This window comes from Heloderma suspectum, chromosome 17 (genome assembly GCF_057233095.1).
Source record: "Heloderma suspectum isolate Gila_16-S chromosome 17, 16-S_ref, whole genome shotgun sequence".
NCBI lineage: Eukaryota > Metazoa > Chordata > Lepidosauria > Squamata > Helodermatidae > Heloderma > Heloderma suspectum.
This window is the reverse complement of record NC_139474.1, coordinates 6,767,661-6,976,902: the sequence shown is the minus strand read 5'-3', so window position 1 is coordinate 6,976,902 and position 209,242 is coordinate 6,767,661. Positions and strand designations below refer to the sequence as shown.

Genomic DNA, 209,242 nt, shown 5'->3' with positions numbered 1-209,242 from the left:
TTTGTTTGTTTTTTAGATACTCAGCATTTTGAGGCCAGGGAGCATGCTCTGTCCTACTTGGGTTGTTGGGGGGGATTTGTTTGCACTGGGGGGGTTTCCCTCTTATTTGTGTGTGTGTGTGTGTGTATGTGTGTGTGTGTGTGTGTGTATATATATATATATATATATATATATTGCACTTATGGAAATCTCGGGATTCACCAGAGCATGCTGATGCCTTCCTCTAGTTTGTCAGTTTTTCTTTTCTTTCTGTTTGTCTTTCTTTAGGGTGCAATCCTATACATGTTTAGACAGGGGGGGAAAGCCCTACAGCTCCTGGCTGGGACATGATGGGAGCTGTAGGGCTTTTTTTTCTGTCTAAACATGTATAGGATTGTGGCCTAAGTCAATTTCCAAACCTGTTAATATGTCTTAAAATATATTTCAGAGCCGTTGACAATACAAGATTACAACAGATAACATCCTGTTTTGGTTGAATAGCAGGAGTGAGGATAATGCCCTGTTAGCAGGGTTCTAGTAAAGCACTGCCAGAGGATAATCCCCTTTATATTGATGTAGAAATGTTATCCATGACAAACAGAGGACCCAAAATATCACTGCGGCCGCAATCCTCTAACAATCTACCTAGGAGTAAGCCCCACTGAATGCAGTGGGACTTACTTCTCAGTAGACATGTGTAGTGTTGCACTTTAACTTAGACTACAAAGATCGAGGATTTCTGTTACTGCTTCTTCTGGGTGAAACTGAACTTTTCAAAGTTCATCTGGGCTGTCTTGAAAACAAAATCTAAACTGCAATCCTATCAAGAAGGAAATCCCGTCAAACACACGGGAACTTACTTCTGAGTAAGTGTGCATAGAATTGGGGTGCTAAGCTTTCAGAAATGTTTAGTTGCATCCCCCACGTCTTTCCCCTACCGCACACCTGTTGCATTTGGATGGACTATAATAGGTTTCTCCCTCTTTGCGTTTCATGAGACTGATTCAACTTGTCTGTTCCGTGTTCAAAGACTGTTCTGATTTTGGGGACCCAAATATGCCAGCTTGGAAGGAAGGAAGCCCCCATGAGTTAAAATGGGTCTTAGGGTGCAATCCTATGCAGGTTTAGACAGAAAAGAGTCCCACAACTCCCCAGCTATGCTGGCTGGGGAATGCTGGGAGTTGTAGGACTTTTTTCTGTCTAAACAAGCATAGGATTGCGCCCTTAGTCTTCCTTTTCTGCACCTTTTCCAACTCTACTATATCGTTTTCTACCATTAGGTGCAGTGATCCAAACTGTACACAGTATTCTAAGTGTGGTTGCCCCATAGATGTGTATAAAGCTAGTATGATCTTGGCAGTTTTATTTTCAATTCCTTTCCTAATTCTGCCCAACATGGAATTTGCCTTTTTCACAGCAGCAGCCCACTGGGTTGACATTTTCATCGAGCTGTCCACCACGACCCCAAGATCTCTTTCTTGGTCAGTCGCTCCTAACTCAGATCCCATCAGCTTATACTTGAACTTGGGATTTTTTGACCCAACATGCATCACTTTACACGCTGATCCGCATTTGCCATTTTGATGCCCATTCTTCCAGTTCGGAGAGATCCTTCCGGAGCTCTTCCCAATCCCTTTTTGTTTTCATCACCCTAAATACTCATCAGCAAACTTGGCCACAGCACCTCGCAAACTTGGCCACCTCCTAATTCCAGGTCATTTATGAACAAGTTAAAAAGCATCGGTCCCAATACAGTTCCTTGAGACCCCACTGTTTACATCCCTCCACAAGCAACATTTACCATTTCTGCTTTCTGCTCTTTAACCAGTTACTGATCCATAAAAGGACCTTTCCTCTTATTCCACAAGTGCTAAGTTTGCTCAGGAATCTTTGATGATGTCAGTGTGTGATGTTCTTGTTGAAGGGTCTGATGTGCTGCAAAAATTGGGGGTCGATAAGGAATTGAGAGAGCCAAGGAGGTAGTCCCTAATATGGCTCGGACCGTAGGTCTCTTCTATCAATAACCACAGCTCTGCAGGATAAGGTTGTATCCCAGCCTTAGAATCCAATCTCCCTTTAACTGGAGGTGTGTGTGTGTGTGTGGGGGGGGGGGGGGGGTTGCAAATAAAATGTTACAAGCTCAAAGCGTGTATTCCTTCACCAGGCTGTAGCCCATTTAATCTCCCTGTCTTCATACACACACACACACACACACACACACCCCAGTTAGGCTGAGATCCCCTCCCTCTTTGTTGTTTGGCTCATCCTCAGTGGCGCCATCAGGGTAGGACTTTGGGACAGAGGTTTAGAGCCCCACTCAGCAGAATGAGTAGCAGGGGTCCCCAGAAGTAGCAGGGCTGGTATGCCACATTTTGAAGCAAGCAAAATAAGACCCATGAGCATCTAAAGAAGCTGGGGACCTGGAAGGACGTTAAATCCGGAGGTTTAAAATGACCTAACCGTACCGCTTGCTCATAATCTCTCTGGCTATTGATTCTTCTCGTGAGCTGGGGGCAGTTTAGTGACCGCTTTGCCCTGCATTTCAAGCAGAAGTTGTTTTGAAGCATTGGGGGGATCACGCCCCACTCATGAATTTCTGGCTGGCTGGCTGTCACCAGAAACAGAAAACGCTGGAAACGCACCTTTTGGCCTGATCAAGCCATTCTTGCATTCATTCCAGCTACTGTGTACAATGCTTTAAAGCAGCCTTCCCCAGACCTGGCACCCTCCAGCTGTGTTAGACTACAACTCCCATCATCCCCAGCCAGCCTATGGAGGGATGCACACAGTGGGGTCCCACCAGGATCTGTTATTGGGACAGGTGCTTTTAAACTTGTTCATAAATAATCTGGAATTAGGATCGAGTAATGAGGGGGGCCACGGATGATGGGAGTTTTAGTCCAACACATCTGGAGGGCCCCGGGTTGAGGACGGCTGCTTTTAAAGACACCTGACTACGTGACTGATGCTTCCTTTAGTTTGCTCTGTGTGTTTTGAAGCCTTTTGTCATCCTTCTGAGAATACCGCTGATCTTTTGGGGAAGGGTGAGCGTTGTTTTGACTTTCTTGACTTTTCTTTAGGTCCTCCCCACCTGCTCCTGGATTCTTTGAGGTGAGCGTTTGGGCAAGGTCAGGCTTAGCTGTGTGCCGTTGGCCTCCCAGAAATGACAGGGCCCTTTTGAAAACAACTGCCTCCAAGCGCCTGAGGGGAATGGGGTGGGGTGCGGGGGAGAGCGTGCTGTTGTTTCTCCAGGTTGCGGCACGGAGGATCTGTCTGAAGGCGGGTGGTGGAGCATTTTCCAGCGGTAAGTCAGCTGGGCGGGTAGCATTAGGCGGTAATTCCAGCCCTTCCTGCGTGGGCTTGTGAGGCCTGGTGCCTTCAAAATCATGTTTGCTGTCTTCTCAAAACACCTGGGTGTGGACCATGAGACCTCGTCTTTCCTAGGAAAGGAGACAAGCACGAGGAGAACTTCTTCCCTAAGGGATACGGAGATCCTTGTCACTTTGAGGAGCTTTAATTCCCCACCTCTGCTACTGATTGTGGTGTGAAACCTTGGTCACCTTACTGTCACTCTCTTGCAGTCCTGTTTTTTTTAAAAGGGGGGGAGGGGAAGCAGGGCTGGCAGAAGATATTTTGCTGCCTGAGGCGAAGTCAAAATGTCCCCCCCCCACACACACACACACACACACACGCAGAAGCCCATGAGATTGAGAGCTCAATCTGACTTCAACACGGGTAGCAATGGGGTCGCATTTGCTGCCACACCTGAAGGCAACAAGCTAGTTTCAGGGGCCCATACCATGACTGTATGCTCCTGCACAGCATCGGAAGAGTCATGCTGGATCAGACCAAAGGCTTTTTTGTGTTTTTCGGTGACCATTGCTCGGAAGCACATTTCTTTATGCCCGTCCCTCTTAAGGCATTCTACTGTCAGTATAATAGAATGACGCCTTCTGGCTTTCATTTTCCTTAAATAATGTAAGGGAAGGATGTGCTTTGGGGTTTAAACCCGAATGCAGTGCTAGCCCTGCTGGATCAGACCAAGGGTCCGGCTAGTCCAGCATTCTGTTCGCACAGTGGCCGACCAGCTGCCCCAACGGGAAGCCTGCAAGCAGGGCTGGGGTGCAACAGCACCCTCCCGCCCACGTTTTGGATTATCAGCATGGCCACTGTCGAGGAATGCCGGGAGCTGAAGTCCCAAAGCGTGGAGACCGACTTTCAGCCCGCCCCTGTGGGGTGGGCAGAAGGCAGCTCACCAGATGTTTGGGACTTAAACTCCCAGAAGCCCCTGCCAGCACGGCCAGTAGTGAGGCATGCCGGGAGCTGAAGTCCCAGACAGCTGGAGATCGGCTTTCTGCCCACTCCTGCCTCAAGCCCACCGAAGCTCGCGGCCCGGCAGATGTGCCCCCCTCTGCCCGGCGGCCCCGGACTCCTTGCAGGCGCCAAACGCGTCGAGGCCCCGGGCATCTGCGCCGGGCGCGGCCCTGCCCCTCGGGGAACGGAGCGAGGCGCTCGCCAGCGGGTGTGCGGCGTGCCGCACGGCGCGCAGCGGGCGCCTCCTCCGGCCCGCCGCGCCCCTGGGCGGCCGTGCGGGGCGGGCGGTTCCTCTGCTGGGGCGCATGAGTCAGCCGGCCGCGCGGGGCCCGCCGCGTCGCGTCCCTGGCCCGCTGCCTTGGGGAGAAAGCCTGCGCCTCGGGGCTGCGCCCAGGACGCTGCCTCGACGCTGGATCAGCCAGCGCGGCCGGCCTCTGGCTGGCGTGCAGATATCTCCTGGGCTGGGGAAACGGCCCAGGCGGCCAGGGGCCCCCCGTTTCAGAGGACGACCCTCTTCTCTGAAGGGCTAAAAGTGGGCAGGCCTGCGAGGGCTGGATGGAGACCCGGGTTCTTGTCCCTGCTCGGCCATGAAGCTCGCTGGGTGGCTTTGGGCCAGTCACTCTCAGCTGAACCTACCTCGCAGGGTTGTTGTGAGGATAAAAATGGGGGGGGGGAGTCCACCTTGGGCTCCTTCCAGGTAAAAAGGCAGGACGTAACAGATACATAAGTCCTTGGGTCTCTCACCCCGCTGCTTTTGCATTCATTGGCCAGGAACTTGGAAGGCGGGAGCAACTTTGCTTCAGCAAGCAGGTCAACAGCCTACCTGCATGTTCGGCGTTATTCCAGGCGCTGCAGTTTAAGAAAGGCACCAGCAGGCCAGAACATAGAATAGTAGGGTTGGAAGGGGCCTACAAGGCCATGGAGTCCAGCCCCCTGCTCAGTGCAGGAATCCAGGTCAGAGCATCCCTAACAGGTGGCTGTCCAGAGGGGGGTGACAAGGCGGGGAGTGTCCAGGAGAGGAAAGTCCCATGAGCAAAGGTCGAAGGAGTTTAACCCAGAGAAGAACCGATTCGGAGATGACAAGTGAGAGCCAGTGTGGTGTAATGGCGGGAGTGTTGGACTGGGAGTTGGGAGATCCGGGTTCTAGTCCCCACTCAGGCACGGAAGCTCACTGGGTGACTTTAGGCCAATCACAGACTCTCAGCCCAACCCACCTCACAGGGCTGTTGTGAGGATAAAATGGAGGAAGAGGACAATGTACGCCGCCTCGGGTTCCTTAAGGAGGGGGAAAAAGGCGGGATATAAATGTAATAAATAAAGTGATGGCCCATCTTCAGGTATTTGAAGGGCATTAGCAGACGTCCCCGACTTGGTACCCTCCAGATGAGTTGCAGGCTGGCTGGGGAGGTTGGGAGTTGTCGTCCAACACATCTGGAGGGTGACAGGTGAGGAAGTATGTTGGGGGGGAGGTGTTCACAGCCCTCTATTGGGGAGAGCTAGCAGAGGACAGTCCTTTAGGTGAAGGTGTCCTCTGCTGATGTGCTCCCCAGACCAAGTCTGGTTTAAAGGTAAAGAACTAAAGCCTGGAAGTTGTGCATCCACCGTTAACAGCTCCTGGGGAACAGACTTTATTTATTTATTGCATTTATATCCCGCCTTTTTTCCTCTTGCAAGGATCCCAAGGCAGCTTACATGATCGTCCTCCTCTCCATTTTACCCTCACAACAACAACCCTGTGAGGTGGGTTGGGCTGAGAGTCTGTGACGGGCCCAAAGTCACCCAGTGAGCTTCCATGGCCGAGGGGGGACTCGAACCCGGAGTTGTAGACACACAGCTCACCTAGTGAGCTTTTTCCAGGATGGTGAGATGTCTTGTAGTTCCGTTTAAGCAACGGTTACCGTTCCTAAATTTGCCCCCAGATGCATAAATGTCCCTGCGCATCTGTTATGCAAATGGACACCCTCTTCTGTCCCACCTGATGGGTGGGAGATTCAGGACAGATAAAAGGAAGGATGTCTTCACACAGCACAGAGTTAAACCGTAGAATTCGCTACCATAAGACATAGCAATGGCCGCCAATTTTTGGATGGCTTTCAAAGGGGATTGGGCAAATTCCTGGAGGAGAAGGCCATCGGGGGCGCCTAGGCCTCATGGCTATTTACTGCTAACTCCAGTATCAGAGGCAGCAGCCTGTATACACCAGTCGCTGGGGTACATGGTGGGAAGGGTGCTGTTGCACTCCAGCTTGTGGGTTTCCCGTGGGCAGCTGGTTGGCCACTGTGTGAACAGAATGCTGGACTAGATGGGAGTCTTGGCCTGATCCAGCAGGGCTCTTCACATGCTCTTATGTCCTCTGCTTTGGCAATGCATGTCCTCTTTTGGAGTGATGCAAAAGTGGCCCTCCTAAAGGGCTGTTGCACAGATGATCAAGCCAGTTGGTTCTCTGTTGCTCCCAAGGATAGAATTCAGATTACAACAGATGAGATTTGTTGCTCCCAAGGATAGAATTCAGATTACAACAGATGGGATTTCGACTCAACACTAGGAAGCATTTCTCGGCTGGAGGTGTGTGTGTGTGTGTGTGTGTGCTGAACATTCAGAACAGTGGCCTGGAATATCCCTGAGGGAAACAAGCCCACCCCCACCCCTGCGTGCAGAGAGAGCTCCAATCACCATCTCCAGGGCACATGGACACCTTGACCAACCTGTGCTTTTCTCAAGAGCGTGGAAGGGCAGGTGTGTCTCACATGAGGTGCCTCTGACCTGACCCATGACTAATGACCCGATGGGGAAAGTGTGAGGCCTGGAATGGCTCATTGCATCCTACCTGAAATTCCTTTGGCCCCATCGGGGGAGGAAGGGAAGCAAATTTCCCTGCTCCCTGGGCAGGTAGACAAAGGCGGATCAAAAACAGCCACAGGAAAAAACCAAATACCCTCTCACCACCCCCTACCTGCCCCCCAAAAGACAGCTGCACAAGTACGTCCCAGGCATTTTGAGAAAACTAGGGCACAATCCAATGCATATACAGACCGAAAAAAGTCCTACAATTCGGAATGCTGGGAGTTGTAGGACTTTTTTTCTGTCTAAACATATAGGATTGTGCCCTGAATCTCTTTTACAAGGGATCTAATTCAAAGCTTTTTGGAAGATCACTTGGGAAGCTTTCTCTTCCAGATCGCCCAGACTTCGTTGAGCCGCAAAATTAAGGTGCCCTGTGCAGACTTCAGCCTTGCAGTTTCTTTGTTTGTATTTTAGTAGAACCCAGAAATCCACCTGCTGCAGCCTGGCGCAAAAGACGCACACTTCGAATTCGGGAACTCTGAGCCCAGGGATTTTGGTATGGAGTGCCAGAATGGAACGGCGTTTGCGAGCCTCCCACACAACAACTCCACTCCACGTTGCCCGAAGCTTTCTTCATTCCAGCTGTCTAATTTAGGGCAACGGGGAAGAGTAATTTTGCCGCTGCTGTTGCTAAACAGTTGGGAATTAGAAGTCCTTGCTGATCTATTGCAAATCGCTCAGCTATCTAGCAATCGAACCTGTTCTGCCTTCTGCCCACTCATACCCTGAGCAGCCTTCCAAAGAAAAAAGAAACCAACCCGGTGCCAATGGAAGGTTTTTTCCCCAGTTTAGCTGCCACGCAGGGGGGGATTTTCAAGGGTTTGCAGTTGGGGAGGAAAGGGTCAGCTCTCCCTCACATGCTGCAACACACACTTACAGTGGCAATACCGCCGCTATAAATTATAGCAGCGAAACAGAACCTCCTTGTATAGAGGCAGTCTATCTCTGAATACTAATTAGGGGTGGTAAAAAGGGGAGGGACATTTCCTTCCAGTCCTGCTTGTGGGCTTCCTGGAGGCAGCTGGTTTGACCACAGGGTGTCGAAGTAAATGGCTGCTTGAGATCATCCAGCAGTTACTAGGGAATTTCCCACTACAGACAGATTTGGGGTGGTGGGTGCAGCCAGGATCAAAGGCTGTGTCTTGGACATATTCAGCACTAACACACACAAACCCTGGTTACTTGACTAACATTTGTTGTTACTTTTTTAAGCCTCATGTAATCTAAGCAATAAGTATACCAGAGTAACAGTGGCCACGTGTCATTATGAAACATTATGGTCTGGGGAAGGGGCGGGCGTCTCTTCCTTTTCTTTCCATGCTGCTTTTTAGATTGAAAGCTCAGCTGTTTGAAGGGGTTGGCAGCGTCATTTTCAAACTGGACCAAACCCTTCTGTAGCTTTTGAGTTCCTTATGCATCTTGCTTCTTTTGCCATTCTGTTAATTAAGGGTGCAATCCTATGCATGTTTAGACAGAAAAAAAAAAGTCCTACAACTCCCAGCATTCCCCAGCCAGCATGTAGGACTTCTTTTCTGTCTAAACACATATAGGATTGCTCCCTAATTAATTGTATTTTTCCCTGCCCAATAACAAGTCGTCTTTGGATCATATTACCTAAAGCTAGAAGAATAAAATCCAAGACAACACCCCACCCCCAAACAAAGCAGGAGAAACAGTGCATCAAAACAGCCATAACATCTAAAGGACTTTGCCAGAAAGATAACAGGGCAGGCACCAAGTGAGCCTCCCTGGAGGGGGCATTCCATAAATGGGGTGCCACAGCCAAGAAGGCCCTGTCTCTTCTAGGAACCCTCCTAACTCCCTATGGTGGGGACACCCAGACGAGGGTCTCCAAAGAGGACTTAAAGGTCTGGGCAGGTACGTATGGGAAGAGGCATTCCTTTAGATACCTGTCCCCAAGCCGTTTAGCACTTTAAAAGTCAGCAAAGTACACCAGCTGCTGGGGAACATGAGCGAGACGGTGCTGTTTTACTCATGTCCTGCCTGTGGGTTCCTGGTTGACAGCTGGCTGGCCACTGTGTGAACAGAATGCTGGACTGGATGGACCCTTGGTCTGATCCAGCAGGGCTCTTCTGATCATAGAATCATAGAACAGTAGGATTGGAAGGGGCCTACAAGACCATCATGTCCAACCCCCTGCTCAATGCAGGAATCCAGAGCATCCCCGACAGATGGCTGTCCAGCTTCGTCTTGAACGCCTCCAGTGTGGGAGAGCCCACCACCTCCCTAGATCATGGGTTCCATTGTCGTACTGCTCTAACAGTCAGGAAGTTTTTCCTGATGTTCAGCCGGAATCACTTCCTGTCACTTGAGCCCATTATTCCATGTCCTCCACTCTGGGATGATGGAGAAGAGATCCCGGCCTTCCTCTCTGTGTCAACCTATGTTCTTATGGTCTTAACATCAACACTTCCGGTTGGGCCTGGAAATTAAAAAACATGGGTACCATAAAGAGGTGTTCAGGTGACTGTCAAGACTGTTCCCAGCTCTCATCATCCTCAGGAAGCTGCCAGGGCCCCAATAGGACCTACTACTGATCAGGGCCGGTGTCAAGAGCCAGTATGGTTGGGGATCTGCTGAGGGCCCACTCCGCAGCAGGGGCCCACTGACAAGAGCCCCCTGGACTTGTTCCTCCTCTTCCTTATTGCAACCTGCTTGTTCATCTGCCTCTCGGTCTGGCCCAGAGAACGGTGGTGGCAAGAAGGAGGAGGAGGAGCAGCAGACTTTCTGCCAAGTAAGCAAGTGGCAGATGAGAAAGAGGAGGAGGAGGAGGAAGAGCGGCTGGTGACCATGGCAGTGAGAAGGTGGGCTCTCCGACAGAGGTGGCCCACTGAGCATGTCTTGCCCAGGGACCCACCAAAACATGGAGCAGGCACTGCCTGCCATCGTCCCCCTTTTCAAAAATATATATTTCCCCGTGCCAGGCAGTTGGTTCTAGTTACTGTTTTCATTTCCCACAATGCCCTGGGAGCAATGCTAGGCCAGGGGCATTGTGGGACATTAAAAGGGCAATCACAAGGCACAGCCGTTTTTGGCATACAGCTTGGGGGCCTGCTACGGCCGGCCAGCCTGCTGTCAGGTAAACCCAGCCAGGCCCACAGGAAGCCCTCACTGTCTGGGGTCTCCCCTCCAATCTGGTGCCATCCCTAACTGACTGTAGAAATGGAGCAGGCCCTCTCCAAAGAGGTTTAGGTGCCTGCTGAACTTTGCAATGAAGAATCTAGCGCCTGAATTTGCTTCCCCCCCCCTCCTCCCTCCCAACGCCCTTTGGTGTCATTCTGTCATTTCCATTGTAAACCTGTGGGCAGGGACTCCCTGGTTTCTTCTCTTTTGACGTGTTTTGGACTAGGCTTAGAAAAAGAGCTTCTGCTATTGGGCAGTATAGAAATGTAATAGATGGAAGATGGATGGATGGATGGATGGATGGATGGATAGATGAGACAGACAGACAGATGGATGCCTGGATGGATCCACCGCCCAATGGATATTGGGCGGCATAGAAATGTAATAGGTAGATGGAAGATGGATGGACGGATGGATGATAGAGGCTATACATAAGTAAATTAATAAGAGGGACACACACTTCCTATAACTTAGCTGAATGAGTGGGCAAGGAGTGGCCTTCCAGAGGATGGGACTCTGAATCCCACCAGCCTCAACCAGCAAGGGCCAATGGCCAGCGATGATGGAAGCTGTAGTCCAACGGGGCCCAGAAGGTCACTGGTTGCCTGCCCCTGAATTCATGGGGCAGCATGCGCTCTTTGCTATGTGCTCCCAGGAAGGATCAGAGGGAACTGTAAAAATCCTGGGGTGACGCAGTTGCTGGGTGGTGGCCCCGAAAAGGTGGTGGCATGGGGATTGCAGCTTTGACGGAGGCTCGGTTTCCAGTTTGCCCATCCTCCCCCACACCCTTCCCACCACCCCCAATAACACAGCCTGTCAGCAAGAAATCCAGAGTGGATGCAAACACATCAAGGGAGACGCTGATCACGCCCAAAGGGACCGGCTGTGCTGCTGGTGTAACAGGTTCCTCCGAATACCGGGAGGAGGAGGAGGAGGAGAATCTAACAGGAATGACAAAGGTGGTGTGTTATATAGTGGGCATCCTGGAATTCACAGGGACTCCTTTCTCTGAGTCATAAGTCTTAAAGCAGAGTTCCTGAGTCCTATTCGGGGGGGGGGGCTGGGGGGGAGAGGAAGGAAGTAGTGACTAGTGGTTAGAAGAGAGGGAGAGAATTGGGGTGGGGTGGACAGGGGCCTCGGGAAATGGGGTGGGGTTGAAGCCCCACCCAGAATTCAGGTGTGGTGGGCAGAATGCCCAGAAAATGGGGTGGGGAGACAGCACCCCTCAGAGTTGGGTTGGGGTGGGCAGGGCATCCAGGAAGTTAGAAAGACGCCTTTCTCTCATTTTAAAGCAGAGTTCCTGAGTCCTATTCCAAGGGTGTTTTTTATTATTATTATTATTATTATTTAGAGGAAGTAGTGACTAGTAGTTAGAAAAGAGGGAGAGAATAAGGTGGGTTGGCGTGGGCAGAGCCCCCAGGAAGTTAGCACAACTCCTTTCTCTAATTCTTTTAAAGCAGCGTCCCTGAGTCCTGTTCCAAGGGGGGTTTGTTTTTTGGAGGGGAAGTAGTGACTAGTGATTAGACAAGAGGGAAAAGATTTGGAGAAGAAGAGTTTTATTCTCCCAAGAAAGGTATTTATGACACATGGGATTTTGCAGGGGCTCACAGTCAGCATACAATCTAAAAGAGACAATGACCAAGATGAGGACAGAGTGGGAAGAGATTAGCCAAAACAAAGGGCACATGAGTTCTTATCTTCTCAAGATGGAGGTGGCCAGGACTTCTCAATCTAATCCTGGCTTGTGAAGTGGAGGGATTTGGGATTTGCCTGAGGGGCTGCCAGAGATGGGGACCAAGGAGGGAGTACTCCTAGCAGTAACACTCCAAAGGCCTGAGTTACTCCACCTTTTCATCCTTAAGGGATGTTTTTCTGGTAAGCAAAAAGACAGAAGAAGAGGCGAGAAAACACAGGAGGGCTACAAATGGAAGAAGTCTCACCTGGACGCCCCATAAAATTATGTGACCAACGCAAGGGCGATTGCCCAATAGAAGCCCCCTCTTCATTTTAAGGAACGGCTGGAGAGGGGAGCCTTTGTTAGGACCTGGAGCCAGTGTGGTGTACTGGACTTGGTTGGTGTGCTGGACTTGGAGACCTGGGTTCTAGTCCCCACTTGGCCATGAAGTTCGCTGGGCGACTTTGGGCTAGTTGCTGATTTTCTCTGCCTAGCCTACCTCGCTGGGTTGTTGTGAGGATCAAGTGAAGAGGAGGAGGATCGTGTACGGTGCCTCGGGTCCCTTGGAGGAGACGGCATGGGATATCCATGTAACAAATAAATAAATGAAAATGAGGAAGTGGGACGAGATGGGTTTCCAAATTTGGCCTCAGATAGGCGGGCTTCTAGATTCAGAGGGGCTCGCTGGGTCTCTGGGCAGGCTCTGTCTGGGTGAACTGTGGCCCATCAGAGCAGCGGCACGAGATATCCAGCCAGCTCCTCTTCTGCGTCCCCCACCACCTGCCCACTTCGGGGCCTCGCTCTGAGGAAGGAGGCCCCCTCAGAGCAAGGCGTAATGGGCAAGGTGGCTGTGGGGGCCTCAGTTTCCCTGCCGCAAATTCAGGCCAGGCTACCTGTGGTTGGCAAACTACCCATTAGCTAACAGGGAGCGTTTCCTTTGAAGCCTCCGTCCAGGCCCGGGCCTAAAAGCGCTCCAGGGCTGCATCTGCTGTGGAGGCCACCCGAACACGTGTCCCACAGCAATCGCGTCCCAGTTTGCATTAATTTAATAACAGCCTGCCTTGCTCCTGTTGGCTGTGGCTGCTGCTTTCATCTCCACAGGCTGGAGTTGCCTCACCCGCATTCACTAGTGAAACCGCCCGCCCCCTCCTTGGGGGACAGGAGTATCATTAGCTTCGCTCAGCAGGAGGGAAACTGAGGCATGAAGGAAGTGTGGCTGCAAAACAGGTCAAGGGAAGAAGATCCCAGCGGCCTCTTGCTGTGCATGGACGCAAGGCACGCAGAAAACTGTGCCCCTGAACACTGGGACTCCTCAATCCGGTGTTGAAACAGCGAAGGGCACCCATCTGCTTCTTGCTGCATCATTTGTTTCGCTCTGGCCCAGCCCTCCAGATGATGGGAGTCGCAATCCAACACAGATCCAGAGGGCACCAGGTTGGGGAAAGTGGTCCTGGGCAGTCACGGTGCGGAGCAGGAGGCCGTCGCAGGCACTGAGGCACTAAGCCTGCCTCCTGAAAGGTCTATATGCACCCCTTTCGTATTCCTCTTAAGGGCTAGAAACTTGAAAGACAGCAAATGAAAGAAAGAAAGCTACGGGTTTTTTGGATGCGGAGTTCTGTGCCCAATTATAATTCATTGCATGATGGATGATTCAGTGCATGATTATGGAAGCAGTGATGCACTCCGCTCTTGGCTTGATGGTGAAAGAGAGCGCCTCTGAGCATGCTCCTAATGCTTTTGTTTCCACCCGTGGCGAGCATAAATAGTGGGCAGGGGCAGGGATTGGAGGTTGTTGGGGGGATCTCCGTGCGCTGATCCCTGCTGACAGACAGACAGACACTGCCTGGCAGCCACAAGCTTTTGCCCATGGAAACCCCTTCCTCTAATCGCAGATCTTTAGACAGCTGTGTTTACACAGTAGCAGTAAGGGAGAATAGCAACTCCGCTATGAGGGGAGGTTCAAAAGCTGGGATTGTTTCGCTTGGAGAAAAGGCAAGTCAGGGGAGACATGAGAGAGGCGTACAAAATTATGCCTGGTGTGGAGAAAGTGGAGACATTTTTCTCCCTCTCTCCTAATACTAGACCCCAATGGGGTCATCCCATGAAGCTGATGGCTGGGAGATTCAGGACAGAGAAAAGGAAGGACGTCTTCACGCAGTGCAGAGTCAAACAGGGGAATTTGCTTCCACAAGATACAGTGACGGCCACTGATTTGGAAGGCTTTAAAAGAGGGCTGGACAACTTCCTGGAGGAGAAGGCTATCAATGGCTACTAGTCCTCATGGCTCTATGCTACCTCCAGTATCAGAGGCAGGATGCTATGTGCACCAGCTGCTGGGGAACATGAGCTAGACTGACCTTGGCCTGATCCAGCAGGGCTCTTCTGGTCACTTTGGCATGGCCTTCTCTTTTTTCTCACATCTTTGGAAACACAGTGGAATGAAATCAGGGGTGCGGAACCTCTGAACCAGGGACCACATCCATCCCTCCTGGGGTCCCAATCCAGCCTTCCAGGGTTCTCCCAATACCCACATCTCCTCCTCCTGGCTCCACAACCTTTTCCCCAACCACCAGTCGTTTGGTGGTTTCCCGGGTATTTTTCCCCCCATTCACAAAGGTCGAAATGCCTCCCCTAACGCTTCGTTACAGCAAGAGTTTTAAATTAAAATAGGCTGGCATGTTTGGTGTTCTGGCTCCTCCCCTTTTGCCTTGGGCCCCACCCTCCACTGGAACGCAGCCCCCAAAAGCTTCTCCCAAATGGAAGCTGGCTCCGGGGGCCTTCAGCAGACAAACGCAGGTGCTCTCACCACTAAGCCACACAGCCTTCCTCTGGGTTCTGCTTTCACTGCCACGAAAGTGCAACCCTCTTCGGGATTAGCAGTTCCGAAGCAGGTGGATTTCTGAAAAGTTTGACCTTTGGGCCTCCTTCTTTCTTGGAGCTGAGCCGTGGTGGGGGAAACAGAATGAAACACCCAAAACGTCGCCATGAAAGGCTGGCCAGAATCCCAAAGGATTCTCCTTGCTGGCTCAGGTGGTTCCATCTGACCCAGCATCCATATCCCAAGAGTGGGCTGAAGCATGGGGGTAGTGCAAGTGGTTTGCGTGCATGAGGTCCCAGGTTCAAATCCTGGGTTCCTATCTATTTTTATTTCAAAGATTCTTAAGGGGGCAATCCTATGCATGTTTAGACAGAAAAAAAGTCCTCCAACTCCCAGCATGCCCCAGCCAGCCACTAATGATTTTGAAGCACCAAATGGAGACAGAAAGAAATGCATCTTCAGGGGTCTTAAAAAGCCAGCTGTGATGAGGCTATACGTAAAAGGAACAGGTGCGGGGCCACCACTGAGAAAGCCCTGTCCTTAGTCCCTGCCTGACTAATGATTCTTGCTGGTGGGCCAGAGAGTAAGAGCCTCTGACGCTGAGCTTAACGCTTGGGTCCTTCAGATAATGTGGTCCCAAACCATTTAGGGCCTTAAAAGTCCAAACCAACACCTCGGATCAGGTCCAGAAACTCACAGGGAGTCAATGTAAATGATAGAGCATAGGAGTAATACGATCTGAATGCCTAGTTCTCGTTGTGACCTCCCCGTACCTATGCATCTGTTACTCAGGAGTAGAACACCTCTGAACATGGCAGTATCCCTAAACGTGTAGGATCGAGCTCTAAATGTTCATATTCAATCCTAATTCAGGCTTAGAGCATGTGCAAAGTGCACCCCTCGCTATCATGGCTAATGGCTCTTGACCCCTACATCGATTCCATCTTTAAAAATAAAAACATGAAAGCAATGTAAACCTTGTGGCGGTGAGTTCCACAGGTTTTGTACCGACTGGGGGCTTGCTTGCTTTCACAGGTCCTGCACATGCAGTAAATTAATCCAGTGGAGGCTGGTGGCTCTGGCCTCAGTGGGGCGGTGATTCCACTTTGGGTTTCCATCAGAACCAGTCAGAACTCTAACGGAGCTCTCCAAGGCGCGAATTACCAGCCTCCACTGGATTAATCCCTTCCTCTGTTTTTATCCGAATGAAGATTTTGTCCTGTGATCAATTTGGGTTGTAAGGAATCCACGGAGCGGTGTGTCTTGGAGGAAGGCCAAAGGCTGTGTGTATTTGGGGGGGGGGGGGTGCCGCTTTCTCAAATACTGGTCACCCCACGCCCCAAGCTCTCCCTACATCCCACCCATAGGTGTTCGATGTCCTCTCCTCCTCCTCTTCTTAGGGGAGGCTTGGGCCCAGCACTCTTGGTTTCTTCTCCACCCCACCCCACCCCACCCCGTTTTCCATCCCAGCTGATCCCAAGAGAGGGTTGTTTTGATGCCCAAATGTGTGTCTGTGCGTTCTTGCAAATGTCGTTCTTGCCCTCGCCTGGGGCTGAATCCCGAAGGCAGGATGGGCGGCTACCACTTTCAGGAACAGGTCACGGCACAAGTTGCAAGGCATATGGCTCCAGCAGGAATGTGGACGCAAAAGTGAGGGTCTCCACGGAACATTCTAATGCTCAACTAGCCATTCCTTGTAATCCCTACCCAATTTTGCGAGACCCTCAGCGCTCATTGACTCATCCAGCCTCTGTTCAACCGGATAACTTGTGGCATTCGACCTCCAGGTGCTGTTGGACTTCAGCTCCCATCATCCCTGCCATTGGCTGAGGGTGATGGGAGTTGGGAGTCCAACAACACCTGGAGGCTGCTAAATCCCCAACCGTTTTAATTAAACCCTCTTTGCACTCACTCCGCCCCCATCTTGTATCCATAGGGATAGAGGCTTAGTTTTGAGCTCTGTTTGCAGTCACGGGGAGCCTCTGAGCATGTGCAAAGACCTGCTTCCCTCACTAGCACCTGTCTGAAGCGGCATCCCTGACTAGGGGACATGGGAAAGGGTTTCGTCAGTAAAATATGAGGTGCTGCCATGTCAAACGCTGGAGATGCCTTCCCACCCTGTCCGCAAATGATTAGCACTCAGTGCATGGTCAAAGGCGCCCTTGCATGAGCTAGGGCTGAAACGTACCCCCTGGCAGCAAGGTTGCCAAGTCCAAGGGTCTACTGTGCAGACATCTCTCTTTAAAAGAGCTGGTGTAGTGTAGTGGTTAGAGTGTTGGACTGGGACTCAGGAGATCCAGGTTCTAATCCCCCCTCAACCATGAAGCTGACTGGGTGACTTTGGCTCAGTCACTGACTCTCAGCCTAGCCTACCTCACAGGGTTGTTGTGATAATAAAAAGGAGAAGAGAGGAAGAGGATCATGTAAACAGCCTTGGGTTCCTTGCAAGAGGAAAGAAAGGTGCAATATAAACGTAGTAATAAATAAATAATACAATAAAATACATAAAAATAATAAAATAACTGCGGGACGGGGGGGGGGGGGAACAGCCTTGAATCCTGGCCTCTTCTTCTGTTTCCTTTTTGGCCCTTCGAAGTGCCCTGCTAAAGGTAACAAGTGAGACCGACGTTTAACAAAGGGCTCCACTTCCTGGTAGGATCTTGTGGAAACTGGTTTTGCGTGGAAAGAGGCGGCCCTTTCCCCAATTCCAGCCGGAGAGCTAATCTGGGGAGACGAGCTTAGTCCCCAGATAAAATCTCCAAAACAGGTAACGGAGGAGCCAGATCGCAGCTACGCCTGGGCCCGGGTGCAAAGGAAAGCCCAGACAAGAGCAGACTTGCTGGAGTTTCGTTGGGTAAGCCCTGAGTAACAGTTCACAAAACCGCTTAGCTTTCCCCCTCCCACAGGAGAGCAAGCAGTACCAGCCAAAAGGTTTTTTCCAGACGGCTTGTGTGAGCCCTCAGGCAGTGTCTCGGCCAAGACTGGGCACTCTGCACATGCTCAGAGGCACGCTCCCTGACTCCTTTGACGTGGGCCCTTAATTTCCTTTCCCAACAGTTAAGAAGCCAAACAACCTCTTGCTCCTTCCTTTTTGCTCTGATTTCACCCCATGGTTGATATGTTGATTGTAAGCTCCTAGAAGCAGAGACCTGCATTCTTGCTTGTGAAAAATTAGTTTGTTTCCTGAGTCCAATTCAAGGTGTTTACCTTCTGAAGCCCCACGGCAGAGGCGGAGAAACCTATGCCCCCCCAGATGTTGTTGGGACTATAACTCCTATCATCCAACCATTGGCCCAGCTGGCTGGGGCTAATGGGAGTTGTAGTCCAATAACATCTGGAGGGCCACTGGTTCCTTACCTTTGTCCTATATTGTCATGTCATCCACCTTGCAGGGCCTTATCCGGGAAGGCCCCACATTACAGAACATGCTTTTCCAGGAAGTCTGTGTGTATTCTTCCCTGGTCTCTCTTCAGAGGCCAGTGAAGCCATCTGAAAAATAGACATTACTTTTATTTTGCTATTGCTTTGATCTAGTTTTAAATTGTTTGTGTGTGTGTGTGTGTGTGTGTGTGTATATACCCCTTCACTCAATGAGGGCCAGAGGCGATGTACAAATAAAAATAATAATAAGAAAATACATAAGCTACGAAAAAGTCGAACAGCTTTTCTTACAATAAAACCAATTCATGTATCAAACTGATTAATAATTAAAGCAGAGAGTGACATTAATGATTAAAAGCTCAGAAGAATACAAATTAATTAAGGGTGCAATCCATGGGTACACAGGGAAAGAGGGGTGCACTTTGCACATGCTCTGAGACTGGAATTATGATTGAGTATGGCAAGAATACACAGAAGAACTATAAAGGAAAGATCTTAATGTCCCTGATAGCCATGACAGTGCGGTCACTGAACTTGAGCCGGACATCCTCGAGAGTGAAGTCAAGTGGGCCTTAGGAAGCATTACTAACAACAAAGCTAGCGGAGATGACAGTATTTCAGCTGAGCTATTTAAAATCCTAAAAGATGATGCTGTTAAAGTGCTGCATTCAATATGCCAACAAATTTGGAACACTCAACAATGGCCGCAAGACTGGAAAAGGTCAGTTTACATTCCAATTCCAAAGAAGGGCAACGCCAAAGAGTGTTCAAACTACCGCACAATTGCGCTCATTTCACATGCCAGCAAGGTGATGCTCAGAATCCTACAAGCTAGGCTTCAGCAGTATGCGAACCGAGAACTACCGGAAGTACAAGCTGGGTTTCGAAGAGGCAGAGGAACTAGAGATCAAATCGCCAACATTCGCTGGATCATGGAGAAAGCAAGAGAATTCCAGGAAAACGTCTATTTCTGCTTCATTGACTACGCTAAAGCCTTTGACTGTATGGATCACAACAAACTGTGGCAAATTCTTAAAGTGATGGGAGTACCAGACCACCTTACCTGTCTCCTGAGAAGCCTGTATGAGGGTCAAGAAGCAACAGTAAGAACTGGACATGCAACAACCGAGTGGTTCAAAATTGGGAAAGGAGTACGACAAGGCTGCATATTGTCGCCCTGCTTATTTAACTTATATGCAGAGTACATCATGAGAAACGCCAGGTTGGATGAATCACAGGTCGGAATTAAGATTGCCGGGAGCATTATCAACAACCTCCGATATGCAGACGATACCACCCTAATGGCAGAAAGTGAAGAGGATCTCAAGAGCCTCTTGTTGAGGGTGAAAGAGGGGAGTGCAAAAGCTGGTTTGAAACTCAACATTAAAAAAACGAAGATCATGGCATCTGGCCCCATCACTTCCTGGCGTATAGAAGGGGAAGAAATGGAAGCAGTGACAGATTTTACTTTCTTGGGCTCCAAGATCACCGCAGACGGTGACTGTAGCCATGGAATTAAAAGACGCTTGCTCCTTGGGAGGAAAGCTATGGCAAACCTAGACAGCATAGTAAGAAGCAGAGACATCACCTTGCTGACAAAGGTCCGTCTAATCAAAGCTATGGTTTTCCCAGTAGTAATGTATGGCTGTGAGAGCTGGACTATAAGGAAGGCTGAGCGTCGAAGAATTGATGCTTTCGAACTGTGGTGCTGGAGAAGACTCTTACGAGTGCCCTGGACTGCAAGGAGGTCAAATCAGTCCATCCTAAAGGAAATCAACCCTGAGTGCTCATTGGAAGGACAGATCCTGAAGCTGAAGCTCCAATATTTTGGCCACCTAATGCGAAGAGAAAACTCTCTGGAAAAGACCCTGATGCTGGGAAAGACTGAAGGCAAAAGGAGAAGGGGACGGCAGAGGATGAGATGGCTAGATAGCATCACCGATGCAATGAATATGAACTTGAGCACGCTCCGGGAGAGAGCAGAGGACAGGAAGGCCTGGCGTGCTATGGTCCACGGGGTCACGAAGAGTCGGACATGACTGAACGACTGAACGACAACAACAATGAACATTTAGGGCACAACCCTATGCATTTTTAAATGGAAAAAAGTCCTACAACTCCCAGCATGCCCTAGCCAACCCTGCTCTCCTGGGGATGCTGGGAGTTTTAGGACTTCTTTCTATCTAAACGTGCATAGGATTGAGCCCTAAGTGTTCATATTCAATAATAACTCCAGTCCCAGAGCATGTGCAAAGTGCACCCCCTCTTTCTCGAGTACCCACGCGTTGGCGGTGGTAGAGACTGAGTAAAGAAGAGGCGTTCCACAGCTTCTGTGCAATGTTGAGCCTTGGGACCTCTTCTCCCCCCCACCCCCAACGAAGCCCGTTTTCTCCCTCTCTCCGACTGCTAGAACCCAATGGGGTCATTCCATGATTGGTGGGAGATTCATAACAGAGGAAAGGAAGGACGTCTTCACACAGCGCATAGTGGAACTGTGGAATTCACTTCCGCAAGATGTAGCGATGGGCAAGAATTTGGATGGCTTTAAAAGGGGATAGACAAATCAATGGCCATCAATGGCTCCTAGTCCTGAGGGCTCTGTGCTGCCGCCAGGATCAGGGGCCGTCTGCCCATGTGCGCCAGTTGCTGGGGAACATGGGCTCCTAGTCCTGAGGACTCTGTGCTGCCGCCAGGATCAGAGGCCGTCTGCCCATGTGCGCCAGTTGCTGGGGAACATGGGCTCCTAGTCCTGAGGGCTCTGTGCTGCTGCCAGGATCAGAGGCTGTCTGCCCATGTTGCCAGTTGCTGGGGAACATGGGCTCCGAGTCCTGACGGCTCTGTGCTGCCGCCAGGATCAGAGGCAGGGTGCCCGTGTGCCCCAGTTGCTGGGGAACATGGGCTCCGAGTCCTGACGGCTCTGTGCTGCTGCCAGGATCAGAGGCAGGGTGCCCGTGTGCCCCAGTTGCTGGGGAACATGGGCTCCGAGTCCTGACGGCTCTGTGCTGCTGCCAGGATCAGAGGCAGGATGCCCGTGTGCCCCAGTTGCTGGGGAACATGGGCTCCGAGTCCTGAGGGCTCTGTGCTGCTGCCAGGATCAGAGGCAGGGTGCCCGTGTGCCCCAGTTGCTGGGGAACATGGGCTCCGAGTCCTGAGGGCTCTGTGCTGCTGCCAGGATCAGAGGCCGTCTGCCCATGTGCGCCAGTTGCTGGGGAACATGGGCTCCTAGTCCTGAGGGCTCTGTGCTGCTGCCAGGATCAGAGGCTGTCTGCCCATGTTGCCAGTTGCTGGGGAACATGGGCTCCGAGTCCTGACGGCTCTGTGCTGCCGCCAGGATCAGAGGCAGGGTGCCCGTGTGCCCCAGTTGCTGGGGAACATGGGCTCCGAGTCCTGACGGCTCTGTGCTGCTGCCAGGATCAGAGGCAGGGTGCCCGTGTGCCCCAGTTGCTGGGGAACATGGGCTCCGAGTCCTGACGGCTCTGTGCTGCCGCCAGGATCAGAGGCAGGGTGCCCGTGTGCCCCAGTTGCTGGGGAACATGGGCTCCGAGTCCTGACGGCTCTGTGCTGCTGCCAGGATCAGAGGCAGGGTGCCCGTGTGCCCCAGTTGCTGGGGAACATGGGCTCCGAGTCCTGACGGCTCTGTGCTGCTGCCAGGATCAGAGGCAGGATGCCCGTGTGCCCCAGTTGCTGGGGAACATGGGCTCCGAGTCCTGAGGGCTCTGTGCTGCTGCCAGGATCAGAGGCAGGGTGCCCGTGTGCCCCAGTTGCTGGGGAACATGGGCTCCGAGTCCTGAGGGCTCTGTGCTGCTGCCAGGATCAGAGGCCGTCTGCCCATGTGCGCCAGTTGCTGGGGAACATGGGCTCCTAGTCCTGAGGGCTCTGTGCTGCTGCCAGGATCAGAGGCTGTCTGCCCATGTTGCCAGTTGCTGGGGAACATGGGCTCCGAGTCCTGACGGCTCTGTGCTGCCGCCAGGATCAGAGGCAGGGTGCCCGTGTGCCCCAGTTGCTGGGGAACATGGGCTCCGAGTCCTGACGGCTCTGTGCTGCTGCCAGGATCAGAGGCAGGGTGCCCGTGTGCCCCAGTTGCTGGGGAACATGGGCTCCGAGTCCTGACGGCTCTGTGCTGCCGCCAGGATCAGAGGCAGGGTGCCCGTGTGCCCCAGTTGCTGGGGAACATGGGCTCCGAGTCCTGACGGCTCTGTGCTGCCGCCAGGATCAGAGGCAGGGTGCCCGTGTGCCCCAGTTGCTGGGGAACACGGGCGGGAGGGTGCTGCTGCCCTGCTGCCCTGCTTGTGGGATTCCCCTGGGCAGCTGGCTGGCCGCTGTGTGAGCAGAATGCTGGACTGGATGGAGCCGGAGCCGGAGCCTGGGCCTGGCCCAGCAGGGCTCTTCCGATGTCCCGCTCTCCCTCGCGCGCGCTCCTCGCGCCCTTACGCCGCTCAGGTGTGTCCACCTGCGCCAGGCAGAGCGTGGGCGCCCGTTCGTTCTGGCTCGGCTCCGCCGCGGCTCGGTTGCCCTCCGGCGGCGGCCGGTGGCATCGGCGGGAAGGGAAGTCGGAAGCGCCGCTCGCCCGGGCCCGGAGATCAGCGGAGCGGCCGCGGGCGCGGGGAGCGCGGCGCCAAGGTACGTCGGCGCGCTCCGCGTGGAGGCGAGGAAGCGCGTGTGCGGGGACGTGCCTGGCCCCTCTGCTTCCCCTGACCCTATAGCTCCCCTCCCGCTCCACCTCCACGCGGGTTGCACATCCCATAATGCCAAAGACCCCGTCTCCCACCCTAAGAAACCCCTTCTGTTGCTGACCCGAGCTCCTCTCCACCACCAGCCCCCTCGTTAGCCTAGCTTTCCCCAACCTAGGGCCCTCCGAACTACAACTCCCAGCAGCCCCCGCCCGGCACGACCAATGGTCAGGAATTCTGGGAGTTGTGGTCCAAAGCAGGGTGCCGAGTTGGGGGAGGCTTTTCTAGTCCGTAAGGCCCCCACCACCGGCGCTTGGTGGAGCTGTGTGCATCCGTAAGCGCTCCTGCTCCGGGATCCTGTATTTCTTCATTTTTGTACGTTTCTATACGGGCCAAGAGTTGAAGCTGCCCGGACAGCGCACGGCAGTTCAAACCGTAAAATACAAGACGATAAAATGCCATGTAAAATGTAAAAGTTTTAGGGCGCAGTCCTATGCATGTTTAGACAGAGAAAAGGCCTACAAGCTGGCTGGGGAATGCTGGGAGTTGTAGGCCTTTTCTCTGTCTACACGTGCATAGGATTGCGCCCTAAAACGACAGCATACAACATTTAATAAATAACCAAATAGAACCTAGCAACAGCATAAAGGTTTACAGTACAGTACCAGATTTACAACAGAAACCAAAAAAACCCTAAAATGCCTGGGAAAAGCAGAGTGTAGGCACCAGACGAGCCTCTCTGGGAAGCTAATTCCACAACTGGGGTGCCACAGCAGAAAAGGCCCTCTTCTTAGTAGCCACCCACCTCACTTTCTTTAGAGATTGTTTTCTCCCCACACCCTCTGGCATCCTGTGGAGAGAATCCCGCCCCCCAAACCCCACACGATGTGCCTTTCTCCCTTTGCTGGAACACACTATTCAATTCCACCCCCATGGCTCACAACTGCACACAGCATTCATCTCTCCCTGTTACATATGGGTAGCCTTCCCTCCAGATGTTTGGGACTGCAACTCCCATCAGCCTGAGCCAGGATGGTCAGTGGCCACAGGTGATGGGAACTGTAGTCTTCAATGATCCACTTGCAACTCCATGCTGGCTGGGGAATGCTGGGAGTTGTAGGACTTTTTTTCTCGCTAAACATGCACAGGATTGTGCTTTAACGCATATACACTTCCAGATCCGTAGGAATGGTCATTCTGTATATAATGTACGGCGGGAACGATATTTGGGTCAGTTTTTCGAGAGAGATTTGGGGAGGTCTGTCCACAACATTGTAATCTACCTCCTTTGCATGCAAGTTAGACGTCAAACTGCAAAGACTGCGTGTTTTCTATCTAGAGTAATTGGTGTCAGGGAAAAATGCTTAAAAGAAAAACGCTGTTCCTTGTCAGGGAAACTCAGAACTTTAAGTTCATGAGTGATTTGATATAATTTTATCCAGTTATGTTATTTTACCTAGAGATCCCATTTATTCCATACGATCTGAGTTTGTGCTGATTTATGCAAATGCCTTATCATTGTAATAATAGCTAGTATCTTTTTAAAAATGTTTATTTTGTGATGCTCTGACAGCTATCTACAAATACACGCATCGGAGCTGATCATCCCAGGTAGGACACAGCCCCAAAGAGTGATCTCCACTTTGGGTTTTTTGAGCATGTGCTTCTTTTTATTTTCCCAGGCTTTGAAAAAAACGTCTAGTAATCCAAAAGTTTGAAAAATATTTTTTCTCACATTTTAAAGATCTAGTTCAACATCTTTTGAGCTGCTATACTTTAAAAAATATTTGGGCTGCTGCATTTTAAAAATATGTGGGCTGTTGTGTTTTGAAAATATTTCAACCCCCTTTGAGGATGCTAGTTGAATAAATGGGATGTTCATCTACTAAGGGCGCAGGTTTAGATAGAAATAAGTCCCACAACTCCCAGCATTCCCCAGCCAGCTGGTTGGGGAATGCTGAGAGTTGTAGGACTTACTTCTGTCTAAACCTGCATAGGATTGCACCCTAAATTAATAATAGAACCCAGGCAATAGGTTACTACCTATTTAGGATTAGTGGGATCTAACTATATCCTCTGTGATGAACGAAAACAGGGCGAAGATGAAAGTAATCTCAAACGTTTAGAACTAGGATTGCTACAAAAGTGTGATGGTGGGAATTCCATCCCCAATGGCAGCATCTAACTTTAATTTTCTTTTTTCTCCTTCTGTTTCCCAGTTTTCACCATGGGGTCGAGGGGTGGAGAAGGCTGGGCCACTGCCATTGCCTCTTTCCGCTCGGGTCCCAGGGCTTTCCTCTTATCCCATGGGAACAGTGACACCTTTGTGGCCAAGCTGCTGCAGGAACTACGAGGCGAGAAGCTGGGGGAGCAAGTCAAGGCAGGTGACTTCTGTTCATCCAAAACAGATAACTGGGGCGGAACCGCTTGCAGGCCCAACACAAAGTGCTGGCATTAACTTTTAAAGCCCTAAACCAGCCTTCTCTGAGCTGTGCCCTCCAGATGTATTGGGACACTGGGAGTTTATTATTTATTTACTAGAAGTATTTTTATGCCACTCCACAGCCAAAAAGGCTACTAAAGCGGCTCACATACAGTCTTCAGCTCGGAGCATGAAGCTGGTCGGTATGCCCGCTATTACGTACTATTTAAAGGTGGTTATTGAAAGGTGCCGAATGATAAGCTACCAAAACGATGCTTTCAGGAACCACTAGGCCCCAAAAGCTGGAAAGAGAGATGCAAAGGCTTATCTGAGGATTATGAACTCGCATTTGAGATGTTAGGGACCCTGAACAGAAGCACTTTGTACCGCAATGTTTTGTCGCAGTCTCTACTTGTAAATATGCAAAATCAGATCTCCACCTGTTCAGGGCCACAGAAAACGTCCCGATTCAAAATATTCTGGGAAATCCAATGAGACACACTAAAATAAGACCGCACTGACACAGAAAAACAATAAAACGGGAGAAGAATAACAAATCAGTAACAATTTACATGATGCAGCAAAAGAAAAGAGGGAGAAATTCGGTCCCCAAAGCCTGGGTAAACAAATAGGTCTGTAGCTGGCACCGAAAGCTTGTAAGATTCAGCACTGCCCGTACATGAACGGGGAGGGAGTTTCACAGTCGGAAGCAAACCGTCTTAGGGGTTGCTGCGAATCGAGCTCCAGGCAGATGCGGCCCTATCAAGACAGCATCCTTGCTCAATCTGAATATTCCGGCAGGTACGTAAGGGCAGCGGCACGCCATCAGTGTCCTACCCCGTCCTTTTCCAGCTGATTCTTTCTGATGACTCCTGTTTGTTTCTTTGCAGGTCTCCATGCTGTCACTGTTCCTGGAATACCCCACCCTGCTGTGCCCGGACGCTAAGGCAGGCCAAGAGGCAGCTGCGTCCCTCCTCTCGCTCTTCGCCCAGCTGGGTCCTCCCTCCAAGCACATCTCCCTCCGGCGCCACCTGCTCTTTGCCACAGGGACAGTGCTGATGACCACGGACGCCTTCGGCGAGCACTGCCAGGCCTCTTGCGAGTACCTCTCCCTGCTGCTCCGCCTGGCCTCCGACCGCAACGACTGCCAGGGGGGCCCGGCAGAGTGGCCCGTCCGGGCGGCAGCTTGCGAATGCCTGCGAGAGCTGGAGAGCTGCTACCCCGGGCTGCTCTCGCAGCGCCTGGAGCTGCTCCGCTCCTTGCACTGGCAGGAGGCCTCTCCGGCCCACCAGGGCTACACCCTGCTGTATAGCTCGGCTTTGCGCAACGCCATTTTGCTCCTGGCCCGGAGCGGCCCGGGGACTCTGGGGGAGGTCCTCGCGGGCAGCGAGGGCCTGAAGTGGGAGGCGACGAAGGAGTGGGGCGGGGTCTCCCCGGCCGCGATCGACCAGCTGGCCCTCCTGCCCTCGCCCGGGGACCTCAAGGAGCTTAAATCAGTGGTCTCGGCCCTGCTGGAGAGCTCCTACCTCCTCTCCCCGGCCGCCCAAAGCCTCCTCCTGTGGCAGCTGGCCCAGGTGGTGAGCGTTGTGCGGACCCAGTCGCCCGTCATCTTCAAAGCCCAGCTGGTGCGCCTCTTCGGCACAGCGGACGCAGCTCTCCAGCACGCCATCCTGCAGCTCAAGGCCCTCTTCACGGACAGCCTCTTCACCGCCGAGGACGAGGCGTTCCTGCTCCGCCGCCTGGTGGGGCTGGCTCAGCACCCTGCCTTGCCCGCTCCGGTGAGCCTCTTCCATTTGGACTGCCTTCTGCACTTCCCCGAGAACCGCCCCCTGGGATCAGGCCCCGACGAGGGGCTGCCGGTCCTCCTCACCCCCCGCACCGCGTCCGGCTTGTTCCCGGGCCTCTTCCAGGACCAGGGCACCGTCTTGGCCCGGCTGAACCTGATGTGCCTGGTATGTGCGGAGAGTGAGGGCCCAGCCGCTGAACAGGGGGCAAGCTACCTCCTGGAGCACGTGCTGGCCCTCGGCGGGCTGGTGGCCAGGGGAGGTGGGCCAGAGGCTACCCGGCTTTTCTTCCGAGCGGTCTTCCTTTATGCCCGGCACTTTGGCTCCCGGGCACAGCCCATGGCGGAGCTGACCCAGTGCTTGCTGGACCTCTACCGTCACAACCACGCCCTGGCCCCGAACATAATCAACCTGTTGGACGTGGCGTGGGGGGCGCTGGAAGAGACCGGCTGGGTCCGCTCTCTCGCCTGCTCCTTGCAAGAGCTCATTGTGAGCTTCCCCTTGCACGGGAAAGACCTCGGCTGGCACCTGAAGGTCTTGGCCCGGCTGGCGGGGGAAAAAGGCATGCCCCAAGCAAGCACCCTGGGGTTCCTGAGACGCCTGGTCGCCTCAGGTCAGCTCGGGGACTGGCGCTCAGGGCAGATCCTCCTGAGTGTCTGCCGTAACCTGATGCAGCTCTGCCCGCTGCCTGCCCCGGCCCACCTGGCGGACCTCCTGCAGGCCGTGTCCCTCAGGCACGTGGATGTGGATGTCCAAGACCGGGCCCGGTTCTACTACACCCTCCTGGCCAACCTGTCCGACGAGAAGCTGAGGGCCGTGCTCGCCTCGGAGGGCCCCGTCAAGGCCCGGACGCTCTCCTCGTCCATCGCGGCCGACAGCGAGAGCTTTGTAGCCGCACTGACGGTGCACCCAGCCGAACGAGCCCCCCTGAGGCTGCGGCGGGTGGAGACGAGAGGCCGTGTGCCGGCGGCTTCCCCGCCCACGCAAGACGTGGAGGGGTGTTGCCGGTGGTTACTGGAGGCCCGCTCCCCCTCGCAGCTCCGTTTGACGTATCAGCTGGTCCACACAGGTCCCTCCGCTCCCCCCTACGACCTCCTGCTCTGCGTGGAGCTTCGCTTCACGTGCTCCGACCGGCACTACGAGCCCGTGCCAGAACTCTGCGTGCCCTGCCTCTCGGCGTACCGCCCCCCCCAGACGCTGACGCTGATGCTGGAGCCCCGTTGCCCGTACCCAACGCGCCTGGATGTGTCCGCCCTGTACACGACGCAGGAGGGACTCACCCACCGCAGCCAGCTGGAGCCGTTGGAAATCGCTTTCCCTGATCTCTTCATGTCCCTGTCGGTGCCTGCGTGGCCTCCAGAGAAGCAACACCGTCTATTCACCGCCCTCTGGCACCAGCTTTGCCCCGAGAGCGACGAAACATGTGCCGAGAGCCTGACTGTTTGGCCTGTACCACCTCAGTCCCTGGGGGGCCTGGTGCACGATCACTTTGCTAGATACGTTGTAGCTGAGCAATTGGGCTCCTACGAGATCGGCGTCGCCTTGCCTCCCCGGTACCACTTTCTGCTACGGGTGCAGAGCGTGGAGAATGCGGCCCGGGTGGCCATTCGCACCGACAACTGGAAGCTGCTGCCTTCGCTTAACAGCTACTTGCAGAGTCTTGTGGAGGCCAGATGAAAGCATAGCTGGGGAGCCCGCAGCTCAAGGGGGCGGGGAAGGGGAACCCACCGGGGCCTGCATGGTCTGGACTTACAAGGGGATGCGTTCTCTGTAAACATCTGGGTCATTCTCAAATAAAACCCTAAAAACGCAACTCTGAAGTTGCTGAGAAGCAAATTGGATGGCGAAGGGAAAGGGTTTGGGACGGGGGCGGGGGTATCAGTCCAAAGCTTTGGAAAAGGTTGGGATTTGTGTGCGGGGAGGAAGAAATGAGGGGAGATTCATGGTGTGGAGGAAGTGTATAATGCTCCCATAATACTAGAGCCTAGTGGGGTCATCCCATGAAGCTGAGTGGCGGGAGATTCAGGACAGATAAAAGGGAGGACGTCTTCACACAGCGCAGAGTTAAACTATGGCATTTGCTACCCCAAGATGTAGCAACGGATAATGATGATTATATCCTGCCTTTTTTCCTCCAAGGAACCCAAGGCAGCTTACTTAATCCTCCTCTTTTTTATCCTTGCAACGACCCTGTGAGGTAGGTTAGGCCAAGAGTCAGTGACCAGCCTAGAATCACCCACAGCAAACTGGAACCAGGTCGGTGTGATCCTACAGATGTTTACTCAGAAGCTTCACAGGGCTCCCTTTTTTGAAACACTTAAAAATGCACATACACAGTTGGGCAATCGCTTTATTTATTCCTAATTAGGAATTAGGTATTGCTCAGCTGTGGATTTGGGTTGTTGTTGTTGTTTTTCTTATGGACCAGCACTGCACTGCTGTCTTCGCTTAAAAAAAAAACAAATGCAGACAAACGTGCCTCTGAGCATGTGTGAAGTGGAATGCTGCCTTGCCACTTTGGAGCCTGTCCAAATGTTCTGTAGCATTTTGGCTCACTTACGCAGCAGCTGGAGAACCACGTACCCGTGTGCACCCTTGTGATCAGGTGGGCAACTTGTGGCCCTCCAGACGTTTTGGCCTACAGCTCCCATGCACCCTTGCCATTGGCTATGCTGAGGAGGGCTGATGGAAGTCGTGTAAACTCAGCTCTGTTGTGTAAATACTTTTAGTTGTGGTTTGTTTGCTTTAAATCTGCTACTGAACTGTTGTGGTGAAACCCCGTGTCTACAGTGTCCGTCACCCCACGTCCTGCATTACTGGGAAGGGGGAAGTTTGGAAGAAAGAAGGTGGGGCTCTTAGGGAGGCAAGAGATCCTTAAGGAGTTGCTAGGCGGGGGGGACAAGTCATAAGGGGAACCCTGACACACGTACATTAAAAGACAATAGACGAATATACAATGCTGTTGTGCTGTAATATTTAGCAGTCCCAAGAGTTGTTCAGTCGTTCAGTCGTGCCCGACTCTTCGTGACCCCGTGGACCATGGCACGCCAGGCCTTCCTGTCCTGCGCTCTCTCCCAGAGCGTGCTCAAGTCCATATTCATTGCATCGGTGATGCTATCCAGCCATCTCATCCTCTGCCGTCCCCTTCTCCTTTTGCCCTCAGTCTTTCCCAGCATCAGGGTCTTTTCCAGGGAGTTTTCTCTTTGCATTAGTGGCCAAAATATTTGAGCTTCAGCTTCAGCATCTGTCCTTCCAATGAGCACTCAGGGCTGATTTCCTTTAGGATGGACTGATTTGACCTCCTTGCAGTCCAGGGGACTCGTACCAAATGCAGTTTGACCTAAAGTCTTCATCAGTGGTCTAAAACATCAAAATGGCCTAGTATGTAAAACGATGTATAAGAAAATCAAAAGGCTTCGATATACATTTTACAATCCAGGTTCCTCACACCATTTTATTTATGTTTATGTATTTATTTATTTCTATACCGCCCAATAGCTGAAGCTCTCTGGGCTGTTCACAAAAAACAAACAAACCATAAGCGATATAGGAGACTGCAGTGTCTCCACCGGTGAATATAAAAACAATTTTATTTTTAAAACTTTAAAAAACACACACACACACAAACACCACCTAATATATGAGGTAAAATCTGCGAGCAATTTTGCTGCAAAGTCGCTTTCTCCTAGGAAGTACTTAGAAATGCTTCCTGAATATATATTAAAACATACAAATACATCGTGTGAAAAACTCACCAATTCGTGTATCTTGCCAAACCTAAACTGGGGGTGCGGGGGTGGGGCGGATATACGTGTGGGCGCGCGCAAATTCCCGGGCTGTTTTGGCCTACAACTCCCATGATGCCTCACTGTTGGCTCTGCTGGCTGGGGCTGATGGGAGGTGTAGGCCAAAACATCTGGAATAAAACAACACGCTTCTGGGTCAACCGTGCGCGCAATTCGCCTGCAAGGTCGCTTTTTCCCCTGGGGAGCGCAGGGGAGGCTTGCTCGTTTTGGAGCCGAAGGCTCGGCAAGGGGGCTTACTCTCGAGTAAAACGAAAGCCAGGCAGCTGGGGAGGGTGGGAGGAGGCGGCGCTGCGGCTGGCGCGACCCGGGAGTGGATTCCTGGACGGGGCGGAGACAAAGGGCGGCGGCGGCGGCGGCTTCTTAGCGGGAAAGAAGCAGCAGCAGCCGGGCGCACGGGGCTGCTCATGGCCGGCGCGGATCGGGGCTCGGCGCGGCTGGCGCTGGCCTCCCTGCCGGGGGCTCCCCAGGACCGGCTGCACCTGCTCCCCTGCGCAGTCCGGCACGACGGCGGCGCTGCGGTCCGGCGCTACTTTGCGCCCGCCATCCGAGCTCCGGGCGCGCCCGACGGTAAGGCCGCCAGAAGCGCCTTGCTGGGCAGGCCGAGGGCAAAGTCCGACACCAGCCCTACCTAGAGTAGACCCATTGAAATGAGCGGGACTTAGCGTCGTCGTGACTAACTAAAGTTCCGTTTATTTCAGTGGGTCTCCTCTAAGTAGGGCTTAGCTTGGATTTTGCCCCAAGGGCCCCATCTAGTCCAGCATCCTGGCCACACAGTGGCCAGCCAGCTGCCTTCGGGAAACCCACAAGCAGGTCAGGAGTGCAACAGCACCCTCCCGCCCATGCTCCCCAGCAACTGATGCAGGTAGGCAGACTGCCTCTAAAACTGGAGGCAGCACTTAGCCATGAGGACTAGAATCATAGAACAGTAGGGTTGGAAGGGGCCCACAAGGCCATCGAGTCCAACCCCCTGCTCAATGCAGGAATCCAAGTAAGAGCATCCCCGACAGATGGCTGCCCAGCCTCGTCTTGAACGCCACCAGTGTGGGAGAGCCCACCGCCTCTCTAGGTCATCAGTTCCATTGTCGTATTGCTCTAACAGTCAGGAAGTTTTTCCTGATGTTCAGCCGGAATCTGGCTTCCTGCCACTTGAGAACATTATTCCGTGTCCTGCAACCTGGGAGGATCGAGAAGAGATCCTGGCCTTCCTCTCTGGGACAGCCTTTCAAGTCCTTGAAGAGCGTGATCCTCTCTCCCCTCAGTCTTCTCTTCTTGAGGCTAAACAGGCCCAGTTCTTTCAGTCTCTCTTTACAGGGCTTTGTTTCCAGTCCCCTGATCATCCTTGTTGCCCTCCTCTGAACCCTCTCCAGTTTGTCTGCATCCGTCTTAAAGTGTGGTGCCCAGAACTGGACACAGTACTCCAGCTGAGACCTAACCAGTGCTGACTAGAGGGGAACTAGTACTTCCCAGGATTTGGAAGGTATGCTCCTATTAATGCAGCCCAAAATAGTATTTGCCTTTTTTGCAGCCACGTCACATTGTTGGCTCATATTCAGCTTGTGGTCGACAATTCCAAGATCCAATTCCAAGACTAGTAGCCATTGATAGCCTACTCCTCCAGCAATTTGTCTAACCCCCTTTTAAAGTCATCCAAATGGGTGGCCATCACTACATCCCATGGTGGCAAATTCTGTAGTTTATACGATGTGTGAAGAAACCCTTCCTTTAATCTGTCCTCAATCTCCCACCTTTCACTTTCATGGGAAAACTCCACTGGGTTCTATTATTTTGAGGGAGAAAAAAGTCTCCCTATCCACATTCTCCACGCCATGCATAATTTTGTAGACCTCACTCATGTCTCCCCTGACCCTTTTTTCCAAGCTAAACAATCCCAGCTCTTGTCACCTTCCCTCATAGGGGAGATGCTCCAGTCCCTTGATCAGTTTCGCTGCCCTTTTCTGCACTCTTTCCAGCTCTACCATATCCTTTTTTAGGTGCGGTGACCACAACTGTGCACAGTATTCCAAGTGTGGCTGCACCATAGTCTTCTAGAAAGGCAGCATGAGAGGCAGTTTTATTCTCAGTTCCCTTTCTAATTATGCCTAACATGGAGTTTGCCTTTTTCACAGTGACCGCACACTTTCGTTGAGCAGGGCACCACAACTCCAAGATGTCTTTCTTGGTTGGCAACCGCTAGCTTAGATCCCATGACAACGTAGGCTCCAGGGGAGCCTCTCTGGGAAGCTCATTCCACAACCAGGGTGCCACAACAGAAAAGGCCCTCTTCTTACTAGCCACCTACCGTTCTTCCTTTGGCGGGGGCTCCCAGAGCTGCGCCCCTTGCTGGGCCCAGGCAGATGTATATGGGAGGAGATGATCCTTCAGGTAAACATTAGAACAATATTATGAAATGAAACAAAAATCTGGAGTGAGAGGGAGCCTGGCCGGTGCTGAGAGAGGTGTCTGCAGCCACATTGGTGCCCACGGCATCACACTGGAGCTCCCAGCTTTAATCAGACATACATCGCAAGGAGCATAGGTGGTCGTCGGGAGCCCTACGATTCCTGCATCTCCTCCCCTTCTCCTCCCAGCAGAGTCATCCGTGTCCTTCCGCGGGCGAAGTCTAAAGGGGAAGCAGACCGTTCTTCCAGAGGGGTTTGTAGGACTGGTACTGGAAGAGGATGTTGCTTCTTTATCGCCATTGGAGGTGAGTTTCATGGCTTGCTGTAAGGGGGTAGCATTGATCACCTGTTCCCCATCGAATGACTGCCCCCTTTCCCCGCCCTGCAGGAACGGCAGGTGCGGGTGAAATCGACCTTTGAGTCGCTGACTGTGTGGAACCTGGAACGGGCCCCGGACAGCACAGATGATGTTGTCATGGCCCTCGATTGGCCAAAGATTGCGGAGGGGGTGAGTATCAATCCATATGAGGCCGTGAAATGGGGGTGGGGCCGTCTGGGGAACTCTGGAGGGCTAGATTTGGCCTGCGGGCTAAGGTTCCCCACCCCTGATATCCATTATTTTATTTTGGTTATTTTTTATTTATTTATTTCATTTCTATACCGCCCAATAGCTGAAGCTCTCTGGGCAGTTCACAAAAATTAAAACCAAGGAGCACACAATAAAACTATAAATCTGCTTAAGGAAGGCCTGTAGTCAGTGGCAGAGCAACTGCTTTGCAAGCCAGCGGTCCCAGTTTGGATCCCCAGTCTCTCCAGTTATGGCTGGCAAAGACCCCTGTCTGAAACCCTCGAGAGCTGCTACCAGGCAGTGCAGTAAGCAGTGCTGAGCTAGACAGACCGATAATCTGATGCAATATAAAAGCGATTTCCAGAGGGGTGACCATGTTAGTCCGGGCAGCAAAAACAACACAGGGTCTTGAGGCATCTTAAAGGCCACCAGTGTGGCGTTGCGGTTAGAGCACTGGACTGGGAGTCGGGAGATCCGGGTTCTAGTCCCCACTCAGCCATGACACTCACTGGGTGACTTTGGGCCAGTCACTCTCAGCCTCGCCTACCTCCCAGGGTTGTTATGAGCATAGAAAGGAGAGGAGGATGACAACCATGTAAGCTGCCTTGGGCTCCTTGCAAGAGGAAAAAGGGTGGGACGTAAATGCAATAAATAAATAAACCGGAACCTGCCCTCCGACAACTTAAAACCCCATTATCTAGTCTTGCCCAGTGAAATAGCAGAAAATACATCTTTGCCCTCCCTTACATTGCAGCACCTCAGGTATAGGAAGAGTGCAATCATGTTCTACCTTCCAAGGAGCTCAAGATGGTATATACCTATGTATTTATTTACAAGATTTGTATACCACTCCACATCTAAACAGATTCCAGAGCAGTGAACAAGAGATAAAATGAACAAAAAATAAAAAGAATGGAACATGTTATTAAGATTATTCTTTAAAAAAAAACAACAGAGCGCCAATAAAACCTGGGCTGGTTAACCAAAGAAAGCCTTCCTGGGAAAGAGCTGTTTTCAGGAGGCACCAAAAACAACCAAGTGTTGGTGCCTGCCTGACCTCCAGAGGCAGGGCGTTCCATAGGAAGGGGGCCACCACACTGAAGGCTCTTCTCCAGGTGGACTCCAGTCAGGCCATAGGCCTGTGTGGAACCACCAGGGGCATGCCATCTGATGACCTCAGTGACCGGGCAGGTTGGTAAGGGAGAAGGTGCTCTCTCGGGTATCCTGCTCCCAAGTTGTTTAGGGCTTTATGCACTATGTCGTGTACACTATATATCTTCGTACACTGTGTCTAGTGCTCCCCTTGCATTGTACTCTCACAACAACCCTGAGAGATAGTGACTGGCCAAAGCTTGCAGAGCAAGCTTCACGAACTGAGCAGGGATTTGAACTCAGGTTCAGTTCCTAGCACCTCCAGTTAAAAAAAAGATCAGGTAAGTCGTAGGTGATGGGTATGACCGCTCTCTGTCCAAGACTCTGGGGAGACCCTGCCAGTGACATCAGGCAAGACTGGACTAAGTGAATAAACAGTCTGACCTGATATTAGGCTTCCTTTGTAGTGATAAGCACTTTTTCTGAAAACAACGTACACCCTTGCAGGGAGGCATGCTCCCAAACTCGCACGACAAAAGGCAGGGCAGGGGGAATTCGACCCCAACAAGCCCCTTTTCCCCTTTCAAAGCTCTCCCCAAAGATTCACTTCTTCTGCAAAGCTATTCCTAAGGAGGAGGAAACAGGAGTCCAGCTGGGGCAGGGGTGGCCAACCTCAAGTTCAGGGGCCAAGTTTAGCCCTCCTAGGGTCCCAATCCAGTACTCCAGAGTTCCTTAGATGCCCACGCCCTTTCCCCTGGCCTCACCATAATTTTTTCCCCATTCTCAAAGGTTGAAATGCTAAATTAAGGCTTAGTTATGGACAGGAAGAGCTTGAACCTAAAACATGCTTGTATTTTGGGGTGTTTTTTGGCCAGCCTCTTTTGGGGGGAAAAACTGCTCAAAAGCCAAGAAACCACTGAACAATTGGTGGCTGGGAGAAAGAGAAGTAGGCATGGCTATCTGGGGGACACTGGAGGGCTGGATTTCGTCTGCAGGCCTGCCTGCTGCAGAGCTTGACCTCATTAACTGATTCTGCGTTTCATCTCCTTGTAGATTCATGCCCCTGTGGCTGACGAGGAGTGAGGTGGGCTAGTAACCGCAGTTGCAACACACTTAGAAGTACACTGCTGTAGAAATTACGCAGCACATCGGCTCGACGTTTGGATTTCTGGGGACACCAAAGTGGAAAGACCTCCTCCTCCAGCCTCCCTTTGTAGATGGGACATTACTGCTATCCTTGCCCGGCTGATCCAGCTCAAACACCAAAGTGCAGGCCTAGTCCACACCCTCCAAGCCCTGGGCTCCAGTTTGTGCTCACTGTCCAACTTGGTGCCTTCCAGATGTGTTGGATGCCAACTCCCAGTGACCGTTCCGGCTGGAAATGATGGAGCTGCAACCCAGCACATCTGGAGCACGCAGGTTGGAGAAAGCTGCTGTATGGCTGGGCCCCAGATCTTGGCTTTCTACGCATCTCAGCCTCTCTTTTTTATTTTTAAGGCCATATGCAGAGGCTTTGGATACGGGCTACAGCTGGTTGAAGGCAGAGGAGACCTTGATTAAGATTGTGCTGTCTTACTGGGTTCCTCTTTTATAAATGATCTACCTAAGACCATTTCAAAACTAGTTTAAATCTCAGGCTTTCTGCCCCGACCAGCCGCAGAATTTGGGGACTAGCCGAGAACTCTTAGACACCCTTACCTTTTCACCTGATAGTGAAAATTAGTTTTAAACCACTTTCCATTTGTAGTCTCTCTGCCTTGAAACCGCTTATTTGGAAGTATGGGGGGTGGGGTTTTTACAACACATAAAATTGACCTTAATATGTTTAGGACAGCATGATAGGCTCTGTAAGTCCATTCCTGCCTTTGGGTCACATTTTCTCAGCCAAGTCTGTTTTGTGAAAAACCAAATTAAAAATACACAGAAGAAAAAGGTGTGCCTTGTTTGTTTTTTAAAAAAAATTATTCTGATCACAGAAATCGGATGGTGGTAGTTTTTAAAAAAGAGCCTGCAGGGAGCTCTGCTCTGGTTCACAAAGGCCCTTTGTTTGACAAAGGGGCTGAGAGAAGGCCTTGCCGCATGCCGCCATGGAAGAATTCGCCCTCCTTCCCAGAGTGGGGGGAGCAGACGCGTTCTCCTCCTTTCCTCGCCTTAACCACAATGAACGCTACTGCAGCACGTGGACAGAGTACCGGAGGGTGACCGCCTCATGAACAGAAAGCAACTTTGGAAGTTAGCCGCAGACGCCTGTCCAGCAGTTCTCAGTCCACCTGCTTTTCTGGCCTGGGGCCAGCTGCCGAAATGAAGCCATTTCGTAGCCCGCCGCTGCAGTACAGTCTTCGTGAAGAGGCAAGGTGGTGACCGTTTCTCCTCCCGCAGCACAGCACAGTGAGAAGAGTTCCCTTGTCACTCCAAGACCGTTTCTCCTCCCGCAGCACAGCACCGTGAGAAAAGAGTTCCCTTGTCACTCCAAGACCGTTTCTCCTCCCGCAGCACAGCACCGTGAGAAAAGAGTTCCCTTGTCACTCCAAGCGCAAAGCTTTTCATCTTGGTGGTGGTGTGTTCGTTTCAATACATAAATATCCAAGCAATGGGAAGGCAGAGAGAGCAGCCGGTTTGTGCTCTTTGCGCTTCTGTTCGCAACGGACCTGCAGAAGTCTTACATACACACTGCTAGGCAGTCCAGGGTGCGTGAGTCTCAATTTCCGGGAGAGGTCTGTCCAGCAGGGTGCGTGAGTCTCAATTTCCGGGAGAGGTCTGTCCAACAGGGTGCGTGAGTCTCAATTTCCGGGAGAGGTCTGCCCAGCCAACAGTGCCTACTTTGGGGGGCTGGCCAAAAAAGTCAGGGAGTGTGGGAAGGGGGGAAACCTGCCTGATCTCCACTGCTGCAGTATGCAAGGGGTGGGTGAGAAGGCCTGCACACCCCCGCTCTCCAGTCGAGCTGACAGACCTTTTGCCCTTACCACTTCCCCCTCTTGCTCCAGTCCTTTGGGGTGAAGTGCAGACACTTGGAGTCGATGCGCAAGACTCGCTTCAGCATAGCCCGCTCGTGTCCATCCACGATGTCCTCTGACAGAGTCAAGATATACTGGCCCTAAAAGAGAGACAGTTAAAAAAAAAAAAAAAAGGTTCTAGTCCTCATGGCAGGGATAAGTTTACACAGGGGACACTGCTCGCTCTGAACACTGTACTGTGCCCACCACTACTCAGCTGCTGAGAATCGGTATAATACTGAATCTGAGTGTCAGCAAGCTCAACTTTCCCCCGAAAACCAATCTTTCAACTTTCTAGTCCTCTTTGTGGTGGTAAATCTGACATGGCAAAGAACTGTAGAGGGCTTCAGCCTTCCTATCTACCTCCTCAACCTTATCTGGAAGGATTATCATGCCTTTTAAATGCGTGAAAATGTCTCTCAGTTCTAGCAGTGGGGTTTTTTTTTCAGAATCTTGTGAGGAACACAATTTTCCTAGTACCAGAGATGGGGAAAAACGGAGGCTGACGAAATAAACAACCTGCCCAAGATCAGACTCTGCTCTCCGTTTTGTGGTTCAGATCCAGCGGTTCAACCCCTAATCCTGAAATCCACGGCAAGTTTCTTGCAATCCTCCCCACGCACCCCCAAATCTTATGCCTATTACCCTACACAGTTTCCTGAACTCCTGGCCAGCAAGAACAGCCACTCACTTTCTATGCCATTGCAAAGACTGGTCACACTCCAATGCAGGACTGTGTGTTTCAACCCATTGACTTGTGGGTTTAAGGATGTGTAAAGTGGGCAGGACTGCGGTCTCCATGTGTATGCCATGATTCCACACAAGTGTGTATTCATTCAGCTTCCCAAGAACCTAAGCTGGGAGGGGACAGGACCTGTGACAATCAAGATGTTGGACTCCCAACTCGTTACCCCTGACCATTGGCAGTGCTGGCGGGGGCTGATGGGAGCTGGAGTCCAACGTTCATCTAGAGGGCTGCAGGTTCCCCACCCCTGGTCTTCGCCTACCTTTGAAAGAAAGAAACACGTTTCTAGATCGCATAGCAGAATTTCAAGGGGAACAAAAGTAGCACTTCAGAACCTTGTCCCTTGGGGCTAGTAGAAACAGAATAACTTGTGTAAAACTGCAAAATAGGTGGCAGAAAGCTTCTTGGCACAGAACTCTTGTATTTTTATTTTTTCCGTTGGCAATGAGTTCATACAGCCCTCCCTCTCCTGATCCCAGAAGCCGTGGGCTGCCCTCATCTGCCAAAATTCACATACACAGACAAACCTATCCCCAAACATTGCCTCCTGCGTGCGGATCTAAATTTAGTTACTCCATCCCTTTCGGAGTATTTAGCAGGCGTAGCCAGAAAGCAGATCTCCAGATATTTGGGATCTCCAGGTCCCAGCATTACTGACCACAGGCCACACTGGTAGAGGCTTTTGGGAGCTGAAGTCCAAAACATCCAGAGACCTATCTTCTGCCTACCCCTGATTTAGCCAATCTGTATTCCGATCTGCTGGGCACTCCAAACAAACCCCAACGCAGAAGCCAAATCAAAGACACATCAGGCACGCTTGCTCAACAACAAAGACACCAAAGGCACAGCAATTCCTCAAGCCCCTTGCAGTACTAAGTACTACGAAGTACAAGTACCTTGTAGTAGTTGATGAGGTTGAGGTATTGAAGCGTGGAGATGACATCCTCCTTCTTGATGCTAGTGATCTCGCTGATCTCGCTGGGAGGGGAGAAAAGAAGACTGGAGTGTGAGCAACAATAAGGAGGCACCGGCAAAAGAGAGGCCAGCGTTACCATCCCAGCATGCACTGGGGGTGGAGGGGCCCAAGCAGGACTTCTTAGAGGACTTATTTTAAGCTGGTCGCACCTCCCCACACCATGTTTTAGCCCAGGGGTGGGCAACACATGGCCTGTGAGCAGTACAGGACCCCCACGCTACTGAATGCAGCAGCCATGGAGGGAAAACTGGCTGTTTTAGCACGACGGAGCTAAAAAGGTCAATTTTAGCTTGTTCTCAAGCTACAGCACCATGGTTCAAATCCAGCAGTTCAACCCCTAATCCTGAAGTCCATGGCAAGTTTCCAGGCACCCCCAAATCTTATGCCTGTTACCCTGCACAGTTGGCAGGACTCCTGGCCAGCAACAACAGGCTCAGCGGAGTGCAGTTTGTGGAGAGAGCAGTGTCGGGGGGGGGGGGGTGAAAATGGCCCACAGACACTCTCAAAGGCATTAATGTTAATGTTTTAGGCATTAACAATGCCTTCCTCATGTCCTTCTCTGAACATTTGATAGCCAGGCCTCACTTGATGGTGATCTGTGGGCGCTCCCCGGTCTCCGATTTGAGGTTCATGAGGATCTCCAGGATAGTCTGGGACCAGTAGCTGCGGTAGGAGAGGAGCCCCAAGTCTGAAAGGGGCTTCTCTGGAGTGCCCGTCTTCCCTTCCACCTTGGAGAGTTCATAGCCTCGGGAGGGAGGAAAAGAGAGATGCCATTTGAAAGGGGCCATAGTGGATTTCGGCAAGATGATCGAACCCACCCACCTCAAGCCCTGCACTTTAAAATGAGGACCCAAATCCTCCAGAATCCATCTCAAAAAAAGAGACACGTGGCAAGCAATTGTCACCAAAAAGGGAAAAATACATTATGGGGAATGGTGGCTCCTGGTGGGAGACGGGAATCGTTCGAAGGAGCTAGGAGACAGCAGGATTTTAAGGAGTGTCTTCTCTCAGCCTCGCATTTAAGCATATGCCTGGTCACCATGGGTGATCAGTAATCCCATGCAGGCGAGCAAGCAGGCTGGTGGAGGAGGAATGGAACGCTCCACCTCTTCTCTGCACGCAGCACAGAAACCAAGCAGGCTACTAGAGGGGTGAGTCCAGAACACACAACCAGGGACGGAGGGAGGGCTTTGAAAAATAAGCTGTTAGATTCAAGTTGGGGAGAGCAGAAAGAGGCTCCACTTACTGAATTCAATCAGGAGCTTCCCGTAGCCCCGTCTCTGGTAAGGGGGTAGGGTCAGAATACATGCGACGTTGTAGTCCTCTGTGGACTCCTTCTCCTACAAGGAGAGGGGAAGCAAGCGGTGTGTCAATTTCACTGATGGAACTGTTCCATCCCTCTGATATCGAACCTCCCCAGGACCCCCAACCATAAGTACGTGGGCTCAATAACACACTTCTCCCCCCGCCCCGCCCCTGCCACACATTTCGCAATCCCATCTCTTCTTGTCCAGAAGAGGCGGCTCAAATTTGATCATGGCTAGGGAAACACCCAGCCTATTCCAACAGCATCCATTCCATGTGTCTGCAGTTTCGTAATGTTGCAGAGTTCAGCATTGGTAGGCCCTCGGCTTTTTTTAATTTATTTGTTCATTTATTTACAACATTTGCATACCGTTCCACATCTAAACAGATTCTGGAGCGGTGAACAACAAGAGATAAAATGAACAAAAAACAAAAAGATAAAAAAGAATGAAACAATACATTAAAATTATTCTTTAAAAAACGGAGCGGCAATAAAACCGAGCCTGGTTAACCAAGGAAGCCTTCCTGGAAAAGAGTTGTTTTTCAGGAGGCACCGAAAACAGAAGGTTTTATACATTTACAGAACATATATCCCACGGTACGTCCATCCAGATTCCCGAGTGGTGAACAGAGTAAAAACACAGAATAAAAACGTTTAAAATCAAATTATGCCAATTAAACCATGGCTGGTCAATCAGGGAAGGTTTAAATAAAAATGTCTTCGGCAGGCACCGAAAACAAAACAAAGCGCCAGCCTGCCTGCCATCAAGAGGCAGGGAGTTCCACAGGGAGGGAGCCAGGACCCTTAATGCTCTACTCCAAGTGGACTCCAAACATTCCACAGGTCCACACAGAACCACTAGGACCGCCTCATCTGATAACCTCAGTGGGCAGACAGGCTGGTAAGGGAGAAGGCGCTCCATGTTTCTGCTTCATAGGGCTGCAAGGAAGCCCCTGAAAACAAATCCAATGTCTAGTGAAATATCAGAAGCCAGGGAGGGGTCAAGCTGGACTTCTGATAGTCAGGTGGACAGGTCTACACTGCTCTGTGTAGTTCCTCAGCTCCCTTCCCCAAGGGTAATGTATCCACTGCTACCTCTCTCCCTAACCTTCACACACTTTCCTACTTTCATTCTGTTGCCTAAAAATAATTTGAAAGTAACAGATTCTTTGAAGTCTTGATTCTCGGAGGCAGAATCAGTGTGCATAATGTGCTGTGCTTGCACAGTCAGCTGGCACCCAGAATTTTATTCCTGGCTCTATCCAAGCGAAGAAGGATTAAGGAAGAGGTTAGGAGGAAGAGGGATTCTTAAATCATGCAGGAGTACCTCCCTCCATCCCAACCCGAGGCTCTGACAAAGGCCCACAAACATCACCTTAGAGAAGTAGCCAACGATGTGGAAGCCTTTGCTATCGTACTCGGTCATGACGTAGAAGAGAAAGGGGTCCGTGTCATAGTAGAGCGTCTTGTGGTCCAGGAAGCACTTTGCCAGCAAGCAGAGGTTCTGTGAGTAGCTCTGCGTAGGGGGAGGGAGACAGGGAAAGGGTGAACGCCACCCTGAAGAAGAAGGGCTTCAGATCCATCTCCAGCGAAAAGAAGTTTGGGCTGGGGGGAAAAGTCCCAGGCTTTCATTTTGTTTTCAGATTTGAGGCTAGGACTGCAAACGTTTTCTCAGCTCTGTGTTGCACCCAGTCCTAAAAAGCAGGTGCATCCTCCTGGGAATTTAAAATGGTTCCCCCTCGCCCCCAGTTCTCAGAGAGATATTGGTGCATGACTGCAACTCCCAGCAGCCCCCAGTTGGGAGGCTCCTGGGAGTTGTAAGCCAACACATCTGGAAAGCAGCACACAGGGGAAGGCTGCTTTAAGTCTACACAAAAACAAGGAAACGGAAGGGGGAAGAGGAAGAATACGGCTTGTAAGTTTCACTTCCCAGCACGCCCTGCCACCCGATGCCTCTACTAAGGAAGACTGTCTCGTAATGTGAGGATTCCCAACACACGCACGCACAACCCCCCGCTGCAATTTGGCAGGATGGAACGGAGTCCCTCCCCTCTGTTCCAACCCCGAATGAGAGGAAACACCTCCAAATTTGGGGAGGGGAAAAAAATGGAAAAGAAACTGCTGCACGACGAAGACGTTTTCACGATGAAGAACTGAAAGTGCCCATGTCCCAATCCGTTTCCCTACCAACATCGGTTTCTGCCGTGTCTGTGTGAAATGGCTGGGGCCCAGTTTGGTTGCTGTAGAAGGTGAGCGCTCAAGCTGGGGCGTTTCGGTCCGTATGACCGCCGAGTAGAAAACGTAATTGCCTTGTAACTTTTTCTGGGCAGTGGGGAGTGGCCGAGCAGCTGTTTTCCCTCACTCTGCTGTGCATCCATCGGAACATTTTACATTTCTATTCCGGGCAAAGTGTGCAGGGCCGTAGCTCAGTGGCGGAGCACCTGCCTCGCTTGTGAAAGGCTCCAGGTTCAATCCCCGACCTTTCCAGTTAGAAGGATTCAGGTAGAATGCTTAAGGAAGACCTTTCTGCCCAAGTCCTGGAGAACTGCTGCCACTTTGACAGCCCTGTCTAAGGTCTGACTTCATGTATGTGTGTGAGTCACAGCTGGGACTTCTGTTGCCACCAGCCATCACGAATGTTTCCTTCCACCCCCATCTGTGCCCCAAAACCATGAAATGGGGTTTCCTGGAATGCCCAGTTTGACCCATGCCCAGAAACTGCTCTTGCCTTGTTTTTCCGCCCATCGATCTCGAAAAAGGAGATGGTGCCTTTGCGGTAGATTTCGTTCCCTGGTGGATGCCTCAAGTCACACTTTGTCTGCAGACAAGAGAATCACAGGCTAAGTTCCCCCCCACCTCAAAACAACAATGTATTTATTGTTTTCCCTGTTCTTTCCCTGTTCGTCTATTGGCTTTATACTTTATTTTATATGTGTGTGTGTGTACTGTGAACCACTTAGAGATCTTAAGATATTAAGTGGTATAAATGTATAATAATACCAAAAACAACAACAATATTATGGGTTAAATTGCTTAGAGACATTCCCTGCTGTGTATCGCTTGGCTTGTTGCCTGAGTTACATGCTCTGGAAGTGTCCTTTTGCAGAAAACTGCGGTCTGTATTGCAAGACAGATCCTGTCTTTGGGCAGAGGTTAGACTAGGTGGGTCCTTGTGATTGTAACAACCAGCTCAAGGGAGGCGGGGTTGAGAGGACAGACACCCCACCTCACCCCAAGGACAGGTGAAGCTTCCAGATCCTGCAGAGATGCAGCCCCTCACCAAGTCGCCCAGCACACCCAGGATTTGTATCTGGAACTCATTCTATGGCTGTCTAATATGATCAACAGACTCCTGGCACACATGCCCAGGACCAGCTAGTTCAAGAATCGACCCATCGATGCTGAACTCTCTCTCTCCCTCCCTCTCTCTCACACACACTCACACACACACCCTCATCTACCCCCAAATCCAGGAAAATGGGGTCCAAAAGAAAACAGGAACTATCATGGTTTCCCCTCTCTCCTCAAAGGATGCAATTGGGGGGGGGGAGTTCCAGGTCTCTCCTCATTTTCCACAGAGCACAAAGCGAGCCAAAAAGCATCTTCTGAAGCTGACCCAGGTGGTCGCAGAGGTATCCCAGCTCTGGAGTTTCACAGAACTCTGGGCCAATTCAAGTCATCAGCAGCCCGAGGGGCAAAACCTTTTCTAAACCAGTTTGCACCTCGTGAAAAATACCTCAGAAAACAGGCAAGACAGGTAAAAGCATCAAGCTAGCCTTCTCTCCGTGTAGAGGGGATTTCCTCACAGGGGAGCACTCAAAAGACATACAACTCCACCTGGAGCCATACAGCTCGGGAGAGGCTTGATTTATCTATTTTATTTTAACATATACCCCGCCTCATTTAACAAAATACAACCTCGGCTCTGGAACCCTCTTCCAAGGGAGACCCATCTCACTTCCTCATTATCAGCTTCACCAAAGACCTTCCCTTTTCAGGAAGGCATTTGGTGATTTTTTTAAAAAAAAAATGTGGTGCTTTCAGCGGCCTCCTTTTTTGAAGACTGAAAATACCTTTGCTGTTGCATTGTGTACTGCTGCTGCTTTTGTGTTTTAATGATTCAGTGTTCATTTTATAAACTGAATGTTTTTAGCTGTTACATTTCATTTCTTAGTGCTATTTTTTCATTTCTTATTGCTATGTTTTGCCATGTCTTATATCTATTTTCTTCCTTGCCTTATTTCTATTTTTTTATTATTATTTTATTAGCCACCCTTAACTCCTTGGAGAAAAGGGAAGAGTATAATTTAAAAAAAAAAACCCTAAAGAAATCATCCTCAAAATGACATGAAAATCATCAAATTACTAAGGGCACAACCCTACGGCCACTAGTCAGCAGCTAGACGGCCATAGGATAGGTTGGTTCCCAGGAACTAACCTCAGAGCCTGCACTCCAAGATCGGTTCCCTGAGAACCGACCTCCTCCCCCTCCTGCACTGCCTCATAGGCAGTGTAGAATGGCCCCACACTCCATGCTTGGAAGAGGAGCACGGAGTGGCAAAAACGGGGCATTCCTGGGGGCATGTTGGGTGTGGAAGTCGGAAATCCCAGTACGACACATCCTACATGTCATCCGGCTGCCACTTCCCGCTAACTGAGGTCCCACGGCTAGACAGCTGTAATTGGCTGTCTAGCCGCAAATGCAGGCCAGCTGAAGCACGGAGGGAACAATCCTGTCCTGCAGCGGATAGGCGGCTGCCTCCGAGTTCAGAGGCAGCCACCTACCCCGGTAGGATTGTGCCCCAAAACAATCTTCCACAAAACTCAACCATAAAGGAAGCAGTATTAAAGGAACATGCCAGGAGACCATTCAGCCAAACGCCTCCTTGATCAGCCATGCTTTAACAACATGTCTAAAAGGGTGCAATTTGAGGGTCTGGCAGATCTCAGGTTTTGCCCCTCGAGTCTTCGGGCTACATGACCCGGCCTTGAGAGACCCACGGAAAGGTGCCAGGAGCAATACCTACCAGGTGCCGCTGGAGACATTTGAGGCTCTTGACGTACTTAAGGCAAAACTCGCAGAGGTACAGGACAGGCAGGGTGGTGAGTTCCTGTGGGTACGGCGAGAAGTACCAGGGCTTCAAGCGGTGCCGTCCGAGCTCAATGCACTCAATATTTTTCATGCGCGTGATGATGTCGTCGTGGCTGCGGTCTGAGACCAGGCTTCCCGTCATGCGGGGGGCCGAGGGGATGCCGTCTGAGCTGTCCTGGGAGTCCTGCTCGCAAGAACCGGGGGGGATATTCTGGATGAACGGGGAAGAGCCACAGACTTGCTTCCAGGCTGGTGCCCCCGAGACGCAAGCAGGCGGGCACCACCCTGAGCCCCAGCGCTTACCTCATCAGTGCCCAGGCAGTTGGATTTCCTCTTCCGGCCGGGCTGGGCAGCCACCGCTCGGCGGGCGGAACCATTCTGGAAAAGAGCAGGCCAAGGAAGATGTCAGGGCAGAGCCAGGGGCGGGGGGATCTGCTTCCAAGCCACTTGGCTGGAACAGCTCCTCCTGCCCTCACTCAGCTTGTACAGAAAAATTGTTTATTCTTACGTTTATATTTTTTCTGTTAACTACCTCTCTCCCTCAGTTTTCAACCAACCTTCCTGAAATTTTCAGGTTATGTAAAATAGACATTTCTGTCTGGCACGTGTGATTTTCAGGAAGGTTGGTGAAACCCTTTCAATTTTATTAAGGTCAGAATAACCCACTCCCCTGGTTTTCATTTAACACTGCGGAATCCTTTTTTGACTGATCACCTTATCTATTGGAGGCACAACTCTGCCTCCAATAATCCCGCCTTTCTTCCTCTTGCAAGGAACCCACAGTGGCTTACGTGGTCCTCTTGTTCTCCACTTTATCCTCACAACAACCCTGTTAGGTAGGTCTGGCCGAGAGTCAGTGACTGGCCCAGAGTCACCTGGTGACCCTCATGGCCAGTTGGGAACTAGAACCCGTATCTCCCAGGTCCAACACTTTGCCACACTGGATCTCAGAGGCCTGCTCTCTTTTAGCCCTTCAGATAAGAGGACTGTCCTCTGTAAATGAGGACACCAGGCCACTCGGGCCGTTTCCCCATCCCAGGAGACACCTGTACTACAGCCAGGAGGCCAGCAGGTCTCTCGGTCCTAGTTCAACACCCTAACTACTGGCTAACCACAGCACACTGGCTGCAATGGAGCTGGAAGGGACCTCAAAGGCCCCTGTTCCTCCTAGCAGGGGCTTGGACCACCCCCCTCCACAGCTGTTCTTGTTTGGCTCAGGGGATTTGAGGCCAACAGTGGAGCCGAGCTGCCACAGAAAAATAGCTCCAGGAGACTCAGTGGAGGGAGCGAAGATGCACCCATAGAGAGCTACTAGGAGAGCCCAATCTGCTTTCTGCCAGCCCCTGGTTTAGACCATGCCCCTGTCAGCATGTGAACAAAGCCCATCCAGCCACCCCTCCAAAAAGAAAATGAAGGTTTTTGTTTCTGAACGAAATGCACTATTTCTGAGGTGCAGCCACACCACCAACTGCCCTACCTGCCTGCATCACCCCCGACTCCTCACGCGGTCATATAAGTTGAGGTCCCAAGCAATGTGGCTTTACACACGAAGAAGGAGGGCTCAGATTTGGTTTCCTTGGGTAGTATCCAGTGTTAGTCCTACCTAGAGTAGACCCATTGACATGAATGGGATGGAAGTTAGCCATGACTAACTTAAATCCCATTCCTTTCAATGGGTTTAGGACTAACACTGGATACTATCCCTTGCTAAAACAAACCAAACTAACATTTCACCAACTTTCCCTTGGAGTAACCGGAGAAGCGGTTTGTTTTCCTCCCTGCTATTACCCAGACCTGTCCATGCCACAGAAGGCTACACTCCATGGAGTGTGAACTGCGCCTTACCTGGGGGAAGACAGAAGCCTGTGTCGTCTCGGTTGGAGCAGGGATGGGGGTTGCCGGAGAAACCACTTCCACCTTCCGCTTCTGGAAGAGACCAAAGTGAACAGGTTCTCTCGGGCTACCTGTCCGCTTCCCCAGTGGCCACTTGTAACCCTCCACCTCTCATGCCACCCGCTGCCCCCATCACAGGACAAAATCGCCACCTGAAATCCCCCACTGCGAAGAAGAGGGTGACTTTGACACACTGTGAGACACAGACCACGTTGGGGGGTGGCCGTACAGGGAGCCCCTCAACTATCACTGAAGTGAAAGGGGGCTGGTGGGACAATGGTGGGCCTATGGAGGCATAAGGTCATGGGGATCCCTTTGGGGATAAGAAGCACAGAGCGCTCGCTAGTACCCCCTCTCATGAATCGAGGCCCGGTTTACATAGCACTCTCACGCTAAGTGCATGGGGGCAATGGGGCCTGTATTTCTGTCCCAGTCCTGCATCGAGAAAGGAATCCCTCCACAACGGAAGGTCTGGTTGTAGCTTTCATCTCTGGCGCTGGGGACTGTTTATATAGGGACAACTTAAGGCAGGGGAAGAAACCAGATAAAAGAGAACTGGGGCTGCTAATGGTGGAACCCCACCTTTGCCTGAAGGCAAGACCCAAACCCTCTGGACAAAAGCTATTGAGCAACTCCCTGGAAGCCTCCGCAGCCATTTACGGGAGCAGAGAGAGATTTGGGGAGACACTGAAGCTACAAATCCAAACCAGTTTCTAGCCTGCTTAACAGCCACGGCCCTCAATTGGGAGACTTTGAATCCTGTGATTTGGTGACAGGACTTCTCATGAAATTTGGTCAAGTCCCTTCACCAAATGGTTCTCATGAAGAATTCTTTGCACACCAGAAACTACAGATCCCAGGGTTCCTGGTGAGAAGCAGTGCCAGTTAAACTGGTCTCCAACCAGATTAAATTTGTACTGCCTTCAACTAAGCTGGCATGAAGCAATCATCTTCAGCTGCCTTTTGAGAAAGGACTTCATGGTCATTCAGGGACCACAGATCCTGAATGACACGGAGAAGTTCAAGCTATATGTCTGGAATGCCAGGCTCCCTTTTAAAATAAGAGGGCCTCTGAACTTGTGCAAAGCGCACTCCACTCAGGGCTTAACCTGAGACAGGGCTCAGCTGGTTCTTTCTATTTTTGCATGTGCTGTGGGGGTCACCTGCACTGCTCCAGTTTGACTTGAGGGGTGGTGGGGAAGAGGTGCCCTCAAGGTGAAGGCCACAACACCCCTAGGACTCTCCCCGGAGGCCTCCCTTTGCTGGCCCAGACCTAGCCCGGCCCCGCCCAGCTGGTGCGGCCTCTTGCGAATGTGCCAGGTAGACAAGACACAAAAGGAGCGAGCCGGGGCGGCCGAGCGCCGGTTCGTACCGTCGAGCGATGATTTGGCTGGACGCAGGAGCTGGAGGAGAGGGGTTGGTCGGGCGAGCCGGGGACGGCCTCCCTCTCTTTAGGTAGGTTAAAACGGAGGGTTATCTGCACCGGGATGGGCAGGGTTTTACCGCTGGATGGAGTTGCGGCTGGCTGCAGAGACAGATCCAAGGTCTTCCTCTGAGTAGGGAGGAAGACGGGCGTTACCAACACATGGGGAACGGGCAGCGCTGCCACTCTGGGGGCGTGCGAGGGGCCGCCGTCCCTACACGCTGCAGGGCTAGGCGGCATAATAAGAGGACACGGGGGGCTAGGAGAAAGCCACCACTGCTTTCAAAGGCCCCGTCCTTATGACACAGAAATCTCTGTCCAATATGGCCTGGGGTTGGGACGCTCGCCCCAAACACTGCTAAAAGCACTCACTTCCCCGGGTCTGTCCTCACAACCACCCGCCAGATGGCATCCTGCCCAAAGAACCCTCCCTTCCCCAAGCCCGCGGTTCCTCATACCACGTCACGTTCCGGAGAGCTGGGCCGCGATCCAGGCAGCCCGTTCTTGGTGGGGGTCTTGGCCTCCTTTTTAGGGAACTGGATCTTCTTCAAGTCCAGCCGGTCGTGGGTCACCCATTCATCCAGACGCTTGTTAACTGCGTGGTCAAGGCAAGGTATAATTTTTCCCCCCGCCCATCTTTAAAGAAGCATGCGGTGATAACTCTGGAAAACTGTCCAAAGCCCTGCTTTGGAAACCATGGTAGTTCCACCAGGTCTTTCCCGCCAAGCTTCTGCCTTTCTCCCCTGTTGCCACCACACCTATATGTGCTGATCACGGTGGAGAACTCTTGTCCCATTTTTTTTTTACAAACATACAGACACACATCAAGAAAACAAAAAGGTTCAAGGGACTAGGATTAAGAGTCCACACATTTTGGCTGGCTCTGGTTGCCGGCCAAACAACCAAACTGACAGACTGACAGAATCCTGCCTATCTTCCAACATGGGAAAAAATTATTCTTTTATGAGCTTCAGGGGGACTCCCAGTACCAAATTGTCCCTGGCTTTGTGCTGCAATCCCTCTCCCCACCAAATTTAGGAGGAGGGCTGGTACTGATGCCTGCCAGAAATGGGAGGGATGTTTGTCATGGCAAGTGCATTCAGAAAATCCCCAGTATGATCCCTGGCATCTCTGGGTTGGGCTGGAAAAATTTCTGCCTGAAACCTTGGAAAGCGGCTACCAACCAGTGTCGTCAATACTGGGCTAGATGAACAGGTGGTCTGACTCAGTATAAGGCAGTTTCCTCTGTTCCACTGTGAGCTGGAAGCACATGCTGCAAACAGGGGCCTTGGAAACAAGTCTGGCCTCCACATCACTTAATGGAATAACACAACTTTATCAATTATCCTGCTTTCAGTTTCTCAGCACTCCAGAGGTGTTCCTAATAGCCTCCTTTCTTCCTGCACCAATCTCCCACATTTTCAGTGCCGTTCAGGAAAAGCCTGTTACATTTTCCTTTCAGGATTTCCCCCTCCCCCTCAATGGCTCCTTTGTTGACCCACAGACTCACAGTCAATGTAGTGAACGTAGAAAAGTTTCCGGCCGCTGATGTCCTTGACACTGAGGATTTCAGCCAGTGCTGTTGAAAGAAGAAAAGCACATACTCAGGGATGGCATCTCCTGCAGGCTCCCTGCCTCTAATTTTTAATTTGTTTAAACTGGAAGGCTGGCATGCTGCAAAGTGCTGCCCTCCAGCACTATCTGGGTTTTAAAGAGCTGTTGTATGTTTTGGAGCTCAACATCACCCCAGCCTTGTGCTTAGGTTCTTGGGCAAGTTACTTTTCTTTTCGTGTCACCAATTTGCCTTCTGGGAAATGAGTGTTCTGTGACTGGCCTTGCCCACCATGCAAGCTGTCTTATGAAGGGGCAAGCCCCCCTCTCATAGTAGCCATTTGGTGAAGCTGCCCACAACACCCTCAAAATTTCAAATGTGCCAACTGACCCAGAAAGGTTGGGGACTCCTGTATTAAGCGAAGCCAAGGGAGACATATTCACCTTGTGGAACCCACACAACCCCTGCTGCTTTCTCAACTCTGAAAGTGCTCTACAGAAGTGATGGGCAAACCTCGGGCTTGTAAGGACCTAGTTTGTTTTCTAAAATCATGGTACCATGATTTAAAAGACCCAGGTGAAATTCTCCGCACCTAGGCCTTTTAAATAATTCTTCTAGTCTGGGCCTTTCAGTTTGAAAATCAGTGTGTTTAATTTGGGGATACTGCGAGTCTTGCTGTCATATTTTACATTGTTTTCGATGGTATAATGTTAAACAGTTTTTCAGTTTGCTTATTGTAAGCCACCCAAGGAACTTATGGGGTGGCGTGCCAATGTTGTAAATGAATAACTATGGAAATTCACCCATCCACATTTGTATCCTTCACAACAACCCTGCAAGGCAGGTTGGACTGAGAGCTGGTCCAAAGTCACACAATGAACTTCACGCGGGGATTTGAACCCAGGATCTCCCCTTGTCCTAGTCCGACACTCCCTGGCTCAGCCGTCCAACCTGCTGCCCTCCAGATGTTTAGGACTTCAACTCCCATCAGCCCTGAAGATTGGCCATGCTGGCTGGGGCTGGTGGGAGTTGAGGTCCAAAAGATCTGGAGACCGAGAAGGCTACTCCAGCTGCTTCGCCCCAATGGCTCTTTCCACAGCCTGGCCCAGTCCTGACGACCCTCCAGTGCAGGCCTCTACCACATGCCCCTCTTCCTTAACTCCACCCTCTGCCATAAGGGCCCGCCCCCTCTCCCTGGCTCCGCCTCCCGCCTCTTTGCACCTCTGGGAACAGACCCCATTGATCTGAATGGAACTTGCCCCGCGAAGATTCTTCTCCCCGCTCCAGCAGAGCAACAGGGTCTAGCCCCGCCCCTCTGCCGCGAGCCCCGCCCCTCGCGCCTTGGCCCCGCCCCTCACTCACGCCACTCGTCCTCGTTTTCCTGGTTGCGGCGCAGCACGGGGAGGCGACACCCCTCGGTCACTTCCTCCTGCAAAGGGGAGAGATTAGGAAGGGGGCCACCCTCCAAGGGGCCCCGCCATTCCTTCCCCCCCCCCCCGGCTCCCCACTCACCACCTCCGCCATCTTGGACTCTCGCCGTTCGCCAGGGCCTTCTTTTCCGGCAACTAACGAGAACACTTCCGGGAGGAAAACAACCACTTCCGGGAGGAAAACAACCACTTCCGGTGTCCGCCCGACGCCCACTTCCTATCTCTAGAGGCCTTGCCTCGACTCGTGTCATGTGATAAGGGAAGGCGGCCCATAGAGTCTAAGGACTAGACCGACCCCAGAGATAAGAGGAGGCCATTATAAGTCCGAGAGCGACGGAGACTGAGACTTAGCGTCACGTGGTGTCGCGGGAAGGGGAGCGAAACCTCTGGGCACGTGATCTGGCAATGGTGCCCGGATGCTTAAATAAAACCCGGATGTGGGCATCTGAGGGTGTTGTTATGATAATGAGACAACGTTTAATTATTGTGTATTATTTAAATTTAGAATAGACCGGGCAGAGTTATAACACTGATACTTGGCAGCCTACTAATTATTGCCAAATTAGCCACGTACAGCCTCCTCAAGCTGGGGTCCAGCGCATCTGGAGGGCCCCAGGTCTGGGGATGCTGGGAGTTGTAGTCCAGCACATCTGGAGGCCTGACGTCTGGGGATGCTGGGAGCTGTAGTCCAACCCATCCAGAGGGCCTCAGGTCTGGGGATGCTGGGAGCTGTAGTGCAGCACATCTGGAGGTCTGGGGCTGCTGGGAGCTGTAGTCCAGCACATCTGGAGGGCATCATGTCTGGGGCTGCTGGGAACTGTAGTACAACACATCTGGAGGGCCCCCAGGTTGAGGGAGGGTGTACGAGGCTATTTCTGGGACCTGCGTTGGCCGGCTACAATGTAAGCAACCATTCAGCTATCACGGAACTCTTTGCCTGAGAGAAGAACAGAAAAGATAATTCAACGCAGTTGGGAAGAAAGCTGCCCTACAGGATCAGGGTGGTATGGCTGTAGGTATCCTCAGCATGCTTACCAGAAAGGGAAGTCCTGTTGGGGCTTACTCCTGAGTAAGCATGTTGGGAAGAAAGCTGCAGAATTGTTATCATCGCTGTTGTTGTCGCGGGGCATCAGGAGAAGTAGCAAGGCACAGGGCCGGCTCCAGGTTTTGGAGGGCCTTTTGGCAAGGCATGCTCTGTGGGCCCCCTCTCTCAGTGAGCTTCCCTTCTCAACAGCTGCTCTTGCTCATCTCTCTCTTCCTCATTACTGCTACCATTTGCTTGCTTGATAGGCAGAGAACTAGTCAGCTGTGGCATCCCCTGCTTTTCCTCCTCACCTCCTCCTCCTCGTCTGTACCAGAGCGAGAGGCGGGTGAGCAAGCTGGTTGCAGCAGTGAAGTGGAACAGCGAGTCCAGGGGGCTCTTGCCAGTGGACCCCTGCTGGGGCGTAGGCCCTTGGCAGATGCCCCACTGTGCTTACTCTTGACACCAATTCATCCACCTAGCCCAGTAGTGTTTCCTCTTGAGTGGCAGGACCTATCTCTCCAGGGTCTCCAGCAACCTGCTCTCCCACCACCCGCTACCTGATTATTTTAACTGGAGATGCCAAGGACTGAACCTGGGATGTCTGCATGCAAAGTGTATATTCTACCATGAATCTGTGATTAAGTCAGCTCTAGTCCATGAAAACCTATGCCACAGTGAGGCTGCAATCCTAAACACACCAGAGAGCAAGTCCTCCTGAACTCAATGGCACGTACTTCTGAGTAGACATAGGCTTGTGCTGTTAAGCTCTTAGGGTGCAATCCTATGCACATTTAGACAGAAAAAGGTCCTACAACTCCCAGCATTCCCCAGCCAGCATAGTTGGCTGGGGAATGCTGGGTTTTGTAGGACTTTTTTTTCTGGCTAAACATGCATAGGATTGTGCCCTTAGTGTGTATTTAGATCTTTGCACTGCTGCAGGCTTTTATCTTGGTTACTACTTTGGTTTGATTCTGTTTTAAACTTAAGGTTTTTATATTGGGTCGTATCCAATGTTAGTCCAATGTCGTTCATTATCCTACATAGGACTAACATCGGATACTAGCCATTATGTTTTATTATGTTATTGTATGTTATGGTTTTAAGCTTTTCCTGTAATCTGCCCAGAGAGATTCAGCTAATGAGTGGTATAGAAAAGGAATAAAAGTTAGAAAACTGCAGAACTTCATTGAAGATCTGGTATATAGACTTGTGGCAAATAGCCACGGCAGAAAAATTGACATATCAACTGAAACTAACCAAAGTCAAAACATCTTGACTTTTATAAAATATGGCAGGATTTTATTTTATATACTAACTGGGGCATACACAGTAGTATTTGCCAAAGCCTTTCCTCAGACTATGGAAAAGAGACTAAATTTAATCTGTTACGGTGAAGAAATATAAAGAAAAACAGCAGCATATGGATTCCATCTATATCTTGGTTTTTAAGAGAAAGGGAAAAAATATACATGTATGTTAAATGTACATATAAGTGCAAGTCTATTTAAATCTAATGTGTTTCTTTTTTTTATTACAGTGCTATACCTCCCCATAGCCGAAGCTATCTGGGCAGTTCACAACAATTACAAAAACAAAATGCAACATAAGATACAATATAAAGTCTAAAAGTGTAAAACTACCATATAAAGGTACTGTATTTTCTTTCGGTTTGTTTAATCTTGTTTTGGAAAATTAATACAATCTTTTAAAAAAGAAATGGAATAAATAAAATAATAACAAATGTGTGTGTGTATGTGTATAGATAGATAGATAGATAGATAGATGTTGTTTATTCGGTCAGTCGCTTCCGACTCTTCGTGAATTCATGGACCAGCCCATGCCAGAGCTTCCTGTCGGCTGTCGCCACCCCTAGCTCCCCCAAGGTCGAGTCCGTCACCTCCAGAATATCATCCATCCATCTTGCCCTTGGTCGGCCCCTCTTCCTTTTGCCTTCCACTTTCTAGCATCAGCATCTTCTCCAGGGTGTCCTTTCTTCTCATGATGTGGCCAAAGTACTTCAGTTTTGCCTTTAATATCATTCCCTCAAGTGAGCAGTCTTGCTTTATTTCCTGGAGGATGGACTGGTTTGATCTTCTTGCAGTCCAAGGCACTCTCAGAATTTTCCTCCAGCACCACAGTTCAAAAGCATCTATCTTCCTTCACTCAGCCTTCCTCATGGTCCAGCTCTCGCAGCCATAGGTTACTACAGGGAATACCATTGCTTGAACTATGCAGACCTTTGTTGTCAGTGTGATGTCTCTGCTCTTAACTATTTTATCCAGATTTGTCATTGCTCTCCTCCCAAGAAGTAAACGTCTTCTGATTTCCTGGCTGCAGTCAGCGTCTGCAGTAATCTTTGCGCCTAGAAAGACAAAGTCTGTCACTGCCTCCACGTTTTCTCCCTCTATTTGCGTTATCAATCAAGCTGGTTGCCATAATCTTGGCTTTTTTGAGGTTTAACTGCAACCCAGCTTTTGCACTTTCTTCTTTCACCTTCGCCATGAGGTTCCTCAGCTCCTCCTCGCTTTCAGCCATCAAAGTGGTATCATCTGCATATCTGTGATTGTTAATGTTTCTTCCAGCGATTTTAACTCCAACCTTGGCTTCATCAAGCCCAGCACGTCGCATGATGTGTTCTGCGTACAGGTTGAATAGGTAGGGTGAGAGTAAACAACTGCCGTACTCCTTTCCCAATCTTAAACCAGTCGGTTGTTCCATGGTCTGTTCGTACCGTTGCTACTTGGTCGTTATACGGATTCCTCAGGAGGCAGACAAGATGACTTGGTATCCCCATACCACCAAGAACTTGCCACAATTTGTGATGATCCACACAGTCAAAGGCTTCAGAATAGTCAATAAAACAGAAATAGAAGTTTTTCTGAAACTCTCTGGCTTTCTCCATTATCCAGCGGATACTGGCAATTTGGTCTCTAGTTCCTCTGCCTTTTCTAAACCCAGCTTGTACATCTGGCAGTTCTCGTTCCATGAATTGCTGGAGTCTACCTTGCAAGATCTTGAGCATTACCTTACTGGCATGTGAAATAAGTGCCACCGTTCGATAGTTTGAACATTCTTTGGTGCTTCCCTTTTTTGGTATGGGGATATAAGTTGATTTTTTCCAATCTGGTGGCCATTCTTGTGTGTTCCAAATTTGCTAGCATATGGCATGCATCACCTTGACAGCATCATCTTGCAAGATTTTAAACAGTTCAGCTGGGATACCGTCATCTCCTGTTGCCTTGTTATTAGCAATGCTTCTTAATGCCCATTCCACCTCACTCTTCAGGATGTCTGGCTCTAGCTCACTGACCACACCGTCAAATCTATCCCCAATATTATTATCCTTCCTATACAGATCTTCCGTATATTCTTGCCACCTTTTCTTGACCTCTTCTGCTTCTGTTAGGTCCTTGCCATCTTTGTTTTTGATCATACCCATTTTTGCCCGGAATTTACCTCCGATGTTTCTAATTTTCTGGAAGAGGTCTCTTGTCCTTCCTATTCTATTATCTTCTTCCACTTCCGCACATTGCTTGTTTAAAAATAATTCCTTATCTCTTCTGGCTAACCTCTGGAATTTTGCATTTAATTGGGCATATCTCCCCCTATCACTGTTGCCTTTTGCTTTCCTTCTTTCTTGGGCTGCTTCCAGTGTCTCAGCAGACAGCCATCTTGCCTTCTTGGTTTTCTTCTTTGGGACGTTTTTTGTTGCCGCCTCCTGAACAATGTTGCAAACTTCTGTCCACAGTTCTTCCGGGACCCTATCTACTAAATCTAGTCCCTTAAATCTATTCTTCACCTCCACTGCATATTCATGAGGAATATTAGTGAGCCCATATCTAACTGCTCTGTGGGTCTCCCCTATTCTCTTTAGTCTGATTCTAAATTGTGCAATAAGAAGTTCATGATCTGAACTACAATCAGCTCCAGGTCTTGTTTTTACCGACTGCATAGTAGTCTGCCACCTTTGGCTACAAAGGATGTAGTCAATCTGATTTCGGTGTCGACCGTCTGGTGAAGTCCATGTATAAAGTCGTCTCTTAGGTTGTTGGAGTGTTTGTTATGCACAGTGAGTTGTCTTGGCAAAATTCTATCAGCCTATGTCCTGCTTCATTTTGTTCTCCCAGACCATGGTTGCCTGTAATTCCAGGTGTCGTTTGACTACCCACCTTAGCATTCCAGTCTCCTGTAATGAAAATAACATCTTTTTCTGGCGTACTATCCAGTAGGTGCTGCAGATCCTCATAGAACTGATCTACTTCTGCTTCTTCAGCATCTGTGGTTGGGGCATATATTTGGATCACTGTGATGTTAAATGGCTTACCCTGAATTCGAATTGAGATCATTCTATCATTTTTTGGATTGTATCCAAGCACTGCTTTAGCCACTTTATTATGAATTATGAAGGCTACTCCATTTCTTCTGTGGTCCTCTTGTCCACAGTAGTAGATCTGGTGGTCATTTGATGTGAAGTGGCCCATTCCAGTCCATTTCAGTTCACTGACACCCAAAATGTCTATATTTAATCTTGACATCTCCCCAGTAACCACATCCAATTTGCCCTGGCTCATAGATCTTACATTCCAGGTTCCTGTGGTGTGCTGATCTTTAGAACATCGGATTCGTCGTTCACCACCAACACCATCGGCTGCTAGCCGTCCTTTTGGCTTTGAGCTAGCTGCGTCATCACATCTGGGGCTAGTTCAACTTATCCTCTGTTCCTCCCCAGTAGCATTTTGACCATCTTCCGACCTGGGAGTCCCATCTTCCGATGGTATACCGACATATCTCTGGTTGTATTGATCCATTTAGTTTTCATGGCAAGAATACTGGGGTGGGTTGCCGTTTCCTTCCCCAGGGATCATATTTAGTCTGACCTCTCTGCCATGACCTTCCCGTCTTGGGTGTCCCTTCACGGTTTAACTCATGATGTCACTAAGGTGCTCAAGCTCCAGCACCACGACAAGGTAATGATCTCCTTTGCTGGAGAGAGAGAGAGAGAGAGAGAGAGAGAGAAATTTACTATATTATACCATATTAAATAGTATAAGGGAAACGTTTATAAACATTAATTTTAAGCCGAAATGTTTGGGTTGAAATATATTTTTTAATACTCCATTGTTAGACTTTCCATCTTTCTTAAGGGAGCAATCCCATGTGGATAGGTGGCCGCTTCCGAACTTGGAGGTGGCCAATGCAGGGCAGGAGAAGTGCGGAGGGGATCATCTCCTCCATGCTTCTCCTGCCCGGCATTCGTGGCTAGACAGCTGATTTCGGCTGTGTAGTCGTGGGAAGTCGGCGGGGGGCGGATGACACATGGGATGCGTCATACCGCCATTTCCGCCCTCCCTGCCCCACCCCGGGAACCCCCCTTTTATGCTGCTCCGCGCTGCTGTTAATCGGCTGTCTAGCTGCAAATGCAGGACAGGAGAATCGCGGAGGGAATGATCACCTCTGTGCTTCTCCTGCCCTGCATTGGATAGGTGGTCGCCTCTGAGTTCAGAGGCAGCCGCCTATCCACATAGGATTGCACCCTTAATATAGTATATATTAAATAGTATAACCGAAACATGTATAAACGTTTCTTTTAAGCTGAAACGTTTAGCTTAAAAAATATTTTTAATACTCTGTTAGCCTTTCTACGTTTCTTATACTATTTTAAATATATTATGTTAGTGCTGGAGAAGACTCTTACGAGTCCCCTGGACTGCAAGGAGGTCCAATCAGTCCATCCTAAAGGAAATCAACCCTGAGTGCTCATTGGAAGGACAGACACTGAAGCTGAAGCTGAAATATTTTGGCCACCTAATGCGAAGAGAAAACTCCCTGGAAAAGACCCTGATGCTGGGAAAGACTGAAGGCACAAGGAGAGGGGGACGGCAGAGGATGAGATGGCTGGATAGCATCACCGATGCAATGAATATGGACTTGAGCACGCTCGGGGAGAGAGCGGAGGACAGGAAGGCCTGGCATGCTATGGTCCGTGGGGTCACGAAGAGTCGGGCACGACTGAACAACAATTATATTAGTAGAGGTTGGTGCAAAGCTGCAAAGCAACACGAGGGCCCCGGATCCACTGTGGCTGCAGTTAGTCTTAAGGTAAAAGGTATAAGATAGAAAGACTAATAGCAGAGTATTAAAATATATTAATATTAATATATTAATTATTATATATAATTTAATATATTATGGTATATGAGTTATGTTTTAATTATTGCATTTCTACATTAGTACATCAATATAGGAATTATTCTATATAATTTAATATATATATTTAATATAATATTGTACAATATATTAGCTATTGTTTTATGCATTACATTTCTACGTTATTAAATTAATATATCAATCGTTATATATAATTTAATATATATTTAAGATAATATGGTATAAGATAATATGTTAGTTATTATTTCATGCATTACATTTCTACGTTAGTACATTAATTTTTTATATATATATATATATATGTAATTTAATATAATGTGGTATATTATTTCATGCATTACATTTCTACATTAGTACATTAATATTTTATATATATATATATATGTGTAATTTAATATAATGTGGTATATTATTTCATGCATTACATTTCTACATTAGTACATTAATATTTTATATATATATATATATGTGTAATTTAATATAATGAGGTATATTATTTCATGCATTACATTTCTACGTTAGTACATAATTTAATATAATGTGTTATATTATTTTATGCATTACATTTCTACGTTAGTACATTTATATATACACACACACACACACACACACAACACACACAACACAAAGCGGCACAGCATGACGCATCCGCTCCCGGGCTGCCCTCCCCGCGGAGGCCGGCAGCAGGGGCACCGGCCCCTCCCAGCGCGCCGCGCCGCGCCGCTACCAGCCGCTGCCCGGGGCTCTTCCGCCGCGGCCGGGCGCCCCTCCGGGATTTGCATAAGGGGCGGGGCGCGGCGCGGCGCGGGCGGCGCTTTCCCAGCAGCCGGGTGCGTCACGCGGGGCGGGGCGCGGCGCTTCCTTCGGCCTGGGACCGCGCAGCCGACGTTCCATCGCGGCGGGCTGGGCGCGCCGCCCCCGCCGCCCCAGGTCGCCTCTTCCTGCTCCCTGCGCCAGGCCGGGACGGGGCGGGGAGAGAAAGGCAGAGCCGAGCGCAGCCTGGGCTCGCCGCCCGGGAGGCCCCGCGGGCTCCGTTGCCGGCCGGATCCGACGCTCGCAGGCCCCCTTCCTCGCCTCGCCTCGCCCCCCGGCCCGCGCGCCCCCTTCCTCGCCCTTGGCATGGGGGACCCCCAGATGCAGGGTGCCTTCTCTGGGGCAACCATGGACGGTGAGTGCCCGGGCCCTTTTAAGCTCCCCCGCCCGCGCCCTTTCTCTCCTTTGCCCCCCCCCTCCTTGACAGCTCCCCCGTCCCCTCCCCTCCCCTCCCCTTCCCTCCCCTCCCCTCCCCTTCCCTTCCCTTCCCTTTAGAACAGGAGTAGATGTTTTGGTCTGCAATTCCCATCATCCTTCACCATTGGCTATGCTGGCTAGGGCCGATGGGAGCTGTAGGCCAAAACAGCTGGAGAGCCGCAAGTGGCCCATCCCTGCTTTAAAAGGAGGGCGCTTTGTCTCATCCCCCCCCCCCTCATTATGTAGGGGGAGAAGATTGCCCGGGCCTCTGTTACTGGGAGAGGAGGGGCTATTTGTGTGTATTTCTGATGGGGGGGCCCGTTAGCTGTTGCTGGGGTGGGAGATATTCCTGACTTGGAGTAATGAGCAGGGGTGGGGGGGCAGAAATAGCAACAGCGTGTGGTGGCCCCCCAGGGCGTTGCCAGTGTTTCCAACAGCATCGGAGACTGATTAGAGGGGTGTCTGAGCTGGGATGTGGGTATCGGGGAGGGGGGTTATGGGACTGATTCTACCCCCCCCCAACCCCTTGGTGTTAACCCAATTTGAAGATCTTCGCAAGAGCCTCATTTGGTCAGTAGCTTCTCTCATGGAGAAACACTCCTTATATTTTCAGATGTTCTGGTGCTTAACTGAGGTCTACTTCCCATTTGTTTCACACCACTCACTGGTCCTTTTCCTCCATCTTTGGTGGATAGGGCCCACAATACCATTTTCTGGTGTGTCCTAACTTGCACTTGAGGTCTGGCCCATTCCCGGCACTTGGCGTCAATCTCTAACGCTCCAGCATGGGAAACGATAGTCATAAACCCCCCCAGACCATGTGCTGAATATTTTCCCTCGCCACTTTTGCCAGGCTATTTGGGTAAGAGTTTGACTCCCAGCTAGACTTCTAGGTTCTGTCTTCAGAAATTAAGTACAGTGAGTGGCTGATGTTTTAGTGAAGGTGTCTGGCCAAAACATGCCTGCTCTAGAAGGCGTTTTAGTTGATTGATCTCTTGGCTTTATTATTTAGTGCAGTTCCTTTCTGACGAATGTGCTGTGATGTTTGATTTACTGTTCTTTTATAGTGGATATGTTTTATGTATTGTCATAATGGGTTTTTTTAAAAAAAATTGGTAAGCTGGCATAAGTTCACTTGTGGAAAAAGGATGAGGAATCCCAAAAGGTTGATAAGGTCCAGCACAGTTGCAAACGGTGGTCAGCTACATGAGCATCAGGCATAATCACATAAGGCCATGCTGGCAAGGGCTGCCCCCATGGTTTGCCTCCATAATCTGGTAGAGGTAGATAGTTTCTGAACATGGAGGTTCCATTCCTAGCAGTTGTGTGTAGTAGCCCCTGATAGGCTATCCTTTGAGAGCTAATGACATAGTCCGTTATAGGCTATCCTTTGGGAGCTAATGACATAGTCCCTGATAGGGTATCCCAGGGGATACAACTCCCATAAGCCCCAGCCTGTATAGCCAATGTTCAGGGATTGTGGGACTTGTAGTCCAAAACATCTGGGGGCCAGCAAGTTGCCTACCCCTGGGTTATCCCATGTGGATTGATGACAAAGCCACTAATGGGCTATCTGTTGCAGGTTGATGACTTAGCCACTGATGGGCTATCGCCTGTGGGTTGATGACATCTTATTTTAAAAAGCCATCTGGGCTAGTGGCCATCACTACATCGTAGAATGTCTGGGTAGTTGGGGATGTTATAAAAAGGTGAGATATCAATAATAATGAAGATGATGATGGATACAAGGCAGCTCACATAGAATCGGAATAGTTGTACAAAATCAACAATAATGGAACAACCCGCCGGTAAAAGAAGCAGCAGCAACAAATCAAATTTTTAGACTTTTTTCAGATTTTATTTTATACAATGATGTATGCAAGGCCTCTTAGCATGTGTGACTTCTAACACATCCTTGTATATTAGAGTAAGGAGAGATACAGCTGCTTATCCCTGCCAAAACAACTCTGAAAAAGTGCAAGTTATTGTCGATATTGTTTCATATCCTGCCCTTTCTCCAAGGAGCTTAATAGTGTTCTGCCCTGCTTTATCCTCACAACAGGCCTGTGAGGTAGGTTAGGCAGAGAGGGAGAGAGACTGTGTAGCCAAAAGTCACCCAGTTAGCTTCACAGCTGAGTGGGGGTTTGAACCGGGGTCTTTCCACTCCAAATCTGACACTCTTAGCACTATACCGCGCTGCTGTTTTGTGGCAGTGGCAACAAATTCCAGCAGTCCGTTGCATGAAGTCTTCCTTTCATTTGTCCAGTATCTATTGCCAGCGTCCAACAAGAAAGTGCTGTTTGGAAACAAGTTATATGAAATAAGCATGTGTTGCTATGACTGTTCCCCCCCAAAGTGACCCGTGCTGGCAGTCGCAAACTGTCAGAGGTGGGTGATTTGTGGCTCTCCAAAGGTTTCAGCCTACAATTTCCATGATCTCTCACCATTACCTATGCTGGCTAGGGCTGATAGGAGTTGTAGGCTAAAGCATCCGGAGGGCCACACCTCTGTGTAAATGCTCAAAGTCTATACTTCTTCTCTTTCTGGGTCAACCTGGTGCCCTCCTGATGGTTTGGACTACAACTCCCATCAACCCTGACCATTGGCTGATGGGAGTTGAAGTCCACATCAACTGGAGGATGCCAGGTTAGGGAAAGGCTGCTTTAAGCATATGCAAGTGAATGCTGCCAATCAGATTCTCAGTGGCTTGTCAACTATCCTGCCTCTACGTGTTTACCCAGAAGTAAGACGCCCACTAAGCTCAGTGGGAAGCGTGTCTAGGAGCATAGCCTTACTCTGTGATTGTCGCCAAATCATGTTCCCAACGGTCAGGCGCGTGGATGCGAACATCACATTTTGGATACTCGCTGCAACCTCTGCGTCAGCTCAGTCCATTTTGGGTACAGTTGTGCTTCCTTGCTGACAATGTGAGAAAAAATATAATCCTGCAATTTCAACTTAAAATAGCCACTGATGGCGCTATCTAAATAAATAATAAAAATCAAATGACAGTAATCGGTATTCTGAAAATGTATCACTTCTTAAAATCTTCTGTTTGTAGCCTGTATTTCAGGGGTGGGGAGCCTCACCTCTGGGGGCCAAATCAGGCCCTCCGGCATCCTCCTTTATGGCCACACACACCTTTTCAGCTTCTCTGAAATTGAATTGGGCTCTTGGGCTAAAATAAGTTCCTCGCCCCTTCCTTACTTGATGCGCTCGAGACCCAGAGGTGGTTGTTCTGTCTCCTTTGGTGAGAACAAATTGGCCGGGAAGCGTTGGCAACATGTGTGCATCTCCAGTGCGACAAGGCTGTGAGATGCTGCCGTTCCTTCCTTTCAGAGAGAGGATGTGGATGAGTTTTGCCCAGTCACTGCAGAGCCTGGTTCAAAGTGCTGGTTATTAACCAAGGGGGCGGGGTGTCTGTGCTGCCACTTCATGGGGACATAGCATGCGGTACTAACCAGGTGCGTGGTTCAGCTGCGTGAGAACCTCCGGTGAATTTTTTTAAATGGGGCAACAAGTTTCTAGCCTTGATGTTCTGCAAAAGTTTTTATAAGTGTGTTGCCAGCTAAAATCTCAGCATCCGGGGAAGGGGGTGGTTTGTGCCCCCTGGGGTTCCCCAGGTAACGGTGCCCCTTTCCCCTGGTCTCTCACCCCCTTTTCCCCAGCCACTGATCATTTGGAAGTTTCCATCTTAACAGGTTGAAATGCCTCCCCTAAGGCTGAGTGACTGGCAAAAAGAGCTTGAAGTTAAAATATGCTGGCATTTTTGCTCCTGCCTCATTTGGCCTTGCCCCCTTTGACCTGCGCCCCGCCCACCTTGGAATGCGTCTCCTGACAGCTTCTCTGAAATGGATGTGGCCCTCGAGGTCGAAGAGGTTCCCCACCCCTGATCTAGCCTGACCGGAGGAGGCTTTCTGGGATCTCCTTTATGCACAAGATGCCTAGGATCAAACTTGGATCTCTGTCTGCCTAGGAATATCCGAGCCACAGCCTACCCATTGCTAATCCTAGGAGCGTTGGGCTGCAATTACTCAGCAGTGGTTCCAGAGCAGATAACTGGTAGTAGAAAAGCATTCTGGGGCTTTTCAGGACTTGACGGGATGTTAGTTTGTGCATTCTGAGCTGATGAGGCAGATTTGAGGAAATCGTTGCTCTGTCAGGACAGGAAGCGTTTGAATTTTTCCGGCTTCTCCATATCCCCGAGCTGTGAGGAACGGCGGAGGAGCAGAGACAGATAAGAACATCCGAAGAGCCCGTCTAGTCCAGCATTTTGTTCACACAGTGGCCAACCAGCTGCCCATGGGAAACCCACAAGCAGGACACAAGGGGAACAGCACCCTCCCGCCCATGTTCCCCAGCAACTGGTGTACATAGACAGACTGCCTCTCATACTGGGGGTAGCACAGAGCCATCAGGACTAGTAGCCATTAATAGCCTCTCCTCCAGGTATTTGTCCAACCCCCTTTGAAAGCCATCCAGATTGGTGGCCATCACTATTTCTTGTGGAAGTGAACTGTGGAATTAATTCTCTAGCTGTGTGAAGAAGTCCTTTCTTTTATCTGTCCTGAATCTCCCACGAATCATGGGATGACCCAATTGGATTCTATTATTAGGAGAAAAATGGCTCCCTGCCCACTTTCTCCACACCATGCATCATTTTGTGCACCTCTGTCATGTCTCCTCTTTCTTCCCTTTTTCTCCAAGCTAAACAATCCCAGCTGTTGTCACATTCCCTCATAGGGGAGATGCTCTAGCCCCTTGATCATTTCACTTGCCCTTTTCATGCTTATTCCAACTCTATCATATCATTTTTGACGTGCAGTGACCAGAACTGTGCACAGTATTCCAAGTGTGGCCGCACCACAGATTTGTATACTGGGAGTACGATCTTGGCAGTTTTATTTTCGATTCCTTTCCTAATTCCGCCTCACGTGAAATTTGCCTTTTTCACAGAGACCCATTCCAAATTGGGCTAGCTTTGCTTTGACACAGATACAAAGAATTGGATACATATATTCTGACCTGATTGCTTTATAAAAAAAACAACTTGGCACGATTTGTGGTTTATCTTTGCTTGCACTCATCTTCGGAGGAATGTCAGCAGTTGGACCTGCAAAAGGATTCACATGTACAGAGGCCAGCGTTGAGCAGAGGTCTCTTTCTGGCACTGGTAGCACAGCAAGAAGCCAGAGATCTCTCCTTCTCCGGGTTTTCCATGCGTCTTGGAGAACTCGGAATCTCTGGCATGCTTTGGAATGTTTCCAAAACCCTTGCATGAAATGAGGAAACTGGTTATCTTTTCTAAGATCCTTGCATGGGCCAAAAAACCCAGGCAGCAGGGGGTAAATGCTGAGAGTCCTGCCAAGACTGGGGAAATCCCAATTCGAATCCCTGCTAAGCGATGAAGCTTTCTGGGCAGACTCAGGAATGACCTAAAGCCAAAAAGGGCTACTTTCTCATATTGCCCCTGAAGAAGGAAAAATCACATTTCTGAAACAAGCTGGTCTTGAGCAAAGTTCAGAGTGCCTATTGTTTTTCCCCTCGTCTCATCGAATGACAAATAATGGTTGACTACCAGCCAAAATGTGTATTTCCCTGGCCCTGCAACATGGCACAGATGTTTTGTATATTCTGATTTTGTTGTAAGACACCTTGAGTCGTTTTTGAGGAAGGTGTCTAAAATCTGATGATGATGATTGGGTTCATAATAACAACAATAATAATATCCAGTAGTGCTTCTGAGCACATGCAGAGTGCATGCCAATCAGAAAGAAACCACAGCCTGCCTCCATGCGTATGGAGTTAGGTGTCATTGCAAAGAGTGGGGAGTGTGAGTGAGAGAGAGAGAGAAAGATAGTATGAAACTTCAGGTCTGCAGTTTTCAAATTATGTATCCCGTGGTTCATTGGAAGCGTAGCAAGGAGAAGGAGTTTATTGATGAAGAACTTCTCTGACATGACAGCTTGGCCAGGGGGTTATCTCAAATGGACCCGTGCCCACCTTCCTCATCTTTGAGAACCTTGGCTCAGTGGTAGAGCATCTGTTTTGTAAGCAGGAAGTCCCTTGTTCAATCCCAAACGTTTCCAGTTAGGGCTGGGAAAGAACCCTGTCTGATAGCCTTAAAGACACTGTCAGTCAGTGAAGATAGTACTGAGTTATATGGATTGGTGGGCTGATGCCATAAGCAGCTTCCAATGTTCCTATTTAAATCAGCCCTTTATTCAGAACCATGAGGACCGGAAACTTTCTTTCTTTTTAAGGGATAGACTATAGCTCAGCGGCAGAGCTCATGTTTTGCGTGCAGAAGCTCCATGGATTTGACTTTACCTTTGTAAGAGGCAGCATTGCAGAAGTGGGAGACATTTGCATCCAGGAATTCTCCTCCTTCAGGTGGTGCAAGCTTCCTTCCATCAGCTTTTGTAGTTCTGGGGCAGAGCAGGGTGGAACGAGTATCAATCACTCGATGCGGGGCTTGCTGATCATAGGAACAGCCACAATGTGGCCACAGTTATGGTTGCTGGCGGTGCCTCTGAACATGTCCAGAGTGCCAAGTAACCATAGTTTGCGTCTGAGGTTAAGGGGTAACGCACCCAGGTCAGAGCATGGGACATGATGTGGGTTAAACTATCAGCACCTTTGGTAAAAATAAAAAGTTTTAAAAAGCAATTATTGCCTGTGTCTCATCCCCTTAAAAAATAAAAACTATCTAGTACAGTCTTCCGCAACCTGGTACTCTTCAGACGTCTTGGACAGAGATGTGAAAGCCTGGAAAAAAAACTGGGAAAAATTGCAGATGTGAAAGGCTGGAAAAAAAACTGGAAAAATCAGACAAGAATGTTTTTTTCCCTAAACTTCCCAAAAATCCCAGAAAAAAAACAGCTTTTGCCCCCGAATTTTTCCATCCCCTACCCTCGATTTTTTTTCTGGGGGCTTCCCCAACCCTTCACACCTCTAGTCTTGGACCATGCTGGCTGAGGATTATGGAAGTTGTAGTCCGACACAGCTGGAGGACACCATGTTGGTGAAGACTGGCTATGTAGTTTGGGGATTTGAGGGTCTCTAGCCTTCGCATTCTCGATTCCCTGATCCGGGAAGAGAGGGGCTGTGCTACGATGTTCAGGTTTCCCTCCTCCCTTCCGCTCCTCTTGTAAGATCAAGTTCGGAAAACTTGGGGAACAAAGCCGTGGCATCCTCCTTGCGTTTTGTCAGCTTTTGAAAGATTTGGACGTGCGTCGTTCTCAAACTTCCTCTTTTTGGGTTCAAAGTAAACTCTTTCTGCTTCTCTGTTTTTGAAACTCCTCTTTCGTGGGGTCTCAGCTTCTTCATTGTATTGGGCGTGTTTCATCCTCGTCCGTTATTAATTTTTTCCGGAGGGCTAGCATGTCGGTCCTTTTCAACGCATATCTCGTGACACCTTTAAAGATGAACCAGATTTATTGGGGCATAAACCAGCACAGGAGCCAGTCCAGTTAGGACTGGAAAGGCCTGGCTTCAAACCACCATGTAGCCCTGAAGCTTGCCTTAGTCGTGTCAGAATGTGTCTCGGCCTGGCCTACCTCACAGGGTTGTTGTAGGACGAGAACCACGTACACTGCTTTGGGCCCTGTGGAAGAAAGGCGGGATAGAAATGAACTAAATGACAGGTGGAGAACTTCAGGGCCCATTTTGCCCCCCCCCCCAACACACACACACCCTGTGGGCTGTTTTCGTCTGCCACCACCACATTGCTGAATGCAGCAGCGGGAAAAGAAATTGGCGGTTTGCCGGCGGTTTTCAGCGGCGAACCACCCCGGAAGGCTAAAACACCCCAATTTGGCTTGTTTTCAGTGGCGAACCACCCTAATTGCACTTTTGCCACAGCAGTGTTTACCGGTGGGGTGGATGGAGCTGTGGGTTGCTCACCCTTGTTCTAAATAAATAAACGGTAAAATAAGCCCGCTTTCTTGGGTTTGAGCCCTTCAGGTCCAATTGCATGAAGTGCCTTTATCCTAAGATGACAGATATATATGCCTAGGAGGGAGACGTTAAACAGAGGGACCAAAATGCCCGCGGTATAGCGACTCTACAAAGCTCCAGCGTGCACAAGATGAGTGTCGTGGCTGATTTATGAAACGGTTCAGTGAAGCATATGTGTTAGTCTGTTTGGGGGTTCAAAACATCCCCCCAACAACCGATAGCTTTATAATGGCAGACGGTTTCATGGACTGAAGCCTGTTTCATCAGGTGCCTGAAGCGTTAGTATCCTGCATTGGGCTGCATTAATAGAAGCATAGCTTCCAAATCCCGGGAAGTACTAGTTCCCCTCTAGTCAGCACCGGTTGGGCCTCATCTTAATTACTGGGTCCAGTTCTGGGCACTGCACTTTAAGAAGGATGCAGACAAGCTGGAGAGGGTTCAGAGGAGGGCAACAAAGGTGATCAGCGGACTGGAAACAAAGCCCTATCAAGAGAAACTGAAAGAACTGGGCATGTTTAGCCTTGAGATGAGAAGACTGAGGGGAGAGAGGATCGCGCTCTTCAAGGACTTGAAAGGTTGTCACAGAGAGGAAGGCCAGGATCTCTTCTCGATCCTCCCAGGGTGCAGGACACGGAATCATGGGCTCAAGTGACAGGAAGCCAGATTCCGGCTGAACATCAGGAAAAACTTCCCGACTGTTAGAGTGATACGACAACGGAACCGATGACCTAGGGAGGTGGTGGGCTGTCCCACCCTGGAGGCGTTCAAGACGAGGCTGGACAGCCATCTGTCGGGGATGCTCTTACTTGGATTCCTGCATTGAGCAGGGGGTTGGACTCGATGGTCTTGTAGGCCCCTCCCAACCCTGCTATCCTATGATTCTATGATTAATCCCACGAGGCAGATCGGGGGGGGGGGGATGCGTATATGCACCTTAAAAATTTGTGATGTTCTCCCTCCTTGCAACAGCTGTCTCTGGTGGAGAGAAAGTGACTTGCTCCTGTCAGCCTGAAGCTTTGCAGGTTTTAAGATTTTCTGGGGAGCTGAGCAGGTTTTAGGATTTTCTGGGGAGGGCCTTTCTTGGTTGGAAGAACATTTAGTGGAGTCATGAGACAGGGCCTTCTCAGTGGTGGCTCCTCAGGCTTTGGAACTCCCTGCCACAGTCAGGCAGACTTCTTTATTTGGCATCTAAGCTGATCTGTTGTGGAAGGGGCTTCTATGGGCTTGAGTGTGCCACTTTTCTTTCTTCTCATTGCATTTTTAGTCTCTTTGTTTAGGTGATTGTTTCAGCTTAGTTTTTATTTTAATCTTGGTTTTGTTATTATGTGCCGCTTTGAGGGCCTTTGTGGTTTTGGGGTGGAAAGCCGGGGGATCAATCAAAATCAAGAAATCAGATTTGAACTCGGGTTTTCCATGGCGAAAGCCCCAGCTCTCTAACTTAGCAGCTGCCTCATGGCAGGTATCGCTGGAGCTGTGTTTCAGAGAGAATGGCAGAACCTGGAATTCTGTGCCCAGGTTATCTAAACGTCACACCAAGAAGAGCACAGAGCGCGACTGGAATAAATGGATGCTGCTAAAAAAAATTGCTCGAGGTCGTGCATAAGCTCCCCGATTTTGACTATTTTCTGGCAGATGGGAAAGGCAATGATGGGCCGCTGGAAGTCGTATTTGGCCACTTTCCTGGCACCTGAGAAATCAGCAGGCTTTGCTCGCTGTCTCTGAAGCTTGTTGTTGCAACCACAAGGGCTAGAAACTTGTGTGCGCGGCTGTCTCTCTCGCTCACTCTTTTGCTTTTAATTAAAAGCCTGCACACTCAGGAAGCTCAGTTCAGCACCCGTTTGCCACCTTTTCTGAGCTCCGGCAGAATCGCAGTGTAACCACAGCCTCGGATAGAGTGGTCCGAGCGCTTGATCTTTTTTTTCCTCCCCCTTTCCTTTTCTCCTTAGTGTTGTTTACCATCAGCAGTTTCAGCTTTTTATTTCACGTCGTCTCCTGTCCGTCCTGCAGCACCAGCCTCGAGGGAGCTGCTTTCCTTGCCTTGGAGACCCACTTGCAGTTGGGACACTCCGCAGGGCTGGTGCCTGTCCCCTTCCTCTGGTGTTCTTGTGCTCTTGAACAATCAGCGGAGAAATGCCAAGGGTGGAATCCAGCTGTGCTGCCAGCTGCCCTCCTCCAAATTTCACAGTGGCACCAAGAGCCGCCCAAGTCAGCCCCAAGAGAACAGTGCAGTTTAGTGGTTAGAGCAGCCTTGCCCAAACTGGTCTCCTCCAGCTGTTTCGCACTACAGTTCCCAGGATTCCTGACAGTTTTCCATGCTGACTGGGACAGATGAAGTTGAAGTCCAAAGCATCTCGAGGGCAAGAGTTTGAGGAAGTCTGGCTTAGAGTGTCAGACCCGGACCAGGGATACCTGGGCTCAAATCCCTGCTGGTCCATGAAGTTTATCAGGTAACCTTGGGCCGGTCGCTATCTCCCACACTAACCTACCTCACAAGGTTGTTATGAGGATTAAAGTTGGGAATTGTTTGTGCCCCCCTGAGCCTGTTAAAGCAAAGGTGTGGTCTAAATGTAAGTTAAAAAGAATCAGGAAAGAATTCCCCACTAAGCCAGGGCTACAAAACCTCTTTCCAGCCGAGAACCAAATTCCGTTCCAGAGATGCTTTCAGGGGCCACATTCCAGTGGTGGGCAGAGCTAAGGGCAAAAAGGGCAGGGTCAGAATACCAGCCTATTTTAGCTTCAAGCTCCTACTGCCAGTAAGAAAGCCTTAGGGGAGGCATTTCATCCGTTCAGAATGGGAGAAAAACGGCACAAAATCCAAGGGGTCAGTGGTTGGGGAAGTCATTACTGGTGAATACGGTACTGCACGAGCTGGACCAGTGGTCTGATTTGATAGAAATTAGCTTCCAAGGCTGCCATTCGAATTAGCCCTTTATTTAGAACCATGAGGACTGGAATCTTATTTTACTTTTTAAGGGAAGGATTATAATGTAGTGGTGGAACACCTGCTTTGAATGCAAGGGGTTCCAGGTTCAGCTCCTGCCATCTCCAGGAAGAGCTGTGTAAAGGACTTATCTATTTATTTACAGCATTCGTATACCATCTAAACAGATTCCGGAGCAAAAACATGTGTAGAAAGTAGTCGGTGCAGAAAATAGATGACCCGGTGATCTCTTTGCTAGGCAGCTTTTCTGGCTTCCTGCTCTCCAGAGATACTAACCCGGCTTCTTTTCTGTCTTCCTTCAGATCTTCTTCCGTTGATCTTTCAACAAAACTGGGGTCTTCAAGGTAAGTGCTGTGTCCTGGCTCTCTGTCATTCTAATGTCACCAGTCAAGTGGGTTTGCCGGAAAATGTTGAAGTGAGAGGGGTTTGCGGGGAGAGAGATTTCTCCAAATAGTTTTCTCTGCCCTAAATTGATGGATCTAGCATTTTAGTTTGATTTGAATTTAGTAAGCCAAAACTTTTAAAAGTATGGGGTAAAATCCAACATAAGCCCTACTTAGAGTAGACCCATTGAAATGAATGGGACTTCGGTTAGTCATGAATGCATTAAGTTCCATTCGTTTCAATTGGTCTACTCTAGGTAGGAATTATATTGGATTTTATCCATAGTGTTCTACATGGTCTGTAAATATCTTTACATATTCCAATAGCCAAAAAAGTGTTGAGCTGAAATATTTGACTGTTTGGCAATTTGCAAATTTGGCAGATTTGTCAGATTTTATAAAGAGCTCAGGTTGTAATCCTTTTCACACCTACCTGAGAGTAAGTCTCATTGAACTCAGTAGGACTCACTTCTGAGTAAACATGTAGGGGATTGCCCTGTTATGGGTAAAACGTTATATTCAAACACATGTAAAATTTTACTTGGAAACATATTTTTATTGGAATAGTAGAACCTGGTGGACTCATCCCATGAAGCTGATTGGTGGGAGGTTCAGGACAGATAAAAGGAAGGACTTCATACAGCACATAGTCAAAGTATAGAATACGCTACCACTGGATGTAGTGATGGCCACCAATTTGGATGGCTTTAAAAGGGGGCTGGACAAATTCCTGGAGGAGAAGGCTGTCGATGGCTACTAGTCCTCATGGCTATGTGCTGCCTCCAGTCTTCCTACACCAGTTGCTGGGGAACATGGGCAGGAGGGTGCTGTTGCACTCATGTCCTGCTTATGGGTTTCCCGTGGACTGTGGGTTGGCCACTGTGCGAAGAGAATGCTGGACTAGATGGACTCTTAGTCTTCCGACGTTCTTAAGTTTTAGAATGGCATAACCCAGGAGCATGCGCTTTTCTTATTTAAGGAAAATAAAAACCAGAAGGTATCAAACTATTATACTGGTGTTACGATGCTTTAAGAGCTGTGCCCGTAAATATTTGTGTTTCCCAGGGACAATCCCTTTGAGAAAAGCTATAGCATTGATTTTGCTTTTGATTAGTGTCGCACCCTTTCCCGTTGTCCAATTGGACGTTTGTTGTGTTCATCCATTATGTGACTTCATTGTGTTACTAATTAACTTTCTGAAACAATGCATTTCCAAAGAGTGGAACATTTCCAGCAGAAAAAATACATAGTAGCAGGATATTTACCTGGGTCTCTGGCTGTGACTGATTGTCCTTTTTATTTTATTTATTTATTTCACTTCTATCCCACCCAATAGCCGAAGCTCTCTGGGCGGTTCTTAAACCCATTTCCCATTAATGCTCAGAATATGGAAAGGCCTTGAAGCCACCTCTCTAGAGCTGTGTATATGGTGTTGTCTGTTTTTTAATGTTGTTTTGGCTTGCTTTTGTTTCAAAATGTGTAAATCGCAAACCATCGCCCAAATAGGAATGGCAACTTCTAAAGTTGTCAGATTCTTGTGTGGATTTGATTAGATACTTGGGAACACAAAAATCATTATGTGTTATGAAATGTATCACTGGGTATTTTGGGTTAGGTAAATAGACTTGTTTATTCCTTAATACGCGTGCAGTTAAATCTTAGAGGCTGGATACAAAATGTATTTAGTTGTATATTTAAGGCATTTTTACTTCGCTCTTCAGCCAGAAAAGCCCCCCAAAGGGGTTTTAAAGGTCAGCAGTAAGGCAGTGCCTGCCTTCAGGTTTGCAATCTAGAAGGCATGACACAAAAGGAAAAGGACTGGGAGGGAGGAGGAAAAAAAGCAAATTCACACACCGGTTTTTAGTTGCAAAGTTCTTGTCGGTGGTTTTCTGGCAGGGAAGGGCAAAGCAAACTTCCTGCAGCTGTTCAACTTCTGGCTGATGGATGGACCAGGTTGGTCTCCCTCTTGCCCTGATGCTATTTCTTGGGAGGAAAGGGGTGCAGCCCCTCAGTGGTCCCCTGGCTGATGGATGAGACCATATTATGCCACCCTTCAGAGACCGGGGCAGTGGGATCACAGGGCTGTCAGCCCCTTTTCTCTGCTTTTCTTATCTCTCCTTTAGCAATTGTTCCTAAACTTTGGGAGAGGGGGAAAGTCTAGGGAGAAAGAGCTGGTTAAGGAGCTCTGCCTATCTTTGCCAAGGATTCCTGGGGCTCCCCCAGTCAGAAGCGTGGCTGATCCGTGGCTCCCTTTTCAGACGCCGTGAATGTGACATGTAGCCTCAGAATGCTCGGGTGAAGCCCAGGCTTGATTACTGTAATGTTCTTGACCTGGGGCTACCCTTGAAGACTGTCTGGAAACTGCGATTGGCACAGAACACAGCGGAGCACAGCCTCCAGGTTGCACCCTCATGAGACGGAAGCCTCTGAATCCAGAGGCATCCGTGATTCCAGTGCCCTGCCAGGCTGCTGCTGGGAAGAGGAGGAGCGATGGAGGTGATTTTCACCTCTCTGCGCTCCTTTTGTTTCCTTTTTCTTCTAGACAGGCCTCTGTGCCCATCTAAAGGGGGGTGCTGGCGAGGCTGGGGAGGGCATAGGATTCGTCATAATCTGGCCGCTCCCCTCCCACCCGCCAGAACGCTCCCTCCCTCCCAGACCAGTATCTGGTATCTGGAGCAGTATCTATGGCCTTGGAGGGGGGACTCCGAGAATCCTATGGTCCTTGGGATGCTCTCTGATCGATTTTATTTGTTCATTTTTATACATTTCTCACCCCCGCCCCCACTTTCATCCAAGTGGATTCCGGGGCGATGTACTTTTATAAAGAAAAAGACAAAACAAGTATCAAAATTACAATGGAATAATATAAAGCAGCCGTGTTTTGGACTGCAACTACCAGCATTCCTGACCACTGGCCATGCTGGCTGTGGCTGATGGAGTTGTAGTCCCAAACATCTGGAGGGTGCCAGGTTGGGGGAAGCGCTATCAAGCAATACAAATAACCGTCGTGTAAACAATCGAGCTGAAATGGTAGAAACCTCAAGGGGAAGCAATAAAATCAAATTAAGATGCATGGGTGAATTAGAATGCCTGGCACCAGAACTATTGTAATGGCAGCACGAGCCAGACTTCCTTAAGGAGGGTATTCCAGTGTCGGGGAGCCACCACTGAGAAAGTCCTATCCTCTGTGTACACCTATTGTACTTTTTCTAGTGATGGTACTCAGAGAAGGGACTTATCTGAAGATCTTAATGCATGGGGAGGTGGGTACAGGATGGTCCTGTACCTTTTGAACTGCAAAACAGATTGACAGTCAGAAGGTTACGCTTCTTCCAGCTTGTGATGGTGAAGCTCCTGACACTGATTGGCTAAGCTACTGCATGATGTAATGGAACGTTCACAAACATTCCAGCAGCGGAACAGAGTTGTCAGAATATTTGTGTCCCTGCCTGGCTCCCATAAGCGGGAGGGGAAATTGTCCAGTCTTACTGGGATTAAAACCAATGGCCATGCTGGCTGTGGGTGAAGGGAATTGTAATCCCACACATTTGGAGGGCACCAGATTGGGGAAGGCTGCCCTGGGGCAGGTTAAGAGGCGATTCCAGGAGACAGTAGAGCTAAAGGGGTTAAGGAGTTCAGAGGCATAAAGGAGGGTGGCAGTAAATGGCAAGAAGCCATTGGCAACCGTGGCTGAATTTGATTGAATCTGTTCTTTTCCTGAAGGCTTCTTTACTTATTACATTTTATATCCTTCCCTTCCTTCAAGGAACTCAGGGCTGGGTGCACGGTTCTTCTCCTCCCCTTTTCGTCCTCACAACAACCTTGCGAGGTAGGTTAGGCCAACAGTGAGCAATCAGTCCGTGGTCACCCAGTGAGTTTCAATAACTGAGTAGGGCTTTGAACTCAGGTCCGCCCGTTCCTCATCCCGACACCCTAACCCCAGGCTGGGGTCCTCCAGGAGATCTCAGACTCCGATGCCCATTATTGCTGGCTGGGGCTGATGGGAGTTGGAATCCATTGGCTGGGGTTATGGGAGCTGGAGTTCCCTTGCCCTGACCTGCTACACCACACTGGCTTCTGTCCTCCGCGGCCCAGAGTTTCTGTGGCTGGTGGTGCGTGTACGTGGGGAAGTTTCCTTGTGCCACATTCCCTGTCCTGGGAGCGAGAGATTGCTGATCCAGAGGTATGCCTTCCCCTCTCGTGGGGATTTCCCCCGTCACGGGTGGATTCTCAGCTTTCGGGTTGTTCCGCCTTGCGCTGCTGCTGTTGCGTTTGCCCACGCAAAGACGTCGCGGGCATCACAGGTGACTCGAGCCCTGCTTCTTGCACCGAGCGAAGCCAGCAGGTGAAGTAAAGGGGGGGGGACACATCCCAGCAGAATGGGAACAGCTGGCTACCCTCGGCTGTTTTTGCTGGACCCGGCTTGCATCTTGTGACTTCATCGTGGGTTGTACCAGACACATGCAGGAACGAAAAATTCCAATATTGCTTCAAAGCATGGATCCGGGAAATCCCCAGGTTCCAGACACAGGAGGGAAGTGTCGGGTCTCCCGGGGAGGGAATGGGAGACCCTGGACTGGGATAGGGGGAGCCGGAGAGATCATGTATGTGAGTGCGCGTGTGACTTTCGGGACGTTCCTTGCTTTCCCTGCCCGGAAGAAAATTGGCAAGCTCTTTTTATTTGTCCAGTTAAGTACTCTGTGTGTGTGTGTGTGTGTGTGTGTGTGTGTGTGTGTGTTCAAACCCTAGCTTGGCTCAACAGTGCTGAAACAGATGGAAGTAAAGATTCTGCTTTCCTTCTAAACCTCTCATGAAGAAAGCAAATACAGTCAGCGGTTAGGAATGCGTTCGCTGCTTTTGCTCTCCCCCGCCCCCCACGCGCACACACTGACACAGGCAACTGAGAGCAGCCGGGGCTCAAGTCCCCAAAGAAACCATGAGCCCCCCGTCCCCAAATCCCCAAAGCGGTTTCTGGGATGTACGTGGGGGTGACATGGTGGAGAAAGGAGCTCTGCACGTACACGAAGGCACCCGTTGTGCCAAGGTTTCAGAGCAGAGTGCCGGCTTTGGACACCGGTTCTGGGGCTCAGATTAAACTCTGAGTCTACTGGGAATCTAAAAGAATTGGGCAGGTCTAATGAGAGAAAAAGGATCATAGCTGCGTCGTAGGGGTAGGGGGATATTAATTGCTTTTTTTTTGTTTTTTTAAGTGAAGTCACAACACTAACCTGGACCACTTTCTGCCCTGCTCCCAGATGGGTGGGCCCAGTTGTGCTTATTTAGTGGTGAAGAAAAGGTACTCTGCATGTTCTCAGGGGCACTCTGTTTTAGTTGTGCTTTTCCCCCCAGGCCAAGAATTACGGTAGCTGTTTTGTAACCCCCGTGGGTTATGAGCAACTGTTTATATATGTATGTGTCTTTCACAGCATGCATTGATTATCTCCCCCTCCCCTTGGTACATAGGTCATTGTGTTTGAATACCAAAGGTAAAGAGGAGTGCTGCTTTAACTGGGGACAGGTTTTCCAGTTGCGGAGGCCATACATTCTGGACCAGAGGGGAGGTCTTGCACGTGTGTGTGTTTTTAAGAAATAAAGATGCACTCGGGAGACCCAGGTTCAAATCCCCACTTGGCCATGAAGCTCAGTGGGTGACTTCGGGCCAGTCACTGACTCACAGCCTAGGCTACCTCACAAGGCTGTTGTGAAGATAAAATGGAGAGGAGGAGGATTATGTACAGTGAGTGGTATATAAATATAACAAATGAATGAATGAATACCATCCAACCTGATGAAAAGTTCTAGAGAACTCCATTTCTCTAGACAGCTCCAATCATTGTTGGTTTTAATTGTTGGTTTAATTGCTGGCTTTTATTGTTTTTATGTTTTTATCACTTTTAATATTTTAACTGTTTTTATGTATTTTCTTGTTGTAAGCCTCCTTGGGAGGGCTTCTGCCCTGAAAGGCGGCCAAGAAATATTTTAAATAAATAAAAGATAAATAAATAAACTTGAAAGCTTGCACAGTCATTAAGAAAAGAAACTAAACATGCTCTTTTTATCTGGATCTTGAGAACTACACGCATATATCGACTGCAGGCTTGGTTATTATCTCAAAAGCACAGAGTTGTCGAGGGTTTCTGTTTTTGGTTTGGGGCGCGGTTGTGTCTCACTGATATTAATGTATTTTCTTCTTTTTCTTCCTCAAGACCCTGCCCCCAACAACACTCCTTTCGTGGAGATAATTGAACAGCCTAAGCAGCGCGGCATGCGCTTCCGCTACCAGTGTGAGGGGCGCTTGGCTGGCTCCATTCCTGGGGAGCGTAGCACAGACACAACGAAGACTCATCCCACCATCAAGGTTAGTCCCGTCCCCCGAGTACTTGAGCAAGATGGGGGGGCAGGGGAAAGTGTTACTTGGAAGCTTTTCTGAATTGAGAGGTGGCAGGAATCTTGGGGCTGCACATTTTAAAGTAAGTAATTATTCTTGTTGATACTGTATTGCATCATATCATGGAATGTTCGCAAGCATTCCAACTGCTTAGCGAGTATAACATGGCAGAATGTCCTCAGTCTGTTTGTGAGAGAAGGGGATGTTGTCGGTTTGGCTGGGATTTTAAAACCTTAACATAGGCTCTGGGGATGCAACTCCCTTTGTGCGACTGGCTGAGGACTGGGAAGATGTCTCAGGAGCTTAGGAAGCTGAGAAGCAGGAAGGACAATTTATTTATTTAATTTCACTTCTATACCACCCAATAGCCGAAGCTCTCAGGGCGGTTCTCAGCTTCCTAAGCTATGCTGGCTGGGGGATATTGGGAGTTGTAGGACTTTTTTCAGTCTAAACATGCATCAGATCGCACCCTTTAATCTACAATGTGCCAGCCTTTTTGGTATTTTCACCCTGCCTACCACTGCAATGTGGCCCTTTCGCACATCCGGGCCAGGTATTGTTTGTTCTGGCTAGCAGAGAAGGGTCTCTTGCGGACAAGGGTTGTCCCCATTCCTTGCCCCCTCATCCTTTTCACCAGAGATACCTCTGAAACAAGGCCGATGTATCAATACGTCATGCCGGGGTGCTCTGCTTCACTTGTCCCAGCCTCCCTTACAACAGCCCTGTAAGGTCGGCCAGTTAACCCCAGGGAGCGGCTTGCCAAAGGCCTCTTTGCGACCAACCTGTGTTTTGAGCAGAGGATTTCCTGCTCGGAGCTGATGGTCTTCACAGCAGAATTTCTGCCTTCCCTCCTCGCCACCTGGTGCCCTCTAAATGTGTTGGACTACAGATCCCAGCACCCCCCAGCCAGGAGTTGTATTCCAACACATCTGGAAGGCACAAGGTTGGGGTGACCAATGCCGTGCCAATTCTGTACAACATGTAGTAGTTTACTAGAACAGTCATGTTTTTGTTCTCCTTTTTGAAGCTGTAAGAAAGCTGTTTCCTTTTCCACTTACTTTTGGGGAGGGGGTGTGGGCTTTGATGTGCCCCCAAACAGGTTGTGGGGAGAGGGGGAGGCGGCAACCCACACCTGTGAGAAAAGGTTACAACAGCTGGGATCGTTTAGCTTGGGAAAAAGACGAGTAAAGGGAGACGTGAGAGAGGCGTACACACTTATGCCTGGTGTGGAGGGAGTCATGTTTCTCCTGTAATACCAGAACCCGAAGGGGTCATCCCGTGGAGCTGAACAGTGGGAGGCTGAGGACGGATCAAAGGAAGGCCGTCTTCACACAGCGCAGAATTCAGCTAGGGAATTTGCTTCCACAAGACGTAGCGATGGCACCACGTTGGATGGCTTTAAAAGGCGGGGTAGACAAATTCCTGGAGGAGAAGGCTCTCGATGGCTACTAGTCCTGATGGCTCTAGGCTACCTCCAGTACCAGAGGCAGTGAGCCTATGTGCACCAGTTGCTGGGGATCCTGGGTGGGAGGGTGCTGTTGCACTCTTGTCCTGCTTGTGGCTTTCCCGTGGGCAGCTGGTTGGTCGCTGTGTGAGCAGAATGCTGGACTGGATGGACCCTTGGCCTGATCCAAGAGGGCCCTTCTGATGTGCTCATGTTCTTAACACCTCCGTGGACCTGGTTATCTTACTGGCTGTAGAACAGCAGGAGTGGCGAACAGTCAGCCAGCCCGGGAAGTCCAGTTTTGGGGGAAGGGGCAGACGAGAAGCGGAGTCCCCGGCTGATCCCACACGTGCTCTCCTGCCTTCTGTCCCCCAGATCCATAACTACGTGGGTCCCGGCAAGGTCCGCATCTCGCTGGTGACCAAGGAGCTCCCTCACCGGCCCCATCCCCATGACCTGGTGGGGAAAGACTGCAAGGAGGGCTTCTACGAGGCCGAGCTGTCACCGGAGCGCTCCATCCACAGGTGGGAACGTAGGCCTCTGGGCTCCTCTTTTCCGCCCGTCATCCAGGAGGGTCTGGAGCACGGGTTGGGGGGAAACCTCAGGCCTGGGGTCCCAATCCGGCCCTCTGAGGTTTGCCAGATGGCCACAGCCCTTCCCCTTGACCACCAAGCATTTTGTCGCTTCCTGGCTTTCATGTAGTTTTCCCCCCATTCTCAAAGCTTGAAGCACCTCTCCTGAGGCTTCAAATAAGAGCTTTCAGCTGCAACATGCTGGTATTTTGGCCACGCCTCTTTTGCCTTCAGCCACGCCCACCCCTGGGATGCAGCCCCCGGGCTGCAAGAGGCTCCCCACCTCCGGTCTGGAGGGCAGCAAGCAAGATTTGGAGATCTTCCCTTTACATTTCATTTCATTGATTATATTTCTGTACTGCCCCATAGCCGAAGCTCTCTGGGCAGTTCACAGAAAATGAAAAACCATTAAAATACATTCTATAAAATATAAAAGACCATTCATGTAACGACATAAAACCAATAACGCACACAATAACATGTATCTAAAACAATTTGAAACTATCAGCCAGAGACAATCAAGAGACTCATCATACGCTGCCAAGTGCCTGAGAGAAGAGGGCAGTTTTAACCAGGCGCCAAAAAGATGACAGTGTCTGTGTCAGGCAGGCCTCATCAGGGAGATTATTCCATAAAAGGGGAGCCACCACTGAAAAGGCTCTCTCCCTTGTTGCCGCCCTCTGAGCCTCCCTTTCCCTTTGTCTCTTTCCTCCAATTGTTCCCTTTCCTCTTCCCTTCCTTCCATCCACCTTCTCGGTTCCCTCTGTTCTGCTCTCTCCGCACTGACCCCTGCCGTTCATGTGCCCCTTCCCAGCTTCCAGAACCTGGGGATCCAATGTGTACGGAAACGGGACCTGGACAAAGCTGTGGCCAAGCGGATCGAAACCAGCAACAACCCGTTCAATGGTGAGGGGGGTCCAGTGGAGGGGCTCACCTTTGGAAGTGACATGGGCAGCAGGGTGGGGTGGGGGTACTTTTTTAAGAACATGGCAAACCACCTTAGGCAAGGTCAGACAGTTTGTCCAGGTGGACCCATCTTGACTGGCAATGGTTCCTGAGAGTCCCCAGCCTGGTTTGGTTTGGTGGGGGTGGCGGGAGGAACATCTGGACTTTTGACTGGGTTTTGTGGGCGCTCTCACAAAATGGCTGCCATGGGCGGGGGCTTGCCTGTGGATAACCCAGCAGGTGTGGCCGGTCTCGAAACCCTCATTTCTTTGAAGACAAACTGGCAAGGCTGAAAGGGGGCGGGGAGTCAACTTGCCCAAGAACCGAAGCACAAGGCGGAGGTGGCGACAGAGCTCCGAAACACACAAACCCACTCTTTCGAGAACCCAAATAAAGATGGTGCTGGGAGGGGCTTTGCTTGGCAGCCTCCCAGTTACATTTTTTTTGAAAAGCTTTAGAATGGAAATAAAAATGAGGAGGGGCAGGGGGGGTCTGGCGGGTGTGAAGAGACGCGTCTTCAGGTACGTTGCGGTCTGCAGACACCACTTTGGAGACGGCGGGTCTCCCCATCTCCTGCTACTTGTTCGTTTTACACGAGAGATACCGGGGATCGAACCTGCGGCCTCCTGCGCTCTTCCACCACACTATGCTCCGGTCCCCTTCTCTGCTCTAACTGTGCCGGTTTTACTCTCTCCTTCCTCGCTCTCCCCTTCCCCTGCGCTCAGTGCCCATGGAGGAGCTGAAAGGCGACTACGACCTCAACGCCGTTCGCCTGTGTTTCCAGGTATGGATTCGGGATGTGGGCAGCGGTCGCTTGGTCCAGCTGCCCCTGGTGATCTCGCAGCCAATCTACGACAATCGTGAGTGCGGAGTGATCCGGGGGGAGGCAGAAGGGGTGATGGGGGAGGCATCCCCTTTCCTTTGAGATGCCCCCGGGATGGGCTGTGGAGCATAGCCAAGGCTGATAGATAATTTCAGCCTACCCCAACCTGGGGCCGTTTGGATGTGCTGGACTGCAACTCCTATCATCCCTGGCCAACATGCTGGGGATGCTGGGAGTTGCAGTCCAACATATCTGGAGAGAGGGAGGTTTGGGAAGGCTTTGATTATTTATTGAGTCGATTTATATCCTGCCCTGTGTCATGGGCTCAGAGTAACCTCCAGCAATCTTAATAAGCATGAACTGCTCTGCCTCTGAAGGCAGCCACGATCCAGGTGTCACTCCAGTTGCGCTTCATTCCCATGGAAAGCAGTGGGACGGAAGGGAGCTCGCCCCCATGCCCTTGGTGGAAAAGCAGGATACAAATCAAATCAGGAAAAATCAATGAGTTAAGTCATGGCTTTCGGGTTGGCCGGAACTGTATCCTGAATGTAGGGTATTTCCTCTGGTTGATTTGTTTTTAATCATGTCATGTCATTGAGGCTATGATTTTTATTCTTTATCGTAAGCCACTTTGGGAGGTCATTATCCTGCAAACTCACCTTAAGCACCTTTAAAATAAAGAACCCGATGTTCTACTAATTTCCTGTGCAAACCTATTCATGTCTACTTGGAAGCAAGTCTCATTGAGTTCAGCAGGGCTTGCTCCCAGGTAAGTGGGTATAGGATTGGATCTTCGGCTATTGGGCGGTATAGAAATGGAATGAATGAATGAATGAATGAATGAATGAAATCTTTCATCTGTATGCTGACCAACATCTTTCTTTCCATTTTCCTTTTTTTAAAAATCAGAGTTGGAAGGGATCTTTAGAGGTCATTTAAACTGGCCCCCTGCTCAACGTAGGATGGGTGGAAGTCGCAGGGAAGTGGAGTTTGGCTAATTCTTTTATTTTCTTTGTTTAAAATATTTCTGGGCCGCCTTTCAGAGTAGAAGCGTTGGAGTGGGAGTCGGGAAATCCGGGTTCTAGTCCGCACTCGGCCATGGAAGCTCACTGGGTGACTTTGGGCCAGTCACAGACTCTCAGCCCAACCCACCTGACAGGGTGGTTGTTGTGAGGACAAAATGGAGGAGGACTATGTATGCCGCCTTGGGTTCCTTAAGGTGGAAAAAAGGCGGGATATAAATGTAATAAATAATAAATAAGGAGGCTTACAGCAAGAAAACATTAGGAGAAATGTCCTAATGGTAACAGCTTTTTGATGGTAGGAGAGAATGCCTCAGGAGATGATAGGCTTTCCTTTGCTGGAGATGTTTAAGCAGAATCCAGATTGCTGTCGGTCAGGGACGCTGTAATTGCAGCCAGCATTGCTTGGTGGATTGGACTGGATAACCTCTAAGCACCCTTCCAGCTCTAAAACAATCTGCTTCCTCTTTGTATATGAAAGAAAGTCCGGTTTCTCTTCTCCTTCCATTTCCTGTTGGATCCCCTGATTACAGATTGTCAGTTCATGTGTAAAACCCTTTCTCTTGTACAGCTCCTAGCTGGTTTGGAAACGCCGTATACAAGCCATTGGCTATGGTGACTGGGGATAATAGGAGTTCGTAGTCTAAAATATCTGGAGGGCCCCAGATTGGAGAATTCTGAACGCTAACATTGGAGAAGTTGGATTGTTCCTCCTCCTTCGATTCCACTCCTCTTTTTCCATGGATCACCTGCAGGAGTTACAGCAACGCTTCTTTTCCTTTTTTCCAAAAAAGCCCTCTTGGTTAAAAACAACAACAATGCAAAACGTAAAAACAATCCTAGTACATAAACATAATACATCCACAGAGAAAAAAACAGAAAACATAAAAATGTATCATCCAGTATATCCCTAAAAAGCAAAAACAAACAAATAAATACAATCTTGGAAAACATTGACCAAATCTGTAAAACAGCATTCAGAAGCTAAATTCTTAATTTATTGGATGTTCCAAAAAACAACAGTATGCGTTTTCTTTTGAGGGGCCGGGGAAGGAGAGCGCTTGTATTCCCTTGGCTATATCTGTATCTGCCCGTATTTTGCTACACATAAAACTTTCAAGCATTCCATTCTTGTGGGCATCTGTGCTGCTTTCCCATATCTGTCCAGAACAATTTTTCATTCAGCCAACAGATTCTTCATGCAGGGGTTCCAGTGTGGTTCCCGTGGATGCCATGGCGCCCACGGGGACCTCCAACAGCACCCACAAAACTCCCCTCCATGCCCCCTTCAGAACCCCTTTTTTTACAAGAAACCTTGGGAAATGTTGAGGCAGTTCTCTTTCTCTCCCTTTCTAGCCTATAGCCTTGCTCTTTCTCTCTCCTCTACCTCTTTGCCTTGCTATTTCTCCCCCCTCCTCCCTCCCAGCCTCTAGCCTCGCTACTTCTCTCTGCCCCCACCTCTTTAGCTTACTGTTTCTCCCCCTCTCAGCCTCTAGCCTTGCTGTTTCTCTCCCAACCTTTTTACCTTGCTGTTTCCCTCCTCCCAGCCTCTAGCCTTGCTATTCCCCCTCCTTTTTAGCTCACTGTTTCTCCCCTTCCTAGCTTCTAGCCTTGCTCTTTCTCTCTGCTCCACCCCTTTGCCTTGCCATTTCCTCCTCCCTCCCAGCCTCTAGCCTTGCTACTTCTCTCCACCCCCACCTCTTTAGCTCATTGTTTCTCCCACACCTAGCCTCCAGCCTTGCTTTTTCTCTCCCGACCTTTTTACCTTGCTGTTTCTCTCCATTCCCAGCTTCTAGCCTCGCTCTTTCTCTCCCCTCTACCCCTTTGCCTTGCTGTTCTCCCTCCTTCCCAGCTTCCAGCCTCACTGTTTCTCTCGTCACAGCCGCTTTAGCTCACTTTTGACAGGCCCATATGGCAGCCATTTTGTGGGGGTGCCCATGGCACTTTCTCAAATTCCCAGATGTGCCCACAGGTTGAAAAAGGTTGGGAACTAGCCACATCCTCCATGGGAGCCATTTTGTGGGGGTGCCCACGGCACTTTCTCAAATTCCCAGATGTGCCCACAGGTCGAAAAAGGTTGGGAACCCCAGCTTTAATGACCAAGTAAAACCTTTGACGTTTCATCATTAAGCCTGTTATAAAGGAATTTAACTATTTTTCATGCGAACCTACCCTGTGTGTGCACGGTATATCTTTTTAAACCTCTGCCAGTCGTTATTGTGGTTTATTTACTTGCAACTTTTTCTTTTTTACCTCGCTCTTCAGCAGAAAAAAAGCCTCCGAGAACAGCTTTCAAGGGCCAATAATAATAAGGCTTTACAATCGAGGAGACATGACAGAAAAGGAAAACGGGTTGGGAGGGAAGAGGAAAAAAGTAAGCTCGGGCACTGCTTCTGAGTTCCTACAAGTGTCCCTTCGGGCAGGGGAAGGGCGACGAGAGTTCCGTGCAGCTGTTCCTCTCCAGCCGATGGATGGGACCAAACTAGTCCTCTCCTCCCCCATGTTCCTAAGAGACGGGGGCAGCCTCCCAACGACCCTGGCTCACCTGGCCGGAGCGTGCTTCCCTCTCAATCTGCAGCCCCAGGCACCATATGCTCCCCCATTTTTTCTTTCTCCAGGTGCGCCCAACACTGCCGAGCTGAAGATTTGCCGGGTCAACCGTAATTCGGGGAGCTGCCTGGGAGGAGATGAGATCTTCCTTCTCTGCGACAAAGTGCAGAAAGGTAGAGTCCTCCGGCGAACGTTTGCTCTTATCAGCCGCGGCGCACACCACGGCGCGTACCCCACCCCGCCGCTGGCCCGAGCTTTGAAAGAAATGGGGGAGATTTAGCCTTGGAAGAGAGCGTTGAACATTGACCGTCCAGAGGATACAGCATCTTCCACGCGCATGTGTGTGTGTGTCGCTTTTCCCCCCTTGACAGTCTAGTTAGACAAAAATAGTTATGCATTAATCTGGAAACATATTGATTATTTTAAGGACATCTATGTATATGAAATGTGTTTGTGTATACCAGCTGACTGCCCCCTCGGTGCTCTCCGGATGTGACCACAACTCCCAGCACAACCCAGCCGGCATGCTGGGAGTTGTAGTCCAACTCATCAGGAGGGCAGCAGAGAGGGAGTGGGCTGGTATTTAATATTGGTATTTAATTAGACTGTTTTATCAATTGCTGTGCTGATTATTTTGCATTATATTGCATTTTATTCTTTTAAATATTTGTCTTGTGTTTTATGTGTTTAACTGTTCTGTGGCGTTTTTAGTTTTCTAACTGTTTGTAATCCACCATGAGTTAATGGGCAGATTAGAAATGTAATAAATACATTTATTAGTAATACTTCTATACCGCTTAATATGATAAAATCTCTGAGCGGTTCCCATATAAATATTAACAATTACATTTAAATACACTCTTAAAAACCAATTTCAGCTGCAGGAACAATACAGATCCCCTCTAAAATACAATGATTTTAAAAAAATTCCAACTACAATAACAGTATAAGGAACAACTTTTGCCGAACTGACCTCTTCCTCCCCTTGCAGAAGAGCACAGTTTGTCAATGTTCCATTCCTGACACTTTGACCCTCTACGAGGGTTGTCATCTGTGCCAGGATGGCCCTGATGTCTCAGCAACTCAGCCAATCAGTGGTTAGCGGGTCTCGCAGAAAACCCAAGGGTGCCCATTTATATTTTTTAAATGTTAACAGTTCTCCAGATTTTGTTGTTGCTTTGCTTAGAGCGGGGGTTGTTCTGTTTCTGTCTGGTGCTTTCACAATGTGTTCTGGACAATTTTCGCAGTTTTGGAATAGGTGAAGATCCTCTGGTCACGTGATTAGAGATAACAGTGGAGATTCCTCTTCCCATCTCCTCCCTGACCCTTGGTAGGACCAGGGCCAAGGGGGTGGGGCCTGCAGAGGGGATACCCGCCTCCACAGGCCACATTAGGCCCACAGGTTGCAGGGTTCTGTACCCCTTCCATGGTGGGTTCGGGGCAGGAAGAACTGGGCTTGGCACTCCGTCTTTTGTCCCTTCTCCCACCCCTTTCCTCACGCCTGCAAAGAGCCCGAAACACGACTCATCCCCTGTTTCTCTTCTTCCGCTGCAGAGGACATCGAAGTCCGCTTCTTCAAGGACTCGTGGGAAGCAAAGGGCTCCTTCTCGCAGGCCGACGTCCACCGCCAAGTGGCCATTGTCTTCAAGACCCCGCCTTACATGGACCAAACTCTCCGGGAGCCCGTCACGGTGCAGATGCAGCTGCGACGCCCGTCTGACAAGGAAGTCAGTGGGCCCATGGAGTTCCGATATCTCCCCGACGAAGGTACCTTTCCTCCAAGCAGATAGAAACATCACGCTCTCCTGGGCCCATTTGCGGCCCAACTTCCTTGATCAGCAACATCTGTTGGTTCTTAATTGCTGAAGGGGAGTAAAGCACTTCTCTTCTCCATCGTTCGCGAGTTACGGGAATGATTCATTGCTGTCCCTCGGCGCTTTGCATCCCCCCCCCCCCACAGCTGAGAGGAAAAGGGATGGGCAGCTGCAGGGGGTCCTGGGGCCACTTTCACACGTACCCCACGCCCACAGGATGCTACGTGAAAAAAGGGTCAGGGTAGGCAGAAGGCAAATCAAGATCTATGGGCATATCTCTGGGTGACTTGTGGTTAGGGATGTTCAGACTGTGTAAAATCCATTCTGTCTGCGTTTCATGGATTGTCAGGCACCTTTCATTCCATCATCCGCTCAGCGAAGGGATTGGATTTGCTTTATTTTCCAAATTTGCGCACATTCACACTTGCGCAAATCCCCCCAAATGCTTATTTTCACACATTCGCCTATGGGGGAAATGCACATTTTCAGCTGTCTTTAAAAAAAAAAAAGAAAAAAAAAACATTTTTCTTTACCCAATTTGTGCAAAATTCGGGCAAGTTAGAAAAACGGTCCACACGTCATTGGTATCCACCTGACCAGGGAAAAGCCGATCTGCTGCGGGGTCCATGGGTCGGGTTCATAAAAATCCAAACTCATTTGATTCCATCGTGGGTTTCTCCAACATCCCTAATTGTAGCACAGCGGCAAGGGCATCTGATTGTCTTAATGACAGCAACATCAGTGCCATTTATTTCCCCTAACTGAGGTAGCTGAAAGAGGACACCTGTGGGGCAGATTTTTGTGTGTGCTAGGAATTGTGAGCTTCGTTCTGGTGCTAATTACAAATTCCTTGGCTGAGCATGTGCTCTGAGGCGCCCTGTTCCTTAAGTCTTCCTGGATTTCCACCCACCTGGGGCGCTATTTCCTGCCCGACTCAGATCAGTTGACCTCGGGGCTCTTGGGTAAAAATGTCCATCCCAGAAGCCCCAGGACTGCCTGAGTCCTGAAGCATAGGATTGCGCGTTCAATAAATCTCCGCTTGCCCCAAGCACTCTGCAATACAGACCTTACAAACATAGAACAAAACATTTGCAGGGGGCTCCTGTTACATGCCCTATGATCTAAATCAGCCATTCCCCAACCGGCTGCCCTCCAGATGTTGGATTACAACTCCCAGCAGCAGCTCCCACCCAGCCCCTTTGGGGGATGCTGGGAGTTGTAGTCCCAACACATTTGGAAGGCACCAGGTTGGGAGAAGACTGACCCTACATCATTTGGATTTGGGGTAAGGGTTTAGAAGGGGAGTGACTGGGGTTAGGCAGGTAGGGTAGGACCAAGCATAGATTGATTAATAACAATTTTTTTTTATTTATTACATGTATATCCGGCCTTTTTTCCTCCTCAAGGAACCCAAGGCGGTGCACATAATCCTCCTCCTCCTCCGTTTTATCCTCACAACAACCCTGTGAGGTAGGCTGGGCTGAGAGTCTATGACTGGCCCAAAGTCACCCAGTGAGCTTCCATGGCCAAGTGGGGACTAGAACCTGGATCTCCCAACTCCCAGCCCAACACACTAGCCACTACACCACACTGGCTCTATGTATAACTCTCCTCTTTTTAAATACACTACACCACACTGGCTCTGTATATAACTGTCCTTTTATTAAGTACACTACACCACACTGGCTCTGTATATAACTCTCCTTTTATTAAGTACACTACACCACACTGGCTCTGTATATAACTGTCCTTTTATTAAGTACACTACACCACACTGGCTCTGTATATAACTGTCCTTTTATTAAGTACACTACACCACACTGGCTCTGTATATAACTGTCCTTTTATTAAGTACACTACACCACACTGGCTCTGTATATAACTGTCCTTTTATTAAGTACACTACACCACACTGGCTCTGTATATATAACTCCTTTTATTAAGAACACTACACCACACTGGCTCTGTATATATAACTCCTTTTATTAAGAACACTACACCACACTGGCTCTGTATATAACTGTCCTTTTATTAAGTACACTACACCACACTGGCTCTGTATATAACTGTCCTTTTATTAAGTACACTACACCACACTGGCTCTGTATATATAACTCCTTTTATTAAGAACACTACACCACACTGGCTCTGTATATATAACTCCTTTTATTAAGAACACTACACCACACTGGCTCTGTATATAACTCTCCTTTTATTGAATAAATTTGTATTTGGTTTTTAACTACAAAATCTCCGTGTTGTTTTGTCATCTTGCACTACTGTTAAAAAAACATAGTTCCTTCTTACCTCTCCTGTATTGGGTAGAGGGAACCAATTAGGCATATTGGGTGTCTCTTTAACCCAGAAAGTGAAAGGGGCTGAAGCTGTGTGTGCCAGTGAGGACAAGTGACCCAGCGGAGGCAGACGTCCTGAGGGGGGTGTTCTTCTCAGTTTCATCAGGTGGAAGCTGGAGAACGTGGAACCCGGGGCAGGAGCGCCACAAGTGAACTCCTTTGGAAGGGGGGAGAGACCAGGAGCGTGCATCTTCCAATGGGGCGTGACGGCCCCCTTCTCTCTGATAGTCCCGTCGTTTTCGAAATTAATCACTGAGGATAACTGGGGGAGGGGGATAATTCGGATGGGGGGGGACGTTCTCTGCCTGCTTTTGAACCAAGTTGTCGTCTTCTTTGTATCCCCCCTCTCCTTTGGACAGGCGACTTTCACCGTATCGAGGAGAAACGCAAACGGACGCTGGGTACCTTCCAGAGCTTTGTGCAGAAAACGCCCTTTGCAGGTAGGGGAGCGAGGGAAGTGGCCGAAAGGGGCAGGGTGGCAGGCTGAAGGCGTTCCAGCAGGGTGAGAGATATGTGCAAAGTGATGGCGACCATGGAATCCCGCAAGGACGGGGTGTAGTAGTAGTAGTAGTAGTATTTCGATACACCCAATAAATAGCCAAAGCTCTCTGGGCAGTTCACAACAATTTACAGGATTAAATACAGCATAAAACTTTAGATTGTTTTTAGATTTTGTATATTTAAACAGCTAAAAAACAATTCCAATAAAATACTAGACCCGTTTAAGGCAGCTGACATAACTGCCCCATCCTATGCCATTAAATGCCTGGGAGCAGAAGGCGGTCTTAACCTGGCGTGGAAAAAATGACAGTATTGGCCCCAGGTAGGCCTTGGCGGGGAGAGCATTCCGGAATCGGGGCCACCACTGAAAAGGCCCTCTTGTTGCCACCTTCCAAGCCTCCTTTGCAGGCGGCGCTCGGAGGAAAGCCTCAGATGTTGATTGCTCTGTGGCAGGGGTGTTGAACATCAGTCCTCCTGGGCCAAATCCTGCCTGCCTGCCTGCAGTTCCAACCCCAGCTTCTGGGGTTGCCCAGATGGCCACGCCCCCTTTCCCCCCATTTCTAAATTTCCCCTCATTTCTAAAAGGTCAAAATGCCTCTGCTAAGGTTCCATTCCTGGCAGGAAGAGCTTGAAATTACGATATGCCAGCATGTATTTATTTATATTCCTGGCTCCACCTCTTTTGCCTTTTTTCTCTATTTTACGGATTTGTGTGGCCCCACCACCACCACCACTGGGATTCAGCCCCCGAGAGCACCTCCTAAACAGGCCCTCGGGCTGAAAGAGGTTCCCCCACCATATGGGGAGGCCTGCTTCTCTTATAGCTCAGCGGCAGAGCCCTGGCTTTGCGTGCAGAGGGTTGCCAGTTCGATCCCAGCATCTCCAGGTAGGGCTATGGGAAAAAACCCTGCCTGAAACCCTGGAGAGCCGCTGCTGCCAGTCAGTGTCGACAGTACTGGGCTAGATGAACCGAGGCTCTGACTCCATATAAGGCAGCTTCCTGTGCCCATGAGGAATACTCTGGAGCTTAGCAATGTGTGAGGAAGGAGGGCTCAGCCCTAGCCTGGAGAGCTTTGAAGTTGCAGTACTTTCTGCCTGCTTCCTTTTCTCCCCAGCAGTCGGAGCCCCAGAGTCGCGCTCCCCGCGCCGCATCGCTGTTCCAAAGCATGGCCTGGGGCGGCCTAGCACTGCCGGTAAGGAATTTCTGGGCTTTCTCCCACCAGAACCGCTTCCGTCAAGTTTACTTCTTGCCCGTGGAAGCTGGCTCAGTGTGCCTGGGAAGCTTGTAAACCTGAGGTGGGCCACATGTGACCCCCCCCCAGATGTTTTGGCCTACCACTCCCATTAGGGCTGGTGGGAGTTGTAGGCCAAAACACCTGCAGGGACATGTGGCCCACCCCTGCATAAGATCGCTGCTGCTGTTGTCATACACCACAGATAGCGTATATGTGGCCCACCCGTGTTGCAAAACAATGGCTTGTTTTAATGACATCACTATGGACTAGCAGCTTAAGCTTTTTGTACAAAACTGTTAGGTGACACTCAGCCTGTCTTCCTACCATCTCTTTTTTTGTTGTGATTCCTTGGTTTCCCATAGTCCTCCAACCTTCCGTGACTGTACCTACTTTTTCTACCAACAGCATACACACACACGTGCGTGCACACACACCCTCCTCCAGGCCCCGTGTCAATTCTCCAGCCGAACTAACCTCCCATTTTCTGCACAGAAGCTGTGCCTTTGGTCCACATTCCCTTGCAGATCCTTTCCCCCTTGAGCCATTAGTGTGCTATGACTGTTCCTTGACATCACAGCAGGTCAGCCAATGGAGTGACAGAGACCGCTGTGATGTTGAGCCTGCGGTGTGATTTCACTGAGTCATGTGTGTCGATCCAGGCCTAATCAGGCTCTCTCTGGGATTCCCATAATGGTTTAATACTCCAGGCTATAGATCCTCTGCGCTGTTTTCTCTTTTTGTCTGTAAAAACGCAGCTGAACGCTTCTAACGCACGTCTGCCTATGTCTTCAATCATTCCGTTTTGGCGGCCTCTAAGGAGGGGCAATGAATGGAACCTAGTCACCTCGTGGTTGGAAGACTGGGGAAGGGAAAGGACTGTAGCTCAGTGGTAGAGCCCCCGCTTTGCATGCAGAAGGTCCGACCCCTGGCCTCTCCAGTTAACTATTTCAAAAGTTAAAGGGAGCCGTGTTGGGCAAAACCCTTCCATGCTCAGGGGCCCCAGGTTGGCCTCTTTCCTCTTTCCACCTGTAAGCTGCTTTGGTAAGTTCCTCTTGGGATGCTGGCAGGTCAGGTTTATTGAGCTTGGCTGCTGTTTCCTTCTCTTTTTAAAAGCAGCAGACTATTTCTCAACTTCTCTCAACTGGGTTCATCAATAAATACGTCGGATTGGAAATGGGAGTTGATTTAATCCTCTTTACTTGCCTGGAGTTGGCTGCGCCCGTGGGTTGGACCGCTTGACTCGCTCGCCAACCTGGTTGGTTAAGGAGGTTCAAGGAAGCCCTGCAAATAGGCCTCTCCATCTATAAAACCTCCATATATAAAAGCCGCACGCTTGGATTCCCACGGATCCAGGTTACGAGCAGCTCAGTATTAATATTCCGTAAGAGTTCTAAATATGACGTGGCTGGTGGCATGAGAATGCGCTATGTAGAGTACGCAAACAAACAGGATTGGTAAAGACCATCAAGAGAAGAAAGTTACAATACCTGGATCATTTATCCGAGGTGAAAAATACACTATACTCCATCTTATTATATAAGGGAAAGTGGAAGGAAAAAGATCAGACTGAAAGGGAAAGACTGAAAGAACTGAGCATGTTTAGCCTTGAGAAGAGAAGACTGAGGGGAGATAGAATAGCGCTCTTCAAGGACCTGAAAGGTTGTCACAGAGAGGAAGGCCAGGATCTCTTCTTGGTCATCCCAGAGTGCAGGACACGGAATCATGGGCTCACGTTACAGGAAGCCAGATTCCGGCTGAACATCAGGAAAAAAGACCTGACTGTTGGAGCAACACGACAATGGAACCGATGACCTAGGGAGGTGGTGGGCTCTCCCACACTGGGACATTCAAGACAAGGCTGGGCAGCCACCTGCCAGGGATGCTTTGACTTGGATTCCTGCATTGAGCAGGGGGTTGGCCTTGTAGGCCCCTTCCAACCCTGCTATTCTATGATTCTATGATCAATAGGAAGAACATCATGGTTAAAGAATCTGAAGGAATGGTTCAGCTGTACCTCAATACAACTATGCATAGAAGCAGCGTCAGAAACAAAAACAGCTGTCATGATAGCTAACCTCCGGTAGGAGATGGCACTTTGAGAAGAAGGCGGCAGCCTACTTCCAAGGAACAGAGGCAAAGGCTGTCTTTCGGCCTGCCCTACCTCGCAGGGTTGGGGGTGCAGAACACACTGGTATGTCACACAGGGGCTTTTTTTCTCATTTAAGTTGGAGCCATAGAGCGCAGCCTTCCCCAAACTGGTGCCCTCTAGGTTTTTGGAACTACAATTCGCAGCATCCTTGGCTGTGCTGCTAGCCAGGGGATGCTGAAAATTATAGGCCCGACACATCTGGCAGGTAGGTAGGTAGGTAGGTAGGTAGCAGTACCCTAGTGGCAGGTAGGTAGGGAGAGGTAGTCCATGGAAGGCAGACAGTAGCAATCACAGTCTCTTCTCTTTCCTCCTCCTCCTCTTCCGCAGGGGTCTCGGGACTCATGGGAGCGCCGGGACAGCCCCCGGCCCCCAAGCCACAGGCCCTGGCCTCTCCCGGCTTCTTCGGAGGCCCCAGCCACACCACGCTGCCTCCTCCGGCTGCGGCACCGTCCAGCCTCAGCACCGTGAACATAGAAGAGCTGTCGGGTCTGGGCGTGGCCCCGCCGGTCCAGCCAGACGCGGAGGCCAGCATCGCCGACGCCATCCTGCACCTCCACTTCGAGGGGGGGGACACAGGGACCATGGAGCTCGGCGGGATCCTGGACGACATGCCCTACACGAGCCTGGAGGCCATCAACACGGCCGAGTTCCGGCAGCTCCTCACGGAAGGGGCCGGCCCGGCGGCCCCAGCAGCGCCCTCGGACGGCCAGGTGACCCTGCTCACCTACCCGGAGTCGATCACCCGCTTGGTCAGCCAACGGAGGGCTGAAGGGGAGCCGGCCGGAGGCGGGGAGGCCACCGGTGGTGGCGGCTTGACCAACAGCTTCATCAACGGTCTCTTGGGGGCCCTCCCTGGCGAGGACAGCTTTTCGTCCATGGTTGACTTGGACTTGAACTCATTTCTGAACCAGCTGAACTCATAAGCGGCGGGGGCGGGTTGGCTTGCGACCGCCGGCCGCTCTCCTCTGACCCCCGTCCCCCCGCCTTGCCTGGGCTCGCAACGTGCTCTCCGCTTGCTCCTGTTTCCTCGCTGGGTTTCGGGGACGGATGGACCAGCCTTCAAGGAGGAGGCGGGGAAGGGCAAGGGACGCTTTCCTTTGGACCAGAACGAGACATTTTACCATCGCCTCTCCAGCATGGCCCTGCTTCGGTGGATCGCCTCGCCTGAATTGGAACGGGGCACAAGGCCTCTTCGTAGGAGAGGTGGGAACTGGCAACTTGATGTTCACCGGGCATGGGCAACAGGTGGTCCATGGCCCGCCCGCACCACCTTTCTCATTTCCGCATGCTCCGTAACAGCTGCAATGTGCTCGAAAGGTCAAATGGAGTGTCTCGAGCTAAATTTGACCCTTTCAGTGCAGCGTGGTCACTACAGGGTGCTAAACGGGTCACTTTTCACCCTTTCTGACTGACGTCTTTTATCCTGCTGCGCTTCTGGACCCCTCCAAGTTGCCCACCCCTCATATAGACGGTTCTTACTGCCCCGCTGAAGTTGGTGGCTGTTCCGCTTCTACTGGAATAAAGAAACAAGGTATCGGGGTCTTGAAAACATATCTGTGGTTTTATTCCAAGAAACAGCCCTGTGTGTTTCGTCCCTGAACATGCGCCTTCTTCAGGGGTCAGTTTTAATATATATAGATGCCTGCAGAGATCTCTCAAAAATACAGGCTGCAGGATGGATCCTGTGACCGGAGAGTATATTTTCAGAGAGCTCTGTTTCTTCGAATAAAACTACCTATTTTTTTCAGCATCCTGAGACTTTGTCTCTTTATTCCACTGGATCATTTTGGAGGTTCTCCAGTTTTGTTTTCCCCTGTTCTTCTTCCATAACGTATGTGTGGTGATGTTCTCCAAAAATGTCTCTGGGTGTTGGGGATAATCACACCTTTCCCCTCCTCTGTTTTCTCAAGCCTGCCCCATTTTTCACCAAATGGTATCTAAGGTTGCCAATACTTCTTGTTTTTGCTAGTGGGGCTCTAGCGCCATTAAGGACCTTGTTGTTGTTGTTTTTAAAAAAACGCTTTCCAGAGAAGGTGGCCGTTTTAGTCTATAGCAGCAAAAACGTCAAAGCGTCCTGTGGAACCTCAAAGACTAACAAATTTCTTCCGGCATGAACTGTATCCGATGAAGCCCAACCAAAGCTTACACCGGAATAAATGTGTTCGTCTTTAAGGTGCCGCAGGATTCTTTGTTCATGTGAAAAAACAAACTCAGTGATGCAAGGCTCTCCTAATGTTTGCTTGCATCAACGTTCTTCAAGGTACTGTAGCTTTATCAGGATTGTGATTCTGTTTCAAGCTAGCTACCATTTTGGATCTGGAGTGCCTTAAAGCGTTGTGACAGCTCCTCTCTCGGACGAGTCGTCCCTGATCAAAGCTGTACAGCTTCTGTGCCCCAGCACAAGGGTTCTGTCCGACCCACTTTTAAACAGAGGCAGAATGGGTCTCTGTACTGGGCTGTTGGAGTGAAAGTTGGGGCGGGCCGATATGGGGTGGCGTGAGTGCAGTGAGGTGCAAGCAGGACTCCTGTTCCTCACACTTCTGAAAAGGAGAGCTCAGCAACTCAGCCAGCCTTGTGAAATGTGTGTGGCAGGGATGTGTGGAGACAGGAGCCACGCCTCCCACTGTTTCTGCTGACTCGGGTCTGCTGCTCTGCTTGCTCTAGGAAGAGGCAGAAAACGGCAAGAGGTCACACAAAACCCGGGCAGCCTTCTCCTTCCCTCTTCGAAGCCGACGCTCCAGAGGCTGGCTCAAGATGAAGACCCCCTTTGGGAGTTACTGAAGGGGTTTGGGGGCAGCGGGTGGCTTCCCTGTAGACCAGCCTTCTCTCCAGCTGTTTTGGCCTTCAACTCCCATCAGCCCCAGATAGCGTACAGGAATGCTGGGAGTTGTTGCTCCAAACGGTCGGGAGGGCAGCACCCTGTCGAGCAGGGTTGTAGTAGACCTAATTCCGCCCTAGTGCCTGTTTCTTCCGTTGGCTTGGACGAGAGCCCCGTCGGAGGGAGGGTGGTCGAGGCATCCCCGTGTTCCATCGGCTAGATTCTCCCCGTGGGCCAGCCCTCAAAAAAAGCCCGTTTGAAGGACGAAGGAGATGGAGACGGGATGCTGAGGGAGGAAGACAGCCTCCCTGCCCCAATGGCAAAAATGTTTGGAGCCCAAGACCTAAACCTTTGTACCCAGGTAACCTCTGAAAAAGGCCCAGGGACCCAACACCTGGTCTGCGTCTGGTGGGGTCTGGTGGAAAAGTGCCTTCCAGGCCCTCAGTCCGGCAGGGTGCAGAGGTGGGGAGGGGGGTGTCTCGTCTGTCCGTTCCCTCCAAGAGTTCCTTCCGTGCCTTGGTTCTTTTTTATACTATTTGCTGCATTTTTTAAAAAGGGGGGTGAATGTGTAAAGATACTTACCCACTTAAGTGCTGTTACTATTATAACTGCATTCTCCCTTTTCCTATAGCAGGTTCCTAATAAACTGAAGCCTCAGCTTTACAACCTTCTTATTGGGACGTTTCAGATTCTGTAGGGCTTCCATAGGGGAGAGGTGTCCTTAAGCAAGGGGGCAGTCTCAGGCCTTTGAACCAATCCCAACCTTGCCCTCTTGGGCTCCCCGGAGGACCCCACCTCCCTTCCCCAGCTTTTTGTGCAGTTTTCCAATCCAGACAGCTGAAATGCCTCTCTTAGGGTCTATCTAGTCCAGCATTTTGTTTATACAGTGGCTGGCCAGCTGCCTGTGGGAAATCCCAAGCAGGACAGGAGTGCAACAGAACCCTCTTGCCCATGTTCCCCAGCAACTGGTGTACAGAAGCATATTGGCTCTGATCCTGGAGGCAGCACACAGTCATGAGGGCTAGTAGCCTTTGATAGCGGCCACCTCCTCTGAATGTGTCCAATCCCTTTTGAAAGCCATCCAAAGTGGTGGCCATCACTTGTGGAAGAGAATTCCATCGTTTTATTAACTGAATCTGAATTCTTCACCTGGAGGAGAGGACTTGGCACACTGTGTGACTACCGAGTGCCCAGTGGGCATGTTGGTACAAGCGCTGGCACATAGCAGCAAGGACCAAAGCTCTTCTGTCTTCTTCAAAGGCAAGCCAAGAATGAACAGAACATTGCAGAAAGGCTCAGCAACATGGAACGCTCTAGGTGTTGTGGACGACGGCACCCATCATCTTTAACCATTGGCCATGCTGACCAGGGTGGGCGGAAGTCGTAGTCCAAAACATCTAGCGGACACGAAGTTGCTTAGCCCTGAAATCGAGGGTTTTAAAATCAGAAGGGACCTTTGAGGTCAGCTAATCCAAACCTTTGCTCCACGCAGGGTCTAGAATGCCAGATGCAACAGCAGGGGTGCAGAACCTCGGGGGGAAAGGCCTCTGTGGTTCCTCTGGCCCCATCACCTTTCCTCCAACCACCATTCGGTGATCTCCCGGGCTTTGTGCTGTTCTGCATCCCTGACAGGTGGCCGTCTAGCCGCCGCTTAAATACCCGCAGGGAAGGAACGCCCACCCTTCCTGCAGCAGTCTGTTCTACTATCAAACGTCTCTTACGGTTAGGAAGTTTCTCCTACCCGTTTAGCTGAAATCTTCTTCCCTGTATCTTCCATCAGTTGGTTCTAGCCCTGCCCTGCGGAGCGACAGAGAATAAGTCTGCTCCATCACTGCATTTCAGCCCTTGGGATATTTGCAGTCCGCTGTCATGCCTCCGCTTCATCTTGAGGCTAAACAGACCTGGCTTTTTCAACCATTCTTGACAGGACCTCTGTTTCCAGACCCTTCTCCATCCCGGTCACCTTCCTCCGAAGGTGCTGTAGTTTGTCAATATCCTTAAAATGCAGCGCCCAGAACCAGTCACAACTCCAGATGCAGCCTCACCAGCACAGAATAGAGGAGAATGATTATTCTCAGGATCTGGACACCAGGCTGTGGTTTATGCAGCCTAAGATTGCATTTGCTTTGTTCTGAAATGTCGTCTGTTTCTCCTTTGGCCTCTCACCACCCTGCCCTAAAACAGCTGTGTTAGTAGCTCAGTTGTATGCCCTGTATACATTTCTCTTCCTACAATTTTTTCTGCTATTCTTACTAGATTGCATAGCTTGGCTTACGAGGTGGAGGGCTGTACTAACCTCCAGCCCCTTGGAAGTCTTGGTAGTCAATTGTTTGGCTAGAGGTGGCTGCATCCGTTTTCCAGCTGATCTTTGCAGTCATATAGGAATTGGTAGCTTTTCGTGTTTCTTTTAACTGGAAGCAGAGCACACCTCAAACCCATCTGTATCTTTTTGTTCCTGCACTCCCACGGAACTGTGGCAAAATGCCAGGCCCGCCTGTACCTACCTTTTCTCCCAAACGTTGAAAATAGCAATCCGCACATGCTCAATTTGAATTGAGCAGTACTGTATTATCTGCAAATTGCACTGGGGGGCAGGGGGGGGGGGCACTGAAGCAGAGAGAGGAGGCTATCTGTTGAATTTATAGCAGAGGTGAGAATCAAAGAGAAGACTTGATTCACAGTTCAGTCTCTTAACCACCTTCAGTTCAGTCTGCCTGTGGCAGTGAACTGTGATGGCAAAGAACTCTCTGTTCAAGAGAACCTTTGGCATGTAAAGGAGAAATCGGTGCAGTCTCCTTCACACGCTGTGTGTTACATGGGCTCCTGAAACAGCGGGGGATTATTTTACATTTTCACTCTGATTGTAAGAAGCTTGACAGAAACTCCAGGAAGTAACAGCCATCGATTAGAGATGCAATTTCAAATGCGTTGCGAGTGGCACAGGCTAAAGGCCAAATCTAAGATGGGTGTGTGCGTGGATGTACACATAGTTCCTGTATGCAGGAACAAAACCAGCCCCAGGAAAACCCATAGAATTCCTTTATGGCATACATGGCTCTCTAAGTAGTCGGTAGCACAAGAAAGAGTTGAACTTTGAGCTAGGATTTTCAAGCCTCTAAGGTCCTAGCCTCAACCCTCCCACTCTGTTAAGGATGAGCATGCCCAAAAAAGTGCAAGGCACTTTAGAAATTCAAAGTGCTCTCTAAAGAAGTAACTGATTTTATACCACTTTCTCTTTTAGCCTGCTTTCTCCTTCTTCTCTTTTCTCCCCCACCCCAGCAATAAGCACTCAGCCAGAGGAGGAAATTACTTTATTTTCAACCTATTTACAAGTGAATGCATCTGAGTCATATTTTCCACAACCTCTAAAGGACAGAAATGTTAAGAGATCTTCCCTTTGAGCAAAGGTGTGGGATCTATACTCCATTGAGGCTGCAGTGATGATTAGGACCCAATCAGTAGGAACAATTAAGTCACAACTGCACACATACTTCAAGAGTGTCTATATTTTGCCCCTCTGCCAAAGCCAAGCACCCCGCCACAGCATTAGAGAGGTTTCTAAGAAAAAGTCCTTAGACTCTCCACAAAGTTGGAAGCTGTAAAAATCGCTTTTCCAACTGTTAGTGATCTGTTCCAATATCTCCCCACAAAGGACAGAAGTAGGTAAAAACTGTTAGACCAGCTTAGATTGCAAGGAGAGCATCCAAGCGTTTGCATTTCTCGGAACACTGCCAGAGACTGGTGAACGATTACTCTGCAAGATGAACGGGTCTGTGTTGCTAAAAAGCTTGTGTACTCTCACCCCATCAAAGGCTGCTCATTTAAGAGCTCATTTTACTCAACCACGCCTTTCTTTTTGGACCACAACAGCAATTCCCCCTGACCCACCATTAAAAAAAAAAAAAACAGTGCTTCTGTAGCTGTAAAGGATTTAATACCAAAATAACAGCAAGAGGAGGGAGTCACTCATCCCTGCAGGCATTATGGTGGTGTGTGCACAGGCAACAGAGGAAAAAGTGTGTGGAGATGAACTCCTATTGAGAGGTTCTCAGAAACGTAACGAGGGCAGCATGTGCTGGTTAGAAGTTTAAAGAGAAATTCAGACATTCATCAATGTGGCATCATAAAGATGGGCTTTTCAGCGCAGCAGCCAACAAGAGCTACCACCCCCCCCCCCCCGCCGGCATCAGAATAGGAAAATCCTGTCCCCAAAAGCTCCTTTCCTGGCAGCCTGCGGTTGGCAGCAGTCCCCTCCCAGCAGCTGCTTAGGAAGTCATGTGGTCTCTAGGGGAAAAAAAGGAGGCGAGCGAGCGTTACATGTCTGGACTTGGCAGTTCCCAGCACTAGCACCATTTCCCCAGGAGTGCACCCCTCCGGAGGAGGCGAGTTAAGTCACTTCTGTGTTCGTCACTTTGTTGATGATGCGGGAGCGGCGGGGAATGCACTCCAGGTCAAACTTGCTTTCGTAGATGGTGGGACAGAGGTGCCAGCGGTTGTCTCGGTAGATGCCCAGGTAGGTGTAAACATCGGGTTTGTAGGACAACAGGCACTTGATGCCCGTGGCGCGGATGACGGCGTCCGCCCCCAGCACCTGCTCCTCGTTGGTGAAGTCGTCCGTGTAGACGCAGATGACCTGCTTGCGCTCCGAGTCGGGACAGCAGGGGCTGACCTTTGCCACGCCGATGCGCCCGTCCAGCACGGCCCGGGCGATGCCGCCCCAGGCGTGGTCCACCTTGAAGCCGCTGTCCAGGTGCATCAGCCACTTCCCCGTCAGCACCCGCCGGTTCAGGGCCAGCTCCCTGACGGTGTCGAAAGTGACGTGGCGCCCGCTGAGCTGGAGCCGCTCCCAGTCGTCCTGCAGCCCCAACACATCTCCGCCCTCAGGACAGAAGCCGGGCCCGTAGACCACAATCCAGCCCACCGGCTCCGCGTTGCGCTCGGGATCTCCAAACCGGGACACCCGGGACGGCTGGTAGGTCTGCAGCCACTCCCCAAACTCGGCCCGAGGAGTCTTCCGGGCGTCAAAGACCACCCAGGGGTCCATGTCTGCCGCCATGGACTCCGCAGCCAGGTGCTCCGCCCCAAAGGCCCCATCCTTCCCTGCCTCCTCGCCATGCTGGTTGAACATAGCTCTGCAAGGCACCCAACAGAGGGAGAGGTCAGTGCAGGATAAAATCTACCCAGAGTGTGTGTTTTTTAAAATTTATTTATTAGATTTATTAGCCGCCCATCCGGCCAGGTATCCAGCAACTCTAGGCGGCCTACAATACAAATACAACAAATTTACATAATCGACTGAACAAAACGATATTGCTCTAAAAAAAAAAACCCACCCCAAATGCCTACCTGAACAGCCAGGTTTTCAAAGCCCAGCAGCAGCTCATCAAAGAGGGGGCATGGTAGAGGACACTAGGGAGGGAATTCCACAGACTGGGGGCCGCTACAAATAAGGCCTTCTCCGTAGTCCTTACCAGCTGGGGGCCACCACAAAAAAGGCCCTCTCCCTAGTCCTTACCAGCCTAGCTGTCTGGCTGATGGGACAGACAGAAGGCCTTCCAAGGCCGATAGCGCAGACAAAGGGAGCCAGTTCCTGGCTGGTCTATAACATTCAATGTTTGTGAACCGCCCAGAGAGCTTCGGCCATTGGGTGGCATAGAAATGAAATGAATAAACACCCCAACCTACAGTGTTCTAAACCCAACCTTCTCCTTCCAGAAGCTTTGGACTACAACTCCCAGCACTGGAACATCAGAAGAGCCCTGCTGGGTCAGACCAAGGGTCCATCCAGTCCAGCATTCTGTTGCCACAGTGGCCAACCAGCTGCCCACGGGAAACCCACATGCGGGTCAGGAGTGCAACAGCACCCACCTGCCCATATTCCCCAGCAACTGGCATACCTAGGCTCACTGCCTCTGGTACTGGAGGTAGCACATAGCCATCAGGACTAGTAGCCATTGAGAGCCTTTTCCTCCAGGAATTTGCCCAACCCCCTTTTAAAGCCATCCAAATTGAGGGCCATCGCTACATCCTGTGGTAGCAAATTCCATAGTTCAACTCTGTGCTGTGTGAAGATGTCCTTCCATTGATCTGTCCTGAATCTCCCACCAATCAGCTTTTAAGGATGACTCCGTTGGGTTCTAGTATTTTGAGAGAGGGAGAAAAAGCCCTCCCTATCCAGATTCTCCACCATGCATGATTTTGTATACCTCTATCATGTCTCCCCTGGCCCTCCTTTTTTCCATGGTAAACAATCCCAGCTGTTGTAACCTTCTCTCATAGGGGAGATGCTCCAGCCCCTTGATCTTTTTAGTTGCCTTTTTCTGCATTTTTTCCACTCTACAATATATTTTTTTAGGTGTGGTGACCAGAACCGTACACAGTATTCCACCTGTGGTTGCACCATAGATGTTACCTAAGAGCTGTATGATATTGGCAGTTTTATTCTCAATTCTTTTTCTAATTATGCCTAACATGGAGTTCGCCTTTTTTACAGCGGCTGCATGCTGGGCTGACACCTTCATTGAGCTGTCCACCACAACTCCAAGATCTAGCTCAGATCCCATTACTGAACACTGGCCATGCTGGCTAGAGGCTGTTGGGAGGCAAAGTCCGAAAAATCTGGAGGATGCCAGCTTGGAGAAGGCTGATCTAAAGCAACTCTTAGCTCCTCCCTGCTCACAACCAGTGAGACAAGTTTCACACAGTCCCATTTTAGAGACTGGGGAATGAAGGCCAAGATGGTCGCCTAACCCATCCAGGGCTGAGATTAATCTGATTAATCTGTCACCCAGTTTGGAATTTCAAGGCCGGAATTCCAGGAAAGAACTGTGATCCAACCCCATTTTTTCAGTTACTCAAAATTGCCAGGCAGTGTGGGGCAGAGGACAGAGAGTTGCAGAGTTGCCCCAAGCCATTTTCCTGCCTGGAGCGAAGAACAAGAGGGCGCCCCCTCCCATTTCATGTACGAAAGCCAACTGGACTGGCAGTTGAATCTTACTTTGATACAGGGATGGGACAGTGCCTACTGCACTGGAAGGCAGCAGGGTAGTTTAAGGGGCACAGGGGAGGACCCATAGCTCACAGCCCTATCCTCCAGCACCTTGTTATTGCCTCCGGGCATCTGCTACCTTTAGCAACTACCTTATTCTGCCTAATAGTAGGGCTGGCCCTGGATTTTAGACCTGGCTCCAAACACCCACTTGACCATTAACGCTCACTGTGTAGTCTTCTGCAGCACATTACTACCTCTCTGCTTAATCTACCTCAAGAGCTGTTGTGACGATACAGAGAAGGAAACACACAGCCTACACTATGAGATGGGGTAAGAAAGACAGGGATACAGATCTAACAGCTAAATAGTTCCTTCCATACTACCCCACATATACATGTACACTTCCAAGTGCTGCACTTAGTTTACGAAACAAAAAAACAAACCTCAGATCCCGAAAGAAAGAAATTTATAACCATTTAAGCAAATAAATGGGTTTTTTTTTTAAAAAATGTTCAACTATAGTGCTTAAAGTGGTGGGGATGTGTTGTAGAAAGAAATCTCCCATTTAAATGAAATTAGATATGCACATTAATACCCAATGCAGAACATCTAGGTTTAAAAGGGGATTGCACATATTTATGGAGGACAAGGCTATAGACAGCTACTAGTCCCTATGGCTATATGCCACCTCCAGGCAGGATGCCTCTGTATACCAGTTGCTGGGGAACATGAGTGGGAGGGTGCTGTCGCGCTCATGTCCTCTGTGTGGGCTTCCCACATGCATCTAGTTGGCCACTGTGTGAACAAAATGCGAACAGGACTCTCAATCCAGCATGGCTCTTATGTTAACATTTTAGAAATGGAGTACTACAGATGGAGAAGCTCTATACAGTCAGTAAAAACAAGACCTGGAGCTGACTGTGGCTCAGATCATGAGCTTCTTATTGCAAAATTTCAGCTTAAATTGAAGAACGTAGGGAAAACCACTAAACCATTCAGGTATGGCCTAAATCATATCCCTTATGAATATACAGTAGAGGTGATGAATAGATTTAAGGGATTAGACCTGATAGACAGAGTGCCTGAGGAACTATGGATGGAGGTCCGTAACATTGTTCAGGAGGCAGCAACTCAATCCATCCCAAAGAAAAAGAAATGCAAGAAAGCAAAGTGGCTGTCTGATGAGGCATTACAAGTAGCTGAGGAAAGAAGGGGAAGAAATGGAAGCAGTGACAGATTTTACTTTCTTGGGCTCCAAGATCACCGCAGACGGTGACTGTAGCCATGAAATTAAAAGACGCTCGCTCCTTGGGAGGAAAGCTATGGCACGCCTAGACAGCATAGTAAGAAGAAGAGACATCACCTTGCCGACAAAGGTCCGTATAATCAAAGCTATGGTTTTCCCAGTAGTAATGTATGGCTGTGAGAGCTGGACTATAAGGAAGGCTGAGCGCCGAAGAATTGATGCTTTCGAACTGTGGTGCTGGAGAAGACTCTCATGAGTCCCCTGGGCTGCAAGGAGGTCAAATCAGTCAATCCTAAAGGAAATCAGCCCTGAGTGCTCATTGGAAGGACAGATGCTGAAGCTGAAATATTTTGGCCACCTAATGCGAAGAGAAAACTCCCTGGAAAAGACCCTGATGCTGGGAAAGACTGAAGGCAACAGGAGAAGGGGACGGCAGAGGATGAGATGGCTAGGTAGCATCACGGTTGCAATGAATATGGACTTCAGCACGCTCCAGGAGAGCGCAGGACAGGAAGGCCTGGCGTGCTGTGGTCCACGGGGCCACGAAGAGTCGGGCACGACTTAACGACTGAACAACATCTACAGAAATTAACCATGTGCAAATTACAGTTACCAGGTCAACTTTTTTTTTTTTTTAACTCCTCTCTTTTAACAGGCAAGCGACAACAGGGCAGCTTGAACCAGCGTGAGTTTGGGTCATATACTGCGAAATGAGAAATGACAGATAGCTTGGAGGGGGGGTGTTGCTCTCAAGAACACCCCCTTCAGCAGCTTAGGAAACGGCCAACTTTACCTGGGAGTTGGTGCACTAAAAAGAAGTGTGTGTGCTAAGACTCAGGATGTCCCTAGTTCAAATTTCCCCTTAGGCCAGGGGGCTTTCGACTTGTGGCCCTCCAAATGTTTTGGCCTACAACTCCCATCAACTCTCAGCATTGGCTATGCTGCCTGAGGCTGATGGGAGCTGTAGGTCAAAACATCTGGAGGGCAAAGCAAGCCCACCTCTCAGCTCCACGCCCCCAGCCCATCTGCAATATAGGGATAAAAATACTTAATTTTATTGGCCTACCTTGCAGGGTTGTTGTAAGATAATGCAGGTGAAGCCTTTTGAACCACCCTACAGCACTACGTAAAAGTCACTTAAGTTTTAGGATGGCGGTGATCTGCAGACGCTGGAATAAATTTGCATATGCAAATGAGAGCCACCCCTATTCTCCTCTCCCTACCATTAGAGAGGAGCTGAACAGCGTGGGAGTGGATCCTCTCCTCGCCCCTTCAGGGGCCCGATCCGGCCCCAGCTTCCCCGGTCGCAGCTCCGCCTCCCGTTACCTTACCAACGACCTGCGGCCGGCGGCAGGTCGCGAGCGCACCCCGGAAGTGATCGGGGGAACAAGTTGAAGGTGGCGCCGGAAGTCACGAGGAACCGGAAGTGAGGCAGGAAATCAATATTTATTTTTAACCGCCTTCTTTTTTCTTTTCTTTTCCGTTTTTCCCAATGTTGGACAATTACCCACTCCACCCACCCAAGTATTAAAAAAAAGAAGAAGAAGAAAAAAAAAAGACGCACCACATCAACTTCCGATCAGAAATGGAAAGCGGCCATTTTGGCCGTGATTATGAGCGCGTGGGCTCGTGGCGCTCTAGGAGGCGACAACTCTATGGAGAAACAGGCGCGCCCAACTCTGCTTCGCGTTGGAAGAGCGGGGGGCACTTCCGCTTCAGTCCAGAAGTGACGTAAAGGGCGTTGTCAATGCCAACGTCGCTAAGGGTTTTTTTCCGGGAGGGTGAACGTCCGGCCGGTCTAGGCTCAGGCACCTCTATGATGAAGGCTCTTTGTAAAGCGGTTTATTTGTAGGCCGGAAGTGCCGTTCTGGGCGGCCCTAAGATTTCACCCTTTAAGTGCCGCAGCCAAGCATAACATCTCTCTCGCATACCTGCAATATGAGGGATATATAATGTAGGCGCCAGGCGAACCTCGCCAGGGAGCTCATTCCACAGCTGGGGTGCCACAGCAGGAAAGGCCCTCCTCCTAGTAGCCACCCGCCTCAGTTCCTTTGGCAGGGGCTCATGGATAAGGACCGCTGAGGACTACTCTCAGCCACACACATTCTATTAATATTGTTAGCAATATATTTATATTTATAAATTTAAATATAATTTAAATATATTTATATTTATATATTTATATAACACTTCTTGTTGAACAAATCCCAGAGGTTTGCACCCATACACACATGTAAAAGAAGGATAATATTGTGCTACGTGGCATAGCTATTGTGAGCTACTCTTTCAGGCACGGTGGGATAGGGGAACAACACAGAATTACGTTGCCAGGTTCCCGAAGTCACTTCCAAGGCCCAACCTTTGCTCAAAGCTAAGCCTTGGTGCTGCGGGTCGGAACTCTGCACATGGTTCAGAGGCACTCTGTTCATGAACCATATATCCCAAGAAGACCGAATGTTTTGGCAGGCTCAAAAGAGGGAATGTTGCAAAGGATATGGCTCAAAGGTCCTCTTTCTTTTATTGTTCCGCCAGGGCTGAGCCTTGACACTGAAAGCAGGTTGAGGAGCCTGAGCCGGTGAAATCCCAGATTCAAATTTCACCCCAGCCATCAACATTCCCTAGGAGGGCTGTGATTGCGCCTGTGGGGTAAGGCATGTGACAACTCACCCTGGTGCAGAGTCGAAACCGAGGGGTTTCAATAGCAATCCCAGGCGCACCCTTACCTAGGAATAAGTCCCGTTGAACTCCGTGGGGCTTACTATACTTCTGAGTCGACAGGTAAAGAATTGGGCTGTTCGATCAGGCACCCAGCTCTTCAAAGATTCCAAAGCACTATATAAATGCTGAGTATAGCCACTGAGAGGCCGAACTGGCCACGCTGGCTGGGAATTATGGGAGTTGTCGTCCAACACATCTGCAGGGGACCAGGTTGGGAAAAGCTGTTCTAAATTATGGTAGTTGTTGATCTTAGGGACTGGGGGAATAGCCGCTCCAGAACAATCCTGAGTGATGGAGGAGATAGAAGCAGACGCAATTTAATGGTATTATTATCATTATCACATCGTTACCATTTTCATTATTTTGTAAGCTGCTTTGGGGGAACCTTCTGAATCAAACGGCAAGGTAGACATAATAAGAACAATAAATAAATTCTTCAGGCAAGCCTTTTCTAGCTAAGGTTGCAATCCGATGCACCTTTGCCTGGGAGTAAGCCCCACTGAACTCAACAGCACTTCCTTCCGAGTAGACAGTTATCGGCATCCGGCTCAGCCTCGGAGATGTTGTTTTCAGGCCAGCTTTCTCGTGTTAAATGGGACCCTGTTAGAAAGGTGTTGTTTGTTGTTGTTTTATTGTTACAGGTGACATTTGATGGGTACTTTATTCTCATTCTTCTATCTCACTGTAAACAGCATTGAGGACAATGGTTGGACAGCAGGCTGCGCCTTTGCCAAACAGTGCAAAATCCTAGTGTCTACTCAGAAGCAAGCCCCATTGAGAGTTCAATGGGACTTCCACCCAGTGGGTATTACTAGCATGGCTTATTATGTAAATAAATTTGAGCAGATGGTTGTGGGCAACACTTTGCACATGGCTCAAAGGCACTGTCTTCTCTCCTCCTCCTCCCTCTCTGCCCTTCTGCTGTGATCTAGTTTGTTGCTGATTAAAAAAAGAAAAGAAAAAAAAGATAGCTGTAACAGTCCATGATGAAAAACAAAAAACCCCAAACCTACAGTCGGGGAAGACTTTTATAAGGACCAACCAAAATTCCGCAAAAATGTGCAAGGTTTCGAGTTCTCCAGAGCTCTTCATCAGGCTAGCCTGGCCTTCCATAACTTGGTGCCCTATAGATACCATTGGACTACAATTCCCATATTTTCCAGCCAGCATGGCTGGGCTAGCCTTCCCCAAGCAGGGGGCCCTCCAGGTGGGGTTGGACTACAACTCCCAGCATCCCCAAGCAGGCGCCCTCCAGGTGGCATTGGACTGTTGTTGTTCAGTCGTTCAGTCGTGTCCGACTCTTCGTGACCCCATGGACCATAGCACGCCGGGCCTTCCTGTCCTGCGCACTCTCCCGGAGCATGCTCAAGTTCATATTCATTGCATCGGTGATGCTATCTAGCCATCTCATCCTCTGCCGTCCCCTTCTCCTTTTGCCTTCAGTCTTTCCCAGCATCAGGGTCTTTTCCAGAGAGTTTTCTCTTCGCATTAGGTGGCCAAAATATTTGAGCTTCAGCTTCAGGATCTGTCCTTCCAATGAGCACTCAGGGTTGATTTCCTTTAGGATTGACTGATTTGACCTCCTTGCAGTCCAGGGGACTCATAAGAGTCTTCTCCAGCACCACAGTTCGAAGGCATCAGTTCTTGGGCGCTCAGCCTTCCTTATAGTCCAGCTCTCACAGCCATACGTTGCTACTGGGAAAACCATAGCTTTGATTATACAGACCTTTGTCGGCAAGGTGATGTCTCTGCTTCTTACTATGCTGTCTAGGTTGGCCATAGCTTTCCTCCCAAGGAGCAAGCGTCTTTTAATTTCTTGGCTACAGTCACCGTCTGCGGTGATCTTGGAGCCCAAGAAAGTAAAATCTGTCACTGCTTCCATTTCTTCCCCTTCTATATGCCAGGAAGTGATGGGGCCAGATGCCATGATCTTCGTTTTTGTAATGTTGAGTTTCAAACCAGCTTTTGCACTCTCCTCTTTCACCCTCAACAAGAGGCTCTTGAGATCCTCTTCGCTTTCTGCCATTAGGGTGGTATCGTCTGCATATCGGAGGTTGTTGATAATTCTCCCAGCAATCTTAATTCCGACCTCTGATTCATCCAACCCGGCGTTTCTCATGATGTACTCTGCATATAAGTTAAATAAGCAGGGTGACAATATGCAGCCTTGTCGTACTCCTTTCCCAATTTTGAACCACTCGGTTGTTCCATGTCTGGTTCTGACTGTTGCTTCTTGACCCTCGTACAGGTTTCTCAGGAGACAGGTAAGGTGGTCTGGTACTCCCATCACTTTAAGAATTTGCCACAGTTTGTTGTGATCCACACAATCAAAGGGTTTAGCGTAGTCAATGAAGCAGAAATAGACGTTTTTCTGGAATTCTCTTGCTTTCTCCATGATCCAGCGAATGTTGGCGATTTGATCTCTAGTTCCTCTGCCTCTTCGAAACCCAGCTTGTACTTCCGGTAGTTCTCGGTTCGCATACTGCTGAAGCCTAGCTTGTAGGATTTTGAGCATCACCTTGCTGGCATGTGAAATGAGCGCAATTGTGTGGTAGTTTGAACACTCTTTGGCGTTGCCCTTCTTTGGAACTGGAATGTAAACTGACCTTTTCCAGGCTTGCGGCCATTGTTGAGTGTTCCAAATTTGTTGGCATATTGAATGCAGCACTTTAACAGCATCATCTTTTAAGATCTTAAATAGCTCAGCTGGAATACTGTCATCTCCGCTAGCTTTGTTGTTACTAATGCTTCCTAAGGCCCACTTGACTTCACTCTCGAGGATGTCTGGCTCAAGTTCAGTGACCGCACTATCATGGCTATCAAGGACATTACTATCATGGCTATCAAGGACATTAAGATCTTTCCTGTATAGTTCTTCTGTGTATTCTTTCCACCTCTTCTTAATCTCATCTGCTTCTGTGAGGTCCCTGCCTTCTTTGTCCTTTATCATGCCCGTCTTTGCACAAAACGTTCCCTTGAGATCTCCAATTTTCTTGAAGAGATCTCTAGTCTTTCCCATTCTGTTGTTTTCCTCGATTTCTTGGCATTGTTCATTTAAAAAGGCCTTCTTGTCTCTCCTTGCTATTCTCTGGAACTCTGCATTCAGTTGGGTATATCTTCCCCTTTCTCCCTTGCTTTTCGCTTCCCTTCTTTCCTCAGCTACTTGTAAAGCCTCATCAGACGGCCACTTGGCTTTCTTGCATTTCTTTTTCTTTGGGATGGATTTCGTTCCTGCCTCCTGAACAATGTTACGGACCTCCGTCCATAGTTCCTCAGGCACTCTGTCTATCAGGTCTAATCCCTGAAATCTATTCCTCACCTCCACTGTATATTCATCAGGGATATGATTTAGGCCATACCTGAACGGTTTAGTGGTTTTCCCGACGTTCTTCAATTTAAGCCGAAATTTTGCAAGAAGCAGCTCATGAAGAAGCGGCGTTGGACTACAACTCCCATATTTCCCAGCCAGCATGGCTGGGCTACCCTTCCCCAAGCCGGGGGCCCTCCAGAGGCGGCTGGACTACAACTCCCAGCATCCCCAGCCAGCCTTCGCCAAGCTGGGGGCCCTCCAGAGGCGGCTGGACTACAACTCCCAGCAAGCTTTCGCCAAGCCGAGGGCCCTCCAGAGGCGGCTGGACTACAACTCCCAGCATCCCCAGCCAGCCTTCGCCAAGCTGGGGGCCCTCCAGAGGTGGCTGGACTACAACTCCCAGCAAGCTTTCGCCAAGCTGGGGGCCCTCCAGAGGCGGCTGGACTACAACTCCCAGCAAGCTTTCGCCAAGCCGAAAGCCCTCCAGAGGCGGCTGGACTACAACTCCCAGCATCCCCACCCAGCCTTCACCGAGCGGGGCCCCTCCAGAGGCGGCCGGACTACAACTCCCAGCATCCCCACCTAGCCTTCGCCAAGCGGGGCCCCTCCAGAGGGGGCTGGACTACAACTCCCAGCATCCCCAGGATGCTGGGAGTTGTAGCCCATCCCCCTCTGGAGGGCCCCCGCTTGGCGACGGCTGGGTGGTGCCCGAAAGGCAGAGATGGGGTGGGGAGGAAGAGGTTTCGCGGGTCGCTGCCCTTTTTTTTTTTTTTATGAATGGGCCGTTTTTTTATGAATGGGGCCCCGTTCATAACTTTCCTCCTCCGGCCCCCTTCGGAACGCGGGCGCCGCTAGGACCGCGCGGAGGCGGCCGGGCCGGGCCGGGCCGGGCGAGGCGAGGCGAGGCGGCTCCTTCCGAGGTTGCCGCCGCCGCCGCCGCCGCCTGATCCGGCTCTCTGCTGGCTTGCAAGGCCCGGCCGGCGCAGCGGGGCCGCGGAGGAGCGGGCGAGGCGATCATGCCGAGCAAGAAGAAGAAATACAACGCGCGCTTCCCGCCGGTGAGAGCCTGCCCCTTGGCCCCGGGGCAGCGCTCGCCCCCATCCGCCCCGCGGTAGCCCTCCCCCCCCTCCCCCCGTGGCTGGGGCAAGCGCGCCTTCGCCTCCCGCGCTGCGCAGCGCCGGAGGGCTCTCCCTTCCTTGGCCTTTTTTCCGGCGCCGCTTCTCTCTTCGCCCGCTCCAGCCCCCGCCTCATTTCCCCCCGCCAAGCAACGCGGGGGTGGGGGGAGAAGGGAGGCCGAGGGATTCCCCAGTGGAGACCCCTCCCTCAAGGACCCTCGCCCCCCTCCCTGTGCAGACCTTGGCTGTTTTAGTTTAGTGCAGTTTGTTAGAAGAGACGCAGGAGCCCTTCTCCCCCTCCCCCCCCCGGCTGGAGGGAATAAAATAAGGCCCCCCACCCCTGACACACGCAGAAGCAGTTGATCCTCCCCCATAGAAGAAACCCCCGGGGCAAGAGGAGGCGCTTTCTCCCCTTCCCCGAAGTCATTTCTCTTCTGGCCCCTTCCCCATAGTGATCTTTATTTGGGGGCGCTCTGCAGAGGTTCTGGAGGGCCAGGGAATGACAGGCGTTGCAGCCTAACACATCTGAACGGCGCCAGCTCGGGGAGGATGGCCGTGTTGGCTGAGAGTGATGGAGGTTGTAGTCCAACATCTACAGGCTGCCAGATGCGGACAACCAAATACAGCATTCCCTGTATTCGCCCCCCGTATCGATTATAGACTTTCTTGGCCTTGGACTACAACTCCCATCATCCCTGTAGGAAACACAACTGGAGTGCTTAGGTGGTTGTTCCCTCTCCTACTCGCTAATGCAGTTTGTTGAGCTGTTCTGCTACGGGAGAGAGGCTGTCTTTTTATCGATGCCTTTTCTGTAGATGGAGATTTTGGGGGGCGGGGGGCTTTATTGATGTATTGATTGATTACATTTATATCCGGCCTTTTTTCCTCCTCAAGGAACCCAAGGCGGCTTACATTATCCTCCTCCTCTCCATTTTATCCTCACAACAATCCTGTGAGGTGGGTTGGGCTGAGAGTCCGTGACTGGCCCAGAGTCACCCAGTGAGCTTCCAAGGCTGAGTGGGGACTAGAACCCAGATCTCCCGGCTCCCAGTCCATCACTCTCGCCACTGTACCACACTGGCTCTCTTTTTATCTATCCCAAGCCTACAACTGGACAATTTCTTCGGATTTCCTGTGTTTGGAATGAGACAGATTTTTTATAAGGCCTCTATCGTCGTTGTTCTTATTCTTATTATTCTGGTTAGCATTAGCATTTTTTACTCCTACTCTTTAGTCCCACTCTTCTCCCTTTGAAAAACTCATCATTTTTTTCTTCCTAGTCCTGAGCACCTGTCCCGTCGACTTTTTCCGATTCCTTTTTGTGAAGGGGAAGTCAGAAATTCTTAGAGAATAAGTTATAGTTGATAGTTGCTAGTCACCTCCAGGATCAGAGGCGGCAGCATGCTAGGGACAACCGCAGAAGAGGGCTATTTCCTTCATGTCCCTTTTGTGGGCTCCCCAGGCATATCTCTTGGCTACTTAAGCAACAGTTTGCTAGACCGGCCTTCGGTCTGGACCAGCGGGGTTCTTTGTGGGTTCTTAAAACAAACACCGTAAAATACTAACATATGTGAAGTTAGATTGGGATGGCTTCAGTATATACCTGCCTTCACTATATAGCATTTGCCTCGTCATCTAAATTATGGCCCTGTAGCCTTTTATCTGTTTTCCTCTTTTACACATTGAAAATATTTTGGTTTTCTTATTAGCCTTATACCTTAGCAATAGCTTCTTGGATTACTTCCTACCTTACCCTGTTGTCGATTCGTATACAATTGGCCGGTTTGGTGCTCTATTAAAAAAAAAAAAAATCCTTCATTTGGACCAGGTTTCTCCTTTTTAAGGGAAATCTTCTTGCTTTTTCTGGCCCTCCTTGAGCCTGCTGTTCAGCCCTGCTGGCATTTTTTTGAGCTCCCTTGTCTCTCTTCTTCACATTTTGTTTGGGCCTCTATTATTCATTTTGAAATAACCCCCAGGTTATTTGAAGGGGCTCGACCCTCTTAACTGTGTGTCTCTCAGCGTCTTTGTAAGGCGTTAAAATGCAATTTAAAAAACAAAAACAAATAGAAATGTTCCTATTTGAAATAGGAGTTATTTGTTGAATTTTGTAGCCCATCCTTCAGATATATATGTAGTATCGAATATATATACACACTACAGCAATTGCTGTTTCAAGCAATGTTCTTGTGTTCGGCTTTTTTTGGGTGCAAAGACTGTATTTGATTGGCTTGAGACTACAGCAGTTTGTTTGAATGGGACTTGTGCAGGATAGCTTCCTGGAGATCATGGCCTCCATTTAAGTAGCGAGAGAGGAGCGTGTGTGATGAGCATCCGAATATAGCCCCTTGCTCTCTCTCCTGACTAATAACTGCTCTCCAAGGTATCGAGACAGAAAAGGGTCTTTCACGCCTGCTGTTACCTGAACCTTTTAAAGTGGAAATGCCTCCCGTGAAGAACGTCAGAGCTAGGGGGGAGACCAACCTGGCCCCCTGCAATGGCCAGAGAAGGATCAGCTCTACGGAACTTTTGTTCTTCCCTCCCAGAAGGAACGCCTATAAGATCATTGAAATTCAGAACTGGTGCCTGCGTTTTGTTTTTTTCCTCCTCCCTCCCCATCCCTTTTCCTTTTGTGTCGTGTCTTTTAGACATGACAATTGAGGGCAGGGATTATATCATAATTAATCTTCGTAAGGGTGCAAAAAAACCCTACAACTCCCAGCATTCCCCAGCCAGCCATGCTGACTGGGGAATGCTGGAAATTGTAGGACATTTTGCTGTCTAAACATGCATAGGATTGCACCTTAAGCCACTCTGGGAGCCTCTTTTTGGCTACTAGTTCCGATGGCTATATGCTACTTCCAGTATCAGAGCTAGTATGCCTGTGTACACCTGTTGCTGGGGAACGTGGGCGGGAGGGTGCTGTTGCACTCGTGTCCTGCTTGTGGGTTTCCCGTGGGCAGTTGGTTGGCCAGTGTGTGAACAGAATGCTGAACTACATGGACCCTTGGTCTGATACAGCATGGCTCTTCTTATGTTCTTATGAAAAAATATTGTAAATAAATGAAATATTGAACCCGGAACCTTCTGCATGCCACGTACCAATAAGCTACAGCCCTTCTTGAAAGCTAAAGATACAACCTCCCTTTCCCCCTCTAGCAAAGGTAGCTTGATTTTTTCACCTCAGGCATCAAAACGCCCCAGGCTGGGAGGCTCCAACATGGCTTTCTCAACCCCATGCTCGATACCGTGACCACTAGTTCACGCTCTCTCTGCTCACTGGCCAACATAGGTGTCTCGGGGCCATCCTTATTGGCAAGCAAGGGGCACAGTACTTCAGCCAGGACATGCTGGGTGTGATGCTAGAAAAACAGGATCTCCGAGCGGGGTGTCTCTTTTTCCTGGGTTGGGCGTTGGCCAGGAGCTCCCAGCTACCTAATGCTTAGGAGAGAGGCTGAGCCTTCCCCCTGATCCCAGACACTTAAAGCAAGCTGTGGGGAAATGCACTCTGCACAGACTCAGAGGAACCCTCATCTTACCCTGTGGGCTCCACAGCTGGACTATCAGGCTTCCAAAGCAGCCAAGCCCCTGGTGCAGGTTGAATGCCAGGATGACACCTTTAGACTTTTTTCAACTGTTTCCGGGCCCCGACAACCATCCAGAGGTGATGGTTATTGTAGCGTCGTGGCTACGTGGCTGAGCTACAAATCAAGAAATCTCCCATTCAAATTTTGCCTCTGCCAGGAACTCACTAGGTGGCCTTAGGCAAACTGCTCACACTCAGCCTCAACTCTCCCCCATAGCCAAATCTGCAATATGGGAGATAATCTTACTGGCATACCTTAAAGGGTTGTTGTAAACATAATTACCAGAATGACAGTCCAAAGTGCTATACCTGTACCTCTCCAGATGTTATCGGACTGCAGTTCACATAATCCCTGACCATTGACTCTGCTGGCTGGGGGATGCTGGGAGCTGTAGGCCTTTTTTCTCTCTAAACATGCATGGGATTGCACCCTAAGTTGTGGCTAGCTTGTCCCATCAATTTCAGTGGGTCTACTCTAAGTATGACTTAAGAGTCTGGATCCAACCCATAATTATTACTATACAAGTGAGAAGCTGAGAATGGTTTGGTGGTGGATTTTTTATTATTGCATTTATACCTCACTTTTTTTCCTCTTGCAAGGATCCCAAGGCAGCTTACATGATCTTCCTCGCCATTTTATCCTCACAACACCCCTGTGAGGTAGGTTAGGCTGAGTGTCATCAACTGACCCAAAGTCACCCAGTGAGCTTCATGGTTGAGGGGAGATTAGAACCCAGGTCTTCTGAGTCCCAGTCACTGGCTCGTAAAGCTATGTCTGGATAGTGGTATATTTTCTGGCAGTAAGGCCATTAATAGTTATTAAAAATAAGCGGGAACTGGGCAACCATGGAACTGGGTGGCCATTTCAAGTCAGTGTGAAATGGCCTGAGGTCTCTCTCACTTCAATCTTTTCCCCCTATATCTCCTTTAGTTACCCTTTCCCCAGGTTCCTAGTTTTCAGTCCACTGCCTAGCTCTACATCTTCTCTAAAGCCCCCTTTCTTTTGTCATTCCTGCCGAGGGCTGGGGGGGGGACTCGAACCAGGTCTCCCAAGTCCCAGCCCAACACTCTAACCGCTACGCCACACTGCCAGATGTGCTCCTGTTTTACTCAGTGGGCAGTGATGTGGCTTTTCTGGAAACTGTATGAATTGGGCTAGTTTGCATAGGGTCATTTGCACTGGAAGTTTTTCAGTTTGCCTTGGAAAATGTTCTGAAGCCCTAGAGAATGATCTAACTTTGCATGTTTATTTTACCCTATGTTAATTTTTTCTCCAATATACCACAAGTATTTGATCTGAAATATTTGATGGAGAAAATTAAAGCACACTTAAGGGGCAATCCTATACAAGTTTAGATGGAAAGTGAGGCCTACAACTCCCAGCATGCTCCAACCAGCCATGGCTAAATTGGGCACGCTGAGAATTGTAGGCTTTTTTCCCCTGTCAAAACATGCATAGGATTGTGCTCGTAATGTGATTGAAATGTTGTAGTAGTAGAACATTTTATTGCGATACTTGGAAAAAATGAGCGTGTCCTTTCTCTACGTTGTTTAAATGTAAGGAAAAAGCAAAGGTACTGGAAACTGCTGATACACTAAAATCAGTCTTCCCCAGCCTGGTGCCTGCTAGATGTGTTGGACTACAAATCCCAGCATCCCCCCATCAGAGCAAGGCTGCACTAATTAATGTGAGCAACCCAAAGATGCTGACAACCGCTCATCTGTTTCAACCAAGTTCAACTTTCCTCCGCTACAGATGTCAGGGACATCTGTAGTCAGCTTCAGCTTTGCCGCCAGCATTTATTACTCCCATTTCACACTGAGACATATATGTATTTCAGTGACATGTATGTATTCTCGCACAGACCTGCTACTAGGGATAATCACCCGGGGAAAAAAACCCAATTCATGACCGCTTCAGAATTGCCAGGCGTGCCTGATATTGTTTTGGCGATCGGCATCTGTCCGTCATTACGAATGAACCTACGAAACGGGGAAATATTCCTTGGGGCGGGTGGGAATGGAGCAGTGAAAGATGTTCCGCCCCATGTTACTGGTGGTGGTGGTGGTGGTGACTGGGGGAGCCCAGTCATTCGCCCCTGTTTAATAGTCTCTTCCTGTTTTGTGAAGGCTCGAATCAAGAAAATCATGCAGACGGACGAGGAAATTGGGAAAGTGGCTGCTGCGGTCCCTGTGATCATATGTATCCTTTTTGCCCGCCGGGGTTCATTTCTGCTCCCGCAGAAGCGCAAGCGGACGAGACTGTGATCCCTCACGCGCATGGCGTGCTTCCAAGGAAGAGATGGTTCGCAAAAAAACCCCCGCGTTTTGAATGCCTCCACGCGCGTGATATCGGGTGTTCCTGACGCGTTTCAGGATGCCGTCCCAACCCGAATCCAGCGTGCGATTCTATACGGAAGCTCCATTGACTTGCAGTGCGACCAAATTGCATTTTTCGGTATACTGCAGACCTAACGCAAATCGCATTTTCCCACATGAAAGACTACCCACTCTAGAAGAAGCATAAGCACCCCTCTTTGCTGCTGCCTTCTGATTCTGTGTGGATTCACGGCCTGCCCAGTCACAGCTATGCTAAAATCCTGGATTTCTCCTTTGTTTTTTATGGGCGGCTGGCAAGTCCATTCGGGGAGCGAAAAAGCAGGGTCTAAAGGAACCAGGAAGTTCCATCTTCAGAAAATGGGGTGAGTTACACTAACATTTCTTATTCTGATGGGCTTCACTGCCATCAACTTTCTGTAACTCCTGGAAGATTACAGGTCCTTGTTTGGGGCCATGTTTTTTTGTTTTTCATGTCAGTTTCTTTTAATATACAAACTTCTGCCTACCGAGGGAGTTCCCCAAGTATGTACACACCACTACCTTATTTTGAGGCGGGTCCTGTTTCACTGCCAAACTAATAGGCACTCACCCACCCAGGTTTGCTATTAGAGGGAATGCTTATGAAGTTTTAGGATGCAATCCTATGCATGTTTAGACAAAAAAAAAGTCTAGACTTTTAAAACTAAACTAAAAGTCTAAACTAAACTTTAGTCTAGACTAAACTAAAAAAGTTTAGACTTTTTTGTGTCTAAACATGCATAGGATTGTCCCCTTAGAAACTTATTTTGTACTGTATTCAGATATCTTTTTAAACCGGGCTATTTTTAGGGCAACTAAACTGATCAAGGGGCTGGAGCATCTCCCCTATGAGGGAAGGTTACAACAGCTGGGATTGTTTAGCTTGGAAAAAAGGAGGTTAAGGGGAGACATGACAGAGGTCTTCAAAGTTATGCATGGTGTGGAGAATGTGGATAGGGAGCCTTTTTTTCTCCCTCTCTCAAAATACTAGAACCTGGGGTCTTCCTATGAAGCTGATGGGTGGGAGATTCAGGACAGATAAAAGGAAGGACGTCTTCACACAGCGCAGAGTTAAACTATGGAATTCGCTACCACAGGATGTAGTGATGGCCACCAGTTTGGACCGCTTTAAAAGGGGTTCAACAAATTCCTAGAGGAGAAGGCTATCAATGGTTACTAGTCCTCATGACTATATGCTACCTAAGTACCAAGGGCAGTGAACCTATGTGCACCAGTTGCTGGGGAACATGGGCGGGAGGGTGCTGTTGCACTCGTGTCCTGCATGTGGGTTCCCGGTTGACAGCTGTGTGAACAGAATGCTGGACTAGATGGACCCTTGGTCTGATCCAGCAGGCTCTTCTGATGTTCTTATGATAGTGACACCTAATTTAAAACACGCACACCCCCATATTTAATTTTTTAAAATTTGATTTAAATGTTCAGAAACCAGTTTTCAAACATTCTAAACTATCACTGATTTTTTTTCCACCCCGATTTGCTTCTCCTTCTTGCATAAAACCCATAAGCAAAATAAATGCGTAAAACTGCAATACGCCGTGATTCAAATGTGGTGGTGCTGTTGGGAACCGGACCAAAGTTGATTTGTCCTGGGGAACGCATGCTTTGTTCGCCAAAGTTGCCACATCCTGGGGAGCCAGTCATACCGAGCAGCTTCTGATGAAGATGAACCCCCGCAGACGCCGATCGCTTTTCAGACGACGGGAGTGCGCGTTCCTGTGGAATTTGGCGCCGCTGCGGCTTGGCAGCTGAAAGGGAGAACTGGGCCCCCTCCAATTGTGACAGGCCCCCTCCCCCAGTGAGCCCACCTTCTCACTGCCAGCTGCTCTTGTTCCCCCTCCTCTTCCTCATCATGGCCGCCACTGGCTTGCTTGGCAGGCAGAAGGCCAGGGGGCAAGCCGGCCCTGCTGTCTCGTGCTCCTTCTCACCACCACCGTTGCCTGGGAGAGGCGGGCAGACAAGCAGGCTGCAAGGGGGAAGAGGAGGAGCAAGTCCAGGGGGGTCTTGTCAGTGGGCCCTGCTGGGCGGTGGGCCCTTGGCGGCTGCCCGAACGTGCCTGCCTTTGACCCTAGCTAGACGGATGAAGCGTCTGACCCAGCCCAAGGCAGCGCCCTGTGTCCAGGTTTGACTCTGTGCTCCTCTTCAGATTGGCGGGGTGGGGCGGGCGCTCCCTTCCTGGCATCCCTTAACTCTTGGCCACTCCAAGCTCGGGCCCTGGAGCTCTTCCTCGAATCCTTGCTGAAGAAAGCCTGCCACGTGACGCAGTCCAGGAACGCCAAGACCATGACGACGTCGCACCTGTGAGTATCGGCTGGGTGGCAGCCTCTCCCCCCTTCGCCCGCCACCCCGCTAAAGCCGAAAGGGTCGTAGCTCGATGGGTGGAGCGCCTGCTCTTGCGCACAGAAGGTCCCTGGTTCAATTCCCACCATCTCCAGGTAGGGTTGGGGACGGCGTCTTGTCTGAAACCTTCAGTTGCTGCCTGTCGGCATAGAGCAGCAGTGGGCAGTAGAGGTCGGCCTCCGGATGCCTTGAATGTCGGCTCCCGGAAGCCCTTGCAAGCTTACCCAATGGTCAGGAATGCTGCGAGTCGATGCCCAAAATATCTAGCGGGCACGAGGTTGGGGAAGACCAGCGTAGGCAGGACCGAGCTCGATACACCAACAGCCTCCTGACTTGGTATAAAGCAGGTTCACAGGTTCCTCTTTAAATCAGCCCTTTATTCAGGACCATGAGGACTAGAATCTTACTTTCTTTTCTGGCGGGAGGGCAATAGCTCTCAGGTACAGCACCTGCTTTACATGCAGAAGGTGTCCCTGTTGCCAGCTGGGGCTGAGGAAGGCTGCTGCCTGAAGCCCGGGGAGCCGCAGCCAATCAAGACTAGACGATACCGATCCAGATAGACCAAGGATCTGACTGAGTAGAAGGCAGTGTCCTAGGTTCACCAGTCTAGGACCTATTCTCTGAAACCATGAGGGCTGGAAGCTTGACTTTTATGATTTAGACTGAAGTTGAACGTCTGCCACATCTGGCTGTGGAGCTAAGCCTGCGATCTGGTTTGACAGGAAACAGTGCATTCAGCTGGAGCAGCAGTTTGACTTCCTAAAGGACCTCGTTGCCTCCGTGCCGGATATGCAAGGAGAGGCGGAAGACAACCACGTGGAGGGGGAGAAGGTTTCCAGGAGGTAAGGGACGGAGCGGAGAGGCCATGGCTTAGTGGCAGAGCCCCTGATTTGGGTTCAGGGGGTTGCAGGTTCAATCCCTGGCATCTCCAAGCAGAGCAGGAAAAACTCCTGCCTGAAAAACCCTGGAGAGGCAGTGCAGACCAGGGGGTAGGTCACCTGGTGTCCAACTCCCATCAGCCCCAGCCAGCACGGCCAATTGTGGGAGCTGTAATCCAAAACATCTGGAGGGCACTGAGTTGCTTACCCCGGCATAGATAATACCAAACTAGGCGAATCGACGGCTCCCCTTGTCTTCCTATGTTACTGTTTATATCAGCCCCTTTATTCAGAAGCATGAGGACCAGAATCTTGCTTTTGCTTTTTTAAGAGGAAACGTTGTAGCTCAGTGGAACAGCACCCGCTTTGCACGCAGAAGGTCCTTGGTTCAATCCCCACCATCTCCCGGTAGGGCTGTAAATATTCCTGCCTGACACCTTGGAGAGCTGCTGCCAGTCAGTGTCGACAGTACTGGGCTAGATGGACCCAGGGTCTGGCTCAGTATAAAGCAGCTTCCTGTGTTCCTCTGCCTTGCAAGGAGAAGGTCCCAGGTTCAACCCCCAGCATCTCCCCTTTGAAGAATGAGGTTGGCGATGATGGGAAAGTCCCTTTTCTACTGAACAAACCCTGCCAGTCAGGGTAGGTAATATTGAGCCAGGAAGACCTGTCAGTCCTATTAGAAGGCCCAAGGGTCTGAAGCAGCTCCATCTTTCTAATTCTTCATTGTTTTCATTGATTCTTCACAATGCATCCACCATTACCACTGCCATTGTCTTTTCAAACCAGTTCTACAACCATATGGACTAGGAACTTGCCCTCCACCTCCCCCAGGACACAAGTGAAGTCTGGTTGGACGAAGGACTGGGAAAACCCAGCTCCAAATCCTTCCTTGGCCATGAAGGATTCATTCCCTCTCAACCTCGCCTACTTTGCAGGGTCATTGTGAAGATAAAATAGAGCGGGGAGAGGACCACACATGCCACCAGGAGCTCTTTGGAGGGACAGCAGAGTATAAACGCCATTCTGTAAATGCAGCCCCTCCCAAGATGAAATTCCTAAAATGGGGAGTGCCAGCATTTCCAACCTCTGCCCATGTGAGCGGACAGGTTTTTTAAAGCTGTCGTTCGTGTGTGCTGGACAAAAGCCAGTGTGGTGTAGCGGGTAGAGTGTTGGTCGGGGACTCATCCCCACTCGGCCATGAAGCTGACTGGGTGACTTTGGGCCGGTTGCTGACTCTCAGCCTAGCCTACCTCGCAGGGTTGTTGTGAGGATAAAATAGAGAGGAAGAGGAGGATCATGTAAACTGCACGGGGGTCCTTGGGTGAAAGGTGGGATATAAATGTACCCAAGGAACAATAAAGGAAAGCAGGAGCTGTGGCGCTCTGCCCAGGGAAGTCTCTTCTGTGTACACATCTCCGCTTTTCCCTCTCCGGTTCAGGGGTCGGAGGCCCGGCAGCGGGCGGAAGAACGGCGGCACAGCAGGGAAGGGAAGGGATCCAAAGCAATCCGGCACGGACTCGGAACAAGAGGTGGGTTGGCCGCAGAGCCAGGATATCCCCTCTGAGAGGAGGCAGTGTGAGGACCTGCCCCGTTTCTCGTCTGGCTAGAAAGTGGTCACTTCGGTGGTCCTATGTGTGTTTTGCTCTTTGCCTTTCTGTATAGCTCAAGGGTGCAGAACCTTTCAGCCCGTGGGCCGAATTCCATTTTAAAGGAGCTCTCGGGGGCTGCATTCTGTAGGTGGGCGGGGCCATGGGCGAAAGAGGTGGGCCCAAAACTACCGGCAAATTTCAGCTTGTAGGTCCCAGTGCCAGTAACCAGTGGGATCGTGAAGGCAGGGCTCACAGGGACGCAGCACCAACACTTCTTGATAGAGCTGCGTGCAGGTGGCCTCCCAAAATTCTCCACCTTATTTGTGGGCAGAGAAATTCGGGAGATAATTTCACCAAATTTCTCCAGGGGAAGGAGAAATTCTCCAGAGTTTCTCCCAGGTAGGGCTCCCTGCTGGCATGGCTTGTAGCACAGCTTCTTTTGTTTTTGGTAAGTTGGGGGGGGGGGGAATCGTGCTGCAACAGCATCAACTGTCTTGGCTGGCAGGCCCGCATTTTGCCTCCACCTTAACCCAGGTGTGAGGGGGGGTGGGGAGCAGTGTTGTGTCAAGCTCCAAGGATGAGGTGGAATTAGCGCTCTGCCAAAATCTGTCCTCCCGTTTCCAGAAAGTTTTCTTCTCCTATCAAAGGGCTTCCATTGTTCTGCCTCATTCTCAGGACAGTCTGTAATTCACATTCAATTTCTTTTCCGGGTGTTTTTGAGCTTAGCGAATCACAGCTAGCCTCCAGGCTGCCTGCACTTCTTGATCTGAAAACCCCCCGATATTTATCATGTATTTATTTATTTAAAAATTTTTCTTGGCCACCTTTCAGGGCAGAAGCCCTCCCACGGCGGCTCACAGCAAGAAAATTCATAAAACAGTATTAAAAGCGATAACAACATACAAACAGCAATAAAAGGCAACAATAAAACCAGCAGCAACGTTAACACCCGCAACAACAGCAGTCATATCGTGGGAAGGGCAAGGCAAAATAATACGTTTTCAAGGCCTTCCTAAAAGCCTGCAATGACGGACCTCCGATGGCAGCTTGTTCCAAAGGTGTGGGGCCACTGCGGAGAAGGCCGTCACGTGTGGTCACCCACCTGACTGCTCGCACGGGTGGGCAAATGAGAAGGGCCTCTCTTCCTGATCTTAAAGTGCGGGCAGGCTGATATGGGTGTAGGCGGTCCTTCAAGTAACTTGGTCCCAACCCGTTTAAGGCTTTAAAGGTCAGCATCCCTTTGAATTGAGCTCGGAAATGCACCAGTAACCAGTGCAGCTGGTGCAGTATAGGTGTTATATGATCGAATCGCCTCGCCCCCACCAGTACCGGGGTGGCCACATTCTGCACAAGCTGGAGTTTCTGAACCGTCTTTAAAAGCAGCCCCACATATAGCACATGACAGTCCCCCCACCCCCATGGGACGGATTACCTCTTGGTGCCTTTAACTGGGCTTTAGTTGGAGGGAGCCGAGGAGGCTACAGGCAGCCAGAGAGATGATTATACAATGAAAGACGGGACGCTGTCACCTCCTAAGTGGAAGCCCAAGAAACCCAAACCCAGCCCACGAGAATCCCGCCGAAATGTCTTCACCATTGAATTTCTTTTCGAAAGCCATTTCTATCACGTTGAGTGAGAATGGTCGGAAAAATGTGGGAGAAATTTTCAGCACGGCACTTTTTCCTGCGTGTTCAAGGGGGCGGCTGCGATCCTCACAGTAGCTACCGGGGTGGGGGGGGCGGAGGGAGGAATGAATTTTCCCAGCCACAATATATTCTTCCCCGTTGGAGTACAAAGTATGTGGAGGTGGCTTGGTGCTGAATGGGCCACGGAGACCCATTTGCTTTACCAAATTCCTGCTCCTGGCGGACATGAAAACTGCCCGCGTCGGTCTGTTGATATGAATTTTTTGGACTCTCTTTGGGGCCAGGGGGAGGACTGTCATAACAACTGCCTGCAGATCAAAATGTACCATGTCACCTCTGCTGCTAACGTAGCCTGAAGAGAGGCATTGCAACCTTTGGGAAGGGCGGAAAAACTGCCCCAAAGCCAGGAAACTGATGGCCCTGGTTTGGGGGAAAGGGCCTCCTTTTCCTCACTTTCATCGCTGCTTGGAGAGGGTGGGTGAACAGGCTGCGAGAGAAAGAGCAAGGTGGTTTCATGGGTTGACACAAGGCCTCCTGGCTGAGACATGGGCTTCAGCGGGGGCCTGACAGTCCCAGCTCCTGAGGCCGGCAGGCACAGCCCTGTTCCTTTCTCAGTCCTCTGCCAATTTTCCTGTTCCCATGTCACATGTCTTGGGGTAGATCGGGGTCCTCAGTGCAGCTCCTGTGGGACCCACGGGGACCTCCAACCGTGCCCATGAAGGTCTCCCCTCCCTCCCCTCTTCAAAGAAAAGTTTGAAATAGAAACCTTGCAAAATGTTAGGGCAGCCTTCTTTCTTTCCCTTTCTAGCCTCTAGTCTTGCTATTTCTCTCCCCCTACTCCTTTGCCTTGCTGTTTCCCCCTCCCAGCCTTGCTCTTTCTCTCCCGCACACCTCTTTGGTTCACTGTTTCTTCTCCTCCTCCTAGCCTCTAGCCTTGCTCTTTCTCTCCCGCACACCTCTTTGGTTCACTGTTTCTTCTCCTCCTCCTAGCCTCTAGCCTTGCTCTTTCTCTCCCGCACACCTCTTTGGTTCACTGTTTCTTCTCCTCCTCCTAGCCTCTAGCCTTGCTCTTTCTCTGCCAACCTTTTTACCTTGCGCTTTCTCTCCCCTGTACCCTTTGCCTTGCTATTCCCCCTCCTTCCCACCCCCTAGCCTCGCTATTTCTCTCCCCCGAACCCCTTTAGCTCACTTTTGACGGGCCCCCACGGCAGCCATTTTGTGACTAGCAGCCACATCCTCTATGGGAGGCATTTTGAGGTGGTGCCCACAGCACTTTCTGAAATTCCCAAATGTGCCCACAGGTCCAGATAGTCTGGGAACCGCTGGAGCAAATTGTCCACTGGTAGAGCAGGGGCCGGATTATTTCTGTACTCTGTACAGCGCCTTGCGCTGCCCGTTGGAAATCGAGGCCCGGGCAATTTTGTGAACAACAAGCTTCGAGCTACCCACCAGCAGCTCAATAAACGTGATGTTTTAGCTGCCCACCTGGAAGGGCAAAGCCAGAGAGGGAGTGTTGTCTGGCATCTGGCAGGATGCAGGAATTCGCTGCTACAGCGTTTAGCTTGGTTGCCCCCAGGTTGTGCCGGCCTGCTCCAAATAAATAGCAAGTTGTGGGCAAGAGTGCAGGTTCGCCCTGTGGTCACCTTCTCCTGGTTTCTACAGGACGACTCGGAAGACAGCGAGAGCAACGGAGAAGAGGAAGTCTCCCAGACCGTCCCCCCCACGCGACCCGCCATGCATCTTTCCACGTAAGAGCGGGGTTTTATTTCATTCTCGTTTGTTTCTTTGTTCGGCTGCCGGAGCGTTTTGAACACGCGTGGGGAACCTCTTCCAGCCCGCAGGCAATGTTGAAAAAGCTCTCGAGGGCCAAATCCCAGTGCTGGCGGGGCTCAAGGCAAAAGAGGCGGGGCTCTTTAAGCAGGCATTTCACCTTTAATCTGTGACATTGATTATTGATGTTACTTCTGCCACCTCCATGTTTTTAATATTTTTTAAAATGTTTCTAATGTTTAAGATGGCTGCACCTTGTGGTTTTAATTTTTGTGAACCGCCCAGAGAGCTTCGGCTATTGGCCAGTATAGAAATGAAATAAATCAATATTTTCGGTACTTCTAGGGCACAATCCTATCAGGGTGCCCGTCAGCCTCCAAATTTGGAGACTGATGGGTGTCTTATTCTGTGAGGTGATCTTCGCCTCGGTGCTGCACCTGCTCTGCATTTTTGCTAGATGGGCTTTTTTGCCTGTCTAGCCGAGGTTCTGTGGAGGAGGAGGGAAGGGGGGGGCGGAAGAATCCTCGTAAGCTGGCCTCCCCAGACCTCTTCCCACCCACAGAACCCCTTTGCCTCCGAGGTCGCTTTTGCAACTTCGGAGATGCAGATGGCAGTTCCCTCCACACTGGCTGCAAGGGGGAAGAGGGGGCAGGGTGCTCGGATTCCCGAGCCCGAGGTTGGAGCGCTGTCTCGAACCTCAGATCCAGGGATTTAAACCATCCTGTGCCCCCCAAACACCATCTAGGGGCCACAGGATTGCTCCCTTATGCTATTTATTGTTTGGTTTTACGACTGGAAACTGTCCTGAGGGCATTTCCTAGTTGGGTGGTGTACAAATATTCTATTATTAACAATAACAGGAAATCTACAGAATGCGAGCACATACATACCTGCACACTAACCGCCGGCCCCCCCTCTCTCCTGCTTTTCTCCAGCGCTCCAGCCCCATATCTCCATTTCACCTCCCCGCCGGTTTCCGCCATACCCCTGCCTGTCTCCACCCCAACGGGGTTGATGCCCGTGGTGCCCCCGCCTGCACCGCTCGCACCAGTCCAAGAAGATGACGAGGAGGAAGATTACGACTCCTAACCCTAATTCTGTTTTTCGCTGCTGCCACTTGGGGGGGGGGGGAGGGAGGGAGCAGGGTTTGGACGGGGCTGTTCTTAAATTTATTAAAAAACATGAAACTCTGGCAGGAGCTTTGAGCGTGCTTTGTACTTCTTCCACACACAGCCCGCTAATCTTGCTCCCTCGCTGTGATTACCTACCCCGACCGTTGTTTTGGTTAGAAAAACTAGAGAGAGAGAGTTTGAAAAGCAAAGCACTTTTTAAAAACGGAAGGTTGTTTTTCCTCTTTAAAAAAGGACCATTACAGAAGGGGGGATACTTTTCTTATCTTCTGGCAATTAATACAATTAACAACATTGGGGGAGGGGGAATGCCCGTAAGGACCCGTCCCATCCCACCCCAGAACCCCATGTGAGGCCTGTAAAGAGTGCAAAAGAGGAAGAGAGTACAGTCTTGGCCAGACGAGCAGATATCCCATTGCAGAAGGAACAGGGAACCTTTATGGCTTGTTGGGGGCCCAGACACTTACCGTTGCAGCTCCTTAGCTTTCCGGGGACTGAAAAGCGGGGTAAACAACTGCCCCGCTCCCAGCCCCACTGACCTATCTTTTCATTGCCTCCATCCCTTTTTGCCTTCTCTCCCCCTTGCAAGAAATGGCATTTGGTTTTTTTTGCCAGGGTGGAATAGCACACACCAGCGATGGGGAACAATTCTTCAGAGCAAAGTCAGTTGCCACCTTTATTCCCACTCACGGTCCGTCCGTCCCCCACCGCTGCCGCCTCCGCCTCCTTAGGAGGGAAACTGTGCCTTTTGAGAGGGGCATGACAGCCGTAAATTCTACAGGTTCAGCTTTCCCTCAAAGAGCCAGTGGGGGTCTTTGCCTGCTGAATTTATGCCCGTCGTGCCACCGTTTTAAAGGCATAGGAGCTTGTTCCCTAGCGGCGAGGGGGGCAGGTGGCTTCCCACTCCAACCCCCTGCTAGCTGCATCACATTTTGGCATCAGGTCTTGTTCTGTAGCCTCCACCCACCCCGGTGCTCTTGCTTGATAGAGGACTGGTTCACACGTAACGCTAAGCCATGATGCGGTTTGTTGAAACCTGGCTTGTCAATGGGTTGGTTTGCACGACTGTGGTTAACAAGCCACAGGGGCTTACTTCCCCTGCCATGTGTGCATGCCAACAGCAGCCCTTGGGTTATTTGAGGGGTGCTGCCCCCTCAAACAAGCCATGCCACCCTGGTACGGGCAGCACAGCCAGCGAGGGTAATTAGGGATATCCAGCCAGCGCGTACGGCGGGATTAACAAGCCACTGACATGTAACCACGCCACCATCGCACGAACCGGGTCACTGTGTCTGAACTCGTCCCCGCAAACATGATTTGCTAACCAGCTACAAACCACAGCTACAAGCCATGGTTTGTTGTTGGCTTAAGAACACTGGCTTGTTTAAGCCATGGCTTGGCCCCGGCTCATTTGCACTGCTGTGCACCCCGAAACAGGGGTGCCCGGCCAGAGCAGCCTGAAAACCTAAACCGCTCCGAAGGCCGGCCAAATGGGTGGAAGAGAAACAAATCAGGAATAGGGAAGCCCACGGTTCATTTGTTCGTCAGCAAGATGAGGGCTAAAGCAACAAATAAACCATGGTTACGTGTGAATGCAGCCACAACCCCACTGGTGAAGGGAGGGTTGTTTTGTTTTTAACGAAGCAGATCAGAAATAGTCTCTGTTTTTAGGTGCTAGCACTGAAACCTATGATTGGGGGGGAGTGGAAGGGGAACATAGACTTGGTTCTCTCTCCCTCCACCCCAATCTTTGGGGGGGGGCAGGGGGAATCGGCTCTCATGTCTGTTCTCAGATAGTCCTTCATGACTGGTACTTTGCAGTAAGGTTCGTTTTCAGAAATGAAGCCCTGTCACCCACGGAGCAAGCGGTAAACCCTGCTCTCAGAATATGTGACTTCAGAGTGGGGTTCTCACTCGCTTGGGTGGTGGGCCAAAACGGTCATTCAGCCACATCTGGGGCAGGCAGGAGCATGGAAAGGGAAGAGAGGAAGATGAGACATATGCGATCAGGCAGTATCTGCAGTATCCCTGAGCTATTAGTTGAAGATGCATGGTGTATTCAAAAGCAAGGAGGCAGAGAATGTTTTGGCCTATCACTTCCATCACCCCTAGCCAAGCCAATAGAGATGAGTGATGGGAACTGCAGTCCAACAACATCTGGAGGGCCACGCATTCCCCAACCCCGGTTTAAGCGTTTCTCACACAGCCACGAGGACTAGAAACTTGATTCCTTTTTGTGAAATGAAAAGAAGGAGAGGATGGGAATGAATGAAATTCCCTGAGCCAAGGGTTGCAGCCTGAGCGGCGTGGGGAGATGTGTATAGCATGAAGGTTCAAGAGGAGAGTAGCATTGACTTTGGGCCTCCGCTTCCACAGCTCTAGGGAGAAACATATTTCCTATGCGATCATTGCGGGGGGGGAGGGGGGAGTTGCTTCTGCAAACTCCATGAGGACTAGCAACTTGCAAGGAGGGAAAAGCATGGAGCAAGGTCATTGCAGGTGCTTGGAATGCCCTCCCCCCGCTTTCAAAACGGGAAATTTCTTCGAGAGATCTCCCTCTGTTCCCAAGCCGCAACACACACATGCATCCTTAACAAAAAAACGACATTGCTGGGGCTCAACAGAGGAGGAAATCAAAAGATAACAGGAAGGGAAAGAGAGCAGATTGGAATGCATTAAGGCGACCAGAGAGATGAGGGGGTGTCTATCGCACCGTCACCCCCAACTTCTCCAAGATCCTGTTCCCCTTCTCCATGTACTCAGACCGCTGCATCCAGAAGTTGTCTTTGTCTTTCATGATGTCAGCAAGCACCGCACCGCCTAAGAAAACCATATGCTTCCTGCGGGGAGGGTCCTCGATGCGAATCCTGAATTTCTGGGAAGGGGGGGGGGAACGGAAATTTAGAGATGACCACAGCTCAAATGCCCAGGGGTGGATGAAATTTAAATAGCACCTAAGAGTGCAATCTTAGGCATGTTTAGACAGAAAAAATGCTGGGCATCATAGGGCTTTTTCTGCCTAAACACACACAGCCTTGTACCCTAAAATACTGTTGGACGGATCTGGGTTCAAATCCCTGCTCAGGGTGTCGTTGGGCCAATAACGCCTTCTCGGTGGCCATGAGGATAAAACGGGCCAACCCTCGGGTAGCCTAACGAAAAGCAGGGTATGATTTATTTTCAGAATCGATATCCCTGTCCTTCCGAGAAACTTGCAAGGCAGCTTATAACCCGAATCAAAGCGATACTGAACAACAGGCATTGCATAATCAGTACAGCTGCGGGGCCGTCTAAAAAGGACGCACAAATCTAAAACGGAGTAGCATCATAAAAGACCAAGTGGATAAAGATGGGGAAAGCATGACAGACGGGCAGTAGCTACACCGCAGTTGGATTTTGGGGTGCTCGACATCCCGGAGGAGGCCCAAATAAGCACCGGGGTGGCAGATGCTGGGGGCGGTGACAGCATGGGCGGAGGCCAACTGGGGCTGACCCCTGTTGTGACACAAAATCCCCCCCCTTTTAATGTTTCGTTGGGCAGAAACATTACACGATATCAGCGAAGGGCTGGATACGCCCGATCTCGTCTGATCTCGGAAGCTAAGTAGGGGCAGCCCTGGTTAGTGCTTGGATGGGGGACCGCCTGGGAACCAGGCTTCCTGCATTGAGCAGGGGGTTGGACTCGACGGTCTTGCAGGCCCCTTCCAGCCCTAGGATTCTGTGATTCTGAAGAGCCGAGGCCGCAGCCGCCATCTTTGTTTCCCCAGAGTGCCATGTGGGGCCGAGGGGCATTCTGGGGAAATGAAGATGGTGGAGGCGTAAACTGGGGCGGGGGGGGAGGAGAGGATCCGAGGATCCACTCCTGCCTGGCAGAGCCACTACGACGGAGAAACCTGGAAGAGTTTGAAACGCGGGCCTGACATCTGGGTGGGCTGGGGGGGATTTTGAAATTCGGTTTTAGAGGAACGCTTCTTTAAAACGTAAGCTGCAAGGCTTGCTGGTGAAAATGGCGACTTTGGGGTGGCTGCGGGAAAGGCATCCCGCTTCCTTCCCGCGAACTAACATGGGTCCTGACCCACCGGGGAATTCTCCCCTGCAAACCCCCAGTTGCACAACTCCAGGTCCTTCCAGTGAGGCTCGTGTAGAACGTCCCGCTGGACTGGGGCCCGTGGCTCTGCAATTCTCTGCCTCCCACGCCACCATCTTTAATGGTGCCCCGAGGGGCCATCTGAGGTGCCCGCCACACTTTCCCTTCTGCAGCTCAGGGAAAGCTACGGCTGGGATCTCCGTCGTGGTGCCCGCAGGCCCTTCTCTCGACACCTGCCAGGCTCCCTGCCCTCTCCTGCTTTGTATTTCTTTTCTCATGATTTTTGTCAAAACGTGTTTTTTTTTAACTGAGAGGCCGGCTCGCTGCAAAGCGAACGACTGCCTTCCGGTGCCATCTTTATTTGGGTTCAGAAAGGCGTGGGTTTGTGCTTGGGAGCTCAGCCTCTGCTTCTGCCTCGGACCCAGGTTCTTGGGCCGCTTACTTTTCTTTGAATCTCGCAAGTTTTCCTTCAGGGAAATGACTGTTCTGTGACCAGCCATGGCAGCCTTCTTATGAACGGCAAGCCCCGCCGCCGAAGGCAGCCATTTTGCGAGGGCGCTCGCCACCCTCTCTCAAAATTCCAAATGTGCCCCACCGACCCAGATAGTTTGGGGGCCCCCTAAGCCGAGGAGTCTGAGATGGAGCTGGCAGGGAGAGGCCGCGAGGGAGCAGCAGCTTGCTGCCCCCCACCCCGCCACCGCCCCCAACTCACCGACAGCTTTTCCACGTCACCCTTCAGCACCCGTTCCAGGTATAACTGTTTGATCTCACGCTCCAGCCGGGATGGGAGTCCTGGGTACATGGTGGAGCCCCCCGAAAGGACGATGTGTTTGTAAAACTCGGCTCTGCGATAAGAAAGGAAGCGGTTGAGGGGAGAGGAATGACGAATGCCTCTATATCCTGGGAGGATATTTAATTTGCTGTAAGTTGGCGAGCAAACCGATAACCAGTTCTGCCCATTGGTCCCCCAACGTCTGCTCATACACAAGAGGGACCTGTAACAAAAGTGTGCAGCATGGCGTGCCCCATTCAAGGTGCCGCCAGCCATGCCCTTTTCCAGGATATTCCATTCCCACTATCCTCCCACCCTGGGTTTTTCCCTCATAGTCAGTCGGCATTCCATCGCCACTGAGAATACTTAGTCCTCAGAGCCGGCTGCAGGTTTTGGAGGCAAGACACCCTCAGCAAGTCTGTCTTCTCACTGCCTTTGTCACCTCCTCCTCCTCTTTCTCAACAGGGCCGCCACTTGCCTGCTTGACAGGCAGAGAGCCAGGGAGCAAGCGGGCCGTGGCATCTCCTGCTCCTCCTCCTCACCACCACCATTGCCTGGGCTGGACCGAGAGCGCGCAGGTTGCCATGGGGAAGAAGAGAAACAAGTCCACAGGGCTCTTGCTGGGGTTGGGCCCTGAGCTAACCAACGGGGGTACGTTTCATTTGCACGTGAGGGTCGGGCTTAATCCTCATGTTAGGGTTGGAGAGAACCAGCTCTTCAGACAAGGACCGGGGCCTCGGATCTTGGAATTGTTGTTGATCACAAGCTGAATATGAGCCAACAATGTGATGTGGCTGCAAAAAAGGCAAATGCCATTTTGGGCTGCATTAATAGCAGCACAGCTTCCAAATCCCGGGAAGTACTAGTTCCCCTCCACTCAGCCCTGGTTAGGCCTCATCTGGAGTACTGTGTCCAGTTCTGGGCACCGCACTTTAAGCACTTTAAGAAGGAGGCAGACAAACTGAAGAGGGTTCAGAGGAGGGCAACAAAGATGATCAGGGGACTGGAAACAAAGCCCTGTAAAGAGAGACTGAAAGAACTGGGCCTGTTTAGCCTCAAGAAGAGAAGACAGGGGAGAGAGGATCGCGCTCTTCAAGGACTTGAAAGGTTTTTACAGCGAGGAAGGCCAGGATCTCTTCTCGATCATCCCAGAGTGCAGGACATGGAATAATGGGCTCAAGTGGCAGGAAGCCAGATTCCAGCTGAACATCAGGAAAAACTTCCCGACTGTTAGAGCAATACGACAATGAAACTGATGACCTAGGGAGGTGGTGGGCTCTCCCACACTGGAGGCGTTCAAGACGAGGCTGGACAGCCACCTGTCAGGGATGCTCTGACTTGGATTCCTGTATTCAGCAGGGGGTTGGACTCGATGGCCTTGTGGGCCCCTTCCAATCCTACTATTCTATGATTCTATGGTAAAGCCTATCTTGGCCAGACAGGCTGAGTGGGCCACCATGCCGATGCTTGACAACAGCCCTGTTAGTCACTGGACTGTTTGTACCTCTTACCATTTTTTTCCCCCGGTTGTTTTTTTTTTTGTACTTCTGCAAATCTCAGAGGTTCTCCCAAGCCTGCTAACGCTTCCCACTTGCACGTGGATGGTGCCCGTTTGGGGCTCCGGAAGGAATGGCACTCACACCCTGAACATTGGATCTAAAAGGTTTCAGAAGGACAAAAAAAAAAGTCTGCCCTGGGTGAACCTCCCGCGAGCCCCTCTCACCGAGTGTCGATGTCGGCCGCCTGGATGGTGTTGAAGAGGAGCTCCGCCACGCCCACGCCCTCCACGTTGATGAGGTGGGGCTGGAACAAAGCCTCCGGCGCCTCGAAGCGCTCCCCGCCCACTTTGATCACTCGCCCGTCCGGCAGCTGCAGGGCGACAGGAAAAAGGGCGGCACTGTGGAAAGGCCAGCCTTACAGCCTTGCTGGCAATCTTAGAAGGAAAAACCTCGTGCAATGCATCGTTTGGGGCGGGGGGATATATTTTTTGACCCAGGCTTTTTGTGTGCGTGTGTACAGAAAGAAAACTGTAAATCAGGGGTGTTCAGCCTTTCAGCCCATGGGCCAAATTCCGTTTTGGAGAAGCTCTCGGGGGCCGTGTTCCAGTGGTGGGCGGGGCCCAGAGGCAAAAGGGGCGGGAACAAAAATACCAGCGTGTTGTAGCTGAAGGCTCTGACTGCCCGTCACTGAAGCATTTCATCCTTTTAGAATGGTGTGGGGGGAAACTGCGCAAAAGCCAGAAACCCGCCAAATAATCAGCAGTCGGGGGAAAGGGTGCAGGCACCAGGGTCTTAGAAGGGTTGTGTTGAAGGTCTACTTGTGTGTAAATCCTGAAATGAAAAGTCAAATCCTTCTCCCGGTCATTGAGAGGAAGCCAGTTACCGTGTAGGACTCTACGAGCACCGTGGTCTCTTGTGCCAACTTCTGTTCTTGCTCAATGTTGTAGCCGACGTAGCAGAGTTTCTCCTTCATCATCCGCACCGTCTCGAAGTCGGCCGAGTGGTTGAAGGCATAGCCACGCAGTAGCAAGAGCTGCCACGGGAGGGAGACAACGAAGACATGCGCACCGTAATTTAACTGTTATGAACGCGCGCACGAGCACAATAGGTAGGAGTGTAGTTTAGCGAAGGTGAACATTCTGTCAGGGATCCCTAGCCCACCTCACGGGAGCACTCCGCCTAACTCACAATCAGACCTAGTTCGCACATCATGCTAACCCATGGTTTATTTAACCCACGGGTTATTGAATCCTAGGCTCTCGTTATGTGCGGACCCAACCGCGCTAACAAACCATGGTTTGTTGGCCATGGACAACCCAGAAAGAGAACCCAGGGTTTGCCGTTGGGTTGTGAATTCTGGGCTGTTTACACAGAACCATGGATTGTTCATGGGTTGTTTCACCCAGCTACAGAGGCAGCGAGCAAGAATGGTAAATAACAAAACAAAAACCAAGCTGCTCTACCTGCCATGGTACAGCAACGCAAAGGCATTTGGGATACAGGGAGGGAGCAGGTGAAGGAAGAGGGCAACAAACAACCTAGGGATTGAGAAAACAAACCACGGTTTGTTCGATCATCTGCCAGACAAACCCTAGGTAGGGCAACAAACCAGGGGTTAAATAAACCATGGGTTAGCGAGATGTGCAAACCAGGTCAATGAGAGACTAAAAAGGCTGTATTTATTTACCATTCTGAAGCAATCTTGAAAGAGGGTGGACACACATGCACCTCACAAAAAGGTGGGAACACCCCTGCTATCACACACATACTATCAGTGTAAAAGGTGTTTATTTAAGGAATGTGTCCATTTTAGATAGGTGAAAGCTTCTGCCCTTAAAAACCAAATTGACTTTCCACACAGGCCCTGCTCGTAGCCCTGACTGCAAGATCAGTTTGGATTGCGAGCACAAGAGACGGGGCCTTCTCAGTGGTGGGTCCCCAGGCTGTAGAACTCCATTCTGCTCATGTTTAAGTGGGCTTGAAAAACACATTCATTCCATGCCACATTTCCTTGAGTCAATGTCATGGATGCAGCTCTAAAATGAAGAAGCAGTGTGAAAGGTTTAGCATTTTTCCTGATCACGTTGCTGCTTTATTTATCATTTAACTGGCCTGTGCTTTTAAATAATATTCGTGCTGCTGTCAGATAACTGCATTTTATATTCTTATTGTTATGTGAGCTGCCTTGTGGGGGTTCTGCCTTCAAAAGACAGCCTATAAATAAGCATATCAATGTATACATGAATTAGGGTGCAACCCCATGCACATTTAGACAGAAAAAAAGATCCACAACTCCCAGCATGTAATAATATAATGTGATTTAATAAGTACGTGAGGTTGCAATCCTATGCATGTGTAGACAGAAAAAAGTCCTACAGCTGTGCTGGCTGGGGAATGCTGGGAGTTGTAGGATTTCTTTCTGTCTAAACATGCCTAGGAGTGTGCCTTTAATGAATAAAGAAACTGTGTTCATCTTATATGTTTCTGATGCGGTTAACGATTCATCACTCCCTCTAATAGTGAACATGGGTGGTGAGTGCCAACAGAAATGGAGCCGAAAAGGGCCACTGAGAAACAAGAGGGATGCAGCAGCACGCTCAGAGGAACTCCAAGCTTTGCAGGAGTACAAACAATCCTTAAAAAGAAAGAAACCAAGGGCCAACACCCTTTCCCCCAGACACACACACACGCACACACACACAGCCTAGTGTGTATTAAGTGTGCTCAGTAGCCACGAAATGTTGAACATCAATTGGAAAAGAAAGAAAGAGAGAGAGAGAGAGAGGGTGGGGACAGAATGGAGTATGCTAAAGGAGAACATGTAAATCCTGCCCAGAGATGGGGACACATTTCATTCATTCATTCATTCATTCATTCATTCATTCATTTGTTGCATTTATATCCCGCCCTTTTTCTTCCTTAAGGAACCCAAGGCGGCTTACATTATCCTCCTCCTCTCCATTTTATCCTCACAACAACCCTGTGAGGTAGGTTGTGCTGAGAGTCTGTGACTGGCCCAAAGTCACCCAGGGAGCTTCCATGGCCGCGTGGGGACTCGAACCCAGATCTCCCGGCTCCCAGTCCAGCACTCTTGCCACTACACCACGCTGGCTCTCCACATTTTAACATTTTGTGAGTCCCTCTTGCTGATGCTGAAATACACCCAGAGGGTTGGATCCACGCTTAGAGCAGACCCACTGAAATCAGTGGGACAGGTAAGAGTCATGACTAACTGAAGTCCAGCTGATTTCAATGGGTCTACTCTAGGCATGACTAAGTTTGGATCTAACCCAGACATTCCAGCTTGGAAAGAGGGGTTGACACATTTCTGCTGGTTACAAGGGACTCGCTGATTTCCCCATCTTTTTCTTGTGAATGCAGCATCCCCCCGGGCTGTGGAAAAAAGCCACCCACGGCCCCTGCTGCTCTCACCTTGATGAGGTAGCGTGTGATGTCGCGGCCCGCAATGTCCAGCCGACGGGTGAGATGGGGCAGCGAGAAGCCCTCGTACACCGGGCAGATGTGGGTGACACCATCCCCCGAGTCGACCACCACGCCAGTGAGAAGGCCTGCAAAGGTAAGAGTATTTATTCACAGCTTTTTTATCCTGCTCTTCAGCCCCCAAAAATGGCTCCCGGAGCAGATTAATAAGGAAACAGAGCAGATCAATACTTGAGGCTTACATTCTGAAAGTCACGACACAAAAGGAAAAGGGATTGGGAGGGAGGAGGAAAAAGAAGAAGATGCAAAACTCAGGCCCCAGTGCTTAATTTCTAAGTCCTTATGGGAAGAACCACATGGGATATGGAAGAACTGCCACACCGCAGACATCCCCTGAGGCAGGTGGCTGACGGTGGGTCCTGGTTGCAAATAGAAATGGTCTAACTGGGAAGGGGGGTGGGGTTGCTTTCAAGTCAGCAAGCGAGCAAGGTCACGTTCTTTCCCATTTGCCAGTTTATTACGACTTCTTTATCGGTACAGCTGACACCTGTTCAAAGAAATCTCAGTCGGTGAACTATAAGAGCTAGTGGATTGACTGATCAATTAAATCTGCATAAATAGTGGTACATTTTGAAGTGCTGGAGCTCATCCTGATAGCCTTGTAGCCACGCCCCCAGGGAGGACCCATCGCCACACCCCCAGGGAGGCCCCATAGTCACGCCCCCAAGGAGGATTCATAGCCACGCCCCCAGGGAGGCCCCATAGCCACGCCCCCAGGGAGGCCCCGTAGCCACGCCCCCAGGGAGGCCCCGTAGCCACGCCCCCAGGGAGGCCCCGTAGCCACGCCCCCAGGGAGGCCCCGTAGCCACGCCCCCAGGGAGGCCCCATCGCCACGCCCCCAGGGAGGCCCCATCGCCACGCCCCCAGGGAGGCCCCATCGCCACGCCCCCAGGGAGGCCCCATCGCCACGCCCCCAGGGAGGACCCATCGCCACGCCCCCAGGGAGGACCCATCGCCACGCCCCCAGGGAGGACCCATCGCCACGCCCCCAGGGAGGAGCCATAACCACGCCCCCAGGGAGGAGCCATAGCCACGCCCCCAAAGAGGCCACACAGCCACGCCCCCAAAGAGGCCACACAGCCCTGCCCCAGGGAGGCCCCATCGCCACGCCCCCAGGGAGGCCCCATCGCCACGCCCCCAAGGAGGCCCCATCGCCACGCCCCCAAGGAGGCCCCATAGCCACGCCCCCAAGGAGGCCCCATAGCCACGCCAGAAAAATAGATGGGTGGATTCAGCGGCAGCAAAAAAAAGTGGTGGTGATGTTTCAAAACAAGGTATGTGAGAACATATTCCGTTTTCAAGCAAAACTGCCACTTCTTTGGATGACATGGTGACAAAGTCGGCAGCGGCAGCAGTGTGGAGCACTAAAAAGTCCAGTTTCCCTCCCCCCCGCCCGCCCCAAGGTTGACCTGTCTCCCCTAAGGCTTGGTTCCTCTCAGCCAGAGCTTAAAACTAAAATAACGCCTTCCGGTAGGAATTCCCCGCCAGACCTCCGGCTTACCCTGGGCGTAGAGGGTCAGCACCGCCTGGATCGCAATGTAGACGCCTTCAAACTGGTACGTCTCAAACATCACCTAGGTTGCGAGGGAAAACAGGCCGTGAGCGTGTTGCCAGGGGCTGGACGGGCCACCAACCACCATCCCTCGTGACCCCAAGTTCAGACTCCCACAGCTGCCAACACTGCCGATCACAAATGACCCTTGGCCTCACGCTTCCTCGTTTTTTTATTTCATGATGTCCATCGATGTCCGTAGCACCGTTCAGAGAACAAAAGGACAGGTCCCTGCCCCAGGGAGCTTACAATCTAAATCAGGGGACGGGAACCCAAATTGGGTGTGGGGGGCAGACGTCCCCCCAACCCAGCCCTCCAAGGGCCGAATGATGCGCCGGGGGGTGGCCACAACCCCGGCGTCAAGGGAGGTGTGGTCATGCCCCCCTAACATCATTTGATCCCCCCCACAGCCACTTCGAGAAGATAATTCCGCTCATCCCTGCGCCTTCTCCCTTCAGGAAAAAGACACTACCTGTCTCACTCCCAAAAGCGGATCCCGCAATGAACACACCATCAGCCCAATCCCGGTACCAATCCCGGTACCGGGATTTTCCATTACGAGGAAAAGTAATGGGGGAGCAATGCAACACACCCACACATTCCTGCTCCCTTATATTGGGGGGCAGGGGGGGAACTGGCCCTCCAGATATTTTTAGACTACAACTCCCATCATCCCTCACCTGATGGGAATCAGAGCCCAACCGCTTAGAGAGATTTTTAAAAATGTTCAGCGGTACAGAAATCTATTACATAAAGTCAGTCAGTCAGTCAGTGCAGCGAGCAAGGAATCCCAGCTCGAGGAAGGCCACGATCGAAAGCCCTTTTCCCCAGTTCCCACTCGCCAAAGCTGAGCGGGTGAGGACACCCCGAGAACGGCCTCCGCGGAGGACCTTAGTGTGTGGGGAGGCGGTCCTGTGGCCGCCCTGGTCCCAAGCTGTGAAGGGCTTTGCTGCCAGGTGCTACTCCGGTTGTATGTTTATTCTGTCGTTTTAATCTATTATATTTCATATTGCATTGTCTGTTGTATTTTTGTGGTTTTAATTTTGCGAACCGCCCAGAGAGCTTCAGCTATTTGGCAGTATAAAAATGAAATGAAAGTAATTAATGAATTACTATTATGGCACCATAGCTTCCATTTATTATTTCCTGCGTTGAAGCTCGTCAAACTTTTGATAAATTCCAAGCAAGTACAGTTGTCTGTATTTTTTCTGATTAATACACTCACGCACACAAAACGGCACACGCACGCACAAAACGGCACACGCACGCACAAAACGGCACACGCACGCACAAAACGGCACGCACGCACAAAACGGCACGCACGCACTCACAAAACGGCACGCACGCACGCACAAAACGGCACACGCACGCACACACAAAACAGCACACACACGCACAAAACAGCACGCATGCACAAAACGGCACACGCACGCACAAAACGGCACACGCACGCACACAACGGCACATGCACGCGCACAAAACGGCACACACACGCACGTACAAAATGGCACGCACGAAACGGCACACGCACGCGCACACAAAACGGCATACATGTTCCTTTTACATGTTGTACAACTTGTATTATTATTTCCCATTAGCTACTGAACTTCCACGTAGGCCGTTTTACTGTAGATATTCCATCAGCATATCAGTTATAGACTAAGATTTATAATTAGTGAACCCCTTTGTTTCTTGAGTGATTGTGGTTCATTATTATGTACGTTCTTCTTCTCATTGTTGTTTCCTTTATTTTGTGAACTTTATTTAGAACTAAAATAAAAATGTCACGACAAATAAATAAAACACCCCCGCCCCCTGTACCCTCCCCGGATCCTCCACAAATGTTCCCCACCCCTGCCCCCAAAACTGACCCACCTCAATGATCTTCTCCCGGTTCTTGACGGGGTTCATGGGGGGCTCAGTGAGCAGGATCTTACAGTTGCGGGGGTCAACGTTGAGCTTCTCGGGCCCAAAGGTGTAGTCCCACAAGTACTTCATGTCGTCCCAGTTGCGTACAATCCCGTTCTCCATGGGGTAGTTCACTTCCAGCATGGACCGCAACTCGCTGGCCTCATCCCCCACCATGAGGTCCTGGGTGCGAGAAACCACATTCAAGGGTCAATGGTGACGTTTCGTGGCTGCAGCGACGCACACATGGGTGCAGTCTGTGAGCCCCCCATCCCGGGAGGGGGAAAAGATCCAGGAATGGAGCCTGGCAGTTCAAATCATGAATGGGCTGCATTCACACAAACAGGGAACACTTCTTGCGTTTACTCGGGAAGGATGAGCATGCAGCATGATGAAGAAGGTCACTGGAGAGTTTCTTGGGGTTGTCGGAGTTTTGTGTTGATTGACGCATGTGCAGGTTGAGCACAGGTGCGCTGAAACACTCCGACAGACATCCCAAGAGCGCTACTTCCAAATCAGAGCTCTTCGGCAGGGATGTTGAATGTCAGGCCTACTGGGGGTTGGTGTGCGTGCGCGTCTGCTCTGCTTATATATGTTTGCAGCTAAACCGTTTTTCATATGACGCATCATACTGTATTTTTAAGGGTTTTAATCTTTGCAAGCCGCCCAGAGAGCTTTGGCTTTTGGGCGATCAAGGAGCACAAGAAATGAAAACGAAATAATCCCGAACTGCCCTCTACTCCAGTTTGGACTCCGGTTGCCTCCCGCACCAGCTCACCACCGTCGGAACACTGTAAACGCCACTCACCTTGATCTCAATGTTGCCGACTTTGGTGGTGGAGCGGATGATGGGACGTCCCACCAGGGCTGGAAAGATGTGCTCGGGGAAATTGGACCCTGCATAGCCGCATTTAACGAACTGTGGGAGAAACGAGGGGAGTTGGAGGGGAAAAAGAAAATGAGTAAGATTAACTTAAGCATGGAAGAACAGGCAAAGTGGCCGGAGAACAGGCAAAGAATTTTTGTGAACCGCCCAGAGAGCTTCGGCTATTGGGCAGTATAGAAATGAAATAAATAAATAAATAAATAAATAAATGAACAGAACAGCAACAAAGAGCCAGAAGAACAAACAGCCAGAAGAACAAATAGCAACAGACAGCTGGAAGAACAGAACAGCAGGAAGAACGGAACAGCAACAAAGAGCCAGAAGAACAAACAGCCAGAAGAACAAACAAACAGCCAGAAGAACAAACAGCAACAGACAGCCGGAAGAACGGAACAGCAACAAAGAGCCAGAAGAACAAACAGCCAGGAGAACAAATAGCAACAGACAGCCAGAAGAACAGAACAGCAACAAAGAGCCAGAAGAACAAACAGCCAGAAGAACAAACGAACAGCCAGAAGAACAAACAAACAGCCAGAAGAACAAACAGCAACAGACAGCCGGAAGAACGGAACAGCAACAAAGAGCCAGAAGAACAAACAGCCAGAAGAACAAATAGCAACAGACAGCCGGAAGAACAGAACAGCAGGAAGAACAGAACAGCAGGAAGAACAGAACAGTAACAAAGAGCCAGAAGAACAAACAAACAGCCAGAAGAACAAACAGCAACAGACAGCCAGAAGAACAGAACAGCAACAAAGAGCCAGAAGAACAAACAGCCAGAAGAACAAACAAACAGCCAGAAGAACAAATAGCAACAGACAGCCGGAAGAACAGAACAGCAGGAAGAACAGAACAGTAACAAAGAGCCAGAAGAACAAACAGCAACAGACAGCCAGAAGAACAGAACAGCAACAAAGAGCCAGAAGAACAAACAGCCAGAAGAACAAACAAACAGCCAGAAGAACAAATAGCAGCAGACAGCCGGAAGAACAGAACAGCAGGAAGAACAGAACAGTAACAAAGAGCCAGAAGAACAAACAAACAGCCAGAAGAACAAACAGCAACAGACAGCCAGAAGAACGGAACAGAAACAAAGAGCCAGAAGAACCAACAGCCAGAAGAACAAACAAACAGCCAGAAGAACAAATAGCAACAGACAGCCGGAAGAACAGAACAGCAGGAAGAACAGAACAGTAACAAAGAGCCAGAAGAACAAACAAACAGCCAGAAGAACAAACAAACAGCCAGAAGAACAAACAGCAACAGACAGCCGGAAGAACGGAACAGCAACAAAGAGCCAGAAGAACAAACAGCCAGAAGAACAAACAAACAGCCAGAAGAACAAATAGCAGCAGACAGCCGGAAGAACAGAACAGCAGGAAGAACAGAACAGCAACAAAGAGCCAGAAGAACAAACAAACAGCCAGAAGAACAAACAGCAACAGACAGCCAGAAGAACGGAACAGGAACAAAGAGCCAGAAGAACAAACAGCCAGAAGAACAAACAGCAACAGACAGCCAGAAGAACGGAACAGTAACAAAGAGCCAGAAGAACAAACAGCCAGAAGAACAAACAGCCAGAAGAACAAACAAACAGCCAGAAGAACAAATAGCAACAGACAGCCGGAAGAACAGAACAGCAGGAAGAACAGAACAGCAACAAAGAGCCAGAAGAACAAACAAACAGCCAGAAGAACAAACAGCAACAGACAGCCGGAAGAACAGAACAGCAACAAAGAGCCAGAAGAACAAACAGCCAGAAGAACAAACAAACAGCCAGAAGAACAAATAGCAGCAGACAGCCGGAAGAACAGAACAGGAACAAAGAGCCAGAAGAACAAACAGCCAGAAGAACAAACAAACAGCCAGAAGAACAAATAGCAACAGACAGCCGGAAGAACAGATCAGCAACAAAGAGCCAGAAGAACAAACAGCCAGAAGAACAAACAAACAGCCAGAAGAACAAATAGCAACAGACAGCCGGAAGAACAGAATAGCCGGAAGAACAGCTGGAAGAACAAGCAAAGTGGCCGGAGGATGGAGGAAAGAGATAAGTGCGTACACAGACTGCTCTCATTTCTAGAGCACGTCACAGTATTTGAAAGCGCTTCGCGTGCATCACAGTTGCAGAACCTCTGCCCCAGGGACCAAATCCGGCCTTCCAGTGCCCCGAATCGGGCCCTCTGGTCCCCCCCCTTTCCCCGCCAGCTACTGAGTGTTTGGGAATGTCCCGTCTTTTGTATCGTCCCCCCCTGCCCCCCGCATTCTACAAGGAACAAATGCCTCTCCCAAGGCTGAGTTACTGGGCAGGAAGAGCTTGAAATGAAAATATGCTGCTACTTTTTGTATGTTTGGCCCCGCCTCTTTTGCCTCCAGCCCCGCCCACCACTGGCATGCAGCCCCCAAGAGCTCGGCATTCAGCCCTCAGCTCAAAGAGGTTCCCCACCCCTGGATTAAAAGGTCTACCAGAGAATAAAAAGGTCTTACCCTGGCACCTGAAGGATGTGAAAAGACCCAGTGCGCTTCAGATGCGTTGGACTGCAACCCCATCGTTCCCAGCTGGCTGGGAATGATGGGAGTTGTGGTCGAACATATCTGGAGGGCAACTGGTAAGACTTCCTGTGGGGAGACAAAGGAGGAGCATCCGTTTCAGAGGATGGAGGCACCTGAGGATGGCCTCTGAGGAAGATACTTGTGGAATCTGTGTCCAGTTTTGTCCTCTTTTTGGAGGGCGATGCATAAGTACTCATTCACTCTAAGCGGTACAGATTCTTTGGCTTCAAATTGCTGAGCTGGGTGGATCCCCTGATACAGCCTCGCCCAGTGTGGCGCCCTCCACGTGACTTGGACTCCAACTCCCATCATCCTCACCACACTGGCTGGGGTGAATGGGGGTTAGAGTCCAAGACGCCTGGAGGGCACCGCATTGCTGCCCCGGGTGTCATCCACACTGCTGCCCCGGGTGTCATCCAGTAAGACCACAATTATTTTCCTAAACAGAGACGCTTTTTGTGTTCACTTGTAAACAGAGATGCTTTTTTGTAGACTGAATTGGTGCCGTTTCAGTGCCATGTGTTTGGTTTTATTTATTACTTATTTCAAGAGCCAGCGTGGTGTAGTAGTGAGAGTGTTGGACCGGGAGCCAGGAGATCCGGGTTCTAGTCCCCACTCGGCCATGAAGCTCATTGGGTGACTTTGGGCCCATCACAGACTCTCAGCTCAGCCTACCTCACAGGGCTGATGTTGTGAGGCTAAAATGGAGAGGATCATGTAAGCCACCTTGGGTTCCTTGCAAGAGGGCAAAAGGCGGGATACAAATGCAATAAATTAATTAATTAAATAAGTATGTTTTAATCCCGCTCACCAGCCCCAAAGGCTCCCAGAGCGGCTTACATATAATCAAGAAAAGTCGTGCAGGCTTACAATTAAAAAGACACGACACACGAGGAAAAAGGAAGGAGGAGGGGAGAGGAAAAGAAGTCCGTCTTTCAGCAGGGCTGGTGGAATGGCCCTGTTTCCCCCACTCATCTCTCTCAGTGCAGCCTGCTGGGACAGCTGCTGGTGGCGAGTGTTGAGGGAGGAGGAGCCTTCATGGGGGGGGGGGGGGTTGGCCCTGTCTTTTCCGAAGTCATCTCCATCTCAGAAGGGCTTTGCTTCTGCATTATATACACGCACACGCTGCCTGGGCTAACAAGATCCGCCCTCCAACGCCGACCAAAGAAACCGAGCAGCAAGAGGAAGTGAAGAAACAGGAAACCAAACAGTTCGCCGTGACTCACAGTGGAACAAACAGGGCCAGCGAGGAGGAAGCTGTTCGCAGCCTGCGGGTTTTAAAAACCGGCAAACTTCCTGGCCGAGTGTCTGCGTGGGCGCGTGGACGGGGGGATGGCAAGTCAAGGGGCAAGAGACTCACTTTCTGCTCTCGTGCGGATCACAACAGCCAAGTGCTGTCTCTGCTTGCCACCCCGGCTCTGCGGAATTCGGGCCAGTTCAATGCCTCCTTGCAGGGCAGGTGGCAAAACCGATGGTTGCAGCCGCGGGTTTTGCTGCCGGGCCTTCCCCGTGAGAAGGTGAGGCCCTCCCTCACTGTGGCATTTCGAACGGGATTTCACGGCATCCTAAGGCTTTGCCTTAAAGTTGAAGCGGGCCAATGGGGACAGGAGCTCAGCCCTCCCTGTTATCACAAAACCAGGCCACAAACAAGGTTCCCAAATTCGATCTCCAGGTACAACACCTGGGAAAGAGTCCTGCCTGAAACTCTGTGGAATTGCTGTGTTGGTGCAGACAATACTCCGCTCAACGGACCAAAAGTCTCTGCTCAATAGAACCCGGCTTCCTACGTCCCTCTTTAAACCAGCCCATTATTCAGAATAATGAGGACTAGAATCTTACTTTATTTTTAGGGGAAGGATCGTAGCGCAGTGGGAGAGCACGTGCTTTGCATGGAAAAGGTCCCAGGTTGAATTCCTGGGATCCACTCCAGGTAGGGTGGGGAAAGAAAGGCTCCTGTCTAAAAACAACAACAACAACAACAACAACCCAGAGAGCCGCTGCCAATCTGGGTAGGTAATACTGAACTGGATGGACCAATGGTCCAACTTGGTATAAGGCGGCTTCCCGACTCATCAAATTGCAATTAAAACAGTGAATCGCAAAGAAATCACTGTAATGCAAGAAACACACCAGAGCAATAAACTAAAGAGACAGCATAAACATCACACAACCAACCAACCATCCTGGGCAAATTAAAAAGTTAATGAGCCCGTGTCAAAAAGCAAACAAAAATTTGGCCGAGGCAAAGCTGCTCAGGGGTGGGAGTGGAATTCCAGGGATGGGGTGCCACAGCAAAAAAAGGCCCTGTCTCCTGGTTAATAATATCGAGCTTGATCAGCCCCTTATTCAGAACCATGAGGCCTGGAAACTTACTTTATTTTTAGGGCAAGGACCTTGGCTCAGCAGAGCAAAGTTTTACATGCAGAAGTTTCCACGTTCTGCCTCCAGCAACTCCAAGCTGGGGAAGAACCCTGTCTGAACCGCCAGAGAGCTACTGCCTGTCCATGTTGACAATACTGAGCTACATTTATATCCCACCTTCTTCCTCCTGCAAGGAACCCAAGGCAGCTTACATGAGCCTCCTGTCTCCATTTTATCCTCACAACAACCCTGTGAGGAAGGCTAGGCTGAGAGTCAGTGACTGGCCCAAAGTCACCCAGGGGACCGGAACCTGGACCTCCTCAGTCCAACACTCTAACCACTGCACCACACTGGCTCTCTATATGGACCAAGGGTCTTGGCAGAAAATAGATTCCTACGTCCCTAAACACCATTTTTTCCTTCTCTCTCTCTTTTCTTCTTTTTCACTTTTTTTTTTAGAAATTATGAATCTGCAAAACACGGAACAAGCCAGTTGTTTTTTTTCTTGAGTCATATTCAGCCAGGCATCTAAAGTAGCGGGGCGGTTGGGAACAAAAAGCAACAGAAAGCGAAGAGGACACGTGGGGGTGCCTTCGCCCACAGAACACTGACACAGTAGTAGCACGCTTTGCAACGCGGTTTCCAGAGGGTCCAAGCAGACCATGACGCAAATACAATTAACATTTACATTTTGGGGGGGGGGGGGGTGTAAATAGCAGCAGCAGAGAAGTCTGACCACAGGGGAAGAGAAGTCAAACTCTTCCTCTCCCTGCCACACACACACACACACACCCCCGGGAGGGGGGAGGAAATCACATCTCCCAAGCTATTATTTGCATTTCAAGGGGTGTCCCGAATGGAGGAGCAAGAAAGGCAAACCGCAGCTTTGGAGATAGCTGGTCCTACTCAGAATTAGCCACCGCCAGCATGGACGCTGCCCTAGGATTCATCAGCACGGACACAGAGTCCAAAAGGTGTGATCTTGTCTGTACCGGGGGTGCTGAACAGACCCGGATTTCTACAGGCTCCACCCCCTTTCCCCCAACTGCCAATCATTTGGTGGTTTCCAAAAGCTATGTTACTGGCAACAACAGCTTTAAACTAAAATATGCTGGGTTGTTTTTTGTTTTGTTTTTGGCCCGCCCTCTTTGCCTTTGACTCCACCCACCAGTGGAATGTGGCCCCCGAGAACTTCTCCAAAAATGGAATTTGGCCCTCGGGCTCAAAGAGCTTCAACACCCTGGTCTCTATAGCACACAAGGCATTTATACCAAGCAACAGCATAATATATTTTCTGAAACGACAATTCACCAAATATGGAAATAAGACAAAGGCCTCCTTCCCTGACCTCTTGTCCTCCAGGTGAATTGAACTTTAAGTCAGTATGCATTCCCCATTTTGAGTCCACAGACCTACACTGAGCCTAATCTTCATCGATTATTCGTAGCACACACACACACACACACACACACACGCTTTTGGCACCATCTAGCCTGATGAAGAGTTCTGGAGGACCTGAAAGCTTGCTTCCCCTTCTGTGGCATTTCAGTTGGTCCCAGTAAAGGAACTGCCCAACTGTGGATTTTGGCCATTACAAATGCATCCATTACAAAATACGCATTCTCGACCCTTGGCGGAAGGTGCAGACTGACGGTATCTTGCACATTCGGGAATTTTTATCGTAAATCTTACTGTTCTAACTTCTGATCCATATAAATAAATCTGAACTTTAAAAGAAAGATACAAAACAGACTCCACAGAAAAGTTCTGTCTCAGGCAGCGGACAGCCACCTGGGGCATTCTAGCTGTTTTGGACTACAAGTCCCATACTCCCTGACCACTGGCCATGATGGCTGGGACTTTGGGGAGATGTAGTCCTGTTGCTTACCCCTACTTTAGGAGACTTATAGAATCATGGAACCATAGAATAGTAGGGCTGGAAGGGGCCTACAAGGCCATCAAGTCCAACCCCCTGCTCAATGCAGGAATCCAAGTCAGAGCATCCCTGACTTGGATCCGCAACTACTGTTTTCACACCAGCAGGTGCAGTCACGGAGTGATAATCACACATGCGTGTGAATCAGTCATGGGGTTGGGGGATGAAAATTTGAGGTCCCATATCCATCGCTAATCACTGTACAAAAATGAGCCTTCCCCAACCAGGCGCCCTCCCAGATGTGTTGGACTACCACTCCCATCATGTGGCTGAGGGTGATGGGAGTTAGAGTCCTATACATGTGGAGGCCGCCCAGTTGGGGAAGGTTAATTTTAGAAGCGCCACTCGCTGCCCCATCCTCCCAGATGTATTTGGGCCTGACCGTACGCTTCCTCACCATTTTGCGCCGCGTCGGTCAGCACTAATAAAGTTGTTAGCCCCTATCGTGGCTTACGGGGCTGACCACCATTTCTCACAAGACACTCCGCACATCCTCAGAGGCACCCTGTGTTATCATACGCATCCTCACCTTCATCCTCAGCGTTTTAGCTGACACAGCCCTTCTCCGACCGCCAGAGCACCTCGCATACCCCACCCAACCTGCCCCAACCTCCGGATGTTTTGGACGACAGCTCCCTGACCCCCGTCCCGGCTGTCTGAGGGTGATGGGTGTTGCAGTCCAACACATCTGCAGGGCGCCAGGTTGCGGAAGGATGTTTTACAACAACCTGGCAAGGGAGGCCACTCGCACGGGGATCTTCCTCCGCCTGTGGAGCGGGAACAGCCGCCCGGGGAGCCCCTAAGGAGTTTCCTGGCGGGGCGAGACTCGAACCCGCGACTCCCGGCTCCTATTTCCCCCCCCCCCCGACCCTTGGCACCCCCGCCCGCTTCTCGCCCGCCGCTCACCCCTGTGCCGTTGTCACAGACCACCACGCGGCGGCCCTGGCTGTCCATGGTGGCGCTGCTGCCGATGCCGCCTGCGGGTCGCGGGTTCGAGTCCAGCCGCCGCCTTCTTCCTCTCCTCCGGAAGCAGCGCCGCCGCCTGGGCTCCGGGGCTGGGCTGGCGTAGGGCGGAGCCGGGAGGGAGCAAAGCCCCGGCCGTGATGCAACATCCTGGGCTGGGAGCGGAGCCCGGCCACGGCAGGAGGGAGGGAGGAACCGAAAAGCGGCCGGAAGGCAGCATGTGCGCGTATTACTCGGGAGTAAGCCCCATCGTGATCCGCGGGGCTTCCTCCCCGGGAAATGTGCACACGCACACACACATCCCCCCCGCAGCCGGAGGGCGCGATCCAGCGGCACGGTTACTCAGAAGTAAGCCCGCTGTCTTCAATGGGGCTTCCTCCTAGGTAAGCGTGGTACGCGTTTACTCAGAAGTAAGTCCTATTGTGGTCCCCGGGGCTTACTCCTTGGTAAATATGCAGAACATCACAGCTGGAGGGCGCGATCCAGTTTCACGTTTACTCAGAGTGGGGCGGGATAGAAATGAAACAAATAAATAAATGTGTGTATATAAACCGGTGCAAAAAAATGGACACTTTATATCAGACGTTTTTTCCCCTCTTGCAAAGGTGTGAGTCATGCCAACCAAGTCAGCTTCTGTTGACTCTTTAGTGCCCCACCTAAAATTAATCTTCAGCTTTGCTTCTCCTCTGCTCTTTGCCTCCTTAAGATGTGGAAGAAAAGGGGTTGCCTTGGGCAGGTCCCCTCCCGTCCCCAACCATTGATCATGTGGTGGTTTCTTGGCTTTTCTGCATTTTTCTACCCCATTCTGAAAGATTGAAAAGCCTCTCCTAAGGCCTCCTGGCAGGAAGAGCTTGGAACTGCAATATGCTGGTATTTTGCCGCGCCCCTTCTGTCTCTGGCCCCGCCCACCATTGGAATGTGGGCCCTGGAAGCATCCCTCGGGGGACCGGTTCTTGCCATACCCGAAACAAAGCTTTGCAACAAATAAAAACCGAGATCTTGCAGAAACAGTTTTGGTTCAGCTGTAGGTCTTGCACGCTCCGGCTGGGCAGGTCGCCCGCCAGATCTTTTGGACTTCAACTCCCATCAGTCCCTGTCAGCATGGCCAATGCTCAGGAATGCTGGAAACTGGAGTCCCCAGTCATCTGGCAATCTACTTTCTACCAAGCCCTGACGTACATGATATAAGACTTGGCAGGGCATGCGTGGCTCAGCAGGGAAACCAGCAGAAGGAAAGGGTAGAGCTTGAGGGGGATAGGGGAGGGGCTTTGGATGGCATGTAGGAGGGGCTTAGATGTGTGGGTGGAGTTTTGAACACCTCGGTCCCCATATATACCCGCCAACTGAGGAGAGCGCTTTCATGCATCTGGTGCAGAGGTCTCTAATCCACGAATGCTTTTGCCACAAGCAATCTGTTAAGTCTTTAAGGTACCGCAAGACTCTTGGCTGCTTTTGCTTCTACTTGGGAAGTGCCGTGGTGCCCGAGGTCTCCACCTAAAAAACCTAAACCTCTCCACCTAAAAAAAGGATATTGTAGAGTTGGAAAAGGCACAGAAAAGGGCAGCTAGAATGATCAAGGGCAAAACCCCTATGAGGGAAGGTTACAACTGCTGGGACCGTTTGGCTTAGTAAAAAGGCGAGTAAGCGGAGACATGACCGAGGTGCACAAACATGGAGCATGGAAGTTCAACAGTTGTCCTGGCTAGTAGCCAGTAGGGACTGGCCAACGAGATCACATTACGCCAGTACTTTTCCAGCTGCGCTGGCTGCCAGTCCATTTTCAGGCCTAATTCAAAGTGCTGGTATTAACATTCAAAGCCCTAAATGGCTTGGGGCCAGATTCTCTGAAGGATCGCCTCCTCCCATATGTGCCTGCCGGGACCCTATGATCATCCTCAGAGGTCCTTCTCCGGGAGCTCTCTCCGAAGGAAGTGAGGTGGGTGGCTACCAGGAGGAGGGCCTTTTCTGCTGTGGCACCCCGGCTGTGGAACGAGCTCCCTAGAGAGCTTCGCCTGGCACCCATGTCGTACTCCTTCCAGGGCCAGGTGAAGACCTTTTTATTCTCCTCGTATTTTAGCACTTTAGCTTCCTAGTCTCTTAGCACTGGTGTTCTAAATCTGTATTTTAAATCAATGCATTGCTGGTAGGTTTTATTCCGGTTGTACTGTCGGACGCGACTGAACGACTGAACAACAACAACAACAACTGTCACACTGTGGTTTTAAGCGTTCATATTTTATATTGTTTTATGCTGCGCTTTGCGGTTTTACTTTTTGTGAACCGCCCAGAGAGCTTCGGCTACTGGGCGGTAAACAATGAAATAAATAAACCCATCTTTCATAATTACACTGAATCCCTTTTGAAAAGACATCTGAGCAGGGCTGGCGCCCAGCATCGGCATGGCTGGACACTTGTCAAGGGTCCACATCTTATCAGGGGGCCCACAGACAAGAGCCCATCTGACCTGTGCCTCCTCTTCAGCGTTGCAACCTGCTTGTGGGCCCACCCCTTGCTCTGGCTCAGAGGGAGTGAGCAACAGCAGTGGGGAGAAGGTGTACTGCTAGACGCTACTGCCTGCTTATTCACTGGCTCTCTGCTTGGCAAACATGCAGAAATGGTGAGAAAGAGGAGCAGCAGCAGTGAGGCAGAAGGCTGGTGGCTTCTCCAACCCCCCCCCCCAACCCTGGATCCAGCACTGCATAGGAACAATCACCAGTACTGCATCTTGTGGCAGGGAGTTCCACAAATTAACGGCACACCCGGTGAAGAACCACTTATTTTTGTCTGTCCCACTCAACTGCAAGTCAGTTTCACCAGGTGACTCTGAGTCTCATCGCAAGCCTGGCTTCTCACGGTGGATTCACGGGTGGCCGCTCAGGTAAGTAAGTACCGGACTGATCAACCCATTCCGTTTTTCCTTCAGGCTGTTTTGAAATTTGCTTGTGTGAATGCAACTGGAACTATAATAATGATGATGGTGGTGGTGATGATGGTGGTGATGATGTCTGCTTTGGGAAAAGAAGGTCCTGTTATGAAAGACAAGGACAGACGCTGGAAATTGATTTTCCTGTTCGGCATTCAAACTGTGCCTTTGTGCGCACACGCTCCTTCAACCTTTGTGCTTTTTATGGGGAGGGGGTGTGGGGATATCCTGCCAAGCAGAGACCACTGGTTGGTCACAGTCAGGTAAATATGGGAGGGGATTCCTGGAGAAACCCACCCCGTGAATAAATGCAGAGGGGGTGGCTATTAATCCATCACACAAACACGCCCTTCCATGGTCTGTCTTGGACCGTGCACTAGTATTCTTATATTAAGCTTTCCTTGTCAACTCTATGTCCCACCCACCCTATCCCTCATTAATCCCGTAATTTCCATGTTGCACTCCATTCCCTCCATCATTATATTTCCGTATAATTTTTCCAACCCAGTTATTCACACGAAACATTGAATATGCCCCTATCTTCTGTATTAAAGTCTGGGAGGCCTTTCCCAGACAAATATGCTATTTATGTATATATGGCATAATGTCAGCAATCTTATGCAGGGGTGAGCAACTCCGTGGCCCTCCGGATGTTTTGCCCTACAAATCCCATCAGCCTTAGCAGGTATAGCCAATGGTGAGGATGATGGGAGTGGTAGGCCAAAACTTCTCAAGGCCCACAAATAGCCCCTGTTACAGAGTCTGTAATATAGACCAATTTATGGAGGGAGGCAGTGCAATCCTGTACACATCTGCTCAAAAAAAAGTCCCATGGAGTTCAGAAGGGTGTACTCCTAGGTAACCAGTTCTAGGTCTGCAGCCTATCAACAGCTGCGCGTCGTAATGGCAATAATATTAACTCCAGTAGGGAAAACCACTAAACCATTCAGGTATGACATAAATCATATCCCTTATGAATATACAGAGGAGGTGAGGAATAGATTTATGGGATTAGACCTGATAGACAGAGTGCCTGGGGAACTATGGACGGAGGTCCGTAAGATTGTTCAGGAGGCAGCAGCTAACTCCATCCCAAACAAAAAGAAATGCAAGAAAGCAAAGTGGCTGTCTGATGAGGCTTTACAAGTAGCTGAGGAAAGAAGGGAAGCGAAAAGCAAGGGAGAAAGAGGAAGATATACCCAACTGAATGCAGAGTTCCAGAGAATAGCAAGGAGAGACAAGAAGGCCTTCTTAAATGAACAATGCAAAGATATCAAGGAAAACAATAGAATGGGAAAGACTAGAGATCTTTTCAAGAAAATCGGAGATCTCAAGGGAACATTTTGTGCAAAGACGGGCATGATAAAGGACAAAGAAGGCAGGGACCTCACAGAAGCAGATGAGATTAAGAAGAGGTGGAAAGAATATACAGCGGAACTATACAGGAAAGATCTGAATGTCCCTGATAGCCATGATAGTGCGGTCACTGAACTTGAGCCGGACATCCTCGAGAGTGAAGTCAAGTGGGCCTTAGGAAGCATTAGTAACAACAAAGCTAGTGGAGATGACAGTATTCCAGCTGAGCTATTTAAGATCCTAAAAGATGATGCTGTTAAAGTGCTGCACTCAATAAGCCAACAAATTTGGAACACTCAACAGTGGCCACAAGACTGGAAAAGGCCAGTTTACATTCCAATTCCAAAGAAGGGCAACGCCAAAGAGTGTTCAAACTACCGCACAATTGCGCTCATTTCACATGCCAGCAAGGTGATGCTCAAAATCCTACAAGCTAGGCTTCAGCAGCATGTGAACCGAGAACCACCGGAAGTACAAGCTGGGTTTCGAAGAGGCAGAGGAACTAGAGATCAAATCGCCAACATTCGCTGGATCATGGAGAAAGCAAGAGAATTCCAGAAAAATGTCTATTTCTGCTTCATTGACTATGCTAAACCCTTTGATTGTGTGGATCACAACAAACTGTGGCAAATTCTTAAAGAGATGGGAGTACCAGACCACCTTACCTGTCTCCTGAGAAACCTGTACGAGGGTCAAGAAGCAACAGTAAGAACCGGACATGGAACAACCGATTGGTTCAAAATTGGGAAAGTGGTACGACAAGGCTGCATATTGTCACCCTGCTTATTTAACTTATATGCAGAGTACATCATTGTCAGGGTGGACACTGAGCCCATAGAATCCCAGAGTAGTTCTGATGCTGAGGAAGAGCAGTCGCTCCTTCGGGAGAGGAGCGCGCTCCTTTTTTCCCAGGACCAACAGCTGACGGAGCTTCCTCCCACCCACATTCCTAGTTTAGAGAGCAGTCCAGGGAGTGACTCAGCACAGATAGCAGACTGGGGGGGATGCGCGGCGCAGATGCAGAGAGCGGCGCCAAATGGTTCGCGCTCAAAGAACGGTTGCGCCCAGAGGATCCAAGGGAAAAGGGGAGGGATTCTCCCTAGTCCTTATATTCAGGGGTCTGCCAGTAATTGCCCTTCAAACGGGGACCAACTGTTCTAACATAGGGCATAGGGATGCTGCTGCTCAGATCTAGTTGCTACATATAGAGCTGTTAAATTGTAAAAGAAGAATAAAGCTTTGAAAAGAATCCCTTTGTCTGTGTCTGGACTTGGCTACTGGATTAGACTGAGAGCCCTCCAAGGAGCCCTTGACAATCATGAGAAACGCCGGGTTGGATGAATCACAGGTCGGAATTAAGATTGCCAGGAGAATTATCAACAACCTCAGATAAGCAGTCGATACCACCCTAATGGCAGAAAGCGAAGAGGATCTCAAGAGCCTCTTGTTGAGGGTGAAAGAGGAGAGTGCAAAAGCTGGTTTGAAACTCAACATTAAAAAAACTAAGATCATGGCATCTGGCCCCCTCACTTCCTGGCATATAGAAGGGGAAGAAATGGAAGCTGTGACAGATTTTATTTTCTTGGGCTCCAAGATCACCGCAGACGATGACTGTAGCCATGACATTAAAAACCGCTTGCTCCTTGGGAGGAAAGCTATAGCAAACCTAGACAGCATAGTAAGAAGCAGAGACATCACCTTGCCGACAAAGGTTCGTATAATCAGCTATGGTTTTCCCAGTATGGCTGTGAGAGCTGGACTATAAGGAAGGCTGAGCGCTGAAGAATTGATGCTTTTGAACTGTGGTGCTGGAGAAGACTCTTACGAGTCCCCTGGACTGCAAGGAGGTCCAATCAGTCCATCCTAAAGGAAATCAACCCTGAGTGCGCATTGGAAGGACAGATCCTGAAGCTGAAGCTCAAATATTTTGGCCACCTAATGCGAAGAGAAAACTCCCTGGAAAAGACCCTGATGCTGGGAAAGATTGAAGGCAAAAGGAGAAGGGGACAGCAGAGGGTGAGATGGCTGGATAGCATCACCGATGCAATGAATATGAACTTGAGCACGCTCCGGGAGAGAGCGGAGGACAGGAAGGCCTGGCGTGCTATGGTCCATGGGGTCACGAAGAGTCGGACATGACTGAACGACTGAACGACAACAACAAAATCAGAGGCAGTATGCTGGGGAAACATGAGAAGGAGGGAGCTGTTGCACTCATGTCCTGTTTGTGGACGTCCCATTGGGGCATCTCTGGTTGGCCACTGTGGAAACAGAATGCTGGACTAGCTAGACCTACGATGGGGGAACCTGGTTCCCTCCAGATGTTTTTGGACTACAACTCCCATCATTGCTGACAATTGGCTGCACTGTCTGGGGCAGATGGGAGCTAAGAACATCTGGAGAGCCACAGGCTTCCCCCCTCTGAGTTAGGTCTTTGGCCTGGTCCAGCAGGGTTCTTCTTTTGTCCTGACGTTCAGAAGTCTTCTTAAAACTCATCTCTTTACAAGGCTTTCCCTGCAGTGTGACCCAGCCAGATGTTGTTTGCAGCACACAGCAGGCCGTGGTTTTATTGCGGATGAATTTGCATTGTGTTGTTTTTATTGCTATATTTATTGTTGTTTTTATGCCATTGTATTTTATGTTCACCGCTTTGGTTCCTTTGTGGAAAGCGGTATATAAATTTGAATAATCAATAAAATAAAATAAATGTTATTAATAGTAATAGGAAGAAGGTGATATACAGCTGTATGACATCCAATGTTAGTCTAATCTAAATCCCTAAATTCCTGGCTGAAAGGCTGCATAGAGATATTTTAAATAAATAAATAAATAAATAAATAAATAAATAAATAGCATTAACATAGTATAGAACCCATGGAACCTCCAGAGTCAGAGCTGATAAATCAAAGAAACAACGAAGTGAAGATTATTAATAATAATAAAATCATACAATATTATTATTCCATAGTAGACTATAATATAGTTATGCTTTTATCAATAATACTTTTATTTTTTCTACTTATATTAACATTATTTCCCCTTTTGTTGCTCTGCACTTTTCTTGATTTTTTCAAATTTCTCTGTGGGTGTGGGTGTGTGTGGGTAAAAATCAAGAAAAGAGCACACACACACACACACACACACATTTGTTATTCTGCTGTTCTCTTTTCTTGCTATATTAGTTTGTCTCTTCTGCTCTTTTCTTGATTTTCTTTCATTTCTTTATGTGTGTGCGTGTGCATATTATATATATATATATATTATATGCACACACACATACAGAAATGAAAGAAAATCAAGAAAAGAACAGAAGAGACTATATACATATGTATATGTATATACATATACATGTATATGTATATACACACATGTATATATGTATATACATATAGATATGTATACACACACGAACGTATATGTATATACATATACCCGTATATGTATATACAGGTACATGTATATGTATATACAGGTACATGTATATGTATATGTATATACAGGTACATGTATATGTATATACAGGTACATGTACATGTACATGTTGTTGTTGTTTTTGTTGTTCAGTCGTTAAGTCGTGTCCGACTCTTTGTGACCCCATGGACCATAGCACACACACACACCCACGAAAATCAAGAAAAGAATGTATCTATATCTATATCTATATATGTGTGTGTGTTCGTCTCTTTTCTTTCTGTATTATTTGTTTCTTCTGCTCTTTTCTTGATTTTCTTTCATTTCTTTATGTGTGTGCGTGTGCATATTATATATATATATATATATATATATATTATATGCACACACACATACAGAAATGAAAGAAAATCAAGAAAAGAACAGAAGAGACTATATACATATGTATATGTATATACACATACATGTATATGTATATACACACATGTATATATGTATATACATATATATATGTATACACACACGAACGTATATGTATATACATATACACGTATATGTATATGTATATACATGTATATGTATATGTATATACAGGTACATGTACATGTACATGTTGTTGTTGTTTTTGTTGTTCAGTTGTTAAGTCGTGTCCGACTCTTTGTGACCCCATGGACCATAGCACACACACACACCCACGAAAATCAAGAAAAGAATGTATCTATATCTATATCTATATATGTGTGTGTGTTCGTCTCTTTTCTTTCTGTATTATTTGTTTCTTCTGCTCTTTTCTTGATTTTCTTTCATTTCTTTATGTGTGTGCGTGTGCATATTATATATATATATATATATATATATATATTATATGCACACACACATACAGAAATGAAAGAAAATCAAGAAAAGAACAGAAGAGACTATATACATATGTATATGTATATACACATACATGTATATGTATATACACACATGTATATATGTATATACATATATATATGTATACACACACGAACGTATATGTATATACATATACACGTATATGTATATGTATATACATGTATATGTATATGTATATACAGGTACATGTACATGTACATGTTGTTGTTGTTTTTGTTGTTCAGTCGTTAAGTCGTGTCCGACTCTTTGTGACCCCATGGACCATAGCACACACACACACCCACGAAAATCAAGAAAAGAATGTATCTATATCTATATCTATATATGTGTGTGTGTTCGTCTCTTTTCTTTCTGTATTATTTGTCTCTTCTGCTCTTTTCTTGATTTTCTTTCATTTCTGTATCGAGTCGGACACGACTGAACAACAACAAAATATACAAGAAACCCAAAAAAGAGCACCCCCCCTCTCTCTCTCTCCCCCCCTCGAGCTCTTTTCTCTCTCTCTCTCTCTCTCTCTCTCTCTTTTCTCTCTTTTGCTGCCTTTCTTCCCGATGCTCCTGCCCGCCGCGCTGCCCTCCGCTGCCCTCTGCCCGCCCTTCCGAGCGAGGCGCCCCCGACCCGAGCGCCGCGTGGCCCCCCCGGCCCCCCGCCGCGCAGACCCCTTCCAGCCCTTCCCAGGCGCTCGCCGCCCTGCACAGCAGTAGCGCGCCCCGCGCCCCCTTGCGTCGTGACGCGGCTGGCGGGAGGCTGCGAGGAGCGGCGGCGCCGGGGCAGCCCCTGGGCGGCGGAGGGAGCCCCTTCTCTCGGGGGCGCGGGGCAGGCGGTGCGCGCGTCGCAGGCTGGCGCGGGGGGCCGAGCCTGCGGTCCCGCCCGGCGCTGGAACGGCGGCCGCAGCCGTCCCTCCCCCTCGCTCCTTCGGCAGTGCAGGGCGATCCATCCTGCGCAGGCGGCTGCTGAGGAGAGACCCGCCGCAGGGGAGCGGGGGGACGCGCAGAGGGGTGAGCCGGACCCCCAGCCCTGATGGGGGGAGGCGGGGGGGGAGGGGGGAGGCTGCGGGGGAGGGGGTGTTGCGTGGGGAAAGAGCGCCGGGAGGAGGGATCCCCCCCACCGATCCCCCCCAACACACACACACACTTCTGCCCTGCACTTTCTGCAATTCTTTGCTGTCCGTCTGTCTGTCTGCCTCTCTCTCCGACCACCCCCCGTCTCTTTATCCCACCCACCCCAAATCTGCCCCCCTCGATTCCTACGCCCCCCAGCTCTAACCTACTGATCCTTAACGGTTATGCCCCCCCCCCGCAATTCCTATGCCCCCTTCCTCCCACCACACTCAAACTGGCAAGGTGTCTCTTAAAACCGGGTCTTCCTAATTTCTCAGATCTGGGCAATATACCAGATCTTTTGAATGTGTCTGTGTGCCCTTTGATTTCCTCCTGCACCCCCTTCTTCCTAACCTCCCCCCCATAACACACACACACACACAATCTCTCTGCCTTCCCATTAACTCCGAACCTTAACATCAAGACACACGCACCACCACCACCACCCCCCCCCCCGCCCAAATTTGACAGGCTGCCTTTTAATTTCTTCTGCCCCGTGATCCATAGCCTCGCAAACAGGACCTCAAAAATGCCTGGGTGTCCTCAGATGCCTCTGTCGTCCCCTCATTCTTCACCACCCACCCCTAATCTGCCCAGGTGTTCCTTAATTTCTTACCCATCCACCCAAAACTGTCTGGTGTCGCCCCCCCCCCCCATGGCCAGTTTCCTTCATCTGCCCATGTTTACCTTTTGCTAACTCTGTTGCAATTAGGAAAAAAGATGCAGGAAAATCTATTTGTCTGCCTACCTTTCTCTGTATTGCAAAGGGCCACTGTCAAAATAGCATCCCTAAAAATGCAATGACCCCTCCTTCCCAGAATGTTTCCCCACTGCATGCCTCCCACCCCGCACCCCCAACAATGCAGGTTCACTCTACAGTTTCCCTGGGTGAGAGGCACAGAACAACCCCAAAACCCCATCAACATTTCTCCAGCGGCTTCAGTACCCAGCCCGGCTCCTTCCTCAAAAGGCAGCCCCCCCTCCCCCCGCAACCCAAAGTAGCAAGATCAGGGCCTCTTCTCCAAAACCCAACACTCTCATAGTGTTGAGAGGCCATACTCTCCTCTGAGGAGAGCATGCTCTCATACCAGGAGGCCATACTCTCCTGCGCACCCCACTCCCAGATCATATCCTGATGCACACTTCTCTGGAAAACTTCCCCACTGCATTGTGAAATCTCCCCGCAAATAGCACAGCAAGAATGCCCTCCCCAAAGCTCCTGGACCCTCTTGCACTTTTATTTATTTCTCCCCCTCACCCTAATTTGGCAGGATGTATCCCCTCTCTTTCCACTTCTACCCAAACACCATCGATTCCCACCCCCTTGCAAGTAAGTTCTGTACATCTGCCCCCCAAATGCAACCTTCCTAGCACACCAACATAGCAGTATATAATCCCGCCTGTCCTCATTCAGCCCCCTTGGCATGCCCACCCACCCCAGCACCTTAGAAATCCTGAGAGCTGAGACCTGGTTCACACAACATGACATGCCAGGGTACGGGTTGAGTGTGGGTTGCCACTGAACCATGGGTTGTTGTTGCATCATGGGTTATTGTGTTGTGAGCCCAGCTGCGCTAACAAACCATGGTAACTATGAACAACCCATGAAGAGAACCCATAGTTTGTTGTTGGGTTGTGAACTGTGGGTTGTTCATGGTTAGCAAACCATGGTTTGTTAGTGCGGCTGGGTTCACACAACACAACAAGCCATGATTCAACAACAACCCACAGTTCAATGACAAGCCATACTCAACCCATACCCTGGCATGTGTGTGCGTCTCCCAGCAAACACACATTGCGATTTCAGCACATGGCCCTCTTGAAATCCAGCCACCCCAAAAACATTTGGCCCACCACTCCAATGCACCGCTTGAATCCTACAGATTGCACACATGCTTTTTGGAAACATAGTTTTTGAGGATCTCGGCCACTTATCTCAGTTCCAATATATCCCCTGCTCCAGAGTATCCCAATATAACAACATTAACACACACACCCCTACACACACACACACACACACACACTCCAAAGCATAATGCCTCCCCTAAAGAGGACACAAAACTGTCTAGAAGCCATACCCTCCCTGACCAGAATTCATGCCCCTTATTCCAAAGGTGTGTAGAGGCTCAGTGGAACGACACTTTACATGTGCTCAGGGAAACTCTCTTCCTTGTTCTTCCTTCACAGCCCACCCCATCTTTGCAGGCCCTTACCCATACACTCATGCTCCTAGACCTCAAGGCACGTGGATCTCTAGATTTCTTGTCATACAATTACCTGGCTTCCTCCCACTCTCCACACCTCAAAGTATAGCACCCCTGGGAAACTCTCATTTTTATTAATGTTTCTGTTATTTGCTGATTTGCCCTTCCTGTGTCACTTTTGAGCAAACAAGGTACATTTTAAATTTCATTGGCCAGCCTTCTCTGGAAATTCAACCCCTCTGGGCTTGCTGCCTGTCTCTGGATTTACCCCAGGGATCCCTCGCACACAACTGCCCTACAAGACACAACCTTCCCCTGCCCCAGACATCTAGTATCCCTATAGTTCCTACAAATGCTAGCCCCTGAGTATAGATAACACAGGGGGAAATTCCCCTTGCTTGAAATGGCTTTCGGGGGGTGGGGGGAGGCAAAAAGCAGAGCATATCCGTGCAATTTAAATTCTTTGCATAACCTTCTCAGTGGTGAAATGCTGCTGGATATATAAGGCTTTCTCTTTTTAAAGGCAGGCAGAGCAGGGGACAAGGAGAGGATGGATCAAGATCTACTTTAGATGTCTGGGTGATTTGCAGTGGGTTAGGAAGGCTTTTTGTCCTGACTCCCAACAGTTTAACAACAGCATACAGAATTGCAAGTTAAAAAGTTGGGAAACACAGAAAAGCAAATCTCTGCTTATGTCTCAGCCCCAGTGTTACCCACTTGTAATAATAGATAATTATTGGTTGCCTCCGACCAGGGTTTTATGGGGCTCTGCTGGTCAGTTTCAGAGTTTAGCATAACAATTCCTGATCTGTAGTAACTTATACTAGTATATACAGGTTATCCCAGGGTACAGCATCTGGGGTAACTGATTCTGCCCTCTGAACCACGATTTCGCACCTTGCTCCAGGTGGCGGATCTTGGGTTTCTAGCAAAAACTAAAGTAGATCCCACAAGTTTGAACTCTGCCCATGTGCAATTCCACATTGCCTCCAGACTAAACACCTAAGCCTTCCCAAATCCAAAATGTTGAAAACGTGGCTGATTTTTGCACAAAATGTAGGTTATTTCAGCCTTCCTTGAGCCCCGGCGTCAATGCTTCCAGCCTGTAGTACCTTTCTGGACCCATTTCAGTAATTCCTTGGGGGCAAAGCAGCATATATATTTGAGGAGTTTGAGTGGAGTTCATTCTTAACGGCCCGATTTGTATGGATCAGGCCAAGACTTCTTAACTGTTTATCCAGGATGTATAGTTTTGAGTGAAGAGGAGGAAATTTCAGCCTTGTAGAGAGAGGGGAAAACGGTACAAAAGCTGGGGAAACCACCTAAAGATCAGAGTTTGGGGGAAAGGAAGTGGGGTCAGGGGGAAGGGGGTGGCCATCTGGGGACCCCAAGGTTCTGCAACTTTGTTGTGTACTATGACGTGGGTTTGCGTTGTTTTGTCCGATGTCAGTGTTGGGGCCTGTATGTTTGTCGCTGTCCTGTTGCGATGCTGTTTGGGCCGTGACTGTTTCTTGTGTAGTTGCTGGCCTAAAGGTTCAAGGTGTTATTGTGGCGGTCTGCACACCTGAGTCAACAGTGATGCTTTGGTTCCAGAAATAGAAAGGAGCAAAATTGCAGCCATAATGTTGTTTGTGCTGGGAAGGGCTTGGCAGCCGCTGATCTTTCGGGGCAGTGTGGATGCGCTGGCAATGCAGTTGTCGGTGGGGGCCCGTGTGGTGTAGCAAAGTCGCTGTGCACGCGAACTATATAGCGGGGGCCCTGATCCTGGTTTTGACCCTGGGACATCTCAAGGAATATGTGCAGAAAGCCTTGCTCTCACCAGTGGGTCACTGCAACCCACATGCAGTGAGATATTAACTCATTTACAAGTAGTGCTGAATTAATGTGATTTTTTTAAAAGAGAGATGCTGTGACCATTGCTGGCGTCAAGGGTCGGCATGGCTGGGCACCTGCTGAGCCTCCCCCCCCCCGCAGGGGCCCACTGACAAGGCCCCCCTGGAGTTGCTCCTCCTCTTCACCCTTGCAGCCTGCTTGCTCGCCTGCCTCTCGCTCCGGCCCGGACGACAGTGGTGGTGAGGAGGATGGGCAGGAGTTGCCACGGCCTCCTTGCTCACTGGCTCTGTGGCTGGCAAACAAGCAAGTGGTAGTGACGATGGGAAGGATGAGAAGGAGCGGGTGCCAATGTGGTGCGAAAGCAGACTTGCTGACTTGGGGGTGCCTTGCCCAAAGGCCTCCCAAAACCTGGAGCCAGCACTGGCTGGGACTGAAACCATGTCCTCTGATCTACAAACCTGCTCCATAACCCATCTAGGTATGTGGGGGGTGAGGGAGACTATGGTCGCTCAGTGCTGAGCAGAAATGCACCCTGCCTATGCTCAGAGGCCTGCTCTCCTTTATTGCTTCCGATGCTACAGAGCTGCACCCTGGCACCAAAAAAAAATAGTCCTGCCGCCAGTGTGTGAGGCCTGTGCTAGGCCCAGCTCCAATTAAACCCGGTTTGGTTTGTTGTTGTTGTGAAAAACGATCCGTTTTCAGCCTCCTGCAATTCCCTTCCCCGCGTGGGTGCGCACGTTACGTGTGTGTGATATCCTGTGAACGAGACCCCCAAACTGGGGGCCGGAATAGGAGGCCGTTCAAGGCTTTAAAGGGACCACAGCAGCCTCCTCTTCCTCCCCTAGCAGATGACAGGATGGAGAAGAGAGCGTTGCCATGGCAACCAGGAGGCATGCCTGAACTGCTGCCGTAGCAACAGGAGGTAGTTAGGGCTGTTGCCATGGCGACACCGGGGGATGCAAAAGGTCAGGACCGGCCTTAGAAACCAGGAGATGCTAGGAGGTGTTTACTGTCGGATGCTTAGAGGGAAGAGCCGAGGTCGGGCAGTGTGACCTGGCAACAGCTGAATGCTGGGAAGCAGTCCAGCCAGCCTTGCAATGTGACAGTGCAAGGGCGGGATCCGTCAAAGCATATTCGGTCTTAACAAGCTTCTGTGCATATGCGGAGTGCCTTAGTCCTTCCCTTTGAGCAGCCAACACAGCCAATACCCCAATGCAGGGATAGGGAACAAAAGGTCCTCCGGATGCTGTCCGACTGCATGTCCCATCAGCTGTATGCAGGAGAGCCAATGGTGTGGGATTTTATTTCTCTGTATTTATTTGTTACATTTATATCCCTCCTTTTCCTCCAAGGCGGGGTAGGCAATATGGTGCCCAGGGAGAGTGATGTACCCCAGACATCTTTCTGGGCGCCTGCCGAGGTCCTCTACCCTTCCCACTTCTTTCTAACACATTTTCTTACCAGCAGCTGGGATTGCTGTGAAATAGGTTCCTGTTGGTGCTGCAAACTCTGGGTCCAAAGAAATTGTTTAGCGTTTTGGCTCTCAAACCCTACTTCTGCCTTGCGCGCTCAGTCTTTGGGGCAGGTGCTTTGACCTTTGCCATGTCTGCCATTTTGTGGCAGTGCCCAGGACAGTTTCTCACATTGCCAAATGTGCCCGCAAGCCCGAAAAGTTGCCTCCCCCTTCTCCAAGGAGCCCAAAGCGCTTCACATTGTCCTCTTCCTCTCACAATGACCCTGTGAGGTAGGGTAGGCTGAGAGTCAGTGATGGGCCCAACGTCATCCAGTGAGCATCATGGCCGAGTGGGGACTAGAACCTGTATCTCTCCAGTCCTAATCCCACACTCTAACCACTACACCGCACTGACTCTTACACAAGTCCCACTGTAGGGATGATGGGACTTGCAGTCCAGCAACATCTGGAGTGCTACAGGCTCCCTATCCCTGTAACTAAGGCTGCAATCTTAATCATTCTTAGCAGGGAGCAAGTTCCGTTGAATTCAATGGGACTTACTTCTGAGTAGACACACATAGGCTTGCTTTGTGAGCCTGTAACCAAGCCTAAAGACATGTCACACCACCGCCTCCACTTCCCTCTGCTTTTCCTCTGTTCTTTCACTTGTGTCGAATTTTCATTGCAAAGTCATTGGGGCAGGGACCTTGTCCCTTGTTTTTTGTTAAAATGCCACGTGCAATGAGAGTATATTGTCGTTGTTGCCATCGTCATTGTTATTGTTATACCACGTGCCTAGTGCTAGGAAAACAATGTCAAAGTGCAAGGGTCTGTCCCAGTACCTCTTATTTTAGGAACCGAGGCCCAAGAGTGACCCTATCCGCTCTGACCTGTCCTTGCAGGATGGTGCTAGAAGGGAGCCCTGAAGCAGTGAGTTCCCAGTCACTAGATCTCCGGCGAGCTTGCCCCAAAAGCAGCCGCATTTACCCTTCTCCAGGGGACAGTATCCTGTTGACCAAGGAGCCGGTGAAGTACGGGGAGCTGATTGTCCTGGGGTAAGTGAAGGGAGCCCTCTCCACAGGACAGGGCCTAATGCAGAGTGGTGCAGTGAACTATTTTGGAGCAGGAGCTTCACATGATAGCCCCTATAGCAACAGCCCCAAGGAGAGTCCAAATGTTGAGGCAGCTGTGCGGATCCCATATCAACAAACCAGCTCTACAAGTGCAACAAGAAAGAATGTATTGTTCATTTCTCCCCAGCTATTGTGAGGATTGCAGGTAAGCTCATGGGAGCAGGGACCTCTGAGGGGGGCGGAAGATGACATCAGCGTCCCTGCTAATCAAAAAAGTGCCAGGGCTCCGTCCCTGTGAGCCCGAGCGCCACGACACCACTGCTGATATAGACCCAGGTCCTTCTTTCTATTCCCTGGGCTCAGTGCTGGAGCATGAAGTAGTAAAGGAAAAGGTGGCGAGCGCAAGGCCCGAGCATGTACAGAGCATTTTTTCTCTCACCCCTGAGTAAACACAGTAGGCATCCCTGCCACACACATGACTTTCCATTATATAATCTGTCTCCCAGACTCTCTCTTTTTCAAAGGAGTTCAGTGCTTCACAAGTAGGTTGCTTTCTCATATTGGCTTTTTTTTAAATGCCACCTGTACTTCTGGTAGAATGAGAGCAACGTAGGGCACAATCCTATGCATGTTTAGACAGAAAAAAGCCCTACAACTCCCAGCATTCCCCAGCCAGCTGGCTGGGGAATGCTGGGAGTTGTAGGACTTTTTTCTGTCTAAACATGCACAGAATTGCACCTTTAAACACTTTCAGTAGTGATTACTCTCTGGGCTATGGGGGCACCGACATGTTGTGCCCATGTGCGCACATTAAATTATATTATTTATTTTACTACATTTCTAATCAACCCAGTAACCATTGTTTTCTAAATGTAAAAGCGTGTGCCATAGATGCATATATATCAAAATGCATCCATTCCCCACAAACAAATGCAGAGATTTAACTTTTAGATAGGGGGGCCATGTGTCCCGCTTAACAAGGGAGATTCCTTCTCTTTGAAGGTATCTCCAATTGAAGTCACCCATCCACAGTCAGCATCACGTGGATGGCAGACTGAGCACGGGGCACACAGCTCACCAGGTCACAGCGGGTTGGATCCAAACTAAACACGTAATCCTGTGCTGGGCTGGGTGGGGACTCCTGTTGTAGGAGGGTTGTTTTTGTCTAAATACGCATAGGATTGTGGCTTTAGTCATATTTAGAGTACAACCATTGAAATCAGTCCGACAAGTAAGCCATGTCTGACTTAAGTCCTGTTGATGTTAAGGGGTCTACGCTAAGCATGACTAAGTCAGGATCGAACCCAGTCTTCCCCTTGATTGATTGACTGATTGCATTTATATCCCGCCTTTTTTCCTCTTGCAAGGAACCCAAGGCAGCTTACATAATCCTCCTCTCCATTTTATCCTCGCAACAACAACCCTGTGAGGTGGGTTGGGCTGAGAGTCTGTGACTGGCCCAAAGTCACCCAGTGAGCTTCCATGGCCGAGGGGTGACTAGAACCTGGATCTCCTGGCTCTTAGTCCAACACTCCCGCCACTACACCACACTGGCTCTCACTAGGGTGAGATGTATTTCCATTTAAATTAAAGTCATTCTTTCCAAATGTTCACCTATACGTAAACATCAGCATGTGCAATTTTTATGCAAAGCGGTGCCCTTTTGGCAATGCATCAGTGACCACCCTAACTGTGGCCTAACTGGCCATTAAAGTATACATTTTAATTCCTACTCAAGTTTACTGACTGCGCTCTGTGTCAAACGTCCGTCCAAATAAGGAACTGGGAGCTAAGTCACCAACATCAGCATTGTAGAATCCAGGAGTGGGGGAAGATAGATCTGGATTGATTGATTCCCAATCATTGAAGAACAGGGGCAACAAAATTGCTTCCCTGACTCTGCCATAAATTATACTGCCAAAATGAAGAAGGCTTGGGATAACCAGGAGTGGATTTTTATGTGGAAGGACTGTGAACTCCGCTCAGTTCTGACACTCAAAACAATTTCCTGGGCTCAGAATTCTTTAGTTCGAATGTATTGCACCAAGTTCCAGTTGGAGAATCTCAGGGTTCTAGTAAAATAAACAAAGTAGATCTTGGAAGCCTGAAGTCTTCCGTAGTCTCTCTGGATCAGTTGTTTTGGATCTCTCTCTCTCTCTCTCTGCATTGCAGGGAATGCTCAGGAATCAGATTTCTGATATTTCAGAAAATAGCTTGCAAAAACAAAAGAAAAGAATGTACATGCAGGTTCCTACTGTTGCCGTAAACATTTATTCACAAGACTTAAGAGTTCCTTTTGCCTGAACAGCAGCTTGGATGGAAATTGCAGCCAGCTGGAAAGGAACGCACAAACCCACATCACAGCAGCGGTACCTCAGGGTTTGGTCAATCGCTCTTATGGAAAAGCTGCCCCAAGTCAAAAGAGCAACTAGGAACATTAACTGCAAACAAGACGTCTGTGCAACTTGTCATCCATTTATAAATTACATAATTAGGCACAAGGAAACATTAAAACCACCACAGCCTCCTGGTCAATTATGGAAAGATTTATTAGGATAACAAGATATGGAGTAGGATAAATGAACAGAGCATGGGTGAAGCAATCTCTGTATCGTAACATAGGCTATTGACAACAGATGGTAGTTAATGTATTCCCAAGTTGTCTTATTGTTTATTAAAGTTTTATTTGTTTAAAATTTTTATTTATTTATTTATGGATGGATGTACAACATTTATATACCGCTCCACATCAGAAGATTTTGGAGCAATGAACAACAGCGATAAAAGAATGAAACACCAGGTTAAAACATTTTTAAGGCAAATTCATACATATATTCCATATATATGAATTCATATATATATTCCATATATATATATATATATACCCACGCGCACACACACACACACACACACACACACACGAAAAGTGTGCCTCAAAATTCAGAAAACAGACATTTGAAATTTGAAATCCTGGATTTAAACCCTGAACTCCCGCCAGGGTTTGAAGAGGGGCCATGTTCGATTGAGCTCTGCACGAAGCATGAGTGTGACGCATTGCTGTCTCGGCCTCTCCCGACATAGGTACAACGGCTCCTTGCCCAATGGCGACAAGGTCCGGAGGCGGAGCAGATTGGCGCTGTTCAAGCGGCCCAAAGCCAATGGGGTTAAACCCGATGTCATCCACCACATCTCCACACCGCTTGTGTCCAAGGTGAGTCCAAAGCCCCCTCCTGGCGACCAAAAAGGCCGCTGGCTTTAAATGTGGAACCCTATTTTATGCCGGCATCAAGCCCAGGAAAAAGTGATGCCAGAGCAAAGGGGTGTGGCTCTGAGCATGTGCAAAGTAACGTTTCCTTTCCCAAGAATCGCACGGATCATCTCCGCAGATTGGAATTAGGGGATGCAAGTCCTGGCTGGAGGATGTCGTTTAAACCCCAGCGCTCCTTTTTCTAGACATTGATCACTGAGCCCAAATGTAGCAGTTACCGTGGGTCAGTTTGGCCTGGGATAAGAGGATGCCATTCTGCAGAGAGGAAGGGGATAGCTCAGAGCACCTGCTTTGCGCAGAGAAGGCCCTAAGTTCATTCACAGCATCTCCAGGTAGGCTTGGGAAAGACTCCTGCCTGTAACCCAGGCAAGGTAGAACATTCTGACCTTGATGGACCTATAATCTGATTCAGTAGAAGGCAGCTTCCTATTTGCCTATATCAATCAGCCCTTTATGCAGGATCATGAGGACTGGAATCTTACTTTCTTTTTAGGGGAAGGACTATAGCTCAGGGGTAGAGTGCATCTCCAGGAAGGGCTAGGAAAACCAGCTATACTGAGCTAGATAGATCAATGGTTTGACTCTGTAGAAGGTGGCTTCATATGTTTACCAACCTAGTAATTTTTCTCTGAAACCATGAGGGCTAGAAGCTTGCCTTTTTTTGTTTTAAACAAATGCGGTAGAAGGCAGCTTCCAATGTACAGCTGACCTGGCGCTTGTCCTTGAGCAGGTGCTGAGTCCAATCTGCGTACGATTGGAAGGGGTGTGGGTTATCTCCGGCTTGGTCGGTAGAGTAGGAGCAATGCGTCCAGATGTGGAGAGGAGCTTTAAGATGTTCCCGTGGCTACTTGTCCCATTTCCTCTGCCCAACAGGCACTGAGTAACAAAGGGCAACACAGCATCTCATACACCCTTTCCCGAAGCCATTCGGTGATCGTCGAATATACACACGACAGCGAGACTGACATGTTCCAGGTACTTATGACACCGGCAGCAGGAACGGGGTTGCCACTTCCTTTTTTCGGTCAGGGCTCCTGTGCTTGATCAGCTTGCCTGAGGGGCAGAAACTCGGTGGGTACAGGTTTTCCTGCCATAGAGCAGCCTTCTGCAACCTGGTACCCTTCAGGTGTGTTGGTCACATGACAGCAGGAGGATGATGGGAGTTGTAGTCCAGGACATCTGGAGGGTGCCGGGGTGGGGAAGGCTGCTGTAGAGCAGTGAGCGGGGCAGAAGGGAAAGGGGGTGCAGGCAAACGTAAAAGGAGCAGGGATAAAAACACCCCCAATCCCAGCATATTTTAGCTTGAAGCTCTTACTGAAACTAACCACCTTCCGAGAGGCATTTCAACCTTTTAGAATAGGGGGGAAAGCTACGAACGGTGGGATACCACCAAATAACTGGTAGTTGGGGGAAAGGAGCGTGGCCATTGGGAGAACCTCGTAGGGCTGGATTGGGACTCCAGGCCGAAGGTTCCTCCCCCTTGCAGTAAATTGATGAACATCTTCTGTGGATGGAATGGTGCTGAGGGTTCCCTTCCGTTCTCTTCCTCAGATTGTCATTTATTTCTTTATTGATTTAAAACATTTCTTGGCCGCCTTTCAGGGCAGCAGCCCTCCCAAGGCGGCTCACAGCAAGAAAATGCATAAAAGCAGTTAAAATATTAAAAGCGATAAAAACAAGAAAGACAACCATAGAAGCCAACCATAAAACCAGCTGCAACGATAACGTTGTTCAGTTTCAGGTTCTTTTGTTCAGCGCAAAATGTGATTTTCTGAATGCCGAAAGCCGGTTGAAAATTAACAGGTCGATAGCAGAGGTGTTGATTTTCTGTCGTATTTGTTTTCCGTGGTGGGGTATTGTTTTTATTTCGTATGCGGCCTTGAGAGGGTTCCCACCCTTCCAGGTAGCCTAAAAATAATTGTAAATAAATAAATATTCAGGAAGCAGACAAATGTCAGTGCGTTATTTTATGTCGTTTTGTCTTTCTCCTGGCCCACCTCCTTTTATTCCCAGATCGGCCGCTCCACAGAGAGTATGATTGATTTCGTTGTGACGGACACAGCCCCCGGGGCCAACTCGGCCATCGACGGCCAGTCGGCCCAGAGCACCATCTCCCGCTTTGCCTGCCGCGTCATCTGCGAGAGGAACCCCCCCTACACGGCGCGCATTTATGCTGCCGGCTTTGACGCCTCCCGCAACATTTTCCTTGGAGTGAGTGAGTCGCCAGAGCGGTGTGTGCGCATGCATCTTCACATGTGTTCGTGCGTGTGTGTGATATGCAGTGGATAAGGACAGGGCCTTTTGCGACCCAAAGAGAACATAGCGGCTCTGTGCTGCGCAGAAATCCACCTGGCTGCATTTTTTCCCTGCAGAGAGCTGAGACGTTGGGGAAATCTCGATGTTCTCTATTTCTGCCTGCCACACAGCTTGGCTTGCTTACTTGAGTCATCTGAAGCGTTGCTCCGTCAGCACCCCCCTGCAGCGCATTTTGTTTGGCGTATGCGGAAAGTCGTGTTCCTCCGTCCTCTCCCTTCACAACCAACACACTCCAGAAAACAAAGCTCCAGGCTAATGGCACTTTATTGGTTAACTGCTAGCTCCATTACAAATGCAAATTCTACAAAACTTGCAGACTGCATAGAACCAGGTAATCCGCACATCTACTAATATCAATAGAGGAGCCAAAGTGGAAGTTAGGGAAGTTGCCAGCAGTCTGGGCAAGAGCTTCTCAGCCAGTCTAGCTTTGCAGGGATGCCCCTTCATTCGGGTGGCTCCCTGCTACTTTGGCTTCCACGAGCATCTGATCCCTGCCCCTAACTTTTCCCGCTTCGCTCTGCGACGGACCCTAACATCCCTTGAATCATGCCCCGCCTCCTCCTCCTCCTCCAAAACTTGAGTTCAAATGGTGGAGGAATGGAGGAGCTGTTCAGCCTGGGCCATCTGTGTGTCAAGGTCTTGAGAAGAAAGTCTCACCATATCTGGGCTCTCTAGGGAGGGTGCCTCCCTCTGTTCTTGCTGTTCCCATTCTGAATCTGAGCTGCTAGACATCTCCTCCACACGCTCAGGTCCATTCCTGACACAGGGGATTATTCCGATCTGTTGAGGCGGATGGGGGAGGCAAGCGGATGGTCCCATTTTTGGCAAGAAGATACATTAGAACAGGGGTGTTGAACCTCTTTCAGTCTGAGGGCCAAATCCCTTTTCGGAGAAGCGCTTGGGGGCTGCATTCCAGCAATGGGCAGGGCCAAAAGCGGTGGGGCCAAAAATGCAAAAACTGCCAGCATATTGTTGCTTCACGATCTTACTCCCAATAACTTAGGAGAGGCATTACCATCTTTTAGAATGGAGAACAAACTGCAGAAAAGCTAGAAAACTGCCAAATGATTGGTGGCTGGGAGAAAGGGGGTGGGGCCAGGGAAAGGGGCATGGCCTGGGGGAAATGGTGGGAGTTCTAAGTCTTTTTCTTGCCTAAATGTGCATAGGATTGCACCCTTAGTTTTCCTTCCTTCCTTTCTCTATTCATTCTCATTTCCGCTTCCCTTTTTCCTGTTCTTTCAGATAAAAAAAGTCCCTTGCATCTGTCTGTGTGGGTGCAAACCCCCCCCCATTCTTTTAATAAAGGTACATGGATTTGTTTATATCCATAGCAATGAATACTTCCGACACGCATACAACTTTCTAGCAATTATACATAGGCGTCAATGAAAGCAGACCAAATATACAAAGAAGTATCCATTTGAAGGCAGTGTCTATATGCCACCCGTTCAAATATTGAAAGCGTCGGAAAGTCCTCAGTCCATTGCATTATAGGAGGTGAGTGTTTATCCTTCCAATGTAGGAGTCTCAGTCTGTTAGCTGTCAAAGCGGCACGAAGAATCCATTTACGCTGACCATTTGTTAATTTCCATGGAGCAAGTCAATAATTTAAAAGAGTGCATACATCAGTGAATATTAAAGACTGTTCCAGTACCAAATTGATCTGTGTAATAACTTTTCACAAAAAGAACCAACTACTGGACATCGCCAAAACATATATTTAAAAGAAGCATTACCTGTATTGCCTTGCCAGCAATTAGCCGAATTAGACAATCCCTTATTAAAGAGCAGTTGTGATGTTCAATGGACACAAAAGAAAAAAAATGCTGAATAAAACGCAGCCTAACATTCATAGACATGACAAATAGACATCAGAGTGATGATGCACTCACCGATTAGGCCTTTTGTGGTAGTGCCCACAGCAGTTTCTCAAATTCCCACATGTGCCTATGGGTCAAGAAAAGATTGGGGACCCCGATCTAAAGAGTCTTTGCTGGTAAGGCCATTCAGCCCTGAGTCTAAGATTACCTGACTGCACATAAGAACATCAGGAGAGCCCTGCTGGGTCAGACCCAGGGCCCATCCAGTCCAGCCTTCTGTTCACACAGTGGCCAACCAGCTGCCCACGAGGAACCCACAAGCAGGGCAGGAGCGCAGCAGCACCCTCCCGCCCATGTTCCCCAGCAACTGGTGGACACAGGCTCACTGCCTCTGCTACTGGAGGTAGCACATAGCTGTCAGGACTAGCAGCCATCAATAGCCTTCTCCTCCAGGAATTTGTCCAATCCCCTTTTAAAGCCATCCAAATGGGTGGCCATCACTACATCTTGTGGTAGCAAATTCCACCGTTTAACTCTGCACTGTGTGAAGACATCCTTTTATGCGCCCTGAATCTCCCATCAATCAGCTTTATGGGATGACCCCATTGGGTTCTAGTATTTTGACACAGGGAGAAAAATGTCTCCCTGTCCACATTCTCTACACCAGGCATAATTTTGTAGACCTCTGTCATGTCTCCTCTGACCCTCCTTTTTTCCAGGCTAAACAATCCCAGCTCTTGTCACCTTCCCTCATAGGGGAGATGCTCCAGCCCCTTGATCATGTCCGTTGCCCTTTTCTGTGCTTTTCCCAACTCTATCATATTGTTTTTCAGGTGCGGTGACCAGAACTGTGCACAGTATTCGAAGTGTTGTTTGCACCATAGATTTGTATAAGGGCAGTACGATCTTGGCAGTTTTATTCTCAGTTCCTTCCCTAATTATGCCTCACATGGAGTTTGCCTTTTTCACACCGTTGCGTGGGGAGGCTGCCTGTGGGTCGGAAGAGCTGCGCTTAGAATAAACCTTGGGTAGCAGCCGCTGGGGCTGCCTCTGGGAAAGACACCCAGTCCCATCTTCCTGCGTGGAAGGAAGCGATGCAGACCAAGACAACCCTCGCCCCGGCCTACCCCCCGCCCAAGCGGTGCTGTGATGCCTGTCTCTGGTTTCATTGGCAGGAGAGGGCGGCCAAGTGGCGGACTCCGGACGGGCTGATGGACGGGCTGACAACCAACGGGGTGCTGGTGATGCACCCAAACGGCGGCTTCAGCGAGGACTCCACGCCGGGCGTGTGGCGCGAGATCTCGGTGTGCGGGAACGTGTACGCCCTGCGCGACAGCCGCTCAGCGCAGCAGCGGGGAAAGCTGGTACGTTGGAGGCAGGCTGGGTGGGACAGGAAGGGGGGTCTACTGCAAGCTGAAGAGAGTTTGTCCCACCCTATCAGAGGTAGAACTCCAGCTTTCCACACAGAAGATGCCCAGTTCTGCCCTGGCATCTCCAAGTAGAACAAAGGAAGCCCTGGAGACCTGCTGCCAGTCAATGTAGAAAATACTGGGCTAGACACGTAGACTCCGTACGTGGCAGCTGCTGATATTCCTATTTAAATCGGCCCTTTGCTCAGTGCCATGAGGACTGGGATCTTTATTTTCAGCCGGAGGGCCATTGCTCAGTGGTCCAGCACCTGCAGAAAGTCCCAGGTTCGATTCCCAGAACCTCCAGGTAGGCTAGGAAAGGATCCTGCCTGAAAGCCTGGACAGCCTCTGCTGTGAGTCAGTGTTGACAATGCTGAAGCTGATCTCAGGGTCCGGGCAAGTACATAATGGGAAGAGGCGATCCTGCAGATAACCTGGCCATTTATTATTTATTTTTATTTATTATTAAATGTATTAATCGCCCATCTGGCTGGTCACCCAGCCACTCTGGGCGATGTACAGTGTACAATAAAACAGTTTAAAACAATACAATTCTACAGTAAAAACATTTTCCGAAACACCCTAACCCACCCCAAATGCCTGCCTGAACAACCATATTTTTAATGCACGGCGGAAGCTCATTAAAGAGGGGGCATGGCGGAGTTCCCTAGGGAGGGAGTTCCACAGAGTGGGGGCCACCACAGAGAAGGCCCTCTCCCTCGTCTCCACCAGTCTAGCTGTCCTGGCTGATGGGACAGAGAGAAGGCCATCCGAGGCTGATCTTGTTAAGCGGCCTGTCTGGTGTTGCTGGAGGCGCTCCTTGAGATAGGCTGGGCCGGAACCATATAGGGTTTTAAAGGTCAAAACCAACACCTTGAATTTGGCACGGAAAACAACTGGTAACCAGTGCAACTCCTTCAGCACTGGAGTGATGTGATCTCACCGGCAGCTGCCTTTAATCAGGTACCAGCTGCAGCTTCCGAACCATCTTCAAGGGTAACCCCACGTAGAGCGCATTACAGTAGTCTAAACGAGAGGAGACCAGGGCATGTACTACCGATGGGAGCAGATGGTCGGGAAGGAAGGGGCGCAGCTGCCGTATCAGATGGAGTTGATACAGCGCTGTCCGGCTCACAGCTGACACCTGATCCTCCATGGACAGCTGGGAGTCCAAAATGACCCCCAGGCTGCGGACCTGGTCTTTCAAGGGTAGCCGTACCCCATTCAACACCAGGTCAACATCCCCCAACCACCTCTTGTCTCCCACCAAAAGTACCTCGGTCTTGTCAGGGTTCAGCTTCAGCTTATTCCTCCCCATCCAGCCACTCACCGTCTCCAAACATTTGGACAGGGATTCTACGGCCAACCTTGGTGAAGATTTGAACGAGAGGTAGAGCTGCGTGTCATCCGCATACTAATGACACTGCACCCCAAACCTCCTGATGATAGCCCCCAGCGGCTGCACATAGATGTTAAATAGCATCGGGGAGAGGATGGAACCCTGTGGCACCCCACAAGTGAGTGGCCACGGGTCTGAAACCTCCTCTCCCAGTGCTACCCTCTGGTACCTGCCGGAGAGGAAGGACTGGAACCACCGCAATACGGTGTCTCCAATGCCCAACCCCTCCAAGCGGTCCAGGAGGATACCGTGGTCAACGGTATCAAAAGCCACTGAGAGGTCGAGGAGAACAAGGAAGGAGCATTCACCCCTATCCAGAGCCCTCCTCATGTCATCCACCAAGGCGACCAAGGCCGTTTCTGTCCCATGCCCAAGCCTGAAGCCTGAAGCTCATTTATTATTGATTTATTACATTTCCATACCGCCTCATAGCCAAAGCTCTCTGGGCGGTTTACAAAGATTAAAAACATTAAAAATACAGTATGCAGTATTTTAATACAGTATTAAAAACCAATTACATGAAAAACACACGCAAACAGACAATATACACAAAGACACAACACATATCTAAAATCTTGACTTCAAGCAGTCAACCATAACCATAAGACAAATCCAGGATCGATTAAAACTCGTCATATGCTGCCTGGGAGAAGAGGAAGGTCTTGACCTGGCACGGGAAAGATAATAATGTTGGTGTCAGGTGGGCCTATCAGGGAGATCATTCCATAATTGGGGGGCTTTGAATGTTTAGCACTTTAAATCAGGCCCGGAAATGGACTGGCAGCCAGCCCAGATGGAGAAGTCCTGGCATAATTTGATCACATCGGCCTTCCTTCCTCCCAGCTCCCACCTGCGTCTCCTCTCAAGACTTCCTTCCCCATCTCTCACCTGTGGAGGTAAAGCTTGCCCGTCCTTCTTCAAGCCCCACAGAGTTTTGACCTTTATTTATTTTATTGATTTATTACATTTCTGTACCGCCCCATAGCCGAAGCTCTCCAGACAGTTTACAAAAGTGAAAACTTTGGAATACAATAGACAACGTTGAAAAGCCATTTACATAAAAGCGCATGGACCAGGTATACAAAAAATGTATCACTAAAAACGACTTCAAACTAAAAAAATTAAAAATAAAACCCTCAAAATAAAACAACACAGCTTAAAACAACACCGCTTAAAAACAGTACAAGAGTCAGACATTCCTCAGCCTCTCTCCACCAAGCTCCCCTTCCAGCACCGGGCTTTCTCAGGCTCAAAGGGGGGCAGGCTGAGGGGGGCGGAAGGGCTCAACACTTAAAAAAAGACATTTTAGAGCTGGAAAAGGTGCAGAAAAGGGCAACTAAAATAACCAAGGGGCTGGAGCATCTCCCCTATGAGGGAAGGTTAAAACAGCTGGGATTGTTTAGCTTGGAAAAAAGGAGGGCCAGGGGAGACGTGACAGAGGTGTACAGAATTATGCCTGGTGGAGAGAACGCGGAGACCTTTTTCTCCCTCTCTCGTAATACCAGAACCCAACTGGGCCCTCCCATGAAGCTGATGGGTGGGAGATTCAGCACAGACGAAAGGAAGGACGTCTTCACACAGCGCAGAGTGAAACTATGGAATGCACGAAAGTAAGACGTCGTGATGGCCGCCAATTTGGATGGCTTTCAAAGGGGGTTAGACAAATTCCTGGAGGAGGAGGCTATCTACAGCTACTGGTCCTGATGGCTACGTGCTCCCTCCAGTACCGGAGGCAGCATGCCTGTCTTCTCCAGTTGCTGGGGAACATGGGTGGGAGGGTGCTGTTGCGCTCCTGCCCTGCTCGTGGGTTCCTGGTCGACAGCTGGTCGGCCACGCTGTGAGCAGAGTGCTGGACTAGGCGGAACCTTGGTCTGATCCAGCAGGGCTCTCCTGTTGCTCTCATGTCCCTAGCCCCGTGGTTTTAGCGCCCCCCCCCCCCGCCAGCGCCCGGCAACACGGCTGCTCCGCTGACCCGCCCCGCTCTCTCTCTCCCGTGCCCCAGGTGGAGCTGGAGTCCAACGTGCTGCAGGACGGCTCGCTGGTTGACCTGTGCGGCGCCACGCTGCTGTGGCGGACCTCGGAGGGGCTCCTGCGCGCCCCCACCCTGCAGCAGCTGGAGGCCCTGCGCCAGGAGATCAACGCCGCCCGGCCCCAGTGCCCGGTGGGCTTCAGCACCCTGGCCTTCCCCAGCCTGGCGCAGCGGGGCGTGGTGGAGAAGCAGCAGCCCTGGGTCTATGTCCACTGCGGCCACGTCCACGGCTTCCACACCTGGGGCTTCCGCAAGGAGAAGGGGAGCCTGGAGCGTGAGTGCCCCATGTGCCGGCGCTCGGGGCCCTACGTGCCCCTGTGGCTGGGCTGCGAGTCGGGGCTCTACCTGGACGCCGGGCGGCCCACCCACGCCTTCTGCCCCTGCGGCCATGTGTGCTCGGCCAAGACTGTACGGTACTGGGCACAGATCCCGCTGCCCCACGGCACCCATGCCTTCCACGCCGCCTGCCCCTTCTGCGGCACGTGGCTGACGGGCCGGCAGGGCTTCGTCCGCCTCATCTTCCAGGGGCCCCTCGACTGAGCCGGGGCGGGGCGGGGGGGCTGGCGAGGCCAGGGGGGATGATGGGAAATAAACAGCAACATCGGAGAACCATTTGGCCCGCTCAGGGGGTCTGTGTGTCTGCGTGGTTTACTAAAAACACCTTTCACTCTGACAGGAAGGTCTCCCCACACCCCTGGTTGCTCCTGGGTCCACAGTATCAGGCCTGTCTCTAGGTATTTTGGCACCCAAGAGAGGGAGGAGGAGGCGGAACGCCGCCACATTCAGGGAGTGGTTTGGTGCCCCCCAAATTTGCCGCCTAGTTCACGCCCCCTCCCCCTGGAGACAGCCCTCCGCTGTATGCAAGCAAGCGGGGCAGGATCAGGTCCATATTTGGGGGGACAGGATGGCCTCAGTGAGCCCCCTGTCATGAACAAGCCTCTCGTGTTTGCCACAGACACTATCCACCGGGGTGCGCAACGGCACCAACGGACCCATGGACTTCCTCTCTTGGCGCCTGCCAGGCTCTCTGCCTCTCCTGATGTTTCTTTTACGTCTTAAGATTTTTTAAGATGAAAAAAATCTTTTTAACCGGGAGGCTGACCTGCTGCCACGCGGAGGGCCGCCCTCTGGCGCCATCTTTATTTGGGTTCCAAAGAGCGGTTTTGCGTTTTGGAGCTCAGACCCCCGCCTCCGCCTTGTAATTCGGTTCTTGGGCAAGTGGCTCGTTATTGAGTCTCACCTCTTTTCGCCTTCTGGGGAATGAGTGTTCTGTGACCGGCCACGCTTGCCGCGGCAGCCGTTTTGTGAATGGGCAAGCCGCCCTGTGGCAGCCATTTTGTGATCAGCCATGGGCAGCCATGACACGCCCTCAGAATTCCAGATGTGCCCACCGACCCAAAAAGATTGAGGACCCCCTGCTTGCCTCTCTCGCCCTGGGCCCAATCCACGACGACGGCGACGACAAAGCAAGGTGAAGACGTCTGAGGTGCCTTCTTGCTCCAGTTGCTGCTCACACACTCCAAGAGGGCAGGTGCTGACAGAGGCGGTGGTGCCAGGGAGCTCTGGGAGAGGTAGCAGCAGCACTCTGCTGCGATGTGGGGCCCCTCAGGTGCCTGAAGACGTTGCCACCGGCCCTGTTCCCAGCTCCCACTTACCTCACGGTGGCCTGGCTTTGCATCTGCGAATTGCTCTTGGGATCCAACCATGTGGGTCCCACAACAATGGGGGAAAACACATAATGTTGGTATGTGTTTGCCCAGAATGGGGAGCAACGGGGGTGTCCAGAGCTATGGGGCAGAGCACCTGTTTGGCACGCAGAAGGTGCCGGGTTCAGAGCCTGACACCTCCCGGATAAAAGGAACAGGTGGTGGGATAATTCCCACTTTCTGGTTGAAGCCTCGGAGAGCCGGTGGCAATCAAAGGACTCGATAGAGCAATACCCTCATGCTGGCCTTCTGCAACCTGGCGCCCTGCAGCTGTGTCGGATTGCAAGTCCCATAATTCCCAGCCAGCATGTCTAAAACCCTGGAGAGCCGCTGCTTCTCAGTGTCAACGGACTAAGGGTCTGCCTCAATATAAGGCAGCTTCTGATGTCCCTATGCCTCTTTTTCAGTAGTAAATTTTGAAGCGTGGGCGTTCATCGTGACAGTCCGCATAATCGCCCCGCCCCCAAGGAGAGTCCAAAAATGCAGGCAGCCGTGTGAATCCATTTCAACCACCCAGTTTGAGCAAGTCTGAGTTGCCCATGCAAGGCCAAGCCACCCCAAAAACCCTTTGCATTTCGATAGACCTATCCAGATCACTGTGAATCCAGTCTATCCAGATCACTTTGAATTTTGTTTCTGTCTTCCAAAGTATTAGCTATCCCTCCCAATTTTGTGTCATCTGCAAATTTGACCAGCATTCCCTGCACTTCCTCCTCCAAGTCATTAATAAAAATGTTGAAGATGGTGCCTATATGTCACCTGTTCAAATACTGAAAGCATTGGAAGGTGCTCAATCTTCCAGGAAGCTCTGACATGTTGCAGTTGAGTGCTGGGTGAGCTTTAGAAACTCCAGCTTATAAACCTTGGTCCTAGGCAGGGAGAGCAGCTGGAATTATACCTTTATTTTCATTTTCAGTACCTTGCAACCTAGGATTCCTGGCCCTGCTTCTTTGGACTGGCCCCTGTGCTCCTGGCCCCTGATAAGATCTGTTTCCTTAGGTTGTGCCTAAAAAGATGTCCCCATCCAGTCGTGTCCGACTCTTGGGTGCGGTGCTCATCCCCGTTCCTAAGCCGAAGAGCCAGCGCTGTCCGAAGACACTTCTGTGGCCATGTGGCCGGCGTGACTGAACACTGTGGTGCGCGGAACGCTGTCACCTTCCCCGCCGAGGCGGTACCTGTTTATCTACTTGCAATTTCTTGCTTTCGAACTGCTAGGTTGGCAGGAGCTGGGACTGAAGGCGGGAGCTCACTCCATCACGCAGCACTTGGGTCTCGAACTGCTGACCTGCTGACCTTCCAGTCTGCAGTTCAGTGTCTTAACCACTAAGCCACGCATCCTTCTCCCATTGATTAAAGCGTATTTGTGCGCATTTTTCAAAAGTATGCATTTAGGTTGTGCTTAGGGATGTGTGAATCGGCGAAACTGGACCTCACCAAAGTTCTCTGACTCGCGTTTCGAAGCTCGTTCCAACTCAAGTCAGTATCAAACTGCGAGCGTTGTTTTCTTTCTTTCTGCATAAAAATGCGTGTGTATTCTCATGCACATTCTTCCAAATGTATGCATCAGTTGTGCGCATCATTGAAATGTACGCATCCTTCTCCCATTGATTAAAGCATATTTGTGCGCATTTTTCAAAAGTATGCATTTTTATGTGCATTTTTCAAATGTTCTTAAGAACATAAGAGCCCTGCTGGATCAGACCAAGCGTCCATCTCTTACAGCATTCTGTTCACACAGTGGAAACCCACAAGTAGGACATGAGCGCAAGACCACCCTCTTGCCCATGTTCCCCAGCGACTGGGATACAGAGGCATACTAACTCTGATACTGGAAAAGGTGCAGGAAAGGGCAACTAAAATGACCAAGGGGCTGGAGCAACTCCCCTATGGGAGAAGGTTACAACAGCTGGGATTCTTTAGCTTGGAAAAAAGGAGGGTCAGGGGAGACGTGACAGAGGTGTACAAAATCATGCATGGTGTGGAGAATGTGAAGAGGGAGACATTTTTCTCCCTCTCTCAAAATACTAGAACCCAGGGTCATCCCATGAAGCTGGTTGAAGGGAGATTCAGGGCGCATAAAAGGAAGGATGTCTTCACACAGCACATAGTTAAACTATGGAATTCGCTACCACAGGATGTAGTGATGGTCACCAGTTTGGATGGCTTTAAAAGGGGGTTGGACAAATTCCTGGAGGAGAAGGCTATCGATGGCTACTAGTCTTGATGGCTATGTGCTACCTTCAGTACCAGAGGCAGTGAGCTCATGTACACCAGTTGCTGGGGAACATGGGTGGGAGGGTGCTGTTGCACTCACGCCCTGCTTGTGGGTTCCTGGTCGACAGCTGGTTGGCCACTGTGTGAACAGAATGCTGGACTAGATGGGCCCTTGGTCTGATCCAGCAGGGCTCTTCTTATGTTCTTATGTACTGGACAAGTGCTTCTGATTTTTGCCCGCCTTCTGACTTTGTCGAATGGATTTGCCCCACAGTTTAACACGAGACCAACCCAAATTCTGCACAAAGTGAGCAAGCTTTCGAGTTCTCCAGCACTCTTCATCATTAAGCCAGGTGGAACAAAAAAGTAGGGCTTGGAACTTCAGGAGTAGAATTATAGGTAGACTGCATAAACTCATGCATGTTGAGTTACACTCAGGAGTAAATGCCACGGTTGGGAAGTGGGAGGAGCTTACTTTGCAGCTTTAAGAAGAAATTAGAATGTCCTATTTTGTTTAATCAATGGACCATAGTTTTGGTGCCTGTATCTGACATCTCTATGGATCTTCGGTTACGTCTTACTCAGCAAAAATGTTTGCTTCGGGTCTACTGAACGCCACAACATCTCTTTAATAAAGCCTTGTCAAATTCAGCCAATTGTTGGTGGTGTAATTTAGTCAATGCTTCTCTTATTCATATGTTTTGGAAATGCCCAATAGTTGCCTCCTTTCAGGAGGAAGTTATCATACGGATAAATTTTGTATTGGAAAGCTCTTTTATATTTACTGATGTAAATGTTCTCATAAATTACTCACCCGTTTTTTGGGATGTGACACATGGTCAATACAAATGGCTCTTTTGCATCCTTGTTGCTAAAAGACTTGATGTTACGATACTGGCAAAATAAAAGCTCACCGCCTATAACGCAATTGATTGAAGACTTAACAATGTTAGCAACATTTGAAAGAGTGGTATATAGGCGTACCTTCGAAATGGACTTATATTTGGATATCTGGTCTGCTTTTACTGAAGTTTACATGTAACCTATTTTTTTCCTCTTTTTTTCTTCCAAGAATATTGTAATATTTGAAACTGAGGCTTTAGAATGTTATATTTGATGTTTTTGTTTTTTTTTAATGTTTTTTGTTTGTTTTGTTTGTTTTGGCTGGTTAAAATCCACAAGAAAAAATTTATTTCAAAAAACGCCTTAAGGAGAACACGAGGCCCCAAAGGGGCGGCGGGGGGGGAAGCAAGCAAGAAAGGCAAGCAAAAGATCAGAGGGCGGGCCTTCGGTCTCCCAGCAACGCAGGCATCCGTCTCTCCAAAGCAGAACCCTGGATTGGCTGGACGAGTCCCGGTGGGCGTGCCTGGTTGTTTGCAGTTATGAATGGGAGGGGGGAGAGTAGGGGGCGGGCCTTCGGTCTCCCAGCAACGTAGGCGTCAGTCTCTCCAAAGCAGAGCCCTGGATTGGCTGGGTAAGTCCCGGTGGGCGTGTCTGGCTGTTTTAAAGGAATGAATGGGAGGGGGGAGAGCAGGGGGCGTGGCAGGAAGTTGGAAGGAGCAAGAGAGACAGAGGAGCAGGTGAGGAGGGGGCTTGAGGCTGGTAGCAATCTGGGAGGGGCTTATATGAGTAGGTAGGTAGGGAAGGGGGGACAGGTAAGCCATTATTGGGGGTGCATTGGGGGGGGAAGCACGTGCTTTGCATGTGCCAAAGAGCTCAGGGGGGAGCCCACCTCCCCAAATATTTTCTCTCCCCTTCCTCATTCCTAGGACACAGGGGTGGTGGGTCAGTATCCCAGGGTGGTAGAGCACGTGGTTTGCATGGAAGAAGTCCTGGGTTCGATTCCTGGCAGCATCTCCAAGTAGCGATCCCTGCCTGAAACTCTTTCTCAGCATGGACAAAGTTGAGCTAGATGGACCAAAGCTCTGGTTTGGCCCAAAGCAGGGCTTGGCAGGTGGTGGCCCTGCGGATGCTTTGGCCTACAACTCCCGTGATCCCTTGCCCTTGACTCTGCGGGCTAGGGCGGGTGGGGGGCCGAGGCTGCAACCTCTGCTCTGCTCCTTTAGAGTTCTGACTGGTTCTGACCGAAACCCGGAGCGGACTCACCGCCCCACTGACACCGGCGCCACCAGCCTCCGCTGCTGTGGTCAGTCTTGGTCTAAAGCATGGCCCTGTGCCCCTTCCTATCCCCGATCCTCCGTCTGTCCCTCTTTCCCAGATGTGGAGCAAACGGTGTCACACCTGGGAAGCCGTGCTTGAATTCGGGGAGAAAAGGCTGCCGGGGCTTAATTCATCCCTTCCCCTGTGATAAATGCCAGACTGTCGGCTCTTTGGGGCAGGGACCTGGGCTCTTGTACCCTGTAAAGGGCCAGGCACACCGTAGGTGACCAGGAATTTCACGCAGGGAAGGAGTGAGTGGGCTGGTAGAGGCGGGATAGTGGTATCCAGCCCTCCTCTTCCGCCCAACTGCTTGGTTTCCCTGCTGACTGTATCCCAGGGCTCTACCCTTCCTTCATTGGCCTGTTTGGAAAAGATGGGTGTTTGTTTTTTTTTACTGGCCTGGTAAGGGGTGCGTGGCCCGCTTCTCCATGCTCCTAGCCTCTTGGCAGCCTAGTTAAAAAAAATATCCAGGCCAGTAACTTTCCTGGGCTTATTTACAAGGCTGCATTACACATCAATGCCTGACAATGAAATCGCACCGGATCTGGTTTTTTCTCGTGGTCTTGCTTCTGAGCAGTCTTGGGAAAGCTCTGGCAGGCTGCAGTGATGCTTCAGGGCCAGGATGGGGGTGAGCGGAAGGTCGATGTCCAGGTGTTTCGGGCCAACTCCAAGAAGCCCCTGCCAGCATGGCCAGGTATCCTGGGAGTTGAAGTCTGGCAGTCTCCTTTTTGCCCTCCTCTGCTTTGGCTGTTGCTGGACTACCACTCCTATCATCCCTGTCCATTGGCCATGCTAGCTGGGGCTGATGGAGGTTGGAGTAGGTTTCCCACCCCGCTTCTATTTATGTATTAGTTTTTTAGGCTCATAACTCCCAAGTTATTTGTAGGCAGCCCTTGGCATGCTTACTTAGGAGTAAGCCCCATTGAAATCAACGGGACTTCCTGCCACACTGTGCTGCATCCATTCCATCTGTCCCAAAGTCAGTAGGGGGTGCTAGAAATACTGGTTTAATTTTTTTTTAAAAACCTAGCCAAGTGACTTAAGGCACAATCCTATTTAGAAAAAAAAAAGCCCTACAACTCCAGCTGGGGAATTCTGGGAGTTGGACTTTTTTCTGTCTAAACACGCATAGGATTGTGCCCTTAAGAGAGTGGTATTGCAGGCTTCAAAGAGGTGGCTCACAATGCTTGGAAAGGGCCAATCCCGGGGAAAGGACCAAGGGGCGGGCCTCGGTCTCCCAGCAACGCAGGCATCAGTCTCAGCTAGGAGATCCTGCAAGTGGCTGGCTGAGTCACAGGGAGCTTGTCTGCCTGTTTGAAGCGATGAATGGGGGAAAGGGGGGGCGTGGCAGGAAGCTGAATGTAGCAAGAGAAGGAGCAGGTGAGGAGGTGCCCGCGATAGCATGGGGGGTAGCAGCTGATGGTTGCAGGGGCACGCTGTGGTTTGTGGATGGTGGGGCATGCGCTTTGCACATATGAGGTCCTAGGTTTGAGGTTTGGAGAGATCTGGGAACAGATGGGTAGCTGAGGGTGTGTGTGTGTGTGTGTGTGTGTGTGTGTTTCAGTAGAGGAACACGCAGGCCAGGATCCAAAGATCTAGTGACAAGATCTGCCTGTGAACATACGAAGCATCCTTATGCGGTGGCTCTGTGGCAGAGATCAAAGGAAGGATGCTCTTATGGCGCCTTCATGCAGCGCATAGTTAAACTGTGGAACTCGCTACCACAGGACGTAGTGATGGCCACCAGTTTGGATGGCATTAAAAGAGGGTTGGACAAATTCCTGGAGGAGAAGGCTATCAATGGCTCCCAGTCTTGATGGCTATGTGCTACCTCCTGTACCAGAGGCAGTGAGCCTATGTACACCAGTTGCTGGGGAACATGGGCAGGAGGGTGCTGTTGCGCTCATGCCCTGCTTGTGGGTTTACCGGTTGGCCACTGTGTGAACAGAATGTTGGACTAGATGGACCCTTGCTCTGATCCAGTAGGGCTCTTCTTCTGTTCTTCCTTTTATCTGTCCTGAATCTCCCACCAATCAGCATCATAGGATGACCCCACTGGGTTCTAGTATTATGAGAGAGGGAGGAAAATGTCTCCCTCTCCACATTCTCCTCACCATGCATAATTTTGTAGACCTCTGTCATGTCTCCCGTTACCCTCCTTTACATTCTTGCGTTCATTTGCATCCTGACCCAGATCACCCCAAGCTAATAGAAAAGGGTCCCCCCCCCCAGTTTCATTGCCATGCAGAGGAAGATTTGGGGTGGATGGGTGTGGGAGGGTAGAGTTCACTCTTCCCCTCTGCCCAGCTGTAATCCCTCTTGAAGGTTGTCCCTTGCATGGCAATTAAACAGAGGGGAAAAACCCTCCATTGGCACTGACGGATACTCAGGGCCCTGGGGAACAGATTGGGGGCCCTGGGGAACAGATTGGGGGCCCTGGGGAACAGATTTGGGGATCCATGGGTGTAGGCCTAGCAATGCCACTGCCTGGGGCTTATTTTGAGTGGAGATGCAAAAAATCGAACCCAGAGCCTCCTGCACGCAAAGCGTGGGCTCTACAACCAGGCCCTTATTGCATCCTTTCCCTATCATACGTCTCAAACGGCAGCCTCACTCTGTCCACACCCCCAGTTCTGAATGCCAAACTGCCTTTGCAAGGGGCGGTTTCTGCCTTGGCGCAATAGGGGGCGTATAGCACAAAAGATGCCACTTAAAACCAATCCTGCTGGGTGTGTTTGTACGTCCGTGCAAGGTGCGGACATGTCCAGAGTACACAGGAACATAGGAAGCTGCCCGATATGTGATGTGCCAACTGGCTCATTGAGCCAGACCCTGGGTCCACCTAGCCCAGTATTGTCAACACAGACTGGCAGCAGCAGCTCTCCGGGGTTTCAGGCAGGAGTTTTTCCTGCCCAACCTGGAGATGCTGCGGATCGAACTGGGGACCTTTGGCATGCAAAGCAAGGCCTCTACCACTGAGGTGCGGCCCCTGCCTTAGAGTAGTGCCGTGGTTTGCAACTATGCTCTTCGTGTCATTGAATCCACCTCCAGGTTCAGGGATTTCTAGCTGAGAAAAAACTCTTGACAAGCAGGCCAAGAGCTCACCCCGTCTTGGCCTTTCGACTGTGAAAGCCTTAATGCTCAGGGAAGTTACAACAGTTTGCAGCCTTCCTACAGGGACTAACGTGGGCAGGAACTAATTCCAGCCGCGCCCTCTTTGGTTTTCCTGCACTTTTCTATCACCCCTAGATAAGGAAGCCAGGTGCTGGCAGGCGGGTCAGGAGCAGCTGCTTGCTTCTTCCGAGTAGGCCCTGGGAGGAGCTGGCTTTCAGGGTATTTTTATTTTATTTATGTTATTTATAGCATTTTCATCCTGCCCTTTAGCAAAATAAGACTCCCAAGGTGGCTTACAAAGATAAAGGGCTTGTCTTTGAAGCAAAAATCCCGCACCCTTACTGGGGCTTCATGTTCTGGAGTCTTTGTGGGATTATGCTTGGCACACGACACACGCTTCCCCCCGTCTTCGTTTTTGCCCCTTTCCTTTGTGGACAAGTTCCATACATTTCATTTGTACAGCCAGTAGAAGGCGCTGCGATGTTGCGCGATTCCCAAAATGCACCACCTCTTTGATGGTAGTTTATGTTTATTACTGCACTTTCTGTGATGTAAAAAATGGCAGAATAAAGGTTAAAAATGACGGGAGAGGTGCTGGAGGGTCGTGAAAAGGACTGCAAACTTCCAGGAGTGACCGACCACGAGAGCACGATAAAAGCCTCATGTGAAGACAGCCAAGAAATAATAAGTCCCTGGCCTGCCTAAACCACATTCTTGCCCTGTTCTGGTTCCTGTGAAAAGAGCCCTGGTTCAGCCTGGTTCCCAATTCCTGCTTCCCTCTAGAAACCCAGTTTTAATTTCAGCTTAGTTTGTGGTTTGTATTGGCCCAGTTTGCACAGAAAGACAAGCCAGGTTTTCTTTTGTTTTGAAATCCTGGGTTGTCGTGAACGAGCGAGCGTGCTCAGCCCTGTGGCTTGATGGCTTCTGCTGCAAGCAGGAGCAGATCAACAACCCAGGGGTGCTCTGCTTTCCATATTTGGAACACTGGGCATGACAAAGTGCCTTTGCTTGGGAATCAGGCTTCCTGCATTGAGCAGGGGGTTGGACTCGATGGTCTTGTAGGCCCCTTCCAACCCTATGATTCTATGTTAGCCACTGAGCAAACTTACTGTACTCCCATTCATAGGATTAAAGTGTCTCCAGGACAAACTCTGATACATTTTTGCGGGATGGGGGAAACGCCAATATCGGGCATGAACCGACCCATACACTGTGTTCACCATCTAAGGGCCTCTTCTGTGGGAGGCTCAGAAAGTGGCAACAAGGGAGAGGGCCTTCTCGGTGGTGGCCCTTCATTTCTGGAATAATCTCCCTGACGAAGTCTGCCTGACACCAACATGGTTATCTTTTCGGTGCCCGGTTTATTTATATATTTATTTGTTACATTTCTATACTGCCCCATAGCGGAAGCTCTCTGGGCAGTTTCCAGAAGTTAAAACATTATATACCATATCAAAAGTTTAAAAGCCATTTACATAAAAGCACACAGACAATATATGCAAACAACATATAATTAAAAACAGGTTGCAACTGCCCTCTTCTCTCAGGCATTTGGCACCATGTAACGAGGTTTTTATCCGGGTCCTGGATTGTCTTTGGTTGATGGTTTTAAAAATTGTTTTTTAGCTATATGTTGCCTGGGTGTGCGCTGTCTGTCTATATGTTCCTACGTAAACGGTTTTGCACCTTGTGTGATGTATTTTTAATGGTTTTCAAACTTTGTGAACCTCCCAGAGAGCTTTGGCTGTGAGGCGGGATAGAAATGTAATAAATGAAATGTCTAGCGCGGCCCGTCTGCAACCTGGTGGCCTTCAGATGTGTTGGACATCTGGAAGGCGCCAGGTTGGGATGCGTTCGCTCAACTTTGCCCAGGAGGGTGAGTTGAGCGTGATCTCTCTCTCTCTCTCTCTCTCTCTCTCTCTTCCCCCCCCCCCCCCCACAGTCTGGCATGATGGTGGATTCCCAGTATATTCTGCCCAATGATATCGACGTTGCAACGCTGGACTGCGCCGAAGCCTTCCAGCTGCTGTCGCCGGAAGAGAAGCTGTACGCTCACTACCTCTCGCGAGCTTGCTGGTACGGGGGGCTAGTGGTGCTACTGCAGACGTCGCCGGAAGCGCCCGCCATCTACGCCCTCATCTCCCGGCTCTTCCGAGCCCAGGACCCTGCGCAGTTAGGGGAGCTGGCCCGCTCGATCGGTCTTTCCGATGAAGAGTATCAGGTACTGGGAAGTCTGTGTGTGTGTCTGCTTTGCGGTATGTCCAGGACTGGAGCCAAGGGTAGGCATGTTCGGGCAGCTGCCGAGGGCCCACACCCCAGCAGGGGCCCGCTGACAAGAGCCCCCCGGAGTTGCTCCTCCTCTTCGCCCATGCAACCGGCTTGCTCCAGCCCAGACAACGGTGGTGGTGATGAGGAGAGGAGCAGGAGATACCGCGGCCTCCTCGCTCCCTGGCTCTCCACCTGCCAAGCAAGCCCGTGGCAGCAGTCATGACCAATTACTAAAAATATTAGCGACAATATTAATAAGCCAGTCGTAAGGCCCGTGTTCTTGACCCTCCGCTGCTTCCCGTCCTTAAAACGTGCGCAGGCGGAGGGGGCAATGTCTTAATTCACAGGGCAGGGGTCAGGCCGGAGCTGTGAACTGCGTACGCATTTCTTAAGGCGGTTGTTGCCCGCAGGCGTTCCTGGTTTATGCTGCTGCTGTCTACGCCAACATGGGCAACTACAAGTCCTTCGGTGACACCAAATTCGTGCCCAACCTTGCCAAGGTGAGCACGAGGGGAAAGGCGCCAGGGACGTGCTGCCGGGTGGGACGTTTGGGTGTGCGGGAGGCGGGAGAGCCGTATATCTTCCGCCCTTCGGCCAGTGGGAGCTCTTCTTGTGCCTCTGTTGGCCGAAGTGCCGGCGGAGGGGGTGGAGTCTCTGCGGTGGATGGGCTGAGGCTCCGCCCGAGTCCGCCCATTATCCTCCTGGCCTTCCAACCCCTAGGAGAAGCTGAAACAGCTGGTGTGGGCGAGCCAGGCCTTCGCAGACCACCCGGACAAGATGGAGGCGCTGTGGGACCGCTGCGGAGAGCTCATGTTCTCCCTGGAGCCCTTGCAAAGGCATTTGGGACTTTGCGGCCAGGTATTTCCCCCTAGCCACCTGGCCCCGTGTTCATCTGGGAGCCAGTTCTAGCAGGAGGAAGCGAGTGGGTGGCGTCGCTCTGGGTGGGGTGGGGGGCTCTTATCAGCAGGCCCGAGGCCCAGCCTGTTGTGGCCAGCGTCCGACCCCTCTCTCTTCTCTCTAGGGCATCTCCACTTACTTCTCTGCCAACTGCTGCATGGAAGATGCGAAGCGGGCTCAGGATTTTCTCGACTCCCAGGTGCATCAAGGACTCTCCTGCCACTCTGGGGTGGCCTGCACCATGCTGGGGGTGGGCGCCAGAGGAGGTGGTGGATCAGGAGTTTAATACGGACCGCTGGGCTTCAGGGAGTGGGGTGGGGGGATCTCTTTAGGTGCCCTAGTGCAGGGTTATGCAGAAAGCAGATCGCCAGAGATTTTGGACTTCACCTCCCAGCATTTCTGACCATTGGCCATGCTGGCAGGGGCTTCTTGGAGTTGACGTCCCAAAATGTGGAGATCTACCTTCTGCCCACCTCTGCCTTGAGGTTTGTGGAGTTGGTGCCGAGGCCTTAAAAAGGGAGGTGCTGGGGATTAATAACATCTGCCAGTAATGCCTCCCAACCTGGAAGGGCCTCGCTGCTGTTATTACTTGTGTTGAGTTTACCCAGTGGTGCCTGGAAGGCCCTCTCTGTTCATGCTCAGGGGCACTCTTCCTTATGGCTCCCCCTGCAGAGCCTTGCTTCGTCGGAGAGCTGGTGTGGTGTGGCTGAAGTGTCAGATTGGGGCTGGGTTTGAGTCCCTGCCAGGAAGCTCATCGAGTGAGCCAGTCATTCCCTCTCACCCTAACCCCTCATCCCCCTGCAGGGTTGTTGTGAGGATAACATGGGGAATGGAGACCTTTCATATCACCTTGAGCTCCTTTGAAGCCAGGGTGTGGCAAGCATGTAATCATAACCATGTAAAACAGTGAGTGGATTTTGGTGGGGTAACAAGATATTCTGTGTGTATGCGGAGGTATAAAAGGTTGGCATCACCTTTGGGAGGGAACCAGAAGAGGAAGTGGTTCGTAGCACGGTGGGGCAGAGCATCTCCTTTGTGTGCAGGAGGTCCCTGGTTCAATCCCAGCCTCTCCCAATTAAACAGGGTTGCAGAACCGCTTTCAGCCCGAAAGAGGTTCTTCCAGGGGTGGGCGGGGCAACAGGCAAGAGGGGCAGGGCCAGAAACACAAAAAATAGTAGCTGAGAAATCATACTGCTGGTTTTGAAGCCTGAAGGGAGGCATGTCAGCCCTTTAGAACAAGGGAACAAGTTGCACAAAAGACGGGGAAACCACCCAATAATTGGTGGTTGGAGGAAAGGGGGTGTGGTCAGGGAAGGGGCGTGTTCATCTGGGGAAGGCCTGAACTTGCTGGCCCCCCAGGAGGACCTGAGGCGCTGCATCTCTGATTTAAAAGGATCGAGTTGCAGGTGACAGAAAGCCCTTCCTCTGCCTGGGACCCTGAAGAGTCTCCCAGCCAGAAAAGACGTTACTGGGCTATATGGACCAAGTGTCTGATCTGGTAGAAGGCATCTCCCTTTGATTCTCAAGCCCAGCCCCTTTTCTTTAAATCCTTCTCCAGAACATCAGCGCTTACAACACAAGGCTTTTTAAGACAGAGGTAGACGGCAAAACGAGCTACGAGGTTCGCCTGGCTTCGGTGCTTTTAGACGGTAAGCACTCTCGGCTGTCTGGCCCAATGACGACACGTAGGGGAATAATGTTGCAGAGATACCATACCTGCTAAGATAAGAAATACTTTGTGCATTTTGAAACACGCTGCTTAAAATATCTATTCTATACAAGGCACCCCCTTATATTAATCGCCTCCTCCCATATGTGCCTGCCCGGACCTTAAGATCATCATCAGCAGCCCTTCTCCGTGAGCCCCTGCCAAAGGAAGTGAGGCGGGTGGCTACTAGGAGGAGGGCTTTTTCTGTTGTGGCACCCCGGCTCTGGAATGAGCTCCCTAGTGAGGTTCGCCTGGCGCCTACATTGTACTCCTTTCGGCGCCAGGTGAAGACCTTTTTATTTTCCCAGGCATTTTAGCTTTCTAAATTTTTATCTTTGCTGTTTTAAATCTGTATTTTAAACTCCTGTACTGCTGCTAGGTTTTATTGTGGTTGTATTGTTATATTGTGGTTTTAATGTTCTATATATTTTAAATTGTTTTATTGTGTGTTGTTTGGTTTTAGTTTTTGTGAACCGCCCAGAGAGCTTCGGCTATTGGGCGGTATAGAAATAAATAAATAAATAAATAAATAAGTTAAAAAATGGAAAGATCCTTCCCCCTTGGCACAGACTAATAAACAACCGTTTGCCTAGTCGCCTGTAGTGACTTAGAATCTCCTCCAGGTGACCAGGCTGGGGAAGGGAACGTTCTGAGGGCAAATGATGCAGCCTCCTTGCTAAAGTTACACAGGTCTGGATATGGTCAGTGCCTGGATGGGAGACCACCTGTGAATGCCCACTCCCACCCCATGTGTACCTGCTTATTTAATTTATTTATTTGAAGTCTTTTTATACTGCTCCTCAGCCAGAAAGAAACCCAGAGTGGCTTGCATGTAATCAGTAATGCAAGACAGTCCCTGATGTGCAGGCTTACGAATTCTAAAAAGACATGACACACAAGGAAAAAAGAATGGGGAGGGAAGAGGGAAAAAAGCTTTCAGCTCCCCCTTTAGTTACATAATGGAAGAAAGGCGATATATGTATGAATGAATGAGACACTTTCTGTGACAAGATATAGTAACTTGCCCCCACCTAACACCCAGAGTCCTTCTGTTGGCTGTGGCCCATTCTTGGCATCGACCTGTTCCTACAAGTTCCTTATTTATTCTATTTTATTTTATTTACGTACACCATTTCTGTAACGCCCATCGACAAACTGTTCTCTGCTTACCGCACAAATCCAAGTTCAAACTGCAAAGTATAAAAATAAAATGTAGACATGAAATCTCTTAAATGGTTAAAACAGCATCGGAATAAAACCACCACCTGAAAACGCCCCGTGATGTGAAGAATTTTTACGAAGCGCTAAAATTTAAACCGCCTCACCCGGGCCTTGAGTCTTAATGCCTGCATCTCTTTCGCCCAGATTCTCAGCTTGACACCGAGATGACTGCCAAGGCTAAATGTTTCCAGTTTGGTGGCTGCGTGTTCACGGTGACACTAGGCGATTACTCCCCGTTGCTGGAGAGAGTCGTGGAGAATTTGCGGAAAGCCCAGGTGAAGGATGGCTATCCCCTCCTCCTCACCCCCCCCCCTGCTAATCCAAATTACCCAAAGTCAGAGCTTGGTCCAGGATCTGGGATGGACGCGTCCATGAGCAAAGGGCTGGATGCGCCCGATCTCGGCAGCTAAGCAGGGTCAGCCCTGGTTAGTACTTGGATGGGAGACCGCCTGGGAATCAGGCTTCCTGCATTGAGCAGGTGGTTGGACTCGATGGTCTTGCAGGCCCCTTCCAACCCTATGATTCTATGACTATGATAATGACCTCTGTGACTCCCAAGGTTTGACAGAGGAAGAGGTGGCCTTATCATGGCTTCATCCACATGCGGGGGTGTGCGTGTGTGTCCAGATCCTGCCGCAGGGAAAGCGGAACGATGCAGCCTGTTTAAACAATTATGCTAACGGAGCCCACTTGCAGGATTGCTTTTGCTTAATTCTGCTTTTTTGTGAGTCGTAGGGAAGGGGAAAAGAACTACACTGACCTCATTCCCCACCCCAAACCACTGGAAACCTTGCTTCCACCGTCCCCCTGGCTTGCGAGGGCCGCTTTACGCTAAGTCTGCAGCTGCTGGTGAAAATGGCAGCCGTGTGTTTAGGCCCCTGTACCTGTGTCCTGCAGCATCTAGTAGAGCTTGCCTTGCACTGGGATGTCCTTCCTTCCCCGCTCCCGCTGATGGCAGCTAGCAGCGGGGAGTGCAGGCAAGCAATTGGTATCATGGCGCAAGTTAAGTTCTAGATGTTGCAGAGGGAGGGAGGGAGGAGGGAGGGGAGGGAGCTATAAACACACCGCTGCCATTTTTGGAGGCAGCCGCACATCTAATAGGGCAGGGGTGTGGGACCTCGGGCCCATGGGCCAAATCCAGCCCTCTGGCGTTCCCCAGAAGGCCATGACCCTTCCCCTGGCCCCACCCCCTTCCCCGAACCACTGATTATTTGGTGGTTTCCTGGCTTTTGTGCAGTTTTCCCTCCATTCTAAAACGTTGAAATGGCTCTCTGATGGCTTCGTTCCTGGCAGGAAGAGCTTGAAACGACAATATGTGGGCATATTTGGCCCCGCCCCCTTTGCCCTGGCATCGCCCACCACTGGAATGCAGCCCCCCCCCCCCCCAGCTTCTCTGAAACTGAATTTGGCCCTTGGGCTGAAAGCGTTTCCTACACCCTTGTAGTAGACTAATGTCTGCTTTGGCCCTGAGACTTCAGCAGGCATCAGCCTGTGCTCTTCCAAGCATATATTCTTAACCATGAGGGCTAGAGGCTTGGCTTTTCCTTTTGTTTAACAACAGCGGAGACTTCTCTAGAAGACGAATGTTGTGGCTGGTGCTTCTGCGTTTCTTTTGGTGGTGCTGCTTCCGCTCCTGCAAACCTGTGTCATGGGCTCAGCCTCGTCATAGCGGTGGGGGCGAGGGGAACGCAGGGGGCAGGATTTGGGGCTGGGGCAAGTCAGTAGACGTGGGTTTGGCCTGACTTCGGACTTTCATGTCTTCCCCCGCCAGAAACACGCAGCCAACCCTGCCCAGGCAGAGATGTTGGCCCACTACATCACCAGTTTCACGCAGGGCTCTATCACGGCCCACAAGGAAGGCTCCCGCTGCTGGATTCACGACAAGGGGCCTATCGTAGAGAGGTGCGCCTCAGCCTGTACAGATCTATCGTCTGCTGTACAGATCCATCCTTTTGTTAATCCACACTGAGCGTATTTGGCCTCTGGGGGAATGCATGGCTGGGGCAGAGCGCTGAGAAGTCACTGAGAACGTAAGAGCTCTGCTTGATCAGACCCAGGGTCCATCTAGTCCAGCATTCTGTTCACACAGCGGCCGACCAGCTGCTGGCCAGGAACCCACAAGCAGGGCATGAGCACCCTCCCACCCATGTTCCCCAGCAACCAGCGCACATAGGCAGACTGCCGCTGATACTGGAGGCAGCACAGAGCCATCAGGACTAGTAGCCATTGGTGGCCTCCTCCTCCTCCAGGAATTAGTCCAGCCCCTTTGAAAGCCATCCAACTTGGTGACCATCATGACATCTTGGGGTAGCGAATTCCATCATTTGCCTCCGCACTGTTGGAGATGTCCTTTTATCTGTCCTGAAAGCTCCCACCCATCAGCTTCATGGGAGGACCCCATTGGGTTCTAGGATTATGAGCGAGGGAATTCTCCCTCTCCACTCTCTCCACACCAGGTGTGATTTTGTACACCTCTGTCATGTCTCCCCTCGCTCGCCTTTTCTCCAAGCTAAACATCCGAGCTGTTGTAACCTTCTCTCATAGGGGAGTTGCTCCAGCCCCTTGATCAGTTGCCCTTTTCTGCACTTTTTCCAGCTCTCCAATATCCTTTCTGAGCTACAGTGATCAGAACTGTACACGGTAGTCTTAAGCATAGTTGCACAATAGATTTGTATTTTCAGTTCCTTTCCTGACTGTGCCCAACACGGAATTTGCCTTTTTCACAGTAGCGACAGCCTGGGTTGACATTTTCATCTAGTATTTCACCACAACCTCCAGATCTCATTCTCGGTCGGTCGCTGCTAGCTTACATCCCATCAGCATAAATGAGAAGTTGGGATTTTTTATTTTTTTTTTGCCCCTTCCTGAGAATTATAGAAACCTTGTTTTTTTCCTGTCTGGTGTGTGTGTGTGTGTGTGTGTGTGTGTGTGTGTGTCTGTGTCTGTGTCTGGCGGGGGGGGGGGGGGGCTTGCTTGGCATTTATCCATGCTAAAGACCTTTCCTGCTTTTATTCTTCCTTTTTTAATGTTCACAGCTATATTGGTTTCATTGAAAGCTACCGAGATCCCTACGGTTCCCGGGGGGAATTTGAAGGTACCATTCTGCTTTGCTATGGGGTATTTGGGGTCTGGGCTGTCCCCCCAACCTTAGTGGGGAGAGGGAGGCTGGGGGAGGGACACATCTCCAAACCAAGCAAAGTTCTTGGCTTTCCCCAGACAAGCGGTACAGGGTCTGCCCTGCCAAGGAAAGTATTTTGTACCCTGTGATGCAACAAGCCCCAATGAATTTGGCAGGAGTCAATTCCGAGTGATATTTCATAGGCTAAAGCTTCAAGAAAGCAAGACAGCTAAGAGGTATTGGTGAGATGTAGGGTACTGGTGATATGTCCCTACATCACCAGTCCCTTGGTCGCCCGGCAGTTACCATGTCTCCCATTTTAGCCTTTGGTCGCCCGGCAGTTACCTTGTCTCCCATTTTAGGGCTTGGCTGCCTGGCAGTTACCGTGTCTCCCATTTTAGGGCTTGGCCGCCTGGCAGTTACCATGTCTCCCATTTTAGGGCTTGTCCACCTGGCAGTTACCGTGTCTCCCTTTTTCAGGATTTGTGGCTGTTGTGAACAAGGCCATGAGTGCGAAGTTTTCTCGGCTGGTGGCAGCAGCAGAGCGTCTACTGGAGGAGCTGCCTTGGCCTCGGGCCTTCGAGAAAGACACTTTCCTCAAGCCCGACTTCACCTCGCTCGATGTGCTGACCTTCGCTGGGAGCGGGATTCCTGCCGGCATCAATATCCCAAATTGTAAGGCCCCGTTTGGCTCCTAGCTTGGCCGCGGGTCCCCTTTCCAAACGGGCCTGCTGCCAAGTCCCGTCGTCTCAGCTTTTGTTTCTGCACAATACCACCTTTGGGGCAGGGACTGTCTGTTGCTGGCCCCTACTGTAAGGGTTTTGCGGGGGAAGATGCAGTGTTAAAGATGGCAAACGTCCCGAGCTGTCTTACCTGAATTGTTTCAAGCCAACCTTTCCCAATATGGAGGCCTCTGGATGTGTTGGACTACAACACCCATCATTCCTAGCCAACATGGCCGATGGGCAATTGGTTGGAGTGGCAAGGCTCTGCCCTGGAGCTTGTGGGGTAGTTACAAAGAGTGCCTGTGAGCATGTGCAGAGTACCTTTCCCTCTCTGCTGCAGAGCTGCAAAGTCCCCTCACATTGGAATCGATGGCCATGGGCATTTTAATTTTGCTTTACACTTGGCTGGCTCCCAGGTCCCATTCAGGCATGGACCACACCGAGGCCTGCCTAGAACATCCTGGTCTGGGCTTCTTGTTCCTTTTCATTCTTGTTCCTTTTAATAAAAGACATTGGTGTGAGGAGTTCCGCAGCGGTTGGTGGTTACTTCGTTTGGGGGCCGAAGGGTGGCGTCAGGAAGGATTCCTGCCTTCCCCTGGCTGCTTACATAGCCTTGCAGAACTCAGCGAGCGCATCACATGCACTTCTCCCCCTTCCTAGACGATGACATCCGCCAGACGGACGGCTTCAAGAACGTCTCGCTGGGTAACGTGCTGGCGGTGGCGTATTCCACGCAGAAGGAGAAGCTGACGTTCCTTGCAGAGGAGGACAAGGTGGGGGAGTTTGCCGTGGAAGGAGGGGGGAAAGGGGGAAAGATGAGGCCTGTTGGAACGAGGCCTTATGGGACCTCGGCCGAAACGGAAGAGCTGTGGTGGAAGGAGGCCTTACGGGGCCTCGGCCGAAATGGAAGGGCCTTGGTCTTACGGAAGGAGGCCGTGCTGGAAGGAGGCCTCACGGGGCCAAAACAGAAGGGCCAGGTTGGAAGGAGGCCTTATGGGGCCTCGGCCAAAACCGTTTGTTTATTTTTCACCCTTTTCAATCATAGTCCCCTAAAAGCTGCAAGGAAGACGGATGTGTGCACGCTGGTGCGTTGTATGTATCTTTATAAGTCGGGAGCGCCACCTTTTTGGCCCCGGGCGCCACATTAGGCAGCGTCAGGGGGCCGCACGCACACAAGTCTGGGGATTCATACGGACGTGGGGAGCTACCGTAAACCAAGTCAGACCACCGGTTCATTGGTATTGTCAACAGCGATTGGCGGTGGCTCTCCAGGGTTTTCAACAGGAGTTTTTCCTGTCCCACCTGGAGATGCCGGAATTCGAACCTGGGACCTCCTGCACACTCTACCACTGAGCTACAGGCCCCTCCCTGGGGTTTTTCTTGTTGGCGCTAACACGGGAGTCCCTTATCGCTGATCTCTCAGCAGATGTTACTGAGGTCGATGTTGTAAACATGGTGTTGTGGCCCACCAGATGTTCTGGCCTGCTCTGGGCCAGCGTAGCCAATGGTGAGGGCTGCTGAGACTTCTAGGCCGAAACACCTGGAGGTCCACGAGTTGCCAGCCCCTGAGACAGGCAGTACCAAGCTGTGTGGACCGACAGCTCCTGTACGCTTCCGACGCTCCGATGAAATCCATTTTTATCTCAGATTTCTCCTGTGGCTTTTATCCCACTCCTTTTTATGACCTTGCTGGCGTCTTGCTGTATTTTTACTCTTATTTTGACTTTTCTAAGCCACCCAGATATATTGAAGGGTGGTATTTAAAAAAAGAGAGGAAGATGGAGGAATACATGAGTTCTTCTCTGGATAGCGCAGGTCTTCACCTCCAAGAAAGGAGAGGCCGGGACCCGGTCGCTTGAGCAGGCCACGAAACCCAGGGGGAGGTTCAGCGGGGCGCAGGTGCTTCCGTGGCTGGAGACGAGGTGTCTTTGTCTCTTGCAGGATCTGTACATCATGTGGAAGGGGCCTTCCTTCGAGGTGCAAGTTGGGCTCCATGAACTCCTGGGCCATGGCAGTGGCAAGCTCTTTGTCCAGGTCAGCCTCTTCTGGGACGGCTGTGCTTGTGGGTTTCACACTCTGGTGGGCAGTGTGCCAGGCTTGGACCCATGCACGCGTAGCACAGCTGGGTGTGTTTCTCCCTCGTCTGGTCCAGTGCGGCGATAATCTTCCATCCGTACAGACCTTTCCCCTGTGCATGCTCTCTCTCACTCCCCGTGCAGCCTCTAGCCTCGCTATTTCTCCCCCCCATCATCTTTCCTTATTTCTCCCCCCCATCATCTTTCCTTATTTCTCCCCTTTCCTAGCCTTGCTCTTTCTCTCCCATTCTCCCCTTTACCTGGCTGTTTCTCCCCATTCCCAGCCTCTAGCCTCACTGTTTCTCTCCCGTCTCTGGCCCTAGCCTTCTTCTTTCTCTCCCTTCCGAGCCCCTAGCCTTGCTCTTTCTCTTTCTCTCCTACTCCCCCCTTTACCTTGCTGTTTCTTTCCACTCTCAGCTTCTAGCCTCGCTGTTTTTCTCCCCCATCTCCTTACTTGGCTGTTTCTCTCCCTGTCCTACCTTCTAGCCTCCCTCTTTCTCATCCCTGTACCCCTTTGCCGTGCTGTTTCCCCCTCCCAGCCCCTAGCCTTGCTCTTTCTCTCCCACTCCCCCTTTTACCTTGCTGTTTCTCCCCATTCCCGGCCTCCAGCCTTGGCATTTCTCTCCCCTCTCCCCTGTTTTTCCATTTTTTATTAAAAACATTTTTTTTTGAAGGGGCAGGGAGGGAAGAGCTGTGCGGGTGCCATTGGAGGTGCCTGTGGGTGCCACGTTGGGCACCCCAGAGTGCATGGGTGAGCATGTGTGAACCTTTTGTAAACTGTCTTGTGAGGACAGTATGCTCTGAAAGGCCATGGAGAAATCTTTCAAATAAATTGGCTGCCCCAGTGAGCACAAGGTCGCTGCCTGGAGTTGCCCTGAGGTTTTGAAGCTCTCTTTGGGTCTCTTCTCTCTGGCAGGACGACCTGGGAGCCTTCAACTTTGACCGGGAGGCAGTGATCAACCCAGAGACAGGAGAACAGGTGAGGAGTGGGGTGTGTGTGTGTGCATGTGTTAGAAGTCTGAATGGTTCCTTGAAGAACTTTGTCCCCTTGTTTACCAGGCCACTTTTTTCTTCCTCACCCGAGCACCGCCATAGTATTAGCAGACCGTCTTATTGTCTGTGCTCCTGACGTTGCCCCACTCAAGCGGAGAACCTGGTATCAGATCTAGAGTTCCGCATACTAAACAGACCAGACCTTTATTGTGCAGTAGCTGTGCCTCAGTCACAGAATTCTACAGGGGATCCAGATGAGCGCGTCTTCCATTTGTAACCCCCCCCATGTTTTCCCAACGCTGCTTTTTTTTTTTTTTTTAACCTAAGAAAATCTGTTAAGGAGGGAAAGACGGAGTAGCTTCAGGGTGTCTTTTCATTGGTAGCGCTGGGAGCAGCCTATCTGGAAGCACCCTGGGAATCGTAGCTTGCTTCTCTTTTACACAGAGAGATCAAGTTTCTAGCCCTTATGGCGCAACAGAGGCGTTTGAAAATGCATGGCCTCAAATCCCCAAATCTGGAGTGAGAAGGACTTATGTGGTGGTGGTGAGGGGGTGGGGGGTGGGAGGGTTGTGCGGGGAGAAATCAGCCCCCTTGCATAGCTTTCAGCTTTTCCCCATGCCTGATAGCAGAATGAACTCTAATGATTTGTATAACTTGCATGGGTAATGTGATTACGTGATGTGAAACGCAGCTTTCCCCCTCTTCCCCCCCCACTTTAAAAGTGTAGAATTCCTATGATGCCCTTCCCCTCAAATATCAGCCTCTTAGTATGCCTGCCCTAAGTTACCCTGTCAAAGAGGCTAAAGCAAATCACAACAGAATGACATTTAATAGGGATAACATGCCAAGTTCTGCACCTAGGAAGATGGGGGGAACTTGGCTCAACAATACTGCAAGCAAGAAGGATCTTGGAATCGTTGTAAATCACAAGCTGAATATGAGCCAACAATGTGATGTGGCTGCAAAAAAGGCAAATGCTATTTGGGGCTGCATTAATAGAAGCATAGCTTCCAAATCACGTGAAGTACTAGTTCTGCTCTACTCAGCCCTGGTTAGGCCTCATCTGGGCACCACACGTTAAGAAGGATGCGGACAAACCAGAAAAGGTTCAGAGGAGGGCAACAAAGACGATCAGGGGCCTGGAAACAAAGCCCTATGAGGAGAGACTGAAAGAACTGGGCATGTTTAGCCTTGAGAAGGGAAGACTGAGGGGAGACAGGAGAGCGCTCTTCAAGTACTTGAAAGGTTGTCAGAGAGGAAGGCCAGGATCTCTTCTCAACCATCCCAGAGTGCAGGACTCAGAATGGGCTCAAGTGACAGGAAGCCAGATTCCGGGTGAACATCAGGAGAAACTCCCTAAGTGTTAGAGCGATACAGCAATGGAACCGATGACCTAGGGAGGCGGTGGGCTCTCCCACACTGGAGGCCTTCTTGACGAGGCTGGACAGCCATCTGCCAGGGATGCTCTGACTTGGATTCTAGCATTGAGCAGGGCGTTGGACTCCATGGTCTTAGAGGCCCCTTCCAACCCTATTGTTCTATGATTCTATGAATATTTTTCTGCCCCCTGCAGATTCGGAGCTGGTACCGAGGCGGCGAGACCTGGGACAGCAAGTTTTCGAGTGTCGCATCAAGTTACGAGGAGTGTCGGGCAGAGTGTGTGGGGCTTTACCTCTGCCTGAACAAGGAGGTGTTGGGGTGAGTGCCCGAGTTAGCAGTCGGGAAGTACGGATCTCGTTAAATCCATTCTGCCTGTAGTTTTGTGGATTGTCAAGCATCTTTCCTTCTGTTGCCTGCTCATTGATGGAATCCAGGGAGGGTGGGTGGGTGGGGATGCATGAGAATTTTGTTCCACATGCGCTCATTTGCACGAGCGCACGTGCGCTGTTGCACAAATCCCCCCCAAAACAAGTCTGCAAATCCTCAGGTGCGATCCATAGAAATCCAAACTCATTTGCATGCGACATCCCTTGTTAGCAGGGATGTGGGGAGCTATTAGCAGATAAAGTGGAAAAACACAGGAGGGGTAGCTGGGGGCATATTTCAGATAATCTAAATTTTAGGCAAGACGTTTGACTCCAGAATGATCTTGGCTGTTAAGTTTAATCTTAGAGATGCAGAGGCTTGAAAAGGGAAGGGGATTATTCATGCCTTATCCGCTTTGCAGATCCAAATTTTCCCTTGTCTGTGCTTCATTTTGAGCCCTCTGTAAAAATTTCTTCGGGGCAGGGGAGGCCGCTATGTGGCTGCATGTAAACCTTTTGCGTATCACTGCTGACGTGTCTCATTGAGCCCTGATGTTGCCCAGTGGCTAGAAAAGTCCAGTTTCAGTCGGAAAGAGCTGGGTTCGAGTCTGGTTTTGGCTGCGGACTCCCTGCCTAGCTTTAGGAGAGGCACCCCTCCCGCCTCAGTTTTTCCCATCTGTAAAATGGGAATAATTGTCTCGTTCCCTGACTCGAGGAAGAATGCACTAAAGATGTGTAGAGCGCTTTGTAGATTAAATTGTGTTTATATGTGGCAGCGGCTCGAATCCATCCCACCCCTTTTTGCCTTGGTCATCGTCTTCCTTCCCTCCTCCACAGGATCTTTGAATTGAATGGTGAAGATGCCGAGGATGTGATCTACATTAACTGGCTGAACATGGTGCGTGCTGGGCTGCTGGCGCTAGAGTTCTACACGCCAGAGTCTGGAACATGGCGACAGGTAAAGGAGCATCGGTGAAATAGAGTTCTGGTCCTTCAAACGTAGAGGGGTCTCTCCCCAAAGGATTGATGGGCTGCTGTTGTTCTGATTATACGGCCTGTTTTGGAAGTGCTTTGGGATGCAAATTGTGGGTACCGGAGGCAGTGAGCCTATGTACCCCAGTTGCTGGGGAACATGGGTGGGAGGGTTCTGTTGCACTCCTGTCCTGCTTGTGGGTTTCCCATTGGAGCAGCTGGTTGGCCACTGTGTGAACAGAATGCTGGACTGGATGGACCCTGGGTCTGATCCAGCAGGGCTCTCCTGATGTTCTTATGAATGCTGGGATCATTGAATCTTAGAATAGTCGGTTTAGGAGGGGCCTATAAGACTATAGAGTCCAACCCCCCTATAAGACCATCGAGCCCAGAACATCTGGAGATCTAATTTTTGCCCACCCCTGCCTTACGGAGTAAGGAGAGATGGTGAGAGATGGTGGGTGAGTTCAGATGTCCTTCCAAACTTTTTTTTTGCCAAAGTTGGCAAAGTTTGAACTTTGGTGAGTTCAGATGTCCTTCCAAACTTTTTTTTTTGCCAAAGTTGGCAAAGTTTGAACTTTGGTGAGTTCAGATGTCCTTCCAAACTTTTTTTTCCAAATTTTTGTGAACTGCCCAGAAAGCTTTAGCTATTGGGTGGTATAGAAATGAAATGAAATGGAATGAATGAATGAATAAATAAATAAATAAACCCCATGGTCAGGATCAGCTTTCCCCAACCTGGTGCCCTCCAGATGTTTTTGAACTACAACTCTCATCAGCCCCTAGCAGCATGGCCAATGGTCAAGAATGATTGGAGTTGTTGTTCCAAGATCTGGAGATCACCAGGTTGGGCTGGTCTGGAAGATCAGAAGCATGTCATGGGCTTACAGGCTCTCTCCCTCCCTCCCCTTCCTTGCTCGGGCCAAACCATACTTTACCTTCAACCGGGGGCTTGAAACCTCATTTTAAAGTGGGTTTCAGCCCCTCAGTTGGAGGTGAGCTCTATAATTTGGGCAAACAAGGGAAGGAGGGAGGCCATTGGAGCAGCCTGCAAATCTGACCATTCAGTTCACTGGGTGGGTGGGGATTTCGATACGTGTCTCCCTGCTCGTTGGAAATAGGATTGCAGGCCAAATGGACCCTTGATTGGATCCGGCATGGCGAAAACATGTGTGTCCTCATGGGTGGGATGGAGAGCAAAGATCCCAGGGTCCCGGCGAGGCCCCCCGCCTCTCCTGACACCATCTCCTGTTCCGTCTTCCCGTGCCAGGCTCACATGCAGGCCCGCTTTGTCATCCTGAGGGTTCTCCTGGAGGCAGGCAAGGGGCTGGTGTCACTGCGCCATACCACGGGAGCAGACGGTAAACCCGACGCGGTTGTGTCGCTGGACCGCAGCAAGATCGCCAGCGTTGGGAAACCTGCTCTGGAACGCTTCCTCCGCAAGTTGCAGGTAAGCAGCAGTAAGATGGAGGGGGAAGGGGGTGGGCCCCCAAGGAGATGACTCTATCTGTCCTTCTCTCAACGAAAGCTCCCATCCATTGTAGAAAGGAAGGCCATTAATTGGGCTGAGGGGAATGTTACCATTTCTTCTTGCGTTTCTCTGCCACAGTAACATGCCAGAAACAAAACAGCCTGAAAACTTTATCGGCGTCATTGACTCTGAGTGCCATCAATTAATCAACTCCTCTTTAGTTGATTGATCTCCTGATTAAATCTGGCAGCCCTCAAATTAACCAGTGCTCTTCAGTAGAGCCCAGAAAAATAAGAACAGATAGTAAAAACTGGGAAGTTCGCAAGAGGAAGTTTAAAATGGGAGACACGTGAGAAGGAGGTTGATAAGGTGTGTATTCCTATGGCAGGAGGGATGCTTTATTGTTTGGAGAGCAGAGTAAGGGCGGGTTGGCGGAGCCAGGTCACGCGGAAGAGGTTTGGGATGGGGCGATACTGTCCTGCCTCCATCTCAGCCGGAGTTTGTCCCTCTTAAAGGTGCTGAAGTCCACGGCGGATGTGGTGGGAGGGCGTGCGCTCTACGATGCGTACTCTGCGGTGACGGATGAAGAACCTGAACACTTCCTCAGCCTGCGTCACACTGTGCTACTGCGCAAAGAAGCACGGAAGCTGTTTGTGCAAGCGAACACCCGTCTGGAAGGTAAGGATGCTAGCTAGCTAGCTATTTATTCATTCATTCCATTCCATTCCATTTCATTCAATTCCATTTCTATACCGCCCAATAGCCGAAGCTATCTGGGCGGTTCACAAAAATTAAAACCAAACAGCACACTGTTTGATGCTAGGACTATCAACGGGTCTTACGGTTTCTTGGCTGCTGTGTATTATCTGGCTTAACTGATTCCTCAGTTAGGTGAACGTTCCTAGTGGTCCAGGTGGACTAAGAATGGATCATTTTTTAAATTTAAAATACCCAATTTTAAAATTTTTAATTGGAATATTTATACATTTAAAAATTTCAGTTATCACAGACGTCTTCCTTTAAAAAAAGATATAACATGATTTGAAAGGAAATCGCACTTTTAATAAGTTTATTTGCATTAAAGCCTACACGTACAGTATCTTTAAAACTGAATTATTTCACTATCAAACATATTGGGACTGTTCACACCACACGCTAACCCACACTCAGTGGTTCAGTGTGGGTTGTTGAACTGTGGGCTGTTTGTTGAATCGTGGGTTAGTGTGTTGTCTGAACGCAGACAGGGTAGCTTGTAAACCATGCAGTGTGGCATATTTTCTTGAACAAGCCACCTTGAGAACCCATGGTTTGTTGTTGGGTTGTTCATGGTAGTTACCAAGCCACACTGCATGGTTAACAAGCCACCCTGGCTGTGTTCAGACAAGACAATCACCCTTCCTGCGGAAACGGTGCTGTGTTCAGACAACATGCTAACCCATGGTTCAACTAGCAACCCACGGTTCAAAACAGTGGTTGAGTGTGGGTTAGCGGGTTGTGTGAACCCAGTCAGTGTGTCTCCAAAAACGGATACATTTCTCCCAAGCTCTCCATATAAAGAAAACAGAGGTGTAGTTTTCTGACTGGCACTAGCCAGTCACAGTGCTTGGTTTTACCAGGGCTCTCCAATCCCGGTGCTTTTGAGGGGGCGGGGGAAGTAATATATTGCAGGACTCTTGCATGTTCAGTGCTCCTTGCTAGTTTTCTCTCCCAGGAGCAGGACAGTTAAAAGAGGTTTGGTGGAGTGTGTGGGACCCGAGAGGGTGTAACGTTGGGTCCTTGCTTGGAAAATGCTGAGTGTTCAAGTCCTTCTGCCCCTGCACGCTCCATATCTCTCAACCATCTCCGTGTGAACAGCCCCATTGAGTTAAAGCCTGCTTTTCTACATTAAAGAGGAGCATGGACGTGGTGTTACATGCGAACACGGCCAAGGTGGCTTCTGAGGTTAAAAACTATGAAAGACACAATAATTTTTAAATCTCTGCATTGCTGCCAGGTTTTATTCTGGTTGTATTGTTATATTGTGGTTTTAATGCTTTTATATTTTATATAGTTTCATCCTGCGCATGTTGGTTATAATTTTTGTGAACCGGCCGGGGAGCTTTGGCTATTGGGCCATATAGAAATGAAATGAAATGAATAAATAAATAAATGTGGGCTCCTTCCAGGAAGAAATCAGAGCCTCTAGAATCTAGGAGATGTCTTCCTGGATATTGTTAGGACCTAGCCCATATTATGGATGATCTCCTTGATGCCCCTACAACTACCTTGTGCTCAGCAATGCCCTTAGTTCCCAAATGGCAGGATCTATATTTTTTTACTCTGCCAGTTGAACAGTCTCTCTCTCTCTCTCTCTCTCTCTGTCTCTTCATACTGGAGAGCAGGGGCATTAATCACTTCTTTCCTTGTGTCTCGGCTCATGAGAAAGCCGAGGACGGGTGTGGAACAAGGGTGTCCTGAAGCCAAATGGCAAGCTGGTTGGGCCACAGGGGGTCCGGTTGCCAGTTTCTAGTGTAGCTAGAAAGGTGGGGGGTACCCACTCACTTTGTCTCCCCTTCCCCATCTCCAGGAGAGGATGTTGCGTTAGTGCAATACAGCGGCAATGCAGCGGGGCTGATCAGTTCCTTCCGTGACCGCTTCCCCGAAGACGCTGAAGTCTTGGAGCAGCACCTCCTGGACCTGGCGCGTGCCGACGCTCACTTCTGGAAAACCTGAGGCCCTGGCCCTTCCTCTCCGCATGCTGAGCCCCCCCCCGCCCCGCACCCCTCAGCCTCCCGCCAAAATAAGGCACGGCAACAGGCCCTTCTGAGTACAGCCAGCCCTCGCTGTCCCCTGGGAGAGCCGGAGGTGGTCCGTGCCATGCCATCACACTAGGAATTCAATCAAACTAGCTTTTATAAAATGTCTTGGCTTCCGTTCATTCCTGTGCCCCTGTCCTTGCTTTGTGGTGAGTGTCTTGGTGTCAGAATCAACTCCCGTATAGCCATAGGTCAGCTCCTGGTGGATGACGCGGTCTGGTCCGCATCCTCAGATCGGCTGTGTGGCGTTCGGTATTTCCGTACCCTCTTGACAGGCTGGCAAGACCTGAAGGAAGGGGGATCCGAAAGACGGAGCGCGTGCGTCTTGCAGGGAGAGAGGAGGCATGCAAAACGGGCGATGGTGTGCAGTAGTGCGGTGGCAAATTCCGAAGCCCTTTGTGACAGAGCCATGCCCCCTTCTGAGATTGTACAACCTTGTAAGATGGACAGCCTTCAACTGGGACCCAAAAACAGTGCAGCTGAGAGGAAGGCAGGGGAATTTCAGTTGGACGTCTGAGAAAAAACGTAGGGGTGTTAAAAATCTTTTCCACTCAAACACGAAACATTTTAGGTTTCAAAACATGATACTCTATGGAAGCTTCACCCTCTCAACTCAGCCCTCATGGACAGATCCCTTGTACACTCCCTTAGCGACCCAACATTACCCATTAGCCTTCCCTAAGCGCCTTCAGTGTATCTCCCCCCCCGCCCAACAGAAATGTCCACACACCCAGCTGGATTGAAACACACACGCGCACACAGTGGTGTAGTGGCAAATTTGGAAATGCAGGAGCTCATTGTGACAGCCTCCAAGGGCAGTCCAAAAATTTCAGGCAGCTGTCGATCCATATCAGCAAACCGGTTCCAGGAGTTTTCGTCCCGACCAGGAGCACGTCTTTGGTAAGGCGAATAGGTCTTACTTGCCCATTCCAGACCAAGCCACCCCAAACACTTTGCATGCCAACATGGAACAATATATTGTTGCTTGGAAAATGCATTCCCCCCCAGAGCTACAGTGAGGATCCCAGCTAAGCTCAGAGGGAATAGGGAATTCTGAGGGGGGTGGCAGATGACATCGGAGCCCCTGCTAATGGAAAAGTACTGGGGCTGCATCCCTGCAGGCCCTGACCCAATGACACCATTGACTGTTACAGGGAGCTGAATTTCATGTTGATCTTAAGCTACTGAATTCTTGGGTGCAGGTTTCTGTAACCCTTGAATTATAGGGGTGATGGTAGAGAGGCCCTTAATGAGATCCTTTAGCCCCACCCTTTAACTCCTCCCAAGTCTACCCAAATCATGGCCCCTGACATAGTTTAAAACCAGCAGCTAAGGGGGCCTGCCACAAAAGGTACAGGGAGCTTCCTCTCAGCCCCTGTAATTTGAGCACTAGATCTCTAGTCTAAATGTTAAAAGGTTTCCTTTGCTTAGGCCTGTCTGTTAATGGGGTGTATTCTGCAAGCCATCAGGTGAGGACGCAGCCCCCTTTTTAGTCCCAGGTTTGTATGTATGTATGAACATTTATATACCACCTTATCTGCTACAAAGCCATCAAGGCGCATACAACAATTTAAAGCAATAACTTTGGGCACTGTCCTATGCATCTTTGGACAGGAAACTAGTCCTACAACTCCCAGCATTCCCCAGCCAGAAAACAGTCCAACTCCCAGCATTCCCCAGCCAGCATAGGGTTACAGTGGAGATGGGACATGGGTGATAGGAATAGGTTTAGGAATAGGACACTGTACTGAAAGTTTCTGGATTGAAATAGGCTTGTGCACAAAAGCCTATTTTTTTTGCTAGTTATCTAATTTGATTGATTAGATTAGTTATCTAATCTAAGTTATCTAATTATCAAATTAATTTATCTAATTTGGTATTTGGGAAATGCTGGGAGCTGTAGGACTTTTTTTCTGTCTGAACATGCAGAGGTTTGCGCTCTAAACCTCGCATGCTCTCTTAAAGCTATATAGATACATGCGTATGTATATACATGCATACATCACACTGGAGGCCCACCAAAACCCTAGCCCGAACATTAACAGTATGAACCTGTGTGTGTTTCGGGGGGGGGGGGTGTTTTACAATGCCAGACTATGAACCAAGGAGGCCTGAGTTTAAGTCACTGTGGCACTCGGCACTGAAGCCTATTTGGTGATCTTGAGTCCCTGTTAGCGTAATGATCTACCTCACAGAGGCATTGCCCTCTGCGCGCTTACTAAGGGAGTATGCC

General features: G+C 50.2%; 10 protein-coding genes across 28 annotated transcripts; 6 read left to right on the top strand and 4 right to left on the bottom strand.

Annotated features, from left to right (window-relative positions):
• Positions 1-22,536: 22,536 nt before the first annotated feature.
• On the top strand, positions 22,537-28,842 carry AP5B1 (adaptor related protein complex 5 subunit beta 1). Its single transcript, XM_084824596.1, has 3 exons — positions 22,537-22,775; positions 25,045-25,205; positions 26,138-28,842. The coding sequence occupies exons 1-3, from the start codon at positions 22,547-22,549 to the stop codon at positions 28,706-28,708; spliced, it is 2,961 nt and encodes a 986-aa protein (XP_084680722.1). The 5' UTR covers positions 22,537-22,546; the 3' UTR covers positions 28,709-28,842.
• A 2,065-nt stretch (positions 28,843-30,907) lies between these two features.
• Positions 30,908-36,828, top strand: RNASEH2C (ribonuclease H2 subunit C). Of its 3 annotated transcripts, XR_014786337.1 has the most exons (5): positions 30,908-31,404; positions 32,205-32,314; positions 33,426-33,541; positions 33,625-33,744; positions 35,950-36,828. XR_014786337.1 is itself a non-coding variant. In XM_084824605.1 (4 exons), exons 1-4 carry the CDS (start codon positions 31,242-31,244, stop codon positions 35,977-35,979), a joined length of 426 nt encoding a protein of 141 aa, XP_084680731.1. In that variant the 5' UTR covers positions 31,167-31,241; the 3' UTR covers positions 35,980-36,828. The 3 variants fall into 3 exon arrangements, 2 of the variants coding, with proteins under 2 accessions (XP_084680731.1, XP_084680730.1); XM_084824605.1 differs by lacking the exon at positions 32,205-32,314 and having other exon boundaries at positions 31,167-31,404; positions 33,429-33,541; XM_084824604.1 differs by lacking the exon at positions 32,205-32,314 and having other exon boundaries at positions 31,167-31,404.
• On the bottom strand, positions 34,614-52,418 carry KAT5 (lysine acetyltransferase 5). 6 transcript variants are annotated; one of them, XM_084824597.1, is made up of 14 exons: positions 52,389-52,418; positions 52,239-52,305; positions 50,835-50,903; positions 49,783-49,919; positions 49,274-49,453; positions 47,854-47,934; positions 46,312-46,386; positions 45,944-46,219; positions 43,645-43,734; positions 42,292-42,432; positions 40,857-40,950; positions 40,196-40,355; positions 39,531-39,612; positions 34,614-37,990 (listed from the first exon to the last, which is right to left on the bottom strand). In XM_084824597.1, exons 1-14 carry the CDS (start codon positions 52,398-52,400, stop codon positions 37,856-37,858), a joined length of 1,599 nt encoding a protein of 532 aa, XP_084680723.1. In that variant the 5' UTR covers positions 52,401-52,418; the 3' UTR covers positions 34,614-37,855. The 6 variants fall into 6 exon arrangements, with proteins under 6 accessions (XP_084680723.1, XP_084680728.1, XP_084680729.1 ...); XM_084824598.1 differs by having other exon boundaries at positions 36,704-37,990; positions 45,944-46,192; XM_084824599.1 differs by lacking the exon at positions 34,614-37,990 and adding an exon at positions 38,861-38,983.
• A 1,065-nt stretch (positions 52,419-53,483) lies between these two features.
• Positions 53,484-60,730, bottom strand: LOC146334328 (uncharacterized). Its single transcript, XM_084824595.1, has 2 exons — positions 60,120-60,730; positions 53,484-58,313 (listed from the first exon to the last, which is right to left on the bottom strand). The coding sequence occupies exons 1-2, from the start codon at positions 60,659-60,661 to the stop codon at positions 58,250-58,252; spliced, it is 606 nt and encodes a 201-aa protein (XP_084680721.1). The 5' UTR covers positions 60,662-60,730; the 3' UTR covers positions 53,484-58,249.
• On the top strand, positions 54,873-101,966 carry RELA (RELA proto-oncogene, NF-kB subunit). Of its 7 annotated transcripts, none has more exons than XM_084824591.1 (12): positions 54,873-54,979; positions 59,007-59,429; positions 71,931-71,972; positions 78,218-78,369; positions 80,219-80,367; positions 81,230-81,321; positions 82,086-82,220; positions 85,824-85,928; positions 87,310-87,522; positions 90,283-90,363; positions 91,543-91,617; positions 94,136-101,966. In XM_084824591.1, exons 4-12 carry the CDS (start codon positions 78,277-78,279, stop codon positions 94,729-94,731), a joined length of 1,539 nt encoding a protein of 512 aa, XP_084680717.1. In that variant the 5' UTR covers positions 54,873-54,979; positions 59,007-59,429; positions 71,931-71,972; positions 78,218-78,276; the 3' UTR covers positions 94,732-101,966. The 7 variants fall into 7 exon arrangements, with proteins under 7 accessions (XP_084680717.1, XP_084680715.1, XP_084680712.1 ...); XM_084824590.1 differs by lacking the exons at positions 54,873-54,979; positions 59,007-59,429 and adding exons at positions 60,650-60,666; positions 70,975-71,134 and having other exon boundaries at positions 91,540-91,617; XM_084824589.1 differs by lacking the exon at positions 54,873-54,979 and having other exon boundaries at positions 59,132-59,429; positions 91,540-91,617.
• On the bottom strand, positions 95,209-106,243 carry C17H11orf68 (chromosome 17 C11orf68 homolog). 2 transcript variants are annotated; one of them, XM_084824594.1, is made up of 3 exons: positions 106,190-106,243; positions 105,930-106,032; positions 95,209-101,758 (listed from the first exon to the last, which is right to left on the bottom strand). In XM_084824594.1, exon 3 carries the CDS (start codon positions 101,752-101,754, stop codon positions 101,014-101,016), a length of 741 nt encoding a protein of 246 aa, XP_084680720.1. In that variant the 5' UTR covers positions 101,755-101,758; positions 105,930-106,032; positions 106,190-106,243; the 3' UTR covers positions 95,209-101,013. The 2 variants fall into 2 exon arrangements, with proteins under 2 accessions (XP_084680720.1, XP_084680719.1); XM_084824593.1 differs by lacking the exon at positions 105,930-106,032 and having other exon boundaries at positions 106,087-106,243.
• Positions 106,244-111,769: 5,526 nt separating this feature from the next.
• On the top strand, positions 111,770-127,388 carry DRAP1 (DR1 associated protein 1). The gene is made up of 7 exons (XM_084824584.1): positions 111,770-111,949; positions 117,720-117,792; positions 120,172-120,265; positions 121,028-121,147; positions 122,622-122,712; positions 126,081-126,166; positions 127,124-127,388. Exons 1-7 carry the CDS (start codon positions 111,908-111,910, stop codon positions 127,275-127,277), a joined length of 660 nt encoding a protein of 219 aa, XP_084680710.1. The 5' UTR covers positions 111,770-111,907; the 3' UTR covers positions 127,278-127,388.
• A 103-nt stretch (positions 127,389-127,491) lies between these two features.
• Positions 127,492-149,404, bottom strand: LOC146334324 (actin-related protein 2-like). The gene is made up of 9 exons (XM_084824583.1): positions 149,280-149,404; positions 141,446-141,556; positions 140,605-140,820; positions 138,679-138,751; positions 137,109-137,245; positions 134,560-134,709; positions 133,901-134,046; positions 132,118-132,250; positions 127,492-130,193 (listed from the first exon to the last, which is right to left on the bottom strand). Exons 1-9 carry the CDS (start codon positions 149,325-149,327, stop codon positions 130,023-130,025), a joined length of 1,185 nt encoding a protein of 394 aa, XP_084680709.1. The 5' UTR covers positions 149,328-149,404; the 3' UTR covers positions 127,492-130,022.
• Positions 143,482-181,161, top strand: PELI3 (pellino E3 ubiquitin protein ligase family member 3). Of its 2 annotated transcripts, none has more exons than XM_084824581.1 (7): positions 143,482-143,577; positions 165,416-165,568; positions 168,668-168,797; positions 169,728-169,829; positions 170,868-171,065; positions 174,166-174,354; positions 177,801-181,161. In XM_084824581.1, the coding sequence occupies exons 1-7, from the start codon at positions 143,561-143,563 to the stop codon at positions 178,365-178,367; spliced, it is 1,356 nt and encodes a 451-aa protein (XP_084680707.1). In that variant the 5' UTR covers positions 143,482-143,560; the 3' UTR covers positions 178,368-181,161. The 2 variants fall into 2 exon arrangements, with proteins under 2 accessions (XP_084680707.1, XP_084680708.1); XM_084824582.1 differs by lacking the exon at positions 143,482-143,577 and adding an exon at positions 158,653-158,921.
• A 2,118-nt stretch (positions 181,162-183,279) lies between these two features.
• On the top strand, positions 183,280-207,135 carry DPP3 (dipeptidyl peptidase 3). Of its 4 annotated transcripts, none has more exons than XM_084824004.1 (18): positions 183,280-183,327; positions 188,964-189,242; positions 189,700-189,789; positions 190,010-190,147; positions 190,311-190,385; positions 191,745-191,835; positions 193,260-193,390; positions 194,887-195,017; positions 196,151-196,209; positions 196,714-196,908; positions 197,619-197,731; positions 198,900-198,992; positions 199,950-200,012; positions 201,600-201,724; positions 202,609-202,729; positions 204,014-204,193; positions 204,730-204,892; positions 206,781-207,135. In XM_084824004.1, the coding sequence occupies exons 2-18, from the start codon at positions 188,970-188,972 to the stop codon at positions 206,924-206,926; spliced, it is 2,187 nt and encodes a 728-aa protein (XP_084680130.1). In that variant the 5' UTR covers positions 183,280-183,327; positions 188,964-188,969; the 3' UTR covers positions 206,927-207,135. The 4 variants fall into 4 exon arrangements, with proteins under 4 accessions (XP_084680130.1, XP_084680132.1, XP_084680134.1 ...); XM_084824006.1 differs by having other exon boundaries at positions 183,280-183,380; XM_084824007.1 differs by lacking the exon at positions 183,280-183,327 and adding an exon at positions 185,239-185,287.
• Positions 207,136-209,242: the final 2,107 nt, after the last annotated feature.

Coding starts and splice junctions, on each gene's coding strand:
- C17H11orf68 (XM_084824593.1), bottom strand. CDS start 101,754: ATGTTCAACCAGCATGGCGAGGAGGCAGGGAAGGATGGGGCCTTTGGG.
- RNASEH2C (XM_084824604.1), top strand. CDS start 31,242: ATGGCCGGCGCGGATCGGGGCTCGGCGCGGCTGGCGCTGGCCTCCCTG. Junction 31,405..33,425: donor AGCTCCGGGCGCGCCCGACG/GTAAGGCCGCCA, acceptor TTCTCCTCCCAG/CAGAGTCATCCGTGTCCTTC. Junction 33,542..33,624: donor CTTCTTTATCGCCATTGGAG/GTGAGTTTCATG, acceptor CCCGCCCTGCAG/GAACGGCAGGTGCGGGTGAA.
- KAT5 (XM_084824597.1), bottom strand. Junction 49,454..49,782: donor GCTCTCCGGAACGTGACGTG/GTATGAGGAACC, acceptor CTCCCTACTCAG/AGGAAGACCTTGGATCTGTC. Junction 39,613..40,195: donor CGCCCACAGATCACCATCAA/GTGAGGCCTGGC, acceptor CTCCCCTCCCAG/CGAGATCAGCGAGATCACTA.
- AP5B1 (XM_084824596.1), top strand. CDS start 22,547: ATGTCCCGCTCTCCCTCGCGCGCGCTCCTCGCGCCCTTACGCCGCTCA. Junction 22,776..25,044: donor GCGGGGAGCGCGGCGCCAAG/GTACGTCGGCGC, acceptor TCTGTTTCCCAG/TTTTCACCATGGGGTCGAGG. Junction 25,206..26,137: donor AGCTGGGGGAGCAAGTCAAG/GCAGGTGACTTC, acceptor GTTTCTTTGCAG/GTCTCCATGCTGTCACTGTT.
- PELI3 (XM_084824581.1), top strand. Junction 165,569..168,667: donor GGGGAGCTGATTGTCCTGGG/GTAAGTGAAGGG, acceptor CTCCCGACATAG/GTACAACGGCTCCTTGCCCA. Junction 169,830..170,867: donor GCGAGACTGACATGTTCCAG/GTACTTATGACA, acceptor TTTTATTCCCAG/ATCGGCCGCTCCACAGAGAG.
- LOC146334324 (XM_084824583.1), bottom strand. CDS start 149,327: ATGGACAGCCAGGGCCGCCGCGTGGTGGTCTGTGACAACGGCACAGGG. Junction 138,752..140,604: donor ACCGGGAGAAGATCATTGAG/GTGGGTCAGTTT, acceptor CTCGCAACCTAG/GTGATGTTTGAGACGTACCA. Junction 134,047..134,559: donor TGCTCGTAGAGTCCTACACG/GTAACTGGCTTC, acceptor GTCGCCCTGCAG/CTGCCGGACGGGCGAGTGAT.
- RELA (XM_084824585.1), top strand. CDS start 60,618: ATGGGGGACCCCCAGATGCAGGGTGCCTTCTCTGGGGCAACCATGGAC. Junction 81,322..82,085: donor CAGCAACAACCCGTTCAATG/GTGAGGGGGGTC, acceptor CCCTGCGCTCAG/TGCCCATGGAGGAGCTGAAA. Junction 90,364..91,539: donor GCAGAAAACGCCCTTTGCAG/GTAGGGGAGCGA, acceptor TTTTCTCCCCAG/CAGTCGGAGCCCCAGAGTCG.
- DRAP1 (XM_084824584.1), top strand. CDS start 111,908: ATGCCGAGCAAGAAGAAGAAATACAACGCGCGCTTCCCGCCG. Junction 111,950..117,719: donor ACAACGCGCGCTTCCCGCCG/GTGAGAGCCTGC, acceptor TGTTTTGTGAAG/GCTCGAATCAAGAAAATCAT. Junction 120,266..121,027: donor ACCATGACGACGTCGCACCT/GTGAGTATCGGC, acceptor CTGGTTTGACAG/GAAACAGTGCATTCAGCTGG.
- LOC146334328 (XM_084824595.1), bottom strand. CDS start 60,661: ATGGTTGCCCCAGAGAAGGCACCCTGCATCTGGGGGTCCCCCATGCCA. Junction 58,314..60,119: donor ATGCTGTGCCGCTTTGTGTT/GTGTGTGTTGTG, acceptor CTCTCTCTCCAG/CAAAGGAGATCATTACCTTG.
- DPP3 (XM_084824004.1), top strand. CDS start 188,970: ATGATGGTGGATTCCCAGTATATTCTGCCCAATGATATCGACGTTGCA. Junction 190,386..191,744: donor AGGATTTTCTCGACTCCCAG/GTGCATCAAGGA, acceptor ATCCTTCTCCAG/AACATCAGCGCTTACAACAC. Junction 195,018..196,150: donor AAGGGGCCTATCGTAGAGAG/GTGCGCCTCAGC, acceptor TAATGTTCACAG/CTATATTGGTTTCATTGAAA.